The sequence below is a fragment of the Aotus nancymaae genome, unplaced genomic scaffold, assembly GCF_030222135.1.
Source record: "Aotus nancymaae isolate 86718 unplaced genomic scaffold, 86718_ANA_hifiasm-v0.15.2.pri h1tg000014l, whole genome shotgun sequence".
Classification (NCBI taxonomy): domain Eukaryota; kingdom Metazoa; phylum Chordata; class Mammalia; order Primates; family Aotidae; genus Aotus; species Aotus nancymaae.
In genome coordinates this window covers 4,881,029-5,169,386 of record NW_026988425.1, presented here as the reverse complement: position 1 = coordinate 5,169,386, position 288,358 = coordinate 4,881,029, and the positions used below count along the sequence as shown (strand labels likewise).

General features: G+C 43.3%; 1 protein-coding gene across 1 annotated transcript; it reads right to left on the bottom strand.

Moving 5' to 3' along the window:
- Window positions 1-47,048: 47,048 nt before the first annotated feature.
- ADAMTS16 (ADAM metallopeptidase with thrombospondin type 1 motif 16) lies at window positions 47,049-231,580 on the bottom strand. The gene is made up of 23 exons (XM_064375850.1): window positions 231,509-231,580; window positions 231,282-231,384; window positions 223,104-223,429; window positions 187,810-188,071; window positions 183,911-184,110; window positions 182,409-182,492; window positions 180,102-180,261; window positions 178,590-178,695; window positions 163,374-163,511; window positions 154,165-154,318; window positions 141,346-141,441; window positions 132,628-132,776; window positions 130,284-130,456; window positions 128,420-128,550; window positions 126,328-126,451; window positions 125,680-125,924; window positions 123,453-123,591; window positions 101,030-101,156; window positions 64,872-65,073; window positions 64,575-64,769; window positions 61,920-62,144; window positions 48,997-49,144; window positions 47,049-48,308 (listed from the first exon to the last, which is right to left on the bottom strand). The coding sequence occupies exons 1-23, from the start codon at window positions 231,578-231,580 to the stop codon at window positions 48,193-48,195; spliced, it is 3,675 nt and encodes a 1,224-aa protein (XP_064231920.1). The 3' UTR covers window positions 47,049-48,192.
- Window positions 231,581-288,358: the final 56,778 nt, after the last annotated feature.

Here is a 288,358-nt window from a genome sequence, read left to right as displayed (position 1 = left end):
ATCTGTTCTCAAAGCTGTTCTCAAAGCTGTTCTCAGCCCACACTAGCCTACGCAGACCTCTTGAGATCTTGCTTTCCAGCCCCTGTAGGCCTCTAGCCTGGATTTCGGGGGTGACTGCTGCCATTAAAACACTCAGCCCCTTCCTCGCCCTCTTCATGGGGACCTTGCAGGTTCATCTTTCTCACTCCTTCCTTTCTCTTCCCTCCTTTTATCTTTGCTTTCTTCATCCACCTCTTTTGGGGCACGTAGGTCCTTCTGCTGCGCGCCGAATGGGCCCATCTCCCCGTTCCAGAACGTGTCCTCGGAGGCATGAACTTTCGCTTCCGCCCCCTCCACCTAACACACTTGCCCTGCATTCCAGTGCTTTCAGACGCTGCTCTGCATAAAATGATCTGCTAGACACATCCACTCTAAGACGATCATTGAGTGACGGATGGGAGAAGATCCAGGTTTTGTGGGGGTCTGAAGCTTTACCACCTCTGCCTTCTGTAAGGAAAATAATACATCAGGTATGAAAGTGGGCATTTATTTGGGTTGGGAAAAGAAAACCCAACCAAAGACAGGAGAACTTTGGTGCCTCAGGTCACGTTCTCCCGGGACAGCAAGAAAAGACTGATCAGAAATGCATCTCGGGAACTGCTCCTGGAGTGCACCTGCCTTCCCTCCCCACCTGCCCCCAGCAGAGTAGCCCAGGTTACCCAGAGGACCCTGAGAGCAAAGCGTCCGCGGCATCAGCTTCACCGTGAGCGCCCCCTCTGGCGGCACACAACGCGGTCTTCCAGGCTGAGCCAGGCACATCCGATTTTTGAATCACGGCTCCAGCCTCAACTTAATCACTGGTTGGCCTTGGGAAAGACGTTTCCACTTGGGGCTTTCCTCGTCTGTAACTGGGAATGATACCACCTACTTCCCAAGTGTGTGATGGCATCATGTAGGCAATTCTTTGGTCACACCTGGCACCAAACACCCCCTAAGTAGTTAACTCTTAGTAATAGGGTTGATTTTACAAACATTTAGGCAGATATCTCCTGGCACACAACTGTGCCATTTCCACAGTCCACCAGTGGAGTCTCTCAAAGAATTGATCTGACTTAAAAATGGGAAAAACAAAACAATGATAGAAACAATAGCACATTTCAGAGCAAAATCCCCAATTGTTCTAGAAAAATATCAATATTAAATAAGCCACAGGACATCAGAACATTCTCCTTTGCATAAACATTTCACCTGTCACTAGCAGTGTATGTCTGAAATGCTGGGACAATGCTGTACGCCGCTGATGTGTGCCTGTCCTGGGGTCCGGCTGAAACGGGAGCTGTGCTCACCGCCCTCCGGGGTGCCTCATTCCCAGCCTCTCTGCTTTCCTGAGTGATTTCCATTACTTAGAACAAAAGATGGAAATCAATTCCAGGAGAAACACACGGCATGGGGGGCTTGACAGGAGGTGTTGTTTGCATTTCTTTTTGGGTTTTCCTTCCTTCCTTTCCTTCCTTCCTTCCTTCTTTCCTTCCTTCCTTCTTCCGTCCCTCCCTCCTTCCTTCCTTCCTCGGCTCCCTCCCTACCTCCTTCCCTCCCTCGCTCCCTCCCTCTCTCTTTCTCTTTCTTTCTCTCTCTTTTTCTTCTTGTTCATTCCTTATTTCTTTTTGAGATGGAGTCTCACTCTGTCGCCCAGGCTGGAGTGCAGAGGCACAATCTCAGCTCACTACAACTTTTGTCTCTCAGGTTCAAGTGATTCTCATGCCTCAGCCTCCTGAGTAGTTAAAATTACAGCTACATGCCATCACACCCAGTTAGTTTTTGTATTTTTAGTAGAGACAGGTTTCACCATGTTATTCAGGCTGGTCTCAAACTCCCGATCTCAGGTAATCCACCTGCTTTGGCCTCCCAAAGTGCTGAGGTTACAGGAGTGAGCCACTGTGCCCGGCTAATTTTGGGTTTTTGGTGCTGAAGGATGACAGCAGGATTCCTGGCCATGCCAGGCCTTGCTGGAGATCTTAGACAGGCAGGTCACAGATGGCCTGAGAAACACCAGGAGACATACGTGTTGGGATGTTGGGAAGTTTTGCTGCCTGAGCAAATCCAGGGCACTGGGACGCTGAATCCATGTACCCAACCCAAGATGCAGAAGAATAGAAGGAAAATGAGAGAATTGGTCTAGCCAGGACTCTGGAGAGAGCCTGCAGTCTTGACAATCTATTCATTACAACTTTACAAATTGACCTTTGTTTTTCCCTGTCAAGAATAGAACTGTTTTTCCCAGTGAATTTTGTGTGTAGTATGTTTTCTGCTTAAAAAAAAAAAAAAAAAAGAGAGAAAATGTGTGGAAAGGAAATTCCATATTCGCCTTGTTTGTCTTCTGGAAATGTGAGCACTTGAAGAAGAAATGCTTTTGTATGGGGAAAGAGAGGAGGGGATATTGGGAAAAGCAATGGGACAGAGTTTTCTTCCACGTGTTATTTGGATTCCCTTCTCTAGCAAGGCTGGAACCTGCTCACCAGGCTGCAGGTGCACCCCTCAAACATCTTGGTTTGAGGTTCCCACTGTCCATTTCCTGGGACCCATATAAGTCTCGATGAGAAAGTAAATGAAAAATAGTATCCTCCTGTAAAGAAAAAACCAAAGGCCAAGTGGAATACTATTAATGTTTTTGTCATCATTTTATGCTAGTGTTCATGGTATTGTTACCGAATATTAGAAAAAACTTGGATGTTTTGAGGGATGAAGAGTTGGGTGGTGCTCAATAAATAGAAGAACTTAATAGTCACTGTTGATCTGTGTCGGTCCTCAGAATTCTCCAGTGGATTTCCGTCATTCTTGGTCTATCTGAAGATTTCTTCCTTGTCTTGGCTCTTACCCAAAGCTCCCAAACAGTTCTGTGCCTTCAGGGTGTCGGGCTCCCTTGCAAGCATCCACATGAAGAGTTCGACATAGTTGGCCCAAATTTACATAAAGACTTACCTTTAAAAAATTGGTCATATACACATGTCCCTGAAACGCTGTTTTCTAAAAAGCAGAGAAGCTGCCAAGTATATCTCATATCTGACATCTGTGCTTGTCATACACTATGACCATCAGTCAACGTGACACCCTGGTGAAGGACCCCAGCACAGGCTGTTGTTAGTCCTCTTTTAAGTAAGTCACAATTATAAGGACCTTAGCTCAGGCTGTGTCTCAGCATACAAAGCGATTTAACTGCTGTGAACTGACCTGACGATCAATCAAAGTTTTTAAAAAGGCAGCTCAAAACATTACAGAACCTGAAATATTAAACCCGTAGCATGCTTGTGCTTCAGTTATCTTCTCTTTGGAATGTCAGAGAATGTAGACATTCATCTTAATGTGACAACAGAAATATTTTATCAGTCAAGGTAATAATATTTGGTATTGTCTGGATAGCTTGGTTCTCCAATCTGTCTCTTTTTTTCTTTACAGTAACCTGGATGCTTCCCAGCGTCCTTCGGCTGTTGGGACCTCATACATGGATGAGACAAACAAGGCTCTCCAACTCTAGATGGGGTTGCATTCACATCTGTGTTGTCTGTGATCTGCAGTAGGATAGGAAATCCTTTACTGGCTCCTTGGTAACACTGTGCTTCATGTTTGTGTATTTTGGGCTGGTTTATTTTGCTTTTAGGTGTGGGGCTATACCATGTCCAAAAGTGAGCTTCTGTGTCACGATCAGAGGCTGTTTACATTTTAAATAATTTCAGTGAGTATAGTTGACACTGGTTTCTCAAAAACACCGTTCTCTTTGTCCTCTAGAATACCTGTGATCTTCAGCTTGAGAAGAGTCCAAAAGTTTTACTTTGATAGGTGTTCCCAAGAAGTGACAAACTTAAGGTAGCAACAGTCACTTCTTTCTGAAGGTAAATTTCTCAAGTCTTTGGGCTTGACACAGAAGATAGCTAATTATATTTTTAATTCTACAAATAATTAAATAGAATGTTATAATTTTAAATTATTTCTAAGAGGGCTATAGAAACACAGACATACAAACACAAGTATACACATAATCACACTTTCTACTTCATTGTTGAAAAACTGATTTTTATTTAAAAATGCATATTTCATCATTCAGCTCCCATTTATTAGTGAGAATATGCGGTGTTTGCTTTTCTGTTACTGTGTTAGTTTGCTGCAGGTTGTAGCCTTGAGCTGCATCCCGAACATTGAAAACACATCGACGCAAGGAGGGGAACAACGCACACTGGGGCCTGTCAGGGGTGTGCAGGGCAGGGGCAGCATCAGGAAAAATCGCTTATGCACGCTGGGCTTGACACCTAGGTGACAGGTTGATAGGTTCAGCAAACCACCGTGGTACAAGTTCACCTATGTAACAAACCTGCATGTTCTGCACATGTACCCTGGAGCTTAAAAAATAAAAATGCACATCTAATCCACAGATGTTACAAATAATTTACAACACCTCAGTAGGGAGTGGCATGTTTTTCAGAATTAGTAACACCGAACTTAATTTATTGTTAAATTAAGTCCGTGCTTTAATTTATTAAATGTGATTGTGTAATTTGGGGAAATGATTTCCAAAGAAAAGTAAAAACTAATTTTGGCCTCAAATTTCTGCTAATTGTGTAATTTAAAGTTTAATGACCTTAACTTCCAAATATTTTGGCCATATTAAACAAAATGAAATTGAGTTGTTAGGAAACGAAGTTTCGTGAATACAATCCTCCATCCATGTGTCCATCCTTCCATTCATTCTTTCCTTCATTCTTTCATTCATGTCTTTATTTTCTTACTTTAGTGAGTTGGGTTTTCCTTCTGTTGCGGGAGATAGTGCAGTGAATTACGTTTTATGAGATGTATCTCACACAGCTTGACTTCCTTCTCTCAGGTCAGTTCATTCACTTTGAAGTGTTTCAGAGAAATGTAGAATAGAAAACGGGGAGGGAGTTTTGGGAGAGTGCATGAAGACACCACGTTCCTTTGCTGTCTAACACGAGTGCGTTAGGGCTGGCGAGGCAATGGGGTGTCCAGGAAGGTGGACTAACCTCTTCTCCTTAGCAGCGTAACTCTTGGAGTCAGAACACAATCTGGAAGGAAGCTGTGATTCTGGCCAGGACCACTGGCAGTTCCTCACTCCACCTGGAGCGTTAAGGGCCATCCAAAAATCCCGGGGCCTGCGCCGGCGCAGTGAGCACGGCCTGGATGTGCCACGGAGAAACCAATTTTCACTGATGCTGAAGGCACATGAGAAAGTCATACATAACCAAGCACTGTTAGTTATGGTTGAAATCTAAATGGATTTCATTAATAGGATAACACATTGACTGATTGACAAAATTGTGTCATCCACATTATTATCAAACTTAGCAATAAGATGAAGAAATTTATGTTCCTAAGCAAAAAGAAAAGAAAAAGCAGTCTATGAGCTAAGTCTATTGTCCAATGCCCACTTTTAACCTACATGGTGTAATATTAATGTTTAATGTTAGGCTATAGTTCCTTCAATGAATCAAAGATCTAAAGTTAAAGGGCCCAGAGACTTCTAGGCTTCACTGGGCAAGCATTTCTCTGGAGTAATCTAAGATGAAAAGTAATTTTTAAACAGCTGAGTACATGATTTTCTTAGGTAAGGAAATATCAGAAACATGTAGAATTACAAGGCCATTTTCAAATCGGTAGTGTGTCGCTACCCTATGATTGATGAGAGGCTTTTGGGGCGCTGGCGTGTCACACCATGGGGGGCAGCTGTGCCAGACTGTATTTATTTACTGAAAACTTAAAAGGAGTGCAAGAGCGTTGGGATGGCCATGATTTTACAAAGGATTACATCAAATAGGAGTGGGGCTTTAGCACGCGGTCCAAAACCAATGTTTAGAATAGGATAAAGGAAGCCCAAAAATGCAGCAGAACACACATCCCTTGCCTGTTCCATTATGATGTTTATACTGGGTGTGACCACATTAAGATGTTGGTCCCGGGTGGGATTGCGTTTCCTTTCTTTTGAAAGGGGAACCTTGGCATTGGAGGGGCCATCGCTGTTTAGGCCTTTCTTCCTGTGAGATGTGGATCAGTCTCTAGGGGGAGCCTGTGGCTCCTGCCCATGCCATGTCTTGTAGGGAAGGGAAGGGAAAGGCAATTCTGTGCCAGTTGTGGTTGACAGGTTCACTGGTGGCAGGATTGCAGGGTAAGTGTATTAAATACATTCTAATACATTGAAACTTCGAGCCATGTTTAGCCCATGAGCTAGGGAAGAGACTTGCCTTGCTGGGCATCCCTGGTCCTGCAGAAGCCTCGGTGGTGGCAGTGACTCCCAGGTTAAGGAGACCACCCAGGGCTGGCCACGTTGCTTTCTCCCTCAAGGAAGAGAATGAAATACACAGGAGCCTGGGACTGGGTGCTAGGCGACACTGTTCGGGTCTCAACTCCACTTGTTCTCACTTGGGCAACCTTGGGCAAGAATTTACACACTCTGCCTTGTTTTTCCAGTCTGTCACAGACAGAGATAACAGTGCCACCCCCAATTTTCACAGGATTGTCATGAATCTAGTGAGAAAGTTCTCAGAGAGCGCATCATCTAGAGCTATGTCACTATACAGGTGGTGCGAAATAATTTATTTCAACAAGTAATGATGGACTCATTGGACATCTGTATATGAAACAATGAACCTGAAATCTTACACCCAAAACATCTCAGAGTGGATCAAGACCTACATGTAAAACCTAGAACTATAAGACTACCAGAAGAAAATGTGGGGGAAAATATCTGTGACACTGGGTTGGACAAAGATCTCTCAGACACAACAGCAAAAACAAAATTCATAACAATTTTTTTAAAATGATAAAGTGGACTTCATCAAAATTGCAAAGTCCTGCTATTTGAAAGATACTGTCAAGAAAATGAAAATACAGGTTGCAGATAGAGAAAAAATATTTGCAAAACCCATGTCTGATAAAGGACTTGTATGCCAAAGAATCAAAACTCAATGAGAAAACTATGCCGTAAACATGAGCAAGAGATTTGAAAAGACACCGTGCTAAGGAAGATATTCAGATGACAAACGTGCACCTAGAGGAGCGCTTACCGTAATTAGACACCAGAGAAACGCCAGTTAACACCGTGATGAGATAGCAACGCATTTCTGTGAAAATGGCTGAAACAAACATCATCGGGCCGGGACAGCCACCAGCCGTGGACACCTCAGCTGAACGCAGAGGCTGGGGGGCGTGGGAAGCAGCGAGAGTGGCAGGCGGAGCTGTGGATGCTGTGGGCATCTTTGGAATGATACTACTAAAAGCAGCACTGCTGGCGGGGAGAGCACCCCCTCAGAAAGTGAATTCCACGGAACTAAGCGTATTCCTCAGCAGGCGCAGGGGAGAGCTGTGAGTGGCAGTTGACCAGCCAACTCGAGTTTCCACTGCCATCAGCAGTGTGAGGGGCGCTGGAAGGAGTTTAGTCCATCTATAAGGAAACACAGAAACCAGGTCTGTTTTTTAAAATTGGAGTTGGATTGTGTGAATTTCGTGCCCCTACCTGCTCACCCCCGTGGTTTGTCAGCAGTCTTGGGAATATCGAAGTGTTCCTTCCCCAAAACTAAATTACCAGGAAGCTGGGAAATCCACTCCTGTGCTGTGAAACATTCGCCTGTGAGACCCACTCACAAGTGCTCATCGGATGTGTCCCCAAAGTAGAAACCAGCAGGACTGAACCATGCCATGAGCACTGTGAAGACAGCATTGGAAAGCGCAATTTTTTTTTTTTTGAGATGAAGTCTCTCTCTCCACCCGGGCTGGACTGCAATGATGCAATCTTGGCTTGCTACAAACTCTGTCTCCCAGGTTCAAGTGATTCTCCTGACTCAGCCTTCTGCGTAGCTGGGATTACAGGTGCCTGCCACCATGCCCAGCTAATTTTTGTATTTTTAGTAGAGATGGGGTTTCACCATTTTAGCCAGGCTAGTTTCAAGCTCCTGACCTCAGGGGATCCACCCACCCTGGCCTCCCGAAGTGCTGGGATTACAGGCATGAGCCACTGTGCCTGGCCTGGAAAGTATGATTCTGCCCTTTACAGAAGCTGACAGTATTTAACATGACTTTACTGCAGTGGGGTTTTTAAGAAACATTTTTAAGCACCAGAATCCTTTTTTTCCAGATCTGCACATATCCGGAGCTCCCAACAGAAAGAGCCGACCGACAGGCCGCGGCTGCAGCCAGCAGTTCCAGATGACAGATAATTGCCCCTACACCCTCGGCTGGCACCTGGGCCCTCCCCACCAAAGCTCATTTGTCTTTGAAACCACTGGCCTCCTTCACTGGGAGATTCTGCACACTCAGTACCAATTCTGTGAGTTTACCTATTGAATGGAGTAGGAGTCTAACTGTTCGAAAGTTTGCAATCACAAAATATTTTTTAAAAAGCTAGAAGGAGCCAGGCGCGGTGGCTCACGCCTGTAATCCCAGCACTTTGGGAGGCCGAGGCAGGTGGATCACGAGGTCAAGAGATCAAGACCATTCTAGTCAACATGGTGAAACCTCGTCTCTACTAAAAATACAAAAAATTAGCTGGGCATGGTGGCGCATGCCCATGATCCCAGCTACTCAGGAGGCTGAGGCAGGAGAATTGCCTGAACCCAGGAGGCGGAGGTTGCAGTGAGCCGAGATCGTGCCATTGCACTCCAGCCTGGGTAACAAGAGCGAGACTCCGTCTCAAAAAAAAAAAAAAAAAAGCTAGAAGGAAATATACAAAAAATTTAATAGTGATTATTTCCAGCTGGCAAGATCAGCCAAAATCTTCCTTTTTTTTTTCTTTTCCGGACTCTACAGATTCTCCTACAGTGGTATGTGATCATTTCATAGCCGGGGAGCAAGGTGACTGGCTGCACCGTTTGGCGGCGTGCTCCATCCTGGTGGGTAAATGCCAGCATCAGAGGCTTGGCCATACCACGCCGGCCTCTCTGTGACATTGTGGCTTTAATTATGGTTCAGATTTGTTCCAAGCAAATGATCATTCTGCATTATAAAGTTCTCTAGGTTGGGAGGCCGAGGTGGGTGGATCACGAGGTCAAGAGAGCGAGACCATCCTAGTCAACATGGTGAAACCCTGTCTCTACTAAAAATACAAAAATTAGCTGGGCATGGTGGCACATGCCCGTAATCCCAGCTACTCAGGAGGCTGAGGCAGGAGAATTGCCTGAACCCAGGAGGCGGAGGTTGCAGTGAGCTGAGATCACGCCATTGCACTCCAGCCTGGGTAACAAGAGTGAAACTCCATCTCAAAAAAACAAAAAAAAATTTTCTAGGGACCCACTTTCCTAACTAGTAACCAACAGAAATGTCTTCAAAAAAGACTTTATCCTTTGCTTTCTATGGTGTGAAACATGAATTGCACATATTTTGTATTAAGATGTTTTGGTAACAGTGATTCCTTAAGGAGACTTTGTATATTTATTGTAGCAGTGGTTATGTGTGTATGTGTGTGTGTGTGTGTGAGTGTGTGCATGTTTATCTGAAAGGAAGAGTGCTCAAGTTAAGTGCTTCTTCCCGAGGGAGTTCTGCATTCCAACCTGATGGGCCCATTCCGTGTGAAAGTGCTGCTTGTCTGACACTGAGTTGTTGCAGGGAGCCCTGAGGACCAGCCTGCTCTGCAATCAGAAGGCGCTGGTCCCCTTCCCACTCCTGACCAGCCAAGTCCCATGCGGGCCACTTCACCTCCTAGAGCCTTAATCTTTTCACTTGTACGAGACAGAGAGGTGCTCCATCCTGCTCAAGTCACCTGTCTTCTCCCAGGATCAAGTGTGTGAATGTAGCTAGAATCATATTTTAATGTTATGAGACAAACACGTGCTTGCAGCGGGAAGTGCGTGCCGGAATGAGCCTGGAATTCCTGAAAGGCTGTATCTCTTCCTGCTAGAGCACTGCATGGGCTGACTGTCACTGACCCTCGAGGGACCTCTTGGAGTAGCCACGGTGCTTCCTGCCCAGTGCTTCTGACTTACTGCCCTTTAGAAGCCAGTGTTATTCCTGTGAACTTGATTGTGTGTTTATTAAGAGGACGTTTGCTGTCATGGTGGAGAGCAAGCCGCCCCCTCTCTCTCATCATGCTGGAGTCTTGATTTCTTTGGAAACCAAGGGGGAGAGCTTCTCAAGTGGATGGGATGTAATAAGTGCCAGCACATCAGATGTTTCTGTGACCACGTCTCCCGAATGCCCGGAACACCAGATAGCGATGAAAACTAGTTTTCTTGACGTTCCATGGACCAAAAGGGTTTAAACCACATCATTTTCACTGTGAAAATGCATCCAGCACAGAAGTTTTATGTCAAAACAGCAACAGACACAAAGGGCTGCTGTCTCGTGTCTCCCCCACTGCCAGGCAGCCTGTGCTGACGGACCTGGGCCTCGCTCAGCGAGAACCACACGCCACACACATGAGCAGGACGGGAAGTCATGCGTCCGGCCCGCGTCCTGCATCCCAGCTCAGCTCAGAGCGTGGAGTGTGCCGGTGTCATGCCCACTTTACAGAGCGGGTGTGTGTCCCGCCCATTCTGCTCTCCGCCTGGGGTGGGGGTGCTGTCCCACAGGCTGCAGGCCAGATGGCCCTGTCTCTCTCTGTCTTTACATCTGCTTCACAGAACATTTACCAGTACCTCCATGGGATCAGTATTCTGAGGAACACGATTCAGAAGCCAAGTGCTATGGGCCGTAACTGTGTTTTGGTATAGTGATAGTCTAAGAACATAAACTAAAATGTGCCCTAAGTATGCCCTCGGAGCTGCAATGACAAAGCTGCCTCCCGGCCACTGTCTGATTCTAAGCCTTGCTGTACAGGAGGGTCAGGGTGGGGTGAAAGGGACTGGCCATGATGGAGACGCTGGTGCATGGCAAGGTCTGCTTGGGCCGGATGGAAGGAGGATGCTGGAGGCCCAGACCCAAGGTGCTGGCGGGGCCTCTCCCAGGAAGGGAAAGGGCCATTTGCAGAGCAGCTGGTTCAGAACGCATCATATCAGGGCAGAGCCATGTTCCAGGGTCTCTCCCAGAGCCGGGGCCATGAATTCAGGAAAGCATTGAGAGCAAAACAATCCTAAAAATGCGTCAGACCGCCCTGGCAAGTTGTGAGGAGCAACGGCTTCTCCTGTAGCTGCAGGCTCCTACATTCCTGGCAGGTAAACGAGAAGCCTGTCCTTCCTTTCAGAGGCCACTGGAGTGAGGCTGGTGGAGAGAGGCATGGGCACTGCTCAAGCCGCCCGGAGGCACCTGCTCTCCCTCCCTTCCCCTCCTTTGGCATTGGGCTGCCTGTGACTGGGCTACCTGGGCTGAGTGTCCCTGAGAGACTGGCCAGACCCCAGCAGCAGGGGGCAGGGATCACCAGCAGAAACAGTCCACAGTATATTTACTTAGAAACGTTATCATCCACTTAATTTAAAGCCAGCTGTTTTCATCCTCTCTCTCTCTCTTGGAAAAAAAATCTGTATGTATATAGAGAGAGATAATTTTTTTTTCCCTAAGCATTTACCAGATGAGGGGAAAAAATCCTGGAGTCTACTTTTAGTTTTACAAAATAATATTTTATTTTGTAAAACATTTTTTAAAAATATAATTACTTAAATTATCTTTAAGGCTGGGTGCAGTGGCTCACGCCTGTAATCCTAGCACTTTGGGAGGCCGAGGTGGGCAGATCACCTGAGGTCAGAAGTTCGAGACCAGCCTGGCCAACATGGTGAAACCCTGTCTCTACTAAAAATACAAAAATTAGCTGGGCGCCTGTAATCCCAACTTCTTGGAAGGCTGAAGCAGGAGAATCGCTTGGATCCGGGAAGGGGAGGTTGCAGTGAGCCGAGATTGTGCCACTGCACTTCAGCCTGGGCAACGAGGGTGAGACGGCTTCTCAAGATAAAAAAATAAAAAAAATTGAAATAAATAAATAAATTTCTTTAAAAAGTTAGTTTATTTTCTTTACTAAGAATATAATCACAGATAGGAGATAAATCTATGGACGATGAATGTTTGGTTAAAAGAAACCTTTTAAGTGGTTTTCATTTCCTAAGATGAAAAACTAAATGCAACAATGAGTAGGTGCCTGCGTGTGTGCCTGTGTATATGTGTGCATGTGTGCATCTGTGTATGTGCACGTGTGTGCGCATGTGTGCAAGTGTGCAGGTGTGTGTGCAGGTGTGCATGTGTATCTGTGTGTGCATGTGTGTGTGCATGTGTGCGTGCATGTGTGCACGTGTGTGCGCATGTGTGCAAGTGTGCAGATGTGTGTAGGTGTGTGCATGTGTGTGAGTGTGTGTGTGCATGTGTGCGTGTGTGTATGTGCATGTGTGTGCATGCGGGCATGTGTGACTGTGCACGTGTGTGTGCATGCTTGTGTGTGTGCATGTGTGTGGATGTGTGCATGCGTGTATGTGCGTGTGTGTATGCGTGCATGTGTGAGTGTGCATGTGTGTGCATGCTTGTATGTTGTGGTTGCATATGTGTGTGCATGTGTGTATGCATGTGTGTATGTGTACATGTATGTAATAGTCCCTTCCTTTCTGAGATTTCAAATATAGCATTCCATTAGTTCCACTAATGTTATTACTATCTTGAGACAGAGTCTCACTCTGCCACACAGGCTGAAGTGCAGTGTCACAATCTCAGCTCACTGAAACCTCTGCCTCCTGGGTTCAAATGATTCTCCTGCCTCAGCCTCCTGAGTAGCTGGGATTATGGTGTCCACCATCACGCCTGGTTAATTTTTGTATTTTTAATAGACATGGGGTTTCACCAAGTTGGCCAGGCTGGTCTTGAACTCCTGACCTCAAGTGATACGCCCGCCTCAGCCTCCCAAAGTGCTGTGATTACAGGCGTGAACCACCGCGCTCAGCCGGCTCCACTGATTTAATCAGCATTGCTTGGCATCCCTTCCAGGGTGAAACAGTGGGAAGTTTTCTTCCCTCCTGACACCAAATGTGTGGTGTCTTTTCTAACGCCACTTCTCCAAGTCTTTGGCACCAATCGAGTGTCTGAAGGTTCAGCTTAATTCAGCCACTCTCTGCCAGGGGTAGCATCAGAGCCCATAGATGAAGGACTCAGTCCCACAAGCCTGGCCTCACTCCACATGCCAATCCAGTCCCACCTGTGGGGCTCCCAGCTCTTTTGACTGAGTGGCTACACGCTGGAGGACCCACGATGCCTCCTCAGGTGGATGATGTGGTAGCTGGCTCACAGGACTGGCAAAGCCACTGCCCTTATGACACCGGTTTATGATAAAGGGCAAAAAGTGAACGGCCAATGAAGGGGTGCATTGCCCAAGATCAGAGAGGTCCTGAGAACAGGAGCTTCTGCCTGGCAGAGCCGGGGTGTGACGTCTTCCCTCCAGGCGTGGGGAGCTCTCTCTGAACCTGTCATTTAGTGATTTTCATGGATGTTTTATAGCATAGACGGGACTGATGCAATCACTGGCTGTTGGTGATTCACTCAATCTTTGGCTCCTTTTTCTTGTGGTGTGGGGCTGAAAGTCCTAGGCTTCTAATCAAGGCTTGACCTTTCGGGTGACCACCCCCATCCTGAAGCTTTCCAGGAGCCCACAGGGAGCTGCCCCATTAGAACAACAGATGCTCTAATCTCCCTTCTCACTCAGAAAATTCCAAGGGTTTTAGGCGCTCTGAGCCAGGAACTGGAGACAAAGACCAAATTTCCTTTCCTAATATGCCACAAGCAGTGGATTCAGGTCTTAGATGGATACTCTAGAGAGCCCTACACTATGAAACTGGCTCTGACGATGTGTTTCTGATAAACGGGAGAAAATAACATTTAAAAATTTAAACACTAATTTTAATTTTCTATTAAATCACTAAAAAGACCTCTAATCTAGATTTTTCTGGAAAATAACTAGCAGATGGTTGAAAACAGAATATTGTAACAGCCTCTCTTGAAGACTGGTTTTTTTTTTTTTTTGGGCAAATTTGGATATTTTAGGTACCCACAGGAACACTGAAGTGTAAGAAAGTGTGAGTTTAAAATGATTAAGGGTTACTCCCAAACAGAAAATTCTTCCAGAAATACTTCATCCCCTTAGCTGTTGTGCAGAGGACTGAAGACTCCACTGTAAACCTCCTGTTGTCACCCCACCTCCTCTCCCCTGTACCATGCACCAGACCCCAGAGGGCCGCGTCCCTTCCTCCCTTGTGCCACAAACACATCTCTACTGTAGCCCTTCCCTGGATCAACATAAGGCTTGCTTGGGGTCCCTTTTCAGCTCTCTGTAGGTGGTAAGGTACACAGTAGGTCTTCAGAAAAGTCTATGAGATTAATGGATGAATCATCTTCTTTAATAAGAGAAAACTTCTGAAATTTCATATGTGGGCTGAATTGTTATTAAGTCTTTCTGTTCCTCTCACTCTCTCTGCAATGCATTGGAATTTCAGAGCAAGAAAACCATCATCTTTATCTGACGAAACTCTGGGCAAAGATGTTTTAGTCTTGTCGCTGATCTTAGACCCAGCCGGAGACCTTTGAGTCCAGTGTCCTCACAGTGAGGAAGTAAAAGTTTTACTTTGGGACCCTCATGTACTTGCAAGCATCTTTCTTTGACCCTGGAATCCCCTTGGAAGAGAGGAGCACCAACCAGGGTGAAAGAGCCCCCGTGGGCTCCAGTAGGGGATGAGTCACTGGGAGACAATGAGTGTTTGCTGTGGGCTGGGGGGAGGACGGTGACTAAGGCCGTTGCTCCACGTCCCCCTCTCCCCCACCCCCAAGCATGACTAGACAGCTTGGAATTGGGGGAACTGAGGAGAGGTCAGACAGGCACGCAAACACTATTGACATTACTCTGCAGCACGAAAGAGACCTGAGACATTTATAGCCCAGACAGATATTTAGTGCTGATTTAGAAGTACCATGTCATCTTGGTACGTCCATTTTTCACTCTTTTTGACAAGTGCTGCAGCTTGTCGCTAGGATCTTAGATCTCAGTGCCTGAGAAAGTGTACACGATCTGGGAGTCAAAGCATGGGCACAAAGAGAAAAGAAAACAGCCTGCCATGAAGACAATGTCGGCTGCCCAGGCACAGTGACATGGGCAGGGACCCCCTGGGCCATCCCGGGGCAACCGCAAAGAGAACCTGGGGAAAACGCAACTCTTCCTAGGAGATGCCAGAGGACCTCTCCCTCGTGGATGTCCTGGCGTCCAACAGCCCCATAGCATTCCTTCTCCAAGTCACCTTGCTGCTCCTCTGCTGCCCTGACCCCCAGCCTCCAGAGCTCACCCAGCTCAAGGTGCCCTGGACCCCAGGAGGAGCTCCCTGTATTAGCCCTCTCCACAGCTTCCCGAGCGGTGTTTTTGCTCTTCCAACTTCCTGCTTATACTAGAACTGCCCTCCACATTCCTTTCCTTCTAAATGTCCCTCAGTACAGGTTCTCTAGCTGTCCCTCCACGGGGACGACATCGTGTGCAAACCCACCCAGGAACGGCCCGTGGAGCACCTGCGCATCTCCATGGACAAGGGGCCACAAGATGGGGGTCAGCCCTCAGGGGCAGCCCTGCTCTAGCCTCTCTCGCCATGGTCAGTGTTTCTTCTCGTATTCGATTCTTGGTTAGGTTTTTGGATGGCTCTTAAGCTATAGACAATAAGGAATTTCGGGTCCCTGAGAGTCTTACATGAGGAACATGCAGAGCACACAGGGAGGAAGCCGTGAGTTGCTTCTGGAGTAATGGACAGAGAGGCAGGGCTGTAGGAGCCCTGGTTCCGCTTTGCATTCTCTACGACGTGACCTTAAAAGTCATTGAGCTGGGCGCAGTGGCTCACGCCTGTAATCCCAGCACTTTGGGAGGCCAAGGTGAGTGGATCACGAGGTCAAGAGATCGAGACCATCCTGGTCAACGTGGTGAAACCCCGTCTCTACTAAAAATACAAAAAATTAGCTGGGCATAGTGGTGCGTGCCTGTAATCCCAGCTACTCAGGAGGCTGAGGCAGGAGAATTGCCTGAACCCAGGAGGCGGAGGTTGTGGTGAGCCGAGATCGCGCCATTGCACTCCAGCCTGGGTAACAAGAGCGAAACTCCATCTCAAAAAAAAAAAAAAAAAAAGTCATTGAAACTCTTCAGCTCTCACTCATCCAACCTATTAAGTAGATGTGGATTCTATGAGCTCTTTCTCTAAAGCTTCCTTCTTAGAAAACTACTTCTTCTCAAACATAGGAGCTCTATTTCAACTTTAAATAAAGTAAATTGCGCTTCACCACGTCTGCTGGTTTAGAGCAGGCTAGCACAGTTCTGGTGGCTTCATTTTCTCTGTGTGATTATTTTTATTTGTATGTGTATCTGTGTGTGCACACAAGCGGAGTACTTCCATCCGTCCTTTTGTAACCTCAGTAGCACTGGCAGCAAATCACACAGCTGGATTTTCACTTAGCTTTTTGGAGGCCTAACTGTTAAGTTGTTCTGAAAAAGACTGGCTGGGTTGCAGCTTGGAGAAGAAAAATATTATGTCCCTAGCTGATTGCCTGTCACTGACAATCCATTCCACCCAAGGCAGGGAGAATTGTCCAGTGTCTTGGAATAGGCGGTGGAGGTAGCTCAGGAATGAGGACAGCTTGGTGGAAGCTGGGACATCTACTAGTTAAACGCCCCCCCACTGGCATTACGGAGGAAGTGTAAAGGGCCTCAAGGAGCTTTAACTTCCAACAATAGACAGTTTAAGGTAGAAAATGCTTGTTGTAAATGAAACCTTGGTATTCTTCAATAATTCTGCAAAACACGTGCTGCCAGGCTGCCATGCTGCGCTTTGAGCTGCCTTTCACCTCTGCTCCATCACTGCAGGGAGCCCAGCCCCATCTTCCTAGATGTCAGCCCCAAACCTTGATGTCATCCTCGGCTCCTCTCCTCTGCTCATGCCCACATCCCATCCATCAGTAACGCCCCTTGTCCTCACCTCCAGGAGGCACACGGGCTCAGCCTCTTTCCCATGCCCTCCCCCTGGAGCTGCTGTCTCCCACCAGGATTTTCGTGACAGCCTGTCAACAGGCCTCAAAGCCTCCACCCTTCCTTCCTCCTCATCATAGCCAGAAGGATCTTAGAAATCACAGTCCTCCTTTCCCGCCCCACGCACCTGCCTCCTGCTCGCAGCTCAGCTGACACAGGAGAATATAGTGGTGCAGGAGACCCCACACCCCATGCCACACACCCCATGCCCCTGCCCTCTGACTCGGGCCCCCACCCCACCTCCCTGAGCTCCTTAAGGCCCCTTCCACCTCCCAAGCCACGTCCCGCTGTGGGGACTCGGCCCTCTGTCTCCCTCTGACCCATGTGCTCTTCCCCTGGCACTTGCCTGGTTTTGTCCTCCTTTTCTGAGCTCCCAGTTGCCCTGAGTAAATAGTGAGACTTTTCCAGGAAGCAGCGATGTCCCTTCCCTGCTTATCCCTGCTCCCATAGCCCCTCTGTTTATCATTTTTCTCCATAGCTCTTAAAACCTGATGACATATTATATGTGTGTTTGTTTATGTGTGTTCGTGTGTGTTTGTGTGCGTATATGTATGTGTTTGTGTGTGTGTGTGTTAGTGCCTTAGCGCTGCTCTAATGAAACACCCCAAGCCAGTTGGCCTAAATGAGATCCATGTACCCCTCCCAGTTCTGGAGGCCGGAAGTCTGAGGTCCAGGTGACGGCAGGGTGGGTTCCATGAGGCTGCATAGGTCCCAGCTTCCCTCCCAGCGTCTCGGGGTTCTCAGGCGATCATGGCTTTCCTTGGCTTACAGAAGCACCATCCCACTCTCAGTCCTCATATGCACACAGTGTGCTTCCCCTGTCTGTGTCTGAATTTCCCATTTTGTAAAGGCATCAGTCAAACTGGATTAAGAACCACACTAATGCACCCAATTTAACATGAAGACTTCTGCAAAGATCTTATCTCCAAAGAGGAAGGTCACATTCAGAGGCACACATGAATTTCAGGGAACATGATTCACCTGTAACAATTTAAGATCCACCCGGAATAAATAAAAACAAAACGGGAGCTAACCTTGCGTAAGCCGGGTACTGAATACAGGCAGCGAGGACGCATCCTTCAGACAAATTTTACAGGTAAGCAAGGCGAAGGTGAGGTGTCGGCGTGTGCGTGTGTGTGTGAGTGCGAACGTATGGGTGTATCTGTGAATGTGTGTGTGTGTTGTGTACGTATGTGTGTGTATAAATGCACAGCAAAGGGTGCTGAAGGATGCTGAAGACTGATCTTCAGGAGCAAATGAGGACGGCGGTGAGGACCTTCCACAGATTGATCTGATTCTTTTGAATAGCTTACATCTTTTTCAATAGGAATTTATTCATACATTTCTTGTATAATTTTTTTTTTTAAAAGTGTGAAAAGGAATGACTGACAGCTACAACACATCTTAGAACTGATTGAGGAAAGAAGACCAGGAGAAGCGGGCTACCTCAAGGCTTAGAGGCTTTAAGTGGCGATGTCACTTCGAGCCTTCGTGGTCTCTCTGCGTCTAGTTTTCTCTGGCGAGCTTCTGATTCCAATCCACAGGCAAGTCAAGCTTCTCAGCTTTCCCAGATAGATTTCAAACCTACCTTCTGCTGGCCTGAGTCTGAACTTGGGAAAATAGAATGCCACACGCCAGGCATTGTTAAGTAGAACTTTGAGCTTTCTGACACACAAGCGCTTATGAGAAGCTCAATGGACAGAAATAATCTTCACCAACGATTCAGCAGCACCATCCTGCAGTCCTATAGACACTCCCGTGGCCTGCCTTGGTCCAGCGGTTCATGAAGAAGGAGTCAAGCCGTGCTCTTGCCCAGCGAAGCTGGGCTTGCTCCGGTTTCGGGGAGAGCCGCTCTGTTGTCTGGTGCTCCAGCCCGGGGCCATGGGTTCACACCAGGGTGCGTGGGAGGAAACAGGCAGAAGAAGTGCGTTGACTCCCAGGCCACTGCTGAAGCCTGCATTGCATGCTGTTCGCTTCATGTGACCCAAGGGAGAAATGTCTTCACGTCTCAGTTGCTGGGAACATTTCTGTGCTTTCTGAACGTCTGCTTTATTTTTTATGTTATGGTACTATAATTAGTAAACAGCCATGCTTACATAATCTGCTACTTTTTTTTACAAAATGGAGTGTGAGCCTCTGCCTAGCAGACCACTGTGTAGCGGGCAGGGAGGCTGGTGTGAATTTCACAGCCCTGGCCTGATGGCTCTTCTGCCCTCCTCCACAGTATCCCAGATGTCCTTGGCTGTTAATTTTGTTGTCCTGTATTTATTTTTATAAAAGGTGACAAATTCTTTGCTGATCTAAATAGTATTATATAAACAGACAGTTTTTTATTCAAGAAAATAAAAGATTATTAATTTTTCCAGGGCTACTTGAAGACTGATATGTACCCTGGAGAGTCTCTAAAACATTTCCTGTGGTACACGAACAAACATTTAAACACATTGTCCACATTTCCTTCTACATTTATTTTAATACATTTTAGGATACACAGTCACTTATACCTCCACACTTTTTTTTTTCCTGAGATTGAGTCTTGCTCTGTCAACCAGGTTGGAGTGCAGTGGCTCCATTTCAGCTCACTGCAACCTCTGCCTTCTGGGTTTAAGCAATTCTCCTGCCTCAGCCTCCTGAGTAGCTGGGATTACAGGTGTGTGCCACCATGCCCAGCTAATTTTTGTATTCTTAGTAGAGACGGGGTTTCACCATGTTGGCCAGGCTGGTCTCGAACTCCTGACCTTGTGATCTGCCTGCCTTGGCCTCCCAAAGTGCTGGGATTACAGGCATGTGCTACAGCGCCTGGCCCACCCATATGTTTAATTAAACCTATGACCCAGTAAATAGTGTTAATTAAGACAAAGTGAAATAGCGAGAGTTATTTAACTTTTAACTTTTATTATTTAACTTTGTCCTAATTAACTTTTTAAAATAAAGTAACAGCTATTTAAAATTTTAAGAATTGAGTAAATTTAAATATATATATGTGAATATAATATATGTATTAAGTATGTAGTATTAAAGCACCTTGAAGAGAGGCAAAAATCATGAAGGATCTGAAAGATGTGACTTTACTAAGCACAGTTACCGCAACACGAAAACATTTCTACAGCTAGCTAGGAGAAGTCACAGGTAATTTTTAACATACAAAATCTGTCTGTATGCTGTTACATGTTACACATCTATAACATAAAGATGCAAAAAAATTGCAAGTAGAAAAATGCAAAACACTATACCCTAAAAATGCAGGTGCAGCTGTAGCTGAGGTAGCAATGTCGATGTCAGACAAAGTAGATTCTAAGGCAGAGAGCACTAGGGATAAAAATGCACTCCTGGAGGATGAGCAGAAGAATTTGATATGGAGAAATAATGACCTGAAATCAGTATTTACCTAATAACAGAGCCTCAAAACAGATAAAGCAGAAACTGCCAAAATGGCGTGGTGGACATCCTCATTGCTGCAAGAGCGATTATGAAGTAGGGAGGGCTTCGGCCAGATCTGGTCAGCAGCACGTGCAAAGTTGCCCTAGCGTAAAAGGCATGGCATGCCTGGGAATTAAAATTCCCACATGAGAAAGATGACTGCTCAGGGGGGTGTTGGTGAACGGGGCTGCACCTGATACCACAAAGGACTCTGAAAGCAGATCGGGTGCTGTGGCGTCATCTCCAAGGACCCACGGATGTGCTCACATGGTGGGGGTATGATGTCAATTTTATTTTGGAAAGATTGTGGTGTATGTACATAATTAGTAGATGCCCAACTGCCCGAGGCATTGCAGCAGAAACTGAGCCACAGCTCACCCAGCCTGAAGAGATGGGAACTGAATGGGGGCTCCCTGAAGGCTCATCTCATGCTCTGAGCCCACGACTCCAGGTCTATATCAATCTGAAGTTTTGTCCTTAGGTTTATGTTACCCTGCTGCTATGCTGAGGCCATGCTGCCAAGCAGAGCATCTCTTCATGTGTCTCTCAGTGAACCACCTGATGGGTACAGCTTTCTCCTAAATTCAGGTGTCTTCCTTTCAACCATCTTGGAAAGACGGGGTAGGTTGAAGAATGACCCCCAAAGGCATTAGGTCTGATGTCTGGAATCCGTGGGTGTCATGTTATAAGACAAAATAGACTTTGCAGATGTGATTGAAGATCTTCAAATCAGGAGGTTATCCTGGATTATCTGAGCAGACCCTAAATATAACTATGGGGGTCTCCATAAGAGACAGATGGAGGGAGATTGGACCACAGAAGGCAACGATGAAGACGGGACAGAGAGAGGTTGGAGGAGCCTGGGGTGATGTGGCCAAAAGCCTGGATTGCCATGGAGTATCAGCAGCCACAGGAGGCTAGAAGGGGCCAGGGAGGGACCCTACAGCCCCCTTGGGCAAGGGAAGGACCACCCCCAGAACCCCCAGGAGCACAGCGCTGCTCCCATCTCCAGTTTGGCTCAGTGACCCTGGTTTCAGGCTCCTGGTCTCCAGAACTGCAGGAGAATAAATGTGTGTTGTTTTAAGACATGAGGTCTGTGGTCGTTTGTTACAGCAGCCACAGAAAACCAACAGAGGAGGCGCTTGGCATAAGAGGTGGAGGTGGGAAGCAGGAAATAGCTGCTATGCCTGGCCTGTCTAGGCACAACCTGGAAAGCATAGATGCCCATCCTCAATGCTGGGTGGTTCTGGCCCAAAGCGCTTTGCTTGAAATGGTCAGAGGATCCCTTGGTGTTAATACTGATATAGGGATAATATAGAGGAACAAACGGGAATTGACAGGAAGGAAGTTTAAAAAAACTGTTTCATATTCTTGGTAAAGTGCTTAGTGTTAGAGAACATTTTTCATTTCTCCACGTTGATTCTTCTCTGGTGGCTAATTTCCAAGAGGCAGCTCTTTCCTGCACCCCCTCACCTTGTGGAGGAGAAGACGCTTTTGGCAGCTCCTCTGGTGGTCTCCTGCAGGATGTTCCATTAGTACATGCGTTTAGGTGATAAAATAGGAAAGCTGTGCTATTTCAGGACCCACTAGGCTCTTCATTTCATGGCCCCGCGGCTTCTGAAGTGCTTTCTTCTAATGCTGGTGACAGGAGAGGTGGGGAAACTTCACAGGGTCATAGGGAGCCCAGAGGCACTCACATTCTATCAGAGGCCCCAGGGATGCACAACCTTCAGAGGAATCTGCTGGAACAGAAGAAGGATCTGTATCTACTTCACTGAAGGATTTAATTTCCAAGATCATATCAGAAGCCCCAAATGAAAAACCTTCATCTAATTCTGCAACCAAGAAAGAAGAGAGAGTATCCTCCCCTTGGTTAACTTCTATGATCTGAAAGGGTATCATCCATGCATATGCCTCTGGAATAATTACATTGATTGATTTTAAATCTCATGGTTATTCATTAGTTAGTATCCACAAGCAATATATGAATGGTGGTTTGTCTTTGCACCTCAGATGTCAGAAATTGCTCCCTTCAGGGCCATATCTCATGTGCAGATGTCCTAGTCCATTGCAGCTGCTATAACAGAATACCGTAAGCTGGGTGGCTCAAACAACAACCATTTATTTTTCACGGTTCTGGGGGCTGGGAAGTCCAAGGTCCAGGCATTAGCACATTCAGTGCGTGATGAGGGCCCGTTTCCGGGATCTGCATCTTCACAAGGTGAATAAGGTGCGAGAGCTCCCTGGGGTCCCTATTATAAGGACAGTAATCCCACTCATGAGAGGTCCACCCTCATGATGTGTCACTTACACAAGGCCCCACTTCCTAATACCACCCCTAATACCAAATTCACAACATTTGAATTTCTGGCGGACACAAACATTCAGTGAGTAGCAACAGATAATCTGCCTTTGGCCTACACAGGTTTTGCTTTTTAGAAAATGTGATTGAACACCTTTCATTAAAGTGTGCACATTCTGATTTGCCAGGGTCTCTTCAGCTTCCCCACCCTGCCTGTTGTGTGGCTTTATAACCTTATTTATACCCTACTCATGACTGAGAGTGAAACCCTTCTTCAGCAATGTCTGCTCACATCAAAATGATCATTTTTTTCTTAAGGAAATCTGAGAGCAAGAGTAATGTAGTCAAAATGTATACACTGCATCTCTAGAATTCTCAGAGGTGGCACAATCCATCATTTGCTGGTGTTTGGTGCTTGTGAGATGATGATTGAATTTGATGTGAGATAGGCAAGCTTGAAGACATACTTAGGTTTAATTTTATTTGGTTTGGTACAAAACGCATTTGTGTTTATTTTAAGAAACTCAATGTTTTTATGGAGTAATCCAAAATGGAGACAGAATTTGATTAAATGAAGAGTTTTTGAAACTGGAAGAGACTTTGTGGAGCATATGGGATCCTCCTAAATTTTCTTTTGAAAGAATTGAGGGCTGGAGGAGGATTTTGAACACAAGTGAAAAGACTGATTTCTGAGGTTTTTTTGCAATATTTCTTTTTGAACCTATTATGAAAAAGGCACCACTTGCTTATCCAGCATGTCTAGTCCCCACTGTCTGCTGCTGAGAAGGTATTTCCTGGAACATCAGGCTGTGGCCAGATCGGATGCACCGGTAGTGTATGCGAGTCTGCAGGTGCAAACACCTGTGATGCTAGATGGGCAAGGATGGCACCCCTGGGCTGGAGCAGACACCAAGATACGGCTACCCTTCAGATAATTTGACAACCTGGGACAAGTGGAGACAAGGAAAGCCACAGCAAGGGTTAGGAGTTGCTAAGAGAACCCTGAGAATCAAGAGAGACTGTCTCTTGCTGGAACCATCAAGAAACAGCATCAGAACTAGGGAGACCACATGACTACACTATTTCTGTGAGTATAAGATGCTCAGCTGTGAAGCTCACTATCAAATCAACAATAGCTTTGAGTGAGGGATTATTGCGGTGGAGATGTTAAGTACACACTAATAATAAACAAACGTGGCATTTATTTAACATCCTTCCTTAGTGTTGCAAAATTTGAGCATACACCATTTTGTATTCAGTCCACAGAGGCTTCTGAATCTCTTTTTTGCGTTTGCAGTTATCCCGCGTAAATGACCAGATGATGGTGGTGTGACCTCACGACACCTTTTTGGATTCACTCCTTTGTTCAATCAAAATTTATTGTTATTGCTGGGACTCCAGCTCTGTTCCAGGGGCTGAATGCACAGCATTAAACAAAACCAAGCAGCTACCTTCCTTTGTGGAGTTTCCATTGAAGTGGGGAAATTCAGGTTGTAAATTGCAGATTTACAGATGGTCACACCAGTTGTCAAAATGACACTGAGCTTGAAGACAAGCTCTGGGGATGGAGAACTTGGCTTCAGAGTCAGTGAAACTGCCTGTGCTTTGATCTTCCACTGACTGTCCACGTGACCTTAGGCCAGTTACTTAAAATATTTTCCGACTTAGTTTGATTGTTCTATAAATAAAGATGTTAATACTATTTTATAAGTTTTGGAGTCCAGGTTATAAACATTTAGCATTTATCCTGGCTCATAGTTAGAGGTTTGTTATTAATACAGTAATACACATTATCATAACTCCATATTCCTCTCATAACTTATATGCCTTAAATAAAAAATTAAAATACAGATATTATCCAATCTAGAAAAAGAATCCTTGCATGATAAATTATCTTAGTCCTCTAATTTCCAAAAACACTGGGGACACTTTTATTTCAGGTATTTTAGAGGCTTTTTGCTGGTTTCTACTTGAATGTTTGCAGTAGACTGCTGCCTTCCATACAAAACGCTCACCCAATAATTTTATTTCTAAATCACTTAATTGATTTGGGTCATAATTTTGGTCCAAGTGTGGAGAATCTGATGTACACCAGCTTGCAGGAAGTGGTTTATCATTGCGTTACCTCACATCTGACCAGTAGAGCCTGCGCCAGCTGTACAGCAGCACCCTGGATAGAGGATGAATTGCTTCTGGAACGAACAGCGTAAGATGAGGAATGTCTAATCTTTTGGCATTAAAAACACAAATCCAATATGCAGCACTTGCAAATTAATATGCATTATAATGATAATTTCTGAGCTGATGGATGAATGTATTGGAGATACTGTTACCACTCTGGTGTGTGTGTGTGTGTGTGTGTGTGTGTGTGTGTGTTTAAAATTAGTTTCTTCTTTCTCATTAAACTTGAGCTAGTAAAAGGAGTAGGGAAAATGGATGGGTAAAATGCAAAGTGTGATTAAATGTGAGGAGCTGGCTGAACTGCCAACTCCCCCAGGCTTGGCAGCAAAAAACCAAACCAAACACACTCCAGGAATACTGTATATTAATGAGAAACTCCAGCCTCCAGGGGCAGATATGATCAAATCTGGGAAAGTGTGGGATTTGAAGGATGCTGCCTAGAAAGAACAATAGTCAGATTTTTTCAGGGCAGGAAGTGTGTGTTGAATGAGTTTTTATTTTATTTTTCCTTAATTTCCTGAATGTGTAAGCAACATTTTTGTGCCCCAAAGGCCTGGGCTGGGGGTAGGACTTCAGTCGGGGAGTGCTGTACTCGGAGAACTGCAGGCTGGAGAGGAGGGGGATCTCCAGCTGCACCTCTGCGGAGGCTGGGAGGCCCCTTTGTGGGATGAATCCTGCTGTCCGGGAGAGAGAAAAGGATGCATCGCGTCCATGCCGAGGGCCTAAAGTGTGCTGACACATCATATTCAGGTGGCGGGAAAATGTTTCCATTTGTAGCCAGGGCTGAATTAAAGCTGGAAGTTCCCATGTTCTGCAGGAATGATAAAAGATTTTTCAGATTTGTGCAGCACGTTCTAGAAAGGAAGAGCCCCGAGGAGCAGAGATGTGGGTGTGGAATGATTTTTAGGTAGAGTCTTGTTGAGATAAGACTCAACAAGTGTCCTTCTCAAAGATGTGTAACGGAGAACACAACAGTGGCCTTCTTAATCTGGTTTGGCCCGAGAAGGCAGCCACTGCATGTCACACATGGCTACAGTCTTGAAAAGTGCCAGTCCCTGGGGTCCTGTGACAGTCCACAGCAGCAGCAGCAGGCAGTGCATCTGCAAAAGGACAGAGAAGGGGCTGGGTAAAGTGGCTCGCATCTGTGATCCCAACACTGTGGGAGGCCGAGGCAGGCAAATCGCTTGAGCCCAGGAATTCAAGACCAGCCTGGGCAACATGGTAAAATTCTTTCTCTACTAAAAATAAAATAAAATAAATTAGCTGAATGTGGTGGTGTGCACCTGTAGTTCCAGCTACTCAAGAGGCTAAGGTGGGAGAACCTGAGCCCAGGAAGCTGAGGCTGCAGTGAGTCATAACCTAGCCACTGCACTCACACACTCTAGCCTAAGTGAAGGAATGAGACCCTGTCTCAAAAAAAAAAAAAAAAAAATGAAAAAACAAAAAAAAGGAACAGAAATTTAACTGCAGGAGAGTAGCTAGAGAGAGACAGGCATGGGAAGGCCTCCAAAGGCTTGCAGCCTCCATTACTCAGGGTCAGTAACCAGCTCTTTTAAATCACATGCACAAAAGGCAAACCTGAGGGCCACCAGTGGCATGTTAAGAAAGGATGCTGGAGGAGGGAGAGGGCGTCTCCCCCAAATAGACAATTTAATCATTTCCATGTAGTCTCAAGTGTTGGTCTTCGCTATGATGTCAGCCATTAATCTCTTGGGATTACTAAAAAAGAATGCACTGGAATGACTAATTTTTCCGAAGTATTTTCCTTTTTATCCTCCTTGAAGAGTGTAGATCATCACTGGAGTCATCAAAAGCAAAGGGAGATTAAACTCTGAGAAGTAACCAGGCATGAATCTTCACGACCTTGGATGAGGCCATCATTTCTTAGACATGACGCAAAAAGCAAAACCACCACCAACAAAAAAATAGATATGTTAGACCTCACCAAAATTAACTTTTGTCTTCAAAAGACACTATCAAGAAAGTGAAAAAAAAAAAAAGACCCACTCACAGAATGGGAGAAAATAAACTCAGATCACGTATCTGACAAGGGACTGATATCCGTAGTATGCAAAGAACTCTTGCAACTCAACAATCAAAAGACAAATGACCTGACTTAAAAATTGGTAAAGGACACGCATAGACATTTATTCAAATAAAATATACAAATGTCTCGTTAACATGCACAAAGACACTCCGTGCCATTGGTTATTAGGAAAATGCACATCAAAGCCCCTGTGCGATGGCACTTCTTGCCCTCTAGGATGGCTACAGTGAAGATGTCACATAAGAAGATGGGGAGAGAATGAACCCCCATGCCCTGCTGGTGGACACAATGGTGCAGCTGCTTGGGAAGCCAGTGTGGTAGCTCCTCAAAATGTTCACCATGGAGCTTCCATACAACCCAGAAATCGCACTCCTAGTATAAACCCAGGAGAAGTGAAAGCATGTTCACACAGACACTCCCACACACATCGTTTACAGCAGCACGATTCTTAACAGACAAACCATGGCAACAGCCCTAATGTCCTCCTGCCAATGAATGTGGGACCTCCGCTATCTGCAATGAATAGGTTTATCCTTTTTTTATGCCACGTACCAAAGTCAAATATAATGACCAGATAGCTTGATTCCACTGATGTGAAATTGCCGGGGTCAGGCAAAATCATTAAGACAGAAAATGAATCAGTGTTACCACAGGCCGAGGCTCTGACCGCTAATAGTATGGAGTTTCTCTTATGATGATGAAAATGTTCGGCAATTAGATAGTAGTGAGGATTGCAAAACTTTGTACATGTAAATATTTTAAAAACATTGAATTATACTCGTTAAAAGGGTCAATTTTGCAGTGTACCAATTATGCCTTAGTAAAGTATCCACAAGCCATTTGTAGATTAGATGTTGGTGGTTGTATTTAAAGAACATTTCTTGGGGTGTCCTGGGGGCTGGATGGTGTATTTGACACAGTTCAGGCATTCCAGCACTCTCCAGGGGCTTAGAGAAAGCTAACTCAGTGAGGTGATCACAGAGGGAGCTGTGCCAGGGTCTCAGCCTCAGACGAGCACGCCTTTCCCACTGCCGACTCCAGCCCCAGCCTCTGGTGGGGATTCTGTGTCTAGGGCTTGGTCACAGCAGACAAATGCAGATATGGCGTGTCAATAAGCAGGGACGTGTCAGAGTCCACCCCTGGGACTGCAATTCATGAGGATGACAGAATGACGTTGCAGAGAGTGCCGCTGAAAGTATATAAGTTTATTGCTTATGCTTTCTGAGGGGAGAGATCACACCATGTCGCATGGGGAAGCAGAGAGGCAGAAAGGAGGGGTGAGTGCAGAGACTGGGCTACAGCTTGTGCTTTCTGCGGGAAAGGCAAGGCCTGAGGGGAAGGGCTTGCTTGGGACTGGATGGTGACAAAAGTGTCAGCAGGCTCTGGGCTAAGCAGTGGTCTTTAGTTGCCTGGTACCTGGTTTTGGGGTGATTTAGGGACGGGGATATACTGGCTTGGTGAGTGAGAGTTAGCTAAAGGGCGTGGTTGGGGTACGGACTTGGGATGTTTGGTTTGTACACTCCAGGGTGAGCTCGTCCCTGGCTCTAGGAGCTGAGTAGCCCTGGCAAGAGCAGGCTCTCCCATCAGGAGGCCACACATGCCACAGAGTCAAGAGTACAGAAAGCAAGGAAACAGTTAATATTTTCTCCCCACCAACACCCATCCCCAAGAAAAATCACATTCTATGAATGTGTTTCCACGATCGTGGTTGGCTCCTCTATTTGAATGCATGGAGGGTTTGTCATTCTGTTCATGACAGAGATACTCGGGGTCACTCAATGACTGGCTGGTTAATTCATAATGTTGTTCTGTGATTTCATATTCAATCTTCAGCTCTGCTGAATGGCTAGCACTCCTCCAGATAAACTCCTCAAACAAGGTTAAGGGTCCTATGTCTGGGTGTTGTAAATGGCACGAGAGCCCTGTTTCTGTCAGCGCAATCCTGGACCACTTATGGGCATCTGGCCTGAGAAAACCCCGCCAGGTTGTAGGAAAGACGCGGGAAACAGTGGGGAAGAGAGTCAATGCTATAAAGTTCCATCTGCAATTGATTTTTCAGGAACTTAGAGATAAATCAATCAGAATTCATTAAGAAAGGAAGACAGGAGAGGGTGATCTGTGAGCCATCTGGGGAATGGGAGGGAGTCTCAGGCCTGTGAAAGCTGAGTCATCCATCCTGGGATGAGTAATGCCGAGAGGAGACAAATAGGGAGAGCTCCGCACACTGGAAGGAGCAGCCAGGGCTGGGGGCTCTGCATGTGGCAAGCGCGTGGGAGGTCTGGGAAAGTGCGCTAATGTTTAGCGTCATCTTTCCTGGTATCCCCCACTGCTCATGACAATCTCCTTGCCGTGACTTTTCCTGAGTGGATCTGTAGGTTGATTGCTTTCTCTATGATTTGCCTCTGAGAGGTTGCTTGACCCTCCTGGCTTCCTCAGACGAGCGTGTGGCTCTCTGGAGACACACACAGTTCTATTCTGGCCTCAAATCCTTCTAGGGGATAGAGAGGTACCAAGACGAAGCTGTCCAGCTTGGGCAGCTTCACCACTAATCGTATGAATACAAACGGAAGAGGCAAAATGAAAGTTCCGTACATTTGGACTCAGTGTGAACAATTTGGGATTAATCAAAAAACACGGTAATTATAACAAAAAGTATCCCTGCCCCAGAAATAGTTTAATATTTTTGAGAACAAAAGAAACATTCATGGTAGTAGGTTAGCTTATGTGTCCTAAACTTAACTCTGGGAGCGGCTTATAGAAAGGTCCCGAGAAAAGGGAAATTTCAAACCTGCTTCTTCCAGGTCCCAAGTTTGCCAAATCCAGGAAGGAGTATAGGTGCACAGACACCCCTGCTGTGCCAGAGCTTGTTCAGCTACCAGCCACGGCTGTTGGAAACAGCGGCGGGCGGAGGTGCATTCAGACATCTCCAGGCACCCCCTTACCTGGAGCAGATTTGGGAGTATGGCCAGGAGAGGCGTGGCAAAGGCACGTGGCTCCAGGCTGGCCCCAGGCACAAGGATTTCTCTGCCTGATGAAACGGATTCTTCCTTGACTTCTTAGAAAATGGTGACGATTATTAGTCTCCTAATCCATTGCTCTGTGAGGAGAGAGAATGAGAATTTACTCTCCCAAAGCCTGGTGGGCTGCTCACCCTCGAGTTTGGGTGTGGCTACAATGAATAATGCTGTTATGGATATTCATGTTCAGGTTTTTCAGCGGATGTTTTCACGTTGCTTGGGCTAATGTCTAAGAGTAGAATTGCTATGCGTGTGGGAATTCCATGCTTAACTTTCTGAGGAACTGCCAAGTTGTTCCAGGCTGCACCATTTTACACTCCTAAGAGCAAGGTTTTAGGGTAATTTCTCCACGTTCGCGTCAACGCTTGGTATTTAACTTAAAAAAAAGTCACTAAGTTAATGGATGTGAGGCACCATCTCCTCGTGGCTTTGCATTTCTCTAATGACTAAAAGTACGTAGCACCTGTGTTTTATTCTTGCTGGCCGTTTGTGTATCTTCTTTGGATAAATATCCAGTTAAATTCTTTGACTATTTTTTATTTGAGTTACTTCCTCTTTTATTGTTGCATTGTAAAAGCTTTTATATACTTGGGATGGTAAAGCCCGCTTTAGTCCATCCAGGCTGCTATGACAAAATACCTCAGACTGGGTAAGTTACAAACAACAGGAATTTTTTGCTCACAGTTCCAAAGGCTGGGAAATCTAAGAAAGGCAATAGCAGATTTTCTGTCTGGTGAAGGGTGCTCTCTACTTCAAGGATGGTGCCTCATCACCACGTCCTCACATGGCAGAAGGGGCAGAGAAGCTCACTGGAGCCTTTGTCATGAGGGCACAGATGCCAGTTTATTTTTTTCTTTTGTTGCTTATGCCTTCGGTATTATAATAAGAAAGCGTTGCCAAATTCAGTGTCACACAGATTTATAGAAGAGCTTTACAGTTTTGACTTGTACACGAAGGTCTCTGTCCCATTTTGGGTTGATTTTGAGGATGGGGGGCGGAGGGAGGCCAACTTTGTTCTTCTCCATGTGGATATCCAACTGGGCCAGCACCATGTTCTGGAAAGGCTATTCTTTCCCATTGAATTGCCTTGGATGAACTATTACAGAGAATAAAAAATGACATCTATTATCTGACTGACTTTTTCTCTAACCTCTGAGTTTCCTTAGCGTCATTTCTGGTAGTTTTCACTGGGGAGTATCTCTTAAGATTTTTGTTGATTTTAGCTGTCATGTTCAAAATGATCTAAAGGAGACACAAAAGCTGAGCATTGAACATGTCAGATGTGCCCTCTGTAGGAACACACGTATCTTACAATGTGTCTATGTGCCTGTTGTACCACTCCTGAAATGCTCCGGCCTTCCCTTCACCATTTAAGACTCAATTCCTGTCTCTCCTCGTAGGGTGAAGTCATCCTGAGGCTCCTCTGTGCACTGACTGGGCCTCTGGACTTGGTATTTTACATGCTTCTATTAGTGGATTTTTCTACACTGAGGCATAATTACCGATTTGATTCATGTGCCCCTTCCCGCTTTCCTCCGTGCAGCTGGAAAGCCGTGCTCATTTTAGCAATGTGTACATCTTCCCTCGGCAGAGTGACCTGGTTGTGGCTCCCTGTGGGGTGTTGCCTCCACCCCCAGGGAGCACGGGGAATGCACAGGGTGTCCTAGTTTGTCCTTACTGATGGAGGGCATGCCTGGTGTTCTGTTTGGGATAAGAGGCACGCAGCACCTGCCATCCCACAGTGGTCACCAGAATAGTCGCTCATGGTGGAGAACGATGCTGCTCCTGCTGCAGTGATGTCTACTTTGGGAATCCGGGCTTCTAAAAAAAAAACACTATTAGCTTTCAGAAAAATCCCAAAAGCTCCATTTGGTAATTATTGTGAAAGCATCAGTCACATAATCAATCGGAATTAGGATCCCATAAGGAAAAGAGTGAGATTGATGGTTGGACCAGCCTGGCCCTCTGCCTCTAAGATGGAAGACCTGCGTCTCCCAGGCGCCTACCTTCCCCCTGCCCCCAGCACTATGGCTCAGGTGCTCAGGCAGTGAATCCAGGGCTCATGGGGTCCTCCTTATGTTCCCTACTTCTGGTGACTTACCTCTCAGTTTCTCTTCCTGTTTCCCATTCCTGCTTCAGTTCTCTGCCACATCTCTGAGGAGGACCCTTGTCCCTCCCCGCTGTGCTGCCCGTATCACATTTCGTGGCTTCCTGAATGGTCCAGTCTTCTCTCACTGACTGGCAAGTCTCAGCTCATCCTTAGAATCAGTTCCAGCCCTACCTCCAGGGCTCCTGTGGGAAGGCACCCTTCCTCCCCAGTCCCGCTCCTGCCCTCCATCCTGGCCCTGCACTCAGCAGGTGTGCATGGTTCACACAGCCTACATGTACTTTTGATATTCTGCTTCTTGTGCTTGTGTTGTGACGTCAGCCTGGAGAGTTTCTGCCTCCAGACCTCAGTGAGTTCCTCCTAATCAGATAAGTGGCTCCTCTTCCCACCCGCATCCCAAACTCAACCTGGACATGCCAATTTCCATGCTGATTTATGCAGGCTCTTACAGTAGCTGCTTACTGCTTCACATTTGGAAAACTTATTTCCACAGTATAATTAGAAAGCCACTCAAGGAGAGGGATTGGATTATACACTTCTCATTCTTTCACCTATGTGGCACCAGTCGGAGCTCAGACAAAGTTATTGGTAAATTAGGTGGAATGAATTTATCTCAACACTTAGCCTCCGGTATTTTTAGCCTTTGTGATTTTGAGAACAACATTGTCTAACCTCATGGTGTTACCAGACATTGGAAAGTTTTAATGCCTCAAGTGATTTAGGGTGGGTAGACCTGGGGAAAAGAGAGGAAAACAAAGAGAAACAGGAATCGAAGGAGATTCCTGGAGAGGTTTCTGGAATGAAAGGTTTCTTGGGGTTTGTAACCCTAGAAACCACAAACTTCGTGGTCCTGGTGTTGCGGACAGAACAGCTGAGCCTCTAGGAATGCAGGCACACTTGTCCCTGAGTGCTGTGACCTGACAGCCTCTGCAAACGATGTCTCATGTGATTAACACCAAAGCATGACCTCAGGGACGGGGACTCCTGGCACACAGTGGCTTAAAACTCCGGGAAGAGTGGGTATTTTCTTTATTTGAAAGCACTCTTTGCATTAAAGAAGAATGCACACTCGGGGACTGCTTTCATACTCAGCATTCATTTAACCCTGGTTTGTAAGATGTCATGGTTGAGGAGGAGAAAAGAAAAGGTGTCTTCAATGATTAGTTTTGTTTTCCTTTGTCATAAGATAGCAACTGAGGAGTGATTTAAGGAGGTCTCAGATGTGTGCTTAAGATAATCCTTTTAAAAAGGTAATTCATCATGGCTGAGTCACAGATGACTCTACAAAACAATACCTTACATTTTATAGAGCTTCAACTTTTCCAAGAATTTTTATGTCTTTTATCTATTTACTTTTCAAGGGGAGGCCAGATTCAGCACACCAGCTTCCCATGCACACGGCTTTCTTCTTTTCCATGGTTTTGTGTGCATAAATATATTATTTGGGTTACCCACTTAATTTCAAATAATCTTTATTAAACACTGAGTATTTGTTAATCATTTCTATTTTATTGACAGGGAAATACAGTTCAAACATACACATTTATTCTCTCCTCAATAATTCCTGACCTCCTCCTTCACCAAACTAAGTTACAAGAAAATTGGGACCTATTTGGAAGATAATCTTTGTTCTTCTACTCTGCACATATTTGCCCGTTTATGATGTTTGTGGAAGGCAGGAAGATGTTTCTCATCTTTTAATTTTTGGCAGACTTATTGCCTGAGAGCTTTGGAGTGCAAGATGCCTCAGACCATGAATCACCATCTGCTACTGGACAGAGACTCTCCCTCCAGGCCCCATCATTCTCCGCCCCGATTTTCTGGGCTAAGCCATCCATCTTTTTCTATCTCTTTTCAGTAAGCTGAGGGGAGATCCTAAGAGGTCAGGCTGAAATGAGTCCTGGAGGAAAATATCTCGCCACCCTCCCCATCCATAAGAGAACCAGGTGCCTTTGCAGCATGGATGCCTCATCACTTGCCAGTGACCTCATTTTCTCAGGACTAGATACTCTATTGAGACAAAGGGCTCCTTCCTCACTAAATTACTTCCTCAGTTAAATAAGTGTGTTTCTGAGGTACAAAGCGTAAATTCAGCCAGGTCTAAGGATATTCGGACCAAAGATGAAAGCTAGGTTGTTCTTGTGTGAATGGAAAGAAGGAAATGTGTGGGGACCCTTCGATACCCTGCAGAGGGACGGGGGTGAGAAGTATGGATTAGGGTGTGGGGCTCGCAAGAGCAGCAGTGGAGCTGGGAGGGAGCTGGGGGCAGGTGCTGGGCTCCTACTTGCACATGGCGAGTGTGTGGCCCTCCCAGGACACCCAGGGCAGCTTGTCTAGGGCCAGTTGACAACCAGAGGGCCGTGCTGGAAAGATTCGGAGGCAGAAGCCCAGCAGGGGCCAAGTGGGCCCAGGGAGCCCTTGGGAAAGACATAACTGGAGTCGTCCCTGCTGCCAAGCAGACGAGGGGGCCACGGACCTTCAGGGAGGAGCCACGCAGAAGCAGCCTGGGGACTTCTGTCTTTCCACATCTTTGGCTCAGTTGGATCTAAAACAGACAAAGTGAGCTCAGCTTCCAAAATCACCCTGGCTATGGTGAAAATCTGGAGAACAGGTTGACGAGTGCTTGCGGCACCCTGGAGCAAGGTCATTCCTCTACCCAGAGTCTAGGAAGGACTGCACCCTCCATGAAGGCCCTGAGGACCGGAGGGGTTTTGCCTCTTGCAGCCCCTAGAATAGAACTTGCAGAGGCCTTACAGCTCTGCGGCCGACCAGATGCAAGTGGCAGCACTGTCCACACACGGCCTTTCCCCTCGTCCCCTGATCTGCCTCTGAACCCTGCAGTCTGTTCAGAAACAAAACTCCTTCCCTGAGCCTGGAGAGCCGTGCATATGGAGGAAAGGCTGATACATAAAACAATGTCTGAGACTGGACCTTGTAGAAAATCACCATACCCTGGGATGCCATGAACCTTGATGTCCATGTACAGACAGAAACGTGGTGGATGTGAAGAGTGACTGACCACAGCCCTAGGAACTCTGTCCTGCTGCCGAGGGGCACCGGAGAAGGCAGGAAGGATGCTGAGCTGAGCCTTGATACTTATTCACTGTGGTTTCCTGTTTCTCAAAGTGGAAGGCAATGCCACTGGTCATGGGATCTTCACAGGATAAACCCTCAGTGAAGACAATAACGAAATGAACTACTGTGCACTGTACGTGCCTCCATGTGTGCATGTATGTGTGTGCATGTGTGTTTGTGTTTTTAAGTTAGCCATGCAGGTTGCTCTATCTTGATGAAACTTCCAGTGTTGAATGGCTGTGCCTACAACCTTAAGGCCTATGTGACCACCAATTTCTAAAAGCACCAGGGCCGGGCACAGTGGCTCACGCCTGTAACCCCAGCATTTTGGGAGGCCAAGACGAATGAATCACCTAAGGTCAGAAGTTCAAGACCAGCCTGACCAACATGACAAAATCCCGTCTCTACTAAAAATACAAAAATTAACTGGGTATGGTGGCGCATACCTGTAGTCCCAGCTGCTCGGGAGGCTGAGGCAGGAGAATCACTGAACCCTGGAGGCAGAGGTTGCAGTGAGCCGAGATCGCACCATTGCACTCCAGACTGGGTGACAGAGCAAGACTCTATCTCAAAAAAGTAAATGAATCAAAACAGCACCAGCACACTTTTTCCCTCTTACCTTCTCTCCTTCCTTCATTTAAATTCGCCAGGAGCTGATGGAGGCACAGGTGAATATACAACGCTCATTGTGAAAATGAAAATAGAAAAAAAGAATGAGAAAATTCTTTTTTGAGAGAAAGAGAGAGACATACATATCTAGTGGGGCTTAAACAGCAGACATTTATCTTCTCAGTTTCGGAGGCCAAAAGTCCGAGATGGAGGTGCCTGCAGGGTTGGTTTCAGGTGAGGGGTTTCTTCCTGGTTCATGGGTGACGCCTTCTCGCTGTGTCCTCACATGGCCATTTCTCTGTGTGCACAGAAAGAGAGGGTCTCTGGTGCCTCTCTCTCTCTTATAAGGACACCTGTTCTCTTGCCCCACCCTTAGGGTCCCATTTGACCTTGAATACCTCCTTAAAGGATCTATCTGTCTCCAAATACAGTCACATTTGTGGCGACACGATTCAGCCCACGACCTGTGGTCCTGAGGAGGGGTTTTGGGGTTCCTAAGGGTCTGGAAGTAAGCTTAATGAACACAGAAGTACGACAAAGCGTAGCACATTCAAGAATGATTGCATTCATTCAAAAATGATGGGATAGAGTTAGAGCTGAACAAATATTTGGCCTGTTTCCCCTCAGGCACTGATCCCCACGTGCAGTGATGGGCTGTTTAGGTGCATTAAATACAGAAGACACAGAGAGCAAGGGGCCCTTCTGTGTTTGCAGGATTTGCAGGCCACCTCCTTTAGGGAGGACAGTTTTGTGACCTTCCAGTGCTCCGGGGGAAGGCGAGGTTTTCAGGTTGAGACAATTGGAAGCTAATGGTGCACCATGGTGCAGAGTCATTTGGTGAAATGAACCAGAGGAAATGGCACTCCAGGGGGATTATGGAGACAAATGTAGCATGCCTTTCAGTTATCCTGATGGTTGTGAGCCTGGTGTTCCTGGGGAGACCAGCATGCCTTCTTTGGCTCTGAAGAAAGGATGGTGATGACCAGATGTGCAAGCCAAGCAGGCAGCACTGCCCCAACCCTCCCCACGGTCCAGCCGCCCACCTGGCAGGGCTCCTCAGTCCTGGGCTCCCACCAGGCTCGGCACTCACTTGACTCTTAGCCATGGGGCACATGAGTGTTGCTGGCTCTTTCCAGATTTCAGATTAAAGCTCTTAATGATTGCAAACCCACTGCAAGGCTTTGTGGTTCCGCCTCCAGCTGGGAGTCAGCTGCCTGGACCGGCCAGCTAAACCCTGAGGTCGGAAGAAGAAATACTGCCACTAAGAACCATGCCCAGAGGCTGGCACCAGGGGGAGACTTTCGAGGCTCTTCTCAAGCATCCGGACCATGGAGGGGAGCAAGGTCATTGACCAGGTGAGTCTGGCAGGCTCGTGGGCATGGGCAAAGCTTCTGCGAAGGACCACGGGCAGGAGGATTTGCCAGATGGACAGGCAGCCCTGGGCATCCTGACCTGGACTCTACCCACTTGGACTCTTCGCAGGTGGTTCCGGCTCTGTCGGAAGCTGAAAGGCTGTAAATGTAGCTGTAAAAATGTGAACAGGCATTGCTAAAATGATCCTTAAAAATCCTCCAGAGCCCACTTTGTCTGGCTTCTATTTCAGAGAATAATTTCCTAACCGTCTCTTATACTACATGAGCTGAGATTCTGCTTTAAATGTTAGTGCATGACTTTAAGCAATGGCTTAATTTAATAATAGTAAGTGAAATGAAAAGGCTGGCATCTAAGAATTTTGGAGGAACCTAAGGAATCAAATTACTTTGTTTTATACGTCATAAACCCAACAGCCAGAGAAGTAAAATGATTTGCCCGGACCCTCCCAGCTAGTTAATGTAACCGCCAGTTGCACTGTAGAACCTTCACTAAATGAGTCCGGCCTCATTTAGTTTGGAGCCTGGAACACAGTAGGTGTGGTGGGTGGTATTGGTCTCAATGACTCATTCCCTTTCTGCGTGAGTGCCTTACATCCCCCCCACCCCACTGACATTTACCATGCAGAATCTTCCTGTAGTTCACTTCCCTGCCTAACCGACATTGGAGTTGACCCTGTGTCCTGCTCTGGCCAGTGGGGCATGTGTGACAGGGTGCCGGTTGTGGGCAGAAGCGTGAAGAGGCAGCTGACACTTCTAGTAGATTTCCACTCTTTTCCCTCTGCCAAAACAACAGGATAGGGGCTGTTCTTCAGTCTGGATTCCAGACTGAAGAAAATGCAGACAACAGACCCACAGGCAATGTGCAGCCAAGATATAACAAGTTGAAGCAATAAACCTTTATGGTTGTAAGTGGCTGGGATTGTGAGGCTGTTGTTCCAGTGACCAAGTCGACAGATACAGTGGCATGCAGTGACCACAGGTTGAATGAATGGAAAGATAAATGACCAGGAATAAAGGTTATTTCTTTCCACGCCCTCTAGATACTGGGGTGTTCGTCTGCATCTCAGGCCACTACTTTTACAAGTTGGTGATGTGATAAATAGGGCTAAACCAGAAGAATCTGGGCATGGGCAAGAGATACCAAGATGAAGGGGCATTGTCGAGAATCCAGCCTAAGGCCGGTGTGGACCCAGCGTGGCGACAGTGCCGACGTGTGTGCTTCGCACGGCTCTGCAGATGACCAGCCGCATGTGTGACCGATCGAGAGCATCAGCTCCTACTGCTGCCGCTTCCGGTGAGTAGAGCGAGTAAAGCCATTGTCTCGCCTGGAGGGGACTAAAAGCAGTTCCAGCCAAGGGGCGAAAGCAGCGTGTTGCATGTGTCGGTGAGCCTGTGCCTCCTCCGCCATCCGGAAGAGTGTGTCATTCTGCCCTCTCTTGTCCTCAGAAGTGGAGTGAACCTGCTTGGATGATGAGATGTCTGGTTGACCCAGGGATGGCTCAGCCCCAAATGCAAAACTAGTTCATCTGGACAGTAGCAGATCAGACTAGCCGAAGTCTAAGCAAAAAAGCCTTTAATAACTTTGGGTTGAAGATAATTAAAATGAATTGATATGAAAAGAACTTATTATGTATCTATCTGTCTTACTGATAAGTCAATACATACACTTTACTTAAATATTGCATTCGCATATCTGAATGTCTGTGTAGAAATAAAACAGGATCCTGAATTCACAGGCTTGTGTTTTCAATCCCTCATCACAACACCCCTTTTCCATGTCTAGGTGAGCAGGCATAGCTGGGTTTTGGTTCTAGGGCAGATGGTCATCCCAGTGTGATCTCTGCTTGATCCTGTGACTCTGCTCACCTGAGTTATGCTCTCAACCTGGACAGGCCAAGGCAGCTCTTCTCCTGGTGAACCGCAGGCTCTTTTAAGTCTGCTGTCATGACATGGAGGACAATGACATGTAGATGGTTACTGAGCCCAGAGGAAAACTAGTATACCAAGTTAACCCAAGATGAGTGCATTAGTCAGCGTTCTTCTGTGAAACAGAACCGATAGGATACATGCATACATACATAGACAGGTGTGAATATAGCTATATAGATATCCCAGAGGGGATTTATGATGGGAATTGGCTTACGTGGCTATGGAAGCTGAGAAGTCTCCTCTAGTCCCTCTGAAGGCTGCAGAACCAGGAAAACTGATGCTGTAATTTAGTCCAAGGCAGAAGACCTGAGAACTGCAGGGTTTGGGAAGAGGCTGGTGTAAAGGCCTGGGGTCTAAAGGCCCCAGACCGCAGGGAGCTCTGACGTCCAAGTGCATGAGAAGATTGGTGTGTGTCTCTGTTCAGGCAGAAAGAGCCAATGTGCCCTTCTTCCTCCTTTTTGTTCTATTTGGGCCTTCAGTGGATTGGACAGTGCCCACCCAGTTAGGTGAGAGCAGATCCTCACACAGTTTACCAATTCAAAGGTTAATCTCTTCCGGAAACATCCTCCTAGACATGACCAGAAATAATGGTTATGCAAGCTTGTCCAACCCGAGGCCTGTGGGCTGCATGTGGCCCAGGACGGCTCTGAATACAGCTAACATAAAACGTTCTTTCTTAAAACATGATGAGATGTTGTGTGTGTGTGTGTGTGTGTGCGTGTGTGTGTGTGTGTGTGTGTGTGTGTGTGTGCTCATCAGCTATCGTTAGTGTCAGTGTATTTTATGTCTGGTCCAAACAATTATTCTTCTTTCAATGAGGCCCACGGAAGCCAAAATATTGGACACTCCCGGGTTAAAGGGACCTGGGCATCCCTTAACCCAGTCAAGTTGACACCTAAAATTAACCAGCACAAAGAGGAATGACGTGAGAGCTGCGTGCTGGCCTCTGGTGACCTGCTCATCTGCCAGCACCTACTCAGCCTGACGATGCAGACCCACCTCTCTGCTTGCAGCAGCGGAACCATTTTCCAGACTGGCTGCTCCATGACCTCACCAGGCTTCTGAGCTTCCCACACCCAGAGAAATCCTTTTCAAGCATCTGAATTTATGGCACTGTTGAAGGGCCGCCATTTACTATTAGAGTTTCATTGCATTCCAAACTCTGCATGACTTTATATAAACGGCCTTTTAAAGAGCAGAATCTTCTACAGGGTAAGAGGAGATGGTGAGTTCTGTGAAGCTGAGCTTGCAATGAGGTGATAATCTGTTCTAGGATTCAGCAGAGGAAATGAGAGCCTATTAGATGCTCTTGATTTCTTAGAAAAGAGTACATAAAATGTAAAAGTAATTACTTAAGTAAAAGTAATCAGTAGGTACATTTTATATACTCTTCCATTTATAAGAGTACATTTGACAATGTATAGTTGAAAAGTGAAACTAATCAGTAGGCACTTTTTTTTTTGACAACGTATACAATGGAATCAATGATGATTTAGGAGCAGAAAAAATAAATGTGCTTGAGATAACTGAGATGGCCTCCGGCTGGGACCATGTTCTCTTTAGTGTGAACCAAATCATCCTAATTTACACTGGAATAGGTTCCCCTCCATTCTAGCAACCGTGAAATGGCATCTGAATTAAATGTCAAAATACGAGACTCTTCTATTTAACCTTTAATCTCAGCCTTTATATAATATGTTTTTGGAAAAACATTGCAAAACATTGTTGAATGAGGTGCTGTTGTTTCTTTCCAAATGTTGGCTGCTTTTCTTTCTGAGGTTGACAGTTTGCCATTGAATAGTAAAGGCAAAACGCGAAGGCTTTCCCTGAGCTATGAAATCCTGGGGAAGGCACTTGTCTTTCTTGGGCGTCAGGATCTTTCTCTACAAAGTTTGGCCTGGACTGCAGCATCTCTAAGATTCTTTTCAGCTCTGACAGCCTGTACCCCTGTGATACGGTTTGACTGTGTCCCCACACAAATCTCATCTTGAATTGTAGCTCTTGTAATTCCCACGTGTCCTGGGAGAGATCCAGTGGGAGATGATGGAATCCTGGGAGTGGTTTTTCCCATACTGTTCTCGTGGTAGTGAGTAAGTCTCACGAGATCTGATGGTTTTATAAAAGGTTTTCCCTTTCCTCTGGTCTCATTCTCTCTTGCCTGCCACCATGTAAGATGTGCTTTTCACCTTCTGCCATGATTGTGAGACCTCCCCAGTGACATGGAACTGTGAGTCCATTAAACCTCTTTTTCTTTATAAATTACCCAGTCTCAGGTATGCCTTCATTAGCATTGTGAAAACAGACGAACACACCCTGGTTCTCACACACATTTTTATCCCTTGAGGTTCAAATCTCTTGGAGCCCTTTCCACAGGGTCTCTGGTCTTGGTGAGCCAGAGCCCAGCACATGATATCCCTGGAGCCTGTATCCCACCTTTGCTCATTATTTTCCTCTTTCTTGGGACCTCTTTTTTGGTACCACTCTTGATGACCTTTCCCTATTTCTCTGACTTCCTCTTGTATAAACTCCTTTCTTCTTGAACCTTTATACTCGGTGTTTGCTGAGGCTCACAGGATGCCAGACCCTTGCTAATCCCAGGATATGCACAGTTGGCTGAAAGCAAAATTTCTACCCTTGAAGAAATCCCCCTGAGGTGAAGAGGCAGGAGGCCCACCAGCCTCACACGCTGTGGCTGGTGCTGTGATGGGGTCTGCACAACCCAGTACTGGGGGCTAGAGGAACTTGGGAGGATGGTCAAGGCCTCTCAAAAGTGCCTGTGTTTGAGAGGGGGCAGCGCTTAAAGAATAAGCTGGACTTTTCCACCTGCACTAGAGAGAAAAGTGCATTCCTGGCTGAGAGTTGACTGGAGATTTCCAGTGAAAGGCTGTTGCTAATTAGGAGAAACAGAGGGAGCCGAGGAAGCTCAGGGCACAGTGAGGGGGTCTGCACGCCCTACTGAGAAGCACGGGGATTTTCCCACACATCCTTTATTCAGCAGCTGACTGTGATCCGATGGGTTCAGTTTGGTGGATAGAGTGAAAGGAGACAACTGAATGGAGACCATTTAAAAGACTATTGCAACAATCTAGGCAAGACGATAGAAGGAACACTTTTTTCTTTTTTTTGATATGGAGTTTTGCTTTTGTTGCCCAGGCTGGAGTGCAATGGTGTGATTTCGGCTCACCGCAACCTCCGTCTCCTGGGTTCAAGTGATTCTCCTGCCTCAGCCTCCTGAGTAGCTGGGACTACAGGCGCCAGCCACCACACCTGGGTAATTTTCTTATTTTTAGTAGAAACGGGGTTTCCCTATGTTGGCCAGGCAGGTCTCGAACTCCTGACCTCGTGATCCACCCACCTCAGCCTCCCAAAGTGCTGGGATTACAGGCGTGAGCCACCATGCCCGGTCCAGAAGAAATATGTTTTAAGACCAGACAGTGGCAATGCTCAGGGAATGATTTGGAGGGGGTCGTAGTGTGGAGTTGGAGCAAGAGAGTAGTCCAAGCATGACCTTAAGTTTCTAGTTTAGGACACTGTGTGAGTAGTGACCCCAGGATATAGCAGACAAGAGGCATAGCTTTGGGGGCTGAGGAGTAGGAAACAGTGAGCTTGGCCTGGGGTGTGCCACACCACAGTGTCTGGGAGCATTTGGAGAACTAGGAGGAGACAGAAGAAAGGTATGCCCCAGGCCCATCACGATGAGCGCTATGGCGGAGGACATGTCTACAGCGGGGGTGCTTGAGAGAGGCCGTGGAAGATAGCAGTGACCAGGTGCCTCGATTCGGTAACCAGGAGGCTGTCAGTGCTGTAGCAACAGCAGTTTCCCAAGAGAGCTCAGGGCAGGAACCAGAGACAATAGATGAGTGGTGGCACTTGAGGGGTCACCGGAATGGACCCTCTCTCCCCTTTCTAGAATACTTCTGATTACTTAAGCCACAATGAGACACCAAGGCAGAGAGGGTTGGTGACAGCGTTTGATGCACCCTCGGCCCTCTGTCCATGCAATGTCCAAACAATAGTGAGATGCGACCACACGGTCTTGGCTTCCAGCCTTCTAAGCTCTGCGCCCTGAGCCCCCATGCTGGGTGGGACGGCAGGCCTGTGCACATCCTCTCCAGGTGTGCTCTGTGCAGAGCTTGGGGCCTCCATTCCAGGGGAGTGCTGGGTGCTCTGCCCTGTCTTATCACGGTGTCTAGGCTGGGGCGAGAGGCTGGGGGGAAGCTCATGATTACCTCCCCCAGAACAGAGACTTGCTGCCTCTGCTGATGGTCTCTCCAGACACAACTGAGCAATAGCGCCTCATGGCGGAAAGAGAATAGGTTTTTCTTTTCATGAATTCAGGAGAGGTAAATGGCAAGAGGGAGCGAGCAGCTCTCTTCCCACAGGGGCTTCCAGGCAAGTGGATTTATGGTCCTTGTGCAGAGCCGAGGAGTGGCTGTCAGGCAGGGAAGGGCCTGGCCTTGCCTATGGACCCTGGACATGATTCTCTTTAAGGGGACAAGCACTAGCGGCAGGTCTCAGGGATGCCCCAGATGACCCTGTCCTCATGGTGGAAGTCAGAAAGCAAACACAGGGACCAGGGCACACAACTTGTGTAAGTGAGGGAAGGGGCAGGAGGATGCCTTGGAGGGAAGGGTGCAATACCTGGGATTGCTGAAGCTCTTGGAAGGGTGCTGGGAGAAGTGGAACACCAAGGAGAGGGCACAGAGTGGGCTCAGGAGGGTGTAGGGAGGCCTCGGGGCAGCCTGGCATCCTGCCTTGGGGAGCAGACTCTGCTGGCAAACAGGCCCTAGGAGCCTCTGAACCTGCCCTGTGCAATGCAGAAGTGAGAACGGCAGGCTGAGAAAGGGCCTGTGCTGAGCCCCTGGTAGGCTCACACATGCTGTTCAGGATGCAGACAGCATCCTGAACTGGGATCCTCACTGGGTCCCAGTTACTGCTGGTTAAATTTAACCCTTGGGAAAGGGGCACAATGGTGAATTTTATGTGGCAATGTGGCTGGGCCGTTTAGTCAAACACCAGAGTAGATATGGCTGTGAAGGTATTGTTATAGAAGCGCTTAACATTTCAATCAACTGACTGTAAGCAGAGGACCCTCCATAATATGGGTGGGCCTTGTCCAATCAGATGAAAGCTTTAAAAGCAAAGACTGAGAAGCAGCAATTCTGCCTCAAGACAGCAACACAGAAACCCTGCCTGGCAGCAGTAAATAGCTTTCCAACCAAAAAGAGCCCAGGACCAGATGGATTCACAGATGAATTTTACCAGCGGCACAAAGACGAGCTGGTACCATTTCTACTGCAATTATTCCAAACAGTTGAAAAGGACAGACTCCTTTCTAACTCATTATTTTGAGGCCAGCATCATCCTGATACCAAAACCTCACAAAGACACAACAACAAAAAGGAAAACTTCAGATCTATATCCTTGATGAACACCGCCGCAAAAATCCTCAATAAAACACTGGCAAACTGAATCAAAAAGTTTGTCCGCCATGATCAAGTTGGCTTCATCCCTGCAATGCAAGTTTGGTTCAACATTCACAAATCAATAAATATGATTCATTGCATAAACAGACTAAAGACAAAAACCATATGATTTATCTCAACAGATGCAGAAAAGGCCTTCAATAAAAGTCAACACCACTTCATGTTCAAAACTCTCAATAAACTAAGTTTCGAAGGAAGAACATACCTCAAAATAATAAGAGCCATATATGACAAACCCACAGCCAATATCATAATGAATGGGCAAAACTGGAAGCACTGAAAACTGGCACAATAAAAGGATGCCCTCTCTTATCACTCCTATTCAGTATAGTACTGAAGTTCTCTGGCCAGGATAATCAGGCAAGAGAAAGAAATAAAGGCTATTCAAATAGGAAGAGAGGAAGTCAAACTATCTGTGTTTGCAGACGACATGTTCCTATATCTAGAAAACCCCACTGTCTCAGCCCAAAACTTCTTAAGCTGATGAGCAACTTCGGCATAGTCTCAGGATGCAAAATCAATGTGCCAAAATCACTAGCATTCCTATACAGCAAAAGGCAAGCTAGAGCCAAATTGTGAATGAACTCTCATTCACAATTGCTACAAAAAGAATAAAATATCCAGGAATACAGATAACAAGGGAAGCGAAGGATCTGTTGAAGGAGGACTACAAACCTCTGGTCAAAGAAGCCAGAGATGATGCAAACAATTCCGTGCTCATGAGACATGGAAATGGCCATAGCACCCAAAGCAATGTATAGATTCAATGCTATTCTCGTTAAACTACCATTGACATTTTCACAGAAGTAGAAAAAAACTATTTTAAAATTCATATGGAACCCAAGAAGAGCCGAAATAGCCGATACAATCATAAGCAGAAAGAACAAAGCTGGAGACATCACACTAGCCAACTTCAGACTATATTACCAGCACGGTGCTGGTACAAGGACAGACACATAGATCACTGGCACAAAATAAAGAACGCAGAAATAAGATCACACCCCTACAATCACCTGATCTTTGACAAACCTGACAAAAACAAAGGATGAGGAAAGGAGTCCCTATTTAATAAATGGCGTTGAGAGAACTGGCTAGTCATATGCAGAAAATTGAAACTGGACCCCTTCCTTACACCATATACAAAAATCAACTAAGACGGATTAAAGACTTAAGCGTAATACCCTAAACTATAAAAACCCCAGAAGAAAATCTAGGCAATACCATTCAGTACATAGGCACAGGTAATTGTAACAAAAGCAAAAATTGACAAATGGCATCTAATTAAAAGTTTCTGCACAGCAAAAGAAACTATCATCAGAGTGAACAGACAACCTAAGAATGGGAAAAAACTTTTGCAATATATTCATCTGACGAAGGTCTAATATCCAGCATTTACAAAGAACAAATTTACAAGAAAAAAATAACCTCATTAAAGAGTGGGCAAAGCACATGACTAGACACTTCTCAAAAGATAACCTACATGCGGCAACAAACACACGAAGAAAAGCTCAGCATCGCTGGTCATTAGAGAAATTCAAATCAAAGCCACAGTGAGATGCCGTCTCACACCAGTCAGAATAGCTATTATTAAAAAAAGTAAAAAAACAACAGATGCTAGCTAGGTTGTGGAGAAGAAGGAACACTTTGTACACTGGGAGGCTGAGGTGGGCGGATCACAAGTTTAGGAGACTGAGACCATCCTGGCTAACACAGTGAAACCCTGTCTCTACTAAAAATATAAAAAATTAGCCAGGCATGGTGGCGGGTGCCTGTAATCCCAGCCACTCGGGAGGCTGAGGCAGGAAAATCACTCGAACTCGGGAGACGGATGTTGCAGTGAGCCGAGATCGCACCACGGTACTCCAGCCTGGGTGACAGAGAGAGACTCTGTCTCAAAACAGTAACAACAAGAACCCTAGGTGATGGGCTGATATGTGCAGCAAACCACCATGACACACATTGACCTATGTAACAAACCTGCACATCCTGAACATGTACCTCTGAACTTAAAATAAAAGTTGGAAAGGAAGGAAGGAAGGAAGGAAGGAAGGAAAGAAAGAAAAAAAGAGAAAGAAAGAAAGAAAGAAACCCTGCTTGAGGTGCTAGGCTACTGTTCTGTGGAATTCAAACTAGAGGCTACAACATCAGCTTTTACCATATCTCCAACCTGCTGGCCTGCCCTACAGATTCCAAAACTGTTGGCCTCCACAATCCCGAAAGTCAATTTCTTAAAACAATGTACTCCCCACCCCACATCCCACCAACGCTTTATATGTCCTCTTGGTTCTGCTTCTCTGAAGAAGCCTGACTAATACAAGGTGGGGTGGCAGGGGGAGGTCCCCCCTCGTTTTCATTAAAAGCAGCAGGAAGCCACCATCACCAACCCCCACCATGTCCTCTGCAGCCTCCTCCTCACTCAGAGGGGCACTTTCTTCTGGGCCACTTCTAGTTTTCTCCTACAGTCTAGAGCTCCATTTCTTCCGCTTTGAGACCTGTTTCCTAGTATCTTTGCTCCATCCTTCGACTTCAGAAGCAAACCTTGTGAAGAATCATGAGAGTTCAGAAGCACATTGTACCATATAAACTTTATTATAAAACTTCAGCAAATATAAATATCCAGGTGCCCCTTCAGAATGGAGCCACAGCGCCGGAGAGGACAGCAGTGGCGCTGAGGATGGCAGGGAGGGCGCCGGAGACAACGGGCAGATTCCCCGGAACACCCGCGGCCTCGCTTCCCACCTGGCATTATAGAAATGGCCAGACTCACAGAAGAAAAAAAGGTTAAAATCTCAGAACACACAGAAACAAAAAACAGGCTTCTAAGGTTATTATCGCATCGGCCGTGTGGCTGACGTCTGCTGTAGTAGAACCGCAACTCTTCTCAGGACGGCAGGGTTTTGATGTCACCTATGCTTCCGATCTGTCATTTACAAAGAAAAGCATGAAGAGGTGGGTTTTCAAAAGGACACTCACTTGCAAATAACTGAGAACGATAAAACATAAAGTATAAAATGTCTCTCCTTCAATGCATGAATCTGAAAGAGATGGGAGCACCTTAGCAGGGATTTCGTTTTTTCCATTTCCATAGGCAGAGTCCCAAATCAGAATGCAGTCCCCCGGCCAGTGTCCCTAGAGATGACGCTGGCTCTGGCGGTGGCTCCGGTTCCCTGGTAAGAGATGCCTGGGAGGAGGAGGAGGAGGTGGGCAGCCTGCTGGAGCTCCCCGGCCCTCCACTCAGGACGTTGGTCACTCCTGATGGTCTGAGGGGCCTCCCCGATGGGAGGGGAGGCTGGTAAACTTGGTGGCAGATATTTTGCATGTTTTCCTTATTTTATGGGCTTTCCTTCTTTTTACAAGGCACCATACATTTAGCAAGTTCAGCCCCGCCTGTCTGTTTGACCTGATTTAGCTGTGATACGAGCAGGGGTGAGTGCAGCCTCTCCCATTGTGGAGCTTGCCTTCTGCCTCACATGCCACAGCTCTGCCTGGCAGGGTGCCACGTCAGCCTAACAGGAGAGACTGTGCACACGGGGACACAGGTCTGCATCCAGGCTCACAGTGAAACATACACACATACACTCCTGGTCAAAGAGCCCTAACACGGTTTTCTTCTTTCGGCTTTGATCTTCCTTGGATGTATTCTGACGTTGATTGTGCAGCTCATTGTTGGGAAACTCCTCTGCCACGCAGGCACCTTCTCTGCGGTGGAAAGCTGTCCTGACTCACAGGTTGGACCTGGAGCAAGCCTTGCAGCACTGCCTGCCGTAGGACTTGTGGCTGCACATTCCGTGCTGGGGCACCAGGTAGCACCAGTGAAAGTAGTCTTTGCAGAAGGCATCTGAAAAGGAGCAGAGCCGCATTACTCTGTGATCCCGAGCACACTGACTGACGCTGCCAGCTAATAGCTGTTTGGCAAATAAAAAAGTTTGTCACACTCCACAGCTGTGGCACAAAGGCAGCCCCCAGGTCTAATGGTGGCCCCGTGGAAACTATTACTTCCTCAAGACCCTGAAATTTTCTTCTTGTGCTGAACCTACTCACTCAACCACACATCTACCCATTGGAGCCTCTGTTGGCAGAAGTTCAACTGTCCAATTCTCTGGTTGAGCCAAACCACTCACCTTCCTCGAGCGACATTCTCTCTGGGAATAGCCTTAACGGGTGACCATCTGTCTCTGCAATGCTGGGGGAGTTTGTGTGTGCACAGGGATGGCATTTAGAGAGCACCCAATGGATAAGGGAGGCTCTGTTTAACTTAGGGAGGAAAGCTGCTTCAGTTAAGATTGCTTTCTTTAAATACAGTGAATAGCACTGACATAGGAAAGAAGTCATGCTGACGTCACGACCATCTATGTTGTCCTGGGGTGTCATGAGAGGCCATTTCATTGTAAAACTGAAGAAGATGCAAGGAGAGAAAAGGTAGATTAGATGCAGGACCCGAACTCCAGGCCCTCCAAGGAACTGCTCCGGAAACCTGACATTCCAGCGCCATGCCCAGGTCATGCTGAGGGGCCCCAGGCACTCACCTTTCTTCTCTGCAATGGGGCAGAAGTGAGTGTTGCAGGCCAGGGAGGCCGAAGGCTTCTGGTGCAGAAGGCAGCCTGAGGACGGGCGGCCCCCCGCCAGGCACTGCACGGACCGCGTCTGAACGCCACCCCCACAGCTGGCTGTGCACTGCGAGAGCAACACATTCATGTCACCATGGCCCCAGACTCCCAGGCACCTGGTCAACTTCCATGTGCCTGAGCTTTTTTTTTTTTTTTGAGATAGAGTTTTGCTCTTGTTGCCCAGGCTGGAGTGCAATGGTGTGATCTCGGCTCACTGCAACCTCCACCTCCCAAGTTCAAGAGATTCTCCTGCCTCAGCCTCCTGAATAGCTCAGATTACAGGTGCCAGCCACCATGCCCACCTAATGTTTTGTGTTTTTAGTAGAGATGGGGTTTCACTATGTTGGCCAGGCTGGTCTCGAACTCCTGACCTCAGGCGATCCACCCACGTTGGCCTCCCAAAGTTTGGGGATTACAGGCTTGAACCACCGCCCCTGGCTGTGCCTGCCTTTGTAAGAGGGTGGCTGCTGCAGACCAGTGAGGGAAGAGTGATGTCAGCCGGGAAGAGAGCCTCGAAGAGGCAGGTGGAGTTAGTTGGCCACGACGTGTGCGAGCACAGTCCCTGCTCACCTTTTCCAGAACCAAGCACCAGGCGTGCCCCAGGTCAGGCCTCTAGCTGAGCATTCTAAACCAGCCAGGTGACATGGCTCCTGGTTCCCTTCCTGTTGTTCCTGTCTTCCACTCCGACAGCCTTGGTGGTGACAAGATTGCTCAGGCTGGGATGTGAACTGCTAGAGTTGAGTGCTTCAGCTTCAACAGAGGGCTCCCGGGCTCGGGCTTTTTGGGGGCTGAATTCACTTTTATAAAAGTAAGTATACTGCTGGGTGTGGTAGCTCATGCCTGTAATCCCAGCGCTTTGGGAGGCTGAGGCAGGTGGATCACCTGAGGTCAGGAGTTTGAGAACAGCCTGGCCAACATGGTGAAACCCCATCTCTACTAAAAATATAAAAAAATTAGCTGGGCGTGGTGGCGGGTACCTGTAATCCTAGCTACTCAGGAGGCTGAGGCAGAAGAATCGCCTGAACCCTGGAAGTAGAAGTTGCAGTGAGCTGAGATTGAGCCATTACACTCTAGCCTGGGCAATAAGAGCAAAATCTCATCTCAAAAAAAAAAAGTAAGTATACTGATTATAAAAGCTGATATTCATGGATTGGCTTATTATCTCCTCAAATTACAGGCAGTGAGGAAGAAAAAGCTTAGATTCCCCCCTGCCAATCAAGTTACCTACAGGTTATCCTTCTGATTGAAAACCATGAAAAGACTTAACATTTTGGTTTCTATTTATGGTATTTCAGAGCACACGATTGCCAACGTTACCAGCCGGGACCCGGCACAAACGTTCTTACTTATGTGGGCTGGGTTCTTCCCTAACCCTTGTCCCCAGGGCCAGCCCTTGTCACTGCTGGTTGGGGTAACCCCTCATTTCCTCTTGCCTCTCCACTGGAATGCACCACCGCCTCCACCAGGACCATTGGAGGTAGCCTCTCTCTACAACTGCGGGTGGTTGGCCGACATTAGCCTTGGGTATGGGCAGGGGGAGAAGCGCCTGGAAGTCTAGAGTATTCTTGGGTGTCACTGATGGTTGCGTGGCCACAGGGAAATGGGTACATATCTGGGGATACCAGGATTGCTCTCTGAGCCTAGCATGAGAGAAGTTCACTTTAGGGAATGCCCTCGCCAAGCTGCCCTTTCTGGTGGTCCACAAAGGAGAAGCTTGACAAGATGATCTTCACAGCGGCACCATCATCCACATTCCCAGGCCCCCGATGCATGAGGGTGGGCACTGCCAGCTGCTGGGGCTCATTTTCCTAAGGTGTTGGCATTCTACTGAGTCCCCTGCCCCCAACACTCAGAGCATCAACACCACAGGGAGAGAGAGAGAAGGAAGGGAGTGAGCTTGGTTAGATCATTTTTCATGAGCCAGCCTGGCGCACATGACGCAGAACACGAGCGGGACCCATCTGAGATCAACCACCGCAAAGAAATCAGGGGATAGGCAACTAAAGAGACAGAGACACTGGTATCTGTGATTGAGTCACTTGAAAAATAAAACTACCCACTGTCTAGACTAAATCATGTAAATTGTGCACAAATGAGGTTGGGGTGGAATATGTTGACAATGTAAGCGATTAAAGGAGAACCTGCAAGAAGATTGAGTCAGATAATGATGTGGGAGTCCTGGCGCGTGGTGGGTGAACAAAACAACAAAACTTTGCTTTAAAATGCAAGGATCACACTGTGAAAAATGGGCCATGCACAACGCCCTTTGCTACCCCAAACTTACAAGAAAGTATGTCAGAGCCCATTCCAGTAAGTGAAGGCATCAGGCCTGGGGCTGGTTCTCCACAGCCCAAACTTGTTGCAGGTGAACAACAAGGGACTGAACCTTCTCTTGCACGTTTCTCTTGCACCTCCTGCAATCAGAGCTTTGCAAAGTGACTTGAATCATGGGGGATGGGACTCAGTGATGGAGCAAGTTGAACATCTTCATCTGCCCATTGAGAGTAGAAAAGTTGAAGATACAAATGGCCCTGAAAGTTACAAGCTGAAGTTGTTTGTTCTGCATTTTTCCTTCTCAAATGAAGAATGGCTGAGCCCCTGAGTAAGTGTCTGGAACATATCTGGGAGGCTTACTCCCTTTGCTTAAAACCCAGTTTTAGCAAAAGTTGTCAATAATTCAGTTTTAATATATGACTCTGGAAGCTAGAAAAAAATAATGTGGGGAGATTCATGTTTGATTTCAGAACTATCAGGGTCACAAGGATAGAGCCAGGTGTGGCCCATCGCATATTACATCTTTCTGAACATCCCACAGAACCACATTTCTGCCTTTGTTCTCTGCTGTCTGCATTCCAGACGCCCTCTTAGCTCACACAGCATGCCCAGAACCCTGGGGCTCTGGTCACCCTGCTGAGACAGCAGTTCACAGAACTCTTTGGTCATATCTACAGCCATCAGTGTCCACAACATCTTTCATTTCTTGGGTTAGATTTCTTTCATGATAAGCAGTTCAGACAGAATTACATTCTTGCTAAAGATATACCTCAATCAGAAATCAAGAGGTCTCACCATTTTTTTTTTGTATCATTTAAATAGTTCCAAAATAAGGAAATGTGGTTTGATTCATTTTTGTCACTTATTCACTTATTCAGCAGATTTTAATCACTGATATGGTTTGGCTGTGTCCCCACCCAAATCTCATCTTGAACTGTAGTTCCCAGAATCCCCATGTGTCATAATCCCATAACCCCCACATCACCAGGCGGGAGGTAATTGAATCATGGAGGTGGTTACCCCCATGCTGTTCTCATGATATTGAGTGAGTTCTCACGAGATCTGATGGTTTTAGAAGGGGCGTTTCCTCCTTTCTTCAGCACTTCTCCTTGCTGCCACCATGTGAAGAAGTACGGGTTGGCTTCCACTTCCACCATGACTGTAAGTTTCCTGAGGCCTCGCCAGCCATGCTGAACTGTGAGTCAATTAAATCTCTTTCCTTTATAAATTACCCAGTCTCAGGTGTGTCTTTATCAGCAGTGTGAGAATGGACTAACACAATCGCCCACCTTCCCAGTACAAGGCACCGTTCTAGACCCTTGATATAAGTGATGAACACAAGCGATTGGGCCCTGAGCCTTAGGACAGCTGAAAAACCTCGATATTCATGGTGAGAACCTTGGCCCAGCTGCAGGGGCCTGCGTGGGAAAACTTGTTAGCAGGGCCGACTCTCAGCGTCCCTGCCTCTGATACTCACGGCATCAGAATCTGCGCCATTCCCAGGTGATTGCTATGCACAGGAAGTATGAGAAGCACCAGTCCAGAGAGTTTTAAAATACCTCATGAAAAAAAAAATCATGGGGAAAGAAGCTTCCACATTTCTCAAAATTTGCATTTCTTCATGTGAAATGAAAGAACATTTTGAAAATATTTTGAATGGCTAAAGATGGTGATATACTAGGAGACGTAAAAGAAGAAGCCCGAAAACATTTATTCACTTTTCATTTCAGGAAGAAAAAAACTGCAAATTTTTCCTCAGTCTCACAAATGCAATAGCTTAAAACTCAGCACAACTGTTTAGAATTCACCTTCCAGACGTTCCTTTGGACCTGAGACTTCCAAACAGACGGATCCTAAAAATTACCTGGAGCCTTGACAATCACACAGACTCCTGGGTGACCACAGAGGAGACAGGGGGTCTGGGAGCAACCAGGAGGCTGCAGTCTGACAGGTGTGGTGGGTAAGTCATATGACACAGCACCTTTGGGAAATACACTTAAAGGTGGAAGGGGGGCCTGGGATTTGGAAATGGAAGTCAGTGCTTGGCGCTTCCTCCTCCGCCTTTATGGGATCCAACCAGAGCATCCTACCGATGGCACAGAGAGAGGGGACACCATGCTGTGCTGTGCCATGGTGGTGACCTGCACCTGGACCTCCTGCCTATCCACTGTCCGAGCCGCTGTCCAAATCCCCTTGATGGTAGCTCCACCCCCAGACCCGTGGCTCTCCAATTTGAATGTGCATTAGAATCACTGGGAGGACTTATTAAAACAGACCGACCGCAGGACCCCATTGCAAAGGGCTCAAGCTTGAGGTGGTCTGGGTGGCGCCCGAGAGCCTGCATGTCTAACCGTGACGCTGCTGCTGCATTGCAGGTGGGGGCCACACTAGGAGAACCACCGCCCTAGGTTTGCAGAATTACATTGGTAAATGCCTTTCTGCCTTCTCTTATTTTCAGAATTGACTTCAACCACATCTTCATCTAACAAAAGTGATGCAGAGAGCCCATGTGTGGACTGACTGTAAACATTAAAGAGATTGATACTCCTTTCCCCTCATTCCGGACACATGGTTCCCCACCCTGCCCCCACCCTGTCACAGCCTGCAGAGGACCCCATGACCCCAGTTCTACAGAGCTCTCTCCTGTGGGAGACCCCTCTTCTGTGCACAGAGCAGTTCTGCAGCTTCTGTGAGGACCTGTCTTCAAGGCTTGCCTCTCCTCCAGCTGTGAAAACTCCCCAGGGTCAGGGGAGGGTAAGCCTTGGCAGGCATCCTATCTGAATGGCTGGGGTTGATTCAACCCACATGGGAGCGTGGAGCAGTGTGGCACAGAAGCATCCCAGGCTCCCACGAGCCATCCTAGGGCTGGTCATCCCACAGCCAGTCAATCTTCCAGTGTAAGCCTCTGGGTCTGCCTACCTCACGGTGGGATGCAGCCGTGCCCGGCTGTCTACCTGGGGTCTGATGCCAGTCCCAGGTGAGCTCAGGGGCTCTTGCCAAGACACTGTTCGATTTGGGAAACTGGGTGAGGAAAACCATCAACGCAGTGTCCAGGGGATAGTTCTCCCCGAGGTCCCACAAGCGGGGCCTTTTTGTTACCCTAGGATTCAGTGACTTCCTCAAGAAGACAGCAGCTTCGTCTTCACCTGAAGACCACCTTGCTGACTTTCACGCTTTGAGAGAAGCTCAGCAGACAGCATTAGCTCCACCCACTTCCAGCAAGTCTAACCCAAGACACGGACTCTGCACCCCGTTTCCAGAACGCTGAAGGACTAGAAAACCTCTCCCTCCTGATCTTCCGTATTCTCCTGTCTCAGTGGCAGTCTCCACGCTTTTAGAGAGTTCAGCAGCTCATGTACGAGAGGCGAACCACACAACTACACGAACACTACAGAAGAACGGGAAAAGTCAGTCATTACTCTTAGTCCTTAGTAAAACAGAAGAGATGCATTTTGTATTAGAACATTTACCTCTAGTACTTTTTTAAACTACAGCAATTCCTCGTAGTAACATCACTGCTGTTCATGGAAAGTTGCTGGTGGGACTTGAGGCTACCAGTCTCCCTCACGACTCAAGCTCTGGTGGCCTCTCCATCATGCTCAGGACACAGCTCATCTCCCAAAGGGAACAGCAAATAAACAAGTACAGGCCAATTCCTAGAGGCCACAGGCTTCACACATTCATTTTCTAGCTGTGAAGTCTCTCCTGAGCGGCCTGCTCTAAGGCCCTCTCTGTATTCACCTTCTTCCTGAGGGCCTTGGTATGCTCTCTCTCTCCCGGTCTATAGCCTCTGCCTGTAACTTTCCCACTATCCTAGGACCAAATGTCCACACTCATTTCAGGGCGGTATGGCACAGACCTCAATGGTCTTCCTCACAGAAACCTCTGCTGTCCATATAATCGAGATAGTGGATTCCTGTACAAATCCCACTGGCTACAAATACCAACTCCCTCAACCTCAGAAGGTGCGTATGGCGACCTTCTCCATCCGGCAGCAGGCTGGTTCTCGTTTTTCTGGGCATTACCTAATTTTGGAAGATGATGAGAGAAGATTTAGCGTGGACTTATCAGAGGTGGGAGGCTAGACCAGGCTTCAGGGCAACACTCCGTGATGGGCTGCCCGGCGCTCGCCCGGTCCTCATCGGGTGAGCTGTCTGTGCACTCTGTGTGTGTTTGTGACACACGCATGCGCATGTGTGCTCCTGTGTCCGCTGGATGCAGCATGCAGTCTTAATTGCCATGGTGGAAAATCAAATTCATGGCTTCTGACATGGCTGCTGCCCCTCAGTGCCCGTGAGTTTCCAAGTCAGCTTTGTGCACTGTCCTAGTCACAAATTGCCCAAACTGTGGGGAGCCCCAGAATGAGCTGGGGCCCCCACACTGCCCAGCACGGAGGGCATATCCCGTCTCTGCCTGTGGGGTCAGTGTCCGACAGGTGATTGCACGCATGCCATTCCCAGACCAAATGAGCGTGGGAACACCCTGACACTAAGCCCAAATGACTGCAGTGATTGAAATCAGTCCCACGCTGCCCTGCACCAGGAAATGTGAAGATAAGCAAAACATTTCAATCAATAGAAATCCTGCAGACCAAATAATAGGAATGGCAATCTTCAGACTGTCACAAGAATAAACCTGTCTGGTGGCGAAGTTCAGCCAGGCCTGGGCCATTCATTATTATCTGACAATTTCCCACAGTGTGAGGGCAGAGACTTGGGCAAAAGTGGTATGGCAAACACGGCCCTTTCAGCCATTACCACCCCTGGGGAAAGTGACAGCCTCAGAACGCAGCAGAGGAATCACAGCGGATAAAAACTTTAGCCAGCTTATGGTAAAAATGACTTAGACAAACAGATTGAATATCTCAGACCAGCAACAGCTATTAAAGATGCATTTTAGGGTGTAAGTTAAATAATGATAAACCTTGTTTTCCACTTTCTAAATTTGCCTGATGTCTGCAGTAAGCAGGGGGCTGGTGAACGATGGCTTGGCAGCCGGAGGACGGGGGTCAGTTTCAGGACCCTCAGTTTCCTCTCTTAGTCCCTGACCCACACTTCTCATAGAGAAGGCAAAGAGTCTGCCTGAGAAATGGCTCGGCTCAGCTGCCCAGCTCACTTGCTGCTTTACCTGGCTCAAAAGACAGCAGACTCAGAAGAAAATCAAAGGAAGGGGGCCGGGTGCACTGGCCCAGCACTCTGGGAGGCCGAGGCGGGCAAATCACCTGAGGTCAGGAGCTTGAGACCAGCCTGGCCAACATAGAAAAACCTGGTCTCTACTATAAATACAAAAATTAGCCGGAAGTGGTGGTGTGCTCCTGTAATCCCAGCTGCTTGGGAGGCTAAGGTAGGAGAATCGATTGAACCTGGAAGGTGGAGGTTGCAGTGAGCTGAGATTGCACCACTGACTCCAGCTTGGATGACAAGAGTGAAACTGTCTCAAAATGAAAGAAAAAAAGAGAGAGAAATAAAAGGAGATCTCCTGGTCAAAGTCTGTAGCTACTGATATATTTTGTCCATTTAAAATAGGACATGCTTGCAAAGGATATAGTTCAAATGCCCCTGCTCCAATCATTTAATTTCAATTATTTATTTCTAGTTGGAATACTTCTATGAAAAAGCCACATCTGGTTTGGAGGTAACAGGAAGCAGAAGAGGAGCTGGCACACAGCTCGGTATAGCACACAGAGCTGGGAGATGCCTCCTCCCCGGTTTGCTTTTGCAGAGCTCAGGGACTGGGACCAAGAATTACGTGGAGAAATACAGAAAAACAGCCGCGGCCAGGCTCAGATGCTACGGTTTTCAAGAAGCAGACTGATACACGGCAGCCCTGTCTCACACATGCACACCCAGAGCTCCAGCGAGCGGAATGAAGCGGTGGTGTCATTTGGAGGGGATTTTGAACTGGTTTTATTTTAGTAAAATTTTAGCTAATACTGAAAAAAAGATTCCAGGGTGGATTGAATTGATTCAAATAAATATTTGTTTGTTTCCTTTAGATTTAGATAAAACAATAAGAATGTGTGATTTTTTTTTTTTTGCCCACGTCAAACTCACCTGACTCATTGCAGCTTCCTATGCAGGGCTGGGCTTAAGTTGACGGATGCTGATTTGGGGTCTCGGTGAGTGGTGGGTGTGAGTGAAGGCAGATGGCTGCAGAGCTGGGGCTACCCCAGTTCAAGGGGAGTCAGGAAGGCCGAGAGTGGAAGAGCCAGCAAGTCTGGCACTTCTCAATGTCCTGGCCACAGGGGCTGCGAGGCAGTAAGCCCTGAGGTCTTGATTGTGTCTCTTGCTTGATACAGGAGAAGTCCAAGCACCAGCAGCAGCCTCGGGCATTCGGTGTATTATAAACCCAGCCCACGCTGCTCACATACCCCTGGTCCTCACAGCTCTGGGCTAGGGCTCTGCAGCCTATGAAGTGACGGAGGACACTGGCCTTCGGGCAGCTGACCCTCTCTGGGTCAGAAACAGATGAAATGACACAAGGACACAAATAACACCCATGTCAGTTCCCTGGGGCTGCTGTAATGATTGCTACAAACTAGGGGCCTGAAACAACAGAAGTTTAGTCTTTCGCAGTTCAGGATGCCAGAAATCCAAAATCACTGTCTGAGCAGCTGAGATGGTTCCTCCTGGAGGTTGAGGGAGAACATGTCATCCCTGTTCCAGAATCTGGTGGTGTCTCAGTCCTCAGTGTTCTTTGCCATATGCACCCCTCTCCGATCTCTGCCTCTGTCATCCATCACGCAGCCAGTGCCACCCACCACTTGCCCCACATGTGAGAAGCCTGTGTCTTCCCGTGGTCTTCTCACGAGGACAGCCAGTCCTTGGGTTTAGTGCCCACTCTAACCCAGGATGATGTCAGCCCAGGTAACTACATGTGCATCTATTTCCAGTAGGGCTACACTCTGAGGTCCTGGGTGGACATGAGTTTTGGAGACATTACTCAGCACAGAACACTGCCAACGAGACACAGTGTGGGGTCCCTCTCCAGAGGAGAGATGACCGGTGGCGGGCTGGAAGCGGGCACAGAAAAGGGACTTGGGGGCTAGAAAGGATGAGAGATGGGCTGTGCAGTGTGGGTGGGGTCCTACGAGGTAGAGGACTGGGGACACGAGAGGAGAGACTCAGGCTTGGTCAGAGACCAGTGGCTCCATCTGACCAAGCATTGGGAGGATGCTTGGTTGCTGAGCTCAGCCTCCCGTGTTCACTCCTTGATCCTGGGTGCCCAACAGGTACCTGCACTGATTTCTGTTCCAGGACAGGGTGTGCAGGCAGGGAGCCCTCTGCCTGTGGAGCGGCCTGTGGTGGGTTTTGCCCCATGGGCAGGTTGGTCTTAGGAATTCTTCAATCCTTAAAAACCCAACCAAGTTACTAGGGGACCTGGTCACCTGACCGGGACATGAGCTGTGATGACTATGAGCTCGTCTGGACACATTTTGTTTGCTTTCTCTGGCAGCGCCCCTCCCTCTTCTGAACACACACACACATGCACACACACACACACACACAGGAGAGCATGGCCTGGATCTCCTAAACCCACATGTACACTCTCCAGCCTACCTCAAACCAGCCATGCACTCGGATGTGTCTGTTTCCACACGCATCATGGGTCTGCAGCCAGGAAGCATACAGTTGGCCAATGAGGGTCACCTTTGGCTTTTAAAGATGACACTGTCACAAACAGGTCCCTCAACAGATGCACAGTATCCACGGGCAATGAAAGCAAAAGGCCAAGACACGTGTGTGCTTTGATGGTCTGTGCTGCAGGAGGAAAGTTCTCCAAAGACGAAATATTGGCAGCTGCCAGGACTCGCTCATTGAATTTGCTTTTCCTTTAAAATCCGCCATGCAGCAGGCATTTCCCGAATTCTTAGTGCGGGTTAGGTGCATGGCTGGCATATGTATGGTATATCAAAGACAGTGAGCCCTCCTTATCCGTGGGTTCCACATCCCTGAAATCAACCAATCAAATCAACCAACTGCAGATTAAAAATATTTGAAAAAAATGTCACAAAATTCCAAAAAGTGTACCACACACTACACTGACTCCATGAGAAGGAAGTGACGTGCGGGCATTGTATTGGGTATTATAAACCATCCAGAGATGACTGAAGGCACCGGGAGGGGGTGTGTAGGCTGCAGGCAAACTCTGGGCCATCTTCTATCAGGAACTTGTGCATCCTCAGATTCTGGTATCTGTGGGGAGTCCTGGAATCAGTTTCCATGGATAGAGAGGGATGACTGCATATGTGTTTATGTATGCATGTGTGAGTGTATATGTGTGTGAATATGCACACATGTAAATATACAAAACATACATGTAAAACACGTAATTCTTGATGGTTTTTACGTGATCCTATCTGATTTTTTTTTTTTTTTGAGATGGAGTCTCTCTCTGTCGCCCTTACTGGAGTGCAGTGGCACCATCTGGGTTCACTGCAACCTCAGCCTCCCAGGTTCAAGCAATTCTCCTGCTTCAGCCTCCTGAGTAGCTTGAATTGCAGGCACCTCCAGGTCCAGCTAATTTTTGTATTTTTTGGTAGAGACGGGACTTCACCATATTGGGCAGGCTGGTCTCGAACTCCTGACCTCAAGTGATCTACCTGCCTCGGCATCCCAAAGTGCTGGAATTACAGGGATCCTATCTACTTTTGAGCAGCCTTGATCTATGCTGGCCTTACTCGGCTTGAGGCCCACAATGGGATGGGATGTGTGCCCAGGCAGCTGTGTGCTTTCTGTCCATTCTTCCTTTTAACCCAGGCCCTGGGGGAGGTGGAGGGTGTGGGGTGCTCCCTGGGAGGATGCTCCCTTCTCCATGGCATGGGCTCGTTATGCTGAGACTTCACAGTGACACCTGGTACAGTGAAGGCTCCCAGAACAGGCTGGCCTGAAGAGGTAGATGAGTGGGCGAACCGGGAAGCAGACTTTTGGAGGAGTCCAAGCAGGGACTTCTCTGTGGACCATGGACGAAGCAGGCAGAGAGGAAAGGCTGTGCGTACGCTGCGGATAGCGTTACTCCTATGACACCAGCCACCAAACTGATCGTTTGGGAAGTGTCTTTGGAGAGAGACAAGGACCTGTGAAAGTTTTTTGAATGACAGAGCACAGGCCACAGCCCAGTTCCTTCTGGAATCGGATGCTGGAAACCATGGAAGACACCTTGGCGACGGGCGTCTTGGTGGCACGGTAAATGCAGGACTTCACCCTGCGTGTGTTGGAGCCAATGCCACCTGTTATGGTCAGGCAACCCTGGCCTGGGCGGAGGTGTTTCGGTAAGGTGGGAAGCAGAAGCACACGCATGAGGTCCTTTTCATTTGCCTTTTAGTAACCAACACTCAGCCACTGTGACAACAGACTCTGACCGGGTCTTTGTTCAGCTGCCCTCACCCAGGAAAGGCAACCTCTGTCTGCGTCCCAGAAGCAGGGATATAGAGCAGAGGGCCCCGGGCAGGACCATCACTAGGACCCAAGGACCCCGACGCAGCAGTGACTGTTCTCTAAAGCCATGCGACACATGTGGACCCGACTGAGCAGGTGGGCTTGTGCCCCTCACTAGTGCTGTCGGGGCTGACTCTGTGCCTCGGGTGCCCCATCAGGAGAGAGAAAGGAATTGACTAAGCAGCGCCAGCACACGGGGCTCTCTGCAGGGGGCAGCTGCTGTCCCTGCGCTGATTCCTGTTCATTCCACTGTGCTGCCCAGTTAGGCACCCACATGGAGATGGGCAAGACAGTGAGGACGCGCACATAGGGGGCTGCTGCCACACAGGGTCACTCCCAGTTCCCTCCCGCTTGTTTCCATCCACCTCCATCTCTCTGAAACCACAGAATCAGAGCCAGGGCCTTTGCAGCAGGCAGAGAACGTCTGTGTAAATTGGAAAGAGGCTCACTTTCCCAGTCAAGAGATGGGAGGACGAGGCCAGGTAAAGGCCGCTCTGCTCGGCAGCCACAAGCCGGCGCACACGCTCATGGTGGGCTGCAGAGAACCGAGTGGCAGCCTCAGGAACCCCTGACAGGTCTGGGCTCACCCTGGCCCAAAAGCAGAAACGCCAGCAACATCAAGGGGTCTGACGGAAGCACAGGAACAGACTCGAATGAGGAGGAACACAGACACAAAGACCCCCAGGAAGGAACCCCCGCTCCATGGTGGGTGCGAGGCTGCCAGGGACCCAAGCAGGAAACAGGGCTGAGGGTGGGCCGAAACTAACTGAAAACTTACAGCCACCGATTGATTCCAGAGCTCACATTCCTTTCCTGTTCACACTCATCTCTGGGGAATTCAGCTCAGATTTTACCCAAAGCATTGCATCTCCTTATACTTAATTGGGTGACATTTAGAATAAAACACATGTGCCCTAAAAGATTCAGTAACACTTGGAGACCATCCTCAGAAAGCCACACCCACACCCAGGAACCAGGCCACCCACCCGCACATGTCCTGGAAAGAAAGCCTCACGCAGTAGCTTGGCCAGCTTTGAGAAAACACCCTTGCAGAAGCATCGCCGGAGCCAGCGGCCAACCCCAGGCCCAAGCCGCACTCACCCACTCTCCAGGACCTAGAGCCTCTCCTACCTGAGACCAGGGTGAGGCAAACCAGCTGCCCCTCGAGGGTCCCACAGCAGCAAAGGGGGGGTGCTTGGGGCACGGAAGTGGGGCGCAGGCACGTTCCAGCTCCAGGCTGGGCTTCGGCAAATGCGAGCACTTCTTTGAGGCCAGCTCTCGGTACTTTCCGGAAATGTATTTTTCTGCACATTTTAAGAATCTTTTCTGTGTTCCTCTTTCACAGGTCACAGAGCACTAAAAATAAGAGGACAAAAGATGTCAGTGAAAAAGAATCTCTTCTTTTTTGCAAACTCTGTGGGTTAAAATATCAAAGATATCCATTTGAACATTTATATAAGTGTAAACATTCAATGAAAATTATTGGACCTTAGCATTTTTAAAAGACATTATAAAATCTATCATTAAAAGTAAGAAGATCTTGAGGTCATAGTGGCACAGCATCATAGGGCATACGTAGGGGCAGGGCAGTCAGAAACCATGAAGGTAGTAATTCTAAAGCGAACATTTCACTGGAAAATTAAAATGCTGTTCTGTCAACGATACTAGAACATACTGAAACTTAATACATAAGGACACGTGGTAATTACCACAGCTCCATGGATTAACCCACCCCACTGCACCTGTGATGTTGGCCCCTAAAGCAGGGACAGGTAGAAGGAAGTCAGGGCTCCCAATCTTCCCCAAGAATCTGAGTGCTGCCCGTGAGGAAAGGAAGCGTGCAGAGCAAATCCCTTAGCTTCCCTCGAGGGCAGGCTCTAAGCTTGAGCTGCCCCAGCTAAAAAATACAAAAACTTAGCCGGGCATGGTGCTGCATGCCTGTACTCCCAGGTACTTGGGAGGCTGAAGGAGGAGAACTGCTTGAACCCGAGAGGCAGAGGTTGCAGTGAGTCTAGATGGCGCCACTGCACTTCAGCCTGGGCGACAGAGAGGGACTCCGCCTAAAAATAAAAAGCAGATTGGATCACATGAAAACTATCAAGAATGATGTTTGTTCAGATTGCAGACACCCTGGCTTGTGCAGAGGTGCCCTGGGCAAACCAGCAGGCTGGGCAGGAGGCTGCAGCTCTCGCTTGCAGGGAGAGCACACAGGAGCAAGGCACACGGTCCCACCACAGACTGGTCACGGAGGGTCTCTGGGCCAGAGGTCCCGGCCCCTGGCGCTGCTGTCTCCTTCTGGGGTGGACCGGGCGGTGCTGTGCAGCCCAATGGACCTCTGCAGGTTGCCAGCAGAGGAGCCCAGACGAGAACACCTGCCCAGGTCCTGACCTCACACTCACAGGTGTACTTACAGGTATGTTGCTTGGGAAGAAATGGTACCTATTTCCTGAGACAAGTTCTACTTGTGAAAGGGCACACCTTTAGGCTTACAGGTGTGGCCTTCGTGCATCCTGGTCAAAGATGGAGAGGAGCTGGAACACTCCTCTCGGCTGCTCGCTGATCCAGGCACATGCTCTGGCATGTGTGTGTGTGGGATATGTGTGTGCATGTATTACATTTCAGGGCAAGGACGTTCTACCTGGACGCTGCCCACAGATCATGCAGCCCATGTCACTTGTTTTCTGTAGACTCTGTCTCTAGGGATATGCACCCAGGGATACGTCTTTCCCAATGACAGTGCATTAGGTTCTATGGGGCGCTCATTCCTGCCCTCCAGGTGAAAGAGGACGCGAAGTGCACTGTTCGCAATGACAAGCTCACTGAAGTGAGCAAGGGGATTCTTACGTTTTAGTGACAAACTGAAACAGTGTCTCAAAAGTATTCAGTGCCTTGCTTGGCACTTCCTACCATTCTGAACAAAGAAGGCATCGTTCAAGGGTGGTGAAAACGCAGTGTCTGATGAGACCCAGGTCCCTCCCCGAAGAGCGTGGGGTCAGGGAGGAGATTTTTCCCATGGCTGCTGTAGGAACGCAGAGGCGCAGGTCTGGGTGATCTCACAACACCCCGTTCAGACAGGCTCATGCTTGCCTGGTGCTGCTGTTACCACTCTGTGGGGTGTAAGATTTCCCAAGTGCTTTTGGAACCATCTGGTCCAAAGCTAGTCACGAAACCATCAGTATTCCAAACTCATGATTCCAACGTTATTCCCATCATGAAGGGGCCCAGGGCAGCTCCTGAATGGTGCACGGGAATGGACTTCCCACCTCCTGCAGCACCAGGCAATCAATTTCAACAAAACGAATGTGAGAGACTCCTTTCACAAATAGAACTTGTCTCAGGAAATGGGTACCATTTCTTCCCAAGCAATACATGTTCTCCCTGCTCTCCAGCCTCTGTGCATTTCCTGGAATGTGGCTACACCTGCCCGGGAGTGAGGTGAGTCCCCAGAGCCCCGCTGTCAGTGAGATGAAGCCCTATTCTCACGCTCACACCCCACAACCCTCCCGTCCTCTGCTCCACGCTGGACCAGTGATGATGATGTGGATCCTCTGGGTGAGATGCTCCCAGGACATGTCAAAAGCCGAAGGAGATTGAGCAAGGCCATGAGGTTGACGGAAGCCGAAGGGGTGGTCCAACGCTGGGGACCAGAACCTTGGCAGTGCAAGGATGCCAAGAGGAGATAAAAAGGGAGAAGAGAGAGGAGCAGGAAGAGGAAAAGCCGGGGAGAAGAGGCAACCCTGAGAAGAGAGCTGGCCAGCCTCGCTCCCTGGAGACCAGCGCGCCTACCTGGGACCAGGCGGACACCAGCCACTGCAGCTTCCTGGGCTTGTGGCAGCGCTGGAGCAGACAGGCTTCGTGCGTCCTGGGCCTGGGCTCCGAGGTGCAGACGGCATCAGGCAGCAGCTGTGCTCTGGCCGAGGGGTTGGTGCTCTTACAGGCCACTGCCCGCTTCCTCCACCCCTTCCCACAGGTGTGCGAGCACTGCACGGAACAGCCAGGATCAGCGCCCAGCGAGGGCCACAAGCAACACAGCAGGTCATGCAGGGGCCCTGCCACCACCCTTGCCAACCCCGCCCAGGTTACCTCTGCCCAGGGCCCGGCGCTCCATGCGGGTGGGCAGCTCTGAGCGTTGCAGGCCTGCCTGCTGGAGGGAGCAGGCTGAGGGCACAGGCTGGCCGGGACTGGCTCCGAGTCGTAATGCACCTGCCGTGTGCACTGCACGGGGCGGCTCTGGGCACCCCCGCCGCACGTCCGGCTGCAGGCACTCCAGTTCCCCACGGACCAGCTGTGGAAGGACAAAGAGACCTCAGTGAGGAACGGCACCATCACTCTGATAGAAGATGGAGGCGGCCGTGAGGTTTCCCAGCCACGGTCTGCAGTTATTTTCAGTTCCACCTTTCCCGGGCGAGCATTCCTCCCGGACTCTCCCTACCCCGCTGTTTCTCACCTCCCTGATCCTGATTAATGCTCTGCCGTTCCTTCCCTTTCCTGGCTTTTGGGTTCCAGTGGAGTTGGAAAGAACCCTATTTGGCACAGTGTGTCTGTTCTCTTCTTTTTTAAAAAATGCAAAATTACAAACACATAAAAAATAAGATACTCTGGGTTCCTGTCCGCTCAACTTTGGCAATTTTCAGCATATGCCCCCGATTCCTACAGCATTTTGAAGGTGATTCCAGACGTGAGCCTATCTCAGTATGCATCCCCCAAAAATAGGATTTTTTTAATCATAACCATAATATCATCATAATATCTAGAGCATTAATGATTCTTTAACATCCTTGGACGTTTAGTGTTCCATTTCCCAGCTGTGTAATCAATGTCATAACATAATGTGTTTGAGGAAGCCAAATAAACTCCAGGTATTCCAACAGATTCACATCTTCTCTTTTATTCTTTAGGATTTCCCTTAAATTTCGTTTGTTTTTATGTTCAATATATTTGTTAAAGAAACTGGATCTTTCCCTCCCTGAGTCTCCCACAGTGTGTTTTGCTGATTACAGGACTCGTGGAATTACATCTCTGTGGTGTTGGTTCTCATGTTCCTCTGTCCTCTATCTTTTAATTCTTTAGTGGTTGGATCTAGAGGCTTCTTCAGATTCTGGTTCCATTTTCTCATATGATTATTTCACAAGTGATCATGCATTCTTCCAGCAGGAGGCTCATGATGTCTGATTATCTTTCTTTCGGCTTGCTAGCAGCTGTTGATGCTTGTAAATGTGTTTTCCTTTCCTAGTGATAAAAGTATACCCCATTAACATGTATGTTGTCAGGTTATGGGGTGCAGAGTGGAGTCAGAGCCAGGCTTTGCCCAGTGGCATCACCTTTAATCAAGATACTGCACCTGAGTGTGTCTACCAAGCCTCAGCTGGTTTTGCACAAGCCCACCTGCAGGAGGGCTCAGTGTGCACCCTGGAGGGGCTGTCAAGAGGAAGGGGGAAACATGGCCTCATAACAGGGACTCACTGGGCAGGAGGGCTTGGGCTCCTTCCTGGAGTCACTTCTGAGGACTTGATGATTTCCATTCATGTAAATTTCCCTGCGCAACTCCCAGTGGGCCAGGCACAAGGGGATGGAGGTGAGCTGGCTTCCTCACCACCTCCTTCCAGCATATCGATGCAGAGCACCAGGGGTCACACCTAGGGGCTGCCTGCGAGGCTCTGCCTGCAGCTGTGTCTGTGCTGAGGACTCGGTGCAGGGGCATCCTTCTTCCACTCTACAGCATTGCTGAGTAGAGTTAGGGCAACAGTGATTTTCTCCTGAATCTCGGGGTAAACCCGAGGACTTGTGGAAATGCCCAGGCTTCTCCTTTGACCCTCCATCCTGTTCCCAACACTGAACCCCACAGTCACCCTCAGGTTTAGGTGTCAAAGCAGAAGCCCAGAGAGCTTGGCTGGGAACTCGGGAGGTGCCTCTGGCAGCAGCCACGTCACCTGGGAATGGTGTTCTGGAGAATGGCATTTGTGGACACAAGTTACACAGAGAGAGACATAAAGGAGAAGGGAAATCCCGCCACAATCCCTCCTACGGACACCACTGCGATGACTTCCTCACTCTTGCTTCTGCTTTCTGTGTATAAACACATTTTTTAACATGGTTACGAGCAGGTAGTATATGCAAGTTTTATTCGGCATTCAAAAAATTCAGTGTCTACGCTGGGTGTGGTTGTTCATGCTGGGAATTGTAGCTCTGTCATTCCAGCCTGGGGCAGGAGGAATAAGTCTAGGAGAACGCTTAAGCCTAGGAGCTTGAGACTAGCCTGGACAACAAGGCAAAAGCCCATCTCCACACACACAAAATACAAAAATAAGCTGGGTGAGGTGGTACACACCTGAAGTCCCAGCTACTCGGGAGGATCACTTGAGCCCAGGAAGTCGAGGCAGCAGTGAGCTGTGATTGCATCACTGCACTCCAGCCTGACTGACAAAAGTCTCAAAAAAATACAATACAATAAAATAAATAAATAAAAATTCATGGTCCAAAACAAGAGTTTTGCTTATACTTGAAAGGCTTTATAAACACATTTCAGTGTCTCTAATTCCACAGTCTGGACCAAGGTATATAGATATCCAAATAAGAAAATACAGACGAAAAAGGTTTGGACCCCAAGCTCCAGGAGATCTAGGAACATCCTGAAACTATCCCAGTTCTATGAGTGCCTGGCCGGACGTGATTTCTGAGCAAAATGATGAGTGCCTTTCCTCAAGTTCTCCAGGGAGTCTGTGACTCAAGTAATTTTAGAGCCAAGATCTGGACTCTTCTGAAAGTCCCGAGGATGAATTAGGTGGTGGAACCTCGAAGCAGAGGGAAATTGACGCTACTTCCTGGATGGGAAACAGAATCGATCCCACCCTGAACTCTTGACAGCCACGCTGCATTACCTAACCGCCTTCAGACCGAGCACTGTGATAGTTTTACTTACTTTTGTTTGTAGAAGCCTTAAATTTATTTTGTACCAAGTGTTTTTACTGGAAAGATTCGATGATATTTTTAAGAAAATTATAAAAAGACAAAAATGCAAATTTGTGTACACGTAAAAAGTAAACACATCAGGGCTGTAGGAGTTCCCCGTGTGGATTGTGGTAACGCTTCAATTTTTCAGTGTCAACAAGATTAGCGTGTTGTTTTTATTTAATTCCATGTTAAGCCACCTAAATTACATAATGCTCCTTATGAAAGATTGGTCCTTGGCCTCCCGGCTGTGACAATTCTGCCGGAAAGCCTCTCAGTTACTCTGCTGCCGCTTCCATGTGCATTCATGCTGTTTTTACCTTTCCTCTCATTTCTTACATTTGCTCTCTCAATCCTGCAGCCTTATAAATTATAACGGGTATTCTACACGGAGGCTGTAAAAGTCACGCTGGCTGTTCAAGAGCTTTCCACACCGCCTCGTTAAGTCTTCTGTCTCCACCATTTTAAAACATTCCAACTGGGTCGATTAACTCTCTGCCTTCTCTCTTAGCTGCACATCATTAAGAAAATCCTACTGAACAAAGCTCCTTCATACCACATCGGGAAACACCGATTGTCTGTTTCAACAAACAGAGCTTTAGGGAAATGCCTTCCTTTCAGCTCACGAATGAGTCGACCTCCACGCAAGCCTCTGTGCTAATGTCTCAGGGTTCCATGAACAGAAACAAGTTGTTCAGTAGCTCACCGGTGGCCTCAGCGTTCCCACTTTGTTTTGGTTTTCCTAAGTCCACCAACTGGAAGAATGCAAAGTGGCCGGTATCACCCAAATCAGTTTCCAAGGCGGGACTCTGGAGATGCATCCCCCACAAGCCCTCAGGACCTCCACTGCCCAAGGCTCCCTCCCAGGGTGCGCCTCTGTGGCTCTCAGCACTGCCCAGAAAGGTGATGGAGTTTACAGCTTCACTCAACAGTCTCGCCAGGATTTCCTGGTATCATCTAATCAATATGCAACATCCTTAATGGCAAACAGTCTTTAGTCATTTCTCAACAAAATATTCCCCCTTTCCCATTAAAAAAATTAAAATAACACTTTGGTTTTTGCACGTATTGCTTTCTTTGAAAATGCAAGTTTCCAAAAAGGGTTTAGTAAAATCCCTTGTCATGACGCATCACACCAGCGGGCTACGTGTCGTGATGACAATTCAGACGCAGAGGCCAGTGCCGGGCAGACCCCAGCTGCTGCATCAGGCCGAGCCCCACCAGGGCGGCCGTGCTCTGCCGGTGGCTTTCACATCCACAAGTCTCCCTGAATCCTCCCTTTTAGAATTTAGTTTCAGTTTCTTCTGTCTGCTGATTCTTTTTGAAGTTTCACCATCCAGCACTCTGTTGTTCTATATTCAAGAATAACTCTTGGCCTTCTTTGCAGTCATGTCTCATAACACACTAAAGACAGGGAATAACAATGGGGCAGAAACCTTGTCATCAGACAAACCTACAAGAGGCAGTGATGAACACTAGGGGCTCCAGCTGCCGGCTGGATTCAGTTCCAGCAGGGTGGGTGCTGGATGCTGTGAGAGACAACATTAGAACACAACATTTGCTAGGTGGTGCCTCTTCAGCATCAGAGTTGGACGTGGGGACTCCTGATGTCTGCATGCTGCTGTATGGTCACAGTTTTCCAGTAGGCTGTTCTAAATTAAACCGTTCATGTCACTGACTATATTCAGATACTCACACGCTGCAGCCTCAATGGCCCAGGGGCCAACACAGCTGCCAGCGTGGTCCGACAGGATCAGTATTACTTGGCATTTGAAGACGCAACAATCTTGTCGTCATATAAAATCGCAGCATACTCACGTGTGTAATTTGAGATCTAATATAATGTGAGTAAATAGAATGTTTTAAAGGTAACAATGCACATTCAACAATAAACAGATGACAGCTGGAAAAATCTGCCTCTCCTATAGGAAGAACATTATTTAACAAATTAACTAAGAGGGCAGGCCAGCTGTAAGCTGAAAGAAAGTACGGTGGCCAAGATCAGCAGGACTTGGAAGACACTGACGTCCCAAGCCTGCGTGCCAGGTGGCCAAGGGCCTTTCTAACTTGTTTTCCTCCTCTCTGGCTTGGGGATTTGCTATGGGTCTAGGACAAAGGCCATTTCATCAGTGTCACCTGGTGCCAGCTACACTCCAAGCAAGTTCAGGGTAGAAGTCCAGCTCTGAAACAAATAACGTTCTCCTCAACCAAGTACGTAAATGAGTGCAATAGGTGGAATCAGCTACTAGACACATTGCACTACGTCCACACACAATGCCTTCTGGAGCAACGCACACCAGTCTCCAAATCCTCCTAAAATCCACAAGTCAGTGCATCAGAAACCAAATCCTCCAGAACCCAACAGTCAGGACGTCAGAAATGACAGCAACATGCCAGCTCCTCCCTCAGTCACAGTTTGCACAGACGTTCCTGACACTGCCTGGCAGAGAAGGACCCTCAGACTGTCTCCTGGGAGGTGCCCGTCTAGGAGTTAATGCCAGGGTCTGTCTGGTTTTTCACAAGGGAACGGACAACCTAGTTCTGACAACTGGTTGACAAGGAACAGGGCCAGCACCCCAGGCCTCGCCGTGAGCATTTGGAAGCTTGCGACTTGACAGTCACTTCATTTTCTTCAGCCTCAAAAGTCAAACCACTTTGCTCGACTTGTGAAACCGAAGGAGAGGCTTACAGTGAGCCAGACACAGACACTGAATTGTTTTCATCTCTAAATGCAGGACTTCTTTCCTGAAGCACACAAAGCCAAACCGAGGACATCAAAGCTCCCCACAAAGGCGGGGCTCAGGGCAGCAACTTCACGGACTGTGAGCAGCCAAAGGCATGTGCGGAGTTACTACTCTGAGGCCGGCATGCCGTTTTTACCAGGTTTTCCTGTCTCACCATCCTGTCATCAGATCTTATCTTAAAAGGAATCAGTATGATCTACAGAGCTTTCACTGACGGGGGAAAGACAGGGAACATGGAATTATGAGACACACAGACCAAAGAAACCGACCTCGCTTTTCAAAACAGACAGCCTCAATAATTCCCTCTTTCAACAAAAAACCCTCATCTGAGGGCTTCCTCTGCAGAACACTGGGGGCTTTTGCATCCCTATTTAAAAGGGGAACCATTCAACTCTAAATGGCGACAGCACTCTGGTTCTTGGGAGGCTGCCCCTCTGCCCGCTTTCCAGGGAAGACTGGAAGAAAGAGCAACACGCTCTACTTTCTTCAGCAGAGTAAGAGGTCTTCTCTTCCTGTCTGGTGTTGATTCCTGCGTCCTCTCTGCTGTGCTCCACAGCCATATAAACCATTGCTTACAGACATCTCCATCTGGTGGGTAAAGGGCGTCCAGAGCCAGTGATCCCCATCTTTGCCCTCTATGTGCTGGGAAGGGCTCCAGCATCATCACGTTTACCAGCCTTGTCTTATGTTTGTGGAGACTGAGCTCCCAGAATCAAGGAGATGCACACCTGACCGCCAGTCCCTCTCCAAAACGGTGCTGTTGTCACAACCAGAATCATTCGTGGTCTGCACAAAAGAACGAGAGTCTTTTGGCCTCTTCACGTTTCTGCGCTGGAAAGACACCTCTCCCTTGTCACTTCTGTGCCCCTTCAACACCCACCCATTGAGCCAACAGTTTCTACTACAAACACCTTTGCTGTGGACTAAAAACGACTGGGGTGGAAACACTCGGGCAGCCAACCTAATGATCTGGACCTGATTGCACCTGAAATTGAGTCCTGTCTGGGAAGACGTAACTCCCTCCACTTTACCAGGCTTAACGTCCCACGTTCTCACGCCCAAGGATAGCACAAAGGGGAGCTGCCGTGGGACTCTCAAACACCTGCACATTCCTGGTCTCGCTCCTGTTCTGTATGAACCAGAAATCCGATGGCCCTGGTCTCTAGGGGTTAGGGATCAGGAATCTGAAACTGTGCAAGGCCCTGAGGGCCTGGATGACTGGCAGCTTTGGAAACACGATTTTGGAAATGTAACATCCAAGTCTTCAGAAAATCCCCGAGACTGGCCACGAAAATTCTGAGCTACCCTCCCTTCCCCTTTGTAGTCTCAGTTTCTTGTATTAAAGTTGTGCTATTTTTATTTTTTAACCACTATGAGAACTAACTAGAATGTGCCAATACAAAAACGGGATGGCGGGGCAGTCTGGTCAATTGATTCTTCCAGAGGAAAACAGATGCTTTCATTCCCTGTCACTAGCATCTCAGCAAAGCTCATCTGAGCTCCTCTGTGGAGCAGCCTCTCTGGTTCTGCACAGCCCTCCTGGTTTGGAAGAGCGTGTCTGCAGCAGGCTGCTGGCCCAGAGCCCGTGACTTAGCCTCTGTGAGTGCAGTCATGGAAGCTTGAGTTCCTTCTCAAAGGGGGACCCTCCCAGAACCCAAGGGCTTTCAGAGCTGGGATGGACCCCAGCTGCTTCCTTTTATATACTGACTCTTCCAATATTGAAATAAAGAGATCTGAAAAGTAAAGGTAATTGTCTCCAATATTAACATCCTCTCAAGCTTCCTAAACAACTCAGTTTATGAACTGTGGAGATACTCCTAGCCAAGGATGTTCTACCCTCAGGGCAAGATCTTAAACTTACGCTGTATTTGGACATGGAAGGTTGTAATGGAGGTACTGGTTACTGGGGACACTGGGTTACCCCGACATCGAAACACACAGTGGTTTTCCACAGGGTATATAACGTCCGGTGTGAGATCCCTCGGCTTTCTACTCTCGGGAGGGCAGAGCACTAGCGTATTCTATGTGCTCTATCGACTTCTGTCCTGGTGGCTTTCTACCTGTCTGTTCTGTTCATCTCCGGACACTAGATGTGCTGCCTGGTTGGGCTCCTCCCTGCCCACTGGTTTGCTTCCAGCCTCGTTAGAAACTCTTCTTCAGTCATTCTGAACTGACACATCAGACTCACCGCGCCTTTCCATCCCTTGGCAAAGTACATTGGCGGCTGTCCACACCGTGCTGAGTGCCAGCGAGTGAGGTGCCAGCCTTGCCTAGGGATGTCAGCATCCTGCTGCCACTCCAGGGTTCACAGGGAATGGGTCAAGTCTGTCTCCAGTGTGTTTACGGCAGCTGAACTTGTTACAGGAATTGTGTAATATAATTAAATTTGGTGTAGCTCCATGAAACACGAGCATTAGAAAAGAAAAGCCGTTTCTATGAAAACGAAGCTAAATCTTTGGGATGAGTCAGTTGAGACCAGTCATTAAATGACATTGCTGTCAAATTAGGTGTGGCTGAGACAAAAGTCAAATACTGAGGAAACATAAAAATTTTAAAATGACTTCCCACTCAGATAAACGGGACAAATTTCATCCTTCTTTAAAGAAACCCATGGAAATCACACGCCATGAGCATGTTTGATGAAATGACCCACTGAGAGACTTCCATAGGCGGGCCCTACTCAAAAAAAGTTTGGGCCTCAATTCAAAGAATTAGCAAATAAATGCATATGTATGTCTTTTAAGTGAAAATAAATGTTTCAGGTATATATATGTGCATTTTTTAAAATAATTTTTTCCCTCCATCTACTTTTTTCATCAGAGTAAGAGAAGTCTTCTCCTCGGTCTGGTGATGACTTCTGCACCCTCTCTGCTGCACTCCACAGCTGTAGAGACCATTACAGACATCTCTGTCTGGTGGGTAATGGGCATCCAGAGCCAGCGGTCCCCATCTTTTCTCCCTCTTCCCTTCCTGTCACCTACCTTCCTTTCATCCCAGAAGTGGGAGGCCCCTGCCTCATCCTCCAGCCTTTTCCTGATGCCACCAAATCACACAGACTCTGCTTCCCCATTTTGCAGCAAAGCTACTCCCTCCTATGTATCTGATATTCATGTTGGCTGAGTCCAGGCCTGTGACGGTTAATTTTATGTGTCAACTTCTCTAGACTGCAGTAGACAAATATTTAGCCCAGCATTATTCTAGACATTTCTGTGAGAGCATATTTAGGTGAGATAAACACTCAAATCTGTAGACTTTGGGTGCAGTTGATGACCTCCCATAATGGGGCTGGGCCTCATCCAGCCTGTTAAAGGCCTGAAGAGAAGGAGGTCCCCCCAAAAGGAGGGAATTCTGGACTTCAGACTTGAACTGCAAAATGCAACTCTTCTCTGGGCTTCTGGTCTGCTGATGTGTCCTGCAGATTTTGGACTTGCCAGTCCCCACAATCACATGAGCCAATTCCTTAAAATAAATCTTTCTTTGTCTCTTGTCAGCTAAAAAAAAAAAAAAAAGGGCAGGCTTTTAAAGAATTAAAGTTAGTTTTATTTAGAAGTCTTATGGAGGACTGCAGTGCAGGCGGGCCCTTACCTCACACAGGCACAGCCACATCTGATTGGTTCTGGTTCTTTGCAGAACTCTAATAATACAAGATCCTTGTCATTTTTCACAGGAATTGCTCCTTAATTGCCCCCTAGCTTCTGGGTCTGAGTTGATAAAAGCCAGTCTCCACTCTGCTGCCAGGAAGAAGTGTTTTCAGTGCGAACATGACACAGCGTTACTATAATATTAGAAGTTCTCCAGGGCTCTCCATTTCCCAGGGCACGGGGCTCGAGCACATGGACCTGTGGCATCTGCCCCCCCACCTCCCTGAATGCTCAGGAGCCCCAGTGTGTCAGGGGCTCGAGAGTTCAAAGCTCCCGGGAAAGGGTCCCTCAGCTGTTGAGTAAAGAGAGGCTGTGTTGGCAAGATACCCAGGAGGGCAAATCTCTGAAGTCACTGCCTTTAGGTCCAGACCTATGGGTTTGTTTGGTTGCTCCAATTAACCTAACTAACACGTGCACTGGTTGCTTCCTTTACCAAACGCTCTATTTGGCAGTCTTGCCCTATAGGGTTCCCTGCCTCAGAGATGTGGTAAACTCTTAACCTTCTAGGGGAAAGGAACACAAGCTCCACAAGCACACCGGAGAGGCACAGGCGAGGAGGGAAACGGCTGCCTACGATCTTGGGACAGAGAAACCCCCTCTTGTAGCACCCAGGCTCGGACAGGCCTGCCCACCTCAGCTCCTGAAACCCGGCCAGCTCCTTTCTGACAGTGCTGGAGGGAGACATTGTGATGCAGGAATGGCAAGAATGAAATCACGTATTTTAAGGAAATGAGAGAGACTGATTTGCCAAGCGAGAGGAAACAGCATGGAAGACTTTTGAGGGCTTCATCCTGGGCAGGAGGCCGCTTTGCCCACTGAGTGTTTTCTTCTCACACAAAGGACTTGCGTGAGGGAACCGAGAAAGGAAACTGGGAACACACAGCCACACGAGGCAGTGACTCCTGACTGTCCTCAGGTTCAACGCCACACTCATTGAGCTAAGAATGTGCCAGTGCCATCACGAGAAAAATAACGTTAGGAATTACATCTCATAAATTAAAAGAGAGCTAGAAAACTGTGACATCACCAGAGGCCTCTTCCTGCCACCTGCACACAGGCCAGGAAATGGCCTGTCAAGGTCCTCTCCATCTCTGTGTCCTTCACTGGGTCCCCTGGACTCACAGGGTCACTGTGGCTTCCATTACCATGAGACTCACCGCCTGTGCCTTTCCCTCCATCCACAGCATTTGCTCTGTTGAAGGGAAGGAGGGAATATCTGTTATCCCTGTCACAGGGTTATGGTCACAGACCCCACGTAGGGCCCATGGGCCAGGCACCACAAGACCATGCACCCAGCCACACCCGACCGAGGGTTTCACTGAATATGAAGAATAGCTATGGGTCGGGCGCGGTGACTCACGCCTGTAATCCCAGCATTTTGGGAGGCCGAGGTGGGTGGATCACGAGTTCGGGAGTTCGAGACCAGCCTGGCCAAGATGGTGAAACCCCATCTCCACTAAAAATACAAAAATTAGCCAGGCACGATGGCCAGTGCCTGTAATCCCATGGGAGGCTGAGGCAGGAGAATTGTTTGAACCAGGGAGGGGGAGGTTGCAGCAAGCTGAGATCGCGCCACTGCACTCCACCCTGGGTGATAGAGCGAGATTTCATCTCAAAAAAAAAAAAAAGAGAGAGAATGGCTATGAAGAGGGATGACAAACAAATGTGTTCCAAGAAGGAGTAAATGTTAAGATAGGCTGTACAGGAAGTCAACAGTGAAAGGTTATGGTGACAGCAGGGCAAGGAGGACGTCAGCGTGGCAGGAATGAGGACTGCAAGGACAGGGCTTCTAAAGACACTGGAGGGTCATGGAGGCCACATGACAGCATTTGGGTTCCAAGCAAATGACAATGGAGAGCCATGGAAGGCCGGACTTAGAGAAGTGTCTATACTGGGTTTCTATTTTATTTTATTTGTAATTTTATTATTATCATTTTTATTATTTTGAGATGGAGTCCCACTCTGTCACACAGGCTGGAGTGCAGTGATGCAATCTCAACTCACTGCAACCTCTGCCTCCTGGGTTCAAGTCTTTTTCCTCCTGCCTCAGCCTCCCTAGTAGCTGCCCAGCTAATTTTTTGTATTTTTAGTAGAGACGAGATTTCATCATGTTGGCCAGGCTAGTCTGAAACTCCTGACCTCAGGTGATCTGCCCCCCTCGGCTGCCCAAAGTTCTGGGATTACAGGTGTGAGCCACCACACCTGGGCTGGGTTTGTATTTTCTTTTTTTCTTTTCTTTCTTTTTTTTTTTTTTTTCCCAAAGCCAGCCTTCATTACAATCCAAGGGTTTGTATTTTAGAAAGATCACTGTCACTGCAGAATGAATAAGACACTAGAGGAAGCTAGACTGTAGGTAGAGATTTCTACTCAAATCTTCTGAGGCTGCACGGGTGAGAGCTGGTGGCTCAACTATGACTAGAGGCTCATTTCCACTAGAGGGGACCATTCTGTCTGTCCACAAAACCTACGCTTTATGACATTTCATCAGTGCCTCCATGAAACTCACAGGACGGAGCACATCAAAAATACTAAACATTTGTTGACAACGAACACCAGCCTCCTCATTCACAGATACAGAGCTATGTTATTTGTTAAATATAGTAACACCACTAGAAGTTTCCTTTTGGGCTCACCATAATATACCTGTGTTTCAGCAGATTTGCTTTTGCCCGTGGATCCTGTGGATATAGAAACCCATAAAGTTATAACCATGCCCCAACAGGGCAACCCAAATCGAAGTTCTTTGGGAAGCCTTGCCCTGGTCCATGACCCTGACTGGCTGACTGCCCGAGGACAGCCTTCCCTGTGTCTGAGGCCTTGTGGTTTGGGGGACTGGGGGTAGAAGTGGTGCCTCTGTGGTCAGGATGCCTGTGCTCCAATCTCAACCCCACCTTTGCCAGTTGGGCAGCCTTCAGGAAATCACTGGACACCACCATTTCCATTTTCTCCTCCACAAAGGGGAGATGGTCGCAGTATCTTTCCTATGCAGTGCTGGGCAGGCTGGGAGGACTAGCAGAGAGGCAGTGCTGGGGAAGGGCTGGCTGTGGTTATCACGATTTCATTCCTTCACCTTTTCCTCATCCTGCCCCCTGCCTCTGCTCCTCCTCAGCGTCATCTGGGAAAGGGAGCTCATTCACACGTGGTTCACGTGACTCCAGATATTCAGTCCCTCGGCCTATGTACAAGAGGGAAAGCCGTGTTTCCCAGAGCAGTATTATTTTATACTTATTTTATATATCCCTTCTGAAAACCAACAAAGAACCACTCAACACATGGCTGATAAATACAAATTTTTAAAAAGAAAAAAATCACAGAGACACAGACATGAATTTTGGGTATTGCTTCATAGTGATTTTCTGGCATCGGCAAAAATGATGTAATGACGTGGCCATTACATGCAAACAATGTGATTCTGGAATATTTACTCTTGTGAGAACTATTAAGAAATTTTAGAATTTCTACAATTAGAAGGATGGGGAGGATGAAAGAGTGCAGGAAACAATGCTCCCAAGCAGAGGTCACTGGACAGATTTATTTAACCCAATGAAAAGAAAGTGATGCCATCTCAGTGACGCCAGACGAGCCCCGCACAGGTGTTCTCCACCTCGCCTGGGGTGAGAATGAGAGCAAATGGTCACAGAGGGAAGAACAGGCCATTCAGGTCCTATGTCGTGAAGGTTTATGAGGGGAAAGAAAAGATTGCCAGTGCCTCTTACAAATCCTGTCTTTCAAAGAGAAAAATGATATTAAATACTTGATTAACTCCCAAGAGAAGTTGCTGAAGCCTACTGCACCATGGAAATGAGAATTTTACGAAAGCCTGAACTGCCTTTGGGCAACACCTTTTTTTTTTTTTTTGAGACGGAGTTTGCTCTTGTTGCCCAGGCTGGAGTGCAATGGCGCCATCTCAGCTCACTGCAATCTCTGCCTCCCAGGTTCGGGCTCCTGTCTCAGCCTCCCGAGTAGCTGGGATTACAGGCATGTGCTGCCACATCCAGCTATTCTTTGTATTTTTAGTAGATATGGGGTTTCACCATGTTGGTCAGACTGGTCTTGAACTCCTGACCTCAGATGATCCACCCACCTCACCTCCCAAAGTGCTGAGATTACAGGACTGAGCCACCGTGCCTGGCCTGGGCAATACCTTATTAGTATTCCCAGGGGAGAAGTGGCCCTTCTGTCTCAAAGTTCATGGACTGTGATCGTGAGACCACTGACTTCGTTTAGACATTTTAGCAGCTGGCTAGAAATGCCTTCCTCATACAATTTAGGTGAAAGCCAGATGCAAGAACACAAGCTCTTGTGTTATACAGATTTGATGACTTCAGATCTAACTTGCTGCTTTACCTAGTGAAATTTTCCTATCCTGAAGATAAGCCATTTTCTTGAGAAAGGAAATATGTTTCCTAAATTGCTGAGAAGGTACGTGTACTAAACAATACATCATCTAAATCAACAAGAGGTACTTGCACGCTAATAATGAGAAGATCGTAGACTGAAATCAGGTTTAGGTTTGCGAACTACTTGCAAATCCATGGCCATTAACACTGCTATTTTGCCCTGATTAAAAGGTGATGTAGTACTTCTGACTAAGACACTCGTTTTGCTGGAGGATGCTGTCATGTAGCCCAAAAGTTGGCAAATATCTTATTAAAGGGTCAGATAGGAAATATTTCGGGCTGGTGGCGGTCTCTGCTCCGAGGACTCACCCCTGCTGCATCAGTGAGAAAACCACTGGAGGCCCCGTGTAAATGAACAGGCCTGATATTCTGATGAAACCTCACTTACACAATCAGGTATGGCAGGCTGCACTTGGCACACAGACCGTAGGTTGCCACCTACTGATTTCACCAATACTATTTACATAAAAACAGGATTGAACATGTCTGTGGAAACCAGGAAGCAACTAGTGTTGTTTTAACACCCAAGACGCCTTCCAAGATAGCCCTGTTGGAGTTTGATATCTATGTTGGGCCTAGCCGTCGTGGACTAGGAGATCAGGACAAACGACCCCGTTGCTGGGAATGTTAACAATGAAATAACAGCAATAGCAACAAACAGCAACAAGCCCCACAACTAAAGCCTGAAGTCCTAACAAAGTGTTAGCAAATCTTAAAGGGACAAAATGAGTCTCATGCAGACAGCTTCGAATATTGCAGCAAGTCAGAGAGCAAACCAGCCGCGCCTTCCAGGTAGTATGTGAATTTGGTTATTAACAGCTGCGCTGAGTCAGCGCACCTGGAGGACGCACCCAATGCTAGGCAAGGCACTAAGCTTCTTATTGCTGTTCTCTATTGACTGGATTAATTTACCCCACGAACCAATGATGTGGACAGATGCCGTTATTTCCTAAAAGTGAAGTGCGGAAAGGTGACGTAAGTGTTGCGGGATGGGATTTAAACCCAGGAAGTCCAGCTCCAGGGCCTGGACTCTCACGACCAGCTCTTGCACCTTTTGAAGCACACATACACACCAAGTAGCCCAATCACACGCATCAACCCACTTAACAACCCTACAGGGCAATGTTAGGGTTAGAATTTCATTTCACGGACTAGGAAACTGAGGCTGGAGACACCGAGGACCTTGTCTGCAGCCACGCAGGTCGTGGACGGTCAGCATCACACAGCTGGAGTGGCAGAACCAGGAAGGGTGCCCAGTCAGTCTGGGTTCCTAGCCACTGTGCTGCGCTGCTCCCAGATACACACAACTTCTACAAGGCTGGCTTGTCAGCTGGAGAAAAATCTGATGTGAGTTCGTAATTTAACGTTGCTTAGCTCTAAAATGACCTAGGAAAAATGCATACATTTAGTAATTTTGTGGGCTTGAATATGTTCATTGGACCATTGCAATTTATGTGATGCCTATGTATTTTACACCCAGATAAGTATAGAATTCATTAATCTTGGTAAAAGTTGTCTATTTTTACTTTCTGGCTAATTATCCACTCAGAGCAGTTTCCTGAAAATTCCTGAAGGATTCAGTATTGAATCAGTGTCAAAATACTCAGTGCCTTGATCTTTCCAAACAGATTTCCCTTAGTCATTATGCACTTACAGATTGTCTGTAACATCTGAAATGCCTTTTCCTGCCTCTCACGGGACCCTATTACATGGTATTCTAGGGAAAGCCTAAGTGTCTGACATGAATTTAAACATTTCATGACTCACTTAGGTTCATTTTTCTTTCTTTGAAATGAATGACCTTCCGACAGGAGATGGTTTAATTCATTTCTTAAGGTGTGAGGTGCCATTTAAATCATGGAGGATTCACTAGCAACTGTGGATGGGCTCTGGTTCTTTGGCTTTTTGTTGTCTTGGGAACACTGTCAGTTTCCCATTTTATTACAGAAGTGAACAGCCCCCTACCCCCACCCCGACCCTGCTGGACTTCTTTCTTTTGTGACAAGGATTTTTAAACGATGGGCTCCCTCCTCCTCTAGTTTCGGGCTTTTCTGGCATTTTTGTGTTAGGGTTTCTTGGATGTTCACTCTGAGATTAACACTTAGAAATGATCTTCTCCAGGCTTTTGAGCTGTTTTTCCGAGAATGAGTTCCAGGTGTCCTCCTGCAGCAAACCTGGATGCTTTGAGGCTGGCTTGCAGCTGCACGGTTCCTAAGGCTCCTGAGCTCCACCAGCACGGAGGTTGTGAGGGTCTGGACCGAGCAGGACTGGGCAGTTAGGACCATCCACAAAGGTATTATGTGAAGTCTTCAGTGACGAGGTCACCAGGAATCACCATAAATCCAATGGATTTTAAGAGAGTAACCAAAGAAGTGGATTAAATCCATATTTTACACAGATCAAATCTGCAAGCAAGCTGACACTGTGTGTGAAGTCAACATCAATATCCTGCTTGGAGTCTCAAGCACATTCTTTACTGTCAGGCAGTAAGAATATCTCGATCACATCCCTGGAGCTCTCTACATCGCTTTCTAAGTGGTTAGCCTGCTCATGCTAAACAAAACTAGGAATTGAATTTCCTTGCTTTCAAAGAAATTGGTGAAAGCAGTCAACGGTGACTGAAGAATGAGGTATATGAGGTGTAAGTCTCTGTAGACGGGTCTAGGCAAAGAATTGAAAAGTAAAGAGCTGAAATGACAGCAAACCCAGGAATACTGACTCATTTCCACATAGGATTTGACTTTTTAACGATGATTTGTAAGAATCTGTAAGTTTTATGTTTTAAGCTTCTTTTCAGCTTTCAAATAGCTACCGTGCCGAGACTCAGGTGTGAAGGCATCACATGCTGCAGACAGTTTTTCTGGCCAATAGATGCTGTTAGGCCAGGGGTCTGCCAAGAATACACGGTTAACATTTGACATCAATTCATCTTTCTTGATAAGGCTGAAACAATTCCATTCCCTTCAGGAAGGACTTCGCACTGTGGCACTTTGAGGAGATTAATCAGATCCGGGAAATGAACATATTGAGTAGGTCGAACAACATTTATGTAACTTCCTGGCTCCCGTCCCATGAAACTCCTTTTCAAATGCCTTCATTCTTCTTCAAGACACCTTCAGATTAGTTATTTCTGATTTTCTTACGAAGTCTTAGGTACTAATTGGTTGAATGTTTTTCCTATCAAGTCGGTTCTATGTATGAGCAGATATAAGTTATAAAACTCTTTAAAATATTTAAATAATATTGTTAAATATTTAGTTTAGTCAGCTAAGTAATTAGTTAAACAACAGTTACTGTTTCATTCTTTGGAGTCAACTTCCCAAGTAAAGCTTCAGCCATTACATCACTAAACTTATCAAATGAATCATGTTGAAAATGTCATGTTTATCTATTGCTCTTAAAAACATTTGTCCAGAAAATGAAGGGAAAATGAGGAGGAGTATACTGTACTGGTATCTCATTAATAAGATTAGCTGTGGTATAGTTGGCATAATTTTTTAGTCTATGTTGCAAAAGTCTAATGATTCTGTGGTGTTTACGTATATATACAGACATCAGAAAATACTCTATTTTAGAGTTCAATGATTTCACATATGATCAGTATTCTTATGATGAGTTGGGGTAGAACAAGCCTGTATTTAAATATCTCATTCTCTAGTTCACCTAGTTTAAATGGAAAAGCAGCCAACCTGTGTAGCTTTTATAATAATTCATTCTGAAGAATCGTATGCAGAACAGAGGAGTCTGGGTAGTTTAGGCAGTGTTATGATATCTTCCATCAACTACCCCTATGATGCAGTCTACATACACACGAGGTGCATGAGAGAATTGCATTAGCATTCACAGACTCAGGAAAGCACTGGGGGAATTCAATTCTTTGAGGTAAAGAAAAGGTTCTCCAGAAGAAGAAGAAGAAGAAGAAGGAGAAGGAGGAGGAGGAGGAGAAGGAGAAGGAGAAGGAGGAGGAGGAGGGAGAGGAGGAGGAGGAGAAGAAGAAGGAGGAGGAGAAGGAGGAGAAGGAGGAGAAGGAGAAAAAGGAGGAGGAGAAGGAGGAGGAGGAGGAGAAGAAAAAGAGTGAAGGCATCTGAAATATGAGATTAGTAGAGAGCTGAATGCAGATGTCTAATGTACAGTTTGTTGTGTATTATGAGCTAAAAGGCATTAAGTAGCATTGAACAGACAGTGAAAAATCTCATTGTCTTAAAGAAACCAACATCCATTGCATGTCTCCAAACCACGTACAGTCAAATGATCCCTGCTGATGAATGCAATGTTCAAATCCCTCTAGTTTACAGAGTTCCTATAATACTAATAGCTACTATTTAAATCTGTGTGGTAGGTTTGATTATTGTGCACATTTCAGAGATGAATAAACAGGTGCAGAAATGCTAACGAATGTGCCCAAGGCTATGCAGGAGCACGTGGTGGAGGCAGGATCCTAGCACAGACAGGCAGATGGGGCTGCATCCGAATTCTGGAACACTGTGAGATCCACCATTCAGAGGCTGACTGGAGACTCAGCCCACATGTGGGCACAGTGACCACTGGGAAAATGTGGCCCCTGCCAGTGCTAGGGAAACATTTCACAAGCATCCTTCACTGCAGGTGGAAAGGCAGCATGGTTTTCAGAGAGAGAAGTAACACTCTTGTTGATCAACACACCAGATTCTGAGTTAATGTCTTTGGTAACTATAAGGCCATTATTGATAAATATATTTTGATATTTGATGTGTTTGATATTAGATTGATAAATATATTTGGTAAATATAAGGCCAATTATTTGATGGGTGTGGACCACTGTTTGACAGATTTATAAAGAAAACACATCTCTCTGAAATATCTTTTTTATCTTAAGCGTCATGGTGGACGTTTTTGGAGGGATGGTGCAAGTGAGCTAGTACAGATTCCTTTTTCCCCAAATCAAATAGAGGCGGAAAAACTTTCAACATCTCAAAAGAACCAAAACAAAAGCACTCTTCTTGTTACAAGTCATTGGTACTTGTTCCATAAAGCACTCAGAATAAGTGCACCAGAGGAACAAGGCCCACAGCAGGGAGATCAGCTCCATTTTTGGTCTATAAATGACTTGTATGGAAATGTCCTGGTCAGAATAAGTTGGGAAAAAGAAACCTCACATGCAACCTACAGAAAAATTACAAACCTCTCCCAACAAAAACACATATGTGAAAAGGGTATATTAAAAATATTCTGGAAGAAGACTGACTTCAGCTAATCAGTTTCACAAAATGTAATTACACTGTCAGGTAACATAAGAGAATGAGAATTCAATGAAGACACCAAGTGGAGATATGAAGACAGAATTCTACTAACAGGAGCTGGCATGGAGCAACAGAGAAGCAGCAAGCAGCCAGGAAATCCAGGAGCAATCATCCTTCTGAACAACACCCCTGAGACACTCACTCACTGAGCAGGGAGACTGATACCGTCAAGCTTGAGAATCGGAAAGCTATGGGGCACAGAAGGACTGGCAAGGCCACTGAATCCACTTAAACAGACAATTCAACCTGAACAACTGTGGTCAAGATTGTAAAACAGAATTTACATGCATTACTATTGAAAGGTTAGAGGTACACAATGCAAAAATAATATTAAAGCTAAATTGAAATGATGAAACTGCAAGCAATTATAACAAAGATTGAAGCCTGAACTGAAATGAGAGGACCAGAAAATGAAATAGGAATGTGCCAATTGCTTTACTTTGCCCGTGAAGGTCTTTATGGCTTTAGTTTAATTTGTAACATTAATAAATCAAGAAAGAGTGGCATAAACATATGATTTTAAATTGTAGTAGTGTTAGAAATATAGTGTATGTTTACCAAATAACCAAAGGGTACAAAAAAGAAGAAAGTCATATCACAAAAGCTATAAAAGAAAAGGTTAAAAAAATGAACTCATCCAATTAAGAAGTAAACTTAGGTGAAACAATGTAAGACATCTTTTGAAAGGTAAAACAGAAATAATATCATAGACCAATCTTATGAAATGTATAAAAAGTATAAAGAAAATACTACTAAAGTCACTAGACCATAAAAAAATACATAAAGATCAACTGTGACTCATTACAGGAGTACAAGGATGGTTTAATTACTCACACACCCCAAGTCTCATTCACCTAAAGTTATAGAATGAGATGTGCTTTTCTTCACTAATGTAAACTCATGACTACTCACTTCTTTTGAGTGATGAAAGTGTGAATGGGTTCAAGTGTTCTTCATTGATGGGGCTGACACAGTGTCATTAACACAAAGACACAGAACATCAGTCAACACTCAGCATCCTCTGTGACTATGTGGTCTTGTGAGTTTACACCTTTTGCCTATTAAGCCCAGGATCCTGTGTGACTGGACAAAGTCAATCTTCTTGATGAAAGAAATAGTTACCAAGAATTGGTAGCCACAGAGCTTGAGGTGACAGTGTCTTGTGGACTTTCTGGGGATGAGGTGGGGGTAGGGGCATGGGTCTCTTCCTTGTGCTATGTACAGACCCTCACAAACTTTAAAAAACATATTTGTCAACTTCTTTTCTTACAATCTCTACAAGGTCACGATAGAATAATGTAGGAGAAAAGCCATGAGTAAAGATTTAGTCATGCTGAGAAGATGGAAATAAGTGAATGTTTCCATAATTGGATAAATAAATTACAATGTAATAGGCAATACATATGAAATGAAGAGCCAGCACTTAATTGTGAAAATGCAGAAGCATTCCAACTGAAATAAGAGACAGGAAAGAATACACTGTAGTATTGTTCTAGAAATATGTGCCATTGCCATTAAACTAAGGGCAGGGGTGAACGAGAGATATAGACACTAGAGAGGGAAGAAAAAATTATCAGTATTGACTTATGATATTAAAAATATAAGATTATTGATTGAAAAAATGTAAAAATATAAAATTTTAGCATCTGGTTACAAAATTAATGTTTTACTCTATAAAAATAATACTAAATAAAATATAAAATTTTATTCCCAATATTAATAAAAATTATTAAATATTCAGGAGAAAATAGAAACACTCATATTCCCCTACATAAATAAAGCTATAAACTGTTCTTTAGAAAATCAATGACTAAGGAAAGTAAAAATTTTAAAAAATGGTTTCTGATAGGTAGCTTCCAAGTTTTTGAGATTTCAACTTTGCCTAAATTTATCTAATAATACAATGTAATCCCAACCAAAATTTCAGGATGATTATTTTTTATTTAAAAACTTGACAACAAGCATATAAAATTCTTCTGGGAAAAACATTCAGGAAGATCCCTAAACCTTCTAAGAAAGACAAGTGTTGAGAGGTGGGCTTTCCCTCTGGGGGAGTCAGCTTTAGGAACCGCTGTAGGGATGAAACGGCAGGGAGGAGAAGCCTGTGTGCACCACGGGGAAGGGCGGGGAAGGACAGCGGACTCTGTGAACCTCGCATGGATTTAAGTGGGGAGAGGGCTGGCCTTCCAACTCAATGCAGAGAAAGTGAATTTTTCAATAAATGGTGTTGGGACAGATTGGTGGGCATTGGAAGAATAACTGGGAAAGTTATACTTCATTCCTTATATCAAAATAAATCATATTTTGATCAAAATCAAATATTTAAAGTAATCAAAATGTTTGAAGAGAATATGAGTAAATATTTCATAATATTAGAGTATTAAAAACTTTCCAAGTGTGTCACGTAAACAAGAATCTATTAAGGGAAACTCCGTTACGTAACACAAACGTAATATGTAACAGTAACAAATGAGTGTGTCTGGCAAGATGCTGCAACAAACTGCCATGATGGCTACCCAGAGCACGAGGGTGACGCGCTGAGGGCCAGACAGTTTATCGCCCAAGCCAGGCTGCTCACGAGGGCTGGAGACCGCTAGCCAACAAGGGCGCAAAGGGTGAGCAAAAACCGCAAGAGAAAAAAGAAAGAAAGAAAGAAAGAAGGAAAGAAAGAAGGAAGGAAGGAAGGGAAGGAAGGAAGGAAGGAAGGAAGGAAGGAAAACAACTCTAGTATCTTTATAGAGAAACAAGTAGAGCAGGATGCCTTAAAAGAGAAGAAACAAAGATTAAAAGAGAAAATGAGCATTTGAAAATATAAAAGAGGATAGTCAGGTATAAAACAAACAAACAAAAGCAAAATAAAAAGCAGAAAACCTGGAAGACGAAACTAAAAAAAAATCTTCCAGAACAAAAAGACAGAGATGGACGTTTGAAAAGAAAAGAACATCACAACATTTGTCTGCCGTGTTAGAGTCCAGAAGGCAAGAGTGTAAACAGGTGAAGGAGAGGATTAGTAAGACCTTTCTTCCCCAAATGAAAAGGAACCACTGTGGACTCATCAAATGAGTGAAAATACAAAGCCATTAAAGCACTTCAGAGACCACAGGCAAGTAAAAGTCCCTAAAACTTCCAGAAAGAAGAGAGGAAAATGAAAAAAAAACACTCCCAAATGAAGGAGTGGGGATTGGAGTAGCAATGGACTTCCCAGTCGCCGCAGTGGATGGGGGACAAGGACATCGTGCTGAAACTCCTGTGGAAAGTGAATTCTAGCCCAGAATTCTGTTCTCTAACTCTCTGTTGAGAAGCCTTAGAGGCAATCAGAAGACTGCTTCTGTGTTTCCCACATACAGACAACACCTGGCATCCCAAAACAGGGTGTTCAGCATGGCAGAGACCCACAGGAAGCTCCAGGGGGGCGACAGTTCCAGGCTGGAACAAGGATGGTAGCACTGGGAATGAGGAGTGTGGGAACAAAGGGAGGGGGCGATTGGGCTGTGTCGGGGAAGCACTGTGGGCATTTCACATGCTCACCTCCTCCTAACCTTTGTTTAAATGGCTCTTTCTCATTCAGTCTATCCTACAACCTGCACCTCCTTCTCTTGGAATTCTAATCTCCCTTTTTTTCCCCTTGCTTTTGTTTTCATTTTTAATGCATGCCACTTATCACTTTATAAAATATATTATCATTTAAAACACATTATAAACATCTATAAATAAAAATAGAACTAAACATGAAGTCTAAGCATACGGTCTAAATAAACACTACATTGTTGACTCTGTGTCGCCCCAACTTAAACACACCCTCCCCCAGGACAGGGAGCTTTGTCTGTTTATTCACTAAGGCGTCCCAAGGGCCTGGCACATAGTAGACACTCAATAATATTTGTTAATTGAATCCATGAACTTAATATGTCTTTTGGAGTTTATGTAACAAACCTAAGCAAACAAAAGTCAGACAATCATTAGCTTTCAGACAAACAACGGTTTATACATGAAAGGAAGTGGAATCAAGCAGCTCTGCTTAGCCAGCAGCAATGGTAAGTAGTGATGACAGTGAGTAACCGTGGGCTCCGATCACATAAGCAGGACGGAAGGACAGGAAGCTGGTGGTAGAGAGCTGAGTGACAGAAAACTGATAAAAGGTGCCACGAAAAGGCCAAGTCCTCACTTGCAATGGATAATAGGATAATCCTTAAATTCAATAAATAGAAGAACGGCTCTCATGCACGTTATTTCCAAATATCAGGATGCCGGAACAGAGAACCAAAGTCACTGCAATTGTCAGCACCGGGTCGTTGAGGTTGGAGTTGGGTGGGTGGCTTCTGATAGTTGGCTTTAAAGTACAACACAATGTTTCAAACAGTGTTCATGTGGTGACTAAGTAATAAAAGTTAATTGATATAATAGATGCGAAAACAAAAACCTAGATTTAGTTTAAATGTTGAATTTTAACAATTTAAACAGATTCGTCTCTTTAGTCTTTTTTTTTTTTTGAGACAGAGTCTTGTTTACTCAGGCTGGAGGACAGTGGCATGATCACACTCACTGTACCCTTGACCTCTCAGGCACAAACAATCCTCCTGCCTCAGCCTCCTGAGTAGCTGGGACTATAGATGCATGCTATCACACCTGGCTAATTTTTAAAATTATTATGATTTGTGTCTGTGGGGTTCTCACTGTGTTGCACAGGCTGATTTCAAACTTTATCCTCAAGCAATCCTCTGACCTCACCCTCTCAAAGTGCTGGAATTACAGGTGTGAGTCACCACGCCTGGCCTAGTCTTTGTAACTTAAGGAAATACATCATGAATGCATCAAAACAATGAAAAAGTCCTAATTATTAGAATTTCATTTGGCATAAAACAAAATCAGACTCTGGGACAATGTAGGTGGCTGGAGCTGAGAGGGGAATTCTTGCATGGATTCTTACCTTGCATTGGGTCCTCACAAACCCCACACATTCTAGGAGACTGTGGTCTTCCTTTATGACGACTGCATTCATGGAGCAAACCCTGAAATGATTCTGTGCATTCACTGGTCGGCCTGGTGAACAACCATCCCCCTCTAGCTCCCTGGCCCTATAGCTCAGGGGCCACTTCCAAACCATCTAGTAAGGGGCGGGTGCTGGACTGTCTATCACTAGTAACGATCTGCTGAGTAACTGAACACATACTGTGGTATACATAATCTCCCTGATGAAAGCTGTCTCACTGAACAGGGAGGAAGCCTGGTTTTCTTCTGTGATGTGATTGTAGCATCTGGCCTTCCACTGACATTTGATTGTTCTTTTAAATTACATTAGCAAACTTCATGCTGGGAGACAGCATAAGGGGAGATTTCAATCCAACTCTTTCATTGAAAGTCACAAATTCTAAATTAGTGACGTCTTCATAAATTTCATGTCCAACACATTTAGGATCTGTGATTTTCAGAATCAAAGCATGTTTCAAAGACTGCAAAGTTCAGCCATGTTTTCTTTAACAGAGTTCAATGCTCTCGAAAATGAGGCCTACATGAGTATCTTGAAAGAAATCAGTGACACAAACATATTTATTCTTATTAAACACAGGGTTAATGAAGTAGTTTTTTCCTTTGTGTTTTTCTTGGTTTGTTTTGTTTCTTGTTTTTGACAAGAAGAAAGAGAAAAATGAGGCTAGTGGCCATACTCTGAGGGAGACGTTCCCTTTCTGGGGCCAGTTGTGCTGGGTCCTGTTTCTAGGTTCAATAGCGCTGGCTGACCCCACTCCAAATGCGAGCAGTCCCACTGTGTGAGTCAGGGAAGCTATCCCTTGTGCTTGCTGGCCCAGCCCCAGAGACCTTCCCTGCTAGTGTGTCTGCTGTGTAGCCCCTGGCTCTTGGCCCACTTGCTTTCCAACACTCTTTGAAGAATGGTGCACAGAAAATCTAGCAATATTGCATCATGGAACTGCAAAGAGATTTAATCTTCAGTTCAAGCTCATCACAGTGCACTTAGGTCTTTGTAAAAATTACTTATTTCTAAGAGTTTTAAGATTTAATCATGTGTGAGTAATCCTGGTTATTAACAAGTTACAGTAATTTATACTAAAGTCTGTCTTAGAGAAAAATTTATCACTTCTAGCAGTAGTGGAAATGGAAGAGAATAAAGACATGATATGTCAAGAAGAAAAGAAGACATGATAAATAGAAGACACACAATAAATTGGTGGACCTAAATCCAAATAAATATAACCACACTCCATGAGAACAGATTCAGCTTATGTTAAAAATGATAGATTTGGCTGCGTGTGGTGGCTCATGCCTGTAATCCCAGCATTTTGGGAGTCTGAGACGGTGGATCACCTGAGGTCAGGAGTTCAAGACCAGACTGACCAACATGGCAAAACCCCATCTCTACTAAAAATACACAAATTAGCTGGGTGTGGTGGCACCCGCCTATAATCCCAGCTACTTGAGAGGCTAAGACGGGAGAATCGCTTGAATCCAGGAGGTGGAGGTTGCAGTAAGCTGAGATCGCGCTACTGCACTCCAGCCTGGGCAACAGAACGAGACTCTGTCTCCAAAAAAAAAATAGATTCTTCACTGGGTAAAATCAAAATCCAGCAGAATACTATTTGCTAAAGACATAGAAAAACCTAATGACACAAACATTTAAAAATAAAGAGAATTTAGAAATGTAAGCCAGGTCAAAAAATAATAATAATAAATGGAACTAGTGCTCATAATGTTAATTTCAGACAAAATAAATCATAAATTGGAAAGCATTATTAGAAACAAGGATGGTCATTACTTAATAATGAAAGAACAATTCACATGGAAACTATAACAATACAAATTGGCATTTTAAAGTCAATTATAAAGTAAAACTAAGAGAAGAAATTGAAAAACAATCAATCATAATGTGAGATTTTAATAGACTTCTCTCAGAAGCAGAGAAAGCAGACAAATATAAGAACGTGACAGATCTGAAAAAATAACTGATGAATTTGATCTACTCGCCACATGAATAACCCTAATCAGAACACATTCCTTAATTCTCACGGGAATATTTATAAAAACTCTCATTGCTAAGCCATAAAGGAAGTCTCAAAAATGCCAAAAATAAGATAACTTTAAAACTTCCTTTTATTTCAACGTAAGAATATTTTAAATAACAGAAAAAATTTACTCCGAAGCTTCCCTACATTTGGAAATGTAGAGCCTCAGTTCTAAATTATTGATTTGTTCTTCAATGTTCTTCAATGCTAAGAAAATATTAGCTACAAAGAGACACAGAGGAGACGTAAATGCATGTTACTAAGTGACAGAAGCCAATCTGAAGAGATTACATGCTGTGTGATTCCAGCTCTATGACATTCAGGAAAAGACAACACTCTGGAGACAGTAAAAAGGTCAGTGGTTGCCGGGGCTGAGGGGAGGGAGGGATGAACAGGCAGAGCCGGGAGGATCTGCAGGGCAGCAAAGCTCCTCTGTATTATCCTACCATGGCGGGCTGTCTGTCCACACCCACAGAATATACGACACTCAGTGAACGCCCATGTAAACTGTGGACTTGGGTGACAGGGATGTGTCAATGTGGGTTCTTATAAACTTTAGCGAATGGAGCACTCTGGTGGGGAATGTTGATGGTGAGGAAGGGTGGATGTGCATGGGCCTAGGAAATAGCTGGGAACTCTACTTTCTGCTTAATTTTGTTATGAAAATAAAACTGCTGGAAAAAAAATAGTCTTTACAAGTAAGTAAAGAAAACAAAACACATACACATACAACAAAATGAAAATCGAATGAAAAATAAAAACCCGAAGTACAAAATACTTTACAGAATGACTTAAGGCACACTTTAGATGTACGATGACACATTCAGATTTAGGAAGTTAATGTTATGTCCCCACAGCTCCTGCAATGCTTTCTATATTAACATTCCAGTGTTTCATGAAATACGTCCACTTAGTCTGGCTTATGATTTGTCGTGTTTGTCTACAGTTATAATTGACTTTCATTAGAGATGTTTGTAGGCCAATGTCTGTACCTGATTAAATACAATGCAAGCTCATTGTTTTGGCGTGAAGTGACATTTTCCCCAGGGGAGATATAGTAAGGATCATCTTTTATGCCTCAGAGTCAGCATATTGAAGTGATTAGACGGTTTCAAGTCACGGCATTGCTACCTGATCTGGTGACGTCACATTGTAGCTGAGCAGTTCCCTAACAGTGTTTCTCTTTTATTTTCGTTTAGTTTATTTTTCTGAGGCAAGGTTTCACTCTGTGGCCCAGGCTGGAGTGCAGTGGCACAATCAGTGCAACCTCTGCCTCTGGGCTCAAGTGATCCTCCCACCTCTGCCTCCCAAGTAGTTGAGAGCACAGGCGTGTGCCACCACATCAGCAAATTTTTTTTGTATTTTTGGCAGCGCTGGGGTTTCACCGTGTTGCCCAGTCTGGTCTTGAACGCCTGAGCTCAAGCTATCCACTTGTCCCAAAGTGCTGGGATTACAGGCGTGAGCCACTGTGCCAGGCCCAGCACTCATTCTGGAGGGTCCGTAGCACGTCTGGTTTCCCTGATTAGTTTGAGATTGGTGAGATGTCTTTGCAAAGGGCACAGTGGTGGGCAAACAGGTCACCCAAGGACAATCAGATAGGCCTCAACAAGGTGGCTTCTGCGGGTGAGACACATAGTCCTGTGTCCATCCCACTGGGCTCTCTCCTGGCAGAGCAGGAAAGCCTTGGGATCTAGAGAAAAAATCTCTAACGACTCTGGAAGGTCCCGTTACTTCTTTCCCTTGCAAGTAATCCAAAGTTCAGTAAAACTGGCACTCATCCCGGAAGCAAAAAGAAAGTAACAGCAGAGAATGGCTGCCTGTGCTTACAGCCAGGATTTGACAACAGTGTGCGACAGCTTCCTGAGCTCCAGTACTGAATGCAGAGTAGAGTTGCTAAAACACCAAGCATCCTAATACAATCCCCAAATATTCCAGAGAGCCGTGCTGACACAGAAGTGGGGCCGCCTGCCACCCCGGCTGTGCCATTCGTGGGTCCCAGTGCAAAACCAATGTGCCAGGTCCCTTGTTAAAAACCCTTCGGAATCAGCAACAGCAGAGAATAAAATCACACTGGAGGCTCCTCTGAGCAGGGAGCCCATGGGCTACGCGGCCCTCACCCCCGGGAAGCCCATCCTACTGCTTGGGAGCGCTCAGCTACTTGGATAATTAAATGCACGGAGCTGTTCACTTCTCCAGCATTCCTGTGAATGAAACCCTCTCCTAGACAAACACCACCTCAGCAACCAGGTTTCTTTTCATTCCCTTGGTAACCTGCACATTACTGAGTGGTTAGTTATTTTCAGGGTCTCACATTGAAGAGAGACAAGAAACATCAGAAAAGGAAATTTCTCCCCTCTTTTCATTGCACGTGTTTCTATAGGAAAGCAGTGGAAATAAAGCTGCCTGCTGAGTCTTCTCTTTCATTTCTAGCGTGCATGCAGCAGGCAGAGCTACGGACCTACGTATCTTGGTTGTAAAAGGAATTATTCCACTAATGGGCTTGTGTAAGCAAGAAGAATAAAGCATCCAAATATCAAGTGGAGAGAGGGCTACAGAGAAAACAAAGCATTTGATCACGATATGTGATCCAGACTCTTACTGGGTGTCACCTAGACTCTTATTTGGCATCCCTAGAAGAGTCCTGAAAACAGAGGGGAAGTCTCCATTTACCATCTGGAAATCATTTCCTCTTGTATCTTCAATCCCCTGTCCAGGAAGGTGTGTGATCAGTGTTAATGCTTAGAAAACGAGACTTAAGATGAATGGTCTGAAGAGCCACTCCATTTAGATAAACTGAGAAGTATAAAGGGAATAAATGTTTGTGTGATTTATCATCCGTGTCTCAAAACCAAGTGATAAAAATGCCTGATTCCTGCTGGAATGTAGATGGAGGCAGGGCAGCCGCGGGAGGGCCAAGGGCTGCCTGTCTGGGCCACGCCAGCACAGGGAGGAGGCTCAGTGTGAGGGAGGAGCAGGAGCTGGAGGGCAGGTGGGAACTGCTGACGCCTGCTATTTCTGCAGGATACTCCTGCTGACTGAGGCTGCACAGACGTTTTAAGAGAATCTCCAGCAAGAAGACTCCTGGACACATAACACCCTGCCCCCTACAGCAATTTATGACCTAGGGGACTCCATCTAACAATACAATTGTGGGAGCCTGAGTGGCAGGACAGCCTCTGGGTGCTGAGGAGGAGGCCGGGGCACCAGCCAGCACAGCAGGTTTCCTTTTTCATTTAAGTTAAACATGAGAAGGCTGCGGATTAAGATACTTTACAGGTCCCACTCCCCAGTCCTCGTGGGACTCTCCTTCAAGTTGAACACGAAACACCGGATTACACCCCGCTGAGCCCCACTAGTGTCAGACAGAGCACGGACTGTGGAGAAGGACAGCACTGCCCATTCCCTCAGGGCTGCGGCTCCAGCTTTGCCAGGCTGCTGAGGACACAGCTCGGAGCACCTGCAGCCTAGAGGCTAGGGAAGCCTCGCAGGGAGACAGAATCCGATAAGAAAGATGCACGCTCCAATCTCAGAGAAATGGAACATGGGTTTCCTGCTCATTTAATCAGGTACAAAAAATTGTTAATATCCAGGACATACTAGAAATATTTTGCATTTCAGAAGAAAAGTAAAGCAAATTTTTAAATTAAATTCTATGTTCCGAACTCAATTGTTAAAATAAAATAATATAATAAATCAACAATCCCCAAGCGTTAATATATGCAAGGTAGGTTCATAATTCTGTGTTTTGCCACGGATAGTTTTGCTTTATAGACTGGATACGTAACTGTTGTGAATTTGTTTCTCCTTTTACAGCAACATCAGAGCCAAGATTTAGTGAGTGTTTATCACACCTGAGAGCGTTTACATGAAATCCGCACCTTATCCTTGGAGACAGGAGACCTGGATTGCGCTGAAGTGGGGAAGGCAGGGTTGAGCCCACGGAGACAGGCAGTGTCACTGCTGCACCTTTGACAAGACGCGGTGCCGCCCAGCGCCTTTGTCTGTCTCTGGCCCATGGACATAATGCCTGCCAACCAAACCACTCCACAGAAAGAATTCCGATGCAGGAGAGTTGCGAGAAGAGAGCCTGGAGATCTTGCTTCTCCCGGGAGACAGAAACCTCCTGAGCCCCACTTGGGATCAGGCTCCTGCTATTTGTGGGTGATGGGTTGGGGGTGGGGAGATTCACTCAATTTTTCTTAAGATTCTCCCAGCCAGGAAAGCATGGCCGTGGGTTCACAGAGAGGCTTCTGTAGTGTCTCAAAGTTTCCCCTTTCAGAGGGCAATATCAACATTCCAAAAAATGAGGTCCACATGCCAAAGGGTGCCTCTGGATGGAGGTCCCCAGTTTGAAGTGGATTTGGGGCAGCCTCAGTCTCATGATCCTGCTTGCTGTGGATACCTCAGCTTCCCCTAGACTGGCCCTCTGCTGCCGGACTGCACTTTTCTTCCAGCTCACAGTGCTCTTGCCAGCATGTGTGTATGAAATTGTGTTTGAAAGAGTTAAGTGTAGAATACAGGACCCAGCAGAATGCAGGGATATCTGCGGCTGCAAATCTCTGAATACCAGAAAGACCAAGAGTAGAGAGGCGGAGGCAGAGGAAGCCCGGCCAGAAAAACAAGAGGAACCACAGGGCAAAATGGGTCACTTACATGGAAAAAATAGTAACTTCTAAAGGCTCCTCTAGAGGCGCGAGATTGTCTGCCCCTTGTGATGGGAGGGAGGGCAGAGCAGACGGGTGGAGGCACAGGGAGATGTTGGCAAGAGGAAGGGCTGGTCACTGTTTCCTTCTCTTTAGTTTGAGGTCCCAGACGGAGTGTGGGGCAGGACGATCAAGGATACGGGAGGAGACTGGAGGGGATGTGAACCCAGTGTCCTGGAGGTGGGGAGCAAATGACCCAGGGACAGGAAGGATGTGTACCATCCTTGGGTGAGCACACTGTAGAGTGAGAACATGGGATTTTGGGGGTAGCATTTAAGTGCTGAGCTCTATGTGCAGAGTGGGTCAAGAGTTGAGGGTATCCAGGCTGGGGTGACCAGGGCAGTATAGGGGAGGGAGGGTGAAGCAAGGCAGCTCAGGGCCGGTGAGGCGAGGGTTCCAGCACTGCCATGGACTTTGGCTTGCTGGGGACTCCAGGGTCCTGAGCAGTGAGTGGTGGGAAGACCAGCCACCCAGTGAGACAGAAGGACAACTTCAGTGTGGGTCCTGAAGCACAGGAGCTGCATGACAAGAGGCATGGCCTGTCTGGTGAGGGGTGTTCAGGACCGAGGCATCACAGGTGAGGTGTATATGAGCTCCGAAAGTGGCTGAGCTGCACCAACTAGACCCAGTAGGCATGGTTTAACAAGGGAGGGGGCAGTTCCCTTTGTATGAGTCTGAGCTGGTGGGCAACTGTGGAGCAGGGGAGCGTGGACCTGCTCCAGGTCACCAGGCTCGGTTACCTCCATCTTGGTCCTCCACTCCCCTAGGAGGTGACCCTTGCCTGAGGGACTGCAGCTGCTCACTAAGGCCAGGCCTTGGTGCAGCCACAGGGGTGGGCAGAGGAAGAGGAATGAGCAGCTGCCTCTTGAAGGCTCAGCATTGAGAGCACAGGCTCGCATCCATGGGCTGGACCTCAGCCTGGGAGGACAGAAACCCCGTCCAGTAGGGATCTACGTGCATGTGGGTATACGCAGTGTATTGAGGCGGGGGACTTCTATTAACAAAGACAGGAAGGAGAGATTGACCTTGAGGGATACCTCTGGGCAATTATTGTTGACAGCAGGAGCAAGAGACCGAAACAGGGAGACCATTTGAGTGAACAGTCAAGGAACAGAGAGGTAGGTACATTGGAAGGATCACACAGGTGGATTTAGTGTTGATGAACTGACCACATCAGTAGCAGGAGCTGTGGTGACCAAGTGTCTGTTGAGACGTTCACCTGCAGCACTATGGTGAGTCAAGAATACCACAAATGCTCTTACCTTGGGGTCTTCCCAAGGGAGCTCCTGAAGGAGGCTGACGTGAGGCAGATACTTTACTTAGGAGATACGTGGAAACATACAAATGTGGTTTAGACGTATTAAGGAACAGTTGATTCCAGAAGCTTTGTGATGTCTGAGTAGTGCCTGCTTCTCAATGGTGGCAATCCAGACAGGACCTGTCAAGCTTCCCTACAGAGCAACCCCAAGGGATAGTGGGGTCACAGAGCTTATAATCACGGCATGTGACTGCACACATTTTCTTTTTGTCATCTCACAGCCGGGCAAACTGAGGCACAAAGAGGTGAAGTCACTTCCCCACGGCCACACCACAAGCCTGAAGTGTCTCTACCTGGCCTAATGGGACCATGGTTCATCCACGTCTCCTACAAACACCTACTGAGGTCCCACATGAGCCAGGCACGATTCTCATCCCTTGGGATAGGTCAGTGGACAAGCAAAAATCTGATTCTGATAAGGGAGTGGGGCAGGAAAGTGCTGGGAGAAGGGCAGGGTCCCTGGTGAGGGCTCCACCCTCAGGCCTGTGCCCACGGACCTAGTGAGGACAGGAATTTCTGTTTTCATGCCCAAATATTGTATTTTCCAAGACTGCCCTGGCCCACAATGCCCCCATCCTGTGCCTATAAAATCCCTGAGACCCTAGTGGGCACTAGACAAGCAGCTGGATGTCGAGAAAAACACATTGGTGGAGGAGCACACTGACGGGCCCCAGCAGATGCTGGCAGACCATCAGCCGGAGTTTGTCCAGAACAGTCCGAGGAGAGCTCAGCTGTGGAGTAGCCCAACTCCATGGGAAGGACCACCTTCCCACTCCATCCCCTTTCTGGCTCCCCATTCACCTTGCTGAGAGCTACCTGCACTTGGTAAAACCTTGTACTCATTCTCCAAGCCCAAGTGTAATCCAAATTTTCTAATATACCAAGGCAAGAACCCTCTACAGAAAGCCCTCTGTCCTTGGGATAAGGCAGAGAGTCTAATTGAGCTGATTGACATGAGCTGCCTAGGGATGCCAAAACCAGAAGCTCACACGGTAACACACGCCCACTGCGAGTTCAGCAGCTGTAAACATTCACCCTCGACGCTGCGGTGGGGTCGGAGCCCCACACCCTGCCATCTGCCTGCTCCTTCTAGCGGTTTGAGCAGCGGGCCACCAAAGAAGCAAGCCACACCCTCATCGCACGCCCTGCAACGGGGATAAGGGAGCTCCTCCCATTTCAACTCCAAAGAGATTTTTTTCACATAGTAAGTGTGAATATTTTACATCAGGAACAAAGATTTATCTAAACGGATACAAGAGATGAGGACGACAGCCTTGGGTAATGGTTGGGGGTAAGGGCAGGTTTGCCTGACCACGCAAGGCTGCTTAGATTTCCATGATCGAAATTCAGTATAACTGTATGATGGTCTTGCTTGGAAAGTGGTATTTTGACAGATTTGAAACAGGGTGAGACAATATGGAAACAGCAAACACTGAGAGTGACAGTGAACGAGCAGCCACATAGCCTGCAGTTGAGCACGCTCTACCTGAGGTTTGGTTGAAGAAGAGTCGGGGTAACACCAGGAAGAGAAAGCCCCAGGAGGAGAAGAGCTCCCTTCTCACTGGAGCCATCCCCAACGTCCCTCTCACTGTGAGTGCCAAGGCGGACGTACCTGTGAGCAGCATGGGGGAGGTGGCAAGAAAGAAAGCAACCAACCAACACGCAGATTGCACCAATGGGCAGCCATGACTTAAACGAACTCTTCTGCTCTTTCCAAGAAAGCACTGAAGCAGCTGCCAGCAATGTCCCCAGGTGGCAGGGCACAGGCCCGTCCTAGGGAAAGGCCACAGTTGCTCCCTCTGCTGCCCTGGGGCCACCAGCTCTCCTGCTTTCTACACCTGAGTACTGTGGGGTTTGCAGATGCAAAGGGGCCTCTTCAGGGGCGTCTCCACTATCACTTCAGAGCGAATTATGTGATATTTCAAAGCACACAATTAGGATCCCAGACGTTGGTAACTTCTTCCCACGTTGGGGTGAGTTTTCTCTAGCATTCTCTCTAGATGGACTTCACCGAGTAGACCAGGGCTGACTAGATTGCCAGGGTATGCTTGATCCATTAACACGACCAGCTGGAGAAATATCATGCAAGCACTCATCAACATTTCCAATTACCCTGAGCTTTAACATTAACATTGTGATGGATTGGCTTCCACGTGGAAATAGTAAGCCCAGTCCCTCCTGCATATGGAAGTCCCATATGCACACACACACATGCGCACACACAGATTTCTTTAAGTCAATTTAGTGGTTTCTCCGCTTCGCAGCACTGGTAACCAGGTGCCTTGAGGAGCCGCAGATGCTTCTTCCTTAACAAACCTGAACTAAACACAGTATGGAAAGAAATTCAGCACAGAACGCAATGTTTCCAACTCCCATATGGCAAGGCAAGGACCTGCAGTCAAGGTCACAGTGATGTCAACACCAACTGAAACACAGGCAGACCCCACCGTCCAGTCAGCAGGGGTGGGAGGTCAGGCTGGTGCAGCAGTTAGCAATGTTCTGTCTTTGCCCAACTTCTAGCCAAGTTCCTCAGAGCCCTCTTCACCATGAGGCCTCACCTTGGCCTCTAAAGTCATGAATAAACACAAACATGGTTTCTAACAGCTCAAAGGAACATCCCTAAGATGACCCCAGCCCCACTTAAGGTGCCTGTCCAAAAAATCTCAAGGCTTCCCAAGAATTTCCTGTCTGTTCCGGCTGACATCTGAAGAGAGGACCCCTGTCTCCCAGTCTCTGTGGGAAGGCGGGAGCCTTACTTCTCTGATCACCATCTGGCAAACCAAGATAGATTTCACAGGGACCAACCCTCCTTCATGCTTTTTGTAATTCTTCACCTCTTCATTCTGTTCCTCTAAAGACCCCAGGCTCAGTTGGTAGGAGGGGAAATGGCCTGGCTTCAGGGAAGAGACCTCCTGTCTTCGGGAGAAGATGACCTGCCGTTCTCCTCCCCTCTCCAGCTCCCCTATCCAGCTCCCCTCTCCAGCTCCCCTCTCTGCTGAGAACTGTTTTCATTGCTCAATACAATTCTCCACCCTCACCATCTTCAATCATCAAGCGTGACCTCATTCTTCTTGGATGCTGGACTAGAGCTTGGGACCCACTGGGTGTGGGTACCAGAAAGGCTGTCACACTGGCCCTTTGCCCCTGATGGTGGAAGGCAGCTGCCCCACACTACAGGGTCAGGGGCTGACCGAGCTGCTAACACACCTCCGTCCACTGGGCTGTGGATGATGGAACTGAAAGAGCTAATTGGCACATTGACACCCCCTCTGGAGATCTGGGGTTTGGGCACCCTTGCCTGGGTACCACCATGTTCCTCTCCTGGCAACACACCTGATCTGGCCGTGGGCTCTGCACGCAGCTTTCTCCTGTGTCTTCAGAGTGGCCAGCTGGATCCTGTACTCATTTAGCTCACATGCTTCCTCCCACAAGGGGCTGAGCATAGCAGGCCGAGGAGATGAGGTGCCCCTGCTGGGAGTCCAGCAAAGGGGCAGAGAAAAATCCTGCATCACCTTTCACAGCCCTCTGTGATGTGTCCCCATGTAAAGATGAAGAAAGTGAGGACCAGAAGGATCAAGGTTTTGCCCAGACTTGATGGCTCCTGACAGCCCAGTAGGACCGTGGCTGCCTCTAGGGGTCTTTCCCCACCTCCTACCTCCGAGAACCCAAGCTTGGGTTTAGGAACTCTTAGGGGCAGCAGCAGTGAGAGTAGAGCGGGATGACAAGCGCCCCGGTTTTCTGTGGCTCCAGCCCTCACCCCTGCATGTTTGCAGGGCACTGAGGAACCCAGGGTCCCTTCCCCTGGTAGCCCTTGGGATGGGTTCTTCTAGCAGGTTTCATTTGGCAAGAAAAGCACACACTGGTGAACAGCACAGCAGGCTAAGAGAGAATGCATCGCTGCCACCATGGTGTGTTATCACTCCTACCAGCCTGCAACTGGTTAAAGCGCAAATACAACCAACAGGACACCATTCTAAGAACGTCCACTTACAAGCACAAAATTTCCAGACCACTTCCCGCCCAAACATACTCTCTAGGTCCCTTGTCCAGGCAGCTCTTGTCCCCTTTGCTTCTCTGCTCTTATGAGTGACGCGATGGCAATCCGCACTTCTCTTTCTAAACTCAGGAACTCCAAGACTCACTGAAGGTATCTGCAAACTGGGAAACCTGCTTTGATGAACACGGTGCTTCTTACCTGGGAGGACAGGCAGATACTCTGCAAGGCACCACCCCTGTGACAGGTCGGGTCTTGGGATTGCAGAAGGACATATTTACTTGAAACTTCAGGTCTCTGTAGCAGCCCTCTCTCACGGTCATCTGTCCTGTAGGAAAGGAAGAAATGCAGAATAAAGGCTCACACGCATGCCCCACAATAAAAGGCAGGTGAAGACCTAATAAAATCTCTTTTAAAAAATCTTAGGCACATTTACATGTCTCTGTGTTAATGACCAACAGGCCAACTATCAATATTCCACTTTTCTGACCTGTCTTCATAAGTCGTCATTAGCGAATTTCATTCATTCTAAGATGCACATATTTTCCCTCCACATTTTTATTTGAACATCTTTAAAGACAACGTCTCTTCTGCGATTGATGTCATCATACATGTGATGAAATTTACTGGTTTGTTTTCTACTCTTGCCATAGTTGAAAACACCAGCTGTTTTTCAGCAGAAACACCAATATTAAATAAACCTGTTTCACATTTCCATTTGAGGTGACAACAAGAAACAGTAATACATCAGCAGGAAACATGGACAACAAAGTAGCAAGCCGTGTGTCACCAGAGAGTTCACAGAGCTCAGTCCGAAAGGCAAACTTTCACAGTCACGACTCAGGTGTTGCACAGAAGGAAGTCAGTGGAAATGGAAGTGTGTTTGATTCTCAGCCTCCGTCTATTCAAGACTTTGTGACCTTCTCTATATTTGTTCAAACATTTCAATTAATTAAATTTACCCCAAAGGGACTTTAACTTAAGTAAGGGACCAGGAGTAGTCAGTTCATCAGGACAGAGAGTAGAATGGTGGTTGCCAGGGTCCTGAGGAGGGCGAATTAGGAGCTAATGTCTAATGGACACGGAGCTTCCATTTGAGAAGATGAAAACGTTCTGGAGACGATGGTGGTGACGGTTGTACATCAGTGCGAATGCGCCTCACAGTACTAAAATGTTCATTCAAAAATGGTGAAAGTGGCAAATTTCACATATATTTTGCCACAATAAAAAAGAGCCTATAACTAAAAGACACTTCGAGGAATGATATTAAAGAGTGAATGCAGGGCCAGGAGTGGTGGCTCACACCTGTAATCCCAGCACTATGAGAGGCTTAGGCATGTGAATCGCTTAAGTCCAGGAGTTTGAGACCAGTCTGAGCAATATGGCAAAATCCCATCTCTACAAAAAATACAAAGACCAGCCAGGCATGGCGGTACGCACTTGTAGTCCCAGGTACTCGGGAGGCTGAGGGGAGGATCACTGGAGCCTGGAAGGCATCAGTTGCAGTGAGCCGAGATGGCACTTCACTGCACTCCTGCCTGGATGACAAAGGGAAACCCTGTCTCGAAAAAGTTAAGGAGTAGGGGAAAAAGAAATAGAACCAAACTAGTGTTGATTTAAAATTAACACAAAATATATTTAGATCTAAAAATGATTTTATCGCTGCACTTGGGAAGACCGACGAAGGAGTCCTACAGGTTGGATGGAACTCCTGTTCTCATTCCTCTGCAGCCCAAGCCGTGTACAGCCCAGACAGACTCCGACGACTCGGAGTTTGCTCATAAGGAAATACAATAAAGAGATTGTCTCAGAGGAGCAAAGGAGCAGGTTGTAGACACCAGGCGCAAAAATCTCTAATGCCAGTTCCACGGAAGTCAAAACCCTCCTGGCTTAAGGAAAATTAAAAGTCTCTAAAATGTACATTGAAAACGAGTTTGACATTTTGGCGTTGTTTAGTCAAAAGGAGTAAGGCCGTTCAGAAGGGAGGTTGTACTCCACACAGTGTCTGTTTTCTTAAGTGTAAAGAGGAGGGCAGCTCCCCTAAGTTCCAAAGCAGGGAGCCACCGTAGGAGCTCATGGCTCCAAGCCGCAAACCACCCATTTCCTCTAGCCTTTTGAGCATTGATAAAGCAGAAAGAGAGGTTACATAGGACCCTCGCAGTTCTGTAAATCAGTCATCTCTCTGCTAACCTGGCAGAATTATATATTTAACCCAGGTAAGTGGTTTTTATATGGTGCTCCCTTCAGGTGAATTTTGCAATTATTTCTTTGATTTTAGCGATATCTGATCAGGAATAGGTTATTTAAAAATGACTTTGAGGCCGGACGTGGTGGCTCATGCCTGTAATCCCAGCACTTTGGGAGGCCGAGACGGGCGGATCACAAGGTCAGGAGTACAAGACCAGCTTGAACAATAAGGTGAGACCCCATCTCTACTAAAAATACAAAAATTAGCTGGGCGTGGTGGCACATGCCTGTAATCCCAGCTACTCAGGAGGCTGAGGCAGGAGACTTGCCTGAACCTGGGAGGTGGAGGTTGCAGCGAGCCAAGATTGTGCTACTGCATTCCAGCCTGGGTGACAGAGTGAGACTTTGTCTCCAAAAAAAAAAAAGTTTTTGATACATACTCTAGAAATGTAAGAAAATTATTTAAACATATTGAGCCTCTTGAAGAAGAATGTTTCTATGAAAGAACAAGATTTAAACCACTATAGACTAACAGCAGGAAGGCCAAGGTGGCGTTCACTGAAGACAGACCTCAATTCCTTGAGGCAACGGAAAGGCAGTCCAAGTAAATATGTCTAGGACTGGTAAGTTTGCAGCTTCAGCATCTGTTCTAAAAGATCAATTTAGAAAAACCAAAGATGGATTTGGGATTGGCCTTTGACCAACACCCCCCCGGGCAGGTGGAGTGGCCTTTGAAAGGGGGCGAGACAGTGGGGCGAGAGACATGCTGAAAGAAAATCAAAACTCAGGATTCCGATTCACTACACCGAAAGGAAAATTTAAGCTGAAAGCTGAGTCATGCAAAAAGCACCTTTCCTTTTGTTCCTAACAAGAAAGCTGCAGATACAAGGTTAAACACGCCCACGGGTAGCTACCTATGTTCACCTTATCATGTCCAGTGCCAATTTACTGAGTGAGATGCATACTCAATTGACAATTTCCTGCCTGTTCCTTTTCCCTTGCCACCTGTGGATCCAGTAATGGACCATACCCTTAATCGTTCCCCTCCAGTCCACTTCTCCCCTTTAAATATTGAAGCCCTCAAATTAAATCATCTTTGGAGAAAGGCACAGGCCACAGACTGTTTCTGAGATTCTGTATTCCTTTTTCCTGGCATATCCTTAACCTTGGCAAAATAAACTTCTAAATTGATTGAGACCTGTCCCAGATACTTTTTACAGTAAAGAGGGTGAACTTCTAGAATTATGCTGCTCAGCTGCCTGAACCTTGATTCAGCAGATATGTTCTTGTGATGGAGACAGAGCAGAAGCAGAATCTGCAGAAGCCTGAGTGGGCACAGGATCCCGCTTCATCAGTGGTGCTGGTCAAGGCTCAGCTGCGGCTCAGGTGGGACTCAGCGGGCCAGAGACATGCGCAGGTGTGTACAGGATCACAGAGGCTGTGCACGATGACCCAAATGGCTGCACAGTGAAATTCACTGCAAAAGGAAGTGATGTCCCAGAAACTCACGGCTGTCAGTGTCCCTGAGATAGTAATGGACCAGCTCTGTGAACCATCATGTCGCACCCAGCACAGACATGGGTATACCAAGGGGTGGGCAATGATATGCCCCAAATCCCTTGTAATCGAGGTCTCACAGCAGCTCCTGCTCTCAGGAGGGAGGAGCAGCACTGTTCTGGATCAGTTTCTGTTTTCCAGCAAATGAATGTCCTTTTTAAAATGGCATTTCCTTTTAAAAATATACATACACATGCATACATTCCTGCCACTCCCAGATTCAAAGCCCATCTTTCTGTTTTTAAGCTCTGGACTTCCTAGCCTTGCTCTTCTAGCCTGTGATGCTGGGACCCTGCCCTGCAACCTTTCCTTTGTCCTCTGACTCCCCAGGGCAGCCCACCTGCTGTTCTCCCCATCCGGAGTGCTGTCCTCTACAGCAGTGCCTCTGGGCTTACCCAGCGGGTTTTTTCTCATCCCTTTCAATCAGACCCAGGCACACCAGCTTCTCTAGATTCCTTGGCTCACTGGTTCTCAAGCTAGAGTGTGTTTCAGAGCACCCTGGAAGGGCTTGTTCCTTAAAACATGGAGTGCCTGGCTCTGCTTCTAGGTTTCAGCTGCAGCAGGTCTGTGGTTGGGTCTTAGAATTTGCATTTCTAACAAAGGCTCAGTTGCTACTGCTCTTGCTAGACCAAGGACTACACTTTGAGAAGTGTAAGTCAGCTCTGGGCAAACTTAGAAGCCACCATTGATTCCTGTTTCAGTTTACCCAGGTGCGATGAGTGCACACAGCTCCTAAGTTCCCCGGGATCTCTGGAGCATGGAACTTTCAGTTCCCACTCCCCCACCTCACCAACCTCCAGAGACGAGAGAGAGATTGGCAGTTGATAAACATATCCACATGGTGGGGGTGGCACATCTCAACTCCATGGCGACAAAAGCTCCTGTGCTTGGGATGTTCGAGACCTCGAGACCTCAAGACCTGTGCAACTCTTCGTCATTTGTAACCTTTGTAGTAAACCCATGATCGTAAATCAAGTGGCTTCTTGAGTTTTATGAGCCATTTTAGCAGATCAGCAAACCTGAAAGGGAAAGCCTGTGGGAACCCCTGACTTTGTAGGCAAGTTGTGGGTATCCATGAGACCCAAGACTGGAAACTCACATCGAGGGGAGGAAAGTCTTGGGGAATGGAGCTCTTACCCCGCTGGGGTTTGAAGCTAATTCCAGGTAGTCAGTATCAGAACTGAACTGAATCGTAGGACACCAAGCTAGCAGCATCTAGAGAATTGAAGAACTGGTTGTTAGTGTGGAAAAAGTCCACCTATTTGGTGTCAGAAGTGCTGTGAGCAAAAACAGTTCCTGTCAGGCTAGCTCAGCTTTGTGCACATTTGTCCTGGAAAAATGATAGCAGTAACACCTTTCCCTCTCAAAGCCTCCCAGTTGTTTGCAGTATGTTGCAGTTTGCACTACATCGCAGTTTGTATTACATGGCAGTTTGCATTACACCCCACTTTGCATCCCCAGTAATTCATTACATGGTGACTCTAATTATAAGGTTCTGTTAACATTTATATGTCATCCGTTGGAACAGATTCCTCAGGCGGCAGAGTGAATTTGTTATTCATTGTTATAATTTCAGTAGCATGCATGGATTAGTTTGTCACTTCACTTAGCTTTTGATCCACTGGGGCAATTCTGTTACATTCATTAACTTCTAAGCTCGGACAAGTTAGTAGAGGATTAACTAATACTTAGCCCCCACAAACATCATCAAAATAAGGATATATTCTTTTCTTTACATATTACTTAAGGGTAAACTGGGGCACAAATGACTGACACATGTATCAATGCTGAGATGCAATTTGAAGATGTTTTACGAACCCACTTTCCACTTGCTAACTAGGACTGAGAGACTATTAAATTAGAAAAAGAAACAAATGTTTGTTTAAAACTGTTTTGCAGAAAATCTTATGGACTTCCTTAAGTGTAATAGTTATGATGACCCAATTTAAATAAGAAATATACAAATAACCACACTATTTTTCTAAAACTGTTAGAAATCTAATGTGTACAGATGAAAGTTAAACTGTTCCTCTATTTACACTTACTTTTCAAGTTAAGTCCATTTTAACCAAACTTTTATGGCTTTTTTAGGAGGTGTGATTTTATAAACAATGGCTTCAGTTTGGTTTCCTGTTTTGAAATTAAAAACGTGAAATTCAAATCTTCTGTTCAAGTCTGAACAAAGAATTATGCCTTTATGATCACTGATGATTCTGAGCAAGGTGCAGTCTCTCAATAACTAAGCAAATAAGAAATTTGTTTTGCTTTGAAATAAACACAGAAGTTGGCTTTATTAATACACTTAGCTTTCTTTCTCACTGGAGACATTTGTTTGACTTCACCCTTAAGCTGCCTCAGTGCGGGCCATGTCCCAGGTCCAAGTCACAGAACTTTTACCTGTTAACTGGATAACAGGGAAGTCTGGATCTAATAATTCATGTGATAATTTAGTAACAACGTAGTAAAAAAATATTTATAACGCAATGAAAAGCACTGTGTTTGTTCAATGTATGTGCAAGTCTTGCCTCAGCCAGTTAATTTTAGCTGTGACCTTAGAAATCTTTTGTTTTCCTTAATGACATGTTACTATCATTTTAGACAACAACATTCCTTGTTGTGTAGCACAGCAGTGCATATTGCAAGACTTTTAGCAACCCTGGATCCTACCCATTAAATGTCAGTAGCATCCCTCTCCCAATTACAATGACAACTAAAATACTGCCACGGGTTTCTAAATGTACCTTATGAGGGACAGTAGACTCTTCAGTTGAGAACACTGACAGATGACAAGCACGTAAGGTAAGTATATAATTAGGAAACAAAAGAGGAATGTACAGTGTCCCTTTGAAAGTTTTAGCAAGTAATGGAAATAGAGAAGTTAGCAGGTTACAAAAAAATTACTTAACAAAATAATGATGAAAATGCTAAAACAGATAATCTGTGGAATGTAGCTAAAGCAGTATTCAGAGGACAATCCATGGCCTTAAATACTTATGTCAATAAATGAGTAAGAATGAAAATAAGTGAACTAAATATTTTAATTAGGATGTTACAAATAAAGGATAGCCCAAGAAAGCAGAAAGAGAAATTTGATATAAAAACAGAAGTCAATATATTAGAAACAGAAGTCAATATACTGAATATAATAACATACAACTTTGCGTACCTTCTTTCACACTCTCCTCCATATCACAAGAAAATCAGGAGTACATTTTCTAACTCTGTTGTCTGTGAGGCTTTCAGTTAGATCCCACCAATCAGAGGCACTAGCATGAGATTTGGAAGGTGGGAGTGAGAAGCCACATGCTCCCATCTCTGGAAGCAGTGGATGTAAGGATGGGCCTTGGCAGATGCAAAGGTCTGTGGTTATCTTTGGGCATTTTCTAGGAATCACTTGCTCCATTGCTGGATTATCTCTAATCACCACCTGTGATCTCTAAAATTTTCTGCAACTGTCTGGCCTTTCAAAAGCCAGAGTATCTCTGAGAGCTACAGATGTCTGGCCTTTACTCCTTCAATCTTTCTATTTTATAAACAACCAATCCTCTGTATTAAATAACTTACTGCTTGAAATACATAGAATGGTTTCTATTTTCTTAATGAAACTGTCACTGATATGTTGACTTCATGAAGTAAATAAGCAGCAAGTGCAAATGAGCAAGATAAGAAATGAGAATAAGAAAATATTTACATATAGGGCCGGGCGCGGTGGCTCACGCCTGTAATCCCAGCACTTTGGGAGGCCGAGGCGGGTGTATCACGAGGTCAAGAGATCGAGACCATCCTGGTCAACATGGTGAAACCCCGTCTCTACTAAAAAAATACAAAAAATTAGCTGGGCATGGTGGTGCGTGCCTGTAATCCCAGCTACTCAGGAGGCTGAGGCAGGAGAAATGCCTGAACCCAGGAGGTGGAGGTTGCGGTGAGCCGAGATCGCGCCATTGCACTCCAGCCTGGGTAACAAGAGCGAAACTCCGTCTCAAAAAAAAAAAAAAAAAAAAAAAAAGAAAAAGAAAATATTTACATATAGAAGAAATGAAAATAATCTAATGGGCTAGTCTTTTCAAATATATAAAAATTAAATTTTAAATTCTACATTTAAAAAGATGGTGTTCTTAATTAGAAAAACTACCTCCAGAAGGGTTAAACAATCTAAGTAGTCTAATTACCATACATAATAATATAAAAATTTATCAAAGATTTAAATCCTTCAAAAACAATAGATACAGATTCTTCAAATACATTTTACCAAATGTTAGGAGATAGATAACACCAAAGCTATTAAATTGTTCCAGAAATATTTTGGGAGAGAGATCCAAGATGGCTGATCACTAGCAGCTCGGGTTCATAGTTCCCAGTGAAAGCGCAGAGAACAAGAGGATGCCACACTTTCAGACGAATATTTGTTGCTCACAGACCAGGAGATTCCCAGCAGAGGAGCCCCACGTGTCGCCAGGGCGACTCTTGTGGCCAGCACGGTGATTTTGCTGGTGCCTTAGCGCGCCAGTTTTTGGTGCAGAGTCCGGAGACTCCTGGGCAGAAAAGCACCATCCATCTTAACACCGCTGTTTTGGCCAGTGCAGTGGACTGCTCAGATTTCGGTGCTGGGAATCAACAAGTTGGACGTCTGCTCAGAGCCCTAGTTAGAAAGTCGGTAATTACAAAGACAACAGACGGATAAATATATAATGAAGGGAAGAAATCAGCGTAAAAAGGCATAGAATACTCAAAATCAGAATGCCTCTCCCTCTACAGGGGATCGCAATTCCTCATCAGTAACGGAACAAGGCTTAATAGATTACGAGTGTGTTCCAATAACAGAAGCAGGTTTCAAAACGTGGGTGATAAGAAACTTCTGTGAATTAAAAGAACTTGTTCTAACCCAATGCAAAGAAACTAAGAACCTTGAAAAAAGGTTTGATGAAATGTTAATGAGAATGGACAATTTAGAGAGGAATATAAGTGAATTGATGGAGCTGAAAAACACAACACGAGAACTTCGCAACGCATGCATAAGTTTAAACAGTCGAATTGATCAAGTAGAAGAAAGGATATCAGAAGTCGAGAACCAGCTCAGTGAAATGAAACGAGAAGACAAGATTGGAGAAAAAAGGATGAAAAGGAATGAGCAAAGTCTCCAGGAAATATGGGACTATGTGAAAAGACCTAATTTACGTTTGATAGGTGTACCTGAATGTGATGAAGAGAATGAATCCAAGTTGGAAAATACTCTTCAGGATATCATTCAGGAAAACTTTCCCAACCTGACAAGGCAGGGTAATATTCAACTCCAGGTAATACAGAGAACACCACAAAGATATTCTTCAAGAAGACCAACCCCAAGGCACATAATTGCCAGATTTATTAGGGTTGAAATAAAGGAGAAAATACTAAGGGCAGCCAGAGAGAAAGGTCAGGTTACCCATAAAGGGAAACCTATCAGACTTACAGCAGATCTCTCAGCAGAAACCCTACAAGCCAGAAAAGAGTGGGGACCAATATTTAACATCCTTAAAGAAAAGAACTTTCAACCCAGAATTTCCTATCCAGCCAAACTAAGCTTTATAATCGAAGGAAAAATTAAATCCTTTGCGAACAAACAAGTACTTAGAGAGTTCACCACCACCAGGCCTGCTTTACAAGAGCTTCTGAAAGAAGCACTATACATATAAAGGAACAACCAATATCAGCCTTTCCAAAAATATATCAAAAAGAAAAGAACATTAACACAACGAAAAATTTACACTAACTAATGGGCAAAACAGCCAGCTAGCATCAAATGGCAGTATTAAAGTTATATACATTCTAATCGGATAAAAAGCCAAAACCCATTGCTATGCTGCATCCAGACCCATCTTACCTGCAATGACACACAAAGACTCAAAACAAAGAGAAGAAGGAAGATTTATCAACCAATCAGAGAGTAAAAATAAACAAATAAATAAAAAGCAGGAGATGCAATTCTCGCCTCTGATAAAGCAGACTTTAAAGCAACAAAGAGCAAAAGAGGCAAAGAAGGACATTACATAATGGCAAAAGGATCAATGTAACAAGAAGAGCTAATGATTTTATAGATCAATGAGACAGAAAATTAACAAGGACATCCAGGACTTGAACTCAGACCCAGAACAAGTAAACTTAATAAACATTTATAGAACTCTCCACTTCAAATACATAAAACATACATTACCACCTCACACCTATTCCATAAGTGACTACATAATTGGAAGTAAACCACTCCTCAGTAATCGCATAGCATTTCATAGGTTTAAATGAAATATTGGTTGGCTGCTTGTTTGTTATTTTCTTCCCTTATTCCTTCCTGTCTACATCAAGTATAATTATTGGTATAAAAGAGGTTTTCAATACCCATTACTAAACTGCATTCTAGCCTGGGCAAGAAAACAATACTCCCATTCTCTCCCTCTCTTTCTCTTCCTTTTTCCTCCTCTTCTTTATTCTTTCTCTTCCTTCCTTTCTTTCTTTCTTTCTTTCTTTCTTTCAAAAAAAAAAAAAAATTGTTCCAGAGCATAAAAAATAGGAAAGGTTTCCAACAGTTATGGAAATGAATGTCTCATATTAGCACATAAAAGAAAGCTACAGCTCAATAATACTTAGGAGTATTAATGTGAAAAATGCTAAATAAGCTAAGAGAAGGAAGGATCAAGTAGCATATTAGAAAGAAATACATCACCAGATAATGATTCATAGCAAGAATGCAAGGATGGTTCAATGTTAAGAACAGATGTTAATATATTTCACCATTTAATGGATTAAAGGACAAACACAAACTCCATTATAAATGTAATAAAGTTCAGCATGTCATAAATTTAGCCTCCATTTTTGATAAAAACATTAATAAAACAGATGACAGATGGACATTTACTCACATCAATATATCTGCATATTTGTATGAGTTTGTATGTTTATGTGTGTATATCTGTACATACATATATAAATATAGGTACTTGAATGTTTATTTAAACCTAGAAGCTAGCATTATGAGAAACACTAGAACTATTCCCCTTAAGGTCAGAAATAAAGAAAGAATTTTAACTATTATTAGTTAAAATTATTTTGGAAACACTGGCTGACATAATTTGACAAAATAAAAAGAATGTAAGTAGTATTAAAGTTATGACAAGAAGAGGAAAGCTTATGTGGTATGATTATGTATCTAGGAAGGTGTTAAGATGGGTCTGTTAACTGATTATTGGGAGTGGGGAAAAGAAAGGACTAGAAACAGGGAGAGCAAGATGAATAATCAGAGATTCTTGGGTAACTTGAAAAAAATCAAGCCTGGATGTAAAAAGAGCAGAGAAGTCTTCGAGGTAACTGGGAAATTGACCCCTGTTGCCACGACAGTATGAATTCGCTACAATAGGGAAAACCAAGCAAAAGTGTCCTTCAGGCCACTGTAGGTGTGGGACTGACAAGGGAACAGAGATGGAGGCAGAGATTTGCATGAAAAGACACAAGCCCCTTCCTGGATAGTGATGATGGGGAAAAGCATTCAATGAGCCATTACTCTATGGGAGAATACAAAGAAAGGAGGCCACTGATCTTGTTAGACCAGAATTCATGGAAATAAACAGGTCTTGGAAATCCAGAGGAAAGAAGTTTCAAGGGAAGAGTGGCCAGCTGTTGAAGGCTGCAGGGAGGCCAGGGAGGAGGGGCTGAGAAAGAGCCTGTGGATGTGGTGACCGGGCGGGGTCTGGACTGGAGGGTCTTCGAAGATGTGGATTGCAGAGATGAAACTGAGGCACTGGGGAAGAGCTGGTGGTCTCTGGTTGGGAATGCAAGCAGGAAGTGCAGATTGCACTGATAAGCTTGTGAAAGGAAAATAAATCTTGGGACCTCAAAATTGCTAAGCTAAAGGGAAAAGTCAAGCTGGGAATTGCTTGGGCAAACCTGCCTCCCCTTCTGTTCAAAGTCAGCCCTCTGAGGCTCATGTGAGACAAACGCATATCTGATTGCTTCCTCACTCCTATTGTTTATGTAAAAATGCAGAAACACTGAGCCAGACTAAATTGTGTCCTCAGTGGAAGGCTGATCAAGGTCTCAAAAGAATACAACCTTCTGTCTGTTATCTGCTTCTAACCTGGAAGCCCCCACTTTGAGTTGTTCCGCCTTACCGGGCTGAACCGATGTACATCTTACACATATTAATTGATGTCTCACGTCTCCCTAAAAATGTATGAAAGTAAACTGTACCCCCGACCACCTTGGGCACATGTCTCAGGAGTTCCTGAGGCTGTGGCACGGCAGTGTCCTTAACCTTGGCAAAATAAACTTTCTAAATTGACCGAGACCTGTCTCAGATATTTTGCATTCACAAGCTTCACACTGAAAAGCAAAAGAAGGAAGAGAAGGAGTAGAAGAATGAAGAGTTTAAGATTAAGGAGGCCCGAGCACATTTAAGAAAAAGGACTGGTTGGTAGGAGAGGGAAGAATGACATTGAATGGAAAAAAAAAGGTACATTTGATGATAAGAAATGTGGATAATGGGATGAAGAGCACCAGTGGAGAATTTCATCTAGAAAGGAGGAGAAGCATCCCCTCTGGGGCAAAAAGACATGGCAAGATGAATAACAGAGGACCCTTGAGCGAAGGCTGTGGGAGCAAGCTGATGCATACGTGTGGCACGGCCTTTCCCGCATAGGGGGACGGAAACTGCCTGGTGTATACGAAGAGACCCAGGCTGATGGAGACAAAAACATATGGAACCTATTGCAGCATACTTCATAGTGAGTTTGGCTTTCAATTTGCTTCTGAGGGTAAAGTGTTGACTTTAATCTACAAAGATCAGTAGGATTTGGGATTCTGTTAACAGAAATTGTTTTCCTCTTTTTACAAACTTACCATGATTAAAGTCATGTGGGGGAGGGGGTCTGCTAATGATCCTCAGGCGCGCAGCCTGGGAGTTCTCCAGGGAAGCCCTTGTCTTCAGCTTTCACCCCCACCCACTGAGGCATCTGCACTCACCTTCCAAGGTCACAAAGGCAGGCCTTTCCCTACCCAATCCCTGCGAGGCAATCTTCTGATTGTCACTTTAAAATTAACTGCTGCATTCAGTGGAGTTATTGTTTTTCTTCTAAAATGCAGTTTCCCCCCCCCAGGGCAATCATTTTCTTATCGTAATTCTGAATGTCAGGGATTCCAGAAATCTCTCTGGGGGCTCCCTGGAGTGTAAGACAGGGACTGGTGAGGGTCCTTTGTATGCAATGTGTTTGGAGAGAAGTCCCCTGGTGAAAACACACAAAAGCAACTTCCATGGGCAACGTAGACACTGGAACGTGCTATTAAAAGCATGGACTACTTGGCCCCGTACCCAGGGCTTTTGATTCAGCAGGTCTGGGCTGGGGGCCCAAGAATCTGCATTTCTCAGGAGTTCCCAAGTGATGCTGATGCTGCTGGCCTGGGGTCCTACCATGCAGAGAGCATCTCAGTTACTCTTCCACAAGATTTCCCATACAGTGATCTTACCCTGGTAGGCATCCAGGTTCATGAAAGTGAAATCAGAATCTTTATAATTCCATCTCATTTCAGTCTCTGTGCCATAGAAAACTAAAAATCTCCCTGTGTGTGTCACACACACACATATTTGTGGTCAGGGTTTTCCAAAGAGAAAAGGTTTTAGACTTTTAGAAACCACCTCATCTGAAACACTCTCCATAAAAGTAAAGCCAATATTTGTAATTTCTAAGGAACTTTCCTTGGAGTATGGAAGCACTTTTGTTTATAGTGTGTTGAAAGTTGGAATAACACTTGGATATATTAATAATTGCTCAAGAATGTGACCTGCCACATTAGAAGTGGGCTGTTCATGCACATAACTAAGGAGAAACTCTCTGCAAATAGAGGACACAGATGACATAATGACATAGAAAAAGCCGATTGCTAGGCCCCTCCTGAAGGAAGGTATGCATTTGCAGAGCTGTGCATGGAGAGAGAGACGAGATGGATGCACTAATATGCTTACAGTAGCATCTTCCAAGGACAGTGTCTCAGGAATGATTTGTGTTCTCTACTTTCTATTTATTTATGACATTTGTAATGAAAAGCATGCCCAAAACTAGCAAATTTGAGCCTTTATGAAGGTAGATATCCTGTCTTGCTGACACCTTAGGCAGGCTTGGCTCAAGGACACTGGGCAGGGGCCCCTGACTGATCCAAACATTCTTATCTGCCTGCACTCTCTCTGTCCACAGCTGCTCTGGCCTCTCCTTCCCCTGACTGCCCTGAGGGCTCTTCATTTAAAGTCCTAAAGAGGTGAATGGAGGGAGGAAGGAGCCAGGGGCTAAAGGGCAGCTGACATTTGGTTTTACTTTTGATTCATCTTATATATTGACTGACACAGACCACAGAACATCAAACTGGAAAGACCTTAGAGGCCCCTTTAAAACACACATCTGTGTGCCTGTCCAGGAGTACATGCACATACATACACATACACACACACACACACACAGAAGACAGGGTGGTGAACCAGTTTAAGTACCTTCCTCAGCAGAAGGCAGAGTGGAAGTCAGTCCCAAACAGCACCCTCTCTACCACACCATCCATCACATGAGGGTCCTGCTCCTGGGCCTGGGCCTGGGCCCCAACACTTACACCTAAACTCTCAGGTATCACATGGCGGTCACAAGGTTGGGTTATTAAAGAGTAGGTTTGAGTTATGCTTTAAGAAACCATTTTTTGTGGTTAATCCAGGGCTATGGGGAATCACGTGAGATCAGAAGGTCTTTGCTTAGCTAGAGAACCTGAAAATCTGAGGTCATAGGCTGGCCAGGGACATTCAGATTTCTTCTTCCATATCTTTGATTTTGTCCCTTATTTTCTGCATGGCTCCTATCAGACTAGTTCCCCTATAGGTTTTCTCCCCTAATCCACTCTCAAACTCTTGCTTTTCTGTTGTCTATTTGATACAAACAGGAGGCAGGGAAATACTGGCTAGAAGAGGGCAGGGTCCCTGGCAAGGGCTCCACCCTCAAGCCTGGACCCACAGCCCAAAGTGAGAACTGTCCCTGTTGTCCTGCCTGAATGTTGCCTTTAGGCTCACCTAGTCCCCTGTCCTGAGCCCATAAGAACCCCAAACCTGAGACTCAGTGGACACATGCACACAGAAGATAGAAGCATCTGAACATCAAGAGAAGTAGCTGGACATCGGAGACTATGGTTGGAGAGGAGCACAGCCAGGGGCGGTCAGAGTCAAGTTTGGCTGTGGACAGCCAGATTCCAGGGGAATATTATCTTCCCACTCCATCCCCTTTCCAGTTCCTCTTCCCGCTGAGAGTCACTTCCACCACTCAATAAAGTCCTCCATGTTCACCACCCTTCAATTTGTTCCTGTGACCTGATTATTCCTGGACCCTGGACAAGAACTAGGGTACCAAGAGGGCAGAGTATCAAAGGCTGTTACCTGATCCTTCACTGAGCTGGTTAATAATAGTTAGCAGTCTGCAAATGTTAAAAGAGCACTGATTGTAACAAAGGACCTCTGGGGCTCCAGGGGTTGTGGATACCCCTTCTGGATGGCAGAGCTAAGAGAGCATTGTAACACAGTTGGATGCTGCTGTGGGGCCCGCATAAAGCCTGCTTCTGCCACAGAGGAGCTACCAGCAAATTCCAGTGCTCGTCACACTGGTTCCTACACCCACCTGCTCATGTGCTCCCTCTCGTAAGGGATTGAGCACGGTGGCCAGGTAAACAAGTCACCCCTTCACGAGTCTCGTGCAGGGGTCAAGGGCACTCTCCCACCTCATATTCAGAACATGGTGCCAATCCATTATCCAGTCATAAGACATTTATTTCCTACATGACTGCATCACATGTAGGAAAAACTGTAAGAGCTAAAAATTAAGCAAAAGAAACTACACCCCAGTTCTTGCATACTATGTCTGTTTTCAAAGGGTTTTTCTTGGATCCTTAATCAGAGACTTTTGAGACAATACACATGTAATTCGCTTGTTCAAGATCTTGGATTAGTCTACTTAGATCTAAAGTATTAAGTTCTTATATTTGACATCAGCAATCCTGGTCCTCTGGCCTTCAGACTTTAGGACTCATACCATTCTCCTCTAGCCATCACCTTCAGTCTCAGACTGGAAGACACCTCTCTGGTTATCTTGATTCTCTAGCTTGCATACAGTGAATTGTGAGACTTCACAGCCTCTGTAATTGTGTAAGCCGATCTCTCCCAATCAATCTCTTTTTCTCTACATAAATAAATAGATGAATAGAGAGACAGATATCTCCTTCTGGTTGTTTCTTTAGAGGACCCTAATATACCAACCCATATAAACAGTAATAGACATAAAAGCGAATTTATATGTTTATTCCATTGACTAATTTCAAATGTCTGAATATTTTCAGAACATGAAAACATGTACAGACAGCCATATGTTCAACAGCATTGAGGTTTTCCAAGGTCTATTATTATACCAGATTTTGGATGATTATGTTTTCAGATGTATCTCACACGATGGACTGGGGTCTCCTTGGCTGTTTAGCTCAGGTATTACTCCTCTGGACACTTATGGAGACTCTGGTATTATTTCTCTGACTAATGGCATGTCCAGGAAGTTCTCAGCAGTACACAAAATCACTTAACTTTTTCAGAAAGAAAAACCACAGAATTCATGAGAATGCCAGAATCATGCAGGCCAATTTTGTAAATGATCTATATTAATAGATAAGAGAGGGGAAGGGCATAAGCTTCAAAAGAGAATTTAAGAAGCTCAGAGAGAACAATCCATTAGCTGTGGAAAGACAAAGCCTGGCCACGGGGTGGTGAGTCTGATGAGCAATGTGCTTGGGCACTGCTTTCATCTTTTTACAGAAACCAGCTCTGGCCAGGTCTTTGGAAACCACTTAAAAATCATCACGTTTGCCAGACTGTCTAGAAGAAGAGTCTTAAGTCTGGAAGAGCATGATTTCATCAAAGAATTGCTGAGTTTTCCAAAATTTGAACTATAGAATGAATTCCAGCTGTTGCCAAAAGCTTTATCCTTCTTTTATAAAGAAAAGAAAAACCAATTCCATAAGCAAACCTACATGGAAAACTGGTTGATATTCCACAAACGAACGCATGAGCTCTCAAAAGAAGCATGCACCGTTTCTATCACACGTGCTAGGTATATTATTGATGCCTCATGCATGAACATTACAGGACCTTGAACCCAGAAGAGGGAAGACAGCTTGAGGGAACTGGTATATTCCTGGATGCTGTCCAGATTCTGAGTGGTTCCCAGTGTATTTAAGTGACAGCTTGGCCCGGCAGGATTGCTGTGGACACATGTTATCCCAACATTTACTAAAGCTTGGAGGCTGAGGCACCTTCATGAGTCTTACCAGAGGCAGATTCCCTGCTTCACAGGGAACTGGGTTCACTAGCCTATTTCCCTGACAGCCTTGACCCGTCAATGGCAGAGGGACATGTAGCCCATCTGGATATAGGCAGTAATTGCCCATTTTTAAGGCTCCAAGTTTGCAGACTTTAAGTCCTGTGGGCATAAGTGAATCGCACAGCAAGAGTTGAGAAGAATAGGCCACGGCTACATAGTGGGAACATGGGAGGGACCCCGGCACCCCTGATGAGCGGAGGCTTGCTGGAACTGCAGAGACTCTGGGAACGAGAAGGAATTCCTGCTTTTCTGGGAAGACGCGGGCTTGTTTCACTCTGGACCTCTGTGCACACTTGAAGAAATGGGCCTGTGTGACATCACGCCGCCCAGGACCCTGAGGCATACACCCCACTCTCTGGGAGACAAACTTCTGTTTTTCTCTCTGCTTTTTTGGGAAGAAAGGGGTTGGGGTGGGTAATAAATTTTGTAATTTACTGGATAAAGAACAGGAGACATTTTTAGTAGATCAGCTCAAAGGTGACCCAAGGCAGGGAAAAAGAAACCAGAATCATTTCAACTTGAATTCTGGGACTCAACCCTTTAGGTGAAGTTCAAAAGAGAAAGAGACACATCCACTAGGATTCAGAACATTCTAGCACACAAAGTGAGGATGGGGAAGATCTAATTTAAAGCAGTTCCTGTGAAAAAGATTTAGAGATTTTAGCCTATCAGATGAGCAATAGCAACCCAAACCCACTGCTGCTCTTTAAAGCCATCTCAGCGATGGGACTCAGAGGAAGACAGGCGTCCCAGCTGCAGCTGAGCTGAGACTTCCTGTGAACAGGCCTGGAGATCTCTCTGAACTCTCACAGTTCTTGGAACACAACACAGGCTACCACCTTGCATTGTTACACGTGGGCATATGGGTACCTCCTTGCTCCAGATTGCAAATGATTTTGAGGACAGAGCCAAGTATATACCATCTTGACTTATAAACTGAGAACTCAGCATAGTGGCTCTCACATTTAAGAAAAAATTGCTAAAGTACTCGATTCACTGGTTAAGACGCACAAATGTCCAATACCTCAACTAGCTATGACATGAAAGAGGCACTAAATAGTTTTCATGTAAAGCGACATCTACTTAAGCATTTCATTGCTCAATCCAGATACAGAAGAAATCAAGCAAAGGTCTCTTGCATTTCCCCAGGTGGCTTAAAGATGTTTAAGGTTCAGATCCAAACATGCAAGCATTTGCTGACTGAACAAGTACATGAATGAACGAATCAGTGGACGCCTGGCTTGGTAACAACAAAGTAGGGCAAGTTTGCAAGGGATTTCAATCATTTTTCCAAACTTCATCCCTAAAGGAATTAAACCTTAAGCCCCGGATGTATTTGTAGATGGTGAAGAGAATAATATTGAAAAACTGTAAGAGACGACGGTTTACAAGCCAGTTTTAAGATTTGTTTGAGAAATTTTAATTGTCAATTAGATGAATATTTTCATTTGAATAAAAATGCCTCATCCCCAGACATTACAGGATGCATGTTGGACAATTTAAGACATATGTCAAATTTTAATAAGTACTTTTATTTGGAAATAAATCAGAGGTTGAAGATTAGTGATTTGGAATACATCAGGCCAAATGAGTTGTAGGTGCTGACTTTAAAAGATGACTACATATATAATTTTGAGAAAAGGCTGATGCTTTTACAAGGTAAACAAAAGTCTAGTGAAGTCATTACCACATCAGAAAGTCTCCGTCTCAGAGACAGCCACAGTAGGATAAGCTATCTCTGAGCAATATTCTTGGCATGTTGTCTCTCTAGCTGAGTTTTATACCCCATTACCAATGCCCCAGATGCTCACTGAGTGTCCAGTTAGGGCACGATGAAGCAGGAACACTGAAATAAAAAAAATGCAATTATGTCATAAAAGTGAGAGGAGAGAAGAAAAAAACAGAAGAAGCTGTCAAAGAGGGAGATAGAAGGCATTACCTGCTGTGTGGAAACATTTCCTACAGAGAGATGGACTCATTGTAGGAGATAAGGAAATGAGATCTCTTTAAATCAAAAAGAATTATCCGTCCTCTTTTGATGCCAGATAATGTTTCTGGAATGAAGAAAGAGGTGGGGGCAAGTTTCCAGCTGTCTTCTTCCCATTCATTAATTCCATAACTCCCTTTGTAGACCCTTAAATTCTCAAAAAGAGAGCTAAGAAAAAGATGATTTAAAAGTTTCAAATCCAGAACCTCGGGAAGTCTATGTAACTAGAAGTCTTAAAAAATATATAAAATATGCAGCTAAGATAAAAATGGCATTTATACTTTCCCTTTTTTTTTTTTGAAGAATCAGGTCAAGAATTTTCAGGTAATACATTAACCTAATCCTCTAAGACGTGAGAACAATAATCAAAGGTTATTATATCACGCTCATTGGGAAAGTTAGTTATTCTTTCACAAAATGGAAAAACTGAGAAGGAGACTCATTTTGGGTTTTCACCCACCAATATCAATCATCCGAGCAATTAAAATGTGCTGTTGTGAGATAACTCAGAATTTAAATAATCTTTTGAAATTTAGAAGGCTCCAACACGATATAACTAATGAAGCATTTAATAAACTTAAAGTAATTGAGGTTTTAGTTCTAAAGGATCTGTGTCTTCAGATGTCATCAACTCCTGAAACTCCTAAAGTTCAGTAAGGCAGAGACAGTAAATTCTAATAAACTGCTTAATCAAAATAATCACTTATAATTGAGTAATGAAGTCTTGAGAAATAAAAGCCCTTACCTCAAAATCAGTCACTGTGATTAACATTCAGTGAATAACTATGTTACTTAAGATTATCAGGGGAAATTTGACAAGTCCACCAAACACAGATCAAAGGCAAACTGAATAGTGCAACTGAACGAGATCAGCCTTCACCCTGAATGACCATGAAATGTAAGCGCCGCCCACAAGCGAGGGCGCCTCCTCACTGCTGACATTTCAATCTTATGTTCCTTGGACTGCAGCTCCCATTGCCAGGTAGAAGCTGTATTACGACAGGAAGACAGGAAGTCGAAGAATATGTTGTGCTTCCCTGGCAGAATCATCTTGTTAAAGAATGTTAACATCAGCAATGGGCTCAGTTGCAGTTGTGGTGGGGAGACATAAGAACGGAGCCAGTAAACCCATTTGAACCAAGTTACCTGCCACCTCTGAGATGGTAATAATGATTGCTTCCGGGCATTGATATTCATAAAATCTTTAAGCTTCACATACATAAAAGGCTGATTCAAAATTTCTAAGGAATGTGGCCTGATGAAGCCAAGACTTGAATCTGATATGGCTGCCTCGAACCTGTGGTCTTTCTACCCTTAACCTGTCAAAGGTTTTGACAAGATAATTTATGTGAAAGCACATAGTAGGTGCTCAATACATAGCAATAATGTGTTTCTTACTTTCATCTTGCTTGTATAGAAAGTGATTCTGGGGATATTAGGGAAGGAAAGAGAGAGAATAAGAGAGTGAGGCTGTGGGTTTAAGCATTTACAAAAACAGAGGAAGATCAACTATAACTCAGCCCTGCTGGATAACCATTTGCAAATGTTTCCTTTCTTAACTATACACACATGGTCAGTGACCGGGTGCCCTGATTAGGTGCTGAGTCTTCTGTCCTATGAAGAAGTCAGGTTTTTACCAGGAAGACTGCAGAGCATTATCCTACAGAAGACAGGAAAGTACAGACATCCTGCACTCCATCCAGCTGTTGAGTTGAGAATCCATGTTTTCCATCAATTTCCCATTGAAATTGAAAACAAACAACACTCACTGACTCTCTAATGCAGCTCTTTAGAAAAGCGATTAGGGAATGGACTTTGGGTTGATTTACCCCAGAAACTCTCACTTATCTGGTAGGGATAGTTAGGTGACTTGCAAGTGCACTAATAATCCATTCAGTGTTTCAGGATACTGAGATGAATAAATTGGTAGCAGCTGAGAAAACTAAGAGTTCCTCTGAATGCTTGATGCTCAACGGAAAGGCACCAGTGAACCTGGTGGAATGAAATAGAATCATCAACTGGCCATTCTTTACAGATGTTTCCATGGAATTCATTATACATTTTTTACAAAATGAAAAGGAACAAGAAAGAGTTCCAAAATTCATACTTTCCTTACACAAATATGAAGCTTTGTGATTCCATTATTATCCTAACCAATTACTATGTATTTGAAGATCCTAAATAGGAGAGGTGAAGTCAAATGCATTCAACATGATCCATGAAAACATGGGGATGGTTACAAGATCAGAGGAAAAGGGAAGGAAAATCCGTATGGTGAGAAATGGCTTTTCCCACGTCACACAGAGAGAAGAGCATACAAGGTGGCTCTGTTACGCTATTTTCTAAACAAAGTAAGCTGGTGGCTGACGTGGGCCATATCACTGGTATGAGATTTCCCGTATTTCCCTCTGGTTGCTCCTAGAGCGACGTGCTTGCTGTCCTTCTGTGCAGAAGGTAGCTGTGATTTTCCTCAGACAGTGTTTCACTCAGAGTCATGAGCTTTGCTGGCACCCATAATTTAACTATCTCATCCTTAGTTCATACTGGGAAGGATGAACATACGCCAAGCACTCAGTGCTTTTAGGACTATTTCAGCTTTTTGTTAATCTTTCAGTGTTCCTTTAGTTCCTTCATCTTATTTATTTAGGCAACTATTGAGAACATACAAAGTTATTTTTATTTATTTTTTATTAATTCATTATCTTCTTACTTGATGCCAGTTCTCATTTGGGAACCGTTTTCCTTTACTTAAATATAATATTATCTAAATTAACTTCTTAGTTACTAAAACCTGGATTGCTCAAAGCTGAAATCCACTTGGCCAGATGGAAACTTGTCTACTTGATAAATATCAGATAGAATTTATTATGTTGTTTTAAACTTGCAAATATTTGCTCACCACTGTTTATATCAGACAGTCAGTACATGTGCAATTCTTTCTGACATGTTTTTTCTTGATGTTTTCTTTGCAACTTTCAAAATATTCTTTTATTTTCTGGGCAAATCCGACTATACAACTGGAAGGCAAAGCTCTTTCCAGGAAATGTTTTGAACGAGATTAGTTGGATTAAAAAACCCACTCTAGTCAGTGCCTTTTCCATGAGTTTCTGTTTCTCAGTATCAACATGATGCATTTCATAATTACAGTGACTTTCACTTGACTAATCTCAATTAACAAAATTATCTTTTAAAATATCTTAAATTAGAGGAAAAGCGGAACCAAAGCACCCACTGACTTCTTCAGAGTCACACACTGAAGTAGATAAACTGGAGAAGGCAGCTCAAGCTTACAAGTGACACTCCCACCTTGGGAATGTCACCACTCCCCACCTTGGGAATGTCACTGCTACTGGCTGGGAGAAGCCCTGGGCTACTCATTAGGACTCAAGAAGGGCAGGTGCAGTGCACCCCATGGCCGAAGGCTCACATGCTGCCTCCAGGAGCAGCATGGGAGGAATCTCCGAGAACAGCACTGGAAGGTACCTACCCCCTCCGCAGGACACGGAGCACTCAGAGCGCACGATGGCCCAGGTGTAGCTGGGCTGGGCAGGGGGCTGCTTCTCGGCCCCCAAGTGAGGCATGGAGTATTCCCAGGCAATGCCTGGGTTCCTTCCCTGAAACAGGAGCTACAAAATAAGAAAGGGGAAAAAGAAGACAAATTAATGCAAAACCAGCCAATACATGCTAATGTGGCTTAGACTACTTAAAACAACATCAATCAACAAAAAGTTTGTCATAATGAGAAACTAAATTCGGACTATCATCCAAATTTACATAAAATTTGTAAACAGGAATAACCCTCCCATCTAGACTCAAGCTCATCTAAAAAAACGTCTAGACTTTCCGCCCTTCGCCTTACAGTTAGTGTATGCCTGCATGCAAAACTTCAAACACCTTTGCGACTTAGAAAAAGCAGTTTCAAATTACCATTTTTATTGATACGTAATAGAGACACGTATTTGGGGGGTACATGTAATAATTTGATATATCCTAAAAAAGCATTTGGTTATCTCCCTTGGTGTTTCTTTGGGATCCCCTACAAATTCCCTGCATCTGAGCAAATCAGAAAGAGATACCTACAAACACTGTTATGCTTCCTGGTGAGTTCTAATAACCCAGGACCCTTCAACAGCAATAGATAGGATTCACGAATGACCAAAGCTAAGTTAGAGTACTTTTTACTGGGAGAGATGAAGGGGACTTTTGCCTACTGGCAGATACTCATCAAGTCCAGGGGAAAATGTATTTTATTAGTAAAAAAGATCACTCAGTCATAGTTCAGGGCATGGAATCAGGTTTAGACTCTGCATTTCCTAGCTTGAAACCCAATCATGTGGACCAGCCACCATTTCTCTCATAAATGTATTAGATCCTTGAATTCTGGTTAGAAGATTTTTCTGGAAAACTCACCATAGCCTGTTGATATAAATCCCATACCAGCACCTGAGAGTCTTTGCATCCTGATATGATGCCCATGTAGACAAACAGACTCACCCTCCCCTAAGCACCCTGGCCCCATGGTCCACACTCTGCCTAATGACACAGCTCCAGTCTCAGTGGTGCCAACGTTGTGGGACAGGTACAAGCCCAGGACAGGGGGTTGCTCTGCAAGGCCATTGAGATGATCTCCAGCCCTGACATTCTGAGCCTTTGCAACTCTTCTTCCATCGAGAATAGTTTCCTGACAAGCCTCACTTATTTTCAACCCAGAGGCATCTCTCTTTCTCTCTGATTATTAAAGCTAAAAGCCTCAGATGGTGGGAGACACGATCAAGAAAAGAATTCAAAATAAATACGTTTAGGAAGGGGTGGAATGAAAGCGTTGAGAGGCAGGACAGGAGATGGACGTAGAACCTGTGGAGATGCAGCAGCTGCTCCACCTCCACCACACCCGACTGCCTGGGGAAGCATGTCCCAGGAAGACACAAGAGGATGGGATAGGGCGGCCAGTCCCAGGGAACAGGTCGGGGCATCCAGGTGGCTGTACCTCCATAGCAAGGTGTAGATTGATGGGGCAACTTTTGAATCAAGCACTTTTTTTCAACTGTTCATAGAAACATAACATGGTGGGGAGTTAGAGCACCCACTACCCAACACTGCCATCTGCACAGTCGCATGGGATAGGTGGTGGTGTCAGAATCCGACTATATTTTGTGAACCTCTGCATTCAGGAGTAAACAGAACGGCTCGGTTTGGGAGGTGACCCACTCACTGGACACTGGATCGATGTGACTGTAGAGCTGTGGCCAGCCAAGATCAGTGCTGTGACACAAGCAGGTCGTCACACAGCCAGGGGCTTTGCCTCTCAGTTCTCTTCTCCTATTGCCACAGGACACAGCAGAAATGCGGATCCCACCCTAGACACAGGTGAAGTCATAATCCACCTCCCTCCCCTAAGAGTGGGCACTTCTCACAGCCGTTGAGCTTACAGAACAGAAGACTTCTGCAAACATCTCATGCTAAAACCCCCAAATGGGAACGCAGGTGAGCACTTAAATACAAACATAATCATATGCCAAAAAGTGAATGACGATAAAAACAAGCCTGCTGCCCCATTCAGCCTATGGATGGATCACTCTTTTCTATAATTGTTTTTTTTTAATAACTGTTTACATTCTTCTGTATTCTTAAAATTATGCCAACAGCCATGAATTTACACAAACACCAGAACACCCCCGAAATCCAAGCCCCAAAACCAAGAGGCTGGACTTTACCTCCACAATCAGTGTTTCGTTGGTTGGTCCAGCAGCGATTAAGTTCTCAGGCTCGTTGTAGGACCGTCTATAGTCGAAAGTAGTGCCTGAAAACTTGTACCGGCCTGGCCAGTCCACAGTCCAGTGTCCATTCAGGTAGTACCTTCTGAGAGCATTGCACACAGAAATGTAGGAGGTAGACACGTTCATTTCATAGATGCGAATACTCCGGGCTCCAGAAGGAATGGTGACCATATGGTAATACTCTGGATAAAGGAAATGGGGAAGATACAGCTTTTCATTCCGTAAAGCTGAGGCAAACTCTCTAAGCAACCCCACTCCTGAGAAAATAAAACCTGAGTATCCACATTTGGAACTGGGGGAAGATGTGTTCTGGTGATCAGTTACCTTAGAACTATACCCGACTGCTTTTTATTAATTGGAGCAGAGCTCCTGTGACGTGCACTCTTCCTAAGAACAATTTTAATTCAAATAACCTAGCTACCACATCCGGTCAAAGCGAGAGGCTCGAGAAGCAAAGAGCTAGCTGAGGCAGGAAGTGAGGCATGGAAGGAGGGCCTGCTGTTTGCACTGTCGCCTCAAGCTCCTCCGCTAAGAAGCCCCAGTTACAATCTTCTTTGCCCAAGGCTTGTAGACAGCTCTACTCACGGTTGGTGTGGTGGTGCTTGGTGTAGAGACCCCTGTGAATCGTGCAGGCTGAGTTATTCCCCTTACACACCCCACAGGTGTCTTCAACAGCATCAGATCCAAGGACATTGTCACATCCAACTCTCTGGAGGGCCCACAAGGTCACATGTCATTCATGGAAGAAAGGACAACACAGCAATAATGTCACCAATCTCATGCAAGAAACCTCCTCCCCACTAGAGTTAAAATTTCACCAACATAGGGTAGTTAACAAATATTTATTGGATACCCAATATGTGCACAGTGGGACTACAGTGTTACCCTTCAAAAATGTAGGAAGCTTTTAAAATGTGAAACGTAACCTGTCCCCTTTAGTACTGTCACACAAGTGGACCTAAATTAAACCTGTAGGTTGTCACATTGGAGCCATGGGTGAATTTCAGACTGCCCTAAAGGGTTTAGTACAATGACAACCAATGTGTCTAGGCAAGCTTCTATCAAAATACGCCATTGTGGGCTTTCATTGTCCTACGCAATGACAGAGAAGGAGCAGATGACACACAGAAATTCTCCTCAGTAGTAATTATTTAAAGGGCATGTTAATTCACTTGCTTAGAATTTTAGGAGCTCTGTAAAATTTCTGCACTTTCTAACAAAGAGAATAGGCTCTATATGTCAAAAAACATCCATTTGGAAGCAAAATAACTACAATTCTTGGCTTGAAATCCATAGGGCTAGATGTATTTCAGAACTTAGAGTGTTTTTAAATTTTAGAAAGGTAATAGATATTATGTATGTAATGCATATGAGAATCCCATAAGGGCCTAGGATGTCAGCCCATAATTAGCATATTAATGTTTCTATAGTAAAACCTGTAAATGTGTTATTTACAGGAAGTGAGATAAATAAAACCAATCAGTAGTCTCACATCAGTTCAGGGCAGGCTTTGCCACCAAATTCAGGTCCCTCCAGATTTTCACAGCTTTTTGGATTTCAGAGTTACAAATAAGGGATTATGACACTATATCATTAAGAATACCTAAATACAATGAAATAGTGAACACATCAATTAACAGTTAGACAAAATTGAGGACTGTACAGCTGAAAGAGATCTTAATGGAAGCATCTAGCCTAACCCTCATGTATTAAAACTGATCACACTAACGATCTCAGTGGGTGATTTGACTTTAACACGGTCAACAATACAGGGGAAGTGAGAACTAGAAAAGATGATTTTGGACTCCACAGGATATGCAGGTTGAACACCTTCTTCATCTGAAACCCCACTGTCTACATGCAATGTGTTTGATCTGCTAACACCTTTGCTTGGTTTATAATAACATTTTTCCACCTCTTCCCTCTGCCAATCAGGGTAAGGCTACCATCAGTCACTTACGTTCATTTAGCCGCTGACACTTCCCCAGCTTGGCTCCTGCATCCCTGTCCACCCACCCTCCTCAGTGAAAGTGTACCTGCTGTATGTTGCTGAGGCCCCTCCTGGAGCTGCAAAGTGACCCAGGCTCTCTTACCCGTCCCTGCTTCACTGACTCGCCACACTACTGCCTACAAACTGCAACCGAATCCTGTGACTCCACTGTTCCCGGACTCAATGCCTGCTCTATCTATTTGGACACAGAATAAAAGTCCCAACCATTCAGACAGCCTTGGAGAGGCCTTGGAAACCTTCTTCTCGCCTCATCCCTTCCCACAGCATCCCCCCAGACCCCACCTTCCCTCTGGCATTCTGATGACTGAATCGGCTGCCAGCAGCCCATGCATCTGGCACCGCCACGTCCCTGACATCCCTCTTCCAACTCATCCTTTCAGCTCTAGCTTGGATGTGGATGTTCCCTTCTCCTAGAAGCCCCAGACCCACATGTCCCAGACCCACATCTAAGACAGAATGGGCCCCTCCCTCTCCTCATGCTCTGCACACACTTCCACTGCAGCAAAGCAGCGTGTCATCAATGTGTTCTGGCTTTCTCCTCACGGGGATATGACTCAGAGGGAAAGGCTTGTCTTATATGTCTGGTCTTTCTAGCCTCTATGGGATGCCTGACACAAAGCAGACTGTCTGGAATCATTTGTTGAATGAATGAAGGATCATGATTACCTCACATATCCCATCTATACAAACATTACGGCTATCCTCCGAGCATGGAGTCCCATCTTTGACTTTATTTGACAAAGAAAAGAAGAAATCAAATCCTTCTGCGATACAGTAGAGTTTGCATAAGTCCTGATCTTAAAAAGAAATACACACACAAACACAAATAAGAAAGATACTTAAGCTCTGATCATTTTTGCTCTGAATTTTAGATAGACTTTCTTTCTTCCCCCATAAAATAACTCCCACACAATAACACATTGCAATGGCACTTTTAACGGTTGCCTCGTTATGTTTTGTTTCTTTAATTTTTTTTATCGCTTCACTATTAAATTTTACTGTACAGTGTCCTTTAAGTTCTTTGATTTTTATACAGTGTTTGGCACATAGTAGGCATTCAATAAATATTGGTTGACTACAACATTAACGCTTTACTAGTTCACTAGCAGAATTAGCTACCATCTTGTAGAAATGCAAAAAAGGTCACTACCATTTTGTAGTAATACACAAAATTCTTACAGATAAAATGTAATGAAAGAATAACAAATCACTGAATTTCTTAATGCATTTGGTAAAAAAAATTAAAAATTAAACTAATAAATGGAATAACTTAGATGAAATCTCTTGAAAACAATGTTTTCTACAAATATAACAAATTGTTTTAAATTGTTTTGTTTTAAAATATTGGTACCCAGAGAAACAAGAAGTTTACTTCCTTCCTAGATAATCCATTTCAAGATTTTTTTGGTTTATATTTAATATGAACTTTTATTGAAGGCATTTTCCCCCTTTTGTTCTCTTCTGGCTAAAACTGGGACAATTAATGATGAAAACGTTGTCTGTCTTAGAAATTTCTATAGGCCTAACACTCATCTACAGATATTTCCTTATCATTCAAGATAAGAGGCCCAACTGACTAATTCTATGAATAAAATTTAGTGTGTGTTTCCATGATTAATGAGTTTATTCGCTGAAGATTGGCAGCCAGGAGTAATACACACACATTTTTGGAGCGCAATTTCAAAGTTCATTCTCCCTTTCTCTCCTTCCTGGCAGCCTGTAGCACCCTGGCTTCATTTGTACAGGTTTAGGAGTAAAGGGACAACCAAACACGGTAATTTTCTTTCAGGATTTTCTACCTTTATGAACCTGACACTGTGAAAACACAGTATACATTGAGATGATGAAAGCGAATAGGATGTCACAGGGGGCATCCCACTTAAGTATGTCCAAAGGGCTTCTGCCATTTTCTTGGGCAATATTCCCAGTTTCAAGCAATGAGATGATTAGGTTTTCTTTGAATTTCTCCTTAATTACGTCACTTAAGCTACTGACCTTAAGTTATTTTAATCATGAAAACAACACTTATTTCTTTCCCACAGGGGAGTAAAATCTTATACATGCCACCAATAAACTTCTTGGTTAATAGTTATAGATCAAGACTTTCTCAACATAGTGTGCTTCAAAATTATTAAATTTTCCAAAATATACTGAGATTTCTCTTTCATTCTTTGACAATTATAAGTATTCAATGGCTAACTTGCTTATGGCAGCATCACCATCAACTACTGTCATTCTTAATCCAAAAAATACTGACTCAGTTTCCATACAGCATCTACTTTGTATTTTTATCCCTTCTTTGACGAGTTTCATTGTATTACGCACACGACTTCTATCTGGTGTGTTGAGTTCTGACCTCACGGCTGGTCAAGTTTAGATAAGAAGTCGTGACAGTGGGGCTGGCAAAATAAAACCAAACCACAGAGCGGCATCTGGTTTACTTGTGCACCACACTCTCAATCCCGTCCTTCTTTAAAGAGTAAAGGTAGCAAAGCATGAGGCTACCACACACAAGCAGTTTGCGATTTACCTTCTACTTGAGTGTAAGGCTTCCACTTGTACTGCCGCCCTCGGAACCGTCTGCTGTTGTGCTCAGCGCACTGCGCGGAGCGGAAGTCAACACTGTCCCGGGGACATTTCTGACTGTTGCAGAGCTTCAGAGTGCGAGTGGAGCCCTCGCAAAACTTCCCTCCATGCGATGGCCTGGAATGTGTATTTTGAAGTTAGAATTTTCATATTTTAGTAGCTACTCAGACCTTCTTTGAAATTAGGCTGATGGAAGAGATGAAGCTAAGAGTGTCAGAATGGGTAATCAGGAAAAGTGGATTTCTAAGTGGTCAAGAACGCATTCTTGCACATGAATGGTAAGGTCATGCTCCCTTTTCTGTTGAGTGAATCCTTTACAAGAGTGGCAGGGCAGGCCGGCCTGTGCTTGCTCCTCTCTGGGCCCAGCGCCTCTGCAGGAGTGAGCAGCGTGGGCACGGTGAGCAGGGCTGTCCTCACCTTGCACAGGGAGGGGCTGACTCAGGAGGACCACACTTTCCCAGGATGGCACATTTGAGAGAACGTGGAACCCAGAGTGAAGTTCAATGACTTTGCTTTCCAGATCAAAATTACTTTCCATTGCCAGTGTTCTGGTGAAGGCCAGGACTAAAGACCCAGTCACCTCTGCTGGTTGGCACTGACAGCTCACCCCTGCTTGCCCCAGAGAATTTGCATGTACACACTTGTAAGGTGCAGGCAGCCCAAGGGGTACAGTGGGGGTGGGGGAGTTTATGGGAGCTCGTGCTTTAAAGATAGGACTGAAACAAGAAGCCAAGTGACACATCTTAAACAAGCTTAGGGGCAAAGGGAGATATAAAAAACACCAGTCAGAATGGCCACTATTAAGAGGTTAAAAGATAACTGCTGGCGAGGTTGTGGAGAGAACGGACACTTATACGCTCTGGTAGGAGTGTAAGTTAGTTCAACCATTGTGGAAGACAGTGTGGCAGTTCCTCAAAGACCTACAGACAGAAATACCCTTTGACCTAGCAATCCCATTACTGAGTATACATCCGAAGGAATACAAATCATTTTACCATAAAGACACGTGCACCTGAATGTTCACTGCAGCACCACTCACAACAGCAAAGACATGGAATCAACCTAAATGCCCAACAATGGCAGACCAGATAATAAAAATGTGGGACATATACACCATGGAATACTACGCAGCTGTAAAAATGAAGGAGATCATGTTGTTTTGCAGGAACGTGGATGGAGTGTAGCAGCCATTATCCTTAATAAACTAACACAGGGACAGAAAACCAAATCTGCATGTTCTCACTTGTAAGTGAGAGCCGAATGATGAGCACACAGGGACACATAAAGGGGAACTACACACACTGGGCCTGTTGAAGGGTGGAGGGTGGGAGGAAGGAGAGGACTATAAAAAATAACTAACGAATACCAGGCTTAATACCAGGGTGATGAAATAATCTGCATAACACACACCCGTGACACAAGCTGACCTATGTAACAAACCTGTACCCCTGAACTTAAAATAAAGTTATACTAAAAAAACTAAAAATCAAAGTCTGTTCACCTCCCCAAATTGGTGATGCTTCTCAGATTCATTCTTACTTCTTACAGAAGCTGGCAATTAAACCACCTGTTGTGAGGGTAAATATATTTGATGGAAAACCAAAATTTCTTTTTCTGCACAAAACAGTTGCTCTTATTTTTTTGCATTCTATATACTTTTCTTATGGTTTCTTTATTTGTTTTAAGCAGATCCTTGGTATGTCAAGTAAATGTGGTTAAAATAGAATCCCTGAGTATCACTATTGGTGGTTATTTTTTGCTGTGTTCAGGTAGTTATAAGCCTCTTAAGTTACAGCACAGAGAGGTAATTAAGAAACACTGGAGTGAAATACATTTCCTACTCAGTGCTCCTTACAATCATATGCACAGCACAGACTTGCTATTAAGAGCTGAGGCTGGGAGTGATGGCTTATGTCTATAATCCCAGCTCTTTGGGAGGCTGAGGCAGGCAGATTGCCTGAGGTCAGGAGTTCGAGACCAGCCTGACCAACATGGTGAAACTGTGTTGAAAACCATGGTGAAAAATACAAAAGCTAGCAGGCATGGTGGTGGCACCTGTAGTCCCAGCTACATAGGAGACTGAGGCAGGAGAATAGCTTGAATCCGGGAGACGGAGGTTTCAGTGAGCCAAGACAATATCACTGCACTCCAACCAGGGTGACAGAGCAAGACTCTGTCTCAAAAAAAAAAAAAATAGAGCTAAAGACCTGAGACACAGGTGTGCTGCCTGCAGGGTTCAGGGCATGGAAGTCACTCGTTTGTGAGGAAGGAGGTCAAGGTATACTTACTTGGGGTTGGTGCAGAGGCGACTCCTGTGAGACACTCCCCCTCCGCAGGTCCTGGAGCATGGGGACCAAGGAGACCAGTCTGACCAGTGGCCATGAATGGGCTTGGGGCCTTCATCACCGTATTTCACACACTGCCCTCCACGACACCACTAAAATTTTCGACATAAATAAGTTTACTTGACTCAGACAGATAGGTAGATGGGTTCATCTCATTACTACTGTAAGGCTGAGTAGTGGGGAATTTTGTTAACTGCAGACATTAGCTTCCCTACCCTCAAGTAGCACCTAATACAAATACAGTAAATCCAATGTTGCTTTTTTTTTTTTTCCAAACCTAGCATCCTCCTGTAAATCCATATACAGGGAAGATGAATAGAAAAATAACTTTCAAATGTCTGAGCTCCTGGAAACTTAACACATTCAATGAAGGAGTGTTATCTGAATACTCAGTCTGGCTGTTCAACTCCCAAGTCGGTGAACTCTGACGTGTCCTGAAAACAAGGTGCTTTTCACATCTCGTGTTCAGAACAGAGAGAGTCCCAGGTAGGAAAGTGCAGCTGGAGGCTCCGTGTGGCTCAACACCTTGTCATTTCGGGCCGGTGCCCTGTGCTTTCTCCCCAAAGCACCTGGGCTCCGAGCCTTGGAGGATTAACTGATGGCTTGTTGAGGTCACGCAGCTTCCAAGGCAATGAAGCAATCCATGTGGAATTTCGTCTGTCCCCACGAAGGCTGGAGATGCTCTCTGTTTCCCTTTCTCCAGAGGAGTGCTCATCCACTTTAATTCATGCTAAATTCCACGTGGCAAATTCACTGCACCACACATCAGTGCTATGCACTACTTAACGCCGTGTCCAGCAGCCGTGGTCCCCGGCGTGGTGTGGTGTGGACTTCAAACATCTTAAAGGTCTAGACTGTCTGTTGGGAGGAAGAAGGAAGATGTTTGTCTCTTGTCCTGGCCCCATTGGAGTGAGAAGAGCTGTGGGCTGCAGAGACCTGAAGCTGAGTCCTCTTTTATCTCCAAGATTAGAGCCACTAGATTTGTATGGAGAGAAAAAAAAAGGCTACCTTCATAGGAGGAAAGTGATACTTCTATTATTAATTGATGTATTAGGGTAACACATATGAGACCACTGAGATTTGACCAGTGCCGGCACATACAATGGCAGTTCAAATGGCTCCATTTAATGCTACTGAAATAAGAACCATTCAATTTAAAAACAAGACATTCTGAGGAGTAACCCTCATCCACTCAATTCTTCAATCCTTTTCTTTAAGCAAAGCATCATCTCTTCCGTCCCTACCTGCCCTGCCCCCAGGTGTAGAACAGAGTCCACGGTCCTAGGCTCAAGGAGAAGCCGCTGCCTGGAATAGGCCCCTGCTCCTGGACAGCCTCCCGCAGGTGTGGGGGCAGGAGTAGGTTGCGCTGGTTGTGCAGAGAGGAGGGAGACGCCGGGTGTGTGCTAGTTGTCATTGTTGTTTATTTTTTTCTGTTTTTAAAAACCATCTGGTCATAGCTTTCTAATGCAGGAGACAGGAAACATGAAAACAAAATTTCAACAGGTTGAAGAACTCTGAAAATATTTCTGGAAAAACATGTCTTGTTTTGAAGAAGAAGAACAGGATTTGAAGCCCCAGAATGAAGTCAGGCTAGTGGAAGACAGGAGCGCTGTCTTGAAAGCAAGGATGTTGAACTTATCAAAGAACCACCGTTTTTACGGAGAAGCTGTGAGCAAATTCAGCGTGCATCATGACACGGTTGTTGACTTGCTGTTATTACTTGGCGAAGTTCCCAGACTCAGAAGGGGAAACTGACATGAGAATAGCTTTCACTCTTCTGTTTTTCTAAAAAGCTTATTTTTTAATGAAAGATTTAAAGATATACACAAGTAAATAGTAGAGGACCCCTTGAAACCAGCAGTGCTGCCTCAGCATTTATCAACTCACACTCAGCCTCACTTCACCTAAATGCCCGTCCACTTTCTCTCTCCCAACACTGACTCCCAGACTTGAAATCATTCTTCAAAGCTCTTGCACGAAGGGTTCCCCAAATTAAGGACTTTAGAAAACTTAACCACAACACCATTATCATACCTAGAAACTTACAGTCATTCCTTAATATCACCAAATGTCTAGTGAGTGTTCAAAATTCCAATGTGGTGCCTTTTTTCTATTAGTTAACATAGAATCACAATCAAAACATGGTCCATTTACTGCATTTGGCTGACATGCTTCTCACGTCTCTCTCCACTTTCAAACTCTCCCTTGACATTCTCTTTTACCTGAATTCACGTGATAAAGGGAGGGATCTCTTTGTTGGGAGTTTCTATATTCTTTTTTTTTTTTTTTAATTGCATTTTAGGTTTTGGGGTACATGTGAAAAACATGCAAAGTTGTTGCATAGGTGCATTCATGGCAGTGTGATTTGCTGCCTCCCTCCCCCTCACCCATATCTGGCATTTCTCCCCATGCTATCCCTCCCCACCTCCCCAGTCCGCTGTCCCCCCCACTCCCCCACAACAGACTCCCGTGTATAGTGCTCCCCTCCCTGTGTCCATGTGTTCTCCTTGTTCAACACCCTCCTATGAGTGAGAACATGTGGTGTTTGGTTTTGTGTTCTTGTGTCAGTTTGCTGAGAATGATGGTTTCCAGGTTCATCCATGTCCCTACAAAGGACGCGAACTCCTCATTTTTAATGGCTGCATAATATTCCATGGTGTATATGTGCCACATTTTTCCTGTTCTAATCTTACCGGCTGCCTCTCTGGTGCCATTGGACATGTCCCTGGGCTCCCTAGATCTGCTGCAATCAGGCAGTTGGATGTAAGGTGTTGGTTAGGTTTAGAATTGGATTTTGGGGAGAGTGTGCCATGGATGGCTTTATGAAGATGCACATAGAATGCCTGGTAAGGCTTGGAACATTGGTGTTAGGATGCTTCAGTGTTCAGGGAATGTAGGCTGATCTTTGCAAAGGTCCCCACCAGCTTCCCAGATAATGCTTTCAGCAGGCATTAACAATTATTTCCTAGATCCCTTACGTCTTTGAGTGTTGCAAGAATAATGATATTCTAATTCTGTCTTTTTTTCTTTTTCATGATGGCTGGCTTACTTCTTTTTTTTTTTTTTTTTTTTTTTGAGACAGAGTCTGACTCTGTTGCCAGGCACCAGGCAGTGGTGCAGTGGTGTGATCTCGACTCACTGCAATCTCCACCTCCCGGATTCAAGCAATTCTCCTGCCTCAGCCTCCTGAGTAGCTGGGACTACAGGTGCACGCCACCACACCCAGCTAATTTTTGTATTTTTTAGTAAAGACAGGGTTTCACCATGTTGGCCAGAAGGGTCTCGATCTCTTGACCTCAGGATCCACCTGCCTCGGCCTCCCAAAGTGTTGGGATTATAGGCGTGAGCCACCACGCCTGGCCTGGATTACTTCTTTTCAGAAAAAACAACCTTCATCAAATGTCTCTGTACCCTGAGTTTGAGTTCGTACAGGAAAACCATGATGCTTTCTCTAAATGATAAAGAAAAATATGCTAATGTCATATGTTTCTTTTGGAAACGTTACTTGAGTTTCCTCTTGACAGGAGCCAGGAATCTTTGGCAGGCTTCTAGCTTTCTGACTCAGCAAGGTATCCCAGGCTCATTCTGTACATTCCTTGTTACAGGCCTGGAATCACCCATTTACACAAGAAGATCTGGCTCCTTTTACTGGGAAAACTAGATTAAGAGGCTGCAGCCTGTTAATCTGTACGAAAGGGGGTCATTGTTACTGAGTTGGTAAACAGCGCTTTTCTGTGTGTGTGTCTCTAAAAATTTTAATTTTAAAGAAAAAATACTTCATTCGTCCTTAGAAATGTATTAATTTTAAATTTAGGACTATAAATGTTAATTAGTTTCTTTAATTTTGTATATGCATCTCTTTTCTCTTACATATTAAAAATCTTGGTTCTTAACAATATAAGCACATTTAGTACTGCCTTTATCCTAGCAAAGTAAATCCATCAGTAATAACATAATTACTGTGAATAGTTTGTTATTTATAATACCTTTTTCTCCACTGAATCTATCCCAGTTGAAATATACAATATAATTACTGGGTTTTAAAGTTGCTTGAAATAATTCCTCTGTTAGGATTCTCGTTAAGCCAACAACTTGATACATTAGGTCAAAATGTTCCATTCCGCCTTTGATATTTAGGGATTATTTAATAGCATTTTAAGTTACCTAAAATATTTACAAGATTTTTCAGCATTTAGGGTTTATCCTTTTTTAATATAATCAAATAACTGTATTAATCAGTATTTCCTTTTCTTTGATAAATCATAGCATATTACACAGAATTTTTTCCATCCTTCTTTTCACTTAACGATATGTTCTGTACATCGTTCCACAGAAGCATATAGACACATCCCTCATACCGTTTTTACAGATGCATAATATTTCATGGGGTGTTTATCCAACCAGTCCTCTGTCAATGGACATTTGCATAATTTCCAGTTTTTTGCTGTGATAATGGCTGTTGCAGTTAATTTCCTTGTATCAGGCTGATGCAAAAGTAATTGCAGTTTTTGCAAATAAAAGTAATGGCAAAAGAAATAGCAAAAGATGCGTTTATTAAATTGATGCAAAAGTAACTGTGGTTCATACATCTTTTGCTATTTCTGCTAGAGTATCCTTAAAAGATTTTCCTACTTTTAAAAAGTATTAAAACAAAAAAAACTTCTTGAGAATCTGATGAGAAAGCACTATAACTTCTCCTAAGGGGTTGGGGGAAATACACACACACACACACGATATTAGATATAATTTTGGGCAGATCACAGACCTGTGGAGCCATCGGGTCAGGATTAAGAATGCTGTGTTAAATATACATACAGATGTCCACTGAAATACTAACTAGGTTTCTTAGGACTGGCTTTATGGCAGTTTTGTATTTTATTGGCAGATACTGTGGCTTATGAAAAAGCCTTTGTCTTAGAGAGTAAGATGACACAACCAAGTGCCTATGCCTGTGGCGATTATGTTCACAAAATAAGCACGTCACACTAAATGCAGCAGATGCAGGGGAGCAGTGTAGTAAAGCAGAAAAAGCAGCACAGAGTCATCAAATGGGCATCACAGATCCACTCTGCGAGCTGTGTGACCTGGGGAAGGCACCCATGTGCTCTGAGCCCCATGTCCTCCTCTGAAATTACGGGTGATAGAAACTACCAGAATAAGTTCAGAAGGAGGTTTCAATGTGAGGACTGGGCCAAGTGCCTAGCACTGGACCTGATGTAATCACACAGTGACAGCTGGTTTGATTTCACAGGAGGGGTCCCCGGTGACTGAAGAGCTAGACTCCGTCAGGCAAGCATCTCAGCTGTGGTCCCCACCCCTTGCCCTAGATTTCTCCTGGGCTGAGCAGATGAACCTAGGATCCCTTTCCCAGAAGAGCTCTGGTATGTCCAATGGGGACTGCACTAGGCTCACCTGTAGGGTTGTTTTGAGGATGAAATGTACACAGTGTACTAAGTTTAGAATTTGGCATTAAAACTGAAATAAATCTCAGTCCATTTTATGACCTTATGCAACTACTGTGGAGCCTCAGCAGCATCCTCAGTAACGGAGGGAGGAGACAGGTTCCCATCAAGAGGAACAGCACTGGGATACTGCCCACTGGCCACACAGACGTCTAAACTGATACACTTCAGGTGCACATGCAAACTAATGACACCCAGACACATGACTAATATCAAAAGGGACTGTTTATATGAGACTTGGATGTCTTATATGGTTTGACTGTGTCCCCACCCAAATCTCGTCTTGAATCGTAGCTCCCACAATTCCCACGTGTGGTGAAAGGGACCTGGTGGGAGGTAATTGAATCATGGAGCAGTTTTTCGCCATGCTTTTCTCATGATAGTGAATAAGTCTCAATAGATCTGGTGGTTTTATACATGGGAGTCCCCCTTCACAAGCTCTATCTTGCCTGCACCATGTAATACATGACTTTGCTTCTCCTTTGCCTTCCACCATGATTGTGAGACCTCCCCAGTCATGTAGAACTGTGAGTCCATTAAACCTCTTTCCTTTATAAATTATTCACCCTCAGGTATGTCTTTGTTAGCAGCCTGAGAAAAGACTAATACAATGTGAGAAAGGAAAATAAAATCTTGGAACTTCACATTCACTATACCAAAAGGAAAAATTGAGCTTGAGGACGGAGTTGTGCAAAAATCACCTGGCATTTTGTTTCTAAACAGAGAGCTGTGAAGATGGAAGGCGTGGCGGTCTCCACAGGTGGCCCCCCTCACAAATTGCTCACAAGGAAATTCTTTGTGGGCCCCCAAATCTTTACCCTAAAACAGAGCTCAGTTGAATTTCATCATGACCATGTGAATTAACAGCTTGTCTTCACAGGTACAGGACAAAGACAAGACTAAAACTCATCCTTCCACCCACCCCGGACAAATGCATATTTGCCTGCTTCCTCCACTTCACATGTAAAATGTGGATTCAGTAAGTGTCCACTGAAGCGTCAAAAGAACGCTTGCCTCGTTTCTCTGCCCTCCCCTCTTTTCTTCTTTCCTGCTTCCCTTGCTGCTCTTTCCTCTTTAAATATTGAAGTCATCAAATCCTCTCTGCAAAGAGCAGGGGTCACAGATACTTCTGTGATTTGTGTCCTGCCCCCTCCCAGAGCATGTCCTCAACCTTGGAAAAGGAAACCTCTACATTCATTGAGATTTGCCTCAGTTATCTGCTTTGGTTTAGAGTCCCATCTTGGCCACTGAACAGCCAGACGACCCTGGACAGAATACTTTATAGCTTTGGCCCAGGGTTCAGCTGTGTAATTTGTAGAAACCTACTCTATCTCGACATAGGTTCTTTTTTTTTTTTTTAATTTGGTACAAAGGAAAAAGCTATTGTTGAAATACAAGGGAAAATAATGTCAAATATCAATGGAAATTAATTTAATGGTGCTTTTGAGATAAATAAAATGTAACTAGAACATATGGGTTATTTTGAAAGAGCATCACAACTACATTATTCGGGAAAAAGTAGCCTCCGATCACAAAGAAAGCAGGATGCCTGGGAACCACCTCATGTTTCATGCAGGCAATAATTCAAGGGCCACATCAGAAAGGCTGTTGATCTTTTAAGAAATAGGCATAATTTTGCAAATGATCACCTGAAGAATACATTTTGATCAATGACAGCAGAAAAGTCATGATTATCCTCAGCTTAACACTCAGGTAAATTGCCTGATGTCCTTTGACAATTGGAATTTCCACGCCACATCTCATTATACCCATTTTCTTTCAAGAAACTGAAAGCATTGTTATTTATTATGGATTAATTCAACTATTGTTATCTGTATCACTAGCATAAGAATTCAATGAATTAGAAGAATTCGATGATCAATCTCATGCCCTTTGAGGGACTGAATAAAAAAGCATATTAGCAACGTGCCCAGAATGAATGGTTGCTGGGGGCTAGTCTCAAATAAATTTATCTTATTTCTGTTCATTTCTTCAGTTGGCAATGCAATAATTTAACCTGAAAACACATGTTAGCATTGTTTGTTAACATTTTAAAACCTTTCTGTCTGTAGTCACTTTGAATATATATAAACTCTGATATGTTTTCTTTGGTATTTAAATATAATAGATCAATGATAATTAGGCATGTTCAAATACCATACTAGATCAATGCCTAAATATCATTTCATATTCACTAGTATTGCTAAAAAGCTCAGATATATAAAAAGCAAAAATAGTTATACTGATAATTTGGATCCTGGATCTTTCTATTTTTATCAATAGTCTTTTATATTTAAAAATGCAATCATAAGTTAAATCAAAAGAATTAAAATGTTATTATGGAGTATTATAATTTTTTAAAGGTTTAATAATGAAATCGTCAGTCTTTACCATTTAGTAATAAACTTGTTATCTTGTATATTTATTTTTTTCTGACTTTTATTTTAGCTTCAGAGGTACATGTGCAGATTTGTTACATGGGTAAATTACGTGTCACTAAAGTTTGGTACTTGAATAACCTCGTCACCCATGCAGCGAGAATAATACTGGACAAGTTTTCAACCCTTGCCCCCTCCCACTATTCCCTTTCGAGTAGTTCCTGGGGTCTGCGGTTCCCATCTTTGTGCCCACGTGTACTCAGTGTTTAGCTTCTGCTTACTAGGCAACACGTGGTATTTGGTTTTCTGTTCCTGTATTGGTTTGCTTAGGACAATGGCCTCCAGCTTCATCCACATTGCTGTAGCATCTTGTATACTTCTTTTTCTACCATAGCTCTCTCTTCTCACAGGAGCAACAAAAGGTGAAAATCACGTGCCCCAGGGTCTTCAACCCGAAGTTCTGTGGCTTTCACAGCACTGCTTCATGCTGGTCCTTTCCATGGATAAATGGTGATCAATGGCTTAATGTTTCCCCTCAATAGATCAATTCTGTCATCACCTATTGTCTGACTTCTATGTCCATGAATTCCAGGTAGCTCATCAGTTTTATTTTCACAAAAGTGAGAAAAAGATTCCTCTTCACATTATCAATATAAAATAAACACAGTGTTTGATAGGAGCATGGGTATTTATATGTGTATGAAAAATACAGGTTTTAAAAATACCAATGCAAGAGGAGCAAAGATTCATGGGTTGCTGTACCTATAGGAGCGTGCATACCTAAGTGAAGGAATGAATGACTGAACGTGAAAGCTTCTTACCATGTCATTCCCACACGTAGTGCCTTCTGCTGCTGGCATAAATTTAGTCTCACACTTCCTTCCAATACGATGGCACCACAGGGCTTTACAGATGTCCTAAAGAAATTTTTTATAAGTTCATTAGGATTACATCATATTGTCCACCTATGATAAAAACATTGCTGAAAGATTTAAGGTGAAAACAACAGATATAATTCACAAGGAAATGCCTACTTAGCAATATGATAGAATACAATAGAGTGAGGAGTGAGGAGACTCATGTTCTAGACTTAGTTCAAATTAATTCCATCTCTTAATGTGTTATCTATTTAACAAAATTATATTTTCTAAATTAAAAAGTAAAATATGCTTAATTCAGACATTGTAGAAAACTATAAAAAATTAAAATTAAAAAACTAATATTTCATAAAGTATCCTTCTCAGCCCCACCTTCCAAGAATCTCTCCAAGTGTGAATTCTTGTTTTTGAATTAAGGATCTTTAGGATGCTTGTTGGCTTGCCCATCCATCCATCCATCCATCCATTTAACCATGCATCTACCATCCCCAAATCTGGGATTAAAGCTTAAAATATGTTAGGCATATCACCAGGCAAGAGGTTCCATTGTGAATATAACCCTTTTTGCCTCTTGGTCTTCATAGGGTAAAGAAGGAATTTTCTGTAAATCACCATTTGGCTCATACAGAAAGAGATGCCCCAATGAAAAGAAGAACATAAGGCAGGGTGAACTTCTCAGAAAGAAAAAAGGGTGGTTCCTGAGGACTCAGATATGAAGTCAGAGAAGACATAATGTCTGAGCCAAATCCTGAGCTAGAGGAGTCTGTCAGGAGGAAAGGGGCCAGCATTTAAGGAATAAGAGTGTATGAATGAAAGATTCAGGAATGAAAGGTGTTTGCAAGGGAAGGAAGACCCACAGGGCTGACCTGGCAGCAAAGTAGGACAAAGTCTAAGATTTATAAACTATGAAAGACACTCCAAGTGCAAGGAGGAGTTTTTTACTGAGTCCAAAAGAATGTCTTAGTGAAGGGCAAACAGTAGGACTTGTGAAATGATGGAAGCTTCTGGAATGCTGGTGGTAGATTCAACTGGACATGATGAAAACATTTCTTAAATTGTCCACACAACTGTTTGGAATATTTTAACAAGTGTTACATTATTCTACAAGAATTTAAATGGCTGCATCTACTGGGTAATTCTTGTTATAAAGAAAATGCAGCGCAATGAAGCACGTCAACCTAGTGCGGCTTGGAAGACGGCGTTCTGTTGCACGGTGATCTCATTCCGGATTTGAGCGATGTTAAAGGAAGGTTTTCTGCACTGTGTGAGTCATCTCATGAAGGGTTTTCACACTAGTTCTTAAATCTCCTGCAGATATTTAATTATATACTTAGAAGTTAAGGTATTTATTAAAGACACAGCCTCATGTTTTCCCTGGCTATATCTCCTTCAGCAATAAACCAGATTTTGGAGCTTGAAATATTAACAAGTAAACGTTCAGCGTTTTAATTCAGATATCAACTGCTTTCACGTGGTGCTATTGTTTAAAATCTCATATGGTTACAATCATCGTGCAATTAAATGTCATGAACTTTCGAGTCCCCCGGGATCCTCGCCACTGTGGTAAGTGTGTTGTGTTGAGGGCCGGGGCTTTGCCTGGCTGAGGTCTTTGTCAGCAGGGAACAGTGATGTTCCCATAGCTGCTCCCGTGAACACTGCTGCTGAGCACCAGGGTTTGCTCTCCTTCAGACAGGCTTTAATTATGCCCATTAGTATATGGTGTCAGGGGCCTCTGCTCTTGGCCAGAACGATGTTTAGAGATAAAAAATGTATGAAGAACCCAAGGAATCCATGAATGCAAAAGCCCTGAATGTAACTTTCTAAACAGACAACTGGACAACTCTATTTGCTTGCAGGAATGACAACTTGATAGAATGCCAGGATAAAAATAAGCTCTCTTAGAACCACAGCCTGTGCACCCCGGCTTGATGTCTGACTGGCAATATGATGGGTCAGAAATGGAGACTAGAGAGAGAGGTGGGGCAGGCCCTGAGTGGCTCAGAGATACCTCCTCGACCAATGGGGTGTAGGGATCTACTGCTTCAGGAGGCAGAGCGTGCATACCGAAGTGAAGGAATGAATGAACGAATGTGAGAGCAGAAGCTGCTCGTGTGGTTGGGTGATCTGGGAGATGGCCATGATGGTCCAGTAGAGTTTAGGATCCCCAGGTAGATGAGCAGATCCAGAGTGGATTGTGCAGGCAGATCTGGGCAGGCAGGACCCCTGAGTCCTCACTGTGCGCACAAGGATAACAACGTTCAATCATCGACTTTCCTGGGGGCTACATGAAGTGGTTCTAGGTAACGAGCTCAGCTCAGCGCTGGGCAGCTAAGGACACTAAGGCACTGCACATTTCCTGTCTCACTTCAAGGGCTCAAGGAGACTCTGGCCCAGGTATCCATCTGCGTTTGGGGCTCTGCCATGTGGTTGCTGTGATGTTAGGGAGCTAGGGTCCTAATTCACAGCTGTTTCTAAGACTAGTCAAGACAATACAAAGTAAATGGTGTTTTAAAATGTTAAATTATTTTACTATGTTCCTTATCATTGCCTGTTACAGTGCTTGCTACTTGTCTTTGAATAAACACTTCCTGGGCACATTGAACGTGTTTTCATTTGCTCCTATGAACACCAGTGACAGAGGAGCAGGAAAGCTTTAGGTACAATAACATTCACAAGAATCAGTAAATGATCGTAAAAAGTCAAAGATGACTTAAGATGGCCATGATTCAGACTACCGTTCAGAGTAACTTCAGAATATTCCTATGTTTCAGTTTTGGAGAGCATTTTGCAGAATGAACACTGATGGAAGACACTGTTAAAGGTACGGGCTTTCAACTTCTTAAAGTAAAAAGCCTTCAAATATAGGCTGCTGGTGATAGCTTACCACCAAATTATGTGGCTCTCTAATTCAGTCTGTGCTTTGGCTCAGGCCATCTGTGTTTTTCAGCCTCATTTTGGGACCTGATCGATCCCCAACTCCAGTCCTCAGGGCTGGAAATTATCATAAAGTTAGAAGAAACTTGAAAGATCATAACCCATGTTACTGTCTTTCAACATTTAAAACATCATTTAGGGCCAGGTGCGGTGCCTCACACCTGTAATCCCAGCACTTTGGGAGGCCAAGGCAGGTGGATCACAAGGTCAGGAGATCGAGAACATATGGTGAAACCCCATCTCTACTAAAAATACAAAAATTAGCCAGGCGTGGTGGCACATGCCTGTAGTCCCAGCTATTCTGGAGGCTGAGGCAGGAGAATTGCTTGAACCCAGGAGGTGGAGGTTGCAGTGAGCCGAGATTGCACCACTGCACTGCAGCCTGGGAGACAGAGTAAAACATTGTCTCAAAACAAACAAACAAAAATAAATAAAACAAAACAAAATATCATTTTGGACCTTGCTATTCTATAGATGTACTTGTCTGCTATTTAATAAACATGACACTCTGTTCCAGACAAACAAATTAAAACAGTAGTGTCTTAAAGAGTTGCAATGACAAAAGTAAAATATTGCACATTCTCACTCACATGTGGCAGTGAAAAAATGGATTTGGTAGTGGTGGAATGATGGTTACAAGAGGCTGAGAAGTGTGGGGAAGAGGGGTGGGAGGAATAATGAGGAGCTGGTTAATGGGCTCAACAGCACAGTCAGACAGAAGGAACAACACCTAATGTTCAGCTTTCAGCAGCACCATAGGGCGACTGTAGTTAACAACGTGCTGTATATTTCAAAATAACTAGAAGAGTGTGATATTCTTAACAGAAAGAAATGATGAACATTGAAGGTGGAGGATATCCCAGTTTCTCTGCTTTGATCATTACACATTGTATGACTGTACTGACATGGGAGGGGACAGGATAGTGCTGGGTAGAGAAGGGAGGGGTCCCTGGTTAGGGCTTCCCCCCCGGGCCTGTGCTCACAGACCTACATAAGAACAGGCACTCCTGTTTTTGTGCCCAAATGTTGCATTTTCCAAGACTACCCTGGCCTACCATGCCCCCATTCTGTGCCCATATAAACCCGAGACCTTAATGGGCAAACACACAGTGGCTGGACATTGAGAGAAGCAGAGGAACAGACCGGCAGACACCAGCAGACTGGCAGACCGGCGACGGCGGAATGAGGAAGAACGTGGCAGAGGAAGAGAGGAGGGATGTCTGGACGCTAAGAGGAATTCCTCTGGGGGCGGTCAGAGAAGAGTCCATCCCGCTGGGCAGCCTGACTCCAGGGGAAGACCAACTTCCTACTCGATCCTCCTCTTCCGATTCCCCATCCATCTTGCTGAGAGCCACCTCCACCACTCAATAAAACCTTGCACTCATCTTTGAGCCCACAAGGGTGACCCAATTTTTCCAGTACACTGGGAAAGAACTTGGGATACAGAATGCTATCACACTGGCCCTCTGCCCTTGGAATAAGGCAGAGAGGATCTACGGAGCTGGTCAACACAAGCAGCCTGCAGATGGCAAAGCCGAAGGAGTGCACTGGAACACACGCCCACCTGGGCTTTGGGAGTTGCAGACACCCACCCCTAGACACTGCGGTGTGGCCGGAACCCAAAAGTGCTCCCCACGGTCTCTATACTTGCCTGCCTGCATGCTCCCCCTCAGGGTTTGAGCAGATGGGTGACAGAAGGAGCGAGCCACACCCCTGTCTCATGTCCTGAGAGGGGGATAAGGGAACTCTTCTGTTTCAGTATCAATGTATCACATGTACCCCATAAACATCTGCAACTATGATGGATCCATAAACATTAAAAAGTTAAAAAGAAAACTACAAATGAATAGCCAAAACTCAATTGTTCCCTCCAACTTCATCACTTTGACTTAACTGCTAACTTCATGGTACATAACATACCAGGATTTTATTAAAGCATGATTGTTGTAGGTCATTATATCCTTAGTGAAACTTCAGAGTCTTCTTGGAACAAAGATTCTATTAAATCATGGTTCTAGAGTCCAGGCAGTTGGAATGCCAGACTTGCTTGGTTTTGTGGGAGCTCCCAATTTAACAACAGTACCTTGGATGCTAAGGTGATCAAATTTCAAAGCAATTCTGGCGGCTTATGTTTTAGACTGCAGGGTCAGGCCACCGAAGCGATGCTGACACAGCATGATAGGACGCAAGCAAGACAAAATGTAATAACAAACGCTTAGCTTGGGCAGAAAAGAGTTAAAACCTATGCAGAGTGTTTACTCTTGCTTAATCTTTGCAGCTAAGGTATACTCTCGTTAATGAAGCCTCTCCCTTTTTATTCTAGTCCATAATTTAAGAGTTAAGTTCACAAAGACCAATTTCAGTAATGTGAACTTGGTTAAGGTTTCACATCACAACATAACGCCCCAGATAAAGCAGACATTTCAGACTGCTGGGCTGACGCTGTATTGTGGTGCTTCAGGATTGTGAATGGCACGCCACCAGATTCACCTCCGCAAACTGCCTGTACTGCACTCTTCAACTCGAGATGGATTAAGGACTTAAACCTGAGACCTGAAACTATAAAAGTTCTAGAAGACAACATTGGAAAAAGGCTTCCAGACATTGGCTTAGGAAAGAATTTTATGACCAAGAACCCAAAAGCAAATGCAATAAAAACTAAGATAAATACGGGACCTAATTAAACCAAAGAGCTTTTGCACGGCAAAAGGAACAGTCAGCAGAGTAAACAAACAACCTACAGAGTGGGAGAAAATCTTCACAATCTATACATCTGACAAAGGACTAATATCCAGAACCTACGACAAACTCAAACAAACCAGTAAGAAAAAAAAGCAAACAATCCCATCAAAAAATGGGCTAAGGGCATGAATAGGCAATTCTCAAAAGAAGATATATGAATGGCCAGCAAACATATAAAAAAATTCTCCACATCACTAATGATCAGGGAAATGCAAATCAAAACCACAGTGGGACACCATCTTACTCCTACAAGAATGGCCGTGATCAAAAAATCAAACACCAGTAGATGTTGGCATGGATCCGGCAAACAGAGAAGACTTCTTTACCGCTGGTGGGAATGTAAACTAGTACAGCCACTAGTATGGAAAAACCAGAAGAAAAAGTGTGGAGATTCCTTAAAGAACTAAAAGTAGAACTACCATTGGATCCAGCAATCCCACTACTGAGTATCTACCCAGAGGAAAAGAAGTCATTATTCAAAAAAGATACCTGTACATGCATGTTTATAGCAGCACAATTCACAATTGCAAAACTGTGAAACCAGCCCACATGTCCATCAATCAACAAGTGGATAAAGAAACTGTGATATATATGATGGAATACTACACAGCCATAAAAAGGAATGAATTAACAGCATTTGCAGTGAGCTGGATGAGATTGGAGACTATTATTCTAAGTTTAGTAACTCAGGAATGGAAAACCACACATCCTATCTTCTCACTGACATGTGGGAGCAAAGCTATGAGAACACAAAGGCCTAAGAATGACACAGTGCTCTTTGGGGACTTGTGGGGAGGAGTGGGAGCAGGACAAGGAATAAAAGGCTACAAATATGGTGCAGTGTGTGCTGCTTGGGTGATGGGTACACCAAAATCTCACAAATCACCACTAAAGAGCTTCCTCATGTAACCAAATACCACCTGTACCCCAATAACTTACAGAAAAGAAAAGAATGCAGTTACAATTGATGTTATAGTCAGATATACAGTGCATTGTCATTGTTTATATTTTAAGCAGAGGGATGCTTTTATCACTAATTCTGATTATCATTTCACATCAGTGTACAGAGAAAGCCATTGTTATATATGTAAACATGCATATGCACCAAATATACATTCTTTTATACAAAAGAAGGATGCATATGAATTCATATTGTCTATTCAATTTTCAAACTAGTGATAGGTATTTAAAAGAGATTCATCCCTTTCTAAAATATCATCCATCCATCATTTAGATTAGCACATTTCTGAGTGAGTCTAATGTGCCCAAGGCTGGTCTGGGCACTGGGTTATTTGCTTCTTATTGTTATTTCCTGTTTTATATCTTCCATTGAGAAACTTCTTGATCTCCACATTTCATCTGAACAGAATAGGCCCTTTTAAAAATAAAAATTTAGCTGGTGTTCTTTAAAAAAATAAGTTTTATAGTTTAAATTGTTCTGAGATGTTTCAATTCACATAGAAAATAAAAATATCTCTAATTGCCACATCATATCTAATTTTGAGATTTGGTGTCTGAGAGATACTGGTCACACACATAGCTTTAAATTTTTAAAAGAAAATACAGAGCTGGGTGCTGTGGCTCACACCTGTAATTCCAGCACTTTGGGAGGCCAAGGTGGGTGGATTGCTTGAGATCAGGAGTTCAAGATCAGGCTGGCCAACATGGTGAAACCCTATCTCAACAAAAAATAAAAAAATTAGCAGGGCAAGGTGGTATGCGCCTATAATCCTAGCTACTCAGGGGGCTGAGGCATGATAATTGCTTGAGCCTGGGAGGCAGAGGTTGCAGTGAGCTGAGAGCCGGATGGTGTCACTATACTCCAGCCTGGGCAACAGAGTGAGAATCTATCTCGAAAAAAAAGAAAAAGAAAAGGAAAAGAAAATACATAAAGTTTGTGTTCAAGAACAATTTTATATCCTAAGGAGTGATCTGATATTATCTGATTTTAATAGATGTATTGCTTGTTTAATTTCAAAAGATACTTCTACCGTCCACTATGAAGTAACTGGTATCAAATTCACTTTCCTGCAAAACAAAACAAAACAAAACAACAAAACCTCCACAAAACTATAAAATTATGTATACTACATATACGGACCAATTGTTTCAGGTCTTGGCAGTAGTCAACACATTACTATGATGCTCGAGAGAAGGAAACATACAAGGAGAATGCCACATTTGCCCACCTCTCTGCTTGGGAGCACTTTGCAGACCCTGCTGTGGGGAGGTGGATCCAGGCAGATGACAGCAGTCTCACGGATTGGAGGATGCAGAGATCAGAGTTGAGGCCTGTTCAGTAGCTAGGTGGGAGTTGGCTCATATACAAAAAAGTTGCATTGGGCTGAGGGCCCCAGGAGTCTGTCTTAAAATTTACTGCAGGCCAGGCGTGGTGGCTCACGCCTGTAATCCCAGCACTTTGGGAGGCCAAGGCGGGTGGATCACGAGGTCAAGAGATCGAGACCATCCTGGTCAACATGGTGAAACCCCGTTTCTACTAAAAATACAAAAAATTAGCTGGGCATGGTGGCGTGTGCCTGTAATCCCAGCTACTCGGGAGGCTGAGGCAGGAGAATTGCCTAAACCCAGGAGGCGGAGGTTGCAGTGAGCCGAGATCGCGCCATTGCACTCCAGCCTGGGTAACAAGAGCGAAACTCCTTCTCAAAAAAAAAAAAAAAGAAAAAAATTTACTGCAGGTCCTGATGGTGAGGGGTCAGCAGCTGATACATAGGAGAAGATTCCAGGTGACCTAGCAGAGGACCGCAGCTGCAGGCTGAAAGCTGGTAAGGGCTTCAAGACAGAGGATGCACAGAGCTGGGAGAAACTGGAGTTTTGGCTCACACAGAATGAGAGACCTCAATGAGCATCCTGGGCATTGAGTGGAGAGCCCAGAAGTCCATGCCTCACGGGGAAGAACCACACACGAGAGTACAGGCTACACCAGAGCACCCAGAGAAAACCGAAATAGATGAGCCCCAATGAAGAATAAAACAGTCTTCAAGGATCTAAAGGACTCACCTTATACATAACAACATAATATGACAGAAATATAAAATTATATACTATTCAAGAAAAAGTAGAGATAATAAGTGAACAAGTTGGGAAAATGCAGAAAATAAAGTATAAAATATGGAATTCAGGAACTAAAACCGAAGCCAAATGTATATTTCACTGAGTGTCTAGACAGTTTTCAGCTTCAAAACTGAGGATGAATTCATGACATTTTCAGATAAAGAGAACTGTAGATAATTGGTGGCTAGCACGTACGTGCTGTAAGAAATACTAAAGGAAGTTCTTTAGGCCTTAGGGAAATGATACCAATTTGAAACAGATCTATAGGAAAACATAGATACTAAACAGTAAATATAAAAGATGGTCTAAATTCTTGTCTTATTTAAAAGCAACTATTTTAAAACAAAAACTGCAGCACTGCATTATGTGGCATTTAATTTGCAGAGAAGTAAAATACACGTCAATGATAGGGCAAAGAAAATGGAGGCATGGACTCACTTGCTGTGAGGATCTTGCATTTTGCACAAAGTGGGCACAACGTTCATTCTACATAGGCTTTAAATTAGGGATGCATGCTGTAATCTCGAAAGCAACTTCTATAAATTAACTTGAGGAAGTACAGTTAAAAAGCAAGTCAAGGTAAAATACCGAATTAAACAAATAGTTTAATCTGAAAGAAGGCAGGAAAAAGGGACCAGAGAAACAAAATAGAAATGAGACTAATAGAAAATAAATAGCAAAATGGTAGATTTAAATCTGCTATATAATTTTTTTATTAAATGTAAATAGATTAAACATGCTGGTGAAAGGTTAGAGATGGTTCAACTGAACAGAAAAAATATTAGACAAAAGGATATTTACAGCAGGCACATTTTATATAAACACACACACCCACTGAACGTAAAAGAATGGAAAAAGTGATCACGCAAAGAGCAATCCCAAGTGAGCTGCTGTGTTTACATTAATATCAGATCAGCAGTATTCAAGCCAAGTGATATTACCCAACAGTCAAGAAGGGTATTTTATAACGAGAAAAGAGTCAGATGACATAGCCATCCTAAATGTATGTGAACCTGATTATGGAGCTTCAAAATATATAAAGCAGAAACTAATAGAACTAACATGAGAAATAGAAACATATATAACCATTGCTGGAGATTTTAACACTCATCTTTGTGAAACTGGTGGAACGAGTAGCAAATATGATGGATTATGCAGAAGATGTAAGAAATCTTACTAAAAAATAGCTAATTCTTAAATACTCTACCCAACCACTGCAGGATTGATATTCATTTCAAGTCTCCACAGAATGTTCACCAAGATAGGATCATATGCTAAGCCATGCAAAATGTGTCAATATATTTCAAAAGTATATGGAGAGTATATTCTCTGACAAAATTACTAAATTAGAAATCAAAACTAGTAAGTTATCTAGAGAGTTAATTATTTGGCAATTAAATGATATTTAATGTATTTCGAATACATTGGTTAATGAAGAAATTACTAGTTAAATTAGAAAATATTTTATGCTTATAATATTAAAAACCCAATATGTAAATATTTTCAGGATACAGATAATGTACTTGGAAAGAAATTAATAGCTTTAAATATATTTAATAGTTATTAAGAAAATAAGAAAGATTTAAAGTCAATTATCCAAGCTGCTACTTCAAAAGCAAGAAAAAGACAGGCATGCTAAGCCTTGAAATATACTAAGGACAAAACAAAACTCAGTGAAATAGAAAAGAATCCAACAAACAATTCTTAAAAATTAACATTAAGCCCAATATTGATGTTTTTGAAAGGATTAATCTGACAAACTCTCAACTAGACTGATAAGAAAAAAAGCTTTAAAAATACATATTATCATTATAAGGAATGAAAGAGGATATATTATTATAGATCTAACAGTAATTAAAGAAATTCATAGATATTCATTGAAAAAACATCTCCTTTAGTTTCACTTTTAATGATTCCTTTACTTTTTCCAATGAATTTGATCAGAAGACACTCCTAGTCTAGCTAGGAGTGTCTTCTGAAAAAGCCTTTATGTGTTAGTGTTGTTGAATCAATAATTACAAAAACCTTTCCATAGACAGAACTCACTGGTAAATTCTAATCAACACTTAAGGAAGAAACAACAACATTCTTATACAAACTCTTCAAGAAAGCAGAAGAGTAGGGTATACGCTCAACTGATTTTATTAGGTCAGCACAACTCTGATAATCAATTTTTGAAAAGAAATTATGAGAAGGAAATTTCCCAATAATATCAATCAAGAACATAAATGTAAAAATTATGAGCAAATATTAGCAAATCAACTCAGTAAATTATAAAAATGAGCAATAGATTACAACCAAGTGAGGTTATCCCAGGAATGCAGATTGACTTAACCTTCAAAGTCCAATGGAAAAAACTAAAGATCAATTAATAAAATTTACCACATTAATAGAATGAAGGAGGAAACCATATAACTATATCAATAGATCTTGGAAAAAATTTGACAAAATTCAACACAATTGTGTGATAAAATCTCTCAACGAATTGGGATTAGAGATGACTTCTTCCTCAGTTTGATAAGCAGCATGTGTGTAATAACCAACAGGTAACATCACTAATGGTGAAATATTAAACACTTTGCTTTTAATATTAATATATGGAGCAAGGTAATTATGATGTTCAAGAGCAGGCAACACTTAGTCAATTATGATAGAAATGAGAACAATCGTAACTTACTGGATTTGGGGAGGGGCTGAAGGAGGGGGCATAGCCCCCTTTTTATTTACCTAAAGCCAGAACCAGGAAGGTTCTGGCTTCATGTAAATAAAACGTGTCTTGAGCTGGTAACATGGGAGAACACATTTGTTAAAATTCAAATTGTACATGCAAAATGAATGTGTTTCTCTGCATGTAAATATTTCCTCAATAATAAAAATGCACCCTGCATTTAACTTTTTATTGCTTATGTTTTCCAAATGACACCAGGGCACCACGAATGACACAGCCCATGGTCACAAAGCTAACTACCAAGGAAACCAGAAGCACAATCTAGAAGATCTTATCTTTGACACAACCCATTAGTTTTTGTCCCTTTTCCTTAATAAACAGAAGAGTAACATTCAAGAAAAATTTCTTAGGGAATTCATATCTTCTGCCCACAAGAAAAGGCAGCATTGAGAATGTCTGCTGCTGCTGCTGACGGATTTACAGCTCTTGCTCCAGTCTGGGACTCCCCAGCCGGGGAGCTAAAGATCCAGTTCTGGCACATAGCCGGAATGGATCTTTGGGGAAGCTCTGCTTGAGTTTCTAAGAATGAAGATTATCATGTTAGATTTAAGTTGGGAGTATTCCCAATGCATTTTGAAATGTTTGGAAATTTCTAGAGGACTATATTTTCATCTACTTTCTTGATTTCATTATAAACTAGAATAAAAGAAACCTTAAAAATAGTTACTTTTATTTAATTTATGGGTTGCTTGTCCTGTGTTTGATAGAGCAAGTTCCTAAATCTCGATTTTCCCTTTCTAGCAAGAGCATATGTCTCTGTGTTACATGAGGAAATGATGTTAGGAAATCACTCTGGTAAAGTCCCTGGGGTTGACGGAATGGATACTACCTTCTATGAGAGACAACTCTATAAATACATTATTTGGGGAGAATTTATTAATCAGTAGCCCTAGATAGGCTGTTGTTTTATACTAAACTATGCTTATATTGGAAGAGAGGAGGGGACTTCGCTTTTTAAAACCATTTTAAAAAATGCAGAGTATTAATTTGCCAACTTACACTGACTAAAAGTTATTGCTAAGCTTCCACATGATAAATCAGAAAGAAAGATCCGACCTAACAGGCCAAGTCGGTTCTCTAGCGAAAACTGATACCCACAATAGTATCTCCTGTCATCTTCTTTGCCAGTAAAGCATGTGTTTCCTGTTATACAGGACCAGCCTTAACATACAGGATTTGACATTTGGTAGGTACCCAATAAATGCAGAATACATCAACATCAGTTACACTAAATAAAACAGTTTTATGAATCATGTTGCATTGAGTATGTGCCAATAATCACTTGCCTTCTTAAAGTCCAGCATGCAGAGCTTGGCTTTCTCTCCAAACTGCCACTTGCACTGTGTGTTTGCATCATATAATTCTCCTGGCAGTTTCTCAGGATACTTGTATTCCTTCACAGGCTTTGGCTGATCAGCGAGGCAGATAGCTTGGGCCGTGCTAAAACAAAGAGGAGATGAGCTACTGGTGACTGTCCACAGAGTTACCAAAGGATGTGCCACTAAGTATGCCTTTCTTCCCATGCAATTTTACAACATATATTGTGTATAGAAAGTGGAGAATTTTTTCTCCTGAGGTACATAAAATATTTATTTTAATTACATTTAAATACAGAGATTTCATTTTCTGAAATTATTTATTATACATTGTACTTGGTCCAGGAAGAGGAAAAGTTTGAAAGTTTCTGAAGGATGATACTTTTGAAATTTAAATTTATTAAATTTCTCAAACTTATGAGGAAAACTGCAACTGAATAATTACAACCAAGTGTTGAGTGTGAGAAGCTCTTATTAGGACACTTTTTATGCATTCTTCTTGCCAGAATCAGCCAACATATGGACGTTGTAAAAATAAAACACGGTCTATCTCAAAGACTGGAATTTTCTTTCTTTGCCTCTTATTCTTTTTTCCCCATAGGCTAAGAGTCACCTATATATTATCTTCCAGATTCCAGAGGTTCTTCATGGAACACCGGATTTTCCCCAGCAATGCTCTATGCTCAGGAACATTTCTGATGACCCCCAAGTCAAGGAGAAAATTAATCTTGCTAAAATTCACTGGTAGACGGCTAAAGACCACCTAATAATTTCTTTTTCCATAAATAGAGTGTCCTCTTCTCTACCAGGATGTTCTTTGGTATAATTTATGCTTTTGGGGAAGAGTATTAAAATATTTTTGTTTTTTCAAATAGCAACTAAATCCCTCCTATAAATTTCAAATAGGCCCTTCTCCCAGTAAAGCAAAAAACAAAAACCTATAATCACAATACAATGAGCAATAACAGATCATCCTCCAAACTTGGTTTCAAGTGGTTGCCCACCTTTACTGGAAAATTTCTGGCTCATTTCTGGGACCCTGGTCCCACATTCCACTGCTTCAGAGATCAGGACTCTATGCATAAAAAACAACAAATAGCCCAGATGGGTTCTCTGTGAATTACACCAGAGATTAGGGAAGAAATTATACCAATTCTCTACAACCTCTTCCAAAAAATGGGAGCAAAGAAAATACTTCCTAAATTATAATACGAGGTCAGCATTATCCTAATACCAAAACCAGACAAACACATTACAAAAAAAGAAAGTTTTCCTTATCTCTCACAAGCATAGATACACAAATTCTCAAAAAACATTAGCAAATTGAATCCAATAATGCATGAAAAGAACTATGCACTATGACCAAGTGGGATGAATCCTAGGTATGCAAGCCCTGTTTAGTGTTCAAAAGTCAATTGCATCAACAGGCTAAAGAAGAAAAAACACATGATCACATCAATAGATGAAGAAAAAAAATTTGATAAAATGTAACACTTATTCATGATAAAAATAACTCCCAGCAAACTAGGAATAAAGGAGAATTTCCACCTACAAAAATACACAGTTAACATTATAATTAATGGTGAGAATCTTAAGCTTCTCCACTAAGATCAGGAACAAATAAGAATGACTCCTCTCATCACTCCTTTTCAACATTGTAATGGAAGTACTAGCTAGTGCAATAAGGCAAGAAAATTACATAAAAGGTTTACAGATTGAAAAAGAATAAATAAAACTATCTTTGTTCATAGATGACATGACTGTCTATGTAGAAATTTGAAAGAATCCACCAGGGAACTCCTGGAACAAATAAGTTATGTCAATGTTGCAGGACAAAAGGTCAATATGCAAAACTCAATTGCTTTTCTATATACCAGTGACAACCAAGCAGAATTTATTGAAACTTAAAAACATGTCATTTATATTAGCACCCCCAAAATGAAATAGATAAAAATCTAGCAAAATATGTACAAAACCTACATGAGCAAATCTACAAAACTCTGATGAAAGAAATCAAAGAAAAACTAAATAAATGGAGAGATCCTTCATGTCCATAGATAGGAAAACTCAATCTTGTCAGGAGATTAATTCTTTCCATCTTAATCTATAGCTTCAATGCAATGCCAATCAAAATTAAAGGAAGTTATTTTGAGGATATAAACAAACTGATTCTAAAGTTTATATGGAGAGGCAAAACACTCAAAATAACCAGAGCAATACTTAAAGAAGAGAACAAAGACTGACAATATGAACTTCAAGAAGAAGTGGTATTGTCAAAAGAATGGACAATTAGATCAATAAAACAGTTTAGAAAGAGCAATAATATACCCACATACATATAATCAAACGATATTTGACAAAGGAGCAAAGGTAATGAAATGGAGAAAAGACAGCCTTTTAAACTGACCATACTGAAACAATTGGTCATCTACATGTAAAAAAAAAAATGAATCTGCTGGGAGCAGTGGCTCATACTTGTAATCCCAGCACTTTGGAAGGCTGAGGATGGTGGATCTTGAGGTCAGGAGTTCGAGACCAACCTGGCCAATATGGTGAAACCCTGTCGCTACTAAAAATACAAAAATATTAGCCAGGTGTGGTGGTGTGCATCTGTCATCCCAGCTACTCAAGAGACTGTGGAAGAAGAATCACTTGAATCCAGGAGGTAGAGGTCACAGTGAGCCAAGATCACACCACTGCACTCCAGCCAGGGCAACAGAATGAGACTTTGTTTCAAAAACTAAACTAAAATAAAATAATCAAAAAATGAATTTAAATGCAGACCTTATACCCCATATAAAATTAACTCACAATAGGTCATAGAGCTAAATATAAAATGTACAACTATAGACCTCCTAGAAAATAACATAGGAGAAAATCTAGGTGAACTTAGATATGAAAATGACTTCTTTGATACAACATCAAAGGCACAATCAATGAAAGAAATAATTGACAATCTGTACTTCATTAAAACAAAAAATGTCTGTTCCGTGAAATAAATGTCAAGAAAATGAGAAGACAAGATAGAGACTAAGAGAATATATTTGTAAAAGACATAGCCACTAAAGGACTGTTATACAAAACATGAAAATAACACTTCTAATTCAAGAATAAGAAAACAAACAAAAAGTGGACAAAAGTCCAAACAGACACCTCATCAAAGAGTAGATAAAGGTGGCAAATAAGCATATAAAAAGATCTCAACATCATACACCATTAGGAAATCGCAAACTAAAACATCAATGAGACATCACGACACATCTCTTAGGATAGTGAAAATCCAAAACGCTGACAATGTCAAATGCTGATGAGAATGTGGAGAAACAGGAACTCTCATTTACCTCCAGTGAGAATGCAAATGGTCCAGCCACCAAAAGTGTGGGTGCACAAAAGAAAATCATTGCAACCACTTTACAAACAATTGACCACAATAACCACACGGACAAAATAAATGTTGCCTTTTTTGCATGCCATATACAAAAATTAAACAGTCTACACATGATAAGCAAAACAATAAAACTTGTAGGAGATCATGTGTGAGAACACCTTTGCAACTTTAGAACAAGTGGAGTTTGTTTTTTTTCCCATCAGTGTACAAAAGCACTAATCCTAAAGACATATTAATAATTTGATTCCATTAAAAAAGTAAAAATTTCTGTTTAGCAAAAATCACCATTAAAAGTATAAATAGAAAGTTATAGAGTCAGAGAAGATTTTATAATACATATATTTCAGAATGGGACAAAATGTTTATATTCATAGTGCATACAATACTTCCATCAAGAGAGAGGAAAAAAACAGGGTCTAATTTTTTTACATGCACAGAAGATTTTAGGACTTTATTATAAAGGTTATCCAAGTGGCCATTACACATATGAAATGTATTCTATCTCATTAATAACACATTGATATGAAACTACACACCCACCAGATACCTGCAATGAAAAATATCAACATGACTAAGTGTTGGGAAGGATTTGAAACCATTTGAAAGTTTCATATATGCTTCTAGGAGTGTGTCCTCACACAGTCACTTAGGAAAGCTGATTATTACTGTCTATTGCAGCTGTGCATGTAAATTTATGACTCTGAAAATTCCATTCCTATGTATACTCAGAGGCATATATGCAAACCAAGAGAATATTCACTGCTGTTCCTTATAATAGACAAAAATTGGAAACTCAAATGTCTATCACCAACAGAATGAATGAATAAGTTTTAATATATTTATATATTTAGTATATAAGTCATATACAACATAACTAAGTAGACTAATGCTATATTTAGATACAGTAACAAGGTTGAATCTCATAATGCCAAAATGATACATTACTTCCGATTCCAGTATACAGTGTCCCATGTCAGGAGGGTGGTTTCCACTGGGCAAGAGAGGAAGCGGTTGGAGTGGGGAGAAGTGGCTTCTAAGGTCCTTATCACACTCTGTCTCAAGCTGAGTAGAAGTTGTACCACTGTGTTCATTGTGTAAAAATTCATTGAGCTGTATGCACTCTTATCATTTTGTACTGTTCTGTATATATTTTGTACACAACAAAAATAATCTTAATGAACACATTAAGGCAGGTCAAAAGTATCATTACAACATTTCAAAATCCCTTTCCCACTCTAAGCAGTGAACCAAAAAATGTTAATGAGCTTGAGAGATTTTTTAGTTGTATCCAGTCATTTTTCAATTAAGAAGACAGGGGCCCTCAGAAAAGGTTATATTACCTGCGAAGGTCAAGACATCCCCAGACATGGGTGAGAAAGACATGACCTGATTCCCTCTGCCCTTCATTCCTCCTCAGCAAAGTGCCTACCCTCCAGCCTTAGAGTCAGTCACACTAACACTGCAGAGACTACAATTGGCCATGACCTAAGATGAGCTTTGTATCACAGAGCAAGGTGTGAGTCAAAATGTATTATTTCCATTATGTGCAAAAACAAGATTCCTGGGCTCTCAGGTCACGTCTCATTTTCCCATCAACAGAAGTAGCATGGGCTATAGCACCACCTATGCTCCCAGTTTCCTGTGATGATGGTCACCTTTTGCGTGCTGGGATGTGTTCAGGTTCACGTGGTCAGAGAGCTGGCATTTTCACTGATCTGCAGGGCATGATTTAAATGTTTTAAAAGTAAACTGAAGATGAGTCCCTGCTTCATTAAAATAATGAGCTAGAATTTCCCTAAGTCATAGGCCTCCCAGATGCAAACATGAATACTCTGATGAGGTCTGTGTCTGTTAATGGAAAATGACACATGACTTTGTTGACTAGGTAGATGATTTAACCCAAACGAGCAGCCAGCCTTCGCAACTCTACCAAGGATGGAGAAAAGCTGTACTGAAAACACTTGAGGCCAATTGAGTTCCCTTACATTTTTTCCACTATCAAATGCTTGACTACTAATAAGGAGAACAGATTCATCTTAAAAGGTAGCCATTTGTCCTTACTCATTGTTGGGATCATATCCAAAGAGCCACCTAATTGGTGGAGAATAAGATGGTATTTTGATTAGTTGGAAATCAGGAAGTCAGCAAACAATCAAATAAGACAGTCTGAGATTCATTAAATCAGTGAAAAAGCAAGATTTAACACACTGTAGAAGTGTCCAATTTGCAACTGGTTTTTGAGTAAAATGAACCTTAATAGTGAATTTGATAAGAGACTTTCTTGGAAAATTAAACCATTCAAGAAAACAAATTTGTAAGCATGTAAAACATTACCTATTTATTCATATTCACATGGTCTAAAGAAATTAGTAAAGTCCCTGAAAATAAATGTTTACCATTGAAATGCTGCAGAAGTGTTTTGCTGGATTAGCACAAAAACACATCAGCACACTTCAGTTTATAGTTCAGGTGTTTCAGTATCACAGACTGAAAACAGCTTTTAATTTCAATATCTTAATAATGATTCTTAGGACTATATTATGTTTTCAAGATTACATTCTATTTTCAATGTCCTTGAAATAATTATTCCCTGAGCATGCAATTATTTTCTTTCCATGAGTCTGCCTATATTTCTTGGCAGTTTCAGAACTTTCTTTGGACTTTCATGATGCTCGTTCTCATGACACACCCAAATTATAATTCCCTCAGTTCTTAAGTTGTCAGAGGATATTTCAAAATATAAAAAGTGTTACTGTATCTTCCTCATAACCATTAAGATGAAAAAGAGGTTTAAAAAATTCTGAATCTAGAAAAATTATAGAAAGGATCTGAATATGGAAAACTCCAAATTTTCCTCATTAATGCAAATAAAATCATGGTGAGCCTAAAGTGAATAAAAGAGAGGGGGGGGGAGAGAGAGAGAGAGAGGGAGAGAGAGGGAGAGAGAGAGAGGAGAGAGAGAGAGAGAGAAAGAGAGAGAAATGTGAACAGCTGCAAGAAACAGCTAAAAACAATGCTAACAATCCCCAGCTTGACTCTGACAATACCATGCAGGGAAAACAAATCCTAAATGTACTCATATGCATTACACCAATTGCAGAATATCTTTAACATTGTCTTTTTTGGTAATAGAAGTTAAAAAAATGATCAAGTGTATACTCCTAGAATATGGGTTTATATTACCTGATACACACATTGTCCAAAATATTGCAACTTATTCTGGGTGGCATAAACTATGAAACACAGTCATTCCTTAATGTGTTAAAATACCTTGAGTTAGGCCTTGAAGTATGAACACCAAAAAGGATGAAGCTAGAGGAACAGAGCCCCAGGAGACTGATGATCACGATTACGGCTGGGAAGACGGAAAGTCAGGATCTCTAGAGAATGAGGGAAGAGGCAGCCATAGGGACACCCTGGCCACAGGTGGGCCCTGGGGCAAAAGGCCACTGGAGTAAAACCAACAGAAGTACTGGTGTGATCCCACTCAAATTGTGTCCTAGGAATAAGAAGACAATTTGTGCAACAGAAAAAAAAGAGCTCTATTAATTAAATAAGTGAATAAAAAAGAAAGAAAGAAAAAGTGGGACACAAAGAAGGAAGGTCAGTGAAAGGCAACGAAGAGGCCAGTTAAACACTGAAAAGTCTACAGGATCTAACAGAGTAGGGGACCTTTGTCCTCGGTTCTCAGTTTGGAATAACTAGTTCCTAGTTTTGACTGCAAGAACATGTGAGTTACAAAGACTTGGAAGGTGGATACCTGGTTTCCTGGCCTGAGGACTTCAGGAGTGCTGCCAAGATATTTTTTCTTCCCCCAAATTTGGTGGAATCTCCATGGAGATTATTTTATTGGTTCATGCAAATGTCTAAACTCATCTTACTGTATACATTAAATATGTGTAGTTTTGTGTATTAACTTTATCTCATTAAAGTTGTTACTTAAAAAAAAAACCCTTTGCTTTTGTTGGAAGTATTAGTATTTGCCCTACTTTCTTACAATAGAAATATATTTCCTTTCTTGTCAAATTTCAAACTTTCCTGTCACAACTAGGCAGCTCCTTAGAATCTATACATTTGTGTCCTTACTCTGTTGTTCATTTTTAAATTTTTATTTGCTTCTTCTCCTCATCTGACTTTCAATTTTACGAGTAATCTTGTGATTTCTTGTGTAATCTTCTCCAAATTCTTAAGGTGGTTGTGTTTATTAGTGTTCCCCAAGAACATTCCCTTGAATTAAGAATAATTTTTATACTTTCTTTGATGAATCTCAAAAATACAATTTTCGAAAACATTGTGAATGAATTTAATTGAGAACTAAACACAGCAGCCCATTTCCCTTTAGTATTTTCAAGTATTAGTGTATTTTGAAAATAAGGAAACATTTTTGTGTATCTTCTCTACTAGAATCAGTGAACTACTCTGAGTCAATATGTTTGTTAAGAGCAAACACAATCCTTCTATGTGTCTAGCAAAGTACATGTCTGTCTAATGAATGAACATATCCTCCATTCTGAATAAGAGTAGGTCTTCCTGCTAGGGCCAAAGAAACAGTATTCCTTAGACAGCAAAGGGGCAAACACGTGTGTCTTCCATGAGCAAAAACATCAAGCTGCAATTTGTGCCAGGTGCTGCCATTCAATCTGAGCAGTTGTGTTCAGAACGGAAGGGAAGGAGTGTTGAGTTTAGGCAGATCCGGCATGTGACATCCACTCAGAGCCCATGAATGCAGATCTAGCATGTGCCCTGCCTCTGCCGTTTCTCACAGATCAGTCATCTTCAAGACACAAAAGCTGCTTTCTAAACACATACAGACTCTCATTTATCTTTTTAGTAGCTGAACCAAATTATTTCTTAGTACTTAAAGATTAATAATAATAATAATAATAATAAAGGCTAGATTGCAACACGGTTGCTTTTCCTCTGCCGGCTGCATCCATTGTCCTTGAGATAAATGCAGGGAGATCAACTTTAGGGTCCAGAACACCTGGGTTCTACTCATGTGGCACAGATGGCTCTCTGTCACCTGAGCACATGGGTAGAGGCCATTTCTCAGTGTCCCTTGAACTTCTGGGAGGTCATATGAGTTCTTCCAGGAACACCGCCCTTGTCCTGCATACCCTCCTGTGCTCTCTATCCTCAGTGCCCGGATGGCTGCAGTGGGGAACTAGGTCTCGGAAGAGAAAAGACCACTAGGTCCTGGAGGAGGAAAGCCTGGGTCTCTGAATGGCTGTGTGGAGCAGAGACATGCCAATCCACACTGCACTGTAATGTCAGAAATAAAGTTTTGGCTTAAGATTTAAACCAAACATCAAACTTAAAGCCAAAGAGATTTGGAAAATAGCGTATAAACTAGCAGTCCTAAGAAAGCTTTATAAAGTTCCTCATTTCTCTGAAATTTTTAAATCTACAAACAATATTAGAGCTAGGTTAAGGTTTATATACACATATTTCTTCACCTAATGAGGAATACATTTAGTAAAATGAAGGAAAGGGAGAGAAAAAAGGAAGAAAGAGAAACAAAGAAAAAGAAAGAAAGGAAGAAAAAGAAAAAAGAGAAGGAAGAAAACTAAAAAAAGTTATGCTTTATTATTGTGTATAGAGATATGTACATATCCGATCTTTCTATTCACTTACTGAAGATTCCTAATTATAGAAGTGAGAATTGTAAAACTTAAGTCTTATGGCTCCCTTTTAGTCTCAAGACATTGATTTCCTGGGGCTGCTTGCACAGGATCTGGCTGACCAGGTAGTGAGCATCAGAGAACAGAAGAACAGCTTAAAGAGTTCTTACCTCAGAAATTTGTGTAGATACTGGCGGCTGCAGGGCGACCAGGAGAAGACCCCATTGCGTCCTGCCAATGTAGGGGACATGATGTTGCCCTCAGACTTTTTGCACATGTTTCCTTCTCCATCGTGAATCATGCCAAAGCTGTAAGAGAGAGAGAGAGATGGTTCTTTCAGAACAAAAACAGTTTAAATTATCTAATACACTCTGACAATTACAAGTCAAGACTGTGAGACTCCCTTACCCCTGTATGCTAGGCAGGCAAAAATAAAAGCTGCACCAGCTAACTGGTTGAGAATATTCACATGTTCACAGACAGTTTCTGAAGAATGGGCCATCCACTAAATTGCTTGAAAGTGTATACCAATATCAAAGCAGAGTAAATGTCCAGATGCCTGCATTTCAAATGGGGTGGAGGTGAGGAAGGAGACCCAGGCATCTGGAATTCCCTCCCCCTTGTCATCCACTGTGCAGTTCAACAGAAGAGAGAGCAGGCCAGCTGGCGCCTCCTGAATCTCCTTCCTGAAAATAACACGCTTGGTCTTGGGGAAACTCTCTGGAAGACATTATTTTATTTATTTATTTATTTATTTATTTATTTATTTTGAAATGGAGTTTCACTCTTGTTACCCAGGCTGGAGTGCAATGGCGCGATCTTGGCTCACCGCAACCTCTGCCTCCTGGGTTCGGGTGGAAGATACTATTTTTACTTAAAACAAGATCAAACCAGAGACCTTTTCACATGTGAGTCCTAAACCGTAAACCAGAACCCTTTCATATGTGATTCCTGAAACTGTAAACAGAGACCTTTTCACATGTGAGTCCTAAACTGTAAACCGGAACCTTTCATATGTGATTCCTAAAGCTATAAACCTAAGATTCTTCCACGTGTAACATCTAAACTATAAGCCTATATAAAGGCAGAACCTTCCTTTGTTAAATGAGCTGGGCTTTCAACAAATTACTGCTGGGTTTCCTGGTCGAATAAATGCTTCCCTCCTTTATTTGGTGTTTGAGAGATCTGTTTCCCAGGGCTGCTCCTGCTACATTTTTTTGTGCACGGGCTGGGAAGCGAGTCTCGGATAGCAGATGGTGGGAAAAAGTCTCTTAGGTGGTTTGCTTAGCCCTGTGGAGCATCCCTGCAGGGGGACTCCTGCTCGCTGGGGTGATGCATCCTGAGAGCGCTCCTGGGCAGGTATTTCCCTGGTGGAAAAGCCCCACCAGAGCAGAGCAGGGAGGCCCTGCAGTGCGGATCCACCCAGTGGCTGAACACCGAGGAGGAACGAGTATTTGGGGAAGTCTGGACAATTGAATTTGGTAAGATTGAACCCGGGAAATTAGCCCACCCCATTTTGGGTGGGAGCGTGGCCTGATCACCCATGGGTGCCAGATCGGCACTTTTGAAGGTAGCTCTCTCTGTAACTAACCTTGGAAGCTTTTGCTTATGATTTTGAATTGGAAGGAGAGCGATCGGATGTGTGTCTGTGTGTGTAGATGTGTCCAACCGGACTCATCAGTTGTGAAAGGTGAGTGAAGAAGCCTCTGGGCATTGTGAAAGGATTGAAGTGAATGTAAATTGGAGAGTGCTCCGTGCTGTGTCTTGCTAGGCAGAAACAGGAACTGCTGTTAGTGAACTAACATTCTCCTAACTGTGAGAATTGTTTCTTTGAAGTGTTAATATGGGTCACTCCCATAGCCATTCCAACCCTTTAGAAACCATGCTGAAAATTTTCAAGAAGGGATTTAGTGGGAATTATAAAGTAACTACAGCACCAGACAAATTAAGGGTTTTTTGGGAAGATTGGCCAGCATTTAGAGTTGATTGGCCCCAGAGGGGACCCTAGACAGGTCCCTTGTCTCCAAAGTAAGGCATGAGGTTATATACGGCGAATTAGAACACCTCGATCAATTTCCATACATAGACTCGTGTTTGCAGTTAGTGTTAAACCCTCCGAAGCAGCTAAGAGAGCAGGCAGCGACTGTTTTAGTAGCCAAGGGTCAGACTGCTAGAAACCACCATCCCTCTTGCCACTGAGAAAAGCAGACTCCCAAGGTTTCGGTCGACCCAGCGGCAGAAGAGTTTTTTGCCAATAATGCCTCCTCCGCCTCCTCCTCCTCCTCCTCCTCCTCCTCCACGACTCCCTGCCCCTGGGCCAGAAGCGTCAGCATCCCCACTAGGGCTGCACACCCCTAAATCCTCCAGGGCAGACAAAAGAGAGTGTGGAAAAACTCTGCCCATTGCTGCCCACTTCCCGGAGGGAACTCCCTCTCTGGCAGCCCATCTGCGACCCCAGGCCAGGGTGCAGATGCCTTTGAGAGAGCAGGGGTACACGGGAGTGGATGAGGTTGGCCACATGGTAGAAAGGCAGGTTTTCACAGACCTGCCATTCACCTCGGCTGATCTTATCAATTGGAAAAATAACAACCCGTCTTATACCGAGAAACCCCCAAGCTCTCATTGATCTACTGCAAACTATTATCCAGACTCATAACCCCATTTGGGTTGATTGCCATCAGCTGCTTATGCATCTTTTTAACATGGATGAAAGGCAGAGAATACTCCAAGCCGCTTCTAATTGACTGGAGGAGCATGTTCCTGCAGATTACCAGAACCCTCAAGAGTATGTCAGGGTTCAGTTACTGGGAACTGACCCCCAGTGGGATCCAAACACCCCGGAGGGCATGCAAAGGCTAATCCAGTACCGAGAAGCCTTACTGGAAGGATTAAAAAAAGGGGCCCAGAGAGTTACAAACATTGATAAAGTCTCTGAGGTTCTTCAAGGAAAAGAGGAACGCTCTACCTGATTCTATCAAAAACTGTGTGAAATTTACCGCATGTACACTCCTTTTGATCCTGAGAGCCCGGAAAATCAGCGTATGATAAATATGGCATTAGTCAGTCAGTGTGCAGAAGACATCAGACAAAAATTGCAGAAACAGGCAGGATTTGCATGCATGAATACTTCACGGTTATTGGAAATAGCTAACCAGGTGTTTGTAAACAGAGAGGCGGTGAGCCAGAGGGAAAATCGTAGGGAAGAGGAACTTCAGGCTCAGCAAAATGCTGTCTTGATAGCTTCACTATTAAAGGAGCGCCCCCAAGAGGGCAGAAAAAGGGGGGTTCCTGGAAAGCCCCAGTCTGCCCGCCTGCGCCCACAATGGGATCAGTGTGCATTTTGTCGAGAAGTAGGACACTGGAAGAAAAAATGTCCACAGTTAACTGAGGAACAGGATGATCCTAAGCACGAGGATCCAAATGAGCGTGAAGGGGCTCTGTTCAATCTAATGGAAGGGCCACTGGGCTAAAAGAGAGGAGGGCTGGACTCATATGCCCCCAAAGAGCCCATGGTCCAGATGACAGCCCTGTAACCCTCATCAAAAAAAAACAAAGCCAGTGTTGTTAAATATATTAAGGTGTTAAGAGAACAGACCTTCTTGTACTTAATGAATTGCCCCTGCCCCCATTCTGTGGTGAAACCTGTTGTGCAAATCAAGGGCCACTATCCCATTAAAAAGAAAAAAGACTCCCTGCAGCTACAACTGCCTCTGCCGGGGGTTATCCAAGCTCTCATTGTCCCTTGGGAAGGAGGGTGGAGACTTCCTAGCCGAAAGCAGAAGACTGATATTATCGCCCAGGCCAGTGCAGGGCTTTCGTGGCTTTGCACCCAACTCATACACGCAGTTGGGATTATTGTCAGCAGAGGATAGTTGGTTCAGTTAATTGGACTTAAAGAATACTTCCTTAGCATTGAATTGGCCTTGGAGGGTCAAAAACCATTTGCATTTCAATGGGAGAAACCCAGGAGCATGTGTAACCATTCAATACACCTGGACCCAGCTTCCCAGGGGCTCAGAAACTCTCTTGTCATCGCTGGGGAGGCATCAGCCTGTGACCGCCCCCTAGAAGTTTCTTGCTTGCATGCTGACCCCATATGCTGATAACCTTCTATTGGGACACCCCACAGCAGTCGGATGCGCAAACAAATGCCTTACTTCAGCACCTGGAGGGCTGTGGGTATAAAGTGTCTAAAAGGAAAGCCCAGGTTTGCCAAAAAGCAAATGCAATATCTGAGGCTCACCATCCAGAAGGGGGAACGCATCCTAGAAGCAGAGAAGAAGCAAGCCGCTTGCAAAGTGACAGAACCTGAGACTAAAAAGCAGGTGAGAGAGCTCCTGGGAGCGGTGGGTTTTGTAAATTGTGGATTTCCAAACTTCGTGATACTGGCCAAACCCTTACACAAAGTGACAAAGGGGGGAGGGGAGAAGACAAGACACCCTTCGAATGGGGCAGAAGCTAAAAGTGAAACTTTCGCCAGCCCTGACTTTGGGGCTAGCCGATTTTAACATAGCCTTTTCATGCTGTCAGAAAAAAAAAAAAAGAAAAAGAAATGGCAATCAAAGATTCTATCCTCAACTCTGGGAAGAATTTAAGAATCAAAGCACCGCACACAGTGGTGACTCTAATGAATACCAAAAGGCCTCATTGGTAAGCCTGCCAAATACCAGGGCCTGCTATGTGCAGTGGTTGTACAAGCCTTACATGAGACCACTCATTTAGGTCAAGAGTCACTTGAAAAGATGCTGGGCCGGTACTTTTACAACTCACACTTATCAGCCTTGACCAAAACTGTGGCACAGTAGTGCATTCATTACATGCCAGCAACACAATGCAAGGCAGGGTCCAAATATTCTCCTGGCATTCAAGCTTATGGAGCAGCTCCATTTGAGGATCCCCAGGTAGACTTTACTGAAATGCCCAAGTGTGGGGGACATAAGTATTTGTTGGTCCTGGTGTGCACATACTCTGGGTGGGACCAAAAGGGCCCATGAAGTAACCCGTGTGCTGCTTCGAGATCTTGTCCCTAGGTTTGGACTGCCACTGTGCATCAGATCAGACAACGGACCAGTATTTGTGGCAGATTTAGTACAGAAAACAGCAATGGCCTTGGGTATCACCTGGAAACGGCACGCTGCCTACCGACCTCAGAGTTCCGGAAAAGTGGAAAGAAAGAACCGGACTATCAAAAACAGCTTAGGGAAAGTGTGTCAGGAAACAAGATTACAGTGGGTGCAGGCACTTCCCTTGGGGTTATTCAAAATTAGAGGCACCCCCTCTAGGAAAACAGGATATTCCCCTATGAAGTCTTATACCACAGGCCCCCTCCCCCACTCTGGGCACTCCTAGGAACTCCTCGGGAGTGGGGAGAGATTGAGTTAGGATGCTAGTTACCAGCTCTAGGGAGAATTGCTCAGGATACTTCAACCTGAGTAAATAACAAATGTCCTGTAAGCCTTTTTCTCCCCAGTTCACCCTTTCTCACTAGGTAATCACGTGTGGATAAAGGATGGGAGTACAGCCCCTCTAAAGACCTGAGCCTGACCACTCCCACAGCTGTGAAGGTAGAAGGAATCCCAGCCTGAATCCACTACAGCCGTGTAAGAAACCAGCAACAGCTGAGACTTAGACCAAGGCAAGGACTGCAGAATCACCTTAAAAAGCAAAACAAGCCTTGCTCCAGCCACATCCCGGAAGCTGGCTGGTCCACGTACGGCCGAAGCATGAGGAGATTCATTGTGGGACTTGTTCTTCTTAATATTTGGACTTGTACAGTAGGAACATTAACTAATTCTAAAGAATGCCCTCAGTATGTACACCAGGTAGGGCATAAAAGTTACTGCCATTCTCTTGTCCTGCAGTTCTTATAAATGTACAGGGACACAAAAGGGAACCTGTTTATACAATGGTACTCAGTATAAGGTGTGTAATCCATGAGATGGACAGGTAGCTGTGTCATAGGCATCATTAAGCCCTCTTTCTTCCTATTATCTGTTAAGACAGGTGTGCTGTTAATGTATTCAGTCTACTCTGCTAGGGAGAAAAGAAGCCTAAAGATAGGAGAATGGACAGATGGTAAGTGGCCACCAGAGAGAATTATTGAGTATTATGGGCCAGCCACATGGGCAGAGAGAGGATGGCTTATAGGGATACCAGACCCTATTTACATGCTCAACTGAATCATCCGGTTGCAGGCTGTTTTGAAAATACTCACTAATGAGACAGGCAAAGCTCTGTCCCTTTTAGCCCAACAAGAAACTCAAATGAGAAACGTGATTTATCAGAACCCGCTGGCCCTAGATTACTTACTAGCAGCCAAAGGAGGAGTCTGTGGAAAGTTCGATCTAACCAACCTCTGTCTGCACATAGATGACCGGGGCAAGCAGTGGGGGATATTGTGTGAGACATGACCAAACTGGCACACGTGCCTGAACAGGTGTGGCACGGATTTGACCCTGAGTCCTTATTCGGAGGTTGGTTCTCATCCTTGGGAGGATTCAAACCCCTCATCATAAGCGTTATCATAATTGTAAGGCCGGTGCCTCCTTGGGAGCCGAGTGGACACGCCCCTCTCTCTCTGTCTCTCTCTCTGCGCCTAAAAACTACGTCATCATTCTGAGCGCATTGCTCAGCATTTGCCCTCTCCACGAGGACTCCCCCTTTCCCATTTCCGCATTCCAATCTCAGCCCTGCACCCGCCAGAAATTTTGAAAAAGCCCGCCAAGAACCTGCCCTATAGTAGCCCCCCCGTACGTTCTCGACCTCATCGGTGCTCACTCCCTTTATACCCAATGGAAATGCCCCCGCTTTGTTCACCTAGCCCATCTCCAGTCTTTTAATAACCAATAGAACTACCTCGTCTTTGTTTCCCCCGTAGTCAATCAGCTACCTCTATTCCCTATAAAACCCCGTGCTGCAAGAAGAGAAGCGCGACTTCTCTGGCCCCTTCCCGGACCACAGAACCTCGCCTGGGAGCCGAATAAATTGGCTTTTAATTTCCTCACTCTGGTCTCTGTTTCCTCATTGAACTCGGTGAGAAGTCTAACAATAATAATAGGCGTTTGTTTGTTGCTCCTTTGTCTACTCCCCCTGTTTCTTCAGATAATTAGGAGATTTATCACTACTGTAGTTAGCCAAAAAATGACATCACAAGTATATTATATGAAACATTATCAGTTTCTTGGGAAAATCTGGAAAGTGAGAATGAAAGTGAGACCTATCACTGATATTATAAAATGGTGAGGGTCTCGGCGGGGGGGGGGGGTTAGGAAGGAGACCCAGGCATCTGGGATTCCCTCCCCCTGTCATCCACTGTGCAGCTCAACAGAAGAGAGAGCAGGCCAGCTGGTGCCTCCTGAATCTCCTTCCTGAAAATAACACGCTTGGTCTTGGGGAAACTCTCTGGAAGACACGATTTTTACTTAAAACAAGATCAAACCAGAGACCTTTTCACATGTGAGTCCTAAACTGTAAAGCAGAACCCTTTCATATGTGATTCCTAAAGCTATGAACCTAAGATTCTTCCACATGTAACATCTAAACTATAAGCCTATATAAAGGCAAAACCTTCCTTTGTTAAATGAGCTGGGCTTTCGACAAATTACTGCCTGGTCTCCCAGCCGAATAAACTCTTCCCTCCTTTATTCGGTGTTTGAGAGATCCGTTTCCCGTGGCTGCTCCTGCTACAGAGGGACTTGGGATCTTCTTGATTAGGCTAACATCGCTCTGTGTTGCTTCCTATACTCTTTGCTGCTCGGCAGAATTGTTAGAATTTCCAGGAGTGTTCCTTAGAAATATAGATGCCAGACTTCTACCCAGGAATGGTTGACTCAGAAGAGAGAGAGATCCTGGCATCGGAGCTTTCCAAACAAGCTCTCCAGGTGAGTTGGATACTCACTGCAATTTGGAAACTACAAACAGCTACTGCAACTCATGGTGGGCTGATGTTCTGTCCCTACTCCACCTGGGGATGTTCCATCTCAAAACATTGGGCCTGCACTGCTAGAGGCTGTGATGGGCGGGCAGTGCCTGGCCTGAATCCCTGTCTTTTTGGAGAGAGTAGTTCCACAGACACCCAACAGGCGACTATGGATGCAAGTACTTGTGGGTGTCATTTGAAGCAGCACAGGTTACTTTCATGTGAAAACCACACCACTTTGGAGATCCGTAGCTGGCTCAGACTACAGGAACATCTCAAGCTACAGCGGCTGTAGGAACCCTTACTAGAAGCCATCGGAGGTGTTCAGATCCCACAGTGCCCATCACCGGTCCCTTAATAACACCTGAGGCAACTGCAGCCCTGCACCTGTGAGAATCACCTTTCCCAGGGCTACTGCCTCCCTCACCAGCCAGTCTGCCTCATCTTCTTAACCTGTGAAAGCTTTGCTGTAGGGGAGCCTCGAGTGCTCTCAAGGCTCATTTCAATGATTCCATATCCCAGGAGAACAGAACATACTTCCCCGGGAACTCTTATGGCTCTGAAGACCTCTCATTAAGGTAAATACACTCTCGAAGAGGCAGTCCACTATTGCCGTGAATGTTTGGCCCTCACCCATTGTGTGTATTCCCTGAGCACGGGGTCCCAAGTGGTGAGATGCAGAGAAAAGGGGGAAGCAAGAGAGAGAAAGCAAAGAAGGACACGGTGGTTTCTAGACACGGTGGACTAGAATTCTGCTGCCGAGAATTCCATGAAGAGTGGACAGAAGGTAGTGGGGACAGCAAGACACCAGCACAGGGGAAAGTCAGCTCCAAAAGCTGATATGGGGTGGAGGGACTCGGGATCTTCTTGATCCTAAGAGGAATGACAATCCTAAGAGAATCTGTACTTGTTGCCTAGGCTGAGGACACATTTGTCTATTTAACGGCTTTGCTTAGAGCTATTTAGTAGCTAATTAGTATATTACTAGTAAATACAGTAATTAATGTTGATAAGCCTCACCATTTTACAGCTATTATGGTAGGCTTATAGCCTATATTTTAATTTAAAACTCAACACAGCTCTATGAGGTAGCTTTAATATAAAGGCAGCGATACTGAGGGCCGGAGAGTCACTGCATCCCAGGTTGCAGAGTCAAGGCTACAACCTGGACACTTTGATGTCAAAGCCTAGGCAGGGTTTGTGTAACTGTAACCTGAACATGATTAAAGGCTGTATCCAAGGAAATTGGCCGTGCAAATCCTGCTGAATTTCTGCAAAAGTCCTGATCAGTACCAAGGGTGATGTAGATCTAGTCGTTTTAGCCTCCACCCATTCTCTGAAGTTCTATTAAAGGCAACTAATCAAAGCCAGGGTAACCACATGGCAGAAGAAACGTGTCATGGCTGTGAAAAAGATTCAGGCTGAAATCCCAAATGGGAGGGCGCCTTAGGGAGAAAAGGAGGGACACAAAATACCAAACTGCAGTCCCCTGGCTGGCGCTTGAGCTGCTAATGAGGAGGACACATTATGGTCCCGAAATTGACCTTCATACGTTTCCTACCGCTTCTGCCTACATTCCTAAGGAATTCAAAGTCCACAGTGTCCCAAGCCAGGGGAAATCTTGGTCTTACACTTTTACGTTTAAAGTATTTTCAATGATTTTTTTTTCTAGTATCAAGTCTCAAACTCTGAGAGGCATCAACCTTTGAGAGAAACACAGCACAATGTAGCTACCCAAGACTGCAGTGTTACTGTTCTAATTGGCATTTGGGTGTATTCTAACACATTTCCAGGTGATTCTGATGCCCACAAAAATCTCAGCACCAGTATTTCACAATTTGTTTCTCCAATCACTACCATGCTCGCATTTGTAATGTAATGAATGCCAGCAGATCAGCGTAAAAGTAGCAAGCAGTGATTATATTTAATACGAACATTAATAACGTCACAGAAGAATGAATAGAACACATTTTGAAGATAAGGTTGCTATTTGGCAAACAAGGAATATAACTGCTATTCAAATTATGCACACCAGAGGCTGTATCTTGCTCCTGTGCACTATGGTACTTTAAAGTGGTGATCATCGCATTTGCTAAAATCATAAATATATTTTATCTTTTTCTCTTTACTGGTTTGTAAGTTTCTAAAAGACAGAGACTCCTCTTATCCATGCCCCACTGCTAGTGAACAAGACAGTATGTAACAGGTTTCTACTCGTGTTTGTTGAGTGAAGAAGGGATAACCTTTCCTGCCATAACACTAACTCAAATACCCAGACATAAACCTAATTTCAGATTAAATTGAATTTGGGAATTATATTTCAATGTCATGCTTTTACTGTCTGCTACAATATTTTTGAGTGATTCAATTACTATTGGGAAGTATTTGTGTATTACTAATGATATAGTGAGAATGATGAGCAGCCAGCCAAGTGTTCGTAGAAGCTGTGTCACTTATTTCAAGCCATTCAGACAGTAGTGGCTAAGGACGTGAGATATTTTTCAAAGGAACCAAGGGCCAATGTTATCTGATTGCCAAACTCTACCCTTGGCATAATGATGGTGACCACAGGTAGGACTGAGCAGCTCAGAGTCCTGACACAGGCTTCATGCAGGCATCTGGAGCAGCACAGCTCATCTGCTATGACAGGCAGAAGGCTGAGCTGAAGACAGCAGTTGCAGGGAACCGAGGGACCTGGGCAGGGTAGATAATGGGAGAGCGCGTGGGCTGTGGAGGTGCAGGGACCTCAGACAGGGTCTTGGCTCCATCATTCACAAGCTGCTTGATATTGAGCAAATTACCTGACCCCTCCCCCCACCAAGCCTCAGTTTCCTCATCTATAAAATGGGATAGTAAGACCTTTCTCATAAACTGTGCAGAATACCTGGGACTGTGCACATCACAAAGGCAAGTTCAAAACTTCTATTCCCTCTATGATCCAAACGTGGTCTTGGTCAAATCACATAATGCCTAAGTGCCATTCATGGTAGCTATGCATGTGTATAGGAAGGTCTGGCCAAATATCAATGGATTTCGAATACTCGTTGGACACAGAAACAGACAAGAAATCCTAAGAGGAATGACAACTACTAAAATTGGTAAGAACTGACGCTCTGACCTACCACAGCTCCCGAGAGAGCAGCCTGACAATCTCCAGTCCTGATGATGGTTAGAGGGGCTGGCTTTCTCCAATATTCTTCAAGTCTTTAAAAATCACCAGGTGCCTCCTTGATGCACTAGAAGAGGCCCAGACTGGTGACAGCACAGCCACAAATTAGGTGGATGCACATGTCATCATCTAATACTGAAAAGGGCCTCACCAGTGACTGGTTGAGCTGAGTGGTATTGGTATTATCAAGCTTGCGAGTAGTGACATCATTGCTGCTTGCTGTTTCTTTTTTTTTTTTTTCTTTTTAACACGGAATCTCACTCTGTTACCCAGGCTGGAGTGTGGTGGTGTGATCTCGGCTCACTGCAACCTCTGTTTCCCAGGTTCAAGCAATTTTCTGCCTCAGTCTCCCGAGTAGCTGAGATTACAGGTGGCTGTCATCACGCCTGGCTAATTTTTGTGTTTTTATTACAGACTGGGTTTCACCATCTTGGACAGGCCGGTCTTGAACTCCTGACTTTGTTATCCACCAGTCTTGGCCTCACAAAGTGCTGAGATTACATGAGTGAACCACCGCAGCCGGCCCAATGCTGCTTCTTCTAAGAAGACCTCCCTGATTGTCCCTGTGTGGGCTCCTGTAATACCAACAGTTCTCATTACTTGATCTGTTGCATGGCATATCTATATATTCTTTTCTCTTAAACTGTCGAAGGTCACAGATCACTATTCTTTTTGTAGACTCCTACGCAATGCTTTGCTGTCAGAATGCAAACTGTGTCCAATGACTGGGACCATAAACTTGGGAAAATGCAAGAGACAGACTGATGAATAACGAACTTTTGAACACAGTTAGTACGTTTGTTTTAATAGCACCTCAGTGGTCTCAAATGATAATGCAACTTAGCTATTTGAGCCTATTTTATATAAGTGGAATGCAGCTCAAATAATGCAACCTAAATTACACCTGCATACATGAGCTACGGAGCATACAGTGCTCTATTGGTTTTGCAGATGGGAAACCTAGGTAAGAGCTAGGTTTCTGGACACTCCCTGGTCACTATCAGACCGTGGTAGCACCGTGCTGATCTGGAATCTGAATCCCAGAGCCCTACCCATCAAATGACATGACTTCCCTTAGCAAATGGGAATTTTTCAGATGAATTCATGCACAGATGACATATTCTCCCAAACGTGCAGTTCAGCCCTTGTTATATCTGTGCCAATACTTCAGCACCTGCATTAGCAAACCACATGTCCTGTGCCAAGTGATTTAACGTAACTGGGAAACTCTCTTTGTACCACCGGCTTAATACAAATCTTGATTCAATCCCATATACCACAGGAGAATACATATCTCAGTTCCGGTTCCAGTCTCCTCTCTTTGCTTTCCAATACAAATCCAAACACCTGTTCTTAGTAATTTCTACTTTTCGGTCACATTCCCCAGCATAAACTGCATGATATTTTGAGATTAAAAAAATGAAATTTAGGAGGACAAATTGGATGGACACTAACTGAAATCTTTATTTGCATAAACAGTTAAAAACGAAGTTTTTTTTCCATGCTTGAGGGCGTGGAGAAGTAGTCCTTCATCGCAAATAATGTCCTCGGAAGGTAAACAGAAGTGAAAAAGTAAAATTTACCTTCGAAGCAGGATGTTTTACATGTTTTCTATAGTAGAAGTCATAATAGATATAGAATTGCTTTTTAATTTTTGAAGTACAGAACATAAAAAGTTGACTGCTTGGAGCTCATTGTGCATCAAATATATTATTCCTTCCTCCAAAAATAATACTCACTAAATAAATGAACTGAACAAATATGTTTGTCTTCAGTTTAGTTCAACTAAGATTCATGGAGTTTTATCACTGAGTCTCACACGTCACAGCTAACAGCTCATGTGAAGTGCTCGCTCCTCACCTGTCTCTTGCTCATGCCCTGAATTACTCGTTCTCCTCACTCCATTCATACGCATTTGCTGAATACTTCACATAGTCTCCCCTAAGTGAAGGCAACGGAAGGGACTGTCCTGAGTGGTCTCGATGGTTTGAGCTGTATGTGAAATTGCTCGGTGAATTTTACAAAAAGTGCTCCACAAAGAGCAGATACTACCATTATCATGACCACTACGACTATTACTATTAATGCCAATCATTTTGGCATTTAGCACATGATAAATACCTACGTTTCCTATTTTCTCAACATAGAAGCTTTTTCATTGACAAGCTCCAGGTTCTCTGTCTCAGAGAACTTGAAGAAGTCCGGTGTTCAAGAAACATCTGACACTTTCTGGCAGTTAATCCTAGTAGCAATGGAACTCTCCTTCATCCACATGCAGGGCTTATTTTTATTTTTTTGATACAGGGTCTCATTCTGTTACCCAGGCTGGAATGCAGTGGTGCAATCTCAGCTGACTGCAGCCTCGACTTCCTGGGCTCAGGTGATTCTCCCACCTCAACCTCTCAAATAGCTGGGACTACAGGTGCGCACCACAATGCCTGGCTAATTTTTTAAATTTATTGTAGAAATGAGGTTTTACTATGTTGCCCAGGCTGGTCTTGAACTCCTGGGCTCAAGTGATCCTCCCACCACGGCCTCCAAAGTGCTGGGTTTACAGGCATGAGCCATCACGCCCAACTGAGCTTCTTTCTTTATTCACATCTACGTTCTGACTTTCCAGAAAAAAACAAACAAAAAATCAGTTTTTTCTTGTTTGGAGAAAATCTTTTTCCAACTACACCCAATTTGGGTGAGGAGAGAAAATAGTAAGAATTGACTTCTAAGAAAAATAAATGCCAACACTGATACGTGTGTGACACGGAAGACTGCCTGAGTGCCTTGTGCTGGATGCATTGCGTTTAACTTAGTTAATCTCACCACCTGCAACGGCTGGTGCTGCCAATGCCCTATCTCAACTGCTGATCGAACGTTCACTGGCTCGGCCCTCAGTGACTTAAATATTTCTTGCCTTGATTGTTTAATTAAATTCAGGTATGGTTCAGAGGACAGCAAGGGCCTCATGTTGTTACAATAATGAGAGTTTTTGAAGTTTTAACTCTAGCAGACTATGAAAAATACAACTATGATTCAACTGAAAGCTTTATAAAGTGGCGGTGTAATTGTCTAAGCAATGAAATAGTCAATCATTACCTGCAATGATGAAGGGATCAGTAATAGGATATGAAGCCTCATTTTTCAGGTCATCAGTTCACACACAGCCAAAGCATGCAGAACCTTCGTGGAATTCCATTAAACACAAGCAAATGTATATACACACGTACACATACATGTATGTGTGTGTGTGCGTGCATGTGGGCACACACCACACACACACACGCACGCACTGCTTTGGACAAGCCTGAGACCTCGGTCCATTTTCCAGTAATGGATAAGTCAACTTTGTAAAACCACAAATCACAAACACTTGCCTTGGTTTTCCTTTTGCCAATAAAATCAGGTTGAAAATTAAAAAAAATAAAAAATTATAATTCCTGGTTGTACATTTTTCTAGGAGAAATTTCAAGTATTGTTTCAGCATAGCAAGACAATATTTGCATTCCATCTGGTGGTTCTGGGATTAATTAGGGTGATTGCAGGAAGTCCCCAGCGGCTTGGACAGCAAGTAGGCCCTCGAATGTTTTATTTAGTAGACAGTACTGCAAAGTAAAGCAGCTCACAGAATTGTTAGCCTCAGAAATTTGATTACGAATAATAGTTTCCACAAATAATTGCCGGAAATTGTCCAATACACACACACACACACACACGAACACAAACATGAGGGTAACAACAGGAAGCAATGGGAGGGTTGACACTGCACTTCATCATTTACAGCAGCTCACCGTGGAATGAAATACTGTGATCCTCAATCTTAGGCCCAGGTGTGTACAGGAGTGTCAGAGAAACCCCAGGGACTTGGACGCATGTACATTGTTGTGGTTTTGAAATGTGCATAGCCTGAGCAACATGGCAAAACCCCGTCTTTCCAAAAATTACAAAAACTGGCCAAGCATAGTGGTGCGTGCTTGTAGTCCCAGCTACTTGGGAGGTTGAGGTGGGAGGATCGCTTGAGCTAGGAGGCAGACATTGCAGTGAGCTGAGGTCATGCTGCTAAACTCCAGCCTAATTGACAGAGTGAGCCTGTCTCAAAGTAAATAAATAAATAAAAATAAAATTCGCATGATGGGGCATACAGAAACAAAAGTCCTAAGTGACAGCATTTTATAACTGTCAGTGGCATTCTCGTGGGATATATGTGAATCCCCTTCATGGACTTGACTTGATGAGTCAATATTTCTATGGAAATCATCCAGTAAGAGAAAAACTCGGGGTGCCATATTCCCATGGAGATGCACTTACTTGTGTCCAGACTCATGGGCAATGGTGAAGGCCAGTCCAAGACCTGTATCTTCATTAATCGTGCAGCTGCGATATTTACTACACATTCCACTTATGGGAGCAAATCCTATGAGGCACAAAGATCAAAAGTATATATAGCAGTGTTGTAATAATATAAAGCATGGTATAGATATATATATATTCCCTACCCCTTAGTGAAATTTAGTTCTTATATTCATATGGGGAAATATGAAATGGGAAACAGACAATCACAAGAAGGGCACTTGATAAAGTGGGAGAAGGAATTCTATTCCAGGGAGCCCAAGGACTCTGTATTATGGAACCAAATTCATGGTTCCTGGTACAAGCTCTAACTGGGGCAAAATAGAAAGGGGAATCTTTTGCAGATGGAGGAAGGTTCTTTGCCTTATTCTAAATAGCTATGTTTGCAAAAGACCGAGTGAAGAAGTGTTGTGGAGAATGGGTGTGTTGGGAGGTCCTCAAGACCACCGTCAGCTTTAATGATTCACATTTGTCATACTCACAGTTATTATTTAATATGGCAAAAGTACACAGGGCAAAATCAGCAAAGGGAAAACACACGGGCAGAAGTTAGGGGGAAACAGGCATACATGTCTAAGAGTCCTTTCCCAGCGGAGTCTCAAAGGATGTGCTTTCTTCCTCAGCAATGAGTCGTGACAATGAAGGTGAATGTTGCCCACCATTAGAAACTCAGTGTCCAGGTATCATAGGCACCCACTGCCCAAAGTGTACCAAAGTTCCAGACCCTCAGGAGGAAACCACATTATTTGTACACACAATTTAGGCACAGTGAGCCACTTGTAGGAGGTAGGGCAGTGGGAATCATCCCGCAACCTGAGTTCTTGGAGGCCAGCCAAGCAGCAGCCTGGTAAGCAGGGCTGTCTAAGGACAAGCAGCCAGGACACCACGTTAACGCGTTTTTGCACAATAACACTAACTGCTATTAAAGTGCATCTTATCTGAAAGTTTTTATAAATAAAAACCTTCCTCCCTAAGAACTTGGGAAGAAATGGCAAGTTAGAAGAAATATTCAGGAGACTAGAAGTCACACCCAGTCCTGGAAATGTCTAAAACATTGCTATGATTGAGATGTAGAGAGAGGAGTGAAAAAACAGGAAATATAATATGGCTGTAGTATCACCGCAAATACTCATCAACGAACTCTTTTCATTACATAATGAGGAACCCTTCCATCTATCCACCCCATTCTCACAAATGGTAAACATGGAAAAAATTATTATGTTCGAAGAGATAGGAATTCTGGAATCTGTGAGTGACATTTCCTTGTTCAATAATCACTCTTGATGAATACAAGCATACTTGTGTTTTGCTAAAGTCTATACAGGGAAGTGAGTGTACTGTTTACACCTGCACTAAGAAGCTGCTACTGCCTATTAACCAGAAACAAGGGCAAAGTTACTCTGTACTCAGTGCCACCACCAGGGGTGCACACTCCACACGTGGTCCTCACACTCTGCTGGAGGGACTCACCCAAAGTGTCGCAGGGCTCATTCTTCCAGGAACATATGTCCAGACCAGTCAGTAAGATGGCGTGGTCATGACGAGTCCCATCTTTCCCCATCAATCCAGACTGCCACTGGCAGAAGCTACTTAAGGTGTGGTCTGCATGGTGACTTATCACCAGCCCTGGCTGTGCAAGAGACAAGGACCAAAGACCCCAGTATAAAGAAGAGAAAACACGTTATAACAATGCCTTGTCATCACAGCAAACTCTCATTGACCTGAATTTCAAATACATGGATGGATCTGGATGGCATGTGAGCTGATGCATCTATTTTATGTATTATATAAAACCTGCACAGAGCCACTGCAGACATTTGGGGACGTTTCTCTAGTTCCACACATAAACAATTGAAATGTATCTGACCAATTCTGAGTGCATGTTCAAATCCCCGAGAAAGATTACTTCTGTGCATAAATTTTTTTGTGTTCAAAATCTTTGGAAAACACTTTTCAAAATTAAGTCACAGAATCATGTATACATGGCTTTGCATATACACATACAAAAACACATCTAGACAGCGATACGTTTATGTTTATCTCATAACCAAGTTAAGCAAGCGAGATTTCCACTAAGTAAGTCTTTTAATGTATATCATTACAGTGTTAAATTAAATGCCTTTTCTACAAAGGCGGTATGTTTCTGAGAGGAGGCAGGTCAACTGGTAACGCTTTGTTTCTGGAAAATAAACTGCAACTATGAAAGGAAACTTTGCAAGCCATATTCAACCTCCTCTATCTCTATCAAGTTCTGCTAACACAACAGCGAAATTACAGAGTGTAGAACACTGGAACTCTTGGGAACCGAAGAATTTGAGATGTAGGAGGAACATGCATCAGACCAGGCTGCACCAAGTTATTTGAACCTTATTCACAGGCATGCTCTATTTTCACAAGGCTGGTCAGACAACAACAGCTTGAATTACCTCAACGTCAGGACGCTAGCTTGTTTAAAGCTTTCACTGTCAGAATGTCACATTGAAATTTTTGTATCTTAGTTACTGAATATGTTTTCTCCTGAAAAGCTTATTTTCTTTCTCCAGAAAGTCAAATATATTGAAGTTAAATGCTACACATAAACACGGGGGCATGCCTGACCATCTTTAGCAGGTGATTTCCAGGAAAACTGCATTAATTAAAGTTAACACAGGTGTATGATCAAGCGATAGCCTCGCTTATTCTTTGCAGCTTGGATGAATTCCAAGGTGAAAATGTTTTAATACAAGAAATAATTAACCTGTCACCTGAGAAGCCCTGCGAGTTCAGCAACCCCCTCCCCGACTGCAACCTCACACAAAAGACAATGAGGTGGTATCTTCCCTGACGAGTCAGACTAGAATAGCCCTGCCTACACATTCCCCGACTCTGCACAGAGAAAGAGCAGCACCCCAGAACTCTACAACGAAGGCATCTTAGATCTTATGAATGATCTCAGATTTCATCTAAAAAATTCTTTGTTTTATAAATTAAAAAACTGTGGCTAACGGGAGACTCTGAAAAATGTGAGCCAAGGTGGAGCTGAGGCTGGGCACCTGGCTCCTGCCTAGCACCCACCCTCCTTTGCCCAGTTAATGATTAGCTCGGGGGAAAATAATGCCTCCCCATCACTTATGTCAGGAGGTGTTCATGTCCATCCACACTGTGAACGGACCACCTCTATGCATTTACGGGAGGTCCCAAATGAAGGCAAAGGATCTTCAACCCGCTGCTACCAAGATCTGCGTCATCTGCGTTTTTGCATGCAGTGAGAGAAATGCACTTGACAGTCCACAGAAATCTTAATAAAAACAAACATCTCAGACTGCAGGTGGTGAGGGTTAAGAGCTGGGAGATAATAGAGTAAAGCAATGAAGGGCCACACGGTACAATGTATCTTCATGGCCACAAAACATGTTTACTCTTCTAGCAAGAAGCAGAAAGGGCTCCTTCCCACTGGCATCCTAAAAGCTCATGATGGCTGAAGAGACAGTTTGTGCCACGTATTCCTAGCGTGTCCCACCTGTACGTTAAAGGCAGCTTTTACATGCCATTTTCTTATAAGCCAATTAAAGGCAAATTTCTTACCACTTCTGCACACACACACAAAACCCTCAAAAAAATCCAAAAAACATTTAAAAGAATTGAAAAGACATTCATTTGCAGTCGACACAAAATACTGAATACTTTTTACCCTCGAGAGAGAAGAACCCAGAGAACAATTATATTAAAGAAGAAAGCATTATTTTGCATTTATTTTTCTGGGAATAGAAAGAGTAGATAAATTCAAAGATAAACTACCTGTTCGTCTTCTAGAAGAATCAGACCTACAATTGCAATGTTGATGTTTCCTCCTATTGTTCCATCTTTGAATAAAGCAGATACCTGAAAAAGACGGGAAATCCATGTCAGCCCTGTAAATGGCATTTCCCCTCTACCTACTAGTGGGTATAGAATCCAGCACCCTTGATATTCAGTGACAGAGCAATGTTAATGTTCTTGTATTGCTAGGCAGAGAGATATGTTAATCATATCACTGTAAACAGCTGACGTTTTGGGGGGAAATGGGGTCCACCTCTTCCTGTCAAACACGCATGAGAGGACCACGAGACCTGTGGGTTGGCCAGCGTTCTTCTTAGAAGATCAAGAGGATTTTTAAGCTAATCATGATGACAACAGAAGCCAGTCACTTCTCAAGCTCTCTTGGGATTCCAAGAGGATACAAGAAAGTGAAAGAAAAAATCGTGGTAACAAGATAATGAGAGAAAGACACAAATATTAGAGATGACAGACCACGGAGGTGGAACTGAATGATGAGAGTGGCATTTGGGGTGGTGCAGGAACAGTGTGACTACCGTGAAAAGCAACCTGAAGTGATTTGACACTGAGGTGCAGAAATATTGGAGAAGTTCTACAGAATAGAGGCAAACACTTCCACACATCAGAGCAGCTTGTTGAGGACAAGGGGGCAATGCCTCAACCCCGTGCAGTGGGAGGGTGGCTCTATTTCACCACCTCCTCAGTTTCCTGGGAGACCATCGCCTGAATGGTTCAGTCTACCAGAAATGACACTAGCCTTAGTCATCATATGCCCATCATGGAAAGATGGGCATATTCAGGGGTACTCTGTTTACTGAGGCAGAAGAATGTAAAGACATACTTTTTAAATACTGTCATTAAAACTACTCTTAAAAATGCACTTTAGTGACCCAAGATTTTGTCTTCTGTCATCTAGATTTCATGTACATGAAATGAGGCTTAGTACACCTCTGGTCACTCTTCAATGATTAATGCAGCTGCCAATTTGAGACACAAACACATTTTACCTGAGGCGATATTCTAAAAGGTTGCACTTTTCCCCTGTTTTTGTAAATAAAATAATTTATATTCAGCATTTGAACATTTATATTTCTAAAACGCTGGGCATTTCTACAGAGCCATCTAAAACAATCACACATCTAATGCTGATCATCAGATTTACTGCACTGCAGTGACTCAGCATCCCCTTAGAGATGTCTAGTAAACAGACACCAGTAAACCCAAAACATCTCACAGGCTTACAGAGACTTACACAGGGGGTCAAAGGATTTTTCCTATTTAATTATTCTCTGAAGTTCTGAAAATGGCTCTTTTCATTGGAGTATAAAAAACTAAAGGAGTTACTACTAATAAAGTATTTCTCATCTATGAAACATAAATCCAGAGGTAACAAAATGGAAACACACACACACACACACACACACACACGCACCCCCTATGAAGTGCAATGACACAGGTGGGCTCAACTGGAAGGACGATCCTACCATGTTGAGTATCGTTAGCACGTAGGTGGTGATATTTTCATGGCCATGGCTTAGCATCATCTTCTTGTCTACCACCACCAGGGTCTCCACGTTCAGTTCTTCATTTCTATGAGACTTCAGAAGAGAGCGCTTATGTCGTAAGCAAGACTTATACTCGTCTGGCAAGATGAAGAGGTCTTCCTTGGGAGGCTGGGGCATGTCTATGGAGGGACACGCAGAGGGCAAATGAAGGTCATCACACAAAATCAGGGGCGTAACTTGTCACAGAGAAATGTGGCCTCAAAAATGAACGCTCATGATAAAAACCACATAATCTTTAAAACCTTGTGATGCAGAAGCTTGTGTTAAAGTAGCACACTAAATTTAAATAAAATTCATGTAGTCTAGGGCTCATGGCTGTATTTCCCTTTATGTAATTCCATTCTAATTTAAAACAGCAAGAGAAGGCGCTTTTTTGCTCTAAGTCCTAACATCTAGCAGCACAAGCGTTCAAAGACTTTAGGCATAAGGATTTGTAGAACAGACTCCTCCACAGACAAAGCAATGGAACAAACAATGACAAGAACACGGGCTGGCTGGCTTGCATTGTTTGCCCACTTGAAGACATTTAATGACTTGACCATTTTTAAAGTTGATTTCAATGGCTGGACACACAACTAGCTTGTCTAAATTGTTGCCAGTGGATTATAAAATGCTTGAGGCAGCTCCACTTCACTGCAGAGCTTAATCTCCTAGAAAGTACCATAAATATTTACCTAATTTGATTAGAAGACCAAGTATACACTTTCCTCTTGAAGTAATCCCTTTAAAAATATTTTTGGCATGTATAATTGTCACGTTAACACTATATTGAAAACAATTAGGCTTAGTGGATGCCTCAGAAAATGTGGTTAGAATTGTTTCATGTGAAAGTGGACTTCAAAAAGCCCATATATTTAGGTGGCGTGCACACAAAATCTATGCAGACTGTATTCACGGAGCACGCTGTAAGCAGATGCTATTTTGTTTGACTGGTACAACCAACACATTTTATTTTCCTTCGCTAAAATACTTCCAAAACTAAATAAAGCCTTTGGAGAATAATAAAGACACCAGGTCATGTTTACTGAGCACTCATCATTTGCCATTCATGTTTATGCAACGCACACAGGTGTGACCTCCTCCCTAGGAGATGGCTCTGTGTAACTCCTGCCACCTGCACCCAGCCTGAGCACGGGGTTTTGAGGATGAGGTCATGAAGGGAGAGGAGAGGAACATTACATGCTCACAGCCCGTCCCTCAAAAGCGTTGGAATCTGGACAGTGTGGTCCTAGAGCTCTTGTTCTTACCACCAGTGGAAAAATGTCTTTAGGATAAAAACAGCATGTTAGCGCAGGGCCCAGCGGCTACAGGCCCTCAATATCGGGGACAGGGGTCAGAAGCACCTCACGGTGTTGATCTCATGGGCCTCGGCTCTGAAAACCCCTCAGCAAATGACTGCCCCTCAATGTGCAGCTTGCAACATTGTCCCCAGAGCACACGGGACCCAGGTGCACATCCACCATCGCCTGAAGGGCCCACTCATCAGCCTGAGGTCTAACCTCACTATTGGTTTTCAGCAAATCAACCTGCCCCTGTGTGCCCTTTTCCACCAACAAATGCCTCAGTGAACACAGAAAACGGCTCCCATTTCCTGAACCGGAGACCCTAATAGGAAAGAATCCTTGTAAGTGTGAATTCCACTGAAACAGAAAAAGACTGCCCCGACTTTGAGGGAAAGTCCAAAAGCCTCAGGGACAACATGGAAATATCAATGCACAGATGACACAGGGCCTGGAGAATGTGTCTGTGCACAGTTGACACAGTGCCCTGAGGGAGCGTCCACGCACAGGTGACGCAGTGCCCTGAGGGAGCGTCCATGCACAGGTGACGCAGTGCCCTGAGGGTGCATCCATGCACAGGTGACACAGTGCCCTGAGGGAGCGTCCATGCACAGGTGACGCAGTGCCCTGAGAGAGCGTCCATGCACAGGTGACGCAGCGCCCTGGGGGTGCATCCATGCACAGGTGATGCAGCGCCCTGGGGGTGCGTCCATGCACAGGTGACGCAGCGCCCTGAGGGAGCGTCCATGCACAGGTGACGCAGTGCCCTGGGGGTGAGTCCATGATCAGGTGACATAGGACCATGAGGCTGCACGCTCCAGTGGGAAGCAGTGCTGTGGATTCTGCTCACTTTTCTGGTGCCAGGGCTGGTCACATGGCCGCTGGTCACTCGAGGCCCAGGAGTGTGACACTGTCACCTGCATGGCCCAGAAGGGATAGAAATATTTGTCAAACTAAACAGCAGGATGTCAATCACCAATGTCTTCCACCTACGGGAGGCATTTTGTTGAGTCTGATTTCTCTAGTTTTATTTTAAAAACCATGGGAACTTTTTTTCCACTTTTCAAATACAAAATGTATTATAGAGTTTAGTATCCTTTTTCAAATAACTGACATTCACTAACCACCACTATTACAATTCTGAAATGTCTCTCAAGGGAACATACACTACACACACACACACGCACACTCACATGCCTATGCACACATGCACACGTGTGGATCGACTCTACTGCCTGCCAGGCAGAGCTGTGCCTTTGCTGTGCTACCACCTTCAGATAAGAACGAAAGGGTCGCAGTCCTCTCACAAAGGTCTGCTTTGTGTGACGTTTTCAAAGTCCACTGCAACATCTGCTTAAGAACCTGGTGTGTGGTGTGTCAAAGAGGTTAAGACGGCCCTGCTATCTCTCCTGCTGCGATCCAGGTGTGTGGGCCACTTTATCTCCTTGGTATCTGGAATTTGTCCTGCTCTGACCACACCCTCACCATGAACCCTGGCAGCAGGAGTCCTGGCTTTGACCTTGTCGCAGCCTCCGCCATGCCTCAGTCTTCCCAACTTTCTCAGCCTCCTGTTCACCTCCGTTTGTCCTCAGCAGGTTCTTCCTGCTACCTCCCCTACACCTGAGCCCACTGAGTCCATCTGAGTGTGAGGTTTTCAAGTCATCTGAATGCAGCACACGACTTTCGGGGATAGGATGAAATGGGTTCAGAGGACACAAAGCACTGATGATTTCACAAGCGCTGATTCTGTCGTTGTAGGTGCCAAGAGATTTTTGTTCCTTCCCTCATTCAATGAGATTCACTAAGCACTTGCAGCAGGTCTGCCTCTGTTCAGGGTGCTGGGTGGAGCAGTCACAGAAGCCAAGCAAGCAGGGAATGATGGGCAGGGGGAGGGGGTCTGTCCAGAGGCTCCTGGGGAAGGTAGAGCCGGGGATGCTCGAGCAGAGAGCTCAAGGAAGGGAGGGACATTCCAGAAAGCTCTCAGCTTCCGTTCCTGAATTTCTGAGAGGTTTCTACATAAAATGTAAATAACAAATCATTTCCTAAATGGTCATGACAAAAAAAGACTTCGATAAAGCCTTGGTGGTGAATTGTAGGTATATTACGTCACGCTGAGTCTGCCCCTTTTGATGTGGTAATGTATATAAATACGAATATAAATGAATTACCTCAGCGAGAAAACTATGTGGGCTTGAATAAATCTGAGCCTCAAAAATATAGAATGACTGAATAGTGATGCCAGGGTTCTTTGAAGATGTCTGGTGGATTCTGCACTTCCGCACGGTGTGTCATTTAATCTGCCCAGGAAAGAGTTCTTACAAAAACCTCATTTACCACGATTCGTCCACCTGACACGGAGAGATGTCCCATGCTGAACTTACAGATAAGGAACTCTCTCTGAAATGATTTAGTTTAGCAAGGAAAGTCAACAGATGTCACCTCGTGCGCAGACATGCTTTGAAGAAAACATGCAAGGTTCCATCAGCTTACATAAATGTCGAAATCACTAAATACATGCAAAGATTCACCCTTACATACATTTCTTGCGTCTTCCACAGAAATGCTGCTTTTGTGGCTGTCCCAGGTGAAGGTCGCTGCTGCGCAGGTGTCCATGTGCCAGCTCCCGCGTCCTGGAGGTCACCAGGACCTCACTGGCCCCAGGAGCTCGGGGCTCTGTGGATCTCTTGTACAGTACGTGGGACGGGGAGCCGCCCTGGGCAGTGCTGCCGAGTTTCCCCGCGAGGTGTGAAGGAAGTGGCTTTAGGAAGTAATCTGCCTCTTCTGTTCTTATCATGCCTGACTGGAAAAAATACAAAGGGAGAAAGAAAATGCAGTTAGACTTTCCGGTTGAAGCCAGCGCCTCTTCTCCAAGCACTGCGTGTGTTATCATTCTCTCGCAGGCATGCTGTTCCCTCCAGCGGGCACCAGCACTGGAAAGGTTCAGAAATCCCGGCTGAGAATTAGCTATGGGAAAGGCCTCCACACCAAGCCTGAGCTCTCCGGCTCTGCATCCCTGGCGAAAGATGGCGTGGAGCTGCTCCAGGACTGGAGTCCAGGGTGGAGAAAGGGACAGAGGGCACACAAAATACCAAAGTCCGTTAATTCACACCAATGGTGGTGCAAGAAAGAACATGTGCACACTAAAATATTCAGTACTCATACTGGGGAGGGGTCTGAGATGAGATAAAAATTAGAATCCTAATAGAGTGATGTGCAAAACCCAAAGCGAATTTGAAAACAGAGAAAATGTAACACTTTTTTTTTTGAGAGGGAGTCTCACTCTGTTACCCAGGCTGGAGTGCAGTGGCACAATCTCAGCTCACTGCAATCTCTGCCTCCCAGGTTCAAGTGATTCTCCTGCCTCGGTCTCCTAAGTAGCTGGAATTACAGGCACGCGCCACCATGTCTGGCTACTTTGTTTGTATTTTTAGTAGAGGCTGGGTTTCACCATGTTGGCCAGACTGGTCTCGAACTCCTGACTTCAGGTGATCCACCCACCTCGGCCTCCCAGCGTTCTAGGATTACAGGTGTGAGCCACCACGCCTGGCCTAAAATGTATTACTTTCTAGAAAAGTGTAACTTCGCAAAATGAATCCAGAGGAAAGCATAAAAAAATTTTCTTAGGGAATCTGGAAGGTTTTTCTAAGCAAGATATTAACAGAAGTAGGAAAGCAGTGATTTTATAAAAACACAACAATCAAGGAAAACAGGGTTTGGGGTGGGAGACATAAAGAGGAGAGCAGGTTTCTCAATACTGGGAGAGGAAGCATTGGCTGCAGTGTTACCACTGGGGGTGAGAGGAGGCGAGACAAAGGTAAGCTTGGTAGACTATCGAAGCCATCAGAGCCACCACGGGGGGTTAGACCTCCTGCAGCCCGAATACCACGGAGCCATGGGAAAGTGAAATACTTGGAATGTGTGCCCAGGATTGAGGGAGGGGCAGAGGCAGCCTGCCCTGCAGTGCTATTCATGAATGACTTCGGAACCTTCTTGGCTTTCTGGAATTCCAGCACAAAGACACAAAAACGGTAGTACCTTTTGCAGTTCTACCAGGGAATGCCAGGTATGAAATAAGTTAAATAACGGTTGAAGCCAATTAGGTTACGACCTTTCTGCATTTTAACAAAGAAGAAGCGTAAGCAGTCACCAACGTGCTGAACCTTGGATAACATTACCCAACTAGCGTCCCTGTTACCGAAGGAAACCAGTTTAGGTATAACCAAAAAAGAAGAAAAATGCATGCATGGCTTAAACAACAATGACACTTTTTTTGATATACAAACAATTGCTCACTTTTCAAATCACCCCTCAGAGGATGATTGGCTCCTTAAGAACCTAGAATAGATGTGATTCAGCATCGGGAACGGCTGGTCGAGTCAGACACTGCAGAATTTGTCATCCCATTCTCACATTTATTAGCTGTGTGACTTTGGATGATCTACTCAGCCTTTCTGTGCTTTAGGAAGCAGATAGAAGAATAGCTGCTTGTCACGAGTTAGTAAGACTTAATGTACTTAAAGTAGATGATTTAGTGAACATTCAAACAAGATTTGCTGAATTAATAGAATGAAGGACATAAAATATCATACTTCACCCTGATGATCTTTGATTTCCTTCTGATAGTTCAGAGAGCCCCTGAGGAGTTTTTCACTGTGCAGCTGGAGATCCCTCTGAAGCCCTGAGTGAGTGTTGGTGCACCCAGCGCCACAATCGTCCCAAACAGTTTTGCTTCTGACCTGGTGCTTTGCTTTTTGCACTCTTTCTAACTTACTTGCCTACACGTTTGTGATCTGACAGCTCTTCCAGATTCAGAACCATCTCCTCTGTTCCCCTGGGTTCAAGGCTACATTCTGGGTGGCCCAGGCTGAGAGGACTGAATCCCCAGGCAAAGGTGTCCGGGTGCAGCTGGCAGATTTTTGAGTTTTCATTAACAAAGTCATCAAGCATTATAGTTGTTTCACTAATAATTTAATCTGAGTCACAATATTCTGTATTTAAATAATCTCCAGTTGCATTAAATACGTAGAGCATAGCAGCTGATAAGACTGATATTTTGATATCCCTTGATAAGCAACAGATATTAAAAATACAAAAAAAAGGTACTTCATTAGCTTGTGGCATTATTAGTTTGCAAGCTTATCTAAAAGATAAGGTAAATTGCAGAAGATGAATGTTTTCTTCTTATCGGAATAAGACTATTTGTTTGGAAACTCACGAAATGTCTGGGGGAACCTGCCTGTAGCTCACAGTAACCCCTGGAATGTAAGGCGGGTGGATTATTAACCAGGCTTCAGAAAAGGCCAAGTCCTTCAGGCTTTGCTCTCAAAGAGGCAGGGCGTGCCTCGCTCATGACCAATTCCATGATCATTTGACGTTAGAAAACTGACCAAACACTTATATTGCCTTCATAAGAAATGAGCGAATGTGTGTTGTGTTACTGCTGGGAGATGCTGGTTCTGAACAACGTAAGTAAAGAAAATATTGAAACTTAGCAGCAGAATGTTTACTGCAGTATATTTGTTGTCATTCATAATTAAAAGTTGGTAGATTTGTATCAATTGTTATTTGTTGAGATTCATAGAAACTGCTTGTTAAATCAAAAAATAAAATAGAAACTAAGAAGAAATGAATAAATGCCCAACCACTGAGTTTACTTCTACTGCAGTGAGAGAGACTCCCAGTGATCCAGTTCCAAGCGTGTCTCACGTGACACCAAATGCCCTATTCATGACAGCTACTTATCCACAGACACAGTAAAGAAGTAATTGGGCTTGTTATGAGAAAGAGGCATTTTAATTTTCAAGTACTTTTATGTTTACTCTCCTTCTTCATCTTTTCTCCTGAAGTGTCATTTGTTTTGGGAATATTCTATTCATTCTAGATCTTATTAGTGATATTTCAGAAACAATAGACAATTTTAACTTTCATTAAATTTTAATCAAAGTGTAAGTTTTTCCTCAGAACCAAACATGAATCTACACTGAAAGCCACAGTCTCATTGTATGATTATATGTGATACCATGAAAGTCAAAATTTGGCTAAAATCTTCTAAGAAGTTTAAATAAAACAAACCCTTCCTCTTTTTCCCAGAAGTTTTGTATCTGATTCTTTTTCCTCCTCTCTCCACTCTACCTGACCTAGTCATTGGGCTCGCTCAACCTTTCTGTCTTCAAGGACAATGGGGCTGATGATATGCTGGTCACCACGCATCAACCTAAACAACTAAACTAAACTAAGTAAAAAAGAAGTCCAGGCTTCATGATTGCAGTCATCTGTTCAGCTTTAAACTTGGCGCCTGGTCACTTTCCAGTTGCTTATGTATAGACTAACATTTTGACACTGGACACTCTGACAAAGTTTCTGGTTAAAGTTGGGTCTTGTGAGTTACAAGTTCTTCCAGTCATCATAATCCACCAGAGAGGACTCGGTCCTTGGTTTCTCACAAAGCCCAGGTCCTTGTGCAGTGATACCAGCACGCGTTTGTAAAACACGAGCACCTGTGTTTGTGCACGAGGAAGAGACGGGCAAGGGTGAGGTAGGGCTGGACGAGGGAGAAGCAGGGGGACGGAGTCATCTGGAGGTTAACTGGATATAGGCGTTGATGGAATTGTTGGTTCTGCCTGGATTTCATGGCCTGGCTAAACTGGACCAGTGTAATAACCATCCCAGCAGCACAAGTGTGACCCGGGCGAGGTGCCTACTGTCTACATGACCCACAAATACTGTCACAGATGGCCCACGTGCCTCCCATAGTTTCTGCACAGCTGGGAATACCTGAGTCAACAGCCAATCAGGCTTCGGATGAATTCTATGGCAGCAAGAAGGCTACAGAAAACAGATTATAATTTAATAGTACAATTTAAGAATGCACTATGATTATCATCGGTTATTCCAAATAATCATTGACCGTGGATGTGCTCAAAACTATTCCCGTATCTATATGTTCCTTGTTCAGTAGGAGAAGCAGTGATTTTTCATGTATGTTAAAATCTCATTACTGAAGCCTCAAGGGTACAACACTGTGAACATTCACATTTCTGGCCTTGTTCTTAGAACGTGAAGAACTCTTATATTTTTAGTATTTAATATTCATTTAATTTACCTGGACATTAATTAAATTTACCAAGATTGCTTGCCAAACTCTACAATCTAATCTTTGCAGTGACATAACTTTTGATTAAAGCTTAGATGAAAATGATATTTGTGACTTCCTCCATCCCTGGCTGAAGGAACCTGGAGTGACAGGTGATCTTCTCTCAGAGGTAAATACTTCTTACCAAGTTCTTAGGGTTTTCTAAAAAGGGCAGGACTCAGGAGCACAGCACTTCTCAAACCCAAAGTGCAACAAGGAAGCATTTCAGTGGGAGAGAGGACGTTCTCAGCATTGTCCTTGCCTGTAGTGCCAAGAGGAAGGTCAGGTGGAGGCAGCCAGCTGTGAGTGAGGAACAGCACAAACCTGCTGAGAAGTCAGTTTTAAGAAGGCAGAGCCAGATGGCCCAACAGCAGCTTCCACCAAACCTCCTCCCCACAGGCACACCAAATTGAACAACCATCACGGAAGAGTACCTTCAAGAGAACCGAAATGCAGGTAAGCAACCACAGTACATGGTTTCAACTTCATATTGCTGAAAGAGTCACTTGAGGCACTGAAGAGGGCAGGAGAGACGGTACTGAATGGCCAGTGCTACCTCTTCCCCCATCTCCCGGCTGAGGCCACATGGCACAGAGAGAATCTGTGTGGTTGCGGGAGGGAGAGCACAGCAGTCGTGAGACTTTGCATTGGAACTCAGTGCTACCATATCACAGTGGAAAGCAACACAGGGCAGAAATCAGCCGACACCCACAGAGGGAACATTTAGACCAGACCAGGCCAAGCTGGAGGGTCAGAACCATCCCAGTGGACAGAACCTGAGTTCCAGCAAGCCTTGCCACTGTGGGCTAAAGTGCTCTGAGGTCCTACATAAACTTGAAATGCAGTCTAGGCCACAAGAACCAAAACTCCTAGGCAAGTTCTGGTGCTGGGCTTGGAACCAGTGGACTTGGGGGCATGCAACCTAATCAGACAGCAGCCTGGGTGACCAAGGGAGTGATGGTGCCAACCCGCCCCCAGCTTCAGGCAGCACGGCTTGCCACTCTGAGACAGACTCCTTCTCTCTACTTGAGGAGAGGAGTAAAAAGAGTAAAGAGGACTTCATCTTGAAACTCTGATACCAGCTCCACCCAGTAAGATAGGGCACGAGGCAGAATTCTGAGCCCCCATTCTCGGACCTAGCTCCCAGATGACACTGCTAGACACACACTGGGCTTGAAGGGAACTAGCTGCATTGAAGGGAAGGATGCAGTCCTGTCAGGATTCATTACCTGCTGACTAGAGAGCCCTGAGGCCTGGAGTAATCAGCAGTGGTACCCAGGCAGTCTCGACGTTGGCCTTGGGCAACAGTCAGAGACCTGCTAGCTTCATGTGTGACCCAGCACATTCCCAGCTGTGATGGCTATGGGCAGAGACTTCTTCTGCTTAAGAAAAGCAGAGGAACGTGTAAAGGGGACTTTGCCTTGCAACTTAGGTACCAGCTTGGCCACAGAGAGGCAAAGCACCAACCAAGCTCTTGGGGCCCCCAATTCCAGGCCTTGGCTCTTGGATGGCATTTCAGGGTCAGTACTGGGCCAGAGAGGAGCCTACTGCCCTGAAAAGTGAGTCTCTGACCTGGTAGCATTCACCACACATTGACTGAAGATTCCTTGGGCCTTGAATGGGCATTGGAGGCAGCCAGGGAGTACCTATTAGGTAAATTTAACAAAGAGATTGAAATAATTAAAAAGAATCAATAAGAAATTCTGGAGTTGAAAATACATTAGACATACTGAAGAATGCATTAGAATCTTAGCAGAATTCATGAAGCAGAAGAAAGAATTAATGAGCTTGAAGACAGGCTATTTGAAAATACACAGAAGAGACAAAAGAAAAGAATACAAAAGAGTGAAGCAGGGCTGCAAGATCTAGGAAATTATTTCAAATGGCAAATCTAAGAGGTATTGGCCCAAAAGAGAAGGTAGAGAGAGAGATGGAAAGTTTATTCAAGGGATAATAACAGAGGACTCCCCAAACCTAAAGAAAAGTATCAAAACCCAAGTACAGGAAGGTTATAGAACACCAAGCAGATTTAACCCAAAGAAGACTACCTAAAAGCACCTAATAATCAAACTCCCAAAGATCAATGATAAAGAAAAAAATCCTAAAAGCAATAAGAGAAAAGAACAAATAACATACAGTGGAGCTTCAATACATCTGGCAGCAGACTTCTCACTGGAAACCATACAAGCCAGGAAAGAGTGGGATACCATATTAATGCTGAAGGAAGAAAACCTTAATCCTAGAATAATACATGCAGAGAAAGTATCCCTCAGACATGAAGGAGAAATAAAGACTTTTCTAGACAAACAAAAGCCGAGGGATTTAATCAACACAAGACCTGTCGTATAAGAAATGGTAAAGAGTGTTCTTTAGTCTGAAAGAAAAAGACATTAATGAGCAATAGAAAAATAATGTGAAGGTAGAACACTCACTAGAAATAGTAAATACACAGAAAAACACATAATCTTAGAATACTGCAATTACATTTGTAAATCATACGTATCAAGTAGAAAGACTAAAAGACGAATGATCAAAAATAATAACTATAACAACTTTTTGAAACATAATACAGTAAGATGCAAATAAAAACAACAAAAAGTTAAAATGCAGGAGGACAAAGTAAAGCACAGAATTTTTATTAGTTTTCTCTTTGCTTGTTCTTAGCTGGTTTATGTAATCAGTGATGAGCTGTCATCAGTTAAAAGTAATGAATTATAAAACATTATTTGCAAGCCTCACTGTAACCTCAAATAAAAAAGCATACAAAAGTTACACAAAAAGCGAAAACCAATGAATTAAAATATACCACAGAAAAAATAACCTTCACTAAAAGGAAGACAAGAAGGAAAGAAATAGAAGACCACAGACACAAAAAATGACAAAATAGCAGAAGTAAGTCCTTACTTATCAATAATTAAATTGAATGTAAATGGACTAAACTCTCCATCAAAAGACATGGAGTGGCTGAATGGATTAAGAGAAAAAAAAGTCCCAGTGATCTGTGGCTTATAGGTAACTTCATCTATAAACATACATAGACTAAAAATAAATGCATAGGAAAAGATGTTCCATGCAGATAGGGAAAAAAAGAGACTGGAGTCCTAAACTTATATCAGAAAAAATAGATTTCCAGACAAAAAACTATAAAAAGAGACAAAGAAGGTCATTATATAAAAGGGTCAATTTGGCAAGAGGATATAACAACTGTAAATATACATGCATTCAATATTGCAGCACCCAGATACAAAAAGCAAATGCTATTAGAGCTAGCAGAGAAACAGATCCCAGTGAAAAAATAGCTGGAGATTTTAACACCCATCATCAAGACAGAAAATCACCAAGGACCCTAGCTAGAGCAATCAGACAAAAGAAAGAAAGAAAGGACATTCAAATTAGAAAGGAAGACGTCAAATTATCCTTCTTTGCTAATGAAATAAACTTATATTTGAAAAAAACCTGAAGACTCCATCAAAAATTATTAGAATTGATAAATTCAGCAAAGTTGCTGGAGATAAAACAAGCACATAAAAATCAGTAGCGTTTCTATATGCTAACAATGAACAATTTTGAAAAAAGAAATCAAGAAAGTAAATCCATTTGTAATAGCTACAAATAAAATGAAATACCTAGGAATTAACCAAAGAAGTGACAGATATTTACTATTAAAATATTAGAGAGACTCTCCAGAACCCTAGAATGGGCAAAGTTTTCTTGAATACACCCCATAAGTACAGACAACCAAAGCTAAAATGGACAAATGGGATCACAGCAAGTTAAAAAGCTTCTGCACAGCAAAGAAAACAACCAAGGAAGTGAAGAGACAATCCATAGAATGGGAGGAAATATTTGCCAAGTACTCATCTGACAAGAGATTAACAACCAGAATATATAAGGAGCTCAGACAATTAAAAAAAAAAAAAAAAATCTAAGAATTTGATTTTTAAATGGGCAAAAGGACCAGGCATGGTGGCTCATGCCTGTAATCTTAGCACTTTGGGAGGCTGAGATGGGTGAATCACCTGAGGTCTGGAGTTCAAGACCAGCCTGACCAACATGGAGAAACTCTGTTTCTACAAAAATACAAAATTAGCCGAGTGTGGTGGCACATGCCTGTAATCCCAGCTACTTGAGAGGCTGAGGTAGAAGAATTGATTGAACCTGGGAGGTGAGGTTGTGGTGAGCTGAGATCATGCCATTGCACTCCAGCCTGGGCGACAGAGCAAGACTCTGTCTCAAAAATTAATAAAATAAAATAAAATAAATAAAAATGGGCAAAAGATATGAATAGACATTTCTCAAGAGAAGACATACAAATGACAAACAGGTATATGAAAAAGTGCTCAACATCATTAGAGAAATGTAAATCAAAACTACAATGTGATATTATCTCACTCCAGTAAAATGATTCTTATCTAAAAAAAAAAAAAAACAGGCAACAAAATGCTGGTGAAGATGTGGAGAAAAGGGAATCCTCATATACTATTGGTGGGAATGTAAATTAGTACAAGCACTCTGAGGAACAATTTGGAGATTCCTCAAAAAACTAAAAATAGGATCCAGCAATCCCATACCTAGGTATATATCCAAAAGAAAGAAAATCAGGGTATCAGAGAGATATCTGCACTCCCATGTTTATTACAGCACTATTCACAAAAGCCATGGTTTGGAAGCAATCTAAATGTCCATCAAAAAACAAATGGATAAAGAAAATGTGGTACATACACAATGGAGTACTATTACATCATAAAAAAGAATGAGATCCTGTCCTTTGCAACGACATGGATGGAACTGGAGATCATTATGTTACGTGAAATAAACCAGGCACAGAAAGACAAACATTCCATGTTCTCACTTATTTCTGAGGAGCTAAAAATTAAAACAATTAAACTTGTGGAGTTAGACAGTTGAATGGTGGTTACTAGAGGCTGGGAAGGATAGTGTGTGTGTCGGTGAGGGGGGAAATGGGGGTGGTTAATGTAATTATTCACGATATAATTAGATAGAATGAATAAGATCTAGTATTTGATAACACAACAGGGTGATTACAGTCAATAATAATTTACTGTTCATTTAAAAATAACTGAGACAGTAGAATTAGATTGTCTGTAAAACAAAAGTGATAAATGCTTGAGGTGATGAATATTCTATTTACTTTGATGTGATTATTACACATTGCATCAAAATATCTCAAGAACCCCAAAATATATGCACCTATTATGCACCCACAAAAATTAAAAATAATCTTTTAAATCACAAATTTACAAAATAAAAATAAAAAGTATTTGTGTAAAAGAGAAGCTAATTTTGATGTATTAAACTCTTTTTGAAAATAAATTATTTCAAAATTATCCAAAATTATTACAAAATCTCTAAAAACAAGGTGTTGCCTAAATCTGTTTCAGAATTGATGCTATTCGAGGAGACGAATGTGCCGGGCCATGAGGGGTGAATGTGGGGTTCCTCCTAGGTCCTTCCTCAGCCCTCTCTGGGCATTTAACAACATGTACGGGAGGGATTATCAGTCTGTGAGAATTCAGAGCAGCTAAGCATGGATACTTTCCGAAGACCAGTATATCCTCCTATATTGAAAGAAGACATGTTGCCGGAAGCCACACAATGATACTTACTCATGGAGCTTCCATTTACTGAGCCTATCATCTATTCAAGGAACTGCACTTCATAGATGTTAGTTTATTGGTCTTTGCTGTAGACCTGTGAAGAGGCTGCAGGAACTGATGCCTACCAAGGTTAAACAATCTATGGGAGTTCCCAAACCAGGAAGTGAGTGAATTAGGAATCAAAGTCCCCATGCCGTGAGGGTACCCCTGCTCTGTATCACTACCTCACACCATTGAGGAAACGGCACTGCACAGCACTGGGAGGAATCTGGGCTCAGTGTCTAGACCAACTTCAATGTGCTAAGATCCTCCTGACTTCACTTGTCACTTGCCTGGGTACTGATTTCTCAGAAAGATAACATTGTTGAACAACATTGTTTTTTAAAAAAAATGTGTTGAAATCTGTCACCCTCTTGCCTTTATCTTTGGTGCTACACAGGACAAATTCTAATCACTGTTCTGTGAAACGTTTTTCAATATACTCATTTAGCCATGTCCTACTTAACTATTCTTTCTTCCCTGCCAGATATCCTTTGGCGAGCCACCATAGCATTTCTACATAAATGCAAGCCTCTCTTCTTTCTATGGCTCTGCTGGGTCCAACACCAGTTTTTCAATGTTCTTCTGAACACATATTTCCAAACAGGGAAAAGTCAGTGACAGGATTAGATTTGAGGGGGTTAAGTAATATGGTATAAGATTTCACAATCTGCTCAGCAGCTTACACATCATAAACTCATCACCTTTTTCTAACAGCCATCATTTTGAAAGCAGGCATCCTCAATCCTACTTCTGTAAGTGAAATTTCCCCCAAATTTCGGTTTATACATCTAGGAAATCATAGTTGCTCGTTGGTACTGTTAAGTCATTTCTTGACCATTAAAAATATGCAAGCAGAAGATGGGCAACTGGAAGAAAGGTGGCCACAGGTTTGGACACTGTGGTTAAGAAGAACTTCTGGCCAGATACGGTAGCTCATGCCTGTAATCCCAGCACTTTGGGAGACCGAGGCAGGTGGATCACTTGAAGTCAGGAGTTCGAAACCAGCCTGTCCAACATGGTGGAACCCCTATTTACTTAAAAAATACAAAATTAGCCAGGCATGGTGGTACAAGCCTGTAATCCTAGCTACTCGGGAGGCTGAGGCAGGAGAACTGCTTGAACCTGGGAGGCAGAGGTTGTAGTGAGCCAAGATCGTACCACTGCACTCCAGCCTGGGCAACAAGAGCAAAATTCCATCTCAAAAAAAAAAAGAAGAAGAACTTTTCCCCTAAGAGGAAGGCAGTGTCCTTGATGTCAAAACTAAAATCCATAGACTGAAAATCACAGTCATTGGGCCCTTTCTGTCCTCTGAGTGGAAGCAGCATAAGGGACTAGAAATACTAGTCAAGCAAAGGCCGCTTTCCCTGTCAACCTGCTCATAGTTCAGGCATCACCTGGACTACAGAATGGGAAGCTGACTTGCTACAGCATGGGAAGCATTCTCAGATGTGGCCACAGTGCTGCCCAGCCACCAAATATTCACCTTCTGTTCTATTACACATCATAGAATTGGCCAGTGATGAGGGTGGGAAAGAGTGTAGTACATCAGTCCTTGGAAGTATATTTGCCTCAAAAATGAAAGCAATGTAAGTGTGGCGCCGTTTGCAAAATAACCAATGAGTAGAGTGAACTTCCGTGAACAGCTTCCCCCACTTGCCGAATTTGACTCTCCGGCATAGTCAATGAGCCAATATTTAGAGATGCAGGTGAAGCGGCTCACATTAATTCAACAGAGGTGACACATCTCCAGGGAGTGGACACATCCACTTCTGATGTCCACCCAAGTCCAGGCTGGACCCCGAGGGCACATGAGCAGATGAGAACAGGAACCCGGTAAGCACCCTCTCAGCAGACACTGGGCACGGACAACCTGCTTCTCACTCGAAAAGGAGCCACAGAAGAAGTCAGTGAATGGTCTATGAATACGCAGCAAGGACACCTAGTGAGCAATCCTGTGACTAAATAGCAAGCATGTGACTAAACGTTAATGAAGAGAATCAACGCTGCAGAAAGGCAAACCAGCCACGTGGAGGAAAATCCCTAATGGCTGTGTCAGATGCGACAGAGGAGGACCAGGACACAAAAGGCTCACGGAAGGTGATGATACAGAAGCCAGCTGAGACCCACCTAGGGATTCCACAGTGCACACCCAGTCACGAGAGGTCACAGATAGTACAACTAACACGGAAAACAAAATTCCAGGAGACCAAGTGTGCCGTGCAATGAGGACGAATGTGGGGTCCTCCTAGGGCCTGCTTTAGGCTTCACTGAGCATTTAACAAAACTGGAAGGACCTTCTGTGAGAGTTCACAGCAGCTAAGCATGAATGTTTTCCAAAGACCGATATTCCCCCTTACACTGAAACAAGGAATGTCGCCAGAAGCTACATAGTAATAATTACTAATAGACCTTCCATTTACTGAGGCTATCATCTATGCAAGGAACTGCATTTCATAGATATTAGTTTATTGGTCTTTGCTGTAGACCTGTGAAGAGGCTGCAGGAACTTCGTAACTTGCTACAGCATGGGAAATTAGTTATTACTCAATAACCAATGACTAGAGTGGATTTTCGTGAAAGCTTCTGCGTGAGAGTCACGCTGTTGATTTGGTTATGTAGGTTAAACAATCAATGTGAGTTTACAAGCCAGGAAGTGAGAAATCAAATTCCAAACCATCTAGCCCCCATGCCATGAGGATACCCATGCTAAGAGGAACAGGCACTGCATAGCACCGGGAGGAATCCAGGGCTCAAGGTCGAGCCCAGATTCAATGTGTTAGGGTGTTCCTGACCCAGCTTGTTAGCTGCTCCTTGCTAATTAGTAACTACTAGATCAAAAACAAAAGATTATAATAATTAGTTAATTACAAAGTGGAAAATAAGGGCTCTATCCATAATAAAAATGGTGATATGTACTTAGGGTGCAATTAGAGAAATTTAAAGTCCTGAATGCTTTTTTTAATTAAAAATAAATAAACTAAGCATTAACTCGAAGAGTTTTAAAAAGTGCAAAAATGACCTCTCACAAACAGAAAAGATTCGTAAAAACATAAATAAATAAGTTTATGATAAAGATGTAAAAGAGTAAAGCAATGTGAATATTACAGAAGTCTAGACAAGTCAAGATCTGATTTTTAGACCTAAATGGACATGCCTCATAAAAATGGAATCAACAAAAATATTAAAGTCAAGAAGATAGATACTATAATATACGACTGAGATTTAAAATGAGTGATGGAACTTTCCATGGAGATTAAACGTCTCTGTAGTAAGTATCCTCACCTTACATCAGTGAATTTGTTGTTCTATTTGTACTGACATTTGTCATGCTTTTCAATTCTATGACATCTTTCAGGCCAACATGCTAAAAAACGATTTAACTCTTTCAGTATGGATTAAAGGAAGCCTTCCAGACCTGGACTGTTCCGTATGGTAGACATTAGCCACATGTGACTATGCACATCTAAATTTAGATGAATTGAAATTGAATAGAGTTAAACACTCAGTTCTCCAGTTGCTGAATAGCCCCACGTGGGTATTCAAATTCAAGTTTAAATAAATTAAAATGAAATAAAATTTAAAATTTAGGCCTTCAACTCCTCAAATGCCATATGTGGTAGGTGGCTACTATATTGAACAGCACAGATATTTGTATCCCAGGGCAGAGCGCTAGTGGAGAGCATGGCTCTGGAACCCTGGGTAACTAACACATCTTTGAAAGCTTACTTAAGACTAATTTGCCAGACAAATGAGAAGTGGCTACAGTATTTCTCTGTAAGTGGCACATAGCCCAGGTAGGGGCAATCTCAGCAATCACACTCACTGGCAACCTTCTAAAACTGTCCCAGCTAAAATATTCAGAACACACCAACCTAGACTGATGAATCAATAAAACTGCTTTGGCTGACACAAAAGCATCTGAATTATGAACGACCGAAACTTAGATTCAGAGATCCTGTACTTACATATTCCCAAGACACAAAGAGAAATACTGAAGCAAATGATCATTGGTCAAGGAAGTGAATATATTACTAGGACCTAAGATGCCCACATCACATTTAGACACGAATCTCATTCCATACTGTGGAATAAATTCAGTCTCTCTTATCCAGGGAGTGTAGTGTTTTTGTTCAGTTATTCGGTCACTATTCATGAGCTGCCTGGTATGAGACAGGCACTCTATTAGGCAATCCAGACACAACAATGGATAAACTAGGCATATCTCCTTACCGTCATGAAGCTTAGGTTCCAGTGTGGGTGGGAACTGAGAATCAACAGTAGTCATCATAAAGTGTAAGGCATAGGAAGTTAGAAGGTAATGAGTACCACAAAAAATGAAGAAAAGAGAGAGAAAATTCTGGATGAACAGAGACATCAGAGTGTAGGAAAAGGGGTTTGACTTTTACATAGCGTCATCATTAAATAGGGCTATTATTTCAGTGAAGGCTGTGATGAGGTGAGCAGCTGGCTGTGAGCACTCGGGAGGGAAGCCGTGGGCCAGGCGGAGGGAAGAGACACTGCAAGGACCTGCAGCTCCACGTGGCGGCCACTGACATTTGTGTTCTTCGCAAAATATCCACATGTGCTACCTTCACCAATTAATAGTGATAGTTCGGCAGGGCCTTATTTTCCAAGTGGAAACATTGTCTTGGAAATTATCTTCCAGCATATCATATAGAAGGGACAGTTCAGAGTTTTGGGGTTTTCTGTGCCATCTGAGACATTGCCATCTTCTTCCTCAGAGAGCTACACTTGTCATCTGACTACTACCACTCTGGCAATCCTTACAATTTTTTTTTCCTCTACTTCTACATAAACCAGATCACCCTCTCCTTCAACTTTGCAGTAATGTCTCTGGGAATACAGCCCAGCATTCCCACGGGAAGGCTTCCCAGGAGCCTGCATGCTCTGGCCAGTGCTGGTTCCTCCCAGGCTCTGGTCATCCTGCCTCTCTGGGTGCTTAAGATCCTCCAGCCAGGCCATGTTGCTCTTAAAGGTGCAGGACATATTAGACCCAGGTCTGTGGTACACACAGGGGCCATCGGATAGCCAGTGGTGGCATCTGAGATCAAAGAGCTGGTGCAAGTTCTGACTTTGCCTGTCTTCAGATCTGTGTGTGTGTGTGTATATGTGTGTGTGTGCGTGTGTGTGAGACGGTGAGTGGGGCAGGGGGAGAGAGTAACTGTATGTCCAGAGGCTAGTTTCTATGTTTGCAATTAGAGGATAATTCTAATTTCACAGGGTGACTGTGTAGATTAAATAAACACTTTGAAGATGGCAAAAAAATATTTTAATCTATCAATCAAGATTACAGGATATATTTTTAAAGAATAAAGGCAGTGCGTGGGGACTCGTGGAAGACAGGAGATAAAGTGGGTGCAGGACTCCATGCTGTTGAAAATGATCGAAAGGTCGAGGGCAGCGCAAGGGCGTCGCAGCTGATCCAGGACAGCTGTTGCCTGAGTAAGGGCAGAGGAGGCGGCCACACTGGCAGGTGGGGCGAGAGAAAGTCAGGCATGCACATGTGCTTCTCATCAGAGGCCACGGGTCCTAAGGGGCTGCCACCTGGACCTATGAGCCATTGCTGGAATCACCCACGTTTTTGCACTCACACTCAATTCATCCCGGTGTGCAGTCCCATGGCGCCCTTCCCTCTGGCCACAGCAGGCTGCCAGCCTATGCGAATTCTATGCTGAGCTCATCGAGTTGACACTTAGCTCATGAGTCAGCTGCTTTCTCTATTTAATTCTGACACTAGTGGTACTTCTCCCAGCCGGTTTTGCTGTTGATATCTAGTCTCTCGCAACGATGCTCTTCAGGGTTCAGCTTCCAGGAAGATTACATCATGTTAACAGTTCCTCTCTTAGTCATATCAACATTGATGGCGCTCACTTAATCACCTACTACACCCCTGCCCCTGTCTCACGTATTATTATATTATCCAAAATCCTTGGAACAGATTTGCAAGGTAGGGATTAGCAACTGCATTTGTGTAGTTAAAACAAACTGAAGCCCGATCAGCCCAAATGTCCATTAACTGGCGAATGGATAAACACAGTGTGATACAATGGGATGCCAATGAGCAATGGAAAGGAGGGAAATTCTGACAGACACCACGTGGGCGAATGCAAGCACATTACACTTGGCAAAAGAAGCACACGGGTCACAAGGGCCTAGGTCCTGTTCACCCTGTGCTGTTTGTTGTCTCTGTTTTTCTCCCCAGCCCTGCAGTCGGGGAGCGGGGCACGGCCTCTGCAGGAAGGCATGGCGGTGTTGGGTGTCCACCATGTATCCAAAGGCTTGTTAGGACACAATCCGAATTTGTGTGGAGTTTGTCATTACTGACATTTCCTTATTCTCAAGCAAGTTGACCTTAGACATCCATATTTTCTGATGGCAAATAGATAAATATCGAAAGCAATACTGAGTACAACAACCCTCGTTAAGTCCACTGGCACAGACTGAAGACATGGCCTCGGGGATGATAATTTGTACCAATACTCATATTCTACATGACGTCCCTTACATATGTAACACCCCAGGCCATTACTTTAAACATCTGTTGCTGTGGCTACCAAATTTGACCATTCATAAATTCCAGCCCCAGTTATATGTATGACTGCATATGCTCTCACACATGTCAGAGTCCCATGGGGATTATAAAAGTTATGATTGCTCTTTCAGGATGCTAGCTCAAATTGTATAATCGTCATAGGAGGTGGTAATGTGTATTCAAAATGGTATTTTTAGAATGCTTTCCTAATAAACTGTTATCAAGAATTTATTATGCAAATTTCCTCTTTTATTTCTAGAAATAAAACAATGACAACACTATGGCAAAATTAGCCCATGAGAATCTAGGATATTGCTCTGCAGGTCTCCTAAAGGTCATCATCCAGAGACAGTTCAGTGCTAAAAAACTTAGGCAGAACCATCTCTTTTAGAGAAACAAACAAACAATGAAAAACCAAGACAAATAAAAAAATGATACCAACAATTAATAAATAGAAAGCAGGCTTAGGTGGTCCCCTTGCTGTGACTGACTGCCCCCATTTCTCTAAACCATCATAATGCCGTCTGCAGTTACCTCTGCTAGCCAGTGAGGAGGGGATGTGATTCCCACTACTGGCTCAGAGACAGAAACTGCAGATAAGCTTGACAATGATTTCCTCCTCCTATCTTACAGCCAGAAAAACAGCCCCTGCAAAGGCAAACCTGGTGTGTGGCCTGGAAGTGGAGCAACAGCTATTCTGAATCACATAAGTATATTTTCCATATTAACAGGACACTCCTGCCAGTTGAGCTCCTTTCAGTGATGATTTCAATTCTCTCAACCACCAAATATTTCCCAAGATAGATGAGGGTCTATATTATCTGTCCGGCAATTGTCTGTGTTCAATAAATATTTGTTGACTTTGATTCTAACCTTGCAGGAGTCAGTATCTTCTGTAAAAACTCACAAGAAAGGCATCATGGTTCACCCTAACTGTCTATATACTTGGTAGTTCTTTGAATATTTTTACCTCAACGATTAAAGAATTTCTCAAATAAATTATTTCCAATTTATTAATTAGGACAAGGAAATGGAACCTTAGGCAATGGAGGATTGGATCTAAAAGGAGACACCCAAAGGCCCTAAGCACTATATTATGCAGTGATAATATTCATGATATCCATATCTGTCCATCCATTTACCCTTTGAATTTCACCTTAATTCCTGCACATAAAATACCATCTCCTGGGCAGATGCCTGGCCCCTATGTATGCTTGTCCATCTGAGGCTGCCGCCAACATGCTGAAGCGTGTGGCCATGGACCCCATGCGAATGTCCAAAATCCACATGTCAACTTCGCAGAGATGTAAGATAGCTCTCCAATCTTATAATTAAATATGATTAAGATATAAGTAAGAGCTTGAAACACTACTTGATCAATAGACAACTCCTGGACAGTGTGTTAATCTGTACTCATGCTGCTTATAAAGACATAATTCAAGACTGGGTAAATTATAAAGGAAAGAGGTTTAACTCACTCCCAGTTCCATGTGGCTGGGGAGGTGGCACAATCATGGTGGAAGGTGAATGTGGAGCAAACTCATGTCTTACATGGAGGCAGGCAAGAGAGCTTCTGCAGGGGAACTCTCATTTATAAAACCATCATATTTTGTGAGGCGTATTCACTATCACAAGAGCAGGATGGGAAACACCCACCCCATGATTTAACTACCTCCCACCAGGTCCCTCCCACAACACGTGGGAATTATGGGAGCTACAATTTAAGATGAGATTTGGGTGGGGACACAGCCACACCACAGCAGGCGGTAAAGTTATTTATGCTCAGGTTTCCCAATAAAATAATTCAGCGTGACAAAAGGTTTCTAAAAAGAATTTGCTGAAATCACTATGTATCAGTGGGTATGCATGTCATTCATTGACAAGGATGGTTCCTGGAAAGTTATATATTTTTCTCCACAAAAATTAAGAAAGAAGTAAAAATGCCCCACGACCTGTACTCTCAGCAATTTGCAGGTGAGACCCTCACTCTTTTTGGTCAGGCAGTGATGGCTGTTACCACGAAGCTCCCTGAAGTCACCTTTCTGTCAATTTTCCAGAAGCATTTTTTGACTTGGGCAATTAAATGGAAATAATGCTGTTGGAACTATTGCTGTTATGTCCACATTAAACACAGAATTCCAGATAGCTGTGAATCAAACTGAACCAAGGAGACCATTCACTATGATTTGAAATTTCTGTAGGCTTCTTTCACTTAGCTTTTGATTAAAAAATACTTTAAATGTACGTGTTTCTCTGTCTCCCTTATTCTCTCTTTTTCTCTCCTTCTCGCTCCTTTTCTTCCTTTCTCTTCTCTCTCTCTCTCTCTCTCTCTGGTCTTTCATCACTCAATCATATAATCACGGGAGCTGATAACCACCAGAGCTGTAAAAATCGAAGAAGCCTTCCAGAATTCTCTCCAGGAATCCTGGCTTTCTAAGCAAGATCATGCAGAACTTCAGAGCTTTTCCCTGTGCATGCACCGAAGTGATTAAAAGCACAGACTTTTGTACATCTAAGTTATTCTTTTTTCGCCAATTCCCAATGTTGTCCAAACAATCAATTAGACTCCAAGGATACTCATGGGAATGTTCCTGGGAGGAGATACAGGTGCCTGGTCGAATGCTCAGCCTTTACACTGAGATCTCACTGTCATGGTATGGTTTCCGGGCTCTCACCCTTGTTAGACATCCATTTTGGGCAGGTTAGATAACGGGTCAGATCAGCAGATTCCCCTTAAATAAAATAGGAATAAAATGTTTCTCACAATGTTAATATAATTAAATGCAGGTTCCTGTAACAAATCTGCCTAGAAAAATTTAAAAAATTCCTGGCATACAGTAAGTGCTTATTTTAATATCAATTATTTTCCCTACTTATAATGGGTACGTTTTCAGTTTTACTGGAAACTATTCAAATTATATAACTGACACATAGTTTAACATGCATGAGTCTATGGTAATAAAGCAGAATTCACCATAGGTTTGCTCCATTACAACCAAACACAGAAATTAGATTACAAGTACCCCTTAGTACTGGGGTACACTAAAGATGAGAAAAAGTTCTTCTCCCAAGCTCTGGTTTGGGAGTTGGAGAAAAGCGATATGTATTTTGAAAATGAACAGTGAGGTAAATAATGTCCTTTGCATAAAACTTTCACAGTCCGTGCCCCCACCCCCAGCCATTGTCTAGTGACAGGGAGCAGAAAAACCATTTCTGAAGACCTGCCATAACTGAAGCAGGTCAAAGCCTAAGAATGTGTCTGCTCTTCCTATGATAGAAAATATATTATTGAGTGCAACAGAGGGTACTCTCCTAGGTAAGGGCTGCGAATGTGGGCTGCAAGGATGGTATTAACATGAAGAGAAAAGCAGTGGAAAGGACATGTGAATGGAAGGTGAATTAAGACATTATGGGAATTTGGAAATGTAGCTCATCACAAAAGAAATTATCCAGCTGCATCCAACCACACATCAACCAGACTCCTCTGACACATCTACATACCTATCGATATTTTGCCCAACATCGTAATTAACTGTCCATTATATTTCTGGACTCTACAGTTTAACCCACATGTGCATTGTATCTAGGACAGCTGTGTTATGTCCCCTTAACCCATGACAGAGCCTGGAGTGAGTTACGCCATTGACAATGGGAGGATGAAAGGCTGAAACTGGAGAAAGAAGTTGGTTGTGGTTGACTTTGAAACCAAGATCAAACAAAAATGACCTCTTCAAGGTCTCCAACTCTAATCCATTTTAGAGTGCAGAAGATGAAGGTGAAATCTAAACTGTGAGTAACTGCCAGATAAGAGGATTAATCTGCACACTGTCCAACGGAATGTGATACAATGTCAAAATGTAATCAATATGCTTGGCCTTCATGGTTGGGTATGTCTGTTGGATAGAACAGATAACTCCTGATTTTATCATAGTATAATGCCATGTGCGTACAAAAATATAGTTAATAAACTAGGGTGTATGTAACTGAAAGCTGACACTCAATAATGTGATTACTAAGGTATGGGCTTTTTAAAAAAATTTATTTATTTTACTTTAGGTGCATACTATATTCAATCTGTGAGATTAGCAAATAATTCTAAGATACTTAACACTTTATACAAAAGTGCCCAAATCTGTTGAACACTGTGCTCTTTGTTTACATATAAAGACACAGGGCTCCCGGGGCATTGTCCTCTCTTGTGGGACTAAAACCTGGGTTTGCCAGTTCTCAGCCAATGGTGCACACATGTAACTTAGGCCTGGGGTCAAGAAAAGCTGGTTTTTTTTTTTGGTATTTTTTAAGTTTGTAAAATTTTAAGTCAAGGTAAGGAAGACTTTCTCTAGTTTAAGTAAATGTAAACTTATGCACAACCCAGTCAGTATTTGAGAAACAAAATCAGAGGAAATTGTTATCCCGTAAAGATTTTACATCTACCACAGCCTGGGGTTACAGTTGCAGATATTTCAAGGTTTTAGACTTGAGTCTATTTCAAATATGTGGGCATAAACAATTCTACATTTGTATAAACCAAGTGGCTCTGGTTCCTCTAGTAGAGGAGGAATTACTCTAACTTTTCTTAGGGTAATAACAGGAAACTTCGGTGTTGGGAATCAATGGGCTTTAACTAGACTGCATGAGCCCACAGCTATTTCCTAATGCATAGCATACTGAAAACACTGGAGTCAGAATAGAAAATTATGATTGACATTAGATCCAAGAAAGTTTTAAAGTAGTAAACATATAACTATGTTACATGTCAAAGCAACACTAGAAATTCAGAATAATGGTGCTGAATGGTGAAGAAGAGGTTATGTACGGGGCCTTCTTAAGGAACAGATGATGACTTTTGCTTTTACATATGGTGTGCCTATTCTGCATAGCTCTTTATTCTTAAGCATTCAATATTTACTCACCCAAGTCTTCTACACATATTTGTACATTTCAGCTAGAGATGTGCTATAAAAGATCCTAGCTTCTTTTTGGCTTATTATCTGCAATCCAACATTCTTTATTTATTGCCTAATGATGACCTGGAAAGGGAATAGTCAACACTCCTCCGTCTTCAGTTAGATAATCTCTGCAAATAAAAACAAGGTTTATGGCTCCTTTGACTGCTGCAGGAGGAATACAAATCAAAACGCTGGTTATTCTGGGCACGTCCCTCTTTTCTGATACCTTGTTAAGCACAAGTGATTCCCAAGGTGTTGGGAATAGACAACTTTCTTCCAAAATGTGGGCGTCAGCCACCGCCCTACACGTTGCAGAACACCCTCACGTTTTAAATGGCTTGCTCAAATGAAATGTCTTTTTATCATCCTAATTGTTTTCATAAGTCACTCTGAAGGTTCTTATGTAATAAAATACTTTCTAATCCTATTCCCATCCCATCTGTGGGACTTCTCTGAAGGTCAGTATAACTTCACCTCTCAGTTCCTTAGCTCTGTTTGAACTGGCTTGCATTACAAAATGTGCACTGATTTTGTGATTAGATTTTATCTGCATTATACAGGTCACTAATGAGTGGGGAAGCTGAGGAGAACAAATACTTGCTCAGTTCCTCCTCTGTGCCAAGTCCTGTATTAAGGGTTTTCATATGTTCTTACTCAAACCTCACTCAGCCCTGGAGGCCATAGTGTTAATTACGAATGAAGAAAGCTAAAGCCCAGGGTAGTGAGCTAGCTGGTTAGTAAGAGAAATCAGATTTGATCAAGACTTGTCTGATTCCCAAAACCATGTTTTTCATCATACTTTCCATTTACTTAAGAAGCACTTTCATTCTGCTTCTTGTTTGAATGTTTGTCTGACTCAATATCTTTCTTTGCGTGTGGAGAGTTCATGTTTTCCCGCTGATCTATTTTGCAGAATAACTTCCACAGTCCTTCAATTGCAGGTTCTCTGAAGTGCTTGTTGACTCACTTGGTTCTGGATTTTGATAAAAGACATCGATTATTATATGGTTTATCTTAATTAACTAAACAAAGTAAGTGTGGAGCATGTTTCTGCTTTTACGAGAAGTGTCAGCTTTTCGTCTTTGAGTGTCAGTATAGATGGTCACTGCACTGTGGAGGATGCAGGTGGTGAGAGTGCTCATTCACAAGAATCTTGATCCACAGTAGGCAATCTCTCCTTGGGGTAAGCTTGGTAATTAAATAAGACATGCCTAAGAGAATGAAGCACAGCAACTACAACGTTTGTATGCTTAAGCAGTGGACACAAAAGGCTAAGAACTGGACAAATGCCACTTAGTTGCTTGACTTGTGCTTCATATAAATTATATCATATCCTGTTACTTAAAGTGTATTGGAACATTTATTATTTAGAATTTGTTTAGAGATTTTCTTTATCTGTAGCTAGAAAAATGACCCTCATGGTTGGGACTACAGAAGCGCTCGCCTGCAGTTGGCCTCTCCTGAGATCACATGTGAACAGCACTTGCCCCATTTGCTTCCCTGATTTTGAGACATGCTCCCACGGCCTCAGAGACACTCCTTGGACCTGCATGATGGCTAACTGGGGAATGCATGCTTCCCCAACACAACTTAGGGCCAGTTTTAGATTGGGCTTTTTGCAGTCAATACACCCTCTCTGTAGATACAGTGATTCTCTCCAGTAGAGATGGAACTACCTTCTTTTTCCTATCCATTTACCCATCCATCAACTCATTTATCCACCCATGCACCCATCTTTTCACCCATCCATCCAGTTCCTTTCATGGGCTGGGAACACTGCGGGCAGTGGTGGCACTGTAGGAATCGTGACAATCGTGGTGCTGCCCTTAAAATGCCCTTTGTCTGTTGAGAGGAAGGAGTAGATGCTAAACTGGTACCCAAATAAGAATTAAATTAAGATAAGTCTTCTTAAAGAGAAAAATAAGGTGTGGCATGGATGCATAAGCAGGAAGCCGGCCGTGGCTTGGAGCGACAGTGAAACAGTGTGATATTACTTATGGGAGTGACTTTTCAACTCAGACCTAAAGAACAAAGTGACACCCAGAGGGAATGGGATGGGAATTGTTTCACAGGCAGAGGCAACAGTATCCACCAAAACCCGGAGGGGATGAGGAGTTTCTTTATTTTGGACTTACAAAAAGTTGGTGTGGTCCCCTTGCCCACCATTGCTGGAAGTTCCGCAGGGCGCAACTCAAAGAGCTTTATGTGGAGGCAAGCTCAATCAAAAAAACATTCTTATTTGAAAAAGTTCTCCACAAATGTGGAGGTAAAGAGGGGTTTACCACATTGAAAGAAAAGCCCTTGCTTTTTCACCTAAGAAAAAAGATGCATATAAATTTAAATAATAATAAAAGGATAAAAGGACCCTAGGGTTTTTGATACAATTACTTTTCACAGTCTTTGGATACTAAAAGAAATCACCAACTGCTTAAGCCACACTTCACTTGACATGTTTTGCTTCCAATTTCTAATGTCTTAAGGGATGTACAAATAACTATTCAGTGACAGAAAATTAGAGCCACCAGATATGTCACTACTATTGAAGCTTTCTAATATTTTAATACCAGTTTTAAACTAAAGGCAACCTACCATTTAATCATATATATAAAGCTAGGAAGTAATCAGCATGTGAATTTTTTTTTTTAGTTTTATTCCAGTGAGGCTTATTTTTGCTTCAAAACTGCTAAGATTTTATATAACGCTAGTACATACCTTTTTTGGTATTTCCATTTGTCATCAATTAGATATGAAGAAAAAAATAGAAATTCAACCTGATGTTAGGTAGAAATTTTTCAAAATAAAGTTTTAATTTAGTTTTTCTATAATTTCTGTGAAATTATAGGAAAAAAAGATATAAAATTAGCACTGATTTTGCTACTAACTTAAAATGCTGGTTACTTGATTTAAAACACATGCTGTTCTTCCTTAACAGAAAAAGTTGAACTCTTAAGTAGTGAAAAATACATTCAACAAATGACAAATGATGGATGTTATTATTTAAAAAGGAATCAAAGTCAGTAAAAATGATCCATGCCTGGAACCACCGGGGATGGAGGATCAACGGAAGAGCAAGTGTAACTAGGAGTTTCTGGTTCACTTCTGCGGCTCATGGCACTAGAGAGTTGGTAGGGGGATTACTGAGAACAGCTGTTGTTCACAATCAGGAAGGACAGGTCTCCACTGAGTGTGTAAATTTGCTTTGATACAGAGTCTGGCCTCAAGCTTCTAGATGATGATACCCTAACTTCTCCTTCAGGAATGATTTAGAGTAACCAAATTCAGACTGAAAAAGACACACACACATGCCCCTGAGTGCTAATTTATACCTGTATGAGTCATGAAATACGACCCCCAAGCCTACTGAGAAAATGGTTTCTTCCCCTCCTGGCAAGCTACACAGGAGGCTTAATTTTAATCAAAGCAGTAAAAGAGGTCAAGTGCAGCCTACCATGGGGGAGGAATGTCTGTCTGGACACACTGTGTCTGACAACTCTGGCCCCATACAGGAATAAGCCTGTTACAAGGCCTAGCAAGATCTAGCTATTGAGCCAGCCCATTCCTTTCCCTATATACGGCTGGAATAGTCCTACCTTAGCTTTTGGGGTCTCTTTCCCCCACTCAAACCAGTGGTTGTGCAGATGATTTTTGTAAGGCAACAGAAGTCTTGTTCATCCATTACAAAAATCATTCATTCTTTGAAGAAATTGTTATTGAGGGCTTTACTGTGTGCCAGACACTATTGAAAGTGTTGGAGATAAAGCAAGAAAAAGTCAAACATTCCTGCTAGTTATTCTCTCAATATTTAGGCTTGTATGCTGCTTGATTATCCAAAGAAATCATCTCTCAACTCAAAGCTCTCCCTTTAAACTCTGTTTCCTGATGTGAAACTGGAACTACACAAATCCCATTTCTGCTTTTTCACCTACTCCCTAATCACATCCACCAATAGCCCACACAATCGGGACAGTCTAAGGAAGGTGGAAGAACCTGCTTTTTCCTGTCTAGCCCCTGCAGACTGTCTACCCTTACTTCCTGTGTGTTCCTTGTGGACTTCCTGTCTATTCCAGGGGGCTTCCTTTCCAGCCCCAGTGAACTTCCTATCTGCCTCCTCACTTTCTGTTCACTGTGGACCTCCTGTCTGTCCCAGTGGGCTTCCTGGCAGGCCCCAGTGGACTTCCTATCTGTCTCCTCACTTTCTGTTCACTGTGGACCACCTATCTGTCCCAGTGGGCTTTCTGTCTCACCCCTGTGAACTTTCTGTGGGCTCCGTCACTTCCTGTCTGTCCCCCATGGACTTCCTGTCAGCTCCTGTGGACTTTCTGTCTATTCACTCACTTCCTATCTGTCCCAGGGATGGATTTCCTGTCTGTCTCCAGTGAGTTTCCTGTCTAACCCCTGTGGACTTTCTGTCAGCTCCCTCACTTCTTGTCTGTCCTCTGTGAACTTCTTGTCAGCTCCTGTGGACTTCCTGTCTGTTCTCTCACTTCCTGTCTGCCCTGGGGTGGGGAGGGTGGACTTCTGTTTGTCTCCAGTGGGCTTCCTGTCTGTTTCCGGTGAGCTTCCTGCTTCCTGTTCCTGTCATTCTCACTTCATCCTCATAGTGGCAGTTCATTCCAGTAGCAGCAGCTGATTCCAGTTTGTAGCTTGCTTGAAGAACAAACTACATTGTTCTCCCTCAGAATCCTAGCACCAGCCAACTCCTACTACTAAGAGATTTGAGGCCCAGCTCCAAACTTCTGAATTTTAAAAATCCCAGCCTCTCTCCTCAGTTCCTTCAGGCCCAGAGGCAGCACATTCTTCTTGTAGTTGTTGTCTAGGTGCTTTGATACTCTCTTTTTTATTTTTCAGTTCTCAAATGCCTGCTTAATGCATTGTATTAATTCTCTCTTCAAATAATTTGTGTGATTTCTGTCTCCTGACTGGACTGTGATAGATACAGTTAATGATAAATTCCAAGTAGAAAAATAAAATAGAGATAGGAAGTGGGAAACAGGGATAGGAATGAAACAGGGACTGGGTAAGGTTAGATGTTGGCCAAAGAAGTCCTTAACAGACTTCCTGTCTGTTCCTTGTGGACTTCCTGTCTGTCCCAGTGGGCTTCCTGTCTGGCCTCAGTGAACTTCCTTTTTAAAAGGTAATATTTAAGAAGTAAAAAAAGGTGACATGCATGTTAGGCAGCAATCAGGCTCCTCTCATTAAACCTCAGGCAAAGCAAGATCTGCTTTCAAGACCTTGGTTTCATTTGGCCTCTTTTACTCTCTTTTGTCTGGATTTTTGCTTGAGCAAGCACTCTCTTTAAAAGTAGATTTCAGGCATCCTGCCATTCACACAGTCCGAGGCCTGGATCATCCCCCAGAGTCACTGGACACAGGGATTATCTTCTGTTACTCCCAGGAGATCAAGTTTCAGGTCTGAGCATTACTAAGAAGTCATCTCTTAATTCCAAACTCTCCTTTTAAACTCTGCTTTGTAAAGCTGAGGCTGGAACTCTACAAATCCCATTTCTGCTGTGCCACCTGATCCCTATTTCATAAAGAAGAAGTAATATCACCAAGTGATTCTTGGTGAAAACCGTGCTGGACAGAGAATCTGAAGATGCACACACTAGACCTGTCTGAACTCCACCCAGCTTTGTGATATTGACCAAGTGACTCCACTTCACTTGGATCTCAGTTTCATCACTTCGAAAATGAGAGAAGTGAAACAAAACCATAGATTTTATAGCTAAAATTCTCTAGTTATCTAATTTTTATTTACAACTAATAGTAATAGAAAAATCTGTCATCACTTCAAAGATGAAGTTCTCCTCCAGAAATACCTTATAAAATATTATTCAATCATATGAAATATGTTCACTTCTGTTAATTTCAAATTACACTATTATATTTATTCTTAAGTAATTAGCAGAAAAGTAAGAAAATATCTACACTGTCAATTAGTTCTTCACAACCACCTTAAATTTCCTAATCATCACCAGCTTTGGGCATTCTTTATTCAAAAACCTAACTTTTACTACATCTTTCCCACATGCCTCCCAAGACTGACATTTTCATCTGCTTATGCCATCAGCAGTCTTCTCAGATAGTGATACCTTTCTTGCAAAACTCATAGTATCTCTTCTGATCATCCCCCATGTGGGTTTTTCCTTTCTATTCCTGTTTTATTATCCTGACTCAGGAACATTTTTTTAAAGTCAGTGGAAAATCTGACGGTATTTCAGACAGTTTCCTAGGATTTATTGAGTGTTTTAGAAAAATCTCTCAATGACTAGTATTTCAAGGGAATCCCTGGAGTTTGTGGGTAGAAATAAAACCCAGTACAATTCAAACCAGGGGCCTAAGTTTGAAATTAAGTGAAAGTATAGACAGAACCGAGAATTACAGTCTTTACAAGTTTTCCAACATTTTTGAAAACAATAATTAGATTTCAGGAAAAATGATACCTATTCTCTGCATTAATGCCTTGACAAATATCATGTTTTACACATAGGAGTTAAATTTCATGCAGATTTAATGCCAAAGGCAGTTGACAGATTATATTAATTTTTTTCTAATCCAAGTACAGAACTTTCAGAAAATCCCAAGAAAAATCTCTTCCCATCATATGTAACAGAAAACATTTTTAAACAAGCCTCATTTAAAAATAGTCACTAATGAAATTTCTAAAAAAAAGTTTTGTTAAAAACCCTAGTGATTAAACTATTTATTAATAAACTATGTACTTTAAAAGAAAATTGACAGTCTTTGATATTAATCATAGCAAGAAGTGGATTATAAAACTAATTTTACATTTATTAATACCCAAAGATAGAGTTTGAGAAGATACAGGATTACTATTTGTAAATTGGAAATACAATCACTCATTACAAGAAAAAAATGAATTTAGGTTAATGTTTTACAAGAACTTTGGCATATAAAGATGAATAATAAAGAACTCTTGAAGAGTTCATAGTCTGGTATTTAAAATCCTGTAATAAATAATTATAGAATAAAGCACACATATGTGCTTTAACATTTACACACTGCAAATTTAACATTAGACATGGCAAATGTGGTCACTAAGCTCAAACAGTGTTAGATGCTGAGGAAAATGGCACTGAAGTGGAAACCAATGAGAAAGTCATTACCCCTTTGAGAAATTTCAGGTGACACAATGCAATTCATGCGCGTGAGCTCACAGGTCCCTGTAAGGCAGCAACAGCTTCACGATTAAGGGAAGTGAAATAGTACTGTGGTTTCAAGTGCTAGTTCTGGATTCCCATGTTTTGAAGAATTAGCTTTCAGATTATCTATAAAATGGGGCTAATAAAGTGGTCCTGTGTCATAATCTGTAAAATATGTTAATAATAGTGCCTATTGAAGACAGACCTCCAGAATGGCAATTTGAGGAGCATGGTGGGTTTTCACCCCAGTGAAACAACCACTCACTTGCTGAAAATTGCACACATGCATCAACCATTTAAATTCCCTGGAAATTATCTTAAGGACATACAATATGGAGAAAAAATTATTGAAAACATTTTAATAAACCTTGAATAGAACAGTGAAATTTGGTAGCATTTGAACCATGGTCTGCTCAATTCTTTGCCTTAGCTCCAGCTCAATGTGGCAGAAGTTTTTCTGCAGACATGTATAGCCAAGAAGATAAGGAATTCCTATCTCCTTATCCCCCGACCCACCAACCAATTTCTATTCTGAGACTCCATTTGCACCACAGGAGAGGCAAGCCACCTGCATCTGAAATTCCTTCAGTTCCATCATTCTACTCCAAGTAGTCATGGCCATGAGAACTTACTTCTTTTCTACCAAGCATCCCTACACATAGAAAGGACTCTACTCTCGATAAGCCAACAGCAATGAAACCCTGAATACTTCCACTCCACTTCACTTGTAGGTTAAAGTTTCAAGACAGGAAGCAAAACCAAGGAAGACAAGGGGTTACCATCCACAACAGAGACCTACTCATAGAGTATGGGTGTCACAGTGGGAGAAGCAAGCCGCTCTACCAGTACCATTTGCAATTCAGTGTCTTAGCGGCTTTGCCCAGGGGAAGAGACAGGCTGCAGGAACGAGGAGATTGCCTCCAGTGTCTGACATTATTTGAAACATAATGTAGGAAGTTCATGCCTAAGGGCATCGTCAAAAATAATAAAGATTTTGGTTGTGAGAAATTAAGAACCATTTATGACAGCAAGGATGACCCTGGTGGACAATATGCTAAGTAAAATAAGCCAGACTCAGAAAGACAAATACTGTATGATCTCACTTATACATGGAATCTAAAAGAGAAGTTGCATATATAGAAGTAGACAGTAGAGTACTGATTAGAACACTCCTTGCCAGTGATAGAAAGGAGGAAAAAATGGGGAGAAGTCAGTCAAAGAATACAAGCTTACAATTACATAGGATAAATAAGTCTAAAGACTTAATGTACAACATGAGGACTGTACTTAATAATATTGTATTGTATACCAAAAATTTGATTAAAGAGTATTTTAGGTGCTCTTAACACACCCACATACACACACACACACACAGAGAACTATGGAAAATCATGGCTAGATTAATTTGCTTGGCTGAGTAATCATCTCATTGTGTGTGTGTGTGTGTGTGTGTGTGTGTGTATAAACCTGTTTTCATCTTAAATATATACAATAAAAATACACTAAAAATAAAAATGAAAAAGGAAATAAAGGGAACCATGATGGCAATGTTGTTCAGAGAATTGGAATGAAGATACATTTTTAACAGAAGGAAATAAAAATTTTGGAGTTGAAAGTACAATATACAAGATGTAAAATTCATGACAGGCTTAATAGTGTATTTGAGCTGCCAGAATAAAATCAATGAACTTGAAGATAAATTGATAGAGATAGTGCAATCTGGAGAACTTAGAGAAGAACGAATGAAGAAAAAATGAATGGAGCCTCAGAGAAATGTGGGACATCATTTAAACCTATCAACATATGCATAATGCAATATGCATAATAAACCACAGTGAGATAAACAGTTGACTTCTCACTGGAAACAATGGAAGTCAGAAGTCAGTAGGATGGCACAGTCAAAGTATTGAAAGTAAAACAACAATAAACTGTCAACCAATGCAGAAGAATTCTACAGACGACTATGGATCAACTGAGTCCTCCCCATTTTCTTTTTTGTCATTCTCAAGGATGACTGTAAAATGTGCTGGAAATGCAACATCATGAGATAGGAGGGAAAGGACAGAAACAACCAGGACTCTGTTGCAGTCCCTGCCTTGGGGCACGATGTGACGACTGAACTGTGGAACTTGCTGTGATGACTGAACTGTGGAACTTGACCAGTGTGTCATGTGCTCAGGTATAAAACCCAGGGTGAGCTGCTTTCCTGGGTGCCTCAGCCATGGTGAACACACAGACAAGACTTCACCCACTCAGGAAGCTGTATTGAGCCTTGCGCACCAGCTTGTCATGACCCCTAGGCTTCTGCTGTCCCTTGCTGCCTATCTCTAAATAATAAACCTGCTTCATGTAACTTGTGTGTGGGGATTTCTGTCCCACCAAACTCAGACAAGGTTGCTAACCTCTTCATGGTGAATGTGCTTCACAAGCAAATAATGTCTACCCAGTAAATCAGAACCACAGCGGATACTACTTCATATTCACTGGGATGGCTATTTGAATGAAAACAGAGAACAATAACAAGGTTTGTCAAGAATGTGGAGGCATAGAAATCTTCAGACATTACTAGGATATTACGAAATGGTACAGCCAATGTAAAAAACAGATTGAAAATTCCTCAAAATGTTAAATGTTGAGTTTCCATATCTCCCAGAAGTTAAACTCTTAGGTATTTACCCCAGAGAAATGAAAACACATGTTCATACAAAAAACTGTGCACAATGTTCACAGCAGCATTATTCACAGTAGCCAAAAAAGTGAAACAATAATGTCCATCAACTGACAAAAAATATAAAATATGTGGTACACATATACAAAGGATTATTATTTAGCAATAAAAAACGATAAAGTGCTGATATGTGCTGCTACGTGGCTGCATCTTGAACACATTACTCGAAGCGAAAGGGGTCAGTCACAAAGGCCACATCGTGGACGCTTCTATTTATAATCAATAGCCAGATTAGACAAACCTATAGAGAAAGTCCATCGGAGACTGCCTGGGATGGGAACGGGGAGACTGGAGGAAATGAGGACTGACATAAGGGCTTTATTTTTGAGGGGATGTAAATGTCTCCAATTAGATTTTAGTGATATTTGCAAACTTCTGTGAATATACTAAACACAGCTGAACTATGAATTTGAAACTGAATTAAACAATTTGAAATTATGCACAACTAATTATACATTAGAGCTAATTAATAATAATTAGCTCTATTCCAATAAAAGAATAGAGCTAATTAATTCTTTAGGGGGTGAGTTATATCTCAATAACTCTGTTTTTTAAATAGTACCTATTTCTTAGACTTATCTTCAAGCTAACTGAGACGACAATTATAAAACTATTAGCAAAGTCTAACATGCAGTAAGTCATTGCTGTTCTTCGTGCTGTTGCCATGGCCATCACTGTCTCTTACTCTATAACTAGCCCACTGAGTCTATCCATTATTTAACCGAGTACTAGAAAGTGCCTACTGAGGGACACACTGATGCACTTGTGGTTGGGGGCCACAATGGATCTCTAACGCCTATTTGGCAGACATAAATATAACAGGTATCCTTTTTCCAAAAATTACCCTTATTTAACTAAATAAGAAATATTTTAAGTCGAGATACTTGGTGGCAATACCAGGCTAAACTCCAGAAATAATTTTAGGGGTTACAGAGCTCATTGAGTATATTATACTTGCATTTAATATGCAAATAGTAAGCTCTTAACATTTATAGGTGGTGTTAACAAGAATCTGTGAGCTTGGCGGATGCCATCAGTCTTCTCCAGGACTGCTCCTTACTCCTGCATTTATGGGCATCATATTCTAACTTGACTATGAGGACAGGGCTTGACTTGGTTTCTGGATAGTTTCCAAAATCCTACCCTGACACTCTCCACCTACCAGCAAGGCACATGGAGACACCCTCCTCTGGGTTCTTCTGGCTCCCTTGTCTTCCCTGTTTCCTCCCCCTGTAAGGGACTGGCCTGTGTCCTGCCTCCCTCATTAGACAATAAACTCCTGGGGCCCAGGTCCGCCAGGCTGCAGCCACGTGCAATTCTCAAGGTCATTCAGTACTCAAATTGTCATTATGAACATGAGATTTAATGCACGATGTTTGTTTAGTTTTTCCTTTCTTCTTTATATTTATTTACTATAAATAGGACAACACCTCAATGATTCACCTCAAACCAATCATTAGAGGGCAACAGCAAAATCCTCCCAAACGCACAATCTGAGAACCAGGGTAAAAAACTATATATCAGTTTGGAAATTGCATTGTCTAGCAACTGTAAACCATTTTCTCTAATTAACTGATACAAGATATTATGTAATAATTAAGCAATATATTTCTAAACTCAAAAGTAATATTCTTATCTTACAAATTAAATAGATAGAATACAATATAAAGCATTTCCTGCTAGAAGAAATTTTCTTTTCAAAGTGCTCTCCCCTGGGCTCTGCAAAGATACCTAAGTAAGAACAGGGCTCTTTCAAGTGCCTTTGATTTGTCCTCTCTTATGACAAACATCCTAAACCTCACGCTCTTAAGTCTGGCTGAGATCACACTTATTGTGACCACCTATGGAGAAAACCTCAGTAAAGCTGGTGTTTACCTATTTGGGAGATCAATGGAGAAGACATACAAATTTCTCTTCTAGCAACTGCAGTATCAGATACCACTGTTTATTATCCAGAAAAGCATTTTTTTGGTTATTTATAATTTCTTTATCTTTCATTATAATTATACACTTACTTTCCTGTTAACTTTTCCTGTTAACTCCCATCAAGCTCAAACAGTGTCAGAAAGCAAGCTGCTGACAACCACCTTGATTCAGGGAACAGGCTCCAGGGCAGGACTCAGCCACCCTGGCTCAGGGAGGCCCTGAGGCCTCAGGGAGCTTCCATCCCTGCTGGGTTAGCAAGAAGCACCTCACCAATTTCCACAACCACATCCAAGCTGATGCAAGTCTGAAGGGCAGGGCACACCTCGCTGCCACACAGATGGCTTCCATTTCTGGCATAAGCCTTTGTGAAAGAATGCCAAGGAAGAGATATCTTCATTTTGTGCATTTCACGAAGAATTCTAGTCCCTTAAGGAAACCTTATTTTTCTTGGGAGAGCGTGGAAGAAATCAGCCCCATTGTCTTCGTGCTTAACAAGAGCGCCAAATCACCACCACCCTAGCCCTGACAACTCAACCCAAAAGCCTCTTACAAGTGAAATAGCAATGAGATCAACTCATATCAAATTTCCCTGAAAAGCAGAACGTTAACATTTAAAAACATTTTTATAGGATTTAGCATTTGCATACATTTAGTATTTTAAGGAATTGGTTATGAATTCAGCATCCAAAATTCGCATACACAAAATTCCTATGGGATGTGGGGTCTGAATTCCCTCTCCTCAAAGAGGGAAGGAAACCTAAGACACACTGAAAGCATTTTCTAGAAAAGCAATAAATGTCCCAGACCTGTTGGCTAAAGCTTTAGCATCCTCGAGACCTTGAACTGTCGACCACACATTTTCACTCCGCGAAGTCACACTTCACTCCTCTGCACCTGAGCAATTCATTTGTTGCCAAGAATCTAAGAATCTCCTGAGATTTCTCTCACTAAATACATGAAAACATTTTAAGAAAAGTGAAAAGCAAGTCATTGAAGTTTTGGCTTGAGTAGGCCTGAGGGAGGCAGGTAGATTCTTAGCTTGGCCAGATGCCCCTCACTCTAATGTCTCTGTATAGGGACTGAGAGGATGGCGACATGTACATGTGGCAGTGATGTCCCTGCAAATTGCACACCAGAAGCATAGAACTGATGTGTAATTCCAAGCCCGATATGCAGACATGGGGAACGCAGCCCCGGATTCACCAGTGCAGGACGACCAGCAACGCCCTGCCACGAATGAATGCCCTAATATGTAAGCTGGTGATCATCATCAGAATGATAGGTGTACAGTATTCAAAGTCTTTCAAATGTCTGATCAAATAATCCTCATGGTCAATCTTTTGAATACTGTTATTCTATTCAAAATGAAGACATTTCTCCAGTTCTGTCAGTTAGAAGCTGTAAGTTAGAGTAAAAACATCCCCTAAGAAGATAAAGAATTCAGATTTGGCCAGTGGTTCTTATGTACAGTTTTCAAGCTGAAGGACTCTTCCACAGTGATTCTAGAACGGCAGCAGCAGGGTGGGTGTGCACAGTTTCCAAATAGGCCAGAAGAGGCATACAATGTGTTTTGGAAAGTTCTACTTGGCAATATTCCTCCTGCTTAAGCTGCACTGCAGTACTAGAAGACCATCTATGCTAATTCAAGGAAGAGTCCTCCATACGCTCCCCTTCGCACCATCGCCAGCCTCACCTCCCTACCAGGGACTGTGCTGTACTCACCAAGCCTTGGCAGGTTGAAAGGGCCACTGAGGAGTTTCTGTGGGATCGCAAAGAACCCTGATAGAAACAGAAGTCTTCTGGTGGTAAAGTCTGCACAGACCTAGTGCCTCTCTTTCCCAACGTCTGCACAATAAAACCAGGAGCCACCAGGCTGCTAGAAGTTCTCAACTCCACGTGGAAGTCATGCCTGGAGCCTTTCAGCCGAAGGTGGAGAGAGTCAGCCCCTAATGGGGCCACTGCTCTTCTCCGCCGCTGATGGTGCATGATTTCGTGGGACACATAATCGCCCCTCTGGTCAACCTCGTAGGCAGAGACCAGGTCATATTCTGAAATCAAAAGAGTGAGGAGAGGCTGAATTATTTCAGGATTCTGAGAAGGATCAGGAAGTCTTAAGATAGCAGATTATTTTACCACATGACCTTTCTACCCAGTAAAAAATGACGAAGAAAAATGCAACACCTACCCATAGTCAATTCAAAGTGTGGAATATGTAACATCACCGTTTAAAGGAAAAATTGTTAAAAGGGCCCCATAATGTGCTATTACCAAGCTAGGAAATTCTATGACACTTAAAAGGGAAGATAAATTACCGATCAAATAAAACCAAAACTGAACTTTTAGGATTATATTTCATAAATTTTACTAATAACTATCAAATATAATCATTTTCTGGTTTTAAGACATTCCTTCAGTCATGTTCTTTCTGTTTCTCATTGAACTGATAAGAAATGTTAGCTTTAATACAGCCACAATTTTTCAAAACACAGTTAAAAAAATGTGATAGGCATCCTTTTCTGCTAATTTTCAAAACGTTTATTCATGAAATCATTGAGCATGGAGGAGGAAAGACGGGCTGCACCCACACTCCAGGTCTACCAAGTGTTGACGTTTGGAAATGGTCACACGTGCATTTAAAACTGTTGGTGACCCTCCCATTGGCTTGGGTTCTTGGGACTTGATCAGATTTCACACTCAAGACCTTCTGAAGACATACGACACTTTCATCTTCCCACTGTAGGGTAGAGTGTGCTGGTCTAAATCATATTCAAAGAAATTATTTCTTTTAAAAAAGTAAAGAAAACCCCAAGGAACTGTCAAATTTTGGGGGATCCCTGTAGGTCTGCAGGGCTGTAGTCAGAGGCGATCTTCCCAGCAATGCCTTCCGTGTACACTGGGTCACTACGCTCTCAGTAGAAAACAGATGCACACCCTGAAGCTTATCCGGATCCTGGGCAGTGGTTCGGGGCTGCTTTTCTGTAAATATCATAGTCATCTTCTCCAAGGACGTTTCTCCCCTTCTCGAAAATGATCGTTGAGTTTTCATGGTTACCAGCAGGATTTGGTCTCTCATTACCACCATAACAATATCATCTCTGCTCTCTACAGTTCAGGGGGTGGCTGCAGCTGTCTTATATGGACCAGAACTTGGACGAGATGGGAAAGAGTAGGCCTACCGCCCTGGCCAGATGTTGTTGCATGCCACCTTCTCAACGTAGACCTGGACTTTTAGGTCATGGGAAGGTAGCTTTATTAAAATAGTTTTTGTTAATGATTTGTTAGCTTGCTTTATACCTATTAAATATGTAAGTATTGGTATGTGTGCCTCCAACTGTAGGGGAGCACGGGGCCTCCACGTGTTAGGAGGGGGTCTGCGTCCTAGCCGGGGCCTCCACGTGTTGGGAGGGGGTCTGCGTCCTAGCCGGGGCCTCCACGTGTTGGGAGGGGGTCTGCGTCCTAGCCGGGGCCTCCACGTGTTGGGAGGGGGTCTGCGTCCTAGCCGGGGCCTCCACGTGTTAGGAGAGGGTCTGCGTCCTAGCCGGGGCCTCCACGTGTTGGGAGGGGGTCTGCGTCCTAGCCGGGGCCTCCACGTGTTGGGAGGGGGTCTGCGTCCTAGCCGGGGCCTCCACGTGTTGGGAGGGGGTCTGCGTCCTAGCCGGGGCCTCCACGTGTTGGGAGAGGGTCTGCGTCCTAGCCGGGGCCTCCACGTGTTGGGAGGGGGTCTGCGTCCTAGCCGGGGCCTCCACGTGTTGGGAGGGGGTCTGCATCCTAGCCGGGGCCTCCACGTGTTGGGAGGGGGTCTGCGTCCTAGCCGGGGCCTCCACGTGTTGGGAGGGGGTCTGCATCCTAGCCGGGGCCTCCACGTGTTGGGAGGGGGTCTGCGTCCTAGCCGGGGCCTCCACGTGTTGGGAGGGGGTCTGCGTCCTAGCCGGGGCCTCCACGTGTTGGGAGGGGGTCTGCATCCTAGCCGGGGCCTCCACGTGTTGGGAGGGGGTCTGCATCCTAGCCGGGGACTCCACGTGTTGGGAGGGGGTCTGCGTCCTAGCCGGGGACTCCACGTGTTGGGAGGGGGTCTGCGTCCTAGCCTGCAGTTTTCTATTTATGAGAAAATAACAGCTCAGCATGATGCCAACCCTTTCTCCAAACTTCCTCTAAGATGTCTTTGAAAAGGATGTCAGAGTCAGGCCCCAGAGTAGATCTTTCTCCAGCCCAGCAACGAGGAGGTCAGTCCTTTAAGACTCAAAAGTGCAACTTCCTCTTACTAGTTTAAGACCCTGATTCTAATGTTCTGTATCTTTTCCTTTATTACCAACATATGCTGTGAGGAGACACTTCTGTCAGGCGCTGCAGAATCAGGGCCCTTCTCTGCCTTGGCCTGAGTTGGACACTCTTTTTGGAATCGTAGGATAATATAGAATAGCATCCTACACAAACGGCATTTGGTCAGAAGTGAACAGTACGCTTGGTTAATTGTATTTTTCTGGAAAAAGAAAGTTTCCCTTACAACTAAAACTCTCAGTGCAGACACTTGTCCACCAACTTCTGTCCCATCCTGGCAGGTAATCGGTTACAGAGAAATGGAGAGAGGTGGCAGCTAGCGGACAGTCTGAAAGGCAGGTGTTTGGGCTTGAGAGAAGAGAAGGAGGCCAGGGATGGCTGGCAAGTCTGCACACAGGTATGGACAGGTACTCTGAAGGTAGCCAGATGAGGGGCTCAGCATGTTCTGGCAGACATCTTGACAGCTAACCATTGGGATTTACAGCAAAGCCAGTAACTTGTGGTCTCATCGGTAGCATACATTGGAATTATTTAAAATTTATTGGAAAACGAGAAAGTCAAAAGATCTGGTGAGATGGTATGCAACAATAGGAGAAAAGAGAGAGCACGGCAGGACGCAGCTTGTCGGGCACAGGTGTGTGGATTCCCAGTCCGTGTCTGAGCTACTTACAGACAAAGTGAAAAGCACACACTGGCTTGGTTTGCATTTCCCCAAGCCACCTTCCCCACAGCGAGGCTTCTGCTTCTCTTATGCCTGGGTCTCTGGATGAAGGGGAGAGGCCAGGGTGATGCAGTGACGTTAACAGTTGCCATGCTGCACTCTCAGCCACTCAGGGGCATGCTCCTCCCCTCCCACCGGCTCCTGCCGCTGTAGCTGAGGCAGGGGAAGGGTGACGGAAAGCAGGATGGCTTGTTCCAAACAGTGGCAGCTTAGCACATTTTATTGTGTGTAAAAAGGTGATTACTCTTTAAAATATCAAATTATTCCTGGATGAAATAAGCCATATTCTTATGATCTTTATTTTGGAGAGCAGACAATATTTGTCCTTTATTGGAGGCACATATATTTATCATGCCAAATAACTACTGATAAGCCACTTTTACATAAACACAATGCTGTGCTAATAAACATTCAACAACCCACTGGATTTTGGCGTTTGAATGACCTGGATTTTGGCATTTGCCAATTTCCCTGGTGTAAATCCTCTCCCACCGCCCCGTGGCTGATTTCAATGACTGCTGTGCCATCACTGAACGTACAGTGTGGAGAGACACACAACAGCCCCCTGTGCGGTATTTCTACCATGCAGATGCCAAACAGGCCAATGGCGTCAAGGGCCTAAATTACCATCAAATGCAGTGAAATAATTATTTAAATGATGAGTTTTGAGTATTGCAATGTTTTTAATATAATTGATCTCATTGTAAACTTATATATTTTAATTTTTTTACCATGATTAGTATCTTTATTAATATAGTATTTTTCCATAAACAGAAAAGATGTATTTAAAAGACTTCAAACACAACCATCTTGCAAGAAGAAAAGTTTTTCCTATCTAAAAACTCGTATATATAAGTGGTAGATTCCTCACCTCAACATTCAGGCAAACTCAACTCCAAGAAGCCCTGCAAGGCTCCCGTGAGGCCCTGGTTGTCTTGGGAGAGCTCAATTCCGAAAGGCTGGGGCAGACAGCCAGAGCGCCATACCTCGCCCAACCGTCAGGAGCATCTGCCACAGGCTCCACCCTTCACGCTCTCCCCACAGTTGGCTGCTTAGATGGCACCTGACTGCAGCTTGCCCCAGACTCAAAGACAGAGCCTGACTGTCCAAAAGCAAAGGAATGTTCACCAGCACCCTAAAAGGATAGCAGGGAAGGAGAATCCAGAAAACAGAGAGAGAAGGGTGGGGCAGGTGGCAGGAGATGTATAGCCTTCTAAATAGAAATCAGTTGCATAAACAAAAAATCAGTCCACCACCAGCCATGTCTCTCAAACACTTCTGAGGTCAGGCAAGAAAAATGACACTACCCTCCTAAAGTCTGCTTTGTCGATGAGTTGCAAAACCCTTTGACCTAGGAAATCACCCTGAGGAAATCATCCCAGATGAATTTTAAAAGGTTTATGTAAATATGTTCACAGAAGCATTATTTATAACAAGGCAAAGATTTTATACAATAATCAAGAACAAAGAATTGGTAACTAAATTACAGTAAAGCCATAAAATGGAATATCTTAAAGCTCATAAAAAATATACTTTAAAAGAATGAAATCTAAAAGAATATTTCACCATGTGAGGCAAAGTTCATAATATAGTAAGCTTTCAAAGTAGGTTGTAAGCTCTGAAGCCAAGGTGACCTTTTAAAAGAAAAAATAAGTAACCTGTAAGGAACACAAGGCAATAAATAAATCCTTGTAGATTATCTGGACAAAATGCAGAAGGCAAATGATACTAAGGGCAGAGGGGTCTAGGGATAGATACCATCACAATTCTGTTTTATCTTCTCTGGTTGTTGTTATGCTCACTAATGAGCACATGACTTTCCTTTTAAATTATACTTTAAGTTCTGGGGTTCATGGTTTGTTACATAGCTACACATGTACCATGGTGGTTTGCTGCATCCATCACTCTGTCACCTATATTAGGTATTTCTCCTAATGCTATCCCTCCCCAATCCCCCCACAACAGGCCCTGGTGTGTGATGTTCCCCTCCCTGTGCCCATGTGTTCTCATTGTTCAACACCCACTTATGAGTGAGAACACGTGGTGTTTGTTTTTCTGTTTCTCTGTGAGTTTGCTGAGAATGATGGTTTCCAGCTTCATCCATGTCCCTGCAAGGGACAAGAACTCATCCTTTTTTTATTTTTGCATAGTATTCCATGGTGTATATGTGCCATATTTTCTTTATTCAGTCTATCATTGATAAGCATTTGGATTGGTTCCAAGTCTTTGCTGTTGTAAACAGTACTGCAATAAACATACATGTGTGTGTGTGTTTATAGTAGAATGACTTATAATCCTTTGGGTATATACCCAGTAATGGGATTGCTGGGCCAAATGGAATTTCTATTTCTAGATCCTTGAGGAATTGCCACACTGTCTTCCACAATGGTTGAACTGATTTACACTCCCACCAATGGTGTAAAAGTGTTCCTATTTCTCCACATCCTCTCCAGCATCTGTTGTCTCCTCACTTTTTAATGATCGCCGTTCTAACTGGCGTGAGACAGTATCTCATTGTGGTTTTGATTTGCATCTCTAATGACCAGTGATGATGAGCTTTTTTCATCTGTTTGTTGGCTCCATAAATGTCTGTTTTGAAAAGTGTCTGTTCATATTCTTCACCCACTTTTTGATGGAGTTGTTTGTTTTTTCCTTGTAAATTTGTTTAAGTTCCTAGATTCTGCATATTAGCCCTTTATCATATGGATAGATTACAAAATTTTTCTCCCATTCTGTAGGCTGCCTGTTCACGCTGATGCGTTTCTTTTGCTGTGTAGAAGCTCTTTAATTAGATCTCATTTGTCAGTTTTGGCTTTTGTTGCAATTGCTTTTGGTTTTAAGTCTTACATTTAAATCTTTAATCCATCTTGAGTTAAATTTTGTATGAGGTATAAAGAAGGGGTCAAGTTTCAGTTTTCTGCATAGCTAGTCAGTTTTCTATGGCTAGTCAGTTTTCCTAACACCATTTATTAAATAGGAAATCCTTTTCTCATTCCTTTTTTGGGTCGGGTTTGTCAAAGATCAGATGGTTGTAGACGTGAGGTGTTATTTCTGAGGCCTCTGTTTTGTTCATTGGTTTATATATCTGTTTTGGTATCAGTGCCATGCTGTTTTGGTTACTGTAGGCTTGTAGTATAGTTTGAAGTCAGAGAGTATGGCATGTCTGGGTTTGTTCTCTTTGCTATTTTGGAATTACTTCAGACACCAAGAACAATTTGCAATAATAGTTTGAATCACACGCTACTTTAAACAAAATGTATGGCTACCAATTAGTTATTTCAGAACTATCCTGTCTAATGGATACCTCGACAGGCGAAAGTAAGCTGACCCCAGCAGTCACCAAATGTCTTCTAGCTTTTCTACTCCAGGTCAGAGGGAAACAGGTAACACTTTTGAGTGGTGTCTTTTCTCTGGTGGTATAGAAGCTTATCATGGATGCTCAGTCTCACACGTTAGCTTTTTATAATTAAGGAGCTACAGTTCATAGAAGGTGGGGAGGAGAGCGTGCTGTGTCCACTGGGCTAGAACTTCACTGAGGAAGGTTCGCCTCTTCCCCTTCAAATTCTCACCAAGCCAGGTAAGTGGCTTTCATGGAGACTCTGGGCTGTGACAACAGCTGAGATGCCAGGTGTTCAGAGTAGCACACGGGCACCCCACTCCCAGAGAGGGTTCTAAAGTGGATTGAATCGCTCCAGGGGAAAAGTACACTTAGGCAGGAAGCTTGGCTTTTCTTCTTCTGTCTTCTCTGTCTATAATGTGCTCCTCTTAAATAAGACTTCATAATGCCATAAACTACTCTGGAAATCTCCTGAGTCCCTCTGGAATTTTCATGATTTTAGGGAACTAGAATTTTTTTTTACAAAAATCTTACTTAAAAAGGTGAATTAGAATTAACTTTTAAAATTGTAAGAATTAACTTTTAGTATTGCAAACAAAACACAAACGAGACAAGGACAACCACAAGAAGATAGGCTGTCAATAGACAGATAATTAACTCTCTCTTGTAAATACACCGTGACAATTATGTTTTAGACATTTTATATCATTTGCAGTTAGCGCCCTCTGGTGGTTCTCAAAAAGGTCCTATGGGGAGCGTCAATCTGATGTTGGTCACCTTACATACTATTTGTATACTCATTTGGTAGGGAACAGTTTCAAAAGTTAATGCATAAATTCTTGCCTTATGTTATTTTATCAAATTAAAGTAACTATACTTAGAAATTCTGATTTATTAAGTCTTTAATTTTCTAGATCTCCTGGAAATTTATCGAGAGAATCAAACGTAGTTTTGCTGAACATTGCTGATGGTGTCACGATAAGCTCAGCCGGTTCAGACACTATTATGTTTGAAGTATGCCCTGATTCTTGGAGCGTTAACTTTAGTACTGAGATGCTAAGCACTGAGGAAAGATGGTCTTCTTTTATTTCCTTCACTGAGAATGAGCAAGGATACAGAAATACTACAATTTATAAAGAAGGAGGAAGAGGAGGAGGAGGAGGAGAAGGGGTAGGGGAGGAGGATCGGAGGAGGGAGGAGGGAATGGAAAAGGGAGTACTTTGCTCTTTATGACGGCTTTCATGCATACATTAATAGCTTTATATTCTCCCTAAGCTCTTTAGAAGAAAACAAAATGAAGTTCCTCATCCTTTTCCTAATGTTACATCAATAACGCTGGCAAACCGCTTTGCCAGGGAATAAAATATAAATATTGGTGGAAGTCCATTCATCGGTGGTCTCTCATACAGGTAAAAAAAAAAAAAAAAAAAAAAAGTGCACAGCAGCATCTTAAAAGTAGGGTTCCATGGAGTCATGAACATTCACAGCACCTAATAAACCAGCGGCACGGGGATTACGAGCCGCTAAATGGCAAGGATTAGCAGCCCCCATCTCGCGGACTTACCGCCCTTTTCCATCCAGCCCGGCCGCTCCGCGGGAGGGGGAGGACGCGGGACGCTCGGGCTCCCTGGCGCTGCCGCTGTGGGTCCCGGGGCGCACGCAGGTGCCTGCGGAAAACAGCGGCGACACGGCGGTGAGACGGCGGGGTCCCGGGAGAGAAGCCGCGGGGACTCGCCTCCAGCTGTGGGGACGCGCGGTTTCCGCGCGCCGCGGGGAGCGCCCGGGACTCACCTGCTCGGCCACCTGCGCCAGCAGCAGCCACAGCGCCGCGCAGCCTCGCCATCCGCGCTCGCGGGGCTTCATCCGGGGGCGCTCGGAGGGGCTGGGGGCCTCCGGAGGGTCCCCGGCCGGCAGCGTGCGAGCGGGCAGGGAGGACCCGGCCCCGGCAGAGCGCGGGAGGATTCCCCACAGCGACTCCGCCGCCGCGCTGGGGTTATTACTGGGGCTCCGCGCGGCGCGGGGGGCGGAGTGGCAGCCGCGGCGGCGGGGGCGGCGGGGACCGTGGGAGAGCGGGGAGGGGGCGGGCAGGGGAGAGGGGAGGGGAGGGGAGGAGGCGAGGGCAGCGGGGGTCAGAGGACCGAGGAGGGGAGAGGGCAGGGACAAAGAGCGGAGGGGAGGAGGCGAGAGCCGCGGGGCGCTGGGGCGGAGGCGGGCGGGGAGCAGAGGGGAGGCGTGGACCCCGGCGGCCCCGGGGGAGGAGAACGCGGGAGGATGGAGCTGCCCCCGGTCCGCAGTCCGGGCCCCACCGGCTGTGTGGGGACCACGCGGCCGGAGAGGGGACCGGCCCCGGCCCTGGCGGTGCACAGCGTGGATCTCCGGCCAGTGCGCGCTCTTGCCCTGCCGCGGGACTGGGACTCGGCAGGGATCCGGCTGCTGCAGTCGCTCCGCGGGCTCCCACCCCGGGGGGCCGCACTGGCGCAGCCAGAGGCCCGGACACCTGCAGCCCGCGGAGCGCGACGGGGCGGCGTGCGGCGGGGCGGCGTCCTGCGGGGACACTGGGTGCGAAAACGGGGCGCTCGGACCTGGGGGAGCCGCGAACCTTCTTCTAAACGCTTGTGAGTCGCTCTGGAGTTTGCGGAGCGATCGGAGACGGGGCAGCCGAAGAGGAAGCTCTTCCCCGCGCCGTCTGCCCCCGGAGGTGGAGGGGCTCCTGGTCCCGGGGTCACGGACGCCCTCGACTGGCCAGGCCACGGGTGCCGGTGACTGGCTGCTGGGTGCAATCCCTAGGGAGGTCTCGGGGCTGCGGAGGGGCCGGGGCCTCGGCCGCCTCAGGGGTCGATCGGGCTGCTGAGTGGACAAGGAGGGAAAGGAGGGAGCAGGTGTTTGGTCACCCGCCTGGCCAGAGTTCTGCGTAGCTGGATGGGGTGTGTGAGGCGCGGGTGGACCTGTACCTGGGTGTGCCCGGGTGTACACCAGCACCTGACTGCGTGTGCGCGAGGACATGCTGTGCTCCCTCAGGACTGCGCGCGTGGGAGTGCGTGTTTGCACACGTGTCTGGGTGTGCGCTCCCCTTCCCTGGCTCCTCTCCCACCCCTCACCTTCTCGGGGTTCTGGGCCTTCCTCCGCCCTTTGGCTCCAGTGTCCCTCATAGTCAGCTTAGCCGGACTTGCCTCTTTTGCACACTTTGGAGAGGGGGATGAATGGGGGAAACGGTGTCCTGGCCTCTGGCTTTTTTGCCCAGCCTGTCCTGTCGCAGCCTGTGGGTCCTCAGGGAGAGCTCCCAGCAAGCCTCCTGCCAGGGCTGTCCTGAAGCGCCAGACCCCAGGCAGGGGCAGCAGAACCCCCTGGCTGTGTGTGGGTCATCCGCATTCCATTGCGACACACGCCCCTCTCTTATTCATTTATTTGAAATCATTCTTCAAAAGTGCAACTATTTTTAGGCTGGCATTGCAGGACGTTAAAACACCTGGCACCTTTCCCCTCTGCCAATGCCTAACACGTGTCTGCCTCAGCTCCTTACACCTCACGGAGCTTACATTTACCTGGAAGGGGGGGTTGGGCAGTGCCTGGAAGTCTCCAAAATCTCCTGCCTGCCGGCAGAATTTCCCTTGTCCTGAGTCCATTGCATGCTTGATAAAAGGGGATCTCTCCGTATTTCTTTTTTTTTTTTCTTTCTTTCTTTTTTTTTTTTTTTTATTGAGACGGAGTTTCGCTCCGATTACCCAGACTGGAGTGCAATGGCACGATCTCGGCTCACCGCAACCTCCGCCTCCTGGGTTCAAGCAATTCTCCTGCCTCAGCCTCCCGAGTATAGCTGGGACTACAGGCATGCTCCACCATGCCCAGCTAATTTTTGTATTTTTAGTAGAGACGGGGTTTCACCATGTTGACCAGGATGGTCTCTATCTCTTAACCTCGTGATCCACCCGCCTCGGCCTCCCAAAGTGCTGGGATAATACTCTCCGTATTTCTAACTATGCCCAGTGTAACATGAAAGGGAGTGAGATTTTTCGATTCTGATGATCACATAGAGATACCCAGGGGCCTTCTTCTATAAGTTCAAACAGAATAAAAGAAAAATGGCTCATATAAAAGGATTCACTCTTAGGGTGTGCTTAAAAAGAGTGAGACCAGAACATTCTTTGTAATGACTAGTTTCCCGGTTTCTCTAGCTGTGAGCAGAATTCAGCACTCCTCCCACAGTGTGGATGTCTCCAGATAACACAGAGGGGTGGTCAACTCCAGCCTAGAGAGGCCAGGTTGGGAGCTGAGATGTGCAACACACAAGAGAGCCCAGTTTAAGAACAGCCATCCAACATGGTGCAGGATGCAGTAACTCACAGCTGCCTGTCAGTCTCAGGGAGGGATGGAGAGGAGGGGAGGGTCCCTGGCAAACTGGAGTACACGTCTGCCTTAAAAGGGACTATTGGCACTCAGTGACCAGAGCATGGGGTGTTGCCATACAGTCTGGGGGCCCAGACCTGCCTAATTTTAAAAGGTAAAATGGAAGTCCAAATATGTATGTGGAGTTCCCTCAATTTAAATGTGTCTCAGAAAAGTAACCCTGAGGACAAATATTGGAAGGGTCAAAACAAACCACCAGGCTCAAAGTCCTTCACTTTCAGCCCTTCAAGAACTTAGCACTCTTAACTTTGCGGTCAGAGTTTAGGAAAGTAATTTTGTCATCGTTTGTTTGGATCCAGGGTCAGAAATCTCACGACTGCCTAAGATCAAATCTGGCCAGCTGACTCATTTTGTAAATAAAGTTTTATTGGAACGTGATCCATTTGTTTGCAGATCGTCTGTGAATGCTTTCACGATGGCAGACTTGAGTCATTGCCACAGAGACTGTGCCCTGCAAAGCCTACACTATTTACCATCTGGCCCTTCACAGAAAAATGTTGCTGTAAATTATTTAGACCATTTACAGTTAGCACTTGTTTCCTTTCAGACAGAGGGTCTCATTACTTAGGAGGTTATTTTTGAATATCAAGTAGATGTTTGATAGAGAATAAAAATTGAATCAAAAATAAAAACAAAGTGCTTAGCAAAGACCGGGAGAGAGCATCTCCTAACAGCTGCGTGCTCACCCACGCCCAGCGCCCTTTCAAAATCAAAGGAGCCAGGGCTCTTTCTCGTGTGGAAACAGAGGGCATTTTAGATTATAAGGATCAAACTTTGTCATAGCCCTTTTCTAAATTGCATAAACTTTAAACTAAAGCAATGTAAAGGGGCACGTTACCTTGTCTGTAAAACCACCACCCACTGAAACAGAGCAGAAGTGGATGGGTTTGTGCCCTGTGAAGATTCTGTTTAGTCTGTAATTCTCTTCCTTCCTCATCTCACACCCAGCTGAAACTCGTCAGGTTTCAAAGAAATTACCATTGTGTTTGGCATCAACACTTTTCTTTATTGGAAAAGATCAGAAGGATTGGATGAAAATGTATTTTGCAGTTCATATTGTTTTCTGAAAGATTAGTCATTCTTTATTACTTTATAGAAATTATAAGAGCACAATTTCATTAAAACACAAACACAATAATGTCAAATGCCTTTCCAGTGTGGAGGCCTGTGGGCGGCTCTTGTCCTCCTTTGCAGGTGTCAGGTGAGAAGGCCAAGACTCAGGAAGGTAATGCAGCCCTCCTGGCCCCGCAGGGTCAGTGCGCTCGGGCCTCGGACATTTCCTCCTTCCCAGCCCCGCTCTCGGCCCCCCTGCAATAAGGTGATGTATGGGCTGAAAGCAGTGAGGCGCCTCCCTCTCTCCCAGTGCTGACAGTACCCCCACAATGTGAGAAAGTCACAGTAAAAAACGAGAAAAGGAGATTTTGACAGAAGAAACTTTAAATGAATTACATAAAATGTAGAACTCACTATGAAGCTGGACTGAGCATAACTTGAGAAATGAGAGGGCACTGGAAGACCGGCTCCTCCGGAGTCGTTGGCGACAGTGGACACAGCCCCGGGCTTCCTCACCGCCCCTCGGAGTGGTTGGCGACACCGGACACAGCCCCCGGGCTTCCTCACCGCCCCTCGGCCAAGTTCTAACTGATCCCGAGATCTCAGCTCAGCAGTGCTAATGGCATGAGCATGTCCTTCAAACGCCTGGCGGTAACGAGATCGCGTCAGCACGCGGTTTGCAGGAAGATTCTGCTCGTGGCTACGTTCTTGTCTCTGCCGTCCTCCCTTACTTTGATGCTTGACTGTTTTTAGTAAAAAGAAGAAAGGAAAATTGGGAACCAATGAGGGCAGACAATAGTAGATTCCCAAATTTACAATATGGCATTTATAAGCTCCTTTCCTTTTATTATTAAACCCTGAAAATTTACGTTAAATAGTAATAATGTATCTCATACGATAATTAGTACCATCATATCAATTTTGTATTTTTTTCTAACAATAATACATTGAGTGTTTGTTATTATTTTATTGTTATTGCTGTTGGTATTCCACACCATCTCTTGCGTGAGTCCCTTCACTCTCCCCCAGGGCTGAAGCTCAGTCACTTAGCACTCTTCCCTGCAGTATTCTGGTCCGTGCTAACACTGGCTTCTGCCAAACATGCTTTCTTCGAATGGGTACAAAGGAGGCGTAACTGGCAGAGCTCCGTGTCTCAATTAGCTGTCGCTGCACAAGAAAATACCCCAAAACCTAAAACAAAGCCAGTTCTTTTTGCCTGTGCATCTGCATGCTGGCTGGTTATCTGTGGTCATGACGGGCCTGTTGATCTCGGCTGGGTTCACGCAGGTGTGCCGTCAGCGGGGTTGGGTGGTTGCCTGGGTAGAGTTGGACTTGCTCAGATTTCTGGAGCAAGTGGGCAGATCCAGCTTTATTTCTTACAGTTTATCGCCCTCCTGCAGGCCAGCCTGGGCTTGCTTTGCAGGTGGTGCCGGGTTCTGAGACAGAGTACCTGCATGGAAGACCTTGAAGACCTGGGCTTGGGCTGCTGTACCCACATGACTGTTTTTGCCACATCCTCCTGGCCAAGCTGCGTAGGCAGCTCAGGCACAAGGGAAGAGCCTCTGCTGCTTCCTGTGAGAAGCTGCAAAGCCACATTGTGAAGGTGTGAAGACACAGAGGGGTAGAGGAAGCCAGTCATGCTTGCCGTCAGTCTGCGGACTTTCATTTCAAACCTCACCATTTGCGGATTTTGATTTAGGGAACACGTTGTTGCTGCTCTCACGTCACCTTTGTCAGTGACCTGAGATACAGACTGGATCTAGGGAGTGGCATTTCCTGTGTGATGCCTTCCCAGAGTATCTGCCCCGCAGGCAGTGCCGGGCAGAGGACAGAGGTATGTGGGTCAGGGCTGCAGTGCTGGCGGGAGTGGGGTGAGGTTGGGGGTGGGGCTGTTTGAGAGGTGGCTTTCTGCACCTTCTCCCAGTCACGCTCTCCACGGTGGTTAAGAAGACCCTTGGTTTTCCTCGTGTATTGGAACACAGTAGGTTAATCAGTGTTTGCGGTTGATTGCGTCCACTCCGTTTCTTATGCTGAAGGCCTAGACTCCAGCACCTCAGATTGGGACCTTCCTTGGAGATCGCGTCTTTACCGAGGTGATCAAGTTAAAATGAGATCTTCAGGGTGTGCAGACTCATGCAATCAGCTGGAGCCAATGACGTTTGTACCCTCAGGAAAGAGCGTGGAAGCACTGAAACGTGAACATCCATTGCAGTCCTCTTTCCACCCCAGGGCCTGATGGAGGACACTCCAAGACTCCATCCCGCTCTGGAGGGGCGTGGAGGTGTCTCCGTGAGGGGTCTTCAGAGGAAAGGCTCATGTGGGATCTGTGGCCTGCCAGCAGGAGAGCTGGGGGAGGCTGGCATCTTGAGGCTGTTGGCAGCAAGTGCAGGCAGAGGCCTCGGGCCAGCAGGGAGGCGGCAGGACTCAAGTGCCCTGTGCTTCCTCAGGGACAGCCCCTGGGCTGAAGGCTCAGTCCCCCCTGCCGCACCTGGAGGTCTGTGAGCACTGCGGTCAGCCCCAACAAGGGAGGAGGTTCCCCCTGCCCCACCAAGAACAGCCTGCTGCTATGCCCACCCTGGCAGGGGCTCCCCTCCCAGTCAGCCCCACCCTGAGAAGGCTCATTGGGCCATGGGCCTCCCTGTGTGCTCAGAATCCCTCAGGAGTTGTAAACTTACTGATTTCTGGACCCATCACCAGAGCCCAACATCCCGGGTAAGGGCTAGTGCCTGGAGGTCAGGATTCAATTTGGAGAATTCCCTGGGGCGATTCCACGATTGCAGACACTGAAACGGAGCTGGGGAAGAAGAATCACACCAGGCAGCTCCAGCTGAGCGGCTGGGAGGATGACAGTGAAGACACCGAGTGTCCGCCGGGGGAGATGGCTCTGTGTACAACACTGCCCAGCCCCTTAGATATTCTCTACCATGGAGGTGAGCCCACCCTGAAGCATGTGTGCAGTGAGTGTTCATGCTTCTGTGTGTGCAGGAGTGGTTTGGTTGGAGTGTGCGTATGAGAATGTGTGTGTGTGGATGTCTCTAACTATAATGTAAAGCAAGTTCTCAAGTCATGTGCATATTGTTGTTTGAGTTTTTAAATGCTAAGATTTCTAGATAAAAAGATGTGCCGGTGGTTCCTGGTGAGAAGCAGGGACTGTGGGCCTCATACTGAAACACATTTCATGCTGTTTGGGTTGTAATGGCCTTGTGTATTACTTTGTAAATTTTTTAAAAAGCCAATAAAATGAATTGCAAAATATGGAATTAATTCTTCTAATTTGAAACCAGATGTTGGCATGGTTAGATTTTTTCTCCTTATCTCACTTTTAAACAATCAAAGAATGACTTTTAAAATCTAAGAATGGCATAGCCATCATTACTCCTGATTTTAATATTCTGTAAGTAATCATAATGCTATGTTTTGCTAAGAAATGTTGATAAGTTTAATTTTTACAAACTGGGCTATGAAATCTAGATTATGTTTTCAGCAATGTCATTGCTTCTTTTAAAAATTTTTTCAAAAACTTTTTGTAGAGACAGAGTCTCGCTGGGTTGCCCTGGCTGGTCTTGAACTCTTAAGCTTAAGAGATCCTCTTGCCTCAGCCTCTCAAAGCGCCAGGATTCCAAATGTGAACCACCACTCCTGGCCCATTCATTTCTTCTTGGAAGAATAACTACATTGGACAGAGCAGTGGAAAAACCACTTTTCTCTTTAATTGATAAATAAGAAGAAAACTGGAGTCAGAGGAGGTCTCATGAGGAGGAACCCTCTGAGTGGTCCGCAAGAAAAAAGAAGAGGAAAGCGTGTCTGGGCTCCAGAAGGTGCTGTCCCAACCAGGCACAGAGCAGGCACCTCCTTTTCCTGCCCCTTAATTCTCTATCACTCTAGCATCCCCTTCAGCTCCCAGACACGTGAGGGGGCCTGAGTGGGGCACAGGGCACAGGTGGCCTTCCTGACCGGGGATGGAGGACGTGCTCAGCTTTACCACTCAGCAACAGAGCCAAAGCCCTCTGGGAGCCCAGTGGGCTGACCAGGACTGTGGGGTGCACGAGGCTGGGCTCTTCCCCCAGTCTCTTCCCCCTGCCTGATGCCTTCTGTCCCAGTGCCACGGGGCCCTGGACGCTGTTTCCCTGCATGCTTGACCCTTCTTCAGAAACAGCCTCCTCTTTCCATGACTAACCTTGGTGGAGTGTGAAGCTAACTTCAAACAAATGCAAACATCTAGTACTGTATCAGCATCATGTTACCCAAGAGGGAATACTCCCATATTGAAAAGGGCTCTGGGAGGCCAAATATTCTCCTAAATGGTGTGGTACGGGGGGTGCTGAAGCAGAATCCCATCAAAAGTGACCTGTCTGCCTACAGTCACTCTCTTCCCTCCCTCCACCTCTTCTAGCTTCCAAATAAAATCCAATCCTCTACCACAGGGAGTACTTAGAGCTGTCTGGTATCTGAAATCATTTCTTCCCCAGTTTCTAAAACATTCTATTCTTTCCTGTGCACATTAAACAATCATGTCGCTGGGGCGGGGCACAGTGGCTCGCGCCGGTGATCCCAGCACTTTTGGGATGCTGAGGTCGGGAGTTCGAGACCAGCCTGACCAACATAGAGAAACTCCATCTCTACTAACACGAAATTAGCCAGGGGTGGTGGTGCAGGCCTGTAGTCCCAGCTACTCCAGAGGTTGAGGCAGAATTGCTTAAACCCAGGAGGCAGAGGTTGCAATGAGCCGAGGTTGTGCCATTGCACTCCAGCCTGGGCAACAAGAGCAAAACTCTGTCTCACAACAAAAAACAAAAGACAAAAAACGTGTCACTGTGTCCGCCATGCACAGAAATCCTGTAGTGTAGTCTTCCTCTCACCATGTATTGCTCATTTGAGTGCTGTGAAGGTGTCCACACTTGGGGCAGCTGGAGCTGAAGAGTGGGAGATCCAGGCTCTGTGGAACCTACACTTTCACCTTCGGGGGCGTCCTCTTTAAGATAAATTATACACTTATAAATACAAAATTGGTACTAAGCTTTAGAAAGCGTCAGTGCAAATGAGGGGCCCCAGAGCGGAAGTTTCATGAGCTATGTGTGTGTATGTGTGTGTGTATGTGTGTGTGTATGTATGTGTGTGTGTATGTGTGTATGTGTGTGTGTGTGTGTGTGTGTGTATCCACTTCACGATCATTCCTGACCCTTTATAGTAGCCCTGGTGGCCAGTTGACGTATTGTACGCACAACTTTACCCCCAGTCCTACCTCCTTCTTGCATTCCTCCAGCTCCTTGGCACAGCCATGACCCAGCACCTTTGGGTTATTTGTGCGTGACCTCGGCTGGGATCTGGGACACTAGAGTGCTGTACTCATTCAAGCACATTTTCCAGCAGGACTGTGTGGAAAAAGTTTAGACTATCCTGCTAAGGAAATGCCAAGATGTGGTGCAGACTTTGTTCTGGTTATGACTGGTGATTCAGGCTGCCAGCCCACCTTTCCCAGGCTATGCTAATCAGAAACCAATGCTGCCCAGGCTCTTTTGCTGGAAGGAGCTGGGGAGGGGCACATGCTCTCGTTGTAGAGGCAAAGAGACGGGCCATCAAGGCAGAGGACAGGTGGGTTTTGGAATTATTTTGGGACAGGAAATCACCTCCGGGGAATCACCCACCATGGTGCGGTGGGCAGCAGTGGTCTTTTAGGTATTCCTCACCCCTAGGGGGTTCCTGCCTCTGCCTCCCCACCCATGCCCCAGAGCAGAAATCTCAGTTCCCTGTGTTGAACCTGCTAAAGTGGCCTCTATTTTCCTCCTGACCTCGAATGCATCATGAGCCCATGTCCCACATGGCACCTTCTCTGCTCAGCTCAGCATTCCTTAGCTCTGTGGTCCACAGACGGCCCCACACTGACTCTCCAGAGGAGCATTGGTCTTCCTTTCTATGCTCCGTTTTCTATCATTGGTTTGAGAGCCACCTGAAATTCTCTGCTTGAATGCAATCATGTTTTGGCTTAATTTTTAGTTTGACTGTGACTGGCAAATCTTTCTTGATATTTCTTTTCTTCTGGAGGGGAGATTGGTTCCACATTAGCTTCCTTATGCCAGGTTTGGTCCTGGCTTTAAGTGTCAACATTTTGTGTGTTTGCTATTTGTATTATTTCATTCTTACACTGCTTTAACAAACTACCTGAGACTGGGTAATTTATAAAGAAAAGAGGTTTAATGGGCTTACAGTTCTGCAGGTTGTATAGGCTTCTGCTTCTCGGAAGGCCTCAGGAAACTTACAATCGTGGCAGAAGGTGAAGAGGAAGGAGGCCCATCTTACATGGCGGGAACAGGAAAAAAAGAGAGAGAAGAAGGAGGTGCTACACACTTTCAAACAACTAGATCTCATGAAAGCTCTATCACGAGAACAACAAGGGAGACGTCTGCCCCATGACTCAGTCACCTCCCACCAAGCCCCTCCTCCAAAACTGGGAATTATGATTCCACACAAGATTTGGGTGGGGACATGCAGCCAAACAGTGTCATTATTTGTGTGTTTGTTTAGACATCTTCTACCTGCACCCCCAAATTAGAAATATCTCCCCAAATTAATATCTCATATGTTCTTCTGAACACATTTATTATTTTAATACATTTGCAAAATTAAATTTAAATTGCTATTTATTTTCTTACAAGATGTGAAGCAGAGATCTAATTTTCATGTTTTTAAAAGATTAAAAATATCCTATTTTTTCTCAATTACTTGGATAATTCACTTCTTATCACCACTCATCTAAAAATTTAACTTTTTTTAAATAAGTAATTTGAGTATGCTTTTGTCTTACTACTGTCATTAAAACACTGTTTTAATTGTTAGTGATATATTTTATTTTCCGGTTATGATTGATTTCTAACATTAGCTGACTTGTATTCTCTTATTACTCTTTTTCAACAATTTTCCGTCTATTCTTGTTTGTTTATTCTTTCAACATTATCTTAGGTTTATTTATATCAAGTTTTAATATCCCATTGGGATTCTGATTGTGATCACATACATGTATGAATTAATTTATACAATATCAAAATCATTAAAATATTCAATATTACGAGTCAAGCAAAATCTTTTTCCATGTATTCCTATTTTAAACATGCTTCTAAATATAAAATGTGTATTTTTGTTCACACAGGTATTTAACATTTTTTATAATGCTTATTCCTAGGATAGTCATATTTTTATAGAGTTCAATTGGCTCATTGTAACTCATTTTATAACCAGAATGTTAAAATAATGAATGGCAGCCAGCTGGGTGCACCGCCTCAGAGCACGGGCTCTGAAACCAGATGTCCAAGACCCAGGGAATAAATCCTGGCTTGCCTACCTGCCAACAGGTGACCATGGAGATGTCATTCAGCCTCGCCGAGTGTCCTCAGCAGTAAAATGGAGACAATGATAATGACAATAATAGCACTTACCTCATAACTGTTACAAGGATCAAATGAGTGAATATTTTAAAAAACTTAAAACAGTGTTTGAGACGTATTCTTGCTATACATGCAGGGTTGTCTTTTAAATTAAATGACTTATAGAAATGGTACAGGTACTTTTTGGCCCCTTTCCTCTGCTTTGATGAGGTCTAATAAACTTTTAATTATTTTGCTTGCTTTTTCCATCAAAAAAAAATTACATTATCTCAAATAATTGATATATCTCTCTCTTTTTTTTTTTTTCCTGGTATTTACACCTTAGTTTTTCCCTACTCCAGGCCATGGATAGGGTTTCCAGAGAGAGCAGAATACTGGTGATCAGGAGGCCAGCTGTCTTATTCCAAACTTAATGAGATTGGCTGTTGCATTCTGTTCCTAAGGGTAGTATTAGCCCTTGGTCTCCAGTAGATGTGTTTTACGATGCTAAAAAGAGTTCTTTTCTAGTTTGCTAAGAAGTACTAGTGGTAAGGAATATCGAATGTTTAACATCATCTCTTTGGGTTAGTTTTCTTCCTCAACAAACCCAAATCTCCATCATGATTCTCATTCTGGAGGTTAAGAAAATGTGAGAAAGGGGGGATTTTTTTTTAACCCTTTAAGTAATTCTAATATATCCCTCTGGTATAGGTTGGGGGAGTGGATGTTTCTCCTTTTTCAATTCCTAAAAGTTTTGATTTTTATTTGCCCTATTCATTAATGTAATTACCTAACTTAAAAAAATTGAACAATGCTATTCTTGAATTTATCCTGCTTTGTTTTGATATGTTTAAACTATATTGATTAATACATAAAATTAAAATTTACATTTAAAGTATATTGATTAATTGAAATTTAGCATATTTTGTTGAGTATATTTTCATAAATAATAAGAGATATTGGTCAATTGTGTGTGTGTTGTGTTGCGGGGGTTGTCTGTGTGTTGTCCCTGGACATATTGGAGTGTAAGACCTAAAATTAAGGATCACTAGTATATGCTGTCTTGACATCTGGTAAAATTGACAACCTTCCTTATCATTGGGGTGAGGCAGCGTCTGCTTATTCCTGAGTAGAAGATTTCCATTTTCTGCCATCTCATGGACTTGTTCAAACAGGCCAATCACATCCTCCCACGGGAACAGGAGCACCTCACCCTCTTGTTCCTACAAAGGCTTCTCCACAGCCCTTGTTGTTCGATCTGTTCCAAGTGCAGCCTCATGCAGCCCTCCATGGAGTGTGGCGTCCTCTTCCACAGGCTGTGAGTGTAGGTGGCTAACAAACAGCTGCCATTTCCACAGGGCCCAGCGCCGTGTGTCATGCACTTGACCCTCTTCATAACCTTAGGGCAGGAATTCCTCCCTCACCAATGGGGCAAAAAAGAGGCAATAAAAACCTGTTTGCCTCCCTTTTTACATTTTGCTTTTAGTGCTTTAGCCACTTGTAAAGTTAACTGGAAATTTTCCCAAATGATTTCTGTGTTCTGGAACATTTTAAACAAGTGAAAATTGCCTGCTTCTTCATGATTTGACAAAACACCTGTACAATGACTAGAGTCTGATTTATTTTTTGGAGGCAATTTTTTGCCTAACTATTCAATGAGTTTTATTGTTAATGGCCTATTGTGTCTTCCTCCATCATCTTGAGAGCTTCTTTGAAGGTTTTAGCAGGGAGCGCAACTACCCATATACACTTGACTGAAGACCAGGCCTCTTCTGCTGGCTATGGCTGTCCTCTTGGACTGAGTGTGCAGCTTTAGGAGAGACACACGTGGAGCAGTGAGGGATGAAGGGGACACCCAGCTATCCAGCCAGATCAGCCCAATCAACCCTGGCGATCAGCGGGGTGACAGATGTTGCAGCCAGATTGCCTTCACTTCCCCTCCATCCTCTTAAAGCAGCTTTTCAGTTTATGTTTTCCTGTAAGAGACTTCCTTTCATCGAGACCTTCAATCATTTTAGGATAGTTTCTTTTGCCTGTTTACTTTTTTATTAGTCTCTCGTTAATCATGTTTAATTAGGAATAATTATCTACTTGTTGAGAACCCACTATGGAGGGTCCTTTCCCCTTAACGCTTATTACTCAGTGGGGAAGACAAAGGCTGAACAATTTCATTTTCAGTGATTGCATATTTTGAAGAAATACAGAGGGCTGTGTGAAGGTTTATTGTGCCTTATAATTTTATTTTTGAACTTTTTAAAAGAATACATTTATTAATTGGGCTTTTCTTCAAACATTTTGCAAGTTTATGATAATATATTTTATGTAAATATATAAATATGTATTTCTTTCCTGTCTACATTTATAAATCTTCTCATCCCCAGTTTTTTGTTTTCTTCTTAAGAAAGGGTCTTGCTCTGTTGCCCAGGCTGGAGTGTAGTGGCACAATCAGCTCACTGTAGCCTCAAACTCCTGGGCTCAAGTAATCCTCTTCCCTCAGCCTCCTGAGTAGCTAGGACTGGCGATGCATGCCACCATGCTCAACTAATTTTTAAATTTTCCGTAGAGATGCGACCTTGCCTTGTTGCCCAGGCTGGTTGCAAACTTTTGGCCTCAAGCAGCTCTGCCACTTTGAACACCCAAAGCACTGAGATTATAGGCCTGAGGAACTGCACCAGGCTTACCCCCAGTTCTGATCAGTAAAGTCTTAATTCTTGTCTGCATGTCCTCTATTGTAAAGTTAATTTTCCCAATTTAATGTCTGTTAAATTGGAATTGCATCTTAAAACCTAAATGTATATTTCACATAACAGTGTGGTTTACCATACGTCCTCCCTGTCCTCCTCCCTCCTCACCCCCAATCCCTGCAAAGAAAACCCCAACACTGGACGTTGGACCCATATCAATGAGATTGTAGAATACAGTTATCTGGCGTCTGTTTGAGTTCTGATTTTGTTATTTGTAATTTGGAAGCCCATTACACACGTATGTTGTTGAGCATCTTTTGCCTTGTATATAAATTATCTCCTGGCATCAATTTGACTTTTCTCTTCTTTTGTCTTCTGTATTACTTAGCTTGCATTAGTGCAGTTTCTGATTTTTTTTTTGAGTGCTGATTCCCTTTTTAATTTGCTCCACTGTGTTTATACAGTTTCCTTCTGTATATTTAGTTTTCATGACAAAAAAGTCTCTATTAACTAAATAAATCTTTCTATGTTTTCACCTTCACCTTTAGCTCACATTTCTTTAGAACTTCATGCTCTTGTGTCAACAATTTAGACCTTTAGCCAAGAACAAGTCAACCATTGAACCTCCTCTTCCCCTCTACCACCACAGAGTGGAGGCCAAAGCGGAGTGACGAGTTCCCAAGGAAGAGGAGGAAAAGTCTTGGACTGAAGTCAAACTATCATGGGTGAGGAATACTTGGGACAGATAGTGCATGTCTGACAATTTATATCTGCTCTCTACATTACCAAAGACATTGACTTGGGACAGCTTTTGTTCCTCTCTAACGTCATTGTTGTGATCTGACATGCACTTTTGCAGAGGAGAAATCTGGAAGCAAGTTTGGTTTTGCTATTTTATTGGTAACCTTTTTTGCTCTTCAGACTGGATCCTCATAGGATTTTCCTGTGTCTCTGACCTTGTGCTTTTCAAGATGTGTCTCTGGCTGTGCATTCTGCCATTCATTTTGCCTGGAACATCATGAACTTTTTGAGCCTTATACTCAGTTTTGTTTAGTTTTCCAGCTTTAGAAAGATCTATATACTTATGAGTTTATTATTGAGGACATATAATATTAAATGAGTAGTGTCTAGCATTAAAATAGATAAGCTGAGAGTTTATGTAGCTGTTGAAACCATAAAATAACAAAGACAATCACATTAAAAAATATATATGCATATGTACCTTTAATTAAATGAGATTAATAAAAATAGTATGCTTCATATTGTTCATGATAATTTCAAAGATCAGTAAGGGAAGAAGTGGCAGAAAAGTGGAGTGAAATTTTACTGAAATTCTGTCCTACAGATGAGGAAATACTGTTTATTCATAACTGAAAATCAGAGAAATGAACTAAAATCATTTTTAAAAGTCAAAAGTAAAATATTGATGGTAAAAATGAGCAGAATATATTATAAAAGTAAAGTAACTTTGGCTGATTTAGAAAAAAACAATTGTAGCAATAGAAAAATTTAAATCAGAAGGCATAACATGAATAGAAGATGCAAAAAAATTAATCTGTTACATGCAATAGATAAAATTTGTTTATTACAAAACAAGGTCTTAAATTATTTTAAAGAATTGAAATTTAACAGTATAGTCTTGAAATACACACATACTGCAAAGGAAAACTAAAATATTAAATTAAATTAATTGTTAAATGAATATTAAATTTTTAAAGTATTTTTTCAGGTAAGTACATAACAGGGAGAACTGGATATGAGCATGGATGCATTTCTTGGAGAGGAAGATCTCCAAAAGTCTTCATGTTTTCATCTGTGTAGTGGACATGATAAAAATACAACCCAACTCAGAAGGTTGTTATGAGGATAGAATAGACTAATATATTTTTTTTTAAAATTAGAACAATACAGGAAACAAAGGATCTGCAATGTAAGTTTAATAAAACTTCAATATAAATGAAATTTAATACATTTAAAGGAAAAATAATACATGTTATTAAAAAATAATACAAATGGGAAAAAATAGTTGGCAGTATCTGATCAGTAAAGACCAAATTCAAAATCAACGTGAACATTTTCTTTGTTCTGAAAGTTGCTTCTGAATCTGGTTGATTTACATGGGGAATAGTTCCAGTGATCCTTCCAGGATAAAGATTGCAGCTCTTGAATGGAGTTTAGCATTCCTGCAACCCAAAGACCAAAAACTGCACAGCAAATCTGTTGTGACAAATCTGATTCATTTTTCCCATATCGCATCTCATTTGTAAGTACCTTGAACGAATGGGAGAACTTCCCATCAGATTCACAAAAATTACAGGAGAAGAGAGCCCAGTCTTAATCTTTGCAAAAGCTTATGGGAAAAGTCTGGATTATTTTCAGAGATAATGAATATCATCTATGATGTTGCAAACACCACAGTTTATAATGTTCTTCATGCACTGGGACAGATTCAAGTGGAAAGCTTTGATAGGTACAGCTAATTAGCATCAAGACTCCGTTACGGAGTGATTTTAGTTCAGCTGTCTCATTCTATCTTCAAGAGATGAAAAAATTCAAGTTTCCAAATTATGAAATTCCAACTCCATAACCGTATGATACAATTTTACAGACTAAGACCAGAGTATTTATAATAATGGTATTGTTTCTTTTACGAACAAAATTAATCATATGTAAAATCACTAGAATGTTAATTTCTGATAACCGAGTGATAATTTCTCATGAGAAATTTGAATGGCAAATTTTTACATTTTGAAAATCAAAATAAAAAGATCTCAGTCTCTAGCTTTGTCTACCTGTTCTCTCAAAAGAACTGAGGAATTTGACTAGTGTTTCTGAAATATCCTTAAGCCAAATCCAGTTGGATAAGTTACGTATCTGATAATTTCCCTTAATGCAATTTAGAATATAAAAAACTGCATATGTAATAACTAAAACAAAGTAAATCAATGAAATTATAGATTATATATACTTTTTCAAATGCTATCTGACTTAAACCTTTAACATATCTCTAGCAAGGACAGACACTCTGATTGTGAATCAGTAATTTGGACTTTGAAAAATCACTTTGTATAAAAACATTCTTGATAAAAAACAGGACTGGGCAAACATTGTTCTCCTTTTATTCCATCCCTTCTGAGTTACAGGGTTTGACCACACTGATACGGCTTTCTCAGAAGAGGTAATCACACCCTATCCCCTTACCCTGGTTTATATCCTTTATCACTCTTCTACTACCTGGAATCGCATAACATAATTGTTCAGTGCCTTGTTGATCATTTGTATTCCCCCTGGATGTCTCAATCACTGCTCTATCTCCTGTACTCAGAGAGTGCCCAGCACATAGTGAGGTTGAATACCTGTTAGTTGCCTGGATGATGGAACAGTTCTATATTCAAGTTTCCTTTTACCTTTTATGATATTAAAAAAAAAATCCATGGCTATTAATCTCCTGGAACAGTAATAGAAGGGCTGATATCCTCCAGCCTGTGCTCAAAAACTTCAAACTCTGCTTTCATGATAGGCAAAAAGGAGGAGCTCTCACTATGTATTTTAGCATGCAAATTATTGAAAGAATGACCTGATTTTTCTGCCCAGAGACACTGCGGCTGGCATAGAAAACCCTCATTTTTCAGTGGAATGCTTATTAACTGTGGACATTCAATCTCTGTACCCCTTCTCTCATTCCTATCCGCAACAGTCAGCACAGGGAAGAAGAGAATTTGAACTTTTATAATTTAGGACATGAAGAAAGTTTAATCATTTACTTATTTATTTTTACCAAATACCTAGACTTCAAGGAGATGTTTAAGCCTTTCAATTCAACATACACCCACATATTTTTAAATTATTTGGGCTGTACCTTTTTCATTCTTTAGGATGAGAAGACTAGAAGTGAAGAAGGGTTGATCAGATTCTAGAGAAGGAACTAAACCAGGGGAGGCCTAAGTGGGGCTTTTACCCCTCTATAGGCACATGGCAAGGAGTCTGGCACTGCCAGTGAACAGAGCTGGGCCAGACCACAGATCGTCACAGAGTGGCACAGCAAAGCCAAAAGACAGGAGTGGCTAAAAGGCTGTGGTGGCACAGGTATGCACAGAGGCAGGTGCTGACAGCAAAGGTCAATTAAAACATCAGAGGAGCATGCCTTGTCCATTGTCAGAGCCATGCAGGTCAGGTCAATTCTAGATATGCTGGGATTAACCCTCAAAGAACACCATGAACTCATTCCGATTCAGCTGTAGTCTTTTGTGGGAGTGGAGTAAGGATCAGCTTAAAGACTCAAGATTATAAACCAGAGATAGTTCCTGTTCATCACTGTTAAAGAGAGGGGAAAAAGTAATGAGTAAACACTGATACTGCAAGATGATCATCTAATAAACCCTGTGGGGATCCATCAAGGGAGTGAGGGGAGAACAGAGAAGAGTGAAGCCAAGCAGCTGCCCATCTGATGTTGGTGTGGAGCCAGGAGAAGCTCCTCAAAATGGGGAAAGGGTGAGTGAGTGACAGTCCCCGGGAATCCAAACGTCCAAGAAGGGCCTGTGAAATCCTGAGAACGAGAGGATTCCTCAAACCTTTTGGCCTCTAGACTGATAAAGAAAGCACCTGGAGATTTGTGGAGGAAACATTCAAGTCTATGGGGCCTCACGTGGGCCTTGGACTCTGGAGAAGCCTGACGCCAGTGCCATACCCCCATAGAGGCCACAGTCACAGTGCCTGGGGGCAGTAAGATTGCTCCACAAACCCACACTAGACAAGACTTAATGACAGCTTCCAGCACAGTGGTTCTGCTTCTGCCTGAATTTTATGGGTAGGTGCAGCCCTGTGTTTCCCTGGAAAGAACAGGAGAGCAGAAAAGACAACTCCACCCATCCACACCACTCTTAGTTGGATGGGTCATGCCTGCTGGGACTTCCAGCACAGTGGACCAACTTCTGCCTGAATTCTACAGGTGGGCACAGCCCCATGTTCTCCCAGGAAGCACTCAGATGGTGGAATAGGTGACTCCATTCACCCTCATTGTTCTTGGCTGGTCAGGACTCACTGGCCTGGGTGACTCCCAAGCAGGAGGGGAGCCCTCACTCACAGAACACTGAGAGAGATGAGACACGTGCATTTGTGGACTGGTGGAGGTTGGGGCATACCTCTCTCTGCAGAGCCAGCCTGGGAAGGGCATGGCCTGTCTGCCAACCATGGCTTCTGCCTGAAGGATCCCATGGACCAGAGCACCTAACAAAGAAAATATGGGTGCAGAGCCAGTGATTGGTTGGAGCTCCTTCAAAGCCCAGGAGCAGGCCACGTGAGGGGAGTAATCTCTCTATTCCCTACCACAGAACTCTGACAACTGCACCAAAAGGCTAACAACCTATCTGCTGGCCAACACTCTTAAGTGCCACCTACTGATGGAAGCCCATGATACAACACCAAAATATTCTGCCAGTATACAATGCCCGTGAAAACAAAGAAAAAGTTCAGCCACAAATAAAGATCCTGCACAGAGTCTTGACTTCTATAGACACCCAGAAATAAAGCCACTGACTACAGTCAAATTCTACCACAGTACAAGGAGTACTAGCCCTCATACATGAGAAAGAATTAGTGCAAGAACTCCTGCAACTCAAAATCCTGCGTGTCTCTTTACAAACAAACACACTGGTCCTCCAACGGTTCTTAACGAGATGGAGATGACTGAAATGGCAGATGTAGAATTCAGAATCTAAATGGGAAGGAAGCTCATCAGGAGTCAAGAGAAAATTGAAACCTAATAAATCAAGTTGTGGGGACTTCCACAAAGATGGCCAAATAGGAACAGCTCTGTCTGCAGTTCCCAGCAACAGCATGCCAGAAGAGTGATCTCTGCATTTCCAATTGAGGTACCAGGTTCATCTCACTGGGATTGGTTACACAGTGAGAACAGCCCAACGTGGGCAAGCTGAAGCAGGGTGGGGCATATCCTCACCCGGGAGGCCCAAGGGGCCAGAGAACTCTGTCTCTCCCAGCCAAGGGAAGCCATTAGGGACTTTTACGGACACTGTAGCACTCTGGCTCAGAAATTGTACTTTTCTCATGGTCTACACAACCCATAGACCAGGAGATTTCCTCCTGCACCTACAAAGCCAGTGCCCCGAGTTTCCAGCACAAAACTGGGCAGCAATTTTAGTTGAGAGACACCTGGAATGCCACAAGACAGAGCTGCCCATTCCCCTGAGAAAGGGGGCTGAAGCCAGGGAGCAAAGTGAGCTGGCTCAGCAGGTCCCACCCCCACGAAGACCAGCAAGCTAAAATCCACTGACTTAGAATTCTCACAGCCAGCACAGCAGTCTGAGCTCGACCTGAGACATTGGAACTAGGTAGAGGGAAGGGCGCCTGCCGTTGCTGAGGCTCTGGTAGGTGGTTTCAACATTGCCTGTGTAAACAAAGCTGCTGAGCTTCCGTGCCAAGCATGGAAGCTCAGCAAGGCCTCTGCAGGTGGACTGTCAAGTAGATTTCCTTCTTGCTGGGCAGGGTATCTCTGAAAAAAAAGACAGCATCTCCTCTGGGACTTACAAAGCCCCCACCTTTCTGGGACAGAGTACCTGGGAAAAGGGGCAGTTGTGGGTTCTGCTTCAGCAGACTTAAATGTCCCTTCCCAGCAGCCCTGAAGGGAGCAATGGATCCCCCAGCACAGTGCTTGAGCTCCATTAAGGGACAGGCTGGCTCCTCAAGTTGCTCACTGACCCCTCATGAATCCTAACTGGGAGATGCATCATACAGGAGAGCTAGGGCTCACATCTGACAGGTACCCTTTTGGGATGAAGCTAACAGAGGAAGGAAAAGGCAGTAATCTTTGCTGTTCTGTAGCCCCCGTGGGTGATTCCCAGGCATGCAGGGTTTGCAGTGGACCTTCAGCAACTCCAGCAAACCTACAGCAGAGGGGCCCTGACTGTTAGAAGGAAAACAAACAAACAAAACGAAATAGCTTCAACATCAACAGAAAGTACATCCTCTCAGAAACCCCATCCAAAAGTCACCAACTTCAAAGATCAAAGGTAGATACATCCATGAAAATGAGAAGGAACCAGCACAAAAAGGCTGAAATCATCAAAAGCCAGAATGCCTCTTCTCCTCCAAGGGATCACAACCCCTCATCAGCAAGGGAACAAAACTGAATGGAGAATGAGTATGACAAATTGACAGAAGCAGGCTTCAGAAAGTAGGTAATAACAAACTTCTCTGAGCTAAAGGAGCATGTTCTAACCCAATGCAAGGACACTAAGAAGCTTAAAAAAAGATGAGATGAAATGCTAATGAGAAAACCAGTGTAGAGAAGAACATAAATGACATGATGGAGCTGAAAAAACATAGCTGGAGAACTTTGTGAAGCATACACAAGTTTCAATAGCCTAATTGATCAAGCAGAAGAAAGGATATCAGAGACTGAAGAGCAACCCAATGAAATAAAGGAAGAAGGCAAGATTATAGAAAAAAAGAGTGAAAAGAAATGAACAAAGGCTGCAAGAAATATGGGATTATGTGAAAAGGTCAAAACTATGTTTGATCAGTGTACCAGAAAGTGGCAGGGAGAACAAAACCAAGTTGGAAAATACTCTTCAGGATATTACGCAAGAGAACTTCCCCAACCTAGCAAGGCAGGCCAACATTCAAACACGGAAATACAGAGAACATGACAAAGGTATTCTAGAGAATAGCAACCCCAAGGCACATAATCGTCAGATTCGCCAGGGTTGAAATGAGGGAAAAAGTGCTAAGAGCAGCCAGAGAGAAAGGTCGGGTTATTCACAAAGGGAAGCCCATCAGACTCACAATAGATCTCTTGGAAGAAACCTGACAAGCCAGAAGAGAGTGGTGGCCAATATCCAACATCCTAAAAGAAAAGAATTTTCAACCCAGAATTTCGTATCCAGCTAAACTAAGCTTCATAAGTGAAGGAGAAGTAAAATCCTTTATGGACAAGAAACTTCTGAGAGATTTCATCACTACCAGGCCTGCACTACAAGAGCTCCTGAATGAAGCACTAAATATGGAAAGGAACAACCAGTATCAGCCACTGCATAAACATACCAAACTGTAAAGACCATTGACATTATGAAGAAGCTGCATCAACTAATGGGCAAAACAATCAGCTAGCTTCAAGATGGCAGGATCAAATTCACACATCATAATATTAACCTTAAATGTAAATGGGCTAAATGCCCCAATCAAAAGACACAGAATAGCAAATTTGATAAAAAGTCAACACCTGTTGGTGTGCTGTATTCAGGAAACCCATCTCACATGCAAAGACACACATAGGCTCAAAATAAAGGAATGGAGGAAGATTTATCAAGAAAATGGAGAGCAAAAAAAAAAGCAGGAGTTGCAATCCTAGTCGCTGATAAAACAGACTGTAAACCAATAAAGATCAAAAGAGATGAAGAAGAGTATTACATAATGGTAAAGGGATTAATGCAACAAGAAGAGCTAGCTATCCTAAATATATATGCACTCAATACGGGAGCACCCAGATACATAAAGTAAGTTCTTAATGACCTGCAAAGAGACTTAGACTCCCACACAACAATAGTGGGAGACTTTAACACCCCACTGTCAATACTAGACAGATCAATGAGGCAGAAAATTAACAAGAATATCCAGGACTTGAACTCAGATCTGGACTAAGCAGACCTAATAGACATCTAAAGAACTCTCCACCCTAAAACCACAGAATATACATTCTTCCAGCACCACATCACACTTATTCTAAAACTGACCACATAGGTGAAAGTAAAACACCCCTCAGCAAACGCAAAAAAAAAAAAAAAAAAAAAAGGAAATCATAACAACACATCTTCTCAGGCCACAGTGCAATCAAATTAGAACTCAGAATTAAGAAAGTTACTCAGAACTGCACAACTACATGGAAACTGAACAACCTGCTCCTGAATGACTACTGGATAAATAATGAAATGAAGGCATAAATAATGATGTTCTTTGAAACCAATGAGAACGAAGATACAATGTACCAGAATCTCTGGGACACATTTAAAGCAGTATCTAGAGGGAAATTTATAGCTCTAAATGCCCACCAGAGAAGTGAGGAAACATTTAAAATCGACACCCTAACGTCACAATTAAAAGAACTAGAGGAGCAAGATCCAACAAATTCAAAAGCTAGCAGAAGGCAAGAAGTAACTAAGATGAAAGCAGAACTGAAGGAGATAGAAACACAAAAAAAACCCTTCAAAAAACTATTAAATCCAGCAGCTGGTGTTTTGAAAAGATCAACAAAATAGATAGACTGCCAGATTAATAAAAAAGAAAAGAGAGAAATTCAAGCAGATGCAATAAAAAATGATAAAGAGGATATCACCATTGATTCCACAGAAATACAAACTATCATCAAAGATTACTACAAACACCTCTATGCAAACAAATCAGCAAATCTAGAAAAATGGACAAATTTTCTGTACAGTTATGTTCTCCCAAGAATAAACCAGGAAAAAGTTGAATTCCTAACTAAACAAATAACAAGGTCTGAAGTCGAGGCAGCAATTAATATCATACCAACCAAAAAAAGTCCAGGACCAGATGGGTTTACAGCCATATTCTACCAGAGGTACAAAGAGGATGTGGTGCCATTCCTTCTGAAACTATTCCAAACAATACAAAAAGAGAGAATCCTCCCTAACTCAATTTTATGAGATCAACATTATCCTGATACCAAAACCTGGCCTAGATGCAACTAAAAAAGAAAATTTCAGGTCAATATCCATGATGAACATTGATGCAAAAATCTTCAATAAAACACTGGCGAACTGAATCCAACAGCACATCAAAAAGCTTATCCATCACAATCAAGTAGGCTTCATCCTGGGGATGCAAGGCTGGTTCAATATCCGCAATTCTATAAAGGTAATCCATCACATAAACAGTACCTATGACAAAAACCACATGATTATCTCAATAGATGCAGAGAAGGCTTTTGACAAAATTCAACAGCCCTTTGTGCTAAAAATTCTCAAAAAACTAGGTATCAATGGATTGTACCTCAAAATAATAAGAGCTATTTATGACAAACCCACAGCCAATATCATACTGAATGGGCAAAACCTGGAAACATTCCCTTTAAAACCTGGCACAAGACAAGGATGTCATCTCTTACTATTCAACATAGTATTGGAAGTTCTGGTTAGGGCCATTAGGCAAGAGAAAGTATTACTATTACTACCTACTTAAAGACTTAAGTAGGCTTTATTCCTGAGATGCAAGTTTGGTTCAACATATGCAAATCAATCAATGTGAATCACAACATAAATGTAATAAAAAACAAAGACTATATGATCATCTTAATAAATGCAGAAAAAGCCTTCAATAAAATCCAACATTCTTTTATGATAAAAACCTTCAACAGACTAAGTGCCAGAGAATCATACTTCAAAATAATAAGAGCCGTCTATGACAAACCCACAGCCAATGTCATACTGAACAGGCAAAAGCTGGAATTATTCCCTTTGAGAACTGGAACAAGACAGGGATGCCCAATCTTACTTCTCATATTCAAAATATTACTGGAAGTTCTAGCCAGCATGATCAGGGAAGAGATGGAAGGAAAAGGCAACCAAATAGGAAAAGAAGAAGTTGAAATATCTCTTTTTGCTGATGATATGATTCTATACATAGAAAACTCCATAGACACCAACAAAAGGCTCCTGGAACTGATAAAGGAATTCAGTAAAGATTCAAGATGCAAAATTAGTGTACAAAAATTAGTAGCTTTTCAATATTCTAATAACATTCTAGCTGAGAACCAAATCAGAAACACACTCCCATCTACAATAGCCACCTTAAAATAGAATACCTAGGGATTCATCTAACCAATAAGGTAAAAAATCTCTACAAGGAGAATTACAAAACACTACTGAAAGGAATCCTAGATGATACAAACAAATGGAAAAATATTCCATGCTAATGGATTGGAAAAATCAACATTGCTAAAATGGTTGTACGGCCCAAAGCAATATACAGATCCAATGCTATCTTTATAATAATACAAAATATCTTTTTTTCACAGAATTAGAAAAATCTATTCTAAAATTCATTTGGAAACAAAAAAAGCCCAATGGCCAAAGCAATCCTAATCAAAAAGAACAAAGCTGGACATATCACATTACCCAACAACTTTAAACTGTGCTATAGGGCTATAGTAGCCACAATAGCATGGTGCTGGTACAAAAACACACACGTAGACCAATGGAAGAGAATAGGGAATCCAGAAATAAAGTCACACACATACAACCATCTGATCTTCAACAAAATTAATAAAATTAAGCAATGAGAAAAGGATCTGAATTTAATTTTCATATAAGATAAGAGTCGGGGGTCCAGTTTTATTCTTCTGCATTCAACCTGGCAATCTCATTGCTTGGTATGATATATATTCAAAAGAAAACAAATCATTCAATGAATGGTGCTGTGATAACAAAGGAGTCATATATAGAAGGATTAAACTTAAAAACTCTAATTGTCATCATATACAAATATTAATTCAAGATGGATTAAAGATTTAAATGTAAATCCTCAAACTACAAAAACTATAAAAAATACTAAGAAATGTCCTTCTTGACATCAGCTTTAGGGATAAATTTTTAATTAAGTCAACAAAAGCAATGGTAACAAAAACAAAAATTGAGAAGTGGGACCTAATTAAACCAGAGAGCCAAATAAATTACCAACAGAGTAAACAAACAGCGTACAGAGTAGGAGAAAATATTCACAAACTATGCATCTGACAAAGGTCTAATATCTAGAATTTACAAGTAGCTTAAACACATTAATAAGCACAAACAAACAATACAATTAAAAAATGGGCAAAGGACATGAACAGAGACTTCTCCAAAGAAGATGCACAAGCAGCCAGCAAATATGCTCAACATCACTAGTCATCAGCAAAATGCAAATCAAAACTACAATGAGATACCATCTCACACCAGTCAGAATGGAAATCATTAGAAAGCCAAAAAATAACAGATGTTGGCACGGCTGCACAAGAAAGGAATGCTTATACACTGTTGGTGGGAAAGAAAACTAGTTGAGCCACTGTGGAAAACAGTTTGCAGTTTTCTCAAGTAACTTGAAACAGAACTATAATTCAACCTAGCAATCCTATTACTTGGTATATATCCAAAAGAAAACAAATAATTCTACCAAAGAGACACATGCACTCAAATGTTCATCACAGAACTATTCTCAATAGCAAAGACATGGAATCAACCTACTATCCATCAATGGCCAATTGAATAAAGAAAATGTGGTACATCTACACGATGTAATACTATGCAGCCTTTAAAAAGAATACAATCATGTCCTTTGCAGCAACATGGATGGAGTTGAAGGCCATTTTGTTAGCAAATTAACACAAGAACAGAGAGCCAAATACTTCATGTTCTCACTTACAAGTGGAGGATAAACGGTGAATACACATAGAAATAAAGATGAGAACAATAGACACTGAAATTGACTAGAAGAGGGAGGGGTGGGTATGGTCTGAAAAGTACTATGCTAACTACCTGGGTGACAGAATAATTTGTACCCCAAACCTATACCAATGTAACAAACTTACACATGTACCCTTTAATTTATAATAAAAGCTAAAAATTTTAACTTTTAAAAATCAGAGGAAAGGGGATATTGAAAAAGGAGAACTTTCCATTTTTCCCTATTCATGTGATAACAGCTGTGGGTTTGCCATATATGGCTTTTATTATGTTGTGGTATATTCTTTCTATATCCAGTTGATTGAGAGTTTTTATCATTCAGAGATGCTGAATTTTACCTAATGCCTTTTTGGCAGGTATTGAAATGATCATATAATTTTTTTGTCTTTCATTGTGTTGATATGCCATACCTAACTGATTGATTTTTGTAGGTTGAACCATCCTTGCATCCCTTAGATGAATTCCAATTAATTATGTTGAATGATCTTTTTAATACATTGTTGAATTTGGTTTACCATTATTTTCTTGGGGAATTTTACAAGTATGCTCATTAGAGATATTAGCTTGTAGTTTTCTTTTTTTGTTGCATTTTTGTCTGGTTTTGGTATTAGGGTAATACTGATCATGTATGATAAATTTGGAAGTGTTCTTCTCCCCTCTTCAGTTTTTTGGAATAGTTTGAATAGGATCAGTTTTATTTTTATTTATTTATTTATTTTAACTATTATTATACTCTAAGTTCTGGGATACATGTGCAGAATGTGCAGGTTTGTTACATAGGGATACATGTGCCATGGTGGTTTGCTGCACCCATCAACCCATCATCTACATTAGGTATTTCTCCTAATGCTATCACTTCCTTAGCTCCCCACCCCGCTACAGGCCCTAGTGTGTGATATTCCCCTCCTTTCTGTCCATGTGTTCTCATTGCTCAACTCCTGCTTATGAATAAGAACATGCGGTGTTTGGTTTTCTGTTCTTGTGTCAGTTTGCTGAGAATGACGGTTTCCAGCTTTATCCATGTCCCTGAAAAGGACATAAACTCATCCCTTTTATGGTTGCATAGTATTTCATGGTTTATGTATGCCACACTTTCTTTATCCTGTGTATCATTGATGGGCATTTGGGTTAGTTCCAGGTCTTTGCTATTATAAACAGTGTCACAATGAACATATGTGTGCCTGTGTCTTTATAATAGAACAATTTATAATCCTTTGGGTATATACCCAGTAATGGGATTGCTGGATCAGATGGTATTTCTGGTTCTACATCCTTGAGGAATCATCACACTGTCTTCCACAATGGTTGAACTAATTTACACTCTCACCAACAGTGTAAAAGCTTTCCTATTTCTTCACATCCTCTCCAGCATCTGTTGTTTTCTGACTTTTTAATGACCAGCATTCTAACTCACATTAAATGATATCTCATTGTGGTTTTGATTTGCATTTCTCTAGTGACCAGTGATGATGAGCTTTTTTCATATGTTTGTTGACCACATAAAGGTCTTCTTTTGAGAAACGCCTATTCATATCCTTTGCCCACTTTTTGATGGGGATTTTTTTTCTTGTAAATTTGTTTAAGTTCTTTGTAGATTCTGGATAAATGTTTAGTAGAATTCAGCAGTGAAGCAATCAGTGCCTGGTCATTTTCTTGATGGGAAACTATTACTACCTCTATTTTGCTCCTTGTTACTGATCTATTCAGGTTTTGCATTTCTTTATGGTTCATCCTTGATAGGTTGTATATAGCTAGGAATGTATTTGTTTCTTCTAAGTTTCTCAATGCTAAGTTATTAGTATTGAGTTACTCATAATAATCCCTAACAATCATTCGAATTTCTGTACTATCAGTTGTAATGCCTCCTATTTCATCTTTAATTTTATTTATTTTGACCATCTCTCTTTTTTCCTATTCTGGCAAAAAAAAGTCATTTTTTAAAAGCTTTTTTAAAAAAATTAACTTTTCATACCATTAATTTTTGTATTATGTTTTTAACCTTAATTTTATTATTTATGTTCTGTTTTTAATTAATCCTTTTCTCCTACTAATTTTTGGTTTGGTTTGCTCTTGTTTTTCTAATTCTTTAAGATGCCTCATTAGGTTGTGTATGTGAAGTTTTTCTACTTTTTGATTTAAATGTTTATTGCTGTAAACTTCCCTATTAGTACTGCTTTTGCTGTATCCCACCTGATTCAGTATGTTGTGTTTCCATTTTCAAGAAATTATTTACTTATGTGTTTTTATTTATTTTTTTTAAGAGATAGAATCTCACTTTGTCACCCAGGCTGGAGTGCAGTGGCACCATTAGAGTTCACCGCCACCCCATATTCTTGGCCTTAGGGGATCTTTCTTCCTTGGCTTCCTAAGTAGCTGGGACTATAGGTGCACCACACCATGGCTGGCTAATTCTAAAACTTTTTTATAGAGATGATGTCTCAACATCTTGCCTAGGCTGATTTCAAATTCTTGGGGTGGAGGGGCTCAAGTGATCCACCCACCAACTCCCAAGGAATTTAAAAATTTTCTTTCCATTTTCTGCATTGTTTCAATGGTTGTTCAGGAGCATATTGCCTAATTTCCATTGTTTGTGTAGTTTTCACAGTTTCTCTTGTTACTGATTTCTAGTTTTATTTCATTGTGAACAGAAAAGATATTGGATTTTTTTGAAAGTTTTCTCTTTTTTTGGAATTTTTTGAGACTTGTTTTGTGATCTAACATTTGGTCTATTTTTGAGAATATTCTATGCACTGAGAAGAACGTATAATTTGCAGCTGTTAGATGAAATGTTCTATAATTGTTTATTAGGTCCATTTAGTTTATGGTACAGATTAAGTCCAATTTTTTTTGTTGATTTTTGATATGGGTTGGCTCTGTTTCTCCACCCAAATTGTAATCCCTACATGTCAAGGGAGGGATCTGTAATCCTCATGGGTCAACAGTAGGAAGTGATTGGATTATGGGGAGTTTTGCCCCAGGCTGTTTTCATGAAAGTGACTGAATTTTTATGAGATATGAAGGTTTCATAATTGGTAGTTTTTTCTGTATTCTCACAGGCTTTCCTCTCTTCTGCCACCATATGAAGAAAGTCTGTGCTTCCTTCTTGATTGTAAGTTTCCTGAGGCCTCTCCAGCCCTGTGGAACTGTGAGTCAATTAAAGCTTTTTCTTTTATAAATTACCCAGTCTCAAGTAGCAATGTGAAATGGACTTAAACAATTTTCTTTCTAGAATCTGTCCCATGCTAAAAGTGGGGTGTTGATGTCAAACCCATAGCTGGTATTATTTTGAAAAAGGAAAAATTGAAAACCCTTCATCTAAGATCTGGAACAAGACAAGATGACCAACTTCATCGCTTTTATTGAACATAGTGCTAGAAGTCCCAGCCAAAGTAATTGGATAAGAGAAAGGAATAAAGAATAGGCAAACTGAAATGGAAAAAGTCAAATTGTTCTTGTTCACAGATGATGTGATCTTATGTTTAGTAAAAGTTAACTCTACCTAAAAAAACTATTAGGATAAATAAACAAATTCAGTAAAGTTGCAGGATACAGAATGAACATACAAAAATCAGTAGCATTTTTATATGCCTGCAGCAAAAAAATCTGAAAAAGGAAACCAAGACAGTAATCCCATTTACAGTTGTTAACCCAAAAAGTAAATGATCTCTGAAATGAGAACTATAAAATATTGATAAAATAAATTGAATAGAATATAAAAATATGAAAAGATATTCATGTTCATGGATTGGAAGGATCAATATTGTTAAAATGTTTATAGAACTCAAAATGGTCTACAGATTTAATGCAATCCCTGTCAAAATAACAATTATTTCTATTTCACAGAAATAGAAAAAGTCCTAGAATTTATACAAAACCACAAAATACCCAAAATAGCCAAAGCATACTGAGTGAAAATAACAAAGTTGGTGCATTACATTACCTGACTTCAAATTATACTACCGAGCTATAGTAAACAAAACAGTGTAAAAACGGACACCTAGACCAATGGAACAGAATAGAGAACTCAGAAATAAATCCACATTCAGAGTCAACTTATTTTTGACAAAGGCATCAATAACGTATGTTGGGTAAGGGACAGTATTTTCAATAAATGGTGCCTGCAAAACTGGATATCTATAGGTAGAAGAATCAAACTAGACCCCCATCTCTTGCCATATACAAAAATCAAATCAACACAAATGAAAGAATTAAATCTAAAAGCTAAAACTTCAAAATTACTAGAAAATAACATTGGGAAAACTCTCCAGGACCTTTGTTTGGGCAAAGATTTCTTGAGTACGATATCAAAAGCACAAGCAGCAAATGTAAAAATGGACAGACGGGCTTACATTACGCTAAAAAGCTTCTGCACAGCAAAGAAAACTATCAACAAAGTGAAGAGACAACCCACGGATTGGGAAAAATATTTTCAAATTAACCATCTAGCAAGGGATTAATAACCAGACTATATTAGGAGCTCAATCAATTCAGTAGGAAAAAAACAACAGCAACAACAAATGATACAATTTAAAACTGGACAAAAGTTTTGAATAGACATTTCTCAAAAGAAGATATACAAATGGTCAAGAAGTATATAAAAAATGCTCAACGTCACCAATCTTCAGAGAAATGCAAGTCAAAACTATCATGATATATCATCTTACTCCAATTAAAACGGCTTTTATCAAAAAATGGGCAACCGTGGATGCTGGTGAGGATAGGGAGAAAAGAGACCCCTTCCACTTTGTTGGTGGGAATGTAAATTAGTACAACAACTATGGACACTGGTATGGAGGTTCCTCAACAAACTAAAAATAGAACTACCATATGATCCAGCAATCTCAGTGCGTGGCACATATCCAAAGAAAGGAAATCAGCATCTCAAAGAGACATGTGCCTTTTCATGTTCATTGCAATATTATTTACAATAGTCAATATATGAAAGCAACCTAAGTGTCCATCAACAGATGAATAAGTGAAGACAATGTGGCGTATATACACACTACAGAATATTGTTCCGTCATGAAAAAGAATGAAATCCTGTCATTCGTGGCCACATGGACGGAACTTGAGGTTATGACATTAGGTTAAATAAGCCTGGGACAGAAAGACAAATAACACATGTTCTCACTAATATGTGGGAGCCAGAAAAATTGAACTCATGGAGGTAGAGAGTAAACGATGGTGGCCAGAGACTCAGAAGAGTGTGAAGGGGAGGAGGGGGTAAACAAGGTATGGTTAATGGGCATAAAAATACATCAGATAGAAGGAATAAGATGTAGTGTTCAGTAGCACGAAAGGGCCAACAGAGTTAGCAACAATTTATTGTAGACTTCAAAATAACCAGAAAAGCAGAATTAGTATGTTCCTAACACAAAGAAATGATAAATGTTTAAGGTTATGGATACCCTAATTACCCTTATTTGATTGCTACACATTGTATGCTTGTATCATAATGTCGCATGCAAGCCATAAATATGTACCATTATTGTAGACCCATAATAATTAAGGGGAGTCTGGCTGCCTCCACAGCTATGACAGGGAGAGTTTCTGCCCTTTGAGATGCTTTGGAATTTTGAAGTTGTGATGGTTAGGGTGCTCCTACACTTAATCAGCAACTTCTGCCCCATTCATTGTCTGCTTCCATTTCTGGGCATCATCTCTGGTTTCCGATACAAGTACCAGTATGCTTGGGGCTCAGAGTCCTACAATATAATCAGTTTGCAATTCCACATTAAACTTGCCCATCCCAGATTCACCCACAAATGTGGCACCAAATCAAAGAGTACACAATAGCATGGATGCAGTTAGCAATGATTCTGCCCTGCCCAATTCCATAAGCATATTGTGTAGGTGTCTTAAAATTGACTTGACCCTATTTCTATGGACTCTCGCCTGGGAAGGTGTTTCTCAGATCAGCACCTGCTTGCCCTCCTCAGGACTTGCCTCCCTCATGTCTCTGTTTGTACCCCTACTCATGTCCTCTTTGATTTTGATTAACAAACACTAATTAATAAGGTCCAACCAGTACTTGCAAGCCTGCCCCTAGACTCAGGCACCTCTTCTCTGTCCTGGGGTTTATTCAGCCCTCATTCATAAGCTTCATGGAAAGTGATCTGATCTTGTAAATTTGAGAAGACAGAGAGGTCCATGCACATTCTTGACTGTACTGGTCAGGGTTCTGCAGAGAGACGGAACAATAGGATATAGATAGACACACACAGAGAGAGATAGAGATAGAGATACAGATGCAGATAAATATAGATCTAGATATATAGATAGATCAAGATAGATAGATAGATAAATAGATACATACATACATAGCTACATAGCTAGCTAGATAGACAGATAGATGGATAGATAGATAGATGATATAGATAGATAGATAGATAGATAGATAGATAGATAGATAGATAGATAGATAGATAGATGAATGAGAGGGGGTTATTAGGGGAATTGGCTCACATGATTATGGAGGCTGACAAGTCCCATGGCAGGTCACCTGCGAGCTGGAGATCCTGGGGTGCGAATAGCTTGGTTCAGTCCAAGTCTAAAGGCCTAACAATCAGGGAGGCCGATGGTGTGATTCTCAGTATAAAGTCAAAGGCCTGATAACTCTGGAAGGCCCTGGTGTAATTCTTGGAGTCCAAAGGTCGGAGAGTCTGGAGTTCTGAAGTTCGACAGCAGGAGAAAAAGAGTGTCCCAGCTCCAGAAGAGAGAAAGAGGAAAACACCTTATCTCTGTTTTTTTCGCCTCTATTCAGGCCACCAGTTGATTGGATGTATTGAGGGTGGACCTCCTCCTCCCGTTCCAGTGACTCACAGGCCAGTCCTCCACAAGCACCCTCACAGACACACCAGAATTAAAGCCTTACGAGCTTTTTAGATATTTCTTAATCCATTCAAGTTGACACAGTTGAGAACTGACTGGGGAAAAAATATAACCTCAATACCCTAAAAGCTTGGAGAGTGACTGAAACCTTGCCTATGCCCAGGTGAGCTTTTATTGGAAAACAAATGTTTTTCATGAATAATGTAATTTCTGTCTCAGCACCTGCTTCAGTAGATGTTGTGTCTGCCTAGTTCAGGCTAAAGTCAGCTGCAGTGACCAGCCCAGTAGACTTGCATGGGTGAGTAACCAGACTACATGTGACCCAAGCTGGTTATGAGCCAACTGTGCACCTGTGAGGCTAGCACATGCTTGGAGTCACCCCACATAAAAGCGCCAAGTTCTGCAGCCTTCAGGGCTGTGCCTCTTGAGGTCCGTGACCAAGAATGCTGTCTCCCTGAAGCCCATCTTTGTCTGTGCTGCCAGGAGCCAGCCAGTCCACATGTAGAAAGCTGGAGTTCTAGAGGAATATCCATAGGCTGTTCAGCCTGGGTAGGTGCTAGGGAGTGGTCTCAATGAAGCCTTATTCAAACTTATCTCAAAAGACTGAGATGCATAAACACACACACACACACACACACACACACACATTCTTATAGGCTATGCTAGAAAACAATGAGCCTCTCTGACAGTGACAGAGCCCCCACCCAACTAAGGAACAGAGAGCATATACTTTCTGAAGAAAATTGGACTTTGGAACAGAGAACTCCAAAGGGATGTGGATATCACTCCAGGTTGTTCGCTGGAAGCTGCCAGCAGACAAGTTGCCCCTACTCTCTGGAGGAGGAGAAGAACAAGTGAAGGCAGGTAGTGGTGAGGGTCACGTGGTAGACATTCCTTCTGCTGCAGAGACGTGGGCAGCAGTATAATGATGAGAAGTGGCGGGTGGTATTTGAGAGGTTGGGAAAGCAGGTGGCTGGCTAGGGAATGTCAGCTGCACCCTCAAAGCCTGAGGTCTTGCCCCCAAGGGAACCTCCTCATGGCATTCACTGTGAACTGGTGGCACAGGGCAGCCCTCCAGCAGGCATGGGTTTCCCTGCAGTGATTTGAAAGCTCTTCTCAGGGACGGTATCTGCCGGTCCACATCAGGTGTTCATGTGCAGATGCCAGATGCAAACATTCTGAATTAATTGGTTGGGAGGGTTCAGGAATTCAGTATTGCCTTTGACTTTATGTTTTGGGATGTCAAAGTTTTCCTTTGTGATTTTAAGGGCTTTTTATGTACCTTTTTATATATTGATCATATTAATTATTTTCTGTCATAAAAGATGCCAATGTATTGCGTAATATTGGTTACTATATAATAGGATTTATTATTTGGAATTTATAGGTAACTTATGGTAAAATCTGGTCCTTAAATATTTCTTAGAATTACAGTTTTTTTTTAAATACAAGGTCTTTTATAAATCAAGCCTTTCTAATATTATTTTTATTATTTATTATTGTTGATATAAATTCTAAGTTTTTTAGTAATAGCAAATGTATTGAATTTTCAGTATCATTGAGTATGTGCTTAGTTCTTTTATTTTTGCAAAAGAATCATTAAATTTATTTAGAAGTACTGAAAGTAACAATAGATCAAGTAATAATCATGGATCATGAAGAGGAAGTTATGAAGCAAGAAAGATGTGTTACAAAATGCAATAGCTATGTACCTATGAAAAACGTTTTGAACTCTTAGAAATAGAAAGTGTTATCATTTAAAACAAGCAAAATAAGAAAAGAAAACAATGCATGACAACTGAGAAAGAGTGTATCAATGCATTGCTACAAATCTGAGGAACTCGCTTAACCTGCATCGCCAAATGATAAAAGCTTTTACAATGTCAGTAAGAATAGAGAGACAGGAAATTTAGACTACAGGTTCCAATAAATGTCTAATGAGGTCGTCATATTTAAAGGGGTGAGTGTGCTGAGCACAGCCTAGAATTCAAGTATTTCCAAGTACGATGCTATTGACTAAAAAGTGTCTAAGGCAGGTCTCAATCCACAGAGGTTTATTTAGCCAAGGTTGAGGAAGACACACCTAGGAAGAAAACAAACAAACTAACAACAACAGCAACAAACTCCACACGTCACAGGAGTACACGTGACCTGTGGTTTTTTTTTTTTCTCTGAAAGAGAATTTGTGGAAGTGCAGTGTTTAATGGGGAAAGAGCAAACTGGAGGCAGAAAAGGGAAGGGAAGGTAGAGAGGCAAATGGTTACATTCTTGTGAGGCTCTGATTAGCCTCACTAAAGCTAAATTTTACGTGTGAAAAGAGGGAGTAGAAGACGAGTCAATTATGCAGTCTTGCATTCAGTAAATCTACATTTTACAGAAGATACATTGACATGGGAATAGAGAGAGTAGAGAAAAAGTCAATTGTGCATTCATCTCCGAGTAGGTGGGGGCATAATTTCTGGTCTTGTCCTTGCCCTGTACCTGTGAAAATAAGCTGGTAATTATTACTATAATTATAATTATTATAAGCTGGTAATTACGAGGAATTTCATTGTAAGGAATTTTTGAGGGAGATCATCTGGGGAGATATGTGGTCCTATAATTGCTGAAAGCTGGCCTATGGGTGAGACACAGGGTTACCTCCTTGGTAACAAAAGAAAGACAGTATTGTGTGACTCAGCTCCCAAACTTAACTTTCCCTTTGACGTAGTGAGTTTCAGTCCCAAGATTCTATTTGCTTTCAAAATACATTTAAAAAATATCACATCTGGCTGGGCGCAGTGGCTCACGCCTGTAATCCCAGTGCTTTGGGAAGCTGAGGTGGGTGGATCACCTGAGGTCAGGAGTTTGAGGTCAGCCTGACCAACATGGTGAAACCTTGTCTCTACTAAAAATACAAAAATTAGCCAGGCGTGGTGGCACGTGCCTGTAATACCAGCTACTCGGGAGGCTGAGGCAGGAGAATTGCTTGAACCCAGGGAGCGGAGGTTGCAGTGAGCCGAGATCATGCCACTGCACTCCAGGCGACAAGCGTGAAACTCCATCTCAAAAAAAAAAAAAAAAAGTGAAAGAAAAACAAATCAGACGTTCCATGTAGGAAGCAGTCAAACTGGTGTTCTCTCTTGGTTTATTTTCTGCTGCTGTGACCGAATGCCACAAAATGGATAATTTATAAAGAAAATAAATTTATTTCTCACCTATGGAGACCATTTCTCTCATATGGAGTATGAGAAGTCCAGCATGGCACCAAAATCTGGCTGGGGTTATCTCATCCTGGAAAAGCAGAGGGCAGAAGCCAGCACATGTAGAGAAAACAGGGTCTGGACTCACCTACAGGAAACTACTCTCTGGATAACCCACCCTCTGCTGTGATAATAAAATTATCCCACTCATGAGGGTTCTGTCCTTATGACCCGACACCTCCCTTAGGACCCACCTTTCAACACTGTTGTGTTGGGATTAAGTTCCCAACACATGACCCTTCAGGGATACAATTCTATAGCATGTTCTGAGTAGTGTTGACCTCAAATTTTTAAAAAATTAGAATTTCGAGAATCAAAATACATATATCTGTGGTGATATTCACAGAAGTGCATTTGACTGGCCCATCACCTGGCAAATAGAGAAAATGAGTTATAATGTGAGTTATAAACTGAGTGGTCTGACTCTCCAGGTTTGGAGGACAAATGCGTGAACCTGAACAAACACATGTTCAGGAGGAAGCAATGGACAACTCTTTACGCCGCATGTGTGACCCTTATTTTAAGAGACTCACTGTTAACTCAGTGAAAGTGACAGCCCATGGGACTTTTCGAATGAAGTAGGCTGAATATAAAAGTACATGTTTATTTTACACGTGTGTGTATGAATATGCATGGTGACTGAACTCATTTCCTTTTGGTCGCTTGAGGTATCTAGAGAGGTGTTCTCCAGTTGCTCCCAGCGGCTTGGGCCTGGTGGCCCTGCTCCCTCTGCTGAGGTGATTTCAGGAGGCAAATGCAGGGTCAGGGACCCAGAAAACCACAAGACTCTGGGAAGCTTGCCATAGCTTTGCTTCAAACCAATCTTTCAAATTAGATTTGCAGACGCCTCTTTTCCTCAGCGGGGAATTTGGAGGATAATGGAATATTTGTACAGTATGTGTTAATCTAATGATCTATCTCTTTTAACAACTTCAAAGCATCATAAACGCAAGACACTAGTTAATGCTTACATGTGAGGCGCACAGCTGCCCAGACCATTCTGATGCTGAGTCTTGACAACAGCTCTTGGAAACTTCTTATGTCTCTGCTGTGACTTGAGACACCATCAAAAGAGGCATCTTTTAACTTTCCTCTTTGGGCACAGAGTGTCAGGAGTAAGTATGGCACAAGTGTTCAGTAGAGCTGTCTACAGTACAGGGCTGGTGAGTTAAACAAACTGATCCCATATTGCCACCCACTTACTAGGGCTGCCCTCTTGCCTCGCCAGTCCACGGAGTGAACTTTATATAAGTGTTAATCAACTTCAGGACACACTCATCACATTAGTGATATTGCAGCTGGGGAAGAGTGGCAGGTGCTGTCACTGGTTCCAAGCTTCTCTCCTGCGCTTCTGTCTTAGATGGACAAATGTTCCTCCTCTCTATCAATGCCATTTCTTCTATCCATGCTCTGGACCGTCTCCTCAACTCCTGGCTTCCTCTGGATTCTTGCTCCAACGAGTATCTCAGTTCTCGCTCTTGTTTCTTCTGTATTCTCTTTTTTGTGGCTCTGTTTCTTTTAAGAACACACCCAGTTCTTTCCTACCATTAAAAGGGACTTCTGAGTCCACGGCTTGCTTAAGCTGCTATCATAATGCTCTTTGCTTTACTGCAAAAAGCCTGAGCATCTCCCCTTCCACATCCTGCATACCCCAGGTGAACACCTGAAACTTCTCTGTAAATGTCACTCATGTCATCTTGATTGCCAAATAGGATAGCCTTGTTTTGTTTTTCTGTCTAAATTGCTGCTTCTCACATTTGTTTTCTTGAAAGGACAGGCCCTAAATTCTGTGTTCTTCCATTCTCAGTAAATGGTGCCTAAATCCAGAGGATTGTAGCCACAGGTCTGTTCTGGAGCACAGAGATGCTGTCTAGAGCACAGATGCCAGAGCCCACTCCCTGGGGGACCCAGGCAAGTCACTCCGCCTCTCTGTACCCATCTCTAACATGAGGTTAACTACAGCATCTACTCACATGATTGCTACAAGCTTTGGATGTGCTAATATATGAAAAGTTTTTAGAACCGCCCCTAGAATGCAATAGGCATGCTCATGTTTGTTATGTTTTTGTTGTTTTATTTTATTTTATTTCTTGTCTTAGCCTCCACTTATTTCTGGTCAAACACGATGTTCATGTTAGATGTTGGACACAGGCTTTCTATAGGAACTCAGTCTATGTTTTTTTCTCGTCACACTGCATAAGAAGAACATTTTTTTTGTCGCCATTTGTCACCAGCTGTCCAATATTTGGTTTCCGAAGAGGTGGAGACCTACTGTCAGGAACAGAGAAGTCTGGCTCTTTTGCACGTGGGTTTGAATTGCACCTGAGTGGAGGACTGATCATATGTCTGGAGTTAGAGGAGCGAGTTTCTCAACCCTCCAATACCACTATTTGCCTCTGTTAAGGAGTAAACCTTCAGAATTCATTCAAGCAGCACTGTGAGACTCTTCCAAAGCTGGCTAACACTCATTGAGAGCCACTCATTTTCAGTGCATTTCACGTAAGCTGTGCATGAATTCTGTTAGGTGGTTATCATTTCCCATTCACAAAGAGGAAAACCCAAAAAGTCCCAAACCAGAGAGCATCATTTATCATTTAGGGAGTGGCAAATATAGTACTTGACTCAGAGCTCCTGGGTCTAATTTTATTTTCTCACAATTTACTAATAGAAAGAATTTGAATTTTAGTGATAAAGAAAAGAAGATATGAAAAAGACAATAAATCATGGAAGAAAGATATGCATCCTGGTCTTTGAAGGGCAGCCACTGGCTGGGGGTCTCTCCTTCCCAGTTCCTAATGCCCTGTTGCTCTGCAGGCTGGTACTTATGAGAATCAAGTATGGAGCTGCTCTCTTTAAAATATGAAACCTTTCATGACAAGTCGCCTTGGTATTTCAGGGGCATTTGCAGGCCTCAGGCTCTCGCCTCTTTCTTCATTCTTGCTGTGATAAAATCCCAAAGCCTTCTCCTAAACTTCCTCCTAAATGAACAGAAAAACATACACCTTCAATCACGTTGCTAAGTTTCATTGTCTTAATTCAAGGTCATCAAAGAGAAAACAGACACTTTAAACAATGACAATAACAAACAAGCTTAATGAATCATTTTAATATTACAATTGACAACTTTTATAACCAAAAAGATGATGTTTGCAAATAATCAGAAAATATGACATTTAGAGATTAAAGCATTAAACATACAGAAAACATTTTCAAATGTCGATTGAAAACTAGACTTTCTACAATTTTAAGCAAGAAGAATGAAGCTGGAGGCATCATAATTCTTGATTTCAAAATATATTTAAAAACTCCAGTAATCCAAATAGCACGGTACTGTTGTAGAAAGAGACATACAGATCAAAGGAGCAAGAGCAGAAAAGGAAATCTTTGTACATTCTTGGTAGAAATGTAAATTAGTACCACCATTATGGAAAACAGTATGAAAATTTCTCAGAAAAACAAAAATATTAACTATCAGTATTAATTAACTATTAACTGCTAAACATAACATATCATCCAGCAATCTCACCTTTAGGTTTTTATCCAAAGGAATTGAAAAGGTATATTGAAGAGATAACTGTACGTCCATGTTCATTGCAGCATTATTCCCAACAGCCAAGACATGGAGGCAACCTAAATGACCTTCGATGAATGAAAGAAGAAAGAAATTGCGGCATCTATACACAACAAGATATTATTCTACATTAAAAAAGAAAAAAAATTATTCCATTTGCAACAACATGAATAGATGTGGAGGGTATTATATTTAGTTAAATAAACTAATCACAGAAATACAAATACTATATGATTTTATTTACATGTGGAATCTAAAATAGTCGAACTTACAGAATCAGAAAATAGAATGCTGGTTTCCAGGAACTAGACAGAAGAAAACAGGAAGGTGATAATTGAAGGATACAAAGTTTCAGTTATGCAAAATAAATAATTTTTGTAAATCTCCTATGCAGCATAGTGCCTCTAGCTAACAATAAATTCTGCACCCTACAGTCATAAAGAGAGTAGAAGATTTTATGTTGTGTTTTTATCACAATAATAATAATTATAATAATAAATAAAAAGGGTACAAGGAAGCTGTTGGAGGTGAGGGATAGGTTCATGGCATAGATTGTGGTGATGGCTTCACCGGTGTACACTTATCTACAAACTCATTATGTTGTACACATTAAATATCCACAACTTTTTCTTCATTAATTATAGTACAACAGAATGGTTTAAAAAACTAGACTTTATATAAAATATAACTTGTTTGTTTGTTTTTCCAAAAAACAACCACTTAGAGAGGCATGTAAGGAATGGTTCATTTTTTTTAGCAATACAAGAAAAGCAAAAAGTGTTTTGTTTATAAAATTTAACCAATTTAATATGGCCAGCACTAATGTCAAGATTTTCCAGTAAATCTTGTGTTGTTTCTGGTGTAATTCAACCTTCGTTAAAATTTTTCAGCTCAAATAAAATTCTCTTGCCACTTCTAAATCATTTGTTTTACGACTTTCTATTCAACTGTTACTGATTGAGCATCACTTATAGCCTTCCCGTTGGCATTTCAGGTCAGGTTCCGCGTGAAGATCTGACCTCCTCCTCCACACACAATTACTGCCTCCTGAATTTCTGTTAAGTGACAAGAAGAATGAGGTAAAGGGAGGAAAACTGTCATTGGCACTGACACATGGGTAATGAAATACAACATGCTATTCATAAATAAGAATCTGAAGAATTTCTTATTTATGGGCACAGGAAAGGCAGGGCTGGCTTGAGGTAAGAGCCAACAGGTAAATAATGTGAGACAATGCCCACTGGGAAAATCAGCCAAAGGGAATCCAGGAACACAAGCCACTGGGGAGAAGAGGCTGCAAGCCAAGACCAGAGCAGGCGGGGACAGAGATGGAGGGTAGAGCCAGGCCAGAACCTTCCGCAGTCAGTACCCACACTCCAGAGCTGGGACAGAAGAGGCTGAGGCCATTGGGAACAGTGTCAGGGAAAGCCAATGGGTGGGAATCTGGGAATCTGAGGTCTGGGCCTGCAGGTCACCCTGCACCTGGACAGTGAAGTGTGGGAGAATCAAAGGGAGCATGCCTGCAAGGTCTCTGAGAGGGGACAGGGAGGCTTGATAACGGACAGGAACAAAGCTCAGGAGACCCCCAATGAAGATGATGCATAGGATACCATTTGGAACTCTGAGCGTTGAAAATCACTTTGTGAAACTATTTTTAAGACAGAAGAGGCTTTTCTCACTAACTTGTAAGAGCTAGCTATGGTCTGAATGTTTATGTCTTTACCAAATTCATATGTTGAAGTTGTGACCTTCAAGGTAATGGTATCAGGAGGTGGGATCTTTGGAAATAGGATTCGTTCCCGTGTAAAAGAGAGTCTAGAAAGCTGCCTTGCCTTTCCAGCAGGTGAGAAGACCGTGAGAAAATGGTGTCTATGAACCGGAAAGTGGCCCTCACCAGATATGGAATATAATATCTTGATCCTGGACTTTTCAGTCTCCAGAACCATGAGAAACAAATGTGCTGCTTATAAGCTACCCAGTTTATGGTATTTTATTTTAGCAGCCCAGATAAACTAAGACAGAGCTTGTTAATATTAAAATAGGAACATTTTCTCTTTTACTGTCTATGTTACACACATTTTCTTCCCAGTGAACAATGGACTCTCAGCTTTCGTCTAAATCTTGTTAATGTGTGGGTTCTCAGTCTATCAGTGTTTTCCTGCATGGGTTTTGCCTTTGGTATCCCCTCTGAAAGGCCTTTCCCCAACTCTTCACCTTCCAACAGTGCCTCTTCCCCACTGAGTAACAGAGAAAATTCTCCCTTCATTCACATTTTTATGTCCTCTGAAAACGTCTTATAGTTCTGTTCACAAAAGTACTGTATTTACACTCTGCCTCTTACTAATATTATTTTCCAATAACAGTTTCTAAGCAGTTATTCATTTATATTTTAACTAGTCTTGATTTTCTTGTGTTTTTCGGTAGACCAATGTATTTTTTATAAATAATGATTATTTACTACTACAATTTTGTTATTTGTGACTTCTGATATTCCTTTCAGTCTTGTAGTAATAGTTATTGCTTACGTGAAAATGTAAATTACATAAATAATAGCAAATAACCTTGCTTCATTACAAACTTTAACAAGAATAACACTACTATTCCAAATTATTTATGTCAACAGCTATGCATTACTCAATCATGAAGTGTGGTCAGGCGTATGCAATTGTTCCTTGGTATCCACAGGGGATTGGTTCTAGGACTCCAGTGGATACCAAAATCCACAGATGCGCAAGTTCCTTATATAAAGTGACATAATACAGTTGGCCCTACGTATTTGAGTGTTCTCAACATGAGGAGTCAACCAACTGTGAATGAAAAATACTTTTGAAAAAAGAATAAAAAAGAATAAAACAATAATAAAAACAATAAAAAAATAATAAAAAACAGCACAGCATAAGTATTTATGTAGAATTTACATTACATTATGTATTACAAGTAATTTAGAGTTAATTAAAGATATATGAATGTGCATAGTTCTATGCAAATACTATGCCATTTTATATAAAAGATCTGAGCATTCACAGATTTCAGTATCCGTGGAGGTCCTGGAACCAATCCCCCATGAATGAGGGATGAGCGTATTTGCATATACAACAGCCTGCACATTCTACTGTATACTTTCAATCAACGCTGTTTTCTTTATAGTACTTAATACAATGTAAATGCCATCTAAAGAGTTGTTACACTGTCTCGCTCATTTGTTGTTGTTGTTTTGATACAGAGTCTCACTCTGTCGCCCAGGCTGGAGCCCAGTGGCACAATCTCGGCCCACTGCAACCTCTGCCTCCTGGGTTCAAGCAATTCTCTTGCCTCAGCCACCTGAACATCTGGGACTACTGGAGTTCACCACCACACCTGGCTATTTTTTGCAGTTTTAGTGGAGATGACGTTTTACCACGTTGGCCAGGCTGGTCTTGAGTTTCTGGCCTCAAGTGATTCATCCGCCTCGGTCTCCCAAACTGCTGGGATGACAGGCATAAGCCACCACACCCGCCCTCTCTATAGCTCTTTATATTTTAATAAATTGTCATATTGTGATTTTTATTCTTAGTTATTTTTTCAAAACTGTTGGTCTGAAGGTGGTTGAATCTACCGATGTGGAACCTGAAAATACTGAAGGCCAACTTTATACTCTACAAAATTCTATAAAAATTTTGTGAAACTATTAAAATACATATGATTTTTTAAATTTCTTGATGCCACGATGTGATAAACTTATTAATTTCATAAAGTTAAATTATTCTTCAGTCAATATGAGCTTCTGGGTTGATAGAATTTTCTTCCTCAGAGCATTGTTTTGGCAGGTTTTGTAGGTAGTGAGAAGCCTACTCTCAATTTCACAGTGGCTCTATGGTTGGTGTTTTTATTTTCTCTCCTGCAGGAACACCACATACAATTGTTCATGTTCTGTACTTTACAAACTAAAAAGCGCCATTACGAAACAGTGCATGTGCAGTGCACAGCCAGTGAAGCTGTGAGCAAAAGACTTTCAGCTTTCAGGTTCTCCAAAACAGATTTATTTCTATTTATTCTAGTCAGCATATGGTGTACACGTGAAATCTAGATTCTTATTCCTCCTTTATTCTGGAAACCCTTTAGCCATCGCCGACCTCCATGTTGGCTTTCTGTCACTCTTCCTCTCTCTCTTCTGGAATCCTATTTAGACATGTCTTCGTTTCTTTCAATCTGCCCTACATACTTCTTAACTACTTTTCCTAATTTATTTCAAAATCTTTTTATCTCTCTAATCAGATTCTATATCTGTTTATTGTTTTTCAGTCTTGTTTTAATTTTATTTTTCACTCTGGGCTGAATCTTAAGAAAATTCTTTCTAGTACAACTATGTAATGTATTAACTATTTATTTGTAGCCAGGATACGGTTTCTCCCATCTGTTGTTAATTTTTACTTTAATGACTATTTTAAACTCTAAGTTTTGTTTATATTTTAGGAAGTTTTTTTATGTAAATAAGCTTGTTGATTTTAGCATGGTTTTAGAGTTTCAGCGAAGATGCAAAGATCACGGTGTTCCCTTGTACTCTGCCCCGGTTTCCTTTATTGTTACTGAATATTTCAGGTTAGTATTATACATTCACCACGACTAATAAAGCAAAATAGTACATTAGTATTAACTAAACCCTTTACTTTATTCGGATCTCTTTAGTTTTACATACTGTTCCTTTTTTTTTTTTTTTTGAAACTTTTTTTTTTTTTAATGCTTTAAGTCCTGAGGTAAATGTGCAGAATGTGCAGGTTCGTTATATAGGTTTACACGTGCCATGGTGGTTTGCTGCATCCATCCCCCGGTCATCTACATTAGGTATTTCTCCTAATGCTATCTCTCCTCAATCCCCCCACCCCCTGCTATCCCTCTCCTAGCCCTCTAGCCCCTGACAGGCCCCAGTGTGTGATATTTCCCTCCCTGTGTCCATGTGTTCTCATTGTTCAACACCCACTTCAAGTGAGAACATTTGATGTTTGGTTTTCTGTTTTGTGTCAGTTTGCTGAGAATGATGGTTTCCAGCTTCATTCATGTCCCTGCAAAGGATATGAATTCATCCTTTTTCATGGCTGCATAGTATTCCATGGTGTATATGTGCCACATTTTCTTTATCTAGTCTATCAGTTATGGGCATTTGGGTTGGTTCCAAGTCTTTGCTATTGTAAACAGCTCTTCAAGAAATATAAGTGTGCATGTGTCTCTATGATAGAATGATTTACAGTCCCTTGGGTATATACCCAGTAATGGGATTGCTGGGTCTATTGGTATTTCTAGTTCTAGATCCTTGAGGAATTGCCACACTGTATTCTACAATGGTTGAACTAATTTACACTCCCATCAACAGTGTAAAAGCATTCCTATTTCTCCACATCCTCTCCAGCATCTATTATCTCCTGATTTTTTAATGATCACCATTCTTTACTTGGCTATAAGTGTTTTAATTGAATATCCCAAAAAGTTTATTAGGAAAGACTGGGACAAGCTCTTTTTACTAACAGGACAACTGAGATCCTCTTTTTATACCTGTAGAACCCATACTGAATTCTATTTTGTCTTCATGCTCTATAGGAAACCGTTAGATGAAAGCTGCTCGCGTGGCCTCCTGATTTGCTGAGATGCTGTAAAAAGATATGTCAGTAGTGACTGTACCAACTGCTGGCGTCATCCAGTTGTAGAAAATACCTTTTCTTTTAATATTCTGTCACCCAGGCTGGTGTGCAGTGGCACAATCCTGGCTCACTGCAAACTCCGCCTCCTGGGTTCAAGCACTTTTCCTGATTCAGCCTCCTGAGTAGTTGGGGTTACAGGTGTCTGCCATCATGTCTGGCTAATTTTTGTATTTTTAGTGGAGACAGAGTTTCACCATGTTGGCCAGGCTGGTCTTGAGCTGCTGACCTCAAGTGATCCGCCCACGTCAGCCTCCCAAAGTGCTGAGGTTGCAGGTGTGAATGACAGTGCCCAACCAAAACATATATATATATACGTGACAGAGCAAGACTCCATCTGAATATATCAAGGGTGTGGCTTCCTCATAGAAGTATAAGTTTCACCTCTTCCCTTTCTCTCATGTGTGTGCTGTCTTGCCCTTCTGCCCTTCCATCACAGGATAATGTATCAAGAATGCCCCCACCAGATGAAGCCTCTCAATCTTGGACTTCCCAGCCTCCAGAATAAATTTGTTTATTATAAATTACCCAGTATTGGTATTCTGTTATAGCAGCAGAACATGGACTAAGACACTAGTTGACCTGAAAAGAGAGGCTTCATGAAGGCTAACGGTTAATTGTTTTAATGTAATAAACTTATTAAAAAAATTCATGTGGAAAACAAGAAAGAATGCAATAGAAAAATGGCAAAATATCTCAACAAGAACTTCACATACCCCAGAAAAATATAATGAAATAAATATTAAACATGCTAAAATTTATTCACAATGAAAATGTAGGTTTTCTTGGTATCAGCTGAAAATATAGCACAATTGACTGATCAACAGAAGAGTCAGCATGCTAGCTCTCTTAGGTAAAAGAATCATCAGTGGTGCACAAGCTTGAGAGGATCTGTGATAACACTGGTGGCAGCAGATGCTGCTGCTGCCCCACCCACATTTCCTGGGCACTATAATCTGACTTCCAGTTGCCGAGCACCTGGTTCCCTTCCACCAAGGGCTCACTCTGCCCCAGGCTGCTCATTCAGGGAACACAGGAGGCAGAGGAAATCACACCTGACCTCTAACTAAATAACTCACTGGAGTTGGTGGTGGACACCTCAGTGCCCAGTCTGTCCTGGGGTGCATATGCTGAGGTATATGCTTCATTCTCACTCTCAGAGTTTCCCAGTTGGTAACTTGCTGGCTCCAACACCTATTGCTTGCCTTCACTGTTCTTCTGATGCTTCCCATGATCTGTTGACGAAGCAATTATTTGCACTTGAATTCTTATGTCAGGGTCTATTTTCTGGGAAAACCCAAAGTAAAACACTAGTATTTGTACAACTGTGAATAGCTTACAAGGAGCTTTTCCCTTTCATAACATCAGCCTTACGGTAGGCATAGCAGTAGTTACCGTGTGGATTTTTCAGCTACATTGGTTTTAGAGAGATTGAGCGATGTGCTCATGTTGACACAGAGAATTGAGGAGCAAATACTAAAACCAGTGCTCCTGAGTACCACTGCCTTTCCTCATCTCCAAACTTGCCACTCAAGTAGATAGAGTCAGTACGTAATTCTCAGAAGGGATGAAAACTGGAACAGTTTTTATAACGGGTCATATACATAAAAGCTTCTTGCCTCTACTTTAAGAATTTTTGTTTTAAGGAGAGTAGCCAAGCAGAGTTTGCCAAAAGAAGTTACAGTAGGAGAGAAGACTTAAAGCATGATCTCTAAAACTCAGATTTGCCCACAAGTAGATCAAAGTTGTGTAATGAAGACATTTTCTTTGGAAGAAGGAAAAAGCTCTCTGAGGTACAGAGAACTGGGCAAGATTCTGCATGAGGCCAGTAAGTGCTGGCCGATTGACCTGCTGAGCTCAGTTCTATGCCTGGCTTGCTCTCAGAAAACAGGGCTCTTAGTTCATGTTGGCACAGGTCCACTTGACAAAGCTGGACCCAAATGTTGTGATCCCCGTTTGATAATTACATTCCAGCATCATGTTTGGCAAGTTTTTAACATGGAAAAGTGTATAAAACATACAAAACAAAAAGCAATGAAAGTAAAATCATAAGTTTGATTCAAAAATACATGAACTAAGAATTTTTGATGTATGAAAATAGATTTTATGGAGAATTTCTTGGAAAAGGGGCAGAATGTGAAAAACAAACAGAAATATAGCAGGTGAGTGTACGTATCTATTAACGCACTTAAGCCCAGGATGAAGAGAGGCCAGAATTAGCAAGCCTACCTGCATTTCCAAGTCCTTTTGGAGATTATAGCCACCAAAGAAATATTTTATAAGAAATTTATGTTGGAAAGAGTAAAATCAATATGCTTGCAGCCAAGAGAATACTTCTCAAACTATGAAAGTCATATACAACCTGCATCCATGAAGCCAACAAAATCTGTGCTCCCATGTTGGCCAAAGGACCCAAGTGCTACCACTACGTTGCTGATGGAATCAAAACAAGGATGAAGGTTTTCTGTTTGGGAGGTTATGGAGACATTCAGGCTGTCAGATTTCAGATGGCATAGGAGCCAAGTGTGGTCAGAGGGCCAACTAAAGAAGCCAGCAGGCTTTGGGGGTGCTTGGAGCGCTCTAGGCTGTCTCCAGAAACCTTGCAATCAATCTTACCCAGCCCCTGGGCAGGGCTCTCCCTTTTCCATACTATGATGCTTTCAGATGCAATCTTAATCCTGGTCACCGGGTCATCTATGATAGTCACAGAACTTAACACATTTATCTAAAACAAAAACTGTCATTTGAAATAGTGTAGACATACCTTTTTTTAAAATCCTGAATACTTGTGAATCTTTTGCTTTTCCAACATGCTCTATGGGGCATTACAGAACAGAGATAATCAGCCTAGAATGTCTGAAGCATCTCCAGCTGGCCCTCGATGTCTATTTGTGGAAACCATGGTTTATGTCTTGGAAGAGACATTTAACCCCCTGAGACTCAATTGTCCAGATAAAGATCTTCGACCATTCATATGTTATACGGAATGACTTTTGAGGCCCACCATTTTTCTTTTAACATCCCAACATTTTATTATTGATGTAATCCATATTCGTACTGATAGATCCAGTTTATTTAAATTGCTGTGTAATATTCCATTCTACAAATATCAATTATTTATCTGTATAACCTTTCCAATGACTGGAGTAGGGTGGAAATGGAAGTGACACCAGTCACCATCCTAGTGATGGCAGTCCTAGTGGACCCTAGTGATCCACTAGAAAAATTTTTGCTTCCTGTTCTGCGACATTGTGTTCTGTTGGCCTAGAAGTTTTAGTTCCAGAGGGAGGAATGCTGCCACCAGGAGACACAAAAATGATTCCATTAAATTGGAAGTTATGATTGCCACCTGGACACTTTGGGCTCCTCCTACCTCTAAGTCAGCAGGCTAAGAAGGGAGTTGCAGTGTTGGCTGGGGTGACTAACCCCGACTATCAAGATGAAATCAGTCTACTACTCCACAACAGAGGTGAGGAAGAGTGTGCATGGAATTCAGGAGATCCATTAGGGTGTCTCATAGTATTACCATGCCCTGTGATTAAGGTCAATGGGAAACTACAACAGCCCAATCCAGGCAGGACCACAAATGGCCCAGACCCTTCAGGAATGAAGGTTTGCGTCACCCCACCAGGTAAAAAACACTGCTTGCTGAAGGCAAAGGGAATACAGAATGAGTAGTAGAAGAAGGTAGTCATCAATACCAGCCATGACCACGTGACCAGTTGTAGAAACAAGGACTGCAGTTGTCATGAGTATTTCCTCCTTATTTTGTTAAGAACCTGTTTGTGTATGTAAAAACTTGTACTAAAAATATTTATTTTATTTCCTTTCTTTTTCCTTTATCATGTGACAAGATTTATTGACTCATATCGGAATTTAAGTGTTGTTAACTTTGTATAATAGCATTTAGGTTAAGGATTAGTGCACTTTGGTTGTATGAAGGATAGCTTTATTATGTTAGGCATAATTATGATCTTATTATTGTCTTCATTTGAAGATTATGTGTGTATGATTTCAGGAGATATCTATAGGTTCAAGCTGACAAGGGGTAAACTTGTGATAGTTAATACTGACAACTTGATTGGATTGAAGGATGCAAAGTATTGTTCCTGGGTGTGTCTGTGAGGGTGTTGCCCAAGGAGATTAACATTTGAGTAAGTGGACTGGGAAAGGCAGACCCACCCTCAGTCTGTGTGGGCACAATCGTGTCAGCTGCCAGCATGGTTAGAATAAAGTGGGCAGAAGAAGGTGGAAGGAGCTGACTTGATGAGTCTTCCAGCCTCCATCTTTCTCCCATGCTGGATGTTTCCTGCCCTCGAACATCAGACTCCATGTTCTTCGGCTTTCGGATACTTGGACCTACACCGGTGCTTTTCCAGGGGCTCCAGGCCTTCAGCCACAGGCTGAAGTTTCCATGTTGGCTTCCCTACTTTTGAGCTTTTGGGACTCAGACTGGCATCCTTGCTTCTCAGCTTGCAGACGGCCTGTCGTGGGACTTCACCTTGTGATGGTGTGAGTCAATTCTAATAATCTCCTCTTCCTGTACACATATATCCTGTTAGTTCTGCCCCTTTAGAGAACCCTGATTAATACACCAGGTCTTTGGGCATGATCAACTCAGCATCTGGGACTGCAAAATCACAATATCTGACACCACATAATGTGTGCTAATCTGGCAGGTAATACTGGTGAAGTCTTTTTTTTAGAGTATTATTTATTCTTTATTTAGAGTTCAATTAGAATTAACTTCTTTTATCATTAAAACTTTAAAAGTATATTAGTTTCATTTATAAAACAAGAAAAAAAAAAGATCACAGCATTTGGAAACCTATTTCCACTTCCTGTCTGGGCCTCTTAGAGGTAACTGACCTGACGGTAAAGTGAGGAGATGAATGTGGAGGTCAAGTTCCTGGGCTAAGGTCCTGTGCTGTGTATAGAGAGGCAATGAGAAGGAGATAAGACTTTCATTTGCCTTTGAAATTCTGAGCTGTTATTTGTAGAAACTAATGTAAATCACATAATAATTTTGACTCAATATCCTCATTTGTACCTGAGGATAGTTCCTTTCTTGCTTGTTTTGCACTGTTGTCTGTGAACATTGCTTAAGGTGACATAGGCCAAGCCGTGTAACAGCACGAAAAGTATTGAAAATGATGCTATAGATAGTTAATCTTCCCTAGAACTGTGTACTTTTCTGTCACCATTTTGCTAGTGATTTAGATGGGCTGATTAGTAATAGGGGAAAAGTAGTAAGCGAATTAGGGGAAGGGAAGGCAGGAGGGAAGAGAGGGAGAAGGCAGGAAAGGGCTCATCCCACACTGTAGATCTCTCATCCACTGACCGTCTTTATTTTAGAGCTCAATTGCTCAGAAAGCAGCAGATAAGAATAGTTTTTACTGAAACAAAATGAATTACAGGTAGTGAGGGCAAAGCTGGCTTTGAGGGAGCTCCCAGATTATAGTCACAGGGACCATAAGCAGAAAATAACAGAGTTTAGTTAATATTAGAGAAATAAACGGCTTTTCTCCATACTCATCCCCAACACTTGTGTGACCAGGGGTGTGTGTGTGTGTGTGTGTGTGTTTTCTCCCACACCAACACATTCTCCAGCTTTCCAGAAACCAGCTGGATGCCCTACAATTAAATTCAATTCTGACACCATCTATCTGGAGTTGCTGTTGGATCCCATAAGATGAGGGCTCTGCCTACTTCACACGCCAGTCACAATCCATGTTGTCCCTGGAGCTGCTCTCCTTTCTTCTGACCAGCTGGCTATAAATCTGAAGTTCCTATAATCCCCCTCCTTGGGCTTGACCATTTGCTTTGATGGCTAACAGAACTCAGGGAAAAACTTACTTACATTGTTGATTTATTAGAAAGAATATTATCAATGATACAGAAGAACAGTCAGATGAAAAGGTGCATAGGGGAATGTCTGGAAGAGTCCTAAGCACAGATGCTTCTGCCTCCATGGAGCTGGGATACAGTATCGCCTTGGCACATAGATGCATTCTCCAACACAGAAGATCTCTGAAAACTCCAGAGTTTTTTTTTGAGACAGAGTTTCGCTCTTGTTACCCAGGCTGGAGTGCAATGGTGCAATCTCGGCTCACCACAACCTCCGCCTCCTGGGTTCAGGTAATTCTCCTACCTCAGCCTCCTGAGTAGCTGGGACTACAGGCGCACACCACCATGCTTGGTTAATTTTTTGTGCGTTTAGTAGAGACGGGGTTTCACCACGTTGACCAGGATGGTCTCGATTTCTTGACCTCATGATCCACCCACCTCAGCCTCCCAAAGTGCTGGGATTATAGGCGTGAGCCACCGCACCCAGCCAACTCCAGAGATTTCTATGGAGGCTTCACCACATAGGCATGATTAATTACTACCTAGGTCTCCAGCCCCTCTCCCATCCTCACAGGATAGGAGTATAGGGCTGAAAGTTTCAAGCTTCTAACCATGGCTTTGCCTTTCTGGTGACCAGCCCCCATCCAGGAACACACAAAGACATAGGAACAAAAGATGCTCCTATTGCTAGAAAATTTCATGGGATTAGGGGATATAAATCAAGAAGTTTGGTCAAAGAACAGATATTTGAATAAAAGATGCACATAGCATTTCTGTCACTCAAAAATTATAAGGATTTTAATTGCTGTGTGCCAGAAACCAGGGGCAGAGACCAAATATATATTTCTTATTATAAATCATAATGTCCCAATACCATATAAAATAAAAGACTCATATAAGTGCTGAAACTGTCAACATAACAACTCATCTCTGGATAGAAAACTGGCACGAATGAGGCATATAAACTCATATTAACAAACCCATCATTGGATTCGAAACAACAGCAGTGTAAAGAAAAGCGACCACTAAATTGGTTTTGAAACTACAATAAATTGACTTGTCTATGCTTACAGGGAATTGAGGACAAGCAAAATCTGAAGCATCTTGCTGCCATCTCATCTAAAAATACATTTCAGTTTAACCAAGTCCCAGGATATAGTGTGAGGCCTGCCTTTCCTGACCAGGAACTACAGTGGACTGTGTCTAGAACCAGAGCTGTGAGGTTATCTTCCTTCCTTCCCATCTCTCACTATGTTACTTACCATCTCCAGGCCTCAGTTTCTGCACCTATGGAAAGGGAGTGGGGTAATATTTCTACCTATTTTTAGATTCTCTAAGAAAAAACAATAGTTTGTTACATGCAAAGTTGTTAACACACACACACCTATTGCAGTGGTGACTGTCCAGGGTGGCAACTGGAGGGAAGAAATCTTTAGGATTCCCCACAGAAACCATGAAAATGACCATCCTGTTCCCTGGTTGAGACAAAGGCACATGGAGTCTTCCAGTCACTGGGACTCTCCAGAAATTAGGAAGACCTGTGGCCCATGAGCCTTGGATGTGAAAGCCTGAGATTGTGATTTTGGTGATCCCTATGAGCTGGTCAAGAACTCTATTCCAAAAGGAGGATTCCCAACAGGTTGTTAGACAAGTTTATCAATTGTAGGATAAAAACTTAGAATAGAAACACAACAGGAATTCAGGCTAAAGTTTTAGTTGTACTTTCAAAATGCACTTAAAGAGAATTGTAATGGTTGAATGCATGTTAAGATGTGGTATGTTTAGGAACAGCTCAGATATCAGAAAAACAGGAAAACAGAAAACCAGCATCCAGTTGCAGGGCCTAGGGAATGTTTACTCTTCACCTTCTGAAGGTTCACTGAAAATCAGATGACAAAGGGAAGATTAATAGGAGAAAAGAGGCATACAAATTTATTTTAATGTGCTTAGCATGGGGGAGTCTGAGGAATATGGTCACTCAATAACACAATAGGGTACAAATACTTATATATTCATCTTCATAGGAGAAAGGAAGAGGAGAGGTGTAGGAGCAAGTGATCCTGAAGGGGAATGAACGACCCAGAAGACAGAAACTATCTTGTGAATGATCCTTTTTGGGAATTAAATGGGACCAACAAACAGACAACAGTTTAAAACAAAGTTTGAAGTGATATTTCTGAAAAGCTAAGTTACTAGCTTCAGTCTCAGGAAAATTTTTTTAGTGATTCCCAGACAGAAGAGTGGGAGAAAAATTGAAAACATTAGTCTGGAGGGTCAAGCCCAGATATTGGAAGAAATTAAGAGTTCAAGATTGCAATCCAGATTTTTTTAAACACAAAAATTCAAAAACAAATGGAAGGCTAGAATCAAACAATAAATACAGTGTTTTTTCCGAAGCATGATTTTTCTTTGTATAGACTCCTTATTTTTTACCAAAGATAATCACAGTACGACAAATTTATTTGCAAAATCAGTTTAGTCTTCGTTCTGATTATTTATATAAGTTCAGCAAGGATAGTGATTTATGATATAGAACCTTTCTAAATTGGGTTTGTTGAAGCTTCTTCATAAGGAATCTCAAATCAAACTATTAGAAACTTCTCTAGAATAAGGAGCCAACCCAACAATTTGACTTGCCCCAGGCTGTCTGAACTGCCTATAAAAGCTGGGTAAATTACTCTCTTCTTGAGGTCTTCCAAATATCTTAAGGTTTCCAGGCCTGTCAGAAAATAACATTATTTACTTAACTACAGTGTCAGGAATCTTCTAAGGAAACTGTGTAGAAAAGGTATCAGGCCAGGATTTTTATTCACTTTTGCATGAAAGTTAACCTCAATCCCTCAAAGCGGTCTGTTCACTTCTGAAAATATGATGTTGTATTCAAATCCTTGGTAAAATAGCCAGTGTTTCTAATCATGTCCTGTTACAAAAGAAAAGAGATTCATAGTGGATTTATGCAAATAACCATAGTGTAATAAAAATTACCTGTGAATATAAACCTAAATTTAAGTTTAATAATTAATGTTTCAGTATCTTAATGTACTTAGAAATGACTCAGACATTTAATGATTATCTATTATTTAATTTAACATAGTATGACTTTAAGATTTTAAATTATTAAAATTTTTTAAAGCTATGACAAATATAGTTATAAATACTCATTCCATTCACATTTATCTAACTTATTCATTAACAATTTTATTTGAATTATTCATGGAAAATAAAGCTAGTCATTGAAGTTATTTTTTCTTTAAAAAAGCAAGGCCAAGATAGCCCTGCATCAGTCAGTCTTTATCTTAGCCAAGGTTTTTGAGATATTTGACACAGATATCCGCCCCCCTCAGTGTCCCCCAAGTCATAGTGGATCCCAAGTATCCCCATGGCACCCAGGATGGTTATGAAGGGCAAGATCCGTCTGGGTTCTGGATACAGGACCAGAGGACAGAACCCAAGACAGAGGACAGAGCTGCAAAGGCAATGCCAGGAGTATTCGACCCCTCCCAGAATGGCCAGAAGGCAGAACTGGACCGTGGAGGTAGGAGCCATATTGAGCTTGACTCTGTCCTTTAGCTGATGGCTCAGGCACTGAGGATACACACATGTCCCCAGGCCTCACCACGGCCACATGTCTAGACCCTAGATCCAGAGGCATAAGACCAAAGACACGAGCTCACAGGAGGATGCGTGCAAGGCTTCGAGGGGGTCCAGTAACCAGTCTTTCTAGCTGTACTTTATAGAAAAATCAAGCAAATGTCAAAAAATATCCCAGAAGCAACACTTTTATAATCCTAAAGCATCTAGTTAAGACAACAAAAATTTGTCTGACCAGTAGACTGAGGAAAAAAGTCTAAATTAAATTCTGAAGTTGTTTTTATTTTATTTTACCACAATTTAAAAATGGCTTTATTTACCAAAGATTACTAAAGTTATGTGAATTTCAAAAGCACTTTGGCTGGTTATTTAATTTATGAGTACTCATTTATTTTGTCAATTTGGTATCATGCAGACAATACAAACAGGCATATATATATATATTCACACACACACACACAACACATGTAGACACAATGTACAACACACATGTGTACATGTTATATATCTAAAAGCCAAAGAGATCAAGGAGTTTAATATAAGCAGAGAATATCAATAAACATGAGAGGAACTTTTCTATGACTCTTAGGGTTCCATGAGAAAAACAAGTGACTGCAAAAGAGGGGATCAGTGGAAAAGTAACACAAAGCCAAGGGTCCCAGGGCCACCAGAAGTAAGACCTATCTATATCCCTCTGTGTGGTTTTGAAGGTGGCAAAAGGAAGGAGGGATACAAGTAAATGAAGGAAAAAGTGTTAGAGGAGCCAATTAGGGGTATGTTAAGCTTTCCAAAAGGCCAGTGATGTTCTAGTCAACAAGGCTTAGAGAAAAATTTTTCTCGTTGACTAAGACATTCCCATTGTAGGTATAGAATCTGAAAGAGACCACAAAAGAATAAAAGCTTTTAATTGAGTTGACATTTGACTGTAGAGCTCTAAAAAATTCTTTTAAGTATATGAGTAGAAAACGGTCTGTCACTTGAGCAGCTGGCCTTTGCTGGAGCCAAAGGAATGGCAGCTGTGAGTTGTCCCCCACCCAGCCCTCTGTCTGGGAGGATCCCAGCTGATCTGTTCACCAGTTCAGATCCCAGAGGTGGTGAGAGGCATGTCTCTTCTGCCCATTAGAGAAAGAAAGATAAATGAGAAAAAAGATACTATCACACTCTAGATAGAAACCAAACCTTTAAACCAGAGGTATGCCTAAACAAATGCCTTAAAACCAAAACACATAAGCACATGTGATACTAAAACCAAGAAGCCCTTTATGGGTTTAACCAAGGTCTCTAAAAAGGAAGCAAAAGCTGCAGTCTTTTCCAGATCCAGACCCCGCACAATGATGGCTGAATAAAGGGAGGGTTTGCTGATGGAAATCGGGGTGTGACACACATCTCTGTCTGGCCATATTCTCCAGGGCTCTTAGCTTTTTGGGCACCTGTACTCAAAACTCCAACAAGCTTGTACACTGATAGATGAAAAATTCAGAGACCAACAGTAAAACAAGTGAGAAATCAAAAGCTATCTCCGGGGGAAGAAAGAATGATAATGAATGGGTACCCCAGAGGTCAAGAAACATACAAGTAATGTAAATGCATTGTTATAAATATATATATTTTTATCACCTGAGTTAAAGGGCTTACATTTCCAAGGGACTGGCTCCCTGAAAGAGATTCAGGAAATTGAACTACATTCAGGCTACAGCAGTGAAAGGGCCCAATTTTAACCACTGGTTTAAGAGTGGGTGCCTTTTTTACAAATCCCACAGGGAATCCAAAGAAGACATTTGGAACATTCAAAGGATTTTAACTCTTGTTTTAGCTTAGAGTTTTGTACTTGAACTTGTCAAGAGAATTTCTAAGGCTAGCCATGACATTATTATGCATATTTCTTTTAACTTGATCCTCCTGTAAATAAAAATAAGGTCTT

What these genes read in the sequence shown, in the direction of transcription:
- ADAMTS16 (XM_064375850.1), bottom strand. Translation starts at nt 231,580, where the DNA reads ATGAAGCCCCGCGAGCGCGGATGGCGAGGCTGCGCGGCGCTGTGGCTG. An exon ending in TGAGCCCTGCGACACTTTGG is followed by an intron (nt 178,696 to 180,101) that starts GTGAGTCCCTCC and finishes TGTGCCTCATAG; the next exon opens with GATTTGCTCCCATAAGTGGA. An exon ending in TGGTGTCCGCCTGGTCCCAG is followed by an intron (nt 62,145 to 64,574) that starts GTAGGCGCGCTG and finishes TCTTATTTTTAG; the next exon opens with TGCTCTGTGACCTGTGAAAG.